At 56.4% G+C, this 205,587-nt stretch overlaps 6 protein-coding genes across 12 annotated transcripts; all 6 read left to right on the forward strand.

The window, feature by feature from the left end:
• The first annotated feature begins 8,514 nt into the window (after nt 1-8,514).
• Nucleotides 8,515-30,747, forward strand: NCS1 (neuronal calcium sensor 1). 2 transcript variants are annotated; one of them, XM_064523763.1, is made up of 8 exons: nt 8,515-8,911; nt 19,235-19,259; nt 21,268-21,406; nt 21,499-21,577; nt 21,701-21,789; nt 21,939-22,016; nt 22,121-22,236; nt 30,738-30,747. In XM_064523763.1, the coding sequence occupies exons 1-7, from the start codon at nt 8,848-8,850 to the stop codon at nt 22,217-22,219; spliced, it is 573 nt and encodes a 190-aa protein (XP_064379833.1). In that variant the 5' UTR covers nt 8,515-8,847; the 3' UTR covers nt 22,220-22,236; nt 30,738-30,747. The 2 variants fall into 2 exon arrangements, with proteins under 2 accessions (XP_064379833.1, XP_025957589.1); XM_026101804.2 differs by lacking the exon at nt 30,738-30,747 and adding an exon at nt 22,343-26,074 and having other exon boundaries at nt 8,517-8,911.
• HMCN2 (hemicentin 2) lies at nt 28,651-84,193 on the forward strand. The gene is made up of 96 exons (XM_064523764.1): nt 28,651-29,109; nt 30,487-30,557; nt 31,628-31,786; nt 32,079-32,201; nt 33,646-33,817; nt 34,207-34,313; nt 34,660-34,780; nt 34,868-35,131; nt 35,334-35,478; nt 35,810-35,931; nt 36,076-36,348; nt 36,601-36,742; nt 37,517-37,644; nt 37,752-37,865; nt 37,978-38,127; nt 41,261-41,455; nt 41,848-41,943; nt 42,614-42,741; nt 43,061-43,205; nt 44,089-44,201; nt 44,510-44,666; nt 44,979-45,144; nt 47,932-48,059; nt 48,792-49,064; nt 49,224-49,307; nt 50,806-50,997; nt 51,272-51,402; nt 51,495-51,642; nt 52,243-52,369; nt 52,500-52,654; nt 53,031-53,309; nt 53,861-54,139; nt 54,461-54,569; nt 54,960-55,129; nt 55,294-55,448; nt 55,912-56,008; nt 56,499-56,594; nt 57,061-57,237; nt 57,616-57,770; nt 58,164-58,287; nt 58,574-58,749; nt 59,078-59,174; nt 60,464-60,583; nt 60,911-61,072; nt 61,497-61,778; nt 62,417-62,584; nt 62,753-62,866; nt 63,073-63,159; nt 63,734-63,925; nt 64,393-64,566; nt 64,954-65,067; nt 65,410-65,552; nt 65,742-65,892; nt 66,133-66,351; nt 66,662-66,775; nt 66,904-67,091; nt 67,251-67,347; nt 68,197-68,358; nt 68,744-68,857; nt 69,044-69,243; nt 69,320-69,401; nt 69,716-69,847; nt 70,324-70,467; nt 70,587-70,746; nt 71,168-71,292; nt 71,379-71,556; nt 71,690-71,787; nt 72,171-72,440; nt 72,620-72,810; nt 72,905-72,986; nt 73,212-73,348; nt 73,483-73,624; nt 73,846-73,993; nt 74,165-74,292; nt 74,477-74,633; nt 74,710-74,831; nt 75,071-75,235; nt 75,311-75,418; nt 75,542-75,676; nt 76,027-76,161; nt 76,661-76,851; nt 77,248-77,461; nt 77,685-77,819; nt 77,903-78,093; nt 78,482-78,563; nt 78,940-79,209; nt 79,796-79,942; nt 80,185-80,322; nt 81,031-81,152; nt 81,278-81,515; nt 81,659-81,721; nt 82,236-82,364; nt 82,503-82,799; nt 83,021-83,140; nt 83,496-83,622; nt 83,714-84,193. The coding sequence occupies exons 1-96, from the start codon at nt 28,863-28,865 to the stop codon at nt 84,063-84,065; spliced, it is 14,946 nt and encodes a 4,981-aa protein (XP_064379834.1). The 5' UTR covers nt 28,651-28,862; the 3' UTR covers nt 84,066-84,193.
• Nucleotides 84,194-85,287: 1,094 nt separating this feature from the next.
• On the forward strand, nt 85,288-113,610 carry ASS1 (argininosuccinate synthase 1). Of its 2 annotated transcripts, none has more exons than XM_026101849.2 (16): nt 85,288-85,348; nt 87,212-87,266; nt 87,822-87,934; nt 88,074-88,142; nt 88,546-88,734; nt 91,025-91,081; nt 91,329-91,403; nt 93,036-93,106; nt 93,246-93,276; nt 97,512-97,602; nt 98,898-98,982; nt 100,233-100,297; nt 104,119-104,250; nt 110,834-110,990; nt 112,517-112,582; nt 113,138-113,610. In XM_026101849.2, exons 1-16 carry the CDS (start codon nt 85,304-85,306, stop codon nt 113,190-113,192), a joined length of 1,356 nt encoding a protein of 451 aa, XP_025957634.2. In that variant the 5' UTR covers nt 85,288-85,303; the 3' UTR covers nt 113,193-113,610. The 2 variants fall into 2 exon arrangements, with proteins under 2 accessions (XP_025957634.2, XP_064379835.1); XM_064523765.1 differs by lacking the exon at nt 85,288-85,348 and adding an exon at nt 86,097-86,242.
• A 17,170-nt stretch (nt 113,611-130,780) lies between these two features.
• On the forward strand, nt 130,781-172,890 carry FUBP3 (far upstream element binding protein 3). Of its 5 annotated transcripts, none has more exons than XM_026101779.2 (20): nt 130,781-130,987; nt 138,236-138,341; nt 144,892-144,942; nt 145,420-145,450; nt 147,401-147,450; nt 149,055-149,126; nt 150,277-150,334; nt 152,940-153,102; nt 153,998-154,096; nt 156,090-156,194; nt 156,588-156,690; nt 157,396-157,496; nt 158,716-158,857; nt 163,681-163,841; nt 164,683-164,756; nt 165,233-165,309; nt 167,585-167,653; nt 169,410-169,481; nt 170,208-170,335; nt 171,537-172,890. In XM_026101779.2, the coding sequence occupies exons 1-20, from the start codon at nt 130,901-130,903 to the stop codon at nt 171,543-171,545; spliced, it is 1,758 nt and encodes a 585-aa protein (XP_025957564.1). In that variant the 5' UTR covers nt 130,781-130,900; the 3' UTR covers nt 171,546-172,890. The 5 variants fall into 5 exon arrangements, with proteins under 5 accessions (XP_025957564.1, XP_025957563.1, XP_025957566.1 ...); XM_026101778.2 differs by having other exon boundaries at nt 130,782-130,987; nt 145,417-145,450; XM_026101781.2 differs by lacking the exon at nt 169,410-169,481 and having other exon boundaries at nt 130,782-130,987; nt 145,417-145,450.
• A 9,987-nt stretch (nt 172,891-182,877) lies between these two features.
• On the forward strand, nt 182,878-192,295 carry PRDM12 (PR/SET domain 12). Its single transcript, XM_026101806.2, has 5 exons — nt 182,878-183,123; nt 184,104-184,294; nt 185,378-185,533; nt 189,936-190,047; nt 190,701-192,295. Exons 1-5 carry the CDS (start codon nt 182,910-182,912, stop codon nt 191,081-191,083), a joined length of 1,056 nt encoding a protein of 351 aa, XP_025957591.1. The 5' UTR covers nt 182,878-182,909; the 3' UTR covers nt 191,084-192,295.
• Nucleotides 192,296-193,820: 1,525 nt separating this feature from the next.
• Nucleotides 193,821-199,841, forward strand: EXOSC2 (exosome component 2). Its single transcript, XM_026101807.2, has 9 exons — nt 193,821-194,009; nt 194,103-194,204; nt 194,383-194,428; nt 195,046-195,135; nt 195,495-195,560; nt 195,736-195,804; nt 196,962-197,138; nt 197,957-198,085; nt 198,995-199,841. Exons 1-9 carry the CDS (start codon nt 193,885-193,887, stop codon nt 199,073-199,075), a joined length of 885 nt encoding a protein of 294 aa, XP_025957592.1. The 5' UTR covers nt 193,821-193,884; the 3' UTR covers nt 199,076-199,841.
• The last annotated feature ends 5,746 nt before the right edge of the window (nt 199,842-205,587 follow it).

A 205,587-nucleotide genomic window follows, 5' to 3' on the forward strand; every position in this document is an offset into this window, starting at 1 on the left:
CTATTCTTTAGTTCATGTTCAGATGCACAAATGGATTTTTTCAGTATTTTTTTAACTTTATTAAATGATCAGCAAGCAGTATTTGACGAGAAGCAAGGTAGATGCAAATCAGGATGGTCTGTGTAGCTTGGTTTCCCTGCTGTGATGCAAATGTGTAAAATAAAGATTGACCAGAAAGAATTTTAATGCATCTTGTTGTTTTCTGCTTCTGAATTACTAGTGACCAAGTTGTCCTGTGGACTCCAAAGTCTGTATTTCCCCATGCCCGATTTCCATTAGCAGTTCACATCTGCATCCTGAATTCCAGGGCCAAATCATGAAAATTCTGTGTATCTGTCACTTACAAGAAAACTTCCTTTCAGTGACCTATTTGAGTTCACTTGCGTGCCTCTTTTGTGAGCTGTGAGACCTCCAGTACTATAGCTGTACTTGCAGGTACCTAGCTCCTCTCTTAGTTTTGTAAGTCAAACTTCAGCAGTGGTTACTGTGCTCCGATGAATAGAGGCTTTTCTCAAAGCCTTGTTTCGCACAGCCTTGCAGTCTTGGGCAGGCAGGAAGGCAGGCACATCCAGGGCTCTCTGCCGCTAGCCGGCATTGGGGTCTCCTAGTTCCCTGAGGCTTGGTGTTGACTTGCCATGCAAGGACAAGGAGCCAGCACTTTGAGCTTTGGGGACCAGGTGCAAATCACGGGTAGAAGTTTGTGTTTTAGGTAATGCCCTCTGTGGATCTGGCACACTATCTCCATGGAAATCTAAAGTACTGCCTTAGTGAAAGGGGCAGGTCATTGTCTTCCTGAGGTGTCACAACCTTTCATTTCAGTTCTGCAAACTGGTTGTGATGGCAGGGATGAAGGATTTTGGAGTATTTTTGTAAAGTGCTTTTCTTAATAATACCCCTCTCCCTGAAGCATGTGCCCTTTGTTGCAAAATGTAGGTCTTTAAAATATTTCCTGCATTTTAACTTTTAGTTCTTAATTTACCAGAGAGGGGTAATGCTAAAAATGGACTACCTTCTCTACCCTGAAAACCCAGGCAGCCAGTTCTGCATTGCCTGGAGCCTTTAGGTGGGTGGTGTTTTTGCCATGAAACTGAGCTATAAAAAGTATGTGGTTTTTGGACTTAGTAATAGCCTAAACATTTTGCTTTAGAATAAAATAACCCTCATGTGCCGAAGGTGATGGCCAGTTATTCCACAGGGGTAGTCTACATCTATTTTATGTAGGTAGTTCTTGAATATCTGTTTCTCCAAACTTGAACAGCCGCTGACTTTTGTGTCTCTTGTATAATTGGCCTTAAACCCACCTAACGTGATGGCAGCCAAGCCCATCCCTGCCACAAGCACGCAGAGCTCCAGCAGAGTTAGTTGCAGTAGGCCAAAAATCACTCGGCCATAATGAAAGACAAAATGTTAGGGTAGGGGAGGGTGAAGTGGGACTAAATTGTGGAAGGAGTTCTGTGAGCTCAAGACCTGGTGTAGGTTATGAGAGAAGAACCCTGGTTTCCCTGTCTGTCCTCACTGAAAGGTGGTGGTGGGGAATTAACTGCAACAATGCTCCTAAGAGTTGATGTGTATTGCAAGCAGAGATCATCTGATAGATTTGCACAGCAAATAAAAATCCCAAAGAGCCCTAACAAACCTTTCCTGGATGTGCTGCGTTTGGATGTAAGTTTGTATGTCCATGTTCACAGGAGGTAACGTTCCACCTGCTTGAGGGATTTGTCGCCTTGTGTCTGAAATTCTGAGCAGTCTTGATTGTTTGCTGCTCCTTGTTGCAGTCTAGCCTGTGTGCTGTCAGCTCTCTTGCTCTAGCAAGATTATCTTCATGACTGCTAAGAACTGCCTTCTCTTTAAATCTTGCCTGTACCTTCTTTTAGCTTCTGACTGACAAACTCTAATGAGCAGGAGCGTGCTGTAGTGCCCTATATAGTGAATGGTCAATAAAAATGAAATTGCTCTGTACAGAAGAGGTAATAACAAAGCTTGTATAGGCACAGCTGATCTTGATGCTAGGGTCCTCGGTTAGGAGCCAAAGGCTTTCCTGTGTTTAGATTGTAACAAATGCATGTCATCCATTTGTTCTCCCCACTCCCCTCCATGGTCAATAATGTAATTTGGGGTGACCTTGCTTTGTCTTTACTGTCCTGTGGGATGGCTGAGACACAGTGCATGAGATGACTCTTGTGTTGCAGGGAAAAAAATAAACAGGCATGCAAGGGAGGGCTGTTACAGTGGTGTTAAGTGAGCATAGGTGAGAATCAAAATGGAGGGGAAGAATGAAAACTTTTTCCTGCACCCCCTTGGAATGACTGTGCTGAGCTGGGCAGGAGACTTCCAGCATCCTCAGTGAGAGGAGCCGTTCATGACATGCATCCCCCGCAGCAAGGGTAAATATGTGAATAGGGTTTTTCTCCCAGAGGAGACTGCACTCAGTTGCTGATCTTCTATACCATCTTCAGTTGTAAGCTGTTTTTGTAGGGTAGCCCAGTATCCCATTGGCAGCCCATCACCCAGCAAATGCACGTGCTCACCCCACTCCTGCTGGCAGCCAATTGCTAGTGCCTCAGCTGCGACATGGCTGAAAACACCTCTCTTCCCCTAGAGCTCCTCTGGATCGCTTTGTTCTGCACGAGCTTTGTGAGGTCTAAAGAAATCCCACACCTGGCGTAGCTGCAGTAAGTATTGGTCTGCATCTCTTGGGAGAAGCCAGACTTGTGTGGTGGGATGGGTCTCATGCTGGGAGGCTGTAGCCAAATCAGGGGGACTACAAAGAACAGCCACAGTGACTGAGGCAACAGAGAATTGGGTTACGATAGAAGATCACAAGAATTAAAGCTGTAAGCTTGACTAAGTGATGCTTAAAGAGAGCCAGGAAGATGTAGCATTCTGCAAAACAGCTGCATGTGGGGAAACAGTGGAAAATGAGTGGGGAATTAGTGTGGTTCAAGGCCTAAGATGTGGATAGGAGAGATGAAATGGAAGAAGAGGAAAACAAGATGTCAGGAGAAGCCTTCTGCCAGTGCAATTGCTTTGGCTGCAAAACAATCTCCCTGAAGGAAATGGAGGAAGCTCCATGCTTCAGATAATGAACACTAGACTGGACAAGCCACTACTAAATATACTGTAGGGAACAATCCTGCATCGCCTGTGAGCTGGACTAAGCATCTGCCTTGGTCTTTTTGCATTTGCTTATCTCTGTGTGAGGTATGTTGCATGCATAACTTCTGATTTGGGGGTTCAGTTTTGTTTTACTGTTAAACTCTGCACATGCCTTGAGTCAACTCAGCTGCTACCTAGGAAGGACATAAATGTGATGCACTAAAATGAAGCTGATACATGTTCCCTAATCTGTATTCCTAGTAAATCGGGGTTTTAACTGTTGCAAAAGCTGAGCAGGAATATCTGCTGGGATTTACCAATCCCACAATGCCTATGTATTGCCATGAATCACAGCAGTCTTGTGGGAAGCAATAGTGCAACCTGTTACGGCACTGAAAAATAGGTACAAATAGATTTTATTTATTTGATTCAACTTTTGTAGGGTGGGGCTTGGAGGAGGAAAGCCTTGGGTGGGCAAAAGTCACTGCTGCCAGTGCACTTTGCTCACAAAGCTTGCTAAAGAGGTTTGTGTCTCATCTTAAAACCAGACCGGGTCAGTAGCGACCAAACCTGGCAGCTGCTCCTTGGGCTGTTGCACAGCCGCACTGCGAGCAGCTTTCGGGGCTGTATGGTGCACAGGCAGTAGATGGGCTCCATGTTCCGAGAAGCTGCTGATCTAATATGACTCGTAAGTAATCTTTGAAAGAAGCTGGCCTCTGGTTCCTGGTGCGAAAACCGCCACCATTGTTGCCCTGTGGTGTCTGTGAATGCTCTCAGCTAAGGATTTAATGGACAAGGACCCTGAATTACTTTCAGAGTGGAGATTTGGGCAGGAAAGCAGACAGCTGGCAGGCTTGCATCTTCCCTGTATTCTGAAGGCTCAACCCCCCCCCCCCCCCCCAAAAAAAAAAAACCCAAAAAACAACAAAACCCTTTGCTCTCCTCTGAATCCCGATTTTTGCAGCTTTATGGACACTTAAGGAAGAGATTTTGAGTAAAAGCATCTACTGGAGCTGGTCAGTAGAATCAGTGCTCAAGTAGCATCTCACAGCACATTGCCTGCTGAGATGCGCTGCGTGGGGAACAACCTCTCCCAACCTTTCAGCCCTGCCTGTCTTGGTGAATGGTGCAGGCTCTTTGCCACAAAAAACTGCGGCTACCTGCACAACTGTGATCTTACCTCACGTAGACACACCTGCACAGCATGTATTTGTTGTTACTACAAAGAGTCTTTCATTTTATATCTTCACAAATGTTCTGCCTGGCTCTAGTACTGAGCCTTATTTGAAGGCTCAAGGCAGGTAGGATGGGCTGCGGTTCCTTTCTGCAGGATGAGTGTGGCAGAAGCAGGAAGGAAGGTGGTTTCCCAGTTGCCAGCTGTGATTTGTGATGTGCCATGGAGCTCTCACCGCTGCCTCCTGCTTGGCTTTGCAAGATGGGCAAACCAGAGAAGAGCTGATTAGTTCACCGCAGCCACCCGTGCCAGGTTTCCATATTAGCATAATAGTTAGAGCCCTGGAGACTGTAGAGAGAATGCAGTCTTCAAAAAAATACACTGAAATTTAACAGCACAACAGCATAACTCAGCACCTTGCCTGCATGTCAGTCTTGGAAGACAGCTGTGCATGGAGCTTTTGTACCATCATGCTGACTCCCAGACTGTCCTCGGTGCTTGGCCATGGTTTCAACATCTGCAATTCCATTTCCTTGGAAAAGAGGCTGCAGGACACCAGCCTGCTGCTGTTGACTTGGCGCACTGGTATGTCTTGTTTCTGTTGTGTTTTGTCTAAAGCCATGCTATGTATTGGCACTAAAATGCTCTGCTACCTAAAATTAACTTACAATGGTGATAGCCAGTAGGGCTGCTACAGTTCAAGTCTCAAGAGTGTTTTGGGTTATAAATTTCGATTTCTGAGAGCTTTGTTGCTTACTCATATATAGCTCTGTCATCAAAGCAATCATGATGCCACCTGTCTGCCAGGAATTTCTATAGCATTCGATGTGAAATTTAGGGGCCAAGCAAGAGCAGCACCATTTTACCTTGCCAAGCTTCAAGAGCCACCAGCTGATGAGCTCAACGCAATGGAGTCCTACATAAAGTTGCCCCCCATCCCCTTAATCCCCCCTTTTCTTGTAAAATTGCTGTAACGGGAGATGAGGGTGATCCCTGGGAGGCCGAGGCACAGGCGAGGACGGCAGCAAGACGCGTTAGCACGTTCCTCCAGTCCCTGCTTGCGGCTGTCGCACCAGGCAACTCAACTCCCTCTCCGGGAAACTTTTCAAAACCCCTCAAAAAGTGACTATTTTTGTGACTCTAATTCAAATGCAAAGCACAGCGACTTTTACCTGCTGCCAAGCCTCTCGGAGGGCAAATTTGTCCCCGCGTCCATCTGAGAGGCGATTTGGGCTGCTCTTTGCACAGCTCCTGGGGAGGATGGACGCATTCAGCCGGGTGCCGGAGCCCCAGGGTCCATGCGTGGTGGCGTGGTCCCCGGAGAAGGACCACTTCCAGGAGCAACGCTGGCATTTGCTCTGTGCCAGCGACGGCCGGGGCTTGTCTGGTGGAGCGGCCAGCGCTGATGCCAATGATTTCTTTGGCTTTTTCTTTCCTGGCTGAATCAGATTGCTAAATATTAATCTTAAAATAGCTGCTATTTTTGTAGCTGATATAATTAATTTTGTGCGTGTGTATGCGTGTTCCTCCCAGGCTGGGCCTGGAGCCTCTGCCACCTGCTCCCGGCCACGTCCTGCCGTGCCACCGGCCCCGGGAAGCTCCTGCCTCCCTCGGCAAGGCGGAGCGGGGACCTTCACCACCCCCAAGGCCTTCAGCTTCGTGACTGGTGTCTCCGGTGCCATGTCCCTTGCTCGCAGGGTCGGTCGCTCCCGGAGTGCCTTTTCCTTCTGCTTGGGCACGGGAGGGGTGCAGGGGGGTTGTGAAAGGGATGGGTGTGAGCCACCACACCCACCTGCGGGTCTGGGGCTAACGTGGGCCACGGGGGGCTCTGCCAGGGCTGCGGTGACAAACTTACCCGAGCGAGGCTTTACCCCGCTCTGACCGGCTGTGCAATCAAAGAGGAAGGGAAAGGAGGAAGAAAAGGAAAGGAGGAAGAAAAGGAAAGGAGGAAGAAAAGGAAAGGAGGAAAATGGCTGAGCCTGGGCTCAGAGCCACAGAGGCAGCCGTGCCCGGTCCTGCCTTCGGCACGGCCCCGTACCCCGGCAAGGGGAGGAGAGAGGTGGCGAGCGGCGGAGCTCAGCACCGGGCGGGATGCGCAGGCCCTGCACGATGCGCAGCCCCTGGGAGGGTGCACAGCGCTCAGCCCGGCACGGCGTGCGGTGCCTGGCACAACGCGCAGCAGCCGGGAGGGCGCCTAGCCGGGGCCTTTGGCTTCCCCATCAGCAGGAGCTCGCTGCGGGTCGCGGCGGCGAGGGCCTGCCGCGGAGCGAGCCGTCGTTTCCGTGGCAGCGCGGTGCAATGCGGCGAACGGCGGCGATGCGCTCCCGGCGCGCGCAGCCGGGGGATGAAACCCGGCCCGGCCAGGGGTGACGTGGGGCCCGGCCGCGTCACCCGGCCGGCTGCGAGACCGCTGGCTTGCCAGCGCCGCATCGCCCGCCGGCCTCAGGCATCTCCCTGGGCCGGGCTGTGTTTGCCAGCTGCGGAAATGTCACTGCATCCCAGAAAACGCTGCTGGTCTCGTTACTTGAGCAATAACGGGGTTAAAGCTGATAATTAGGCAGGGGAACAGAGTGGCTTGCACCGTTTCCCATTACTTTTATCCTCTCCTCCGTGCAAGCTGAGCCCTCTCTTCAGCATTCCTCGTGGCGGAGGCAGGGGAGGGTTTAAAATAGAAATAAATCCCTTTTAACAGCAGTTTTGCATCAGAAGAGCTTTGTGCTAAAACGCCCAGGCTACGCAGGGAAGGTTCGGGACGTTATTCCTGCTTATCAGGGAACCGTCTCCAGGCCCCGGCCGGGCTCGGGACGCGTCGTGCCCGCGGTGCTCTGCCCCCGCGCAGACTCCCCGGCTGCAGCACGGTCACGGTGCGAGTGACCGCAGGAGAAGGGAAAGATTGCTAAAAATTGGTATTTTGCTGGCAGGCAGCTACGGAAATGACTTCACCGGGCTGCGCAGTGCATTTTGCAGCAACCTTGGGGCCTGAGCCGAAATCTGCTGGAGGCCCGTGCCTGCATCGCCCGCGGTCCTGCCTCTCTGAAGGCCGCACGGAGATGGGTGCTGACCGAAAAGGGTGCTGGAGGGGCGACGGGGGCCTTGCTGAACTCCCCGGCTCTGGGCTGCGAGTCCCGCGCGGCTCGGCGGAGTCACCGCTGTTCACAGCACAGCAGAGGGGCTGCGAATTCGGCCGCTGCTGGCTGGCGGTTGCCCGAGCCGGTGACACATTCGTGAAGGACGCGGCAGAGTTTCCAAACTCCGCTGCCTCAGTGAGCTTGGCTGTGGACGGTTTGGTAACAGGGGATTATGTGTTTTAGAAACGTCTCCCGTGGGGAGCATCCCCGAGCGAAACGAGTGTGTGGCACCCCGGCCCCCGGCGCGAACGGCCGCCTGCCTTCGGCGCTGGGCTCCTCGTGCTGCTGCAGACAGGTTTTGCTGTATCCAGGCTCGGATTTTTTTCCCCTCCTCGGCTGCTGACACAGGAGTCCCGGCATGTCCGGGCAGCTCCAACGGGGCCTTAGTTGCAACATAGGAAGGGAGGGAAAAAGCTGACTTTATTGTGTGCACCAGGTACGCGCAGGAATGTGCGCACATGTACGCAGGGTGCTCTCATAGGGGCGGAAACCCCCGGACGATGGTGGAGAAGAGCTGAGCACTGTTGCTTTTAGCACATGCACGGTTGCCTGGCTGTGCCGCAAACCTGCCGCAGGTTAAATCCATTGCGTTTTTGGACGGATCGAACGTGGCCTCCCCACACGCTTTGCGGGCGGCGAATGAACGCTCGCAGGAGCCCCGAGGATCTCGGGGGGAGAGGTGGCACCGCGAGCAAAGCGACGAGCATCGGCTGAGCCGCAGGGCTCGGTGTCCCGCCAAGGTCACGCCGCGTCCCAGGGGCCCCGGCGCCCAGCAGCGCCTTGCCCACGGCCGTGCCGCGCCGCGAGGCCCCTTTTCCCGCACCCTCTTTCCACCCACCGGCCCTGCGTGGCCCTGCGGGGCACCGCGGCGGGGAGCTCAGCCCAGCACCCCCCCTCCCCTTTTTTTCTGCCTCCCAATATGTTAAAGAGGGCGGATTCCCCCCCCCCACCCCCGCTTTCCCACGGGGCCCGGGTGCTGCCGGCGCCCGGCCGCCTGCGGCAGCGGCTCTTCCCCCGCCGCAGCCCCGCGGGCCGCTCCCACGCGCGGCCGCGCTCCGCGGGAGGGGGGGGGGGGGAACCGCGGCGGGGGGGGGAACCGCAGCGCTCCGCGCCCGCGGCCGCGCCGCTCCTCCCGGCGGAGGGCGGGGAGGGAGCGCGTAGCCAGGGACGACAGGCGCACGCAGCGCCGGCCCTGCAGCGCCGCGCCGCTTGGGTCCCTGCCCAAAGCCCGGCAACAAAGACCCCCCCTTCCCCCCCCCCCCCGGCATCGCGCAGCCTTTTCCCGTCCCCTCCGCGGCATGTAGCGGCGCGGAGCCGCCGCCGGGGCTCGGCTGCGGGCAGGCTGCGTGCCCCCCCCCCGCTCCCCCCATGCCGCGCCAGTGAAGCCGGGAGGCAGCGGGCGACGCGGCGCTGCGAGCTCCGCTCGGCCTGACGGAGCCGCCGGCCACCATGGGGAAATCCAACAGCAAGTTGAAGCCCGAAGTTGTGGAGGAGCTGACCAGGAAAACGTACTGTGAGTAGCCGGCCCGGGCGGCGGGGGGGGGGGGGTGGGAGCCGGGCCGGGGGGGGCCCTGCGGGCCCTGCCGTGCTCTGGTTTGCAGCTGCAGAGCTGAAACGCGGTCGGGAACGTGTTGCCCCCCCTCCCCGCGCCGCCGCCCCGGCCTCCGCCGCCGGCCGCGGGGTTTCGCCGCGCGGAGCCGTGATTTCCCCGGGCATCGGCGCCCCGGGGCTCCGCCGGGCTTTGTTGCAGAATTCAGAGATCAGCCTGGGAAGGAAGAGGGGGAAAAAAATTAAATAAATAAAAAAGGCAAGCAGCAGAGACAAGGAGAGCGGCAGGGAGCCCGAGAAACGCTCTGTTTTCTCATCAAAACGACTCTCCGTGGCCTATTTCTAAGGCTGCGGTGGCGGTGGGAGGAGGGCTGCACCCTGCCCTCCCGCTGCGCCCCCGGGGCGAGGAGCCTTCCCCCCCCCCGCCCCCTCCCTGCCCCTGCGGCTCCGAGCATCCCTCCCGCCCGGGCCTCGCTGCCGGGGGGGGCCGCAGGCCGCCGCGGGGGCTGCTCCCCTCGCTCCCCTCTGGCGCCCGGCAGCTTCTCCCGAAACTGGGGACCGAAGCGTTCGCGCCGCTTCCAAAGTTTGGGTGCAGTAGTTGTCAGTTAGAGGGGTTTCCTTTGTTACTGTGCTCCGAAGCGCGGAGGAGAGCCCAGCGCCGAGGAGTTCCCTGTTTTCCTATGAGTACCTTAATACCGGTTTAATAACCTGATTTTCTGAGTGAGTGGCTTTCCTGTCTGAACCTCCGATCTAATCTCATTAGGTGGCTGAGCCACCCAGTTTTAGCAGAATCATTTTTTTTCTGACGGATGCACAAAGGAAACAAAGGCTTTGGTGGGGCAGCTTTGCCTCCCGGCTCCGGCTTGGAGCCGTCCGCCCTCCACCTGGCCGGGGAGCTGCTAACGGGTCTCCAGACCTGCGAGCTCTCCCCGCTGTCGCTGCTGCAGTCCCACAGCAGCGCTTACCCAAAAAGGCAATAGATTAGGATGCAGCAAGTTCTCCCATACGGAGAGGAGGCAACACTGGTGCATTGCACAACCCTGCGCTCGGCGCGGCACAGCCGGCAGCGGGCTGAGAGCGGGCAGGTGGCGGGGAGCAGGGCCACATCGCTGAGCCACGCGTGGCCGTGGGACGGGTGGGCGACGCCGGCCGGGCTTCCTCCGAGCGGCCCGGGCAGCGCGAGTGGTGCCGACGCGGCGGTGCCCGCTGAGCCCGGCGCCTCGGCGGCCTCGCTGCAATATCTGACCCGCGGGGATTTCTGCCCTCGCTGGTGCACAGGGACGGTGCCGAGCCCAGGCGGGCTGAATGCGCGGCGCGCCAGGGCAGCGACGCGCTGTGTCCTACCAGCCGCCGAGCAAACGCGGCACGGCTGCAGCCGTCGTCTGCCTGCACCTGAGCGTCTCCCTTGCTGCATGAGGCCGTTTGGCTTTAACGTCACTTTACTCCCATCTTTCGGATGGTCTCCGCTGGCTGGTGGGAGCGCGGTGGCAGCCCCTGGGCCCCGGAGGCACCCGGAGGTGCCCAGGTGAAGGCGGTGCCCGCAGGCAGCGTGGGCCCCGTCGGCACGAGCTGTCGCTGATACCAGCTCTTGTTAGTTGAGCTCTGCTCTCTCCACCTCTCGTCTCCGGGATTAATTACTTTTGCTGAGCGTTTCTGCGTCTTTCCGCAGTCGTCAAGGCGAGCAGACATTCCCTCGTCTGGCTGAGCGCTCCGTGCGGCCCTCCCAGGCAGGTCTGAGAGCCTCCGATTTATCTCCAGACCCCGGGAGGTCGGAAAGATCTTAATTTCCTTCTCCATTTGGGGAACACGGGCACAGGGGAGGTGCAGGTGTGAGTCCAGCGTTGCACTGCGTGCTGGGGAGGGGGACCGAGCTGGGCCCCAGCAACGTGTCTGGTGGATCGGCTTGAGTAGGGGGTAGCTGCACCCACGAATTAGGTGGCTCCTGTCCATGTTACGCCCAACGCTTCCCTGGTGGGGCAAGGTTTTACTCCCTGGCACTGGGGTATTTCAGCCGTTTTCCAGTGGCTTGTCGCTGACCATCTTCCGAAGCACCTGGCGTATGGCTGCCGTCCCCGTGTGCCGTCAGTGATGTTACCCAGCGGATGCTGGCGCTGCCTTGAAGTGCTTGGAGCTGTTTCTGCTGCTATTCCCATTCTGGGGCTGTCTCGTGGCGGTTGACTCGCACATCTGGACAGATGTCTCCCGGGAGCTGGTGGCTGGCGGCTAACGGAGGCCCGCCCTTGTCCAGGGAGGCCACAGCCCCCTCCACGGTGAGGTCCCCGTGACCATGCAAGCCGTGGCTGTGGTACATGAAGGCTTTCTCCCAGCATGGGATTTCCTTCCATTGCATCATTTTCTACTTGCGGGATTTCAAGACAAAACCGAGCAAATAACAAAAAGCCTGCTCTTGGTCCTGTTGCGGTGGGAGGGGTGGAGAGATCTCAGCCTCCCGCCCCAGGGCTGCTGAGCAGATTTATCAGTCCTGTGGGACTACAGAAGACCCTCAGCCCAGAGTACAGTCCAGTGGCTCCCTCCTATGCCCTGTCCCCTCTGGTCTCACCGTTCCCTCCTGCTTGTTTTATCAAGTTTTTCCCTGGCCCTGCCTGGGTAGCAGCAATCTTGGGGGAAGCGGTTGATGGGAGCAGCCAGGAGAGCAGCCTGGGACCGTTCGTGTGCCGGGGCAGCCGTGGGGCGCGTCGCTTGTGTTAGGGATGCTGTAGGTTCGCCATCCGGGTGTAGATGAGACCAGAGAATTATTTTGCTGCTGCTTTCGCTCTTCAGGGCGGGTTGTACTGGGACCTGCTGGTGCCGGGAACCGGGGGGCCTTGTCTCTTGGCTCCCCCTTCCAGTCTGCTCCTGACTTACGGCGCTTGGGGCCAGATTTTAACGGCATTTGGATACCTAAAGACGCAGAGGGACCCCCAAGGGCTTCCTAGAAGTGCCGGCTGCCCGAGTCCTGTTGGTTTGGGCGCATCACCAGGTGCCTTTTGGCATCTCCAAGCACCTGAGTACCTTAGAAAATCTGGCACGGCCGAGCTTGCCCGTGTGCCAGGCGCTGGGGCGGCGCTGGCGGCGGGAGCCCGGACGGAGGGGGAGGATTTAGCTCGTCTTAGGGGCCAGGCTGTTGACATACAGGAGAGTGCAGAAGAAGCCAACGCCGAATGATAATAATGAATAATAAATTATGTAATTCTTTGTACTTCCACAGAGCCTTTCATCCAAAAGCTCCTAAAGTGCTTTGTAATCGTTAATTTATTAATCCTGCCAGTGCCTCGCTGAGGTAGCTCGGGAAGCAGTTTTGGCTGCTGCGCGTTTTGTCCCGGGAGGCGATGACGCTCGAGGCGCGGAGGAGCCGCCTTCTTCCCTTGATCACGTCTAGCGGCCCCAGTTCAGCGAGGATTTAAGCATACGCTTAACTGTAACCCGGTGCTTACGGCTCAGGGCTGCGGTGGGATTTGGGACTGTGCTCGAGAGCCTCGCGGGATCAACGCGACGCCCACGGGAATCGCCGGCCCGGGGCACAGGCAGAGGGAGAGGCTCTTTTCCGCAGAGCCGCGTCCCACCGCTGCGATCTGCTTTGTGGATTTTAAGCTCACTCCAGCGTTGTCGTCGTCTTCTCTTTTACAATAAGCTGCAAAGTTGGCTCTGTTGGTCAACAGTAACGCGTTGAATTAATGGGCATCAGTTTAAGAGCAAACGGCAAACATTGATTTGTAGTTACCAGGGTACATGGTGGCTGGTTGAATTCTGCAAGAAAGGGAAGAAAATTCTTTAATCGCAGTAGTTTTGAGCGAGGAACTTCCCTGTCGCGGCCTGGCCTGGAGCACGCAGGACCGGGGCCGTGGTCCATCGATCCCGCGGCAGGAAGCGGCACGGGGGAACGGATGGTGCCCGTCGCACTTTTTGCCCTCCTCGATCTTGCCGAGCGCGCGGAGCCAGGCAGGATCGGCGCCCGTGGCCCTCCGGCATTGCCAGAGCTGGGAGGATGCCCGAGGTGCAGCGGGATGGAGGAGCAGGAAGGGGCCGTCCGTGGACGGGGGCTCCCGCTGCGGGTTTATTTTTAGCCAGCGAAGCGTTTGGCCCTGGGCACCGGGTTTCGCTGCCAGGTCGGTTCATTTTGAAATCCCTCCTGTTGCTCATCCAGCAGAAACTGGGGCAAGAAGGTGACCGGGAAGCCCAATGCTTCGGCACCTGCTGCCCGTCGGCGGCAGACGGTGGGTGCAATCCCTGCAGGAGAAACCCAGCGTGGAGGGGTGGTGGCAGCGGGGCCCCGAAGCCAGGCTGAGACGCGGCTCCCTGCCCCGTCCCGGCTGCTGCCGGTGCTCGTGGCCTGCCGGGCGCGTGGAAGGGGAGTTCTGGTGGGAGGCAACGCGCCGGCAGCATCTCTGGCTCCCTCTGCGGCAGAGGAGGGAGCGGTTCCCGTCGCCCGCGCCGCAGCTGCCTGGTGCTACCGAGGCATCGGAAGAATCACATTTCATTTATCCACTGACATGTTAATGGATCTGCTTAACCATGCTCCCGACCTCTGCTGCTGCCGCTATAATTAAGGTTGTGAAACAAGAAACTCTGAAGTCATCAAAGGAAGCGGCTGCTCCGGGGAGGAGCTGGCGAAGGCGCTCGCATCGCTCTCGGGGTGACATTCGCGCGCTGGCTTTGTTCCTTCCTGCCCTCTTGTGCTCCCGGGCCGCCTCGGGGCCAGCGAGGCCTCCCGTGTCCTGGGGATGCCGGGGATGCTGGATGCGGCTCCTCCAGGTGCTGAGGATCGGTTAGGGCTTGTTCCCCCGGCGCGGGGCATCGCCGGCTCCTGCGCAAGCCGGGATGAGATGCAGCCTGGGACGAACCTGCCGCGGCCGCCGGCCGCTGCTGCGGGAGCGTTGCTGTGCGAGGCCCCTGCCCTCTGCCCTCCTCTGCCGCCTTCCTTGCAAGCGGCAACTGCTGCTTTTTCCCCGAACCCAATTTCCGAAACTTAATGTTGGGCCCTTAAATATTTAATCAAGTCTAAAAAGGATTTTAACGGCGTATTGGTTTTCCCGTTGGTGCCAGCCCCGGGGCAGACGGGAGCAGAGCCGCCCGTGGACCTGCTTATCCAGCCTGCCAGCTCGGCAGGGCGCTCCGTGTCCCGTGGTGACGAATGGCAGCAGTAGGGCTCCGCTTGGCTCCGAGCATCCCGGAGCCGTCCAGGCCCTCGGCGATGCCGGAGGCGTCTGCGCTCGGCGGGGCTGGGGCCGGTGCGGGAGGTCCACGCGCTCGGTAATGTTTAACCAGGATGCTGGCTGCGTGCTTAAACCTGCATTTTAAGGAGACCGAGTCGTCACGGCTGAGCAACCCAGATTTCCGAAGCGCTGACACGCGGCTTATCTGCAAAGCTGCCCTGTCGTCGGGGGAGCCGCGGGGACCCGGATGCGCTCGGTGGTGCCCGAAGACGCCGCTCGCCTCCCGTTTTGGGGTGGACGAAGCCCTGTAGCTGCCGTGCTCAGGAACCTATTGGCACCTCCAGCGCTGGTTTAACCTTTGCTCTTGCCGTCTCAGTGGCTTGCTCGTATGCTGAGGCGTAGGGAATAGCTTCAGCTGCTGTTCTCTTCTTGGTTATGTGTTTTGTAGGGACGAGGCCTGAGGTTTGTTATACGCGTTCAGATTATGGTGATTCCTGATCATCCAGTCTGCAGGGCAAAACGTGCAGTTTGTATCGCGTCGATACGGTCAAGCTGTTGCTCAGGTGTTTTGCGGGAGCAGGGTGTGAAGTTTGCAGCAACTGTGGGTTCGGGCTGTTGCAATATTAACCCCTGCAACCCAGTCCGCGGGGTGAGGCGTGCAACGGGTTCAGACTGTGATGCCAACCGCTGTAATCTGGCTCCCGGGGGCAAGCGGTGAGGTGTTAGCGAGTGCGTGTGCACGTTGTCACAGGGTTAATCCCTATCGTCTGTTCTGCAGGGAGGGAGAGCGGAGTTTATACTTGATGAGTATTAACACTGAGATGATGTCGAAAGTAGCGTTTATCATGGATTTATGTTCAAACAGTTCTCGAATGTGTGTTTTGCAGAGGCGAGGGGTGGGAGGTGCTGGGCACAAATTGCAGGGTTTGCCGGGTTCACGCAGGAGCGCCCAATTAATTTATGCATGAGCACGCAATGCATTCACGCGTGAGTGCCCAGGTAGCAGGCACATGAGCACGCAACTCATTTGTGCATGAGCACCCGGTTAATTCATGCATGAGCACCCAATTAATCTGTGCATGAGCGCCCAATTAGCCCATGCATGAGCACCCAGTCAGTTCACGCAGGAGTGCCCAGTTAATCCGTGCAGCAGCACCCCATCGGCTCGCGCCCGTGCACCCAATTAGCACATGCACGAGTGTGTAATTACACTGATAGGTGCAGGAGCGCCCGGTTAATTCATCCAGCAGGGCTCAAACGGTCCATGCGAGAGCCCCAGGGAACGCGTGGATGAGCACGCGCCGAGGTGCTGCGGCAGCGCCCCGGCTGTTCCTGCACGGGTGCCCCGGCGGTCGCGCCTGCGTGCCCGAGCGGGTGATGCATGGTCGCCCAGTTTAATTATGCACGATGGCCCAACGAGCCCATGCAGGAGCGCCCAGTTAATTTGTGCATGGGTGCTCAATTAGTGGGGGCACCCAATTTGGCTGTGCATGAACGCCCATCTAGCTCAGGCGACGTGCGGGAGACGCACAAGGGGACGGGGGCTGCGGCCCTCGCGCCGGGGACGCCCGCGGTTGCGTTGTGCCAGACCCGCGCTGCCCGCCGGCTGCTCCGCTATGGATGGACGTACAGCTGCAGCTGGGCAACGACTCCTCCCCGTCCCCGCGGCAAAGGCACAGGGGAAATGCAGCCCCGCGACGCCGGCAGGGCCGGTGCCACCAGGCATCTTGGTGGGTGACGCTGGAGGAGCCGCCGTCGCGGGCTGCGGCTCTGCTGCGCGGCAGAGATAAGGTTGCGAAGTGGCTTTTGCAGCGAGGCTGCGGTGCTCCGGGGGGGGAACCGCTCTGCAGCTGGAAATAATTAACTCCGGTTCTCCTGATAGCTCGGCCGTGTCCGTGGCCCCGGCCCCGTGGGATCAAGGTGCTTTTATCCCGTGCAGGGTCTGGAGCGAGGGAGGGAGGCGCTGGGGACCTGGACGGCAACGTTTCCCAGTGGATCGGCTGCCGGCTGGGAGGGAGCAGCGAAGCCGTGCAGAAAAGCTCTGCAGGGCTGGAGCGTGTCGCCTCGTGCACCCCACCGCGGCCGGAGCTCCCAAAGCCCCCGGGCCCCGGCGGCGTCTCCCGTGCTCCGCGTTGCAGCGGCCGCCGCGGCCCAGGGCCGGGCCTCGCTCCGCCGCCGGCTCTGCTGCTGGGGCAGGATGATGGACGAGGCTTCGCCGTCCTGAGCGCCGCCTCTCCTCGCTGCCTGGCTAACACAAATTAACGAGCTTAAGCAATGATTAACCGGAGCTGCTCCTGCCGCGGCGGCAGCTGGGTGGTGGGAAGCGAGGGGGCAGGGGGAGGGCGGGTGGCGCCGGCGCTGTCAGTCCCGGCACACGAGAGGCGGGGGCCGAGGCCGGGGGCTGGGGGGCCGCTCTTCGTTAGCTGGAATTAGCGCCCGTCTTCGGCGTTCCTGGGGATGGAGCCGATGGGGAGCGACGGGAGCGGTGCCGGCCGCAGAGCCGGGAAAGCGGAGCACAGCCCGGAGCTGCCGGGAGCAGGGAGAGGCGGATGCCGGCGGCACGAGCCGGCGCTAGGCACGCGGGCGGGTGTCCTCGGCGCGTGGCCGGGGCTTCCAGCTCAGCACTGCCTCTTCCAGTACTACAGTTAGTAATGAATACTAATACCATGCATTTATTTAGTGCCTTTCATCCCGAAGGATCCCAGGGCACGCCGCATCCGCTAACAAGCTGCTACGCGCGCTATTTATAGCCGTGCCCGCAGCCGCCGCCGGAGCGGGCGTCCCCGGGGGCCGGCGCGGCCGCTCTCCAGCTGAGCCCAGCAACAGGTCCTGGGGTGGTGCGAGCCGGGGGGCCCGGGAGAGCCTCCCCCGTGGGAGACCGGCATCCCTGAGGGACGGCTGCAGAGCCGGGTCTGGGGGCAGGTAGCGGAGGCCGGAGCTGCTCTGCTGAGCTGAATCCGTCCCTCATCCTTGAGCGCTTGGGTCAAACCTCCGGCTGCCTGTGTCTCGCCGGGATTCATTTGCATCAGCTCGGCATCCCGCCGTAATCGAGGTAAATGCAGCAGTTTTGGGGCACGGGGCCGCCCCCGCCGCTGCACCGTGCACCAGAGCTGCCAGGGATGGTGACACCGACGGCGATGTGGCCTGATCCTGCACGGGCTGTGCGCCCCGGGGCAGCACTTCGGGGATCCCGGCCTCCCGCTGCCGGCTGCCCGCGCATTCCTCTCCGTCCCCGGTGGCATGCCGCACGCCGAACCGTGACGCTGCCACCGGGCTCTCCGTCAAGCTGCGCTTTGCTTGGCACCTTTCCACGGATGAGTATGAGCAAACCCCACCTTGGGAGCCCAGCTGCAATTTTAGGCCGTGATACCATCTTTATAGGTGGCTCAAGCAAGGTGCTGCTTCGCTGCGATGCTTTGGCCTGTGCAGCGTCGCCCAGCCCCGGTCGCCCTTGCGGCGTGGGGCGAAGGCAGCGGGTGCCGGCAGGGTTCAGGGCTGAAGCAGCGCGTTGGAGGCCAGGCGGCCCCACGGGAGGCACGAAGGTGCTGAGCCTGGGGGGGCTGAGCCGAGCCTCCGACCTCGGCGCCGGGCCGCTGCCCTGGCCCCGTTCGCCTCCCCCCGAGTGCTGCAAAGTCCTGCCGTCTGCTGTCCTCCTCCTCCCGTCCATCATCTGCAAACTCCTGCCATGTGCCTTCCTCCTCCTCCTGTCCATCATCAGCAAACTCCTGCCATGTGCCTTCCTCCTCCTCCCGTCCATCATCTGCAAAGTCCTGCCGTCTGCCTTCCTCCTCCTCCCATCCATCATCTGCTGCAAAGTCCTGCTGTTTGCCTTCCTCCTCCCGTCCATCATCTGCAAAGTCCTGCCATGTGCCTTCCTCCTCTTCCCGTCCATCATCTGCTGCAAAGTCCTGCTGTTTGCCTTCCTCCTCCTCCCGTCCATTGCTCGACATCTCTCCTGTGGAAGGACGTTTCCTTGCAGCCCCTGTGTTTCGGGACCGGGGCTCCGTCGGCATCGCCGTGGCTGCTGTTTTCCCCCTCCGCCGGCTCAGCCTACTCCAGCTGGATGCGTCACGTCATTCCCGGCTCCATCCTGCCAGGGGACCCTCTGTCCTCTCTGATGTCCGTTCTTATCGTGCTACCCGGCAGTCCGGCCGAAGCAGGTGTCAGTCCCTCCCGTGGCGCTGCCGAAGCCCCGGGTGTCCTTCAGGCCGGGGGCTGACGTCCCCCGTGCCGCCTCCCCGCACGGTCCCCGCGTGGCCGCCGTCTAGACGACCCCGTCGGTAAAACACGTATCGCTCCTGTCCCGCCGCGGCGCGTCCCTGAGCCCCTGCCACAGCCCTTCGCCGGCCGGGGCCGGGCTGCCTGCGCCCCCGGGGAGGTGCTGGGGACCCTCCTCTGCCCAGGGCGCCCGCGTCTCCGCCGGGAGCCACGGCCGGAGCATGGGATAGGGGCTGGGGCGTGGGATCAGGGCCAGGCTGTGGGATCAGGGCCGGGATGCGGGATCGGGGCCATCCCGTGCCAGCCCTCACCTTTCGCAGCCTGCGCCTTTTGCGGAGCCCATTATAAATCTTTCTGGTGGCGAAGGGCTTTCTTTTATTCGCCGTCCGCGGTAATTGGCGTCCGTCGCTGTGCCTTGGGTCTCTCTTTTTATCAGCTGCTTGCACGTTGCCGCGTCCCCGCTCTGCCTCCTTATCCCAGCCGATTTCGGAGCTATTGCTTTTTTATTGTTATTCAGACGCGCGATGCAAAGGCAGTGACTAACGAGGGCGTGCGGCAGCCCGGCCGTGCCGCCTCCGTTGCTCGCCCGGGTGGTCATGGCCATCGCAGCAGTGTCCCCGGGCTGTGGGCGCCCGGGGGCAGAGCCCTGGAGCCCGCTGGGGGCCGTGGTCCGTGCGGCGCTGGGGGATGCTCAGGGCATCGCTGCCTGCCTCGCGGCTCCGGGGGTCAATCCTGCCCCTTGGGAGGCAGACGGGGGCTCGGAGTGGTGGGGGATCCCTGGGCATCTTCTCCCCGGGAGAAAGTCCTTTAGGCTGCAGGAGTCACCTATGTTAAGCGTAAAACGGCAGCAATCACTGGGAAAGCTCTAAATGTCTGTTTTCTTTTCTTTTTCTCTCGTCTCTTGTTCTCTTTTGCAGTTACGGAGAAGGAGGTGCAGCAGTGGTGAGTGTCCGGCCGCGGTGTGTCGTGCGGGTGAGACGCCGGGCGCGAGGGGGAACCGGAGCAGGGTGCTTGGTCTGCCGTGCGGCCCATTCCCTTGCACCAAGCCCCGGCTCCTCTCCGCCTTGAAATCAGCCTCTCCCTCCCCAGGAGCTGGTGCAAAACCAGCCCGGACACGTGCTTGGGATGTCCAAGCATGGGAGATGGTTGAGCCGCGGTTCGTGGCAAACAGCAGCCTGGGTTTGCACCCACCGGGCCGCCGTCGGCGCATCGCGAGCCCTGGCGTCCTCGAGGCTCGGCAAGATGCGGCGTTTCCCTGCACGTGAGCTGCTTGGCTTAATCGCTGCAAGACGCTGCGTGATGGGCCGGCCCGCGCCCCCAGAGCCAGGCACAAATATTGTAATGGACCCCACAAAGCTCCTTAGCATGCTGGTGCCTTCGAAGGCGGCGTGGAGCCACGCGGAGGGCTTCAGAGCCTGGAGCAAATGCAGCGAGCTGGAAAGCTGCCAAGGCCAGTTGCAAAAGCCTCCTGGTCGCCACCAGCTCCGCGGGCTCCTGTACGTCCCGGCAGCTGAGCAAAACTCACCCACCATCTCGGGGCTGCGGTGCCTCCCACCCCCTTGTTCCCCAAGGCCTCCATGTTCTGCTGCATGTCGGAAACGTGATGCTGATACTGTATAACGATAACATCGCAGACGGCGTGCATGCTGCACGGCTCGGCCGCTGGCTGCTTTCCGCTCTCGCTGGCAGCCGCCCGGCTGGATCAGGCCCCCAGAACCCCTCTGGTGACGCAGGGATCCTCCAGAGCCGGTGGTTCTGTTGGAAACTTCTCCATCCATCTCTGATCCTCAGCTGCCCCGGCTCGGGATGGCCTTAGCCCTGCGAGCGCTAGCTCAGTGCCCTCCGCTGGCCCTTGGGGCGGCCTCTGCGCTGTTATAAGTGACGTATTCTGCTTCCAGGTCGCTCCCCATCACGCTTTGGCTCTTGCTCTTGGTGCCTCGGTGCTTTCTAGCATGAGCATCCCGGGTCCCCGACGGGCCTGGGGGGGGGCATGTTCTCGCGCCGTCCCCGCCGAACGCGGCGCCCTAGAAAAGCCACCGCTTCCCTTTCATCTTCTCATCAAACTCGTCGAGGTTTTTCCTTTCCCCCCCCCATAATGAGTCATAGCTGCAGCAGCGTGAAAAAGCTGCAACCGGCACTTTGGTTTCCCACCTCGCCGCCCGCTCCCCCCCCTCCCGCCGCCCCGCAGCCCGGCGCCAGCTTGTGTAAGGCTCCGCAGCCCCTGCGCCGGCCGGGCCAGCGGTGCCATGCGGGGAGGGGGGCTGCAAATCGCCGGGGGGGCGGCTGCTGATTGCAAACGCCTCCCCCGCGCTGGCGCAGCGCCTCTCCGGGGAGCGTTGCCGGCTGCCTCCTCGCAGGGTGCCGCTCCGGCGGCAGCGGGAGCCGTCGGGACGAGCCGCTGGCAAACGGGGACGTGCTGCCGTGGTGGAGCTGGAGGAGAGGTCTGGCCCGGGGGTGAAGCTTTCCCGCTTGCAGCTTTTCCCTGGCCGCAGTCGCTGCCGGCAGCGGTGCTTTCCCAGCGGGGCTGTGCCCCCTTGCTCAGGACCCCCTCCTGCGTGCTCCCCGCTCTGCCGCGGCCTCCGGAGGTGCCTCTGCGGGGGATCTCTTTGGTCTGGGCCGATCTGTGGATTTTCGGGGCGGTCCCTGGGCAGTACAGGTGGACACGGGCCTCTGAGCCCATCATCGTGGTATCTGGCTCTGCCGCTGTGACGAGCCCTCGCTGAAGCTGATGCTTCCCCTGTCCATCACAGAGGACTCGGGTGTTCGTGTGGTTGCTCTGTGCTTCCCGGTGCTCCCGGCCGTGCACGCGGGCCAGGGGGTCCCGGAGAACGTTTGGCGTGAGCGTGGCTTAGCCAGGATGTTCCCGCGCCCGGGCTCACGGCAGGGCTTCGGGGGGTCGGGCGAGGAGCCCCGTGGGACCCCACCTCCTCCCCTCTCCGCCTCCCCGCAGGTACAAGGGCTTCATCAAGGACTGCCCCAGCGGGCAGCTCGACGCCGCCGGCTTTCAGAAGATCTACAAGCAGTTCTTCCCCTTCGGCGACCCCACCAAATTCGCCACCTTCGTTTTCAACGTCTTCGACGAGAACAAAGTAAGCGCGCGAGCCGCCGGCGAGGTCCGCGGGCCCGGGCGGTGCGAGGAGGGTGCCGGGAGCCGCCCTCACCGCCGCCTTCCCCCCCCCAGGACGGGAGGATCGAGTTTTCGGAGTTCATCCAGGCGCTGTCGGTCACCTCGCGGGGGACGCTGGACGAGAAGCTGAGGTGTAAGTGCAGCGCGGGGGCCGCGAGGACCCGCGCCGTGGGGCGATGGGCTCCGTGCCGGGCTGCTGCCCGGTGCAGCCCCCGCGGGCGCCGGGTCCCAAGCGCCTCCACGCTCTGCCTCCCAGGGGCGTTTAAGCTGTACGACCTGGACAACGACGGGTACATCACGAGGAACGAGATGCTGGACATCGTCGACGCCATTTATCAGATGGTGGTAAGAGCCGGGGCGGGCGACACCGGGCCGGGGGTGGGCCAACACCCCCCTTGGGGGGCTGCTCCGAATTTTCCCCATAAGAGGGATGGAGCTGGACGCTGCGGGCAGAAACCCTGGGAGGGTAACCGCGTCCCGTGCTGCCTCCGCAGGGAAACACGGTGGAGCTTCCCGAGGAGGAGAACACGCCGGAGAAGAGGGTGGACCGGATTTTCGCCATGATGGACAAGGTGAGGAGCGGGCAGGAGGATGCTCGGGTGCGTTTCGCCTGCGCCCAAGAGCTTTTTGGAGCCGCCCCCGGCGCGGGGCTGAGGTGGGCGCGGGTGTCTTGCAGAACGCGGACGGGAAGCTGACGCTGCAGGAGTTCCAGGAGGGCTCCAAGGCCGACCCCTCCATCGTGCAGGCCCTCTCCCTCTACGACGGCCTCGTATAGTCCCGGCGCCGGCGGCGGTGAGTCCGGCCCGGGGACGGTGGGTGCTGGGGCTCCGACCCCGCTGGCCGTGCCGGCGGGTGGCACCGGCGCTCAGCCGGCTGCATCGAAACGCGTCTCTTGCAGCTGTCCGGGGGCAGAGTCTCGCCGTGCCATGCGACCGCCTCCGCGCGAAGCTTGCCTCTCCCTCTCCGGCCTTCCTCCATGCTGCGCGAGCAAAGGATGCACTCGCGGCGCGAGCTCACTCCCCCACTCCGCGCTCCGAACCAACCGTCGCCATTCGCCAACCTCCGCTTTTTCCAAAAAAAAACGAGAAAGAAAAGGATCTGACCGGCAGTGACCGCCCGAGACTTCAGGGCTGGGGGAGCGGGTCGTGCAGTGCCCGGCGGAGGGGCCCCCGGCCTCCTCGCCCCCTCGGCTCCTCTTTGCTCCGGTTTCCCATGGGACTGCGGATGCGACGGCTCCTTCGTGTCCCTCTCCCGGGAAACGGCCGCTTGGAGACGGAGCCCAAAGGTACCGGCGGCACCCGGGGAGCCGAGGCACCAGCGGCGATGGGAACAGAGTCCACGCGTCACCTGCGGTGCCGGTGGCAGCCCAGCCCGGGTCACTAGGGATGTATATTATTATATAATTATTTTTTTTTGTGAGACAGTATCGTGCTATTTTTTTTTTCTTTTTCCCTTTGGTGGAAAAACGTGAGGCTTTTTTCTTTTTTTTATATGCCTATCTCTACGATCGACATCTTTATTTATTTGTTGTCAATGTTGCTGCCGTGTTTAGTCTCTCGTGCGTGTGTCCGAACACCTAGGTGATGATCTGTAAGGTTTACATGCTCGTACGCTATTGCGGGGCGTCGGGAGCCTGCAATAACAATGAAGCCAAAAATCTGCCTCCCCCTCTCTTCCCACCCCCCGTTTACTGTGCTTCGTGGCCTGGCTAATGTTTTAAGGGGGGTCTGTGGCTTTTTTTCCTCTCCCCGCTCCCTGTTTCCTGCATTTTTCCGTTCGCCCGGCTCCCTACCAGCTCGGCTAAGGATTGCTCAGCCCAAGCTCCATGCCGGACTGGAGCCCGTCCTGGCTCGGCTTCTCGGAGACGTCCGCGTGGCTTTTCCCGGCTCGGCCTTCCCGTTGGGCGGAGCAAGGGAACAGCCCTTGTCCGGGACTTGCAAATTTGCATTTTTTCCCTTTTCTTACTGCATGAAGAGTATTAACGGAGCCGAGAGGTGGGTTTTGCTTTCAAACCGACTCGCTTTCCTTCTTTTTCCCGCAAACCGTGGGAATGTCGCGTTTCCGCCCCGCGGCCGAGCAAGCCCGGCGCTCACGGTGCCCGGCAGCCCGCCGCGTTTTGCAGCCGTTTAAGGTAAAACTGGGGCCGTGCTGCGAGGCGGCGCTGCGGAGGGGTGGGCGAGCAGCGGGGCCGGGGCCGGAGGTGCCCTCGGACGGGAGCATCCCGGCACCGAGGGCTCAGCCCCGCGCGGCTGTGGCTGGACAGTGCTGTTATCCCGCCGGCTCCGGCCTCCACCTCCCCGTCTCCGGGGAAGCTGGCGCGGCTGGCGGTGGCATCACTTTCCGAGACGGACTCGTCCCGCGTCCGGATGCCGGGAGCCCCGCCGTGTCCCACGCACTCGCCGGGCCCCGCTGGGGCAGGAGGCAGCGGGGGGAGAGCGAGGACCTTCTCGCCGGCGGCCCCGAAGTGCCAGAGGCGAGACGGTGCCCGGTGGGGGGGTTCTGCTTCCCGGCCCTTCGCCCCGGGGAGGCTGGTGGCTCCCTGGTTTGTGGCACAGGCGGCAGGGATGGAGCCTCTCCAGGACTCGGCTTTGATTCCTGCTCCGGCTGGAGCCCGGCGAGACTCCGGGACGCGGCTGCTTTCCCTGCTCTGCGGGGAGCTGGGATCCTGCCGTTCGCCGACGCCTTTCCCACCCATGGCGCTTGGAGCTGCTCTTTCCGATGCCTGTGCCAAAATGCCTATCCCTGTCCCTGAGGAGCCCGACCTCACGTCCTTGTGCAATATTTTAGGCAGCTGGTGCCAACCCCGCGGTTGGCTTCGGGGAAGAGCTCGTCGGGCGCCCGGAGCGCTGGCGGTGGCTGCGGGGACGTCTCCTCCGGCGAGCGAGGATCCGCGTTGTGCTGGCGGGGAGGGACGGGCGCTGGAGCAGCCCAAGCCCTCGCTCCTCTCCCTGACGCCGCCGGCACTCGCGCCTGCTCGGTGGTGGCGGCGAGATGCCCCCTCTCCCCCCGCCGCCGCGCTCCCTCGCGGCCCCGACGGCTTTGCCTTGCCGGCTTCTCCACGGAAATCGCGGCTTCGTTCAAAACCCAGGTCAACGTGTTTCTATGCGGCCGAACGGGCTCCGCTCTGGGGCTCGCGGGCGGCGGGCGCGTGGGCAGGGCTAGAGCTGGAGCAGGGAGCGGAGGGGCACGGCGGGGAGCCCTGAGCCGGTGCACGTGCGTCCCGAAACGGCCTCGGGGGCTCCCCGGAGCATGCAGGGAGCCTGTCCCCGCTTAGGAGATCGGCTGATGCACGTGCTTAGTTTTAAGCCCTCAAATGAGGAGTTTACGGGAATGTTTCTGCCTCTGCTGCAGTTCGAGCCCCCGCGTGTCGGTGCCGGTGGCTGCTGGATGGTGCCACCGCGCTCTTTTCCCTGGAAACTCCTTTTCCTCGATGCTTTGTAGCCAAAATGCAGCTCTTGTAGGTAGATCTTTGCAGTGCCTCCAACTCCTCTGACTCTCCTCTGCCAGCCTGGTCCCCTCCTGGTGCCGACTGACGTTGCCGATGAATGTGACGCTGCTGTAACCGTCTCTGCTGATGAAGGATGAACCATGCAGCCTTTACAATAATGCCCGGGCAAGTGTAACTGTCATTTGCTCTGACACTTTCCTCTGAAAGGCTTCGAATTTTGCACTAGCTTCGCACCTCCCGGCCCATCGCCCAAAGGACCTGCTGTACTTCAAGCCCTGCCGTGTAAATATTCAGGCTGGGAAAGAGACCCGCCGTTTCCCAGGAGAGGCTGCGCTTGCCGGAGGTGGACGCCCAGCTTTGGGCTCAGGCTTGGAAGAGCTTCACTCCGTAGAAACACCGAACTACGGTTTCTGCCAGACCGGTCCCCGACGTCCCCAGCAGCCCTTCCTCCGCTGCCCGCTGGGTTTTCCAGCAGCGGCCGATGCCGAAAGGCTTAGGGATGTAGCAGCTCCTCGGCCCGACGTCTCAGCCATCCCTCACACCTTTGAAAATATTTGCACATTAAAAAAAGAAAAAAAGCAAAAAACGATTTTTGCCTGTATTAAAACGCTCTTGGTTGGTTAGTGAAGGCCCTGTTTGGTTTTGCAGTGACGACGTGTTTTCCTGGCTGGAGGAGCTCGCTGGAGCCAGGCGGGTCGTGGTTGGCACCCGCGGGGGTGGCCTGTCCCCTCCCTGCGGCAGGGCCTGCTCGTGGGTCTGCCCTGCCCCAGCTCTTTGCATGCTGAGCACCTCCCGCAAGTCACTGAGGCCACCGTGCTCAAACCCGGCGGAGGATCCGGGACCCCGGCTGGGCAATGCCGGAGCCCCTCGGCACCGCCAGCTCCTCGCGAAAATCATCGGGACCTGCAGCTTCTCTGTACCACTGGAAACAAGGCTTGGAGCATCTCACGCTAGGACATGTTGGCCTTAACCTCTCTGTGCCTCAGTTTCCCCATCAGTAAGGCGATCCGGGCGACGCGGCGCGGCTTCGAGGGAGTCGAGTTTGGCGGCGTCGGCCGGAAAGCGCGCGGGGCAGGAGCGGGGCAGGGGCCGCGGTGCGGAGCGGTCGGTTTGCATCGCCCAACGATTCATTTCAGTCTTCTTTTTAATCCGGTCCTTATTAAAAACGAACAAACCACGAGACCCGATTCGTTGCCGTTTATGATGTTTCCTACCCTCGGTTGCTCCGTACGTCGCTGAAACGAAGCCCGTCGCAGCCGTGACGTCTGGGGAGGGAGGCGGACGCGCGGGGCAGGCGGCGGTGGGGGGCCGGCCCCGGGGACTGCATGGCGTCCCTCCCCGACCTGTCATTTGTCCCTGTCGGTGTTGCCCCGATTAAAATGCAGTACCTGTACTTTCCTTTATTTTCCTTTTTCTGTGTGCGTGTGGACTGTGGCTGCTTTGCAACCCTCCTCCCGGGGAGCTCTGGGTCTTGTCTGGGCTGCGACGTTTCCTCCTGGAGCGGAAGGATCCAGGCGAAATCTCCCGGGAAGATTCCCCCCCCCCAATTTCATCCTAACAGCACAAACCAGAACACGAGGGAGAGGAGCCAAGCAGGTTTCTCCCCAGGACCAGGCTGGGATTTTGTGCCCCCCGTGAGCCATCCCAGCCGGGTCGGCTGCGGGACGGGGTCCCTCCCCGGGGCGCCCAGCCCGTGTCCCCTGCCTGGCTGCAGCCGCACATGGTGGCTGGAGAAACACCTCTGCCCGGGGCTGGACCAGCTTTGGAAGAGCATTTCCAGCCCGGGCTGCTTCTTGCAAGCTGCTGCTGTACCCAGGGGGTCAAATCCTGAACAGGACCGAGCTGGTGCTGTGCATTTTTGCTGGCAGCCGGGTGCCTGGGTGAGGAGCACCCAGTGGACGGTCGCAGCGGGAGGTCTCGGTCCAAGGCGTGCTCCAAGTCTGCAGCGAAGCCCCCGTGGTCTGCGATGCGCTGCAAAGCCGAGTGGGGCGACGCCGCAGCCGGCGGGTCCAGGCCGCGCAGTCCCGGACGCCCGGAGCGCGCGGGGCCGTAGATGGCACCAGCAGCCCGAGCCAGCGGCTGGGTGACACCAGCGCATCGCCGGGCTGGGGGCTGCCTGCGGCGGGGAGCCTCGGGGGCGTCCCCGCAACCGCGGGGCCCCTGCCGACACCGACACCGGCTTCCAGTGCTGTGATGAGCGGTCAGGTCTCAGCTCCTGCTCGGCAGCCCGAAGGCTGGAGCACGTCGCCTTGCAGCACCGTAACGCTGCTCCTTCCGCCTCCCTCTATCCACATACAGCTTTTCTTTGCCAATTCCTATTTTTTCCCAAGCACTTAAGTTTTTCCTTCTTCCTCTTGTGCAGCACAGAGACTTGCAGTGGTCCCGCGCCCCACCGTGCTGTCCCCTCTCCTCCGACCCTGCCGTCCAGGCCCTCGGCACAGCGCTGTCAGGCTGCATTTGGCACGCGGTGGCTGCTGGGGAAGCTGCCTATTAACATCTCATAATTGTGTCTCCCCGCCAGTAATTGAGGCCCCCCGGCAGCCCCCTCCCCACGTCTGGCTGAGCAATTTGGCAGGGGTTAGCGAGGGGCCCCGGGCTGCAGGTCCGGCATTCAGCGTGCCGTGGGACCGCGCTGGCCGTTCTGCACCGCCAAGTCTGCCGGAAACGGGCGCCGCCGGGCCTCCGCGCCGGCCCGGCCTCGTTTGTTTGCTCCCCTAACAAGGGCGACTAATTATTTTCGGGAGGCCGGAGGAGATGCACTGACGGGCTGAACAACGCGGCTGTGTTTGCAGGGGAGGCTTGCGCAGAGGCGCCGCAGGGGCACCGGCACCCTCGTCCCCGCGCCGGGCAGCCTCCCGGCTGTGCCGAGGGGAGCCGGCGAGGACGGACACGGCTCCGGAATGCAGATTTTGGAGGCGGTTTCCCAGAGGACGTGGCTGGCTCGGCCCTGCCTGCTGGGGCTGGGAGCCCCCCGGGCAGGAAGGGGTTAAAAGCCCAGCTTGCACAGGTGCTGTGGGACTGGGAGCACTGGTGGGTGTGGGAAGGTGCTGCTGATGGGGAGATGGGCAGAAGCTGCTGGGGTTTCCTGGTGGGTGCAGGATCAGCGCCTGGGGGTGCAGGTTAGTGGGGTGGGGGCACCCCCAGAGCATGCCGTGAGGATGAGGATGGGGGCTGTGGGCATGCGGCCGCCTCTGCTCCCCAGCATCACCTGCTGCCGGCCCTCGGCCTCCTCCGGGTGCGCGGGGATTGAGCAAGAGCCGCACGACTCGCCCGGAGCAGATGGACTCGCTCAGCCCTTGCCTTCGAGGGCAGCCAGGAAAAGCTCCGCCGCCCCCCGGCTCGGCTCTACGCTCCTTGGCCGGCCCGGCTGCAGCGCGCCCGGCCAAAGGGTTGCGTTCCCCAGCCCTCCTCCCGGCTCTGCGTCTTGTGCATGCTTTGCACTGCCGTTTGCTCCGTGCCGCCGGCGAGGAGGCGCTTGGGACCCTCGTTGAGCCCCGTTCCTCGCCCCGAGCCCCCCGGGAGCCTGCTGAGGACCTGGGATGCTCATCCCACCCCGCATCGCAGCAGGGGTTGCTCCCCCGCCGGCCCCCTCGCAGCTGCTTCCCCCCTCCGGCGCGGGGCCTGGCGCGGTTCCCCGCGCGCGCTCAGCTGCGCGCCCCCGCGTCCTCCCATCCTGTCCCGCCGCGCCGCGCCGGGGGGGAGCCGAGCGGCGCAGGGAGGGGCGCCGCGCCGGGAAGGGGGCCAGGCAAACGCCGCGGCTCCAGGACCCGCTTCCAGCCCCCCGTCGCGGCGTCCTCCAGCTCCCACCCACCTCCCCGCCGCCGCGCCGGCCCCGAAAGTCTTTTCATTCTCCCTCCCGGGCGTCGTGGGCTGCAGCAGGTCGGTGGTGGGGATCGTCGCTTCTGCGCTCCGGCATCTCCCCCCGGATAGGATCCCCAGGAAGGGAGCGACAGCGGGGCGGGGGCTCCCCATGGCACCCCCCGGGGTCCCGCTGTGCGCGGGGGCCTTCGCGGGGCTCTGGCTGCTCCTGGCCGCTGGCCTCGCCGCGTCCCCCGCCGGCACGCCGGGCGTCACCCTGGCCTTCGTGTTCGACGTCACCGGCTCCATGTACGACGACCTGGTGCAGGTGATCGACGGGGCCTCGCGCATCCTGCAGCGGATGCTCGGCGGAGCAAAGCCCATCCGCAACTACGCGCTGGTGCCCTTCCACGACCCAGGTGAGCCCGGGCCCTTCCTCTCCCTCCTAGGATTCACCTTGGGATTTTTGTGCACATCCATGAAAACCTGCTGCTCCCCAAAAACCTGGGGTAGAGGCTTAACCCTCGATCTTTCCAAAGCCAGGACCAAAGCATTTTTTTGGGAGCCTGATTAACTTGCCAATTAGCCCTGTCTGTGCCCAAACCCCCTCCCGCCGCCCTCGAGCGCGGCTGACCCCACAACGCGCGTGGGACAGAGCTGCTCCCAGCCCGGGAACGAGCGCGGAGGGGAGTGCGGGGGTGGGAGAGGCCGCGGGGATCCTGCGCGGAGGTCACGCCTGTGTTTTCCCTTTGGGATCTGGTGCCAGGGCATCGCTTTCCAGCCGTGGCACTCACGTGGGAGCTGGGCGCGGGCCCCCGCTGGGCTGGGGCATCCGGCTGCAGGGCTCTGGCTTGGTGCGTTTGCTCTCGCCTCTGTTAAGCGGAGAGAAAAGAAACCGGCCCGGGCGCCTTGGGCGAGAGCAGGAGGGTCGGGAGCATGTTTCAGGGCCCCCCTTGCACGGAGGGAGGCCGGTCTGAGGGGGTGGCTCGGCTGGACAGCTTCCCGAGCACCCGCTAAAACTCACCACCCTGGGGTGAGACGGGGCTGGGCTGTGGCCCAAGGCAACTGGGGAAACTGAGGCACGGTAGCTGCTATGGGAAAGCAGCTCCTGCCTACCAGGGGGTGAAATGTGGCTTTTTGGAAGACCAGAGCAGCTGTTTTAGAGTGGTATTACCAGGTTGTGATGGACCTGGGGCTAAAATCTCATCCAGGCTGTGTTAGTATCACACTTTGTAGGCAAAGTTGCAGTGAAGGGATGGGATCTGTCTTAGACGGGAGCAAGCCAAGGGTGTGCATAACACCTCTGCTAGCATCTCCTAGCCTCTTGCAAGGATGCAAGTGAAGCACTGGGGCTTTAGTTCTGTAAGAGCATTTTAGCTGGGGCAGATGCTTGCTAATCCCTTGGGGACCCTACAGCAATCCCAAGCAAGCTGTGACTTCGGCAGCCGAGGGTGTCCAAGCGTCTCTGTCTGTAGGTGTGCCGGATTATACGTGGCAAAGCCAAAGCCCATGTGGCCGCCGAGCTGGGAGGCTGAGGGCACTGAGGTGCTGGGGCACCGCAAGGTCCAAAGCAAGGTGCCTCTGGCGGCATCAACGTGTGCGGCTGGGTGGGAAAGCAGCAAACAGTTCTTGAGGGTTGTGCCAGCCCCATCCTAAAGTCGAGTGGCAAAAGAAACTTCTTGGAAGAAAGCCGGGAAGGGTGTTTTGGGGCAGGGAAAGCAGGCCGGTGCTCAGCGCGGGCGCCCCGAGTGCGCGGAGGCGGACGGGGCTGACGCGGCGGTGCCGTGTGCTTGCAGAGGTGGGCCCGGCGACCCTCACCGCGGACCCCTGGCACTTCCAGCGGCGCCTCCAGGAGCTCTACGTCCAGGTACGCCGCTTCGCTGGCGGCAGGGCATCGGGGTGGCCGATTGCTTGGCGCGTGGCCCTAAGCCCGTGGTGCAAAGCCCAGCCCTGGTGGTCCATGCACCAGAGAAAGCTGATGAGGAATCGGTCCCGGGGCATCACAGAGGAGCAGCTTCTCCTCTGCTCTGAGCCTGGCGTCCTGCAGCCGTCCGGGCTGAGCTGGGCTTGGTGGTGGCCGGCTGTGCTGGGGCAGGAGCAGAGCAGGGCAGGGAACCGGCCCCAGCGCCGTGCTGTGCTGGAGGCACCGTCCCTGCGGCGGGGAAGAGCCCTCTCATTTCGTAATTCTTCTCCCAAAGCGCCAGCGCTTTCCCCAGGAACAGTTTGTGCAAACGCTCCGTGGAGCCACAAACTTCCTCTCAAATCGCTGTTTAGAAATCTGTTTTGAAACATGCTGCTGTGCGCTGCGCCCTGCCAGCTGAAATGCTCTTGGGGGATTTAATCACGTTGCATTTGTCTCCATTGCTGCCCTGCCTCCCGTGCGCTGTTAAATTCCCCATCCCGTTTCCCTTCGGACACAGCTGCGTCTTAGTGGGTGGTGTTTGTGTGCCGGCTCCGAGAGCAGGAGGTGTAAAGCCGCGGCTGCAAATCATTTCACAGCCCGTCGGGGTGCAAAGCCCAGTGGAGTCGGAAGCTGCTCCTCGCTATCGTCTCTTAACTTGCAGCCGGCTGCCTGGGACAGCTGGGTCGCTGCCGAGTTGCCCTTCCGGCAACGGGCTGGAGCTGCACAAATGTGTCCCCTGAAGCTGGATGCGGGGAGCTAGCGGTGCCCCGAGTCCTAATGCATGGTTTAATGAGCCATCGGCTGTGAGGGAGGAACGGCTCTGCTGTGGTCCCGAGTGCCCCTGTGGCAAGATTGCACTGCCCTGGCCGCGGTCAAGCTGGCTCCAGCAATCCTCTGCAGCTCCTCCGTACGAGCAGCCGCGGGGCAGGATCCTGCGGGGATACAGGCACAGGCAGGGGAGGGCTGGGCGCGGTGGGGACTTGCTTTTGGGCCCTGCCTGGCCTGTGTCCCCCACTGAGTGCCGCGTGCTGCAGGGCGGAGGGGATTGCCCGGAGATGAGCGTCGGGGCCATCAGGCTGGCCGTGGAGGTCTCGCACCCTGGGTCCTTCATCTACGTCTTCTCGGATGCCCGGGCCAAGGACTACGAGCAGCAGGAGGAGCTGCTGCAGCTCCTGCAGCACAAGCAGTCCCAGGTGAGCCCCACGGCGCTGCTCACGGGGCAGGCGCCCTCCCCGGGTGGTGGGACATGCACCAGCACTTGCACAAGAGCCAGCTTGTGTTGGTCTCATAGCCGCAGCAAGGGCATCTAGCATCCCCCTGGCTGGCCCGTATCCGGAGCTGGCTCGATGCGTCCAGAGCTGGTGGCTGCTGTTGGAAGTGCCACCCTGCTCCCTGTGATGGTGGACGTGGGGTCCATCCGGCTCCCTGGGGGGGACAGGTCCCATGGCTGCACGTGACGCTGTGGGAGCTGTGCCCCCCTGGCAGGTGGTGTTTGTGCTGACGGGGGACTGCGGTGACAGGAGCCACCCTGGATACCGGGTGTATGAGCGGATCGCGGCCACCAGCTCTGGGCAGATCTTCCACCTGGACAAGCAGCAGGTGAAGGAGGTGAGTGGGGGAGACTGGCAGAGGAGGGACGGGTGTCCTGGCTGGGCTGGGTGCCTGTCTTGCAGCTGGGCTGATGGGGAGGGATAGTGGCCCGGCAGCCTGCTCAAGGATGGGAAAGGGCTCGGAGCAGCTTGGAGATGGGACTGTGCAGCTCAGGTGCAGGCTGGGAGCACCAGGCACGCAGAGGAAGGATTGTTTGAGTTTATGTTGTTTCCAACATCCTTGAGCATCAGATATTCTCCACTTTTGGAGAGAGAAAGTCTGAGGAACTTGTGGTCTGACCCAGCTTGGCTGCTCTTGTGTGTTCCCGGGGTTAATCCTCACGCCCAAGGGACCTCCAGATCGCTTTGGGAGTCTCTAAACTCCTGCTCTGGTCTGAAAGCAAAGCCTGAGCTGGGGAAGATTGATTGCTCTGGAGCATGTTTCTGGCTGCCAGGCTGCTCGTGTGATCTTTGAGATGAGCTGACTTGTCAGCCCTGTGGCTTTCCCCTCCGTGAGAGGGAGGTGTCCACCCTGGGGAGGAAAGGCTGAGAGTACCGAAGCTGGAGACCCTGCTTTGGTTTTGGCTTCGCCGGGAATGGAGCCAGCGCTCTGAATGCAGGGAAAGGAGCTTCTCTGCTGGTTCCTGTCCTTGAAAATCTTGACCGGTGCTTGCGAAGTGCTCGGGGAAGAGCAAAGTGCTTTTCTTCTCATTACTGAGCAGCCGCTCTGAGCAGAGTCCCTGGTGAGCTCTGCCAGCCTCCCACCCCTTCCCAGCCTCTGGCGGTTGCGTGTTTTAATGGTTTGTATTCCCATGGGCGAGCTAGAGGGTAATAATGTATCTGCTCCCAGCAACTGAGCGGGAGCCATCTGGCAATAACAATTATGCCAAATTATTCAATTCCTTTTGCATCGGGAAGCGCGTGTGCCTGTCTCTGCTTGCAGCGAGGCAGGCTTGGTCCAGGCTGTCGTCTCCTGCCCTTCCACCCCGCTCCACCCTCGTGCTGACACCTGCCAGACACCCTGCCTCCGCAGCGGCTTGGGGCTGGACCCTCGCCCTCGCGAGCTGCTTACCCCAGCCAAGGGTTTGGCCCTTGTGTCTCGATGAGTGGCTGCTTTCCCTCTTCTCCTGCTGAACTGGAGCCAGCTGCAGAGACCAGTGGGACCTGTCAATTCATTGCATGGTTGAGTTACTCCTCGTGCGCAGCTCCGCGTCACCACCCAGCAAGCGGAGCAAGGATGCTTGCTGTGGCGCTGGGAGCGGTTTGCTGATGCCTGGGCAGGATCCCTGGCCGCTCCCAGCAGGCTGGGGAGCCCTCTCAGGACTTTGAGGTCTTACAGCCGTGTCTGAGTCTTGCCCTGAGATCCTGCCCCTGTGCAATACAGCCCAGACCTGAAATGGCCTCTGAGATGGTAGTGCCTGATGGCAGGGGGATCCTGGGTTAATCTCCCCTGTGTACCGCAGGTGCTCAAGTGGGTGGAGGAGGCCATCCAGGCCTCCAAAGTCCACCTGCTGTCCACAGACCACGAGGCTGGTGGGGAGCATACTTGGCCTGTGCCCTTCGACTCCAGCCTGAAAGAGGTCACCATCTCCCTGAGCGGCCCTGCTCCGGAGATCGAGGTCCAGGATCCCGCAGGTAGGTGCCAAGGAGAGGGGAGCAGGCAGGGGTGATGCTTTTCCCTCTGGAGAGTGAGAAATGCTTCCTGGGAAGAGCTCAAAGGATCTCAGAGGTCAGGACAAACTGCAGCTGCAGATAAAGGAACTGCCAAATCTTGGGCTGAAAACTTCAATAACAAGCAATGAGCTGCAAAGCCCTCGTTATGCACTGAAGCGTGTCTGCTGCCCTCCCCTCTGGGTTTCTTTTGCCTCTGGTTTTAGGAGGGTTTCCTCTGCTGTCCCTCTCGGGCTTTGCACCTCTGAGCTGCAGGCAAAAGCCTCGATGGCCCGGGAGTCCTGGCTGGTGACAGACGGGACCTGGGGAAGGGATCCGGGTTGCCCATTCCAGAGGTTTGCTTGCCATTGCAGGAAAGGTCCTTGAGGAAGGCCAAGACCTGAAGGAACTCCTCAGCATCCCAAACTCGGCCAAGGTGGTGGCCATGGAGCCCCGTGAGCCAGGGACGTGGTTGGTCAAGGTAGGCTGGCGCTGGTCCTGGCACATTGTCCCTCTGGCTGGGATAAGCAACGAGACCAAGCCCACAGGGCTCCTGTCCCCTCTCCCTTGGGCTCTCCAGACACCTCACTAACAGGCACTTGGCTTTGTCCTGGCACCCATGGACACTGCCCCCAGCTGTCTCTTCCCCCAAGTCTAGGCTTTCCCTTTTTTCCACCGCTGGTTCCCACAGGAGAAGGCACAGGTGGGCTGGAAGGGGCTGACTGCATCTTTCCCCGTGCTGCCCTCCCGTCCCCGGCGCACAGGGTGGGTGGTGTCGCCTCTCCCCCTTCTCTCACCTCCGCCAGCGTCTCCCGCTTTGCTTGCAGACCCGGAGCAGCGGCCGCCATTCGGTGAGGATCACGGGCGTCAGCAACATTAACTTTCAAGCCAGCTTCTCCACCCAGCCTGACTTTGACCCCAGCCAGCCTGGCGAGCGGCCCGTGCAGGGTAAGGCAGGTGTTCTCCAGGCACGCGAGGGCTGCGTCCCCGTGTCTCGCAGCCAAGCACGTTACTGTTTTTCCTCCCTCTCTCCAGGCCTTCCCATCTCCGTGGGGGTGAATTGCACTGGCCTGAAGCCGCCTGGACACTTGCAGGAGATTGATCTCGTCAACAGTTCGGGCCACCCACTCCTCTCGGTCCCCGTGCGGCCCGTCTCCAACGCCTCCTCCGGGCAGCTCTGGGTGGGCTCGCGGCTCCATGCGCCCCCAGGGGATTTCCTGCTGAAGGTGAAGGGTGAAGACTCCCAGGGCTACCCCCTGCACCGTCTCTCTGGGGTCACCTACACCAGCGTGGTCCCTGGTGAGTGGTCAGCGCTGGCCCTGGCTTTGCTCCAGATCCGCAAAGGATGTTGAGATGGAGCCAGAGGCTGGAGAGAAGGAAGATCCCTTCCAGCGCCGGGTCCGGTCTAGTTTCTCGTTGGATGCTTTTATCCGGCCTCCCAGTGCAACCCTTGATGAACTCCTGAGGACTGTTATCTATATGCATGTCCAACTACTTCCAGGTCTGCCCAAGGTGAACATCTCCAGCAAAATCCAGGCTTACAACCGCGAGCCTCAGCTGATCTCCTGCTCTGCACAGAGTGAGATCCCTTTCCGCCTGCAGCTCAGCCGGGGTGGGAAGAAGCTTGGTGAAGGTCGGTTCTTCAGGTGAGTCTGCTTTGGCCCTGTCAGCTCCGTGCTGGACCCATGCGAGGAGCAGCAGCCCCAGAGCTGTGCTAGCTGGGGGCTTGGTTGTATACTGCCATGGGACAAGAAGCACAAGCTGGGGCTGGTTGTGTGCTTGAAAGCTGTGAAGGTCCTTAGGCAAATTATGAGGGACTTGCCTGTGTAATGCTGCTGGTACAGGAATGCCCATCTGCCTGATTAGGGAGAGATGATTATTTTGTTTTAAATCCCAAGGATTAGAAATGGGGTGGTGGCATGGCAGGCCCAGCTCCAATGACCCCGGGGATGACCCTGTGGTTTCATTCTCCTGTAGAGGTTCGGGGAACAGCAGCTGGCTGATCCCCACAGTCTCCAAGAGCGATGAAGGGTTTTATGAGTGCACAGCCACGAGCAAAGTCGGGGCGACACGGGCTCGCACCTTCATCTCCGTCGCAGGTTGGTACTTGTTGCATCTCATGCTGGGTGGGATCTGGTGAATGCTTGGCACTTTGGTGCCTGGAGGTCTCTGGGCCTGGAGCTGGGGACGGGCTCATCGTAGGGCTGTGCTCTTGATTTCCCCTTGGCTCGTTGTGTTTGCAGAACCGCCGCCACGTCTCGTAGCCCCTGGGAACATCACAGCTCTACCTGGCCAGGACGTGGTCATGTCCTGCGCTGTTCTGGGCGACGTCCCGTACAACCTGACCTGGAGCTGGGATGGGAAGGCGGCGCAGCCAGAGGACGGCAGGACAAGGCTGCTGCAGAACCGCTCTCTGGAAATCAGCCGCGTGCAGCCGGGGGACGGGGGCCAGTACGAATGTATTGCACACAACGCGCACGGCGCTGCCAGTGCCTCCGTCTGGCTCTTCGTCCAGGGTAGGCTGTCCCCCGCGTGGGACCACGGCTTGGCTCTTGTTCTGGCAGCAAGATTGCGGAGTGGGCAGCGCTTTGTGGCCGGGGTTTAGCTGTGCAGGGGGATTTGCAGCCCCAGCTCCTCTCAGGAGCCCAAGATGAGCAAGTTTCACCCTGCTCTGATTTGGGTCCGTGCTAGTCTCCCGCGGGAAGGAGGAGAGGGAGCCGAGCGGGTCACACCCTGGGGCCTGAGCCCTTCTGCTCCTCCCCGGGCAGAGGCGCCATGGGTGAAGGTGGACTCGAGCCCCCAGCGGTTCACCAAGGGCGAAGAGCTGAGGCTGAACTGCACAACGGGGGGCCACCCCCCGCCACGGACTACCTGGGAGCGCTGGGGCAGGACCCTGCAGGAGGACGAGAGGTAACCGCAGAGCCCGCTCTGGTGCCAGGCTCGAACACCCAGCAGCTGGCATCCCAGGAGGAGCATCTTGTTCCCTGGTGCAGGGAGAGGGATGCAGGTGGTGGTGGAGGGGGATGGATGGACAGGGAGCTCTTGGTAAGAATGTCTTACAGAGTCCTGTTTGTTCTCTTTAATCTTCTTGTGTCCTGTGGTCTCATCAGAGAGATGCACAGGCCGGTGGAGAAGGCTTTGCTGTGGCTTGCGCCTCTGGAGAGATGGAAGTGTTGGAATATCCCCAACCCATGCGCCTGAGATGGTCGACATGCTGCCAGTCTTAATTTCATGTGTTTAATTTTAAGCCATCCTTCCTTACCCACGTCACTGTCCCCACCAAGGGTGACCTGAGGTGGGGAGGAGCTCTTCTAAACTCAGTGTGGAGTTGAACCTCAAAATGCTGTTTGTGCTTTGCTTTAACTTCTGCTTTTGGCTTCTTAACTCCCTGCTCTGTGTGAGGCTGTAAATGCTTGAGCAGACTTTGGGGATGGTGGGTTTTTTTCCCCCCTTTGGATATGAAAAAAACCCAATTCTCAGTGCTTTTTCCCTAGATGAAAGCAATCTTCTCTCCTGCAGTAGCTGACACATTTGGATTTTGGTGCAAAACTGGATCTATCAAATTCCCAGTAAACTTCTCATGGGTGAAAGATAGCTTTAAGCCTGCTCATTTATTTCAACACATTTCTTCATCAGCTCCATTTTTATAGGGCTCACTTCTCCCTCTCTTGCTGTTTGGCCCAGGGTTTTCGTCGATGCGCAGGGTACCCTGCACATCACGGCTGCGGTCCAGGCGGATGCGGGGAACTACAGCTGCCGTGCCGGCAGCCCGCTGGGCTGGGATGAGCGAGCTGTGGCTCTGGAGTACACGGGTACCGGCTGCCCCCTCCGCTAGCGCTCCCCATTGCTCCCCGAGATCCAGGCTTCCTCCTAGCTGGCAATAACCCGGAGCCATTTCTCCCCTCCCCGGCGGGCGCAGAGCCTCCCGTCATCCTGGCAGTGACGCCCGCAGTGAAGGCCCTGGTTGGAGAAGACGTGGTCCTGGAGTGCTGGGTTTCGGGGGTCCCCGCACCCCGGATCGTCTGGTACAAAGGTGAGGCTGGGCTGGGGGACTGCTGCTCCCAGCCCCAGGGGAACGTGGGGTCCTGGCCGCGCTGAGGTGCCCCGGAGCGCGGGTGCTCACGTGGGGCGTCTCCCCACGGCAGGTGAGCAGGAGGTGGCGGTGTCCCCCGGCGGCGTGCAGCGCGGTGTCCTGCAGCTCCAGGCGGTGCGGGAGGAGGACTCGGGCAAGTACACCTGCGAGGCCCTCAGCGAGGCCGGCGTCGCCTTCGACGGCATCGTGCTGGATGTGGGCTGTAAGTGTCTTCTCCTGCCAGCAGCTTTGGGGTCGCACCTGCCTGCGGAAGGCAGCCTCCACCTCTCTCCTTCCCACCTGGGTGTCCTGCTTGCTCCTTTCCGAGCCTCATCTTCCTCCCAAGCCACCAGGGTTTCCCAGGGCAGGGATGGCCCCTCAGCACAAAGCAGGCTGAAGCCCGGCAGCACCCCAAAGGCTCAAGCAGGAGGCTGCAGAGGACCCCTGTGGATGCTGTTAGGTGGGACATGAAGGCTTGGGGTGAGACTGGGGATGCAAAATGCAATTGCTCACAGTGCAGTTAGGCTGAGGTGGCAGCTAACTCTTCCAGGACTGAAAGTCCAGCCATGTCAAATGGTGTTAAGAGTATCCCACCAAAAGCAGAAGGGCTGAAAGGGCCTGGGGACATGAAGGGGGGTCTGAGTGGGGGCCCAAGGCTCAAAGCAGAGTATTAATGGTGGAAAAGTGCAAGGGGGTTTTGCTGAGCAAAGGGTGTGCTGACCTAGGAGAGGTGCAGGGGCAGAAGGCACTGGAGGGCTGTGGGTTTGTTGGTTTGGGCTTGGAGTGGGACCCTGTGCTGGTCCCAGAGGAATGGTGCTGGTTTGGCGGAGCTAAAACTGTTCGGCAAGCAACTGAGGAGGAATGAGACTCGGGGCTTGTCCCCCCAGACCATCGCTACTGCCCTCCTTTGTGCCCTGCTCTCCTTTCCCTGATGTGTCCCGATGTTGCCGGAGCTGGCCCCAGGCCCTGCCGTCGGCTGGGGTGGTGCTGAGCCCCCCGCACCGCGCTGGGGCTCCAGCTGCAACCGCGTGGCCGAGTGTGGCGGCGGGGGGGATTTCCTCGGGAGCGGGGCCTGGCCGAGTGCCGTCGTCCCAGCGGGTCAGTGCAGCTGGGCCGGCTCGGGGCCGGCTCGCTCCGCTGTCAGTGCGGACTGATGAAACGCGGCTGGGGGCTGATGAAATGTGCCTGGCTGCTTTCAGCGCTGCAAGCGAGTGACAGGTAGAGGCAAGCACGGGGGAGCCCCACGAGCCTTACGGCATGGCCCAGGTGGGGTTTCGGGAGCTATCAGCTCCCTCCTGGGAGCAGAAGTGCAACCTGCTGTTGGACAGACCCGGATGCCCATTTGGTTTAGAGAAGCTGATGGTTGGATCAAGGCGGTGGGGCTGCAACACTGTTCCCCTCAACCGCTGCTGCGGGATGCCCCAGCGCCCTGTGTGCGGAGAGGGGATGCAACCTACCTGCTCTGGGACGCTGTGCTGAGACCGCAGGCTGTGGCGCTTGCCCGGCGTCCCCCTTCACCCCGGGGGCTGGGAGGGTGATGCTGGGTAGCTGGTGGCTTCCTCCGCCTGCTCGTGGCCCCTGCGCCCGGCGTTGTTCCCTGGCTGCGAAGGCCCGGCTCCATCCGCCGCAGCTGAGGTCTGGCCGGCCGCTCTGGCTCGCGCCCCGGCCCCGCTCCTCGTGCGGCCAGAGGGCTGCCGGCCAGCCCCTCCCTGGCCCTGGGGACCCACGCCTCCTCTCTGCTATGGACCAAACCCATCAGGAGACCCTACTACCGCCGGGCTGTCCTCCGAGCCCGTTACAGCACGGCGAAAGCATTCAGCGTGGCCCCGCGGGTGCAGCCCTGGCCGCCGCCGCGGTGCAGGTGAGGCGGCTGCGAGCTGCCCCGGGAGCCTGCCTGGTCCCCGCCGGCCTCGGGCAGGGGACAGGGATGCGGGGTGAGCTCTCCCTCCCATCCTGATGCGAGGAAGCCTGGTCTCCCGCTGTCTGGAGCGGGATAGGGAAGTGGGGCTGTCGAAGCAGATAGCTGCCTTTGGGGCCGGGTGAGGAAAGGGAGGGGGTGTGCGTGTCCAACAGCTGGAGCGGGAGCAAAGGCACGGTCCTGGCTGCGAGTTAGAGAGGAGCAGCCATCCAAGGAGTCCATTAGCTGAGGAAACACTGCCCATTCCGCGCTGGTGGGCTTCTGCCCGCCAGGAGCTGGGGACAGCTGCGGCTGGATCCCTCCGTGTGCTGATGGGGCCAATGGCGATGTCCCTTGCAGGGGTGTGCTGCATCCCCAAACGCTGCCAGGCTGAACAGGGGTAGGATGAAGGTGACCTCCTGGCCCTGGTGGCACTGGGCCAGCATGATGAGTGTCGCATGGCCACCAGCCCTGCCAGGGGGGTGGGTGCTGCCTCACTTACTCCATCCTGATGGCGGTGCCTGGTCCCAAAGTCCTGCTGCCAGGTGTGTTTCCCCAGGGAAGGCTGCAGCTGGTTAGCTGATGCTGCTTTATTCTATCCCGATGGAGCTCTGCCGCAAAATTGCAATTGGAGAGGGTGAGAGCCTGGGTGCAAGTGGGCTGGGGTTGCCTGGGAGCATCCTAGAGCGTTCCAGCCCCGGTGAATCCCATGCCAGGGAGGAGGCCCTGCCACATCCACATCGCAGAGAGCTCCACCTCCATCATGATCTTTCCCCTTAAAGCTGCCAAAAGGTCTTGTCCTGGAAGCAAAAAGCTTGCATGGCCGTGCTGTCACGCACGAGAAACTGCAGGATATGGTAAACCGCAGATCCACTAAACCCTTCTTTGCCTTAGCTTCATGCTCTCTCAGGTCCCAGTGCTCCTTGCCCTGGGGCTGAGGTTGGTTTGTGCCTGTGACGTGGATTAGAGCCGAGCTCAGCTCGGCGTAAGCATGCTGCTCCTGTTAAACTTCCCATTTCGAGAAGCTATGAATATTATCATCTCCTTGCAGGCTTGCTGGGAGTCTGGTGGCTGCCGCTGGGTTTCATGAAGCCCTAGCTCCTGGTGTCACGTTCCTAGCAAGAGTATTGACTTTCTCATTTAATGGGAAGCTTCTACCTCTGATAAGCTGGAAGAAATACCGCAACAGGCGGAGACAGAGGAGTTCTCTAAGTGAGAGATGTGGAAATTGTGAAGGCAAAGCAGAGGGGTGTAATAGCTTTGGAAGAAGCCAAATGCTCTAAGTCAATCCTGTAAATTTTCAGGGGACCAAACTTGTCGGTTTTGCAGCCCTGTCTCTTCTCTGGGCTAGTGTGTGCAGAAAGCCTGATGCAGGGGGGCCGGGGCACCATCCACCAGCGAGGTGGGAGGGAGCTTAGACCTGCCTGACACTCTTCTCTGCTGCTGCTCTCTCCTTTAGCTGCCCCCCGGTTTTCCAAGGACCCGGAGGATGTGTCGGTCGAGATAGGGGAGAGCGTGAGCCTGCTGTGCCGCGTCGAGGGCTCTCCCCCACCGCGGATCTCCTGGTCCCGGCAGGACGGGAAGCCTGCGGTGGGCCGGCACGGGCTGTTTGATGTTTCCAACCGGCTGGAGGCCAACGAGCTCTTCATCGACAGTGAGAGAGCAGCGCGTGCGCCTGTCTGGTGTCCCGGGTGCGCGGGCTCACGGAGCGCACGCTCCTCAAGCGTGGTCCTGCTGCGCATTGCGCAGCTGCGTCCTCTTGCCAGTTTTTTTTTTTTGGCAGTGGGATTAGCCCCCATGCCCTTCCTTTGCAGTAGTAAAGCACTGACGCTGTAGGTGTCTTTGCACCTTTTACTCATTTATACTCAGTTGTTTGGTTCTAGCTGGTGCTGCAAGCCTCAGAGGTGATGGCACTGCAGCGGGGCTGCGGTTTAACTGGTTTAACCCCAGTTTGCAGCTCGCTGCAGGGCTCTCCGGCTCCGCCAGGCTCAGCCAGAGACGGGTTCCTCCACATTGCCTGGCTGAGACGTCTCCCCTCTGCTCCAGGCGCCTCGCTGGATGACCAAGCTGTCTATATCTGCGAAGCCCAGAATGAGTTTGGGAAGATCCAAGCGGAGGTCAAGCTTGCCGTCACCGGACACGGTTTGCTTTTACATGGTTTTATTGGCGTACTGATCCCAGCGAGGCTCGTGGCGTGGTTGAAGCCAACAACAGCCGTGTCGGCGGCTCTGGGAACAGCAGAGCTGTGCTGTCACGTCTGCTCCCGAGCCGGTCACTGGGAATTCCCATGCTTTCTGGTGCAAACTCCCTCCCCCAGTTTGGGGTTCAAATATAGCCCTTCAGTCTTTCAGCTGAAGGCACTGACACGCGCTTGAACTCCATTTGTAGTCGAATATCCCCAGACTCTTGGGGGAGCGCTTTGGGCTTGTGCTGATCCAAGGTCTGGACCTTGGAAGAGAGGCGATCCAGAGGCCTGTGAGCATTCAGCGCAACTTGTTACAGCTTTGCTCCCTGCGGGCTGTCAGCCGGCGCTGAACGGCCTTGGCGCTGGGGGAAGCGGGATCTCCCGCCGGCTCCGGAAGGCGAGGAGCCGTTCGTGTAATCTTCCATGCGCAGCTCCGGGCGGGAGAGGGCGGCAGGTCCCTGCAAGGTCCATGCTGCTCTCCCTCTGGAGCCTGCTGGATGCTCGGGTTACCATGGAGGTTACCATGGAGGTTAATTCATGAAGCTGGGAAGCAGGAGATTCGCTCTCTGGAGCGTTCGCAACCAATCTAGCTCCAATTAATATTGCTTTCTCTTCTCCTTTCTCTAGCAGCCCCAGAAATAGCTCGCAGCCCCCCGGTCATCCGTGTGCTCGGAGGTCAGCCCGTCTCACTGCCCTGCGTGGTCCTGGCCGGGAAGCCTTTCCCAGCGCGGCGCTGGCTGAAGCACGGGCAGCCGGTGAGGCTTCGGGACTGGGCGCCGCTGGGATGGTGGGAGGGCAGCCGAGAGCGTGGTCCTGCCGCAGCAGCTTTCCTGCTGGACACGGTCAGGTAGCGCTCTGCTCCTGCGGGATGAGCCTGGGTACAAAGCCCTTGATGGAAGATGCTAGAAGAGCATTTGGGTCCTTGTCCATGGGAGGGTAACGTGATCTTTGCTGCATCAGGTCATTTCCACTGTTATTCAGAGATCAGTTTCCAGATACATCCCCAAGACGGAACAATAAGGTGATGTTTGACCCCCCGATCTGTCCCACTCTCCGGTCCCTGCTCGCACGCAGGTAACCCCAGGCACCCGCTACTCTGTCCGTGCTGACGGGAGCCTCCACGTGGAGCAGGCATCAGAGGAGGATGCGGGGAGCTACACCTGCGTGGTCACCAACGCCATCGGCTCGCACAGGCAGGACGTGTCGCTGGTTGTCCATGGTGAGCGGCAGGACGTGAAGCATTCCTGCTGCCCATCGTTGTTCTGCTTTGAGCGGCGGAGAGGGGGACGGGGATGGATGCCGCCTGCCCAGCCCTTCTGCCAGCTCTGTGCAGCCTGAGTAGGATGTGGCTGCGGCTTTTGGACCAAGTGAGGCTTTTGCAGCAATCTAAAAGAGCAGTTCCAATATGTCAGAGCAGGAAAACTCTGAACGCAGGTTTCCAGATAAGCAATAGTCCCCAGGGCAGCGTGGTGTGACTACAAAGCAGGCTCGGAAAACATCTGTTGTCTGGCAACCCTGCAGCAGCTAACTAGCCAGGACAAATGAAATTTGATTCTGGACACGTGAAATTCAATTGCTTGCTGCCAGCCAAGCTGCTGACCTGCACTTAAAACTCCGGGCTGCGTTGACAGAGAAGCACGTCCAGTCTTGTACCGAGCCTAGGAAGCACAGCGAGGCCTGTGGGCTGATTGCTTGCGCTGACTGAATGCCAAATGTGCAGCATGTGAATGCTGAAGTTTTCATAGGGAGCTATTGCCTGCAGCTGGGGTGAGATTTCTGCTCCCATTTAGGCATGACCTGCCTGAAAAGCTGAGCCCTGCTGGAAATGTGGGCGTAAACACCTCGGGGAAGCAGGGGAAACCCAGCCATTACACACAGCTGAGGCTGTGCATGCATGAAGAAAGGGGAATGGTTGTGGGATGCTCCTGAAGTGTGGCTGGAGGGATTTTGGGGCTGGGGGCAAGTTTTCTGCAGAGCCTGCTTGCAAACTCAGCTGTTTCTTAAGAGGCAAAGCAGAGCTGGGCTCTTTAGCAGATGTGGCTGCAGCCACGCAGCCGAGGTCCTGGCCTCAGAGGATGAGGATATTCGTCTTCTATTCCCAGTTCCTCCCGGCATTGGGCTGGGTCCTGCCCTCATCACCACCACGGAAGGAGTGGCTGTCACCCTGCAGTGCAATGTCACCGGCGTGCCACCCCCTACCGTCACCTGGGCAAAGGTAGGTGCCTTCCCCCGATGGACATGCACAGAGCCAGTCCCCTGCAAGCCCAGGAGCAGACTGCTGTCTCGATGCCAGCCGGCTGGCGGGAGGCTGCCGGGTGCTGCTCCGCGTGTTTGGACAGGATGCGGCGTGCCAGGTGGACAGGCTGTTGGGGCACTCTCTGCTGGAGCCTCCTGAGGAGCCAGGAGCGGGGAGGCAGCTTGTGTGACATGTCCAAAGCAAGGCTCACGCCCTCCTCTGGCACTTGGGAAGCTCGATTCATGGGGGGATTTTTGCTTTTTCTCCTCCTTCCCTTTTCCCCACAGGGCACAGAGCCTGTCTTGCAGAGCCACCGTTACCACCTTGGCAGCAACGGGACTCTCCTGATCCCATCGCCGTACCCCGGAGATGCTGGGACCTACTTCTGCACAGCTACCAACACGGCAGGCTCTTCCACCCAGGAGGTGCAGCTCTCCGTCAACAGTGAGCACCTTGCGCGGGGCAGGGACCGAGCCAGGCACCAGCGCCGGGGAAAGTGGCTCCAGAGGGTGGGCTGAGGATGGCCGGCAGAGCACCAGCCCCAGGACGATGATGGTACCTCACCCAGTTTCCTCGAGGGCTTTGGGCTCCTGACTGCTGAGCCTTTTTGCCCTTGCCGGGTGTCAGACGGACTTAGCGGGCCAGGATTGTGGGCCGGGAAAGGTGGCGGCAAGGGCTGCGGGGCAGCCAATATGCTCTCGCTCTCAGCTTGTGATGCCAGTTGTGCGCACTCCCTCCCTCCCTCCTGCTGTCTAGCGAAGCCCAGGATTAGTGTGAATGGATCGCGTGAATTGTCAGGCCCCATAACGATCCTGGCTGTTGTTGGACAAGAAACCATCCTGCCCTGTGAAGTTCATGGGTATCCTGCTCCCTTGGTGGCATGGACCCAGGCGTCCCAGCTGGTGCCTCTCACCACCGCAAGGTAAGGAGGGCCGCTGGCTCGTGGGCTGTGGCTTCTTGGCCTTGGGTACCATCCTGCAGGGTGTCAGGCCTGTGAAGTGCGACAACAGCTTGGTACGCAGCAGGGAGATGCCAAGGGGAGCACTTCTCTGGTGGGCTTGCACTGCAGCAAGGCCAAGAACATCTCTGCAGCAAGGTGAGGGTTGGAGAACCCTTTCCAGACTGGCACTTTGTGGGTGCACTGGATCCCATGGTTTTGAGGCTGGTTGTGTCTGCGCCTGGGCTTGCAGAGAGGAGGGTCCCTGGGGGTGGCTGATCCTGCTGGAAGGTACTTGATCTGCGCTTGCTGCTGCTCTGCATCCAGATGGCAACAGGGTACCAGCGAGATGGAGCTTTTTGAATACTAAAGGAGGAGCAGAGCAGCATGGAGAAGAAGACAGGCTGTCAGGAAGGCTGGGAGTGCTGCAGCCTGCGTATTGTCTGGGATGCCGTGCCAGCCACCCCCACCTTTGTTCCTTGGTCTCAGCCCTGTGCCCACCAGAGATGCTGCCCTCCCCTGCACGGACCAGGTCTCCATCAGCTATCAGTGAGGCAGATCCTCTGTCTCTTTGCATCCTCCACGTGGCTTCCAGCTAAAAGTTGCTCCTGGCTGGGGAAGCTGCTTTCCAAACATCCCCTTGCTCCCGCCTGACCTCACACTGGATCCTGCTCCTAGTTTTGCAGCTGGCTTGAATTTGTCTACTGGTCCAAAGCAAAGCACTGGCTTTCAGCTCTGTGGCTTGAGCCCACCTCTGTGAAGTCTCACCTCCAGCAAACAGTTATGTGCTGATGTTTGCAGTGGAGAATCTTCCCTTTGGCATGTTGCTCCCCTCGGGGGGGAAGGGGCGGGCACTGCCTGTGCGCAGGAAAAGATGCTAAAGCATGCAGATGTGCCGGGGAGTGGACCGCCTGTAAGGCAGAGAAGTTTGGCAATGAGGTTGTCTGAGAAGGAAACTTCTGTCCAAGTCCTCTGCAGCCCGTGCTCCTGGGAGCTGCCAGGACTGCGTACCTAGCAGGCTAGTTGTGCAGGGATGGCTCAGAGCAGGCATCTAATAAGTGCTGCCTTTGTGTTTAATTCAATCCCTTTTCAATGCAGCTGTTGAGCCGCATCCCACTTCTGCAGACAGCATCTGGGCTGCAGCAGAGCGGGTGTTTCATGGGAGGGCTCCTAGGAGCACAGCGGTGATGCATTGCCCCCGTAAAGCCACCGCTCCCTTCACTGCTCTGCGGCGGAGCACAGGTCTGGTTCCCTCCCTTCCTCCAGCGTGTGTGTGCAGAAGTAACCCTCTCCTGGAGTGAGCTGGCTTTAAAGGGATTGCTTTGCTCCAGTGCTCAGCAGCAGTGGGTCTTTCTCAGCATTTGCCACGTGTGGGTCAAGGCCCTTAGTTGCCAACAGTATGTAGATGTCTGGCGCTTGTTGACTTTGTGGGGTTTAGGCATCAAAACACTTCTGGATCCTAGGCCAAAGTTTGACAGACGTCCAATCCTGAGCCTGGCTGTAGCTTTGTCTGCACTGGGACATGGATTTAAGGGCCAGTTCTGCTCCAGCTGGCAATATATGAAGGGCCAGATTCACTTGTTGATGGTGCTGATGCCAGTAATGAACAGTCATTTAAAGCCATTTGATGTGAGAGGATGACCTTGAGAGTGGTTGGATATGTGTTTATCAAGCGTGTCTTGATCTGCGACCAAGCAGATGGAGTTTAACCTTTGGAAACGGGACTTGCTTTGTTAATATGTTAGCACCTCCCTGGAAGGGGCATCCTGAGATCCTGGGTACCTGATCTTGGGGTTGATCTCAGGGTTGATCTCTTTTTTTCTGCACTTGAAGTTTGCTATGTCTCGGGGAAGTGCGAAAGCATCTTGGCTTCCCTCTTCTTTTCAAGGGACTGTGTTGCCTTATCCTTCTTGTTGATCTGATTTCCTGTGGCTGTTCCCGGTCCCTCTGTGCTCCGTTCCCCAGCTCCGCTGGGTTCAGCCGCCTGTCTTCATCTGCCTGAGTGATTTATGGGATCGCGCAGTTGAGGAATCTGCAGACGTGGGCTGAGATGATGTTATGTCTGCAGAGCCCAGACGATGCTGGGTCAGCACTGGTGGTGAGAGCACGGTCAGCTCCAGCTGCAGGGGCTGAGTGCCGTGGAGATCCCCCCCTCCACCTTCGGGAATGATCTTCCGGCCCCTGGCCGGGGGTTTCCTCTCATGCCACTGCCTTGTGCTGAGCTCATGCAGGGACTGAGCAAAGGGATTTTGCATCCATGCACAGCTCAGCAGGCCTCCTACTAGAGAAGGTATGTGGACCTTCTCGCTACCCAGCAGCGTGTTGCTTTCTCTTGGTTGTCAGTGTGGACGGTGTTGTTCGTGTGTGACAGAAATTATTTGTCAGCCAGTGCTTGGACTCTTCCTCTCCTGGAAGAGCATGCAGAGTAGGGGCTCCAGCAGAGCTGTCCTCCAGGAGTTCTCAAAGTTCGAACATCCCTTGTCTCCATGGCATCTATGGGCAGCTCTCCTCCCATTTAGCTCCCCAGCAGATACAGTAGGAGGAAGGCTTCGTACCAGTCCCACACACCCTCGCAAAGCCACTCTGACGCAGGCAGAGGCTGAGTTGGAAGGGTTTTGCAGAGCCCTGCAGGAGCAGGCGATGGTGAGGCTTTGGCTCTTGGCTCTGGCCCAGGGAAAAGCCGAACAGAGTTTTAGAGCCCCAGGTGAAGAAGAGATGGCAGTCCTTCAGCAGCAAGGTGAAATGCTGGTTGTCTGTCCCCTCTCCATGTAGGTATAGCGTTCTCCCTTCGGGATCCCTCCGGCTGGCTGAGCCCCAAGTGACAGATAATGGCCTTTACACCTGCACGGCCACAAATGCTGCAGGGAATGCTTCGCTCAGCTACAGCCTGGAGGTCCAAGGTATGTGTCCTTGCAGAGGCCAAGCCACAGCCCCTGTGGCCAGCTTGGTAGCCTCCCCATTTGAGCTAACTCAGCTGGGCCCTTCTCATGCTGGGAGGCCACATAGGCTTCTGCTTGGTGTTGCAGAGGACCCCGTCATCTGACCACGTGCTGGGTCACTCTCCGTTGCATTCCCTCGTGTCCTGACTGGCTTGTGAGCCAGCACGCTGCTTCCTTGTACAAGCTGGGATGGTTTGGGGGGCCCGTCTGAGGTGCTGGGGTTCAGGACAGGCTGCCCGAGTGAGGGTTTGCAACACTACCTGGCATCTCCTTAAAGCGTGATGCTCCCCAGTGCTCCCACCCTGGTTGCCCACTGGGGTCTGCACATAAAGCCAAGCTCCTTGGAGCAGGCCGTGCTGCTGTGCAAGGCTGGCCAGGGTCCTGCGAGCATGTGCCCATGGTGATTTAGCCTGAGATGGGAGAGGGCAATTTTCTCCTGTAACTCCGCTCCAGCACCAGCTCCTTCCCTGAGGACAGAAAACTTCCAGGTCTGCCTAAAATGAACCTGTGGACATTTTTCTCATTTCTGTGCTCTCTCTCTTTCACTGTTAAGCTGAAACAGGGCTCCCCATATCCCCCCACCCCTTAGAGAGCATGCCGGCCCTTGTGTTACCCAGGGGAGTTGCAGATGGTGGGCACAGCTCTTTACTTCTCCTCTCAACACAGTGTTCCCCTCCTTTCTTTCTATCCCAGTCCCACCACGAATCCACCCTATGCCCAAGGTCCTGCGGGTGCTGGTGGGTCTTCATCTGGAGCTGCCATGCGTGGCTCATGGGGACCCTGTCCCCCGCCTCAGCTGGTCCAAGGATGGCCACCCCCTGAGCGTGGGCCAGGGGGGCTTCCTGGAGGGGCCTGATGGGACGATCAGCATCGAGGATGTGCAAGTCTCCAACTCAGGACAGTACCGCTGCATCGCCAGCAACAGCGCAGGGCAAGATGCCGTGGAGCTGGCTGTGGAAGTGCTGGGTGAGTGCCGGGCATCGCGCTGCCCTGGTGGGGCCTCTGCTGGGGTTGGGGCCCTGGCACCCAGCCCTGTGGTGCGAGGAGGGAGCAGTGGGTGAAGAGGGCTGAGTCTGGGCTGCTGGGGCCCTGCTGATCCCGCACTGGGGTGACTTCTCTCTCCAGAGCTCCCCTACCTGGAGGATGGCGCAGAGGTCCTGCTGGAGAGGGTTCTCCATGAGAACGTCACCATGCTGTGTCCTGCCAAGGGTAAGAGACCCTGCGTTGGGAAGGGTCCGTCTCATCCCATCCTCAACTCTGTGCATGCGGGAAATACTTACCCACAGGCTAGCTGGTGTCCTTTTCCCCCTGCCCTTCATTAGGGATGCTGTTAAGGGGGGGCAAATGCTCCCTCCTGGGTCGTCCCCATGCTCACGCACCCCATGTATTCCTTGCTGGAATGAGTTCAACAGTGCTTGCTCCTGTCTGGATGGGGACCACCAGACCGCTGTCCGGGCAAGGAAGGAGGCATCTCACCAGCTCCCAGGTCTCCGAGGCAGATAGTCTCGTTGCCTTCATGGCAGATCATTAGCACCACTGATGCTCTTCCATCTCCTTTGCAACCCCTGTGTGGTTCCTCCACACCCTTTGCTAGGAAGGACCCTTTAAAAGTAATTCTTCCTCAGCTTATCAGGTTCTCCTGGGGAGCCTGAGGTCTCCTTTACAGCATCTCCAGCAGGTAGAGTGGGAGCACAAGGGCAGGCTGTCCCTTGGTCTCCTTGAGTGCACAGTGTCTTCTCTCCTGGGCTGTTCCAGATGGGTTATGTTCCTTGGTCCAGGTCTGGGAATGAGCCAAAATCCTGTACAGTCATCTTCTCTGCTTACCCATCCTCACTCCTTCCTTACTGCCGTGCTCCCGTTCTCCTTTCTTTGGGCTCCTGTCTGAACCCTGGCACTCACTGCTTTGGTAGCATATGATGGAGATGGTGCAGAAATAGCAGGTCAGTGTGAAGCTGGCAGGAACGTGCTGAGGAGCCTGTGCAGAGCTGGTGCGCGTTATGGTCCTGCCTGCCTGTGCCTTTTGTCCAGCTGCTTGTGCTGCTTTCTGGCTGCTCTGGGTGAGGAACAGCCTCGGAGCCTGCAGCAGCAGCTGGAAACGAGGAGCCTGCTTTCTTTTTTTTGCTTTTTTTTTTTTTCTTTCTTCCCCCAGCACAAAAAAACGTGCTGCAAAAAGTGCTCTGTGGTTTGCATGGCGGTGGCCGATGCAGCCGCGGCTCTGCACGTGGCGGGCCGTTTCCCCGCCGTGCCTGGGCCCGTGGGCGCTGCCGGGTGCCGGGCTGCAGCACCGCACGGGGAGCACCATCGTGTGGCTGCGATGCGCCGTACAGGGGACGCTGGCGGTGCGGCCCCTGGGGCTCTGCCTGTGCGGATGAGGCCTGGGGCAGCTGGGGCAGCGAGGAAGGGCGAGCACGTGTGTGTGTGGGGGTCTGGATATGTGCTGTGGGAGGCTGTGTTAGACTGAGAAGGGGGATGAGCAGCCCTGGGGTCTCGGAGGAGGAGCAGGGAAGCGTGCTAACTATTGCCGAGCGAGGCCGCACGCTGATGAGACCTCAGGCTCCGAGTGTCCGGAGGGTCGATGGGGATTTTTCCAGACATCCCCTCTTCCAGCATGTTGCACAGCTGTTCAGCACGGATGGGAGACAGGGCACCTATAGCTATTACAAGACGGGGTGCTCACGTGAGCCCCTGTTGCCTTGCATCCATGCAGGGACCCCCAAGCCATCCGTCATCTGGCTGAAGGACTCGGTGGAGGTGTTGGGCGTCATGCCGGGTGCTGTGGTGCTGGATGAGGGCTCGCTTGTGATCCAAGCTGTCCAGCCAAGCGATAGCGGGGATTACACCTGCCTGGCATCCAATGAAGTGGGCTCTGTGAGCCAGACAACCCAGCTGCTGGTGTACGGTACGCTGACCCCCTTGGGTCTGGGCAAGGGAAAGCATTCCCACGAGGCCCCCAAACTGGGTCAGATGCCCCTGGCTGGGTTCTGCTCCATGTTCCCAAACAGGGCAAGCACTGTCCTTGCTGCATGGGTGATGAGAACCACTGGTGGGGCTGGGCGGTGGGGCAAAAAGTGGCTATTTTCTGAGCCACGTATAGGGAGATGGGGACAGAACAGCGAGGAAGCCAAATGCCATCTCGCGTCCCCACCGGTGTCACTGCTCTCGCTTTCCTCCAGCCCCACCAGAGATGGTGGGAAGCAGCCAGTGGGAGAACATTTCTGTCGTGGCCAGCCAGCCGCTGACGCTGGAGTGCAATGTTTCCGGCACCCCTGTCCCCACCGTCACGTGGTACAAAGATGGGCAGCTGGTGAGTTGCTAGAAGACGGGGTACAAACTCATGCCTTTCTGGGGTGTGGCTAGCTGTCCTTGATGCGTCCTTTCCTCCCTCTCTTTCTGCAGGTGAGCAAAGGCAGAGGCCTCCACTTCCTCCATGGGGCCCAGGCCCTCCATTTCCCCAAGGTGCGGAAGGAGGACGCGGGGTCCTACACCTGCAGAGCTGAGAACAAGGTCGGAGAGGCCCACAGACACTTCACCCTGCTTGTTCTAGGTGATTCAGGTCCCTGTCCCCATCCCCCTGTCTCCAGCAGGAGCAACCATGAGGTCAGGCTGGGCTTCAAAGAGTGGAGGGACGGATCATGCAGCAGGCTAGCCAGGGGCTGACCAGTCTGGGTTGGCTGATGGTCCCTTGGGCCACTTTCAACATGCAAGTGGCCCCAGCTGGTAGCAGTAGTCCTCTATCTGGGCTCTCCTGAAGCCCAGAGATGTGCAGGGTAGTCTGGGGCTGGTGAGCACAGCTTTGTTCCCTCTGGAGTTTGTGTGCCCTGTTGCAAGGCACTGGTTAAAATGACCATCTAAGCGCTCAGCCCGCAAACTGGCAGGGCCCTGTGCTCTGCATCGGTTCAAGTGCAGGTCTCTGAGTTTGAGGACGGGTAGGAGGTCCTGGGTGCTTGTACTGAACCTACTGTTGTCTCCTACACCCATTCTGCTACCCTGTCTCCTACAATAACAGCACAGAGAAGCGAGGAGGGTGGCAAAACCTGAATGTGTCTGATACCCTCCCACCATCCCAACCCCAGTCTTTGCGGCTTGCGAGGAGCCATGCTTTCCTCCTGCTCAGTCTCCTCTGTTCTTCGTTCCTGCCCCCCAGTCCCTCCAACAGCGTCTGGGCCCTGGTGGCCTCACAACGTCTCTGTGCTGGTGGGCTCCGAGGCAGTGCTGGAGTGTCGGACCTCAGGGATGCCCCCGCCCCAGGTGGAGTGGCTGAAGGATGGGCAGTAAGTGAGCAGTGGCCAAGACTCCAAGGACACTCCCGAGACCTTGTACCGTTGCTCCGTACCCTGTGGGCTCCATCCCTTGCTGTATGCTTGGTTCTGACTTCATTTTTGTACTGTTCTCTCCCACGAGGCCCCTCCCCACACTGGACTCTCACATCCAGCTCCTGGAGGAGGATCAGGTCTTGAGGATTGAGGACAGCCAGCCCAGCCACCAAGGGAGGTATCAGTGCTTAGCATTCAACCAGGCTGGCCAGCACAGCAAGGCTTTCCAACTGCATGTACTCAGTAAGTCCATGGCTGCCCTTAGCCTAATAATCCTCCCTCACATCCACCTCCCCAAACCTTTCACCCTCCCGGCTGCCTCTGTGAAAGTGGGATATTGTCCTCTTTGGCAGTGGCTGGGCTGGGGTAGACAGGCCAGCGTTGCAGGCAGCCAGGACATCTGTCCTTGTGGGTGGATTTTGTCCCCATGTAACAGATCCTGTACCAAACAGCCTGGCGTGGTAAAGCAAGGTAGCTCTTAGGGCAGTAAGTTTCAGTGCATGGGGGCATAGAGGTATTCTGAGTTACACTTTGAGACCCTTGGGAGCAGCCAAATAGCCTGTGGCAGTGGGCCAGGGTCTCCCCACGTCACATCTCTGCCTCTTCTTTGCGTGGCCAGCTCCCCCCTCCATCCTGGACTCTAACGAGACGGCAGAGGTTACGGTGCTGCTGAATCGCTCCAGCGAGCTGCCCTGCGAGGCCCAGGGCTCGCCGGCTCCCAGCATCACGTGGTTCAAAGACAGGCGTCCACTTGTCTCTGGCACAAAGACCACCTACATGAGAGGGGGACACAGCCTGCAGCTGAACATGGCCCAGGTGACAGATGCGGGGCTGTACACCTGCCGGGCCACCAACCCCGTGGGCACAGCAGAGAGGTCTGTGAGGCTCGAGGTTTATGGTAAGGTTTGGTCCCTTCACTTGATGTGCTCACGAAGAGGAAGGCATACGAGCTGCCCTTCATGGCCAGCTAGGAAGCATCTGTGGCTTGTTGGCTGGTGCTTGGCTTTTTCAGAGAGGTCATTTCTCTGTTGGTGTTCTCTCCAGCAGCTTTGTGGAGGCTGTTGGCTATATTCAGTTGTGTTAGTGCAGATGTAAAGGCGTGTTTCTGTTTCTGGGACGGGCTGTGAAATGGCAAGTGCACCGCATATCACATGTTTCTGGGAAATGGTCTGGCTTTGGGAGCTGATTTTCCTGGAGTGAACTCTCTGCCCTTCGCTGCTCTGGTTCACCTGTGGCTCTGAGTTTCTAACGAGCCAGCCTGCTGTCTCCCTGTGGGCTGCGTGCTGGTGTCCCCCAATGGAGCCTGACCCAACTAGAGATGCATGTGCACCCAAGGCTGCTCAGGGCACAGTGTGCCTCCCTTCCTGCTACTGTCAGCTTTTGAGACAAAGCCGCAGCATCTGGGTCACCTACTTTGCACTCACACTGCCTCGTACTCTGCCCCTGCAGTGCCACCAAGTATTGACAGCACGGCCGATGAAGATCACGTGGTGGTAGTGGTGGGCCAGCCCTTGGAGCTCCGGTGCTCGGCCAGCGGCAACCCCCCGCCTGTCCTGACCTGGCTCAAGGATGGGCTCCCGCTGTCCCACGGCACTAGGACCCTGCTTCTGGGAGATGGCATGCTGCTGAGAGCTGAGCAGGCTTCGGAGAGCTCAGCGGGGATCTACACCTGCTTAGCCAGCAGTCCGGCGGGCGAGAGCATGGTCCAGCGCACGGTGGTAGTTCAGGGTACGGCGTCTGGACCCTTGCAGCAGAGCTTGGGTTGGCTGGAGCGGGGAGCACAGTGATTTATGGAGTGGCCAGATCTGCCCCTCCAACCGTATCATCTGAGAAGGGAGGGAGAAGCAAAGATGGTGGCCTAAAACTTCAGTTTCTTTGAGAACAGAGAAGAGTGCAATAAGTCAAATTCAGCTCCAAACCGCTGCGAGTACTACTGTACCCTCCAAATCCCCAGCTACTCCCGCTTTCCCAGAGCAGCATCTTCCCCCATGCCAGGATCTGAGGCTGGGTGGAGGGTGGTCTTTAGCCCGTTGTCCTCTTTTCTCCCAGCTCCTCCCCAGCTGCTGATCAGCGATGGGGAAAGCCACGTGATGGCGATTGCCAACGACTCCCTGCAGATTCACTGCCACGCCACGGGCTTCCCTGTGCCCCAGGTCCAGTGAGTACCACAGAGCAGCCTGCCTCTATCACCCCCAGCTCTCTTCAGGGGCTACGTAAGGTCCTGGGGATGCTCTGCAGCTGGGCACGTGAAGCTGCGCCAGTGGTCGGGAAGGGGATCAGGATGAGCTACGGGGACCCCTGGCTTGGGGTGTCCCTTAGGGCACAAGCACAGAGCTTCTCCTTTGGGAATTATCCCTTCCTGCAGCACCTTTGTAAAGGGAAGCATCCATTTCCGTTCCTTGCTCCCAGGATCCGGCACTGCCAGCCCCTTTTCAGGAGATACCTCCACAGTCCTCGCTGTCAGCGCCCTGCTGTACACCAGGTCCCTCTTCGGTGGGCAGAAACAGGGCGTGGGCTGAGGACTTGCTGCCTACTCCCCTTGTTTCAGGTGGCTGAAGAATGGTCACCCGCTGGATGAGCTGGATGGAGCAGTGGTGTCTGAGGATGGCAGGACCCTGGTGATTCCCCGTGTGGTGCTCGGTGATGAAGGGCTCTATGTCTGCCAGGGCAGCAATGAGGCGGGTGGAGCCCAGGCGGAGGTGCAGGTGTCGGTGCAAGGTGAGCAGAGCATCTGGGGAGAGACCTGCTAGCCTTCCCACACACTGGGGAGGACGTGGCTGGTCCAAGGGGTGGACAGGGAGAAGGAGTGGAAAGCACTCGTGGATGCTTCCCGGTAGAAGAAATCTCCCCAGCCCCACTTTGGTTTTCCCTCCCCTGGCTAGAGCGCCCATCGGTCAGCATCGTGGAGGGAGAGGGCCTCAGCGTGGCCCTCCGGCAGCCGGTGACTCTTCGGTGCCTGGCCACTGGCACTCCACCTCCGCAGCTCAGCTGGTGGAAGGACGGGGTCCCCTTGCCAGCCACAGGCCACCTTTTCCAGGTAGGGAGGCTGTGCTTGGGATTGGGGTCAAACGCAGAAGTGCTGATGCAGGTCTGTGTGCTGCGGGCTTTTCTATGGCAGGGTCTGAGCTGAAGCACTGGTGCTGGGGAGATGGGGCACGCAGATTAGGGCAGGTGGGATGTCATGGTGGGGTTTTGCATTCTCTGGAGCACGCAGGTCCCCAGCAGAGTGGCCTCTGCTGCACGCTTGCTGGGCAAACCCTGCTTTGTTGGCTGTTGGGCTGGCCAAAAGTTTGGAGGAGAAACCCAGCCCTGGAATAGCAGGTGTGGGAAAGCCAAGCTGGAAAGGCACATCAGAGAGGTGGTGAAGGGTTCTGGTGGGGTAGGTGAGGCTTCAGCGAGTGAGGGAGTAAAGGTCCCCTCGTCCTGTTTTGAGCAGAGGGGGCCTGGTTTGGGCTGGTGTGCGGCTGACACTAACTGGGAACCCCCTCTCCTGCCTCTAGATTGAGAAGGCTGACTTGATGAACGAAGGGGTCTATTCCTGCGTCGCAGTGAACCCCGCTGGGGAGGACAAGCAAGATGTGATACTGAAGGTCCTGGGTGAGAAACCAGGCAGGGAGCTGAGATCCTGCCAGGATGAAATATCTCTTTCTGGGGGACAAAGCAACCCAGAGAAGCAGGGCCATAAATCCTGGTCCTCTCCTTGCTGGCCTCCTGCTAGCAAGGCTGACTCCGTGAACAGCAGTGGCACCGCACGGGAGTTAGGTGCACCCCTGCCAGCCGTCCTGCAGCCCGTCACAGACTAGGCTTGAAGCCTCACAAGGGAGAGAGGGACAAAGTGGTCAGTCCAGGGCTGGGTACCCACCTGGGGCAGAATGAAGCTGGGGATGTGGGTGTCCTCTCTGCTGCCCTGTCCGTCATGTAGCAGTCCCAGAGCAGGGAGCAAGTGCAGCTGCCTGGCTCCCAGCCTGTTGCCCTGTCGAGACCAAGGGCAGGCTGCAAGCCCTCTGCGTGCATGGCCATCTCCCCTTGCGTGGCTGCAGCCAGCACAGGCCATGCAGAGCCGATGAGCATCGGTGCTGGGTTGCAGTGCCTCCAAATATTGAGCCTGGCGAGGTGAATGTGACTGTCCTGGAGAACGCCACGGCGACCCTGCAGTGCTTGGCCTCTGGGGTGCCAGCTCCTGGTAAGTCGGTCTTCTCCCTTGGCTCTTACTTGCACCTCAATTTTTCCCTGGGCTCCTCTTTCCCTTGAGAAGTCAGCATCCCTGTTTCCAGCCCCTTGGCTGTTCACGGACACCTCGGTGACTGCAGAGCGAGATGCTGGGTACTTGTTAGGGAATAACGGTGTCAGGGGGCCAGCTGGGAAATTCAATATTACAGCCCAAGCTTTGATGGAGGGTTGAGCACGAATCCCAGAGTTTCCCAAGGTCCGAAACCCTCGTCTCCTACACACCACACTAGCGTGCAATGGGGGAGGTGCCCGAGCTGAGGACTAAGGGGAAGCCCTGCAGCACAGCATGCCCCTGAAGAATGAAGGCCACCCGTCCCCCATGTCCCCTGGGGCTGCCTGGGACGTGTGGTTGCGCTGTTGCCCTGTTGGTGAAAAGGGAAGGTAGCGCTGCTCCTTCTAGCTCAGCTCTGCCCTTCCAGACATAGCCTGGTACAAGGGGCCGGAGCAGCTCTTGGCCGGGCCAGGCCTGGCCTTGTCTGGAGATGGGAAGCGCCTGGAGATAGAGCATGCTGAGACCTCCGACTCTGGGAGCTACCGCTGTGTGGCCTCCAACGTGGCCGGTGACGCCGAGCTCTGGTACAGCCTGCGAGTGACTGGTGAGTCTGCTGTGAGGGGGCAAGGACTGCAGATGTCTGAGAGCTGGGCGCTGCTCCCTGGCAGCCCCTCGTGTGTGCACAGGGCCAACGGGTCCACCCCAGCCCATGGGTACATCCTCCTCTATCTATGGGAGACGGTTTTAGTGGAAACCTTGTTCTCTGCCCTGATTGCAGAAGGCAATGCCACCCCAGGGGGTCCCAGCCATGAAATCCCCTTCCCCTTCCATGTCCATCCCAGTTACTATCCCAGAAAACCTGGGGCCTAAGGGCTGGTCCACATCACGGCACTCTTGCTGCGCCTCCTGCCTCAGCCACCACCCCTTCCTCTTGCAACCCGGTGTTTCTGGTGACGCTCAGTGCTTGCTTTGGCCTCCCCAGTGCCCCCACGGATCACGTCTGGCCCCAGCCCCCTGACAGTGGTGATGAATGAGCCGGTGAAGCTGGAGTGTGATGCCACGGGGGTCCCTGCCCCGGTCCTGCTGTGGCTGAAGGACGGCAATCCCGTGCCCCCCATGGTGGCGGATGGACCGCAGGTGAGACTCCCCGAAATGGAGCTGCTTGCTGGGAATGTCCCTCCAGGCCGTGCAAAGATGTCCTCCTTCCCCCTTCTGGCTTTTCAAAACCACGCTGCGAGGGCCGAGTGGATGCAGTGCTGCCCAGACCTGCCTCTGCGCTCGATCCAGGGCTCCGCATGGGAAGCGTGAGCTCCGCGCCTGGGCTGGGCTCCCTGGCCAGGGAGGGGAGTAGTGATCCTGCTGCACGGAGGACCAGAGGGCCTCCGGACGTGGCAAGGACAGGCTCTGGGCAGGCTTATGCCAGTCTGTTTCCCTGTTCCTGTTTGCTGGCTTGCAGCCCAGCTGGCTGCACGTTTATGCCTTTTCTGCTCATCTGGGCTCTCTCTGTCTCTGGGCCCGGGGGGAGCGCAGATCATCTCCGGTGGGCGCGTGCTGTCCCTGCCGACTGCTCGCCTCCTGGATTCGGGGACATACGTGTGCGTGGCCAGCAGCGTCGTGGGAGAGGACAGGCGGGAGGCCGCCCTCGAGGTGCGATGTAAGTACTGCTCTCCCCGTGCACCTACGGGCACTGCCGGGGCCCGCTCCCTCCTTGTGACTGCTGGCCATGAGGCTCGGAGGTGACATCTGTGGCTGCTGTGGGTCCCCGTGAGCAGGCTGGGGGGATATGGGGCTGCTCTGCTGTCCCCCGGTGAGTGCACAGAGGTGCCAGGTGCTTGGGAAGGTGGTGGGATGGGGCAGTGCGGCTGGAACACCCCAACCGAGTGGGTAGTTTTGCGAAGGCGTTTCCTCGTTTATCTCCTCTGGGGGTGGTTGTTTTCCAGTGCTGCCCACTGCCCTGGGTGAAGAGCAGAACATCTCCATCCTTGTGAACCAGTCGGTGACCCTGGAGTGCTTGGCCCCTGGGATGCCTCCTCGGGAGCCCCGCTGGCTGAAGGACGGGCACTTGCTCACGCCAAAGCCAGGAGTGCAGCCGTCTGCAGAGGGGACCATGCTCCAGGTGATGTTCCAGAGAGTTACAGAGGATGGGAGGGGAAATGGGGCTGCCAAGACCCTCGCCCCTCGTGGCTGTCCTTGGGAGGTGGCAGATGGGGATGGGGGGCCTCCCTCGCTATTGACCATAGCTGAAAGCACTCTTCACAGCCCTGTCTAAGCCCTGAGCCCGCTCCTCATGCCGAGCCCTGACTGCTTCAGCCAGCACCAGCCTAAAATCTCCGGCTGGTTGAGGGGCCGTGCAGGCTCCAGCTCTGCTGCAGAGCATCTTAGTGCCATCTGCCTGCGAGGAAAGCCAGGGAGAGCGAGTGCTCCAGCGCTGCTTGTTGTCACAGATCAAGAGAGCTGGTGTGCAGGATGCAGGCAGGTACACGTGCGAGGTGTCCAGCCACCTGGGCCGCTCGGAGAATCACTACAACCTGGATGTGTGGGGTAAGGGCCTTTTCAGATGAAATATTCCATTAGGGGAAAACATAATACATAAACACACGCATGTGTGTGTATGTATGTGTAAATGTGTGTATGCATATATATGTATAATACATAGCTGAGGTAGTTCACTGGCTTGGAAAATATTAAGCCCAAAGGTTAATGCTCTGCAAAATGATGCAGCTGGAGCTGGTAGGGAATCCCCTACGAGGATAGGTATCAGAGGGAAAAAGCCAGTGTTTGCATGAGTCTTCCTCTGGGGAGACTTCAGCGATGATGGGGAAGAGCTGCCTTTCTAAAATTTGGCAAGAGAGTAAAAATATTTCCTTGCCATTGCCAGGGCTTCTCTGTCACTTCTTTACACTTGGACAATACAGAAGGTGCTGGAAGTATCAGCTCCCTTTCCTCCCCCTGCCCAAGTCAGGAAGATGCTAATGGTGGTTCCCAGGCTGCTGCCAAGATGGGAACCAGCTGTTTTTGCTCGCTGAAGTCAAACACCCTTGCAGCTTTGCAGCCGGTGCAGCACGTCCTCGGCTAGCTGGAGAGCCGAGGCAGGGCCTGGCTTTTCTCAGGGATGCTTTAGGCCAGTTGGTGGAAGTCCTGCAGGCAGGTAGCCAGGGAATGGAGAAAATCCAGTTCTCCCGACACGCGTTTGTTCTTAAAATCCCTTCCCAGGGAAATGTTTGCATGTTTGGCCTGGTGTCCTGGCTCGGGTGGATTGTTTGGGTTCTGCTGTTTTTTGTTTTTCGGGCGTTTCTGGGTGTTGGGTTTTTTCTTCCAAAAAACTAATATACCTCCTGGGAAGGAGTTACCATTTTCCAGCCAGCTGTAATTATAAGCAACTGAAAACAAGGGCTGATAATGGAAAGTGTTAGCTAACCTTCGCAGTGAGTAGTGCTGCCTAATAAGGCTGTGTCTGGCCAACCTGAACTCGGCCTGACTGTGTGGCTGGCGCGGGATGCTCGGTCGTCCTGTGCTGTAGGCCATGTGCAAGCAAAAGTATCTCTCATATTTAAGAGCTGGAAAGTCAATGTTATTGTTTCCACACGGAGCCAGTGCAGAGCGGTGGAGTCCTGCCAGTCGCTAGCTGCTTGCGTAAGACCCGGGGGAGCAGTGAGTGGCAGGTAGCGAGCCGAGCCGAGCCGAGTCCCCCGTGGGGCTCGACAGCGCTGTTCCCTGAGCGCGTACCGCCAAGCCGGCCGTCCTGGCATCACCCGCGGCTCTGTCGTCCTGGCGGCCATGCCCGAGGCCGGGTGGCCAGGGAGCTGCTCCTCTTCTCTCGTGTCGTGCAGTGCCCCCGTCGTTCTCCGCGGCAGAGCCTGCCACCGTGTCGGTGCTGGAAGGGCAGGTTGTTCAGCTGGCCTGCGAGTGCCACGGGATCCCCTTCCCCACCCTCACCTGGTGGAAGGACGGTAGGGTCCTTTCCCTGAACTTCTTCCCACCCTACCCAGATGTTGACCCACCCAGGGCTGGGTCTTTACGGGCGATGCTCATTGCATGGGATGGGAGCACCTTGTGCTAGCAAATGCCGGGCTAGATTTCAAAGCTGGTTTCAAGCCTATGTCTTGGGGCTTTCTGCTCCTGACGTAGCTGAGCATAAAATCACTGCATGCTGGTCTCCTTGGAGCAAGAGGTGCTTTACTGTGGGCAGTATCCAGCTAACCCTTAGATGTTAACGGGCAGGGAGCTGGTCCTGCTGGGAGCTGAGAGAAGGCTGGTGTTCCCCTTTCCTTGGGCAGGCGAGTCCCTCTCCACCAAGCCAGGGAGCCGGGAGCTGGTCTCTGCAGGAGGGAGGATGCTCTACATTGAGAAGGTGCAGCTGGCAGACAAGGGGTCGTACACGTGCGAGTGCAGGAACGCTGTGGGCAGCAGCAGCAAGGAGTATCGTCTACGGGTGCACGGTGAGTCGGGGAAGGTGCTGGAGACACAGGGCTCTGCATCGGCAGCCATGGGATGCTCCTGCACATGGGTCTCCAGGCTCTGGCGCTGAGGCCTGCTTCTCCTAAGCTGTATGTCTGAGCAAGCCACAATCTGTCTCAATCCAGGGTCCAGCTGGACCCGAAAGTTCACTTCTGTTGTCTTTTGCCTTGGTGTTCCTGGAAAGCATGGTGCCAACTGGGTTGTCTTTGCCCCTCCAGCTTCCTTCTCGGTCCAAGCTGGTCTCGGCTTGTATTCACTCCAGCAGCCCACTTGCACTAATTGCACCCACTTGGATTTGCTTTGCCTTGCTGCCGCGCAGACCAATGGCACTTTTACTTCTGCTTACGTAAGACCTAGGGGAGTTCTTACAGCGTTGCCTCTGCCCTGTGTCCCTCTTGCCCGCAGCGCTGCCAAGGATCCAAGGCAGCAGCAAAGCCCTGAGGAAGGTTTCTGTGGTCAAGGCTGGTGAGACGGTTTTGGAGTGCGAGGCCGTGGGAACACCACCGCCCACGGTGACATGGGTGAAAGACGGGCGGCCTGTGGTGAACGGGGATGGGCTTCTCCTTACAAACCAGGGGAGGCGGCTGCGCATCCCAAAGGCGGAGGTCACCCATTCGGGACGCTACACTTGCCTGGCAACGAATGCAGTGGGGCAGGAGGAGAGGGGGTTTGACGTGGCCGTGCATGGTAAGGATGCAGGCAGGGACTTGCTGCTGGGGTGTGTGGAAGCAGGCAGGCTCGAGAAGGCTTGTGATGCTCCGCTGCACATCTGGTGGAGCATGAGAGTGGACAAGACGCTGACAGGCAGGAGGGTCTCTGAACGGGAGGGAGAAGCTCCATGCAACGTAGTGGCAGAAGTGGCTCCCTCAGCCCGTAGTAGGAGGGTGGGGGTTTTTTTCGGTGTGGGGTTTTTTTTATTTTCCTTCCTTCCTTCTGGTGTCAGCAAAGATGATTGCCTCATGCTTCACAAAGTCATATGCTTTCCAAGGACTTGGGAAATCTTGTGAGTCAAGGAACCAAGCATTTGAGCTGGAAAAGGAGTGTGGCTGCTCAGGGCATGTGGCTACCTTGGTGTTACACCTGTAAGTGGGGGCCTGGGCATGCAGGTAGATGGCACCTACTTGCTATGGGTCACCTGTCCCATAACATCTCTGAAGTCTACAGCCTCAGGAGATGGTAATGGTCTTTCTGGGCTTTTGTCCTCAAACTATGCAAGCATGAGGATGGGAACAAGTAGGGTTCTTGGTTTGCCCCCTTTGCCTTGCTCTTCTGCTGTCTTGGAGGCTGCTTTGCAAATGGATGTTCATCCCTTCCTGTCCCTCCAGTTCCTCCTGAGTTCCTTCAAGGATCAGGATCAACAACCAACATCAGCGTGTCTCTGCATGGAGCCCTGACACTGACCTGCGAGGCCTCTGGTGTTCCCCCGCCCATTGTCACCTGGTTCTGGAACAGCTCTCCCGTCGTCCCCAGCGAGCACAGGCGTGTGCTCTCAGGTGAGGCACGAATGCTGGACACAGTGAGGGATGGGAGCTCTGGGGCTGCGTTCTGCCCTAATGCCAGCGGGTTGAAATGCAGCAGAGCCCCCAGAGTGCAGGAGCACTGCTAGGATGAGCAGGTGCCTTGGATCAGGGCCCTGAGACCTCTTTGCTTCATGTTTCCAGGGGGCTGGATGCTGAGGCTCACTCGTGCGCGAGCCCAGGACGGAGGCCTCTTTTCCTGCCTGGCCAGTAATGTGGCTGGGGAGGCCAGGAGGGATTTCCACGTGGAGGTCCATGGTAAGGGGGGGCCTCTGCCTGCTGCAGGACTTCTGGTGGGGCATCAGAGCTTTCACTCTTGCACAGTCAGGCAAAGTTAAGACTTGGCATGTTGTTGGGAGCTGCAGTCCTGAGTCTTTCGTGCCTTAGCATGTGAGCTAAGAGGCTCTTGTTTGACCCGGCAAAGCTGGCCAGCTGCTGAGATTCCTGATGGCTTGTGTTCCTAGTTCCTCCCCGCATTGAGAGCGCGGATGAGGAAGAGAGCATCAAAGTGCCCGAGGGTCACCCCATCACCTGGTCCTGCCTGGCTACAGGTGAGCGTTGCACAGGCGAATGGGAGATGTGCACAGGCTGGAGAAGGGGCTGGGGAGCAGCTGACCCGAGTCTCCCTTTGGTATGTGGAGCAAATGGACAATATTCCATATGGGGTTATTTGTCTTTTCAGAGGCCTCCCAGGCTTCTGTTCCAATCGATGACATACTAATAGTTAAGACTGGCTGAAGATCTTTCTTGAGATAATTCCTGGCTTTGCAATTGGGCAGTCTGGGAAGTGCTTTGGATGCAGGGGAGGGCGCCCACACTGGGAGCTTGTTCAAGGACATAAGCTTCAATCTTTCCCAAATAGAGCTAAAATTCCTATAATCTGGTTTCCCCTTTGGCGATGGGAGTAATTAATCACCTCCTACTCAGGACAGTTCTCACTTCTCTTACTGGCTCATCCAGCAGCCTCTTAAAACCAAATCCAGACTGTGGTAATTCTGGACTTGGGCGTCTGTCCCTGCCTCCCATAAAGGCTCCAGAGCACCAGCTTGGTGACCCCACCCAGACTGTGTGCAGATGCAGAAAAACTTTGCGCAAAGGCTGAAACCTGCTTTCCACCCTGCACAGGCAACCCCCAGCCTAAGATCACCTGGCTGAAAGATGGCCATCCCCTGACTAGCGGAGACACCTACTCCATCTCCCCTGATGGGTCTATACTGCACATCGCCCAGGCTGCCCTTTCCGATGCTGGCCGCTACTCCTGCGTGGCCTCCAATTCTGTGGCAGATCAGACCAAGCACTACCTGCTAAATGTTTTAGGTATGAGATGCCTTTGGATAGAGGCAGTGTCTCAGGTGTGAGTGAGGCGACATGGACTTAGAGGGCTTTTTAAGGGTCTGCCCCAGGTAGGAGGTGAAGATTTCCAAGCCTCACAGCCTGCAGCATGAAATGAGGTCCTGGGCCAGTTACAAAACCCTCATAAGACTCGTGTGAAAGGACATAAGGGGCCCAAGAGGACCTCTAGTCCAGGGTACATGTTGGGTGGCTGGTGGGAATGGGGAGCACGTCTTCTGCTACGTCCCCTGGGTTTCTGGAAGGCAGCAACAAGGGCAGCGTCTGCTGAAGCTGGGCTTGCGGCTGCATGTGCTGTGCATTTCTCGTGTGGTGGTCAATTCAGGCTCCCTGAACTTGGGTCACGTTCTCTGGTGGAGGGATAAGGCATCGGGAAGTCTAAGCGGGTACTTACACTAACCTCTTGCCACACAAAGAAGTGTCTGCCCCTGCAGTCAGCCCCGTGTTTCCTGGAGAGGCCCTCGATGCCACCACAGAAGACGTTACCGTGATCATCAACAACCCTGTCTCCCTCATCTGCGAGGCTCTGGCCTACCCGTCTCCCAACATCACCTGGCTCAAGGATGAGGTTCCCCTTGAAGCCTCTAGACACGTTCACCTGCTCCCTGGTACCGCACCGGTGTCTGGTGGCTCTGTGTGACTGCTGCTCCCCTCCTGCAGCATGACCCGGGCTGGGAGTGGAGCCTTTCCTGGGCCTGGCCGTGCTCTGGGGGGGTGAGGAGTTGCTACCCTGTGGTAACCGAGGGGCTCGGGCCGTTGGACAGAGGCTGCTGTTTTCTGCACTGTGTTGTCTGATACTGGCTAGAGCCTCCTTGGCAGCTTTGGTGGGACAGCACTAGTTTTCACAGGCCTGGGAACTGGGCTTTAGAAGGGTGATAGACTGCCTTGGGTCAGGTTTGCAGCTGATCCGCGGGTGCTTTAAGATGTCCTCTTGTGCTGTATGGGGCTAGTCAGCTGTGCGGGGGGAAGGCTCTCAGTACTCCTCCTTCGTCCAGGTGGCCATGGGCTGCAGATCCTGAACGCCCTCGAAGAGGATGCAGGCACGTACAGTTGCATCGTGACCAATGAGGCCGGGGAGGCTGTGAAGAACTACACCGTGAAGGTCCTGGGTCCGTAAGCTGTCCGTGTCCTGCATAACTCTGCTTGTAGCCCTACAGCTGTAACCCATGGCACTGCCCCTTCCTTCCCTTCCAGATGCCTCACCCTGGGCCACTGCACTACAACCTTCTCTCTTGTAGTTGGTGCCATCTCTGTCACACATGTACCAGCACATGGCCTCAAAAAGCCTCTGGTCTAGCTCTGAGGAAGGCAAAGAGTACTGTCTGGGGTATCCGTGGCACTCCGAGGTGCTGCCTGTCGCTGTGGCTGTCAGTGTGCCTGTCGGATTAGGGCAGAGCAAGGGCATTAAAGGGCCATTCTCTCACCCCAGCCATGTCATGTCTCCCTACTAGTTCCACCTTGGATTGCCAAAGATGACGCTTTAGGGGAATTTGCTGTGACGGAAGTGAAAACGAAGGTCAACAGCACCGTGACGCTGGAGTGCGAATCTTGGGCTGTGCCTGAGCCCACCATCCAGTGGTACAAGGACGGGCAGGTGAGGCCCTAGCCATAGGCAGGGAGGAGCTGCCCATTTTGGAAACTCTGCCAGTTGGATGGAGGGGAAAAATACCTTTTATAAGACTGAGTAGTCTCTGTCCTGCTTCTGGATGCTTCAGCCCTAGTGTGTAATCCTCCTCCCTTCTTTTTTTTCCATCTTCCTTTGGGGCTGGGGTTCCCACACCAGCTCCTGGAAAGTGCCGGTCACCTCCAGATCCTCAGTGAGGGGCAGATCCTTCAGATCAAACCAGCTGGCGTCTCGGATTCGGGGCACTACACCTGTGTTGCTACCAATGCTGTGGGTGAAGATGATAAGGACTTCAGTGTACACATCCAAGGTGAGCTGAAATGGGAAACCAGCCCCAAGTGGCCATCCTGTGCCCAGGTAAGCGGGGCCCTGCGAAGCCCTGAGAGGCCCTTAGCTGGGTCCCTCGTGGGGGAAGACCGAGGGAAGCAGGAAGAGGGTTCACGTCTGCTGGAAAATGGCATCTCATTGCGCCTGAGTCAGGTGCTCTGGTTGCACCTGAGGGGATGCGAGTCCCCCTTCTCCACAGCTCACCACAGCCCCGTCCCTGCAGTGCCACCACTGTTCCAGAGGCCGGGGAGTGCCAACGAGGCCTTTGAGATCCTCTACAGGGAGGAAGACCAGGACGGGGAGGTGGTGGAGCACCGTCAGGCTGTCCTCAACAACCCTGCTGCGCTCTACTGCGACACCAGCGCCATCCCACCCCCCCGGCTCACCTGGTACAAGGACGGAGAGCCCCTCTCCTCCACCCAGGAGGTGCTGATATTGCTAGGTAATGGGCACGGTTGGCCGACGTGTAATTTGAGAGGGATGGGGCTCTTGCTGGGGAGGTTTTCTGGAGCAGCTTTGTAGGTAGAGAGCATCTGCAGAGCATGGTGGGGGTGGATCCAGCCCCCTAGCTCCCACCAGTACGCATGGCACTGTTACCAGGGCTGCGTAGGTGGCTGTGCACCGCGAGTTTTTCAGCCTCGTGGAGGAGGATGCGGGAGGACCCCGAGGGAGTGTGCCGTTCTCCGAGGTGGCCTGCCCCATGGCTCCTGTGCTGGGGAGCCCTCCTGCCCCAACCCTGCCCTACGCCACAGGGGGCCGGGTCCTGCAGCTTCCCACGGTCCGGGAGGAGGATGCAGGCAGGTACACGTGTGAGGCGGCCAACGACGCAGGGGAGGACCGGATGCACTACGAGCTGGAGGTGCTGAGTGAGTACGGGGAAAGTGGGGCCTGGCCCGGGTGAGCATCGTCCGTGGCAGCAGTGATGGGCGGTGCATGGGGCAGCAGGGCTGGGCAGGAGCCCTGTAACTCCCTGCTTCTCGCTGCCCTGGCCCAGCTGCCCCCGTCATCCATGGGAGCGTGGAGGACCTCGTTGAGGAGGTGACCGCCACTGCCAACAGCACCATCCACTTGAAGTGCGAAGCCACTGGGAACCCGGCACCTGCAGTTTCCTGGCTCTGGAAAGATGTCCCCATTGTGGCTGGCCCACGGCACCGGCTCCTGGAGGATGGCGGGGTCCTGCAGGTCAGCATCCCCCTGGGCGGGGGGGATATAGGAGATGCTGGGCAGAGGGATGGGGCACCTTCTCCCCTCTTGCAGAATGCCAAGGGGAGGGATCCCAGGCAGCTCCCTAGCTGGTGGGGAGCCCCTGCAAGCCAGCAAGGCTCTGCTCCTCCTTTGCAGGTGGCGGAGGTGGAGGTGGGCGACGCAGGCAGCTACACGTGTGTGGCTGAGAACCCAGCTGGTTCTGCCGAGAAGCACTTCGCCCTCACTGTTCAGGGTAAGTCCTCTCGGCCGACTGCTCTGTGGGTCACCGCTTCACCTCCCCTCCTTCTCTGCCAGCTTGAGTCCTCCAGCGAGCCCTTGCCAGAGCCATCGCAGAGCTCGCGTGGCTCCTGATCTGCTCGGCTGCCTTCGTTCCGCTGCACTTCCCACCCTTCCTCCATGCGCTGCGCGAGGAAGCCAAGGTGCAGTGGGCCTGAAAGGGAGCTTGGTTGCTGGTGGCCAAAGAGCTGAGGCTGCGCTGCTTGAGGCTGGGAGGGCACCTGCAGGTTTATTTAGGTGCATCGCCCCAGAGGGCAAGGCAAATTCTGCTTGTAAAACCCGCCACGTGCCTGCAGCTGCCCTCAGGAGCCCAGCAGCAGTGTGCTGGGGTCCGACCGCATGAGGCTCTCGGTGCGTGTTTCTTCCTCGTGTTGTTTTGGCAGGAGCACTTGGGCCATCGCTGCTTTTTAGAGCCCTGCTCTGCATCCCTGGTTCTCAAGGTGCTGGGGAGCAGGGATTGGGGCTTGCTTGGTGTTCACGTGTGGACGCCTGCTTTCTCGGGTGACCTTTGAAGAAGGCAGGGGCCAGATGTTCACTTTTCCAGCAGTGACAGTGAGCTGGGAGTCAGTGCTTTCTGCTGGGGCTGCCTGGCAGCTGGGTTTCTCCTCTCTCTGCCCATGCTCTGCTCTTGGATGCTTTTCCAGCATCCGAGCTACCCCATTACGTCCTGGCTCTCCTCCTCGCTGCGGACGGGCTGCAGCAGCCCGTGCCCGGTGTGTGCACGCACCACCTCGGGAAGCACGAGCTCAGCCTCAGCAGTGACGGTCGCCCTTTGCAATTATCTTTTTGGGGTGGGCTGGAGCAGAACCACCCCGGATCGTGGGCGCAAACCCCGAAAGCGTTGATGGCGTTGTCGACGGCAGTGTCTCGCTGGTGTGTGATGTCCGATCCCACCTGGATGTGGAGATCGTGTGGTACAAGGATGGCCGTGTCCTGCAGCTTGGTGAGGAAGCGTTCGTCACCCCAGGTAGGTCCAGACGAGTCCCCCAGGGCCTGGCACGGCTGCTAGCTCTTCACAGAGGGCTCTAACTCGCCTAACCAGCCCCTTCTGGATGCTGCGTGTGGGATTCCTGAGCTAAGACTTTCAGCCGCAACCATGTGCTAACAACTTGCTGCCGAGCAATATTCCTCTCCCAGGAGGTCGCATCCTGCAAGCTCTGAGCTGACGCTCCCCAGGAGCTCTCCACCTTGTGCTGCTGCCTATGTCAAGGCCTCAAACCTCGAAGAGAGGCTTTGGCTGGCGGGTGCTTGCTGCATGGAGCATGGGGGACACGCCAGCTCATGAGCTCGGTGTCTTGGACTTGCGCCTGGCTCCTGCCCAACTCTGACTTGCGGCTCTTTGCTTCTCCCAGGCTCGCGCATCCTGCAGATCCCCCGTGTGCAGCTTTCCAGCACAGGCATATACATGTGCGTGGCTCTGAACGCAGCCGGCAGAGACGAGAAACTCTTCATCCTCACTGTCCACGGTAAGCAGCGGGCGCTCGGCCTGCGGATCTGCCCACGCGGGCGCTGACATCTCCCCTGCCTGCCCCATCTCCTGCCGATCAGCTCCGAAGGACCTGATGGCAACCAACGGCCGTGGGTCCCCGTGAAGGTTTTGCCCTTGCCCGTGAAGCAGCAGCACCCCTGCCCTTGTGTCTGCCTCCCTCCAGCTCCGCCGGCCGAGCCCGGGGCGCCAGCGGGCCAGCCAGCCGTGACGGTGCGTGCCGGGGACACGGCCGTCCTGCGCTGCGACTTGGAGGAGCAGCCGGGATCCACGGTCACCTGGTACAGGGACGGGCAGGAGCTGGTGGCGGGGGACAGCGGCCACATCCTGCTGAAAGGCCGGTGGCTGGAGATAGAAAACACCCAGGTAAAGCTGCGTCGAGAGAGCCGTCCCGCTTGCTCTGCCCGCGCTGGGTCTCACCGAATCCCCTTCCCTCCGCCAGGCCTCGGATGAAGGGCTCTACAGCTGCCGGGTGGCCGGTGCTGCGGGAGAGTTGGCGCAGACCCTTGTGCTCGCCGTCCAAGGTACGGGGGCAGAAAATTAGGCTTGCGTGTATATGTAATATACAATATATAGTTTTCCACCAAAATCCTGAATATCCAAACCCAGGAATATTTTTCCTTTGGGAAGATGGTTGCAGTTAGCTCACAGCCCACCCTGTGCTGGGACTCTTGCTCCTGAGATGCTCCTGGTGTGCAGGGATGGTGATGCTCTCACCGTGCGGGAAGCCGGGATGCTGCCGGATCCACGGCTGAGGGGGGGATCCTGCGTGCCAGGGCAGTGGGGTGCATGTGCCGTGCTCGCAGACCCCAGCGCCTGTGCTCGCTCCTTCCCCCAGTGCCCCCGGGCATCGAGGACCCACAGCAGGAGACTCTCGACGCGGCCATGGGGAGCCCCCTCGTCCTGACCTGCGAAGTCACCGGCGTGCCTGTGCCCACCGTCACCTGGCTGAAGGATGGGCGGCCGCTGGGTACGAGCCGGGGAGATGCTGTGCCGGGCTGCGATATCATGCCACAGCCTGGTGTGAAGCCATCCTGCCTCAGTTTCCCTGTTTCTAATCCAGCTGCGAGAGAACAGCGGGGTGTTGCGGGGCTCCGGAGGGGAGAAGAGAGAGTGCGAATGGGCTGGAATTTCTCCTGCCTGCTTTTAAGAGGCCGCGGATTTGTTCGTGAGGCCAAAGCAAGGGACCTGGGTGCGAGATGCGATGTGGGGAGCTCTCTGGGTACCAGCCATTAGGTTATACCCCAGCATTGGAGTCTGCACCCAAGGTGGTGGCTCGTCCCCTTCTGGGAAGCCCCAGAAAGGTGCAGTGCGGACACCCTGCCTCTGCACAGCTCCGGTCCTCATAGCTGGGTCCCGGGGCCGGGAGCAGGGGGGAGCTCAGGGGAGGGCTTGGCGGAGCAGAGCTGCTGCAGCCCCTGTCCTCTTCGCCCCGTCTCCTTGCAGAGAGCAGCCCGGAGCGGGGCCTGGTGTCCCGGGGCGCCCAGCTCCAGATCAGCCCCTTGCAGCCCTTCCACGAGGGCCGCTACACGTGCCTGGCGCGGGGCCCCGACGCCGAGGCGCGCAAGGACTTCCTGGTGCTGGTGCGAGGTAGGGCTTTGCCTGGCCGGTGTGGTGGTGGGCATCCCCTGAGGGACCCTCCCTCGGAGGGGTGTGTGGCCTGGGGAGCCTTCCTCCTCCTCCTCAGCCTCGCTCTCTTCTCGGCGCAGTGGCACCCCGGATCACCAGCGCGGGGGTCCCCAGCGAGCACAGCGTGCTGGAGGGCGGCGGGGTGACGCTGGAGTGCCGGGCCAAGGGGCAGCCCGCCCCGCAGGTCACCTGGCTGAAGGACGGGCAGCCCCTGGGGCTGCAGCCCCCATCGCGTGCCCGGTGAGTGCCCGGGGTGGCGGGGGACAGCCTGGCTGGGGACCGTGCCAAAGCCTGGCGATGGCACGGCTGAGTTGCATGCAGTGGACGCTGCTTCAGCTGTGGCCAGGCCAAACCAGCCCCACCCGTGCCTCAGTTTCCCCACCTGCAAACTAGTATTGCAAGGTGTGCTGCGCTCTGCTGCTTCTCCACCCTCTCAGTGCTCAGGCTGGGTCTAGTGTGTCCCGGCTGTTTGCTGAGCTGCACCGTCCCGGGTTACATCCTGGTGTCCCCAACCGTGCCGTAACCCGGCTTGGTGGCTGCCCTGCCCTGCAGCATCCCCCGAGCGTGGGACCTGCTGGGGTGACCTCGGAGCATCTCTGTCCCCAAGCCCTGGGGTGCCTGTGGGACACAGCGGGTCACTGCCCCGGGCTCCCCCGTGCAGGCTGGCTCCGGACGGCAGCTCTCTGCTCCTCGAGGGGCTCCAGGCCGCCGACGCGGGGGCGTACACCTGCCTGGCCCAAAACAGCGCCGGCGAGGACACGCAGCTGCACACGCTGAGCGTGCTGGGTGAGCGAGGCCGGGGCGCGCGGGGGCATCGCCGCTGGCCGCCCGCCCCGCTTCAGACCCTCATCCCCTCTCCTCCCCTCGCCCAGTCCCCCCGTCCATCGAGAGCGGCGGCGCGGAGGTGGTCCGCGGCGTCCTCGCCGGGCTGGTGACGCTGGAGTGCCGGGCGCGGGGGTCCCGGCCCCTGCAGCTGAGCTGGCTGAAGGAGGGGCTGCCCCTCCGCCTCTCGCCCCGCGTGCGGCTGCTCTCGGCCGGGCGCACTCTCCGGTAAGCAGCCATCCCGCGGCAGGTTCGCGTGCCAGGCTGGCCCCGGCGTCAGGGGTGCGAGGAGCAGGAGGGGAGGCCCGCAGCTGACGCGTCCTCCTCTTCCTCTCCCCCCGCGCTGCCGATCGCCGTGTAGGATCTCTCCCGTGCAGGTTTCCGACGCCGGGCTCTACACCTGCGTCGCCGCCAGCCAGGCAGGGGTGGCCAACCGCAGCTTCGTCCTGCAGATACAGGGTACGGGGGAGCCGGGTGTTCACCGGGAATTTGGGGTCCACCGAGGTGAGCGGGGTGGTGGGCAGCCGTGGGCGGCATGTGGGTCCCGGGGCTGGTTTTGCTTGCGGAGCGCAGCTCTGGTTCGTAGCCCTGCGCGTGCCGTTGGCCGCCGGGGTGGTCTCCTGGACGGCGTAGCAAGGAAGGGCCAGCCTAAAAGCAGGTAGGGAAGGGAGCTGAGATGGTGACGTGTCCCCCTTCCCGTCCGGGGTGACCCCGGTGGTGGGCAAGCCCCTGCGGGGGGAGGTCGACCTGCCCTGGTAATTCCCAGCCTCCTGCAAGCACCCCAGTGCTGAGGACCCGGCTTTGCTCCCCAGCCCCGCTAATGCACCCTGCTCCCTCCCCAGTGCCCCCCGTGCTGGAGGGGACCCCGGAGAGCAGCGAGGAGCAGGCGGTGATGGCAGGCTCTGAGGTGACCTTCACCTGCGAAGCCACCGGCTCCCCGGCGCCGGTGCTGAGCTGGCTGAAGGACGGCGAGCCCCTGGCGCTGCAGAGCGACGGCGCGGGCTCGCGGCTGCGCCTGGAGGCGGTGGGGCCGGCCGATTCGGGAGTTTACTCCTGCCTGGCTGCGAACGAGGCGGGCGAAGCCAGCAAACACTTCCGCCTGTCGGTGATGGGTACGTGTCCTCCCGGGCGCTGGGAGAGGTGGCTGGCTGCGGGGAGCAAAGCACGCCTTGCCCACCCCCGTGGGAACTGCAGGCTGCCAGGCCCCCAGATCGCCAGCATCCCTCCACCGTTCATTTTTGGGAGGACTTAGGGGTTGAAAGCCCCTCGCCGGGTACCCTATGCCTTGCAGAGCCGCCTCAAGTCAAGGCCCCAGCTCAGCCAGTTGAGATGTCCATCGCTGTGGGTGCCCTGCTGGAGCTGACGTGCCTGGTGACGGGTGTCCCCGTGCCCACCGTCACCTGGGAGAAGGACGGGCGGCTGCTGGCCGGGCCCCGGCGTGTGGCGGGGAACGAGAGCACCCTGCGGATAGAGAGCGCCGAGGTCAGGGCTCCTCTCGCCTCGTCTCCCCACCCATCTTCTCCTTTCGCCTCTGGTGGGTTTCACTTTGGTTTTTCTCTCTCTGGGTCTCTGGTAGGTGGCAGATGCTGGCTTGTACACCTGCCTGGCCACCAGCCCTGCAGGGGAGGACAGCGGGACCTTCCACGTCAGCGCCCAAGGTACCGCCACCCCAGAGGGGCAGGGGCGAGCGGGGTGAGCATCATGGGGGTGGGATGGTCAGTTCCTGGGACCGGTGAGGTGGGCATGAAGCCTGGGGCATCCCAAGATGATCATGGAGGCTGCGGGTGGCTGGGAGGAGCCTGGCGTGAGCACAGTGGCCCTGGGGAGCCAGGGAGACGTGCCTGGCTTGGAGTAGGGTGTCCCCCGACCCATGTGTCCCGCAGCACCCCCCAGCATCGCAGGCGCTGGAGAGACCCACAGCATCGCCGCCCCGGCGGGGGGGCAGCTCACGCTGGAGTGCCCTGCGGACGCCGTGCCACCTCCCCACATCGAGTGGCACCGGGAGGGCACCCCCCTCCAGGTATGTGTGTTTGGGGACAGTGGCACCCGGGTGGTGTCACAGCCTGCCCCGTGCCAGCCCCGTCACGCGGGATGCTCGCGGCGGGGGGATGCCATGGGGGAGCGCTGCTGACGGGGGCTCTCGGGGCCTGCTAGGAGGATGCCCGCACGCGGGTCCTGGCCGAGGGACGCTTCCTCCAGATCCAGGCGCTGCTGGTGGCGGATGGCGGGGAGTACAGCTGCACCGCCAGCAATGCGCTGGGCACGACCAGCCTCCACTTCCAGGTGGACGTTCATGGTGAGCAACGCACCAACGCGGTTTCTGGCTTTGCTGGGCACATGTGCTAGCTCAGTCCCCCTTCGTGCAGGGATGCATGCTGCTAGGGGGTCTCCTATAGATAGGGTAATGGGAAAGGGGGAATTAGACCCTGCCCAGCCCCAGATGCTGGTCTGGTCTGTTTCTTCATCCCCTGAGCTGTGTTTCTAACTATTTCCCTTCCCTCCCTGGCAACGCCACAGTGGCCCCGGAGATCCAGCCCGGCCCCGAGGAGGTGAGCGTGCCCGTGAACGGGTCGGCTGTGCTGCCCTGCCAGGCGGAGGGGTGGCCCACGCCCCAGGTGACGTGGCGGAAGGACGGCCAGCTCCTGCCCCTTCACGAGAGCCCCAGGTACGAGGCTCTGCAGCGTACGAGCTGGCTTCCAGCTCACGCCAGCATCTGCATCCATGGGCGTTTGGACGTGCCTGGAGCAGGAATGCTGCTGGTGAAGGGGTGCAGCGGGTGCAGCCCGGCCGTGGAGAACCCCAACAAGCCTAAAGGGGCCCGTTGTCCCTCTGGCAGGCTGCGGCTGCTGCCGGGAGGCTCCCTGCAGATAGACCCCGTTCAGGTCCAGGATTCAGGCTACTACCTCTGCGTGGCATCCAGCCCTGCCGGGTCTGACCGACGAGGCCTCGACCTCCAAGTCCTGGGTAGGCGGAAGAGCCAGCTGGATCCTTGGGGCTCAGTGGGCTGGTCTGAGCCTAGTTGTGCTGGATCTTTCCTGCATTTGGCCTCCCTGCAATCCACCCGTGCATGTGCAACGATGCGCCGTCGTCCTCGGCTCATTAATACCTGGTGACCCCCGCGTTAATGAGCTCCGTATGCTCTTCGCAGTCCCTCCTGCCGTCGCCCCCGGGCCCTCCAACTTCACCCTGGTGGCACAGCAGCCGGCCTTGCTGGCCTGCGAAGCCACGGGGTCCCCCGAGCCCCGCGTGACGTGGGAGAAGAACGGCCGCCCGCTGAACCCGCACCTCCCGCCCGGCGCCTACAGGTACGGCAGCCCCGGCCGGCCGCGCGCCCCGGCGAGGGAGCGTTTGCGTTGCCGACGCGCGCTCTGCCCGCCGCAGGCTGCAGTCCTCGGGCTCGCTGCTCATCGCCAGCCCCAGCCTCCAGGACGAGGGGCGGTTCGAGTGCGTCGCCGCCAACGCCGCCGGCGAGGCCCGCAAGCTATTCCGTGTGTCCGTCCACGGTGAGCTGCTGGGGGCCGGCGGTCCCGCGGAAAGCTGCTTCCCGAGGGTGTTTTGCTGCGTGGGGCACGACGCAGATGCGCCTTGGCTCCCTGCTTGGTGGGATCCTCTCTAGGGTCTGGGAACAGGGGTGGGCAAGAGGGGAAGTGGGAACGTCTGCACCCACGTGCACCGGGAACGGCTCTGCTCCGGTGTTAGCTGCGTGGCCCAGCTCACCTCCCTTTCTCGCCACCCTCTCCAGTGCCGCCCACCATTGCTGACGATCTCACAGATGTGGTCGTCGTCCGGCTGTCCCCCGCCGTCCTCACCTGCTACGCCTCCGGCGTGCCCCCGCCGGCGGTGTCGTGGAGCAAGGAGGGGGCTCAGCTGGGGCGCCACGGAGGGGGCTACCGCATCCTGCCCACAGGTACGGGGGGCCGGGGCGGTGCGGGGGGGTTGGGGGGCCGTCCCCGTGCCTCCTCTCTGCTCGCTGTCTTCCCAGGTGCCCTGGAGATCAGGCAGGTGCTGCCCGCCCATGCTGGCCGCTACACCTGCACGGCGAGGAACGCCGCTGGCGTGGCCCGCAAGCACCTCCTGCTCACGGTGCACGGTACGGGGAGCTGCTCCGGGGACGCCGAGGCAGGACCTTCGGGCGCCTGGGCTCAGCCTGGGGGAGTGCGGCTGCAGGGAGGGGAGCCACGCTCGGCAGCGTTTTCCCCATCTTCTGCTGCAGAGCCCCCCGTGGTGAAGCCCCTGCCCGGCATGGTGATGGTGATGGTCAATGCCAGCGCGGTGTTATCCTGCGAGGCGACCGGCATCCCTCCGCCAGCAATCACCTGGCAGAAGGAAGGTGTCAGCATCCCCAGAGGTGAGCCGCAGCCCGCAGAGCCCTGGGGTCCCTGGTCGAGCGCAGCAGAGTCCTGGTGATGCTGCGCTGCCTTCCAGCCCCTATCCCTGGTGTTGATTTGGGGGACCGAACCGCGCCCTGGTGTGGCATTGGGTGGCACTGGATGGACCAAGGTCACTTGCAGGAAAGCAGATGTTAGCTCTGGTGCCCACGCCAGCCTCGTTGCTTGGCAGATGCCACCCAGGGCACTCTGTGCACATGGTGGCTGCCGGGACGTTTCTTCTGCAGGCAAAGCAGTGCCGGTGCACGGCCCATTCGCACACAGGCACGGCTGCTCTCTCCTGGCCTTCATTCCTGCCCCATCCCTGCAGGGCCTGGGTTCAAAATGCTCCCCAGCGGGCAGCTGCACCTCCTACGTGCCTCCGTGGAGGATGCTGGCATCTACCTGTGCGTGGCTCAAAACCCCTCGGGCACTGCTTCGGGGAGGACCAGGCTGATCGTGCAAGGTAAGGTCACTATCACAGCCCAGCCCTCTCCTGGTGCCCTGCTCACTCCCCTGGCTCCCTCCCTTCCCGCTGGCTCCTTGCCTGGTATCTAGCAGGGTTTTGATCATTCAGCAGCTGTCAGTCTGTCCACCCCACAAGTGTGCTTCGCATAGGTGTTCAGGCCTCTTCTCCCCAGCTGGTTCCCTTGCCACGTCTCTGCTACTGTCTGGAGGCCACGTTTAATACCAAGAACAGCCCAAGCTGCAAAGCTCAAAGTCTGCCTCCAGATCTCCCCCAAACACCCCCAGGTATCGGCTCTGGCTGTTGCCTGTCGAAGGTTTCCTAGGGAAGATGCCGTTGCAAATGATGCCCGGGACTGCCCCAAAGCTGTGCAGACGGCACAGTCTGTCCCGGGCGTTGCTTCGCTGGTGTTGAGGAGGTGCTGGAGGCTCAGGGCGTGGGGCTGGGAGTGCGGCACCCCTGCAGCACCCGCAGTCTCTGCCTTCCCGCCCCCTTGCAGTGCCCCCGGCCATCGAGGCTGGCCCCACGGAGCTGGCGGTGCTGGAGGGGCTCGAAGCCCTGCTGCCCTGCGCAGCCCGGGGCATCCCGGAGCCCCGCGTGTCCTGGAGCAGAGAGGGAGCCCCGGTGCGGGGCCGCGGCGCCAAGGCCACCGTCCTGCCCTCCGGGCAGCTGCTGCTCAGGGATGTCCAGGTGAGCGTTGGTGCTGGCGTGGCCGCGTGCTCCTCAGCCGTGTGCTCCTCTGGCAGTTAAGCACGCTGCAAAGGCCAGGGAGCTGAAAAAGAAGTCTTTTGCAGCTCAAAAGAAAGCCTAGGTCATCCAGTGCCCTGCGGTGCCCTACAGCCGGGGTTAGTGGGATTTGGTGTCACTTAACAGCACTGCAGCCTTGCTGTTTTCAGAAGCACCTCTGATGGGGAGGGCGCTGCTTGGTCCTGCGCAACAGCCCGGGCCACGCGGGTTTGCTAGCGCGGTCTGGAAGAGGCGGCCGTAGCCCAGCCCTGGTGTTTTGGTGGGCAGCTGGCCATGCCCCTCTGCAGCACGGATCCGAGTCCGTCCCCGCTTTGCTCCTCAAACCTCTCCTCCGTGCAGGAAGGGGATGCCGGGAGCTACTCCTGCACGGCAGTGAACTCGGCCGGGAAAGCCGTCCGCCGGCTGCACCTCTCCGTCTACACCCTGCCCACCTTCACCCGGCTGCCCGGGGACCTCGTCCTGAGCCGGGGCGAGCGGCTGGAGCTGGTCTGTGCCGCGAAGGGGAACCCCGAGCCCCGCATCACCTGGATGGCCAACGGCCAGCCCGTCACTGGTGCGTGGGGTGTGGGCGCTGGGAGCACCAGTGGGATGGAGGAGGAGGAGGATGCAGAGTGTGGAGGAAGGACCCATCCTCCGCTAGCTCAGAGGGACAATATTATTCTGGCTCCCCTCCCTGCCCTTTGCCCACCTTTGGGGGTCCCATGGGATGATATAACCGCCTGGTCCTTGCCATGTCTGTGCCATAACCCCAGCTGCGCCGCGGCTTCGCCTTGCAGATGGCGTGTCGGAGCAGAGCGGCCGGAGCACGCTGCGGCGGGACGCCGTCACCCAGGCGGCCGGCGGGACCTACGTGTGCCGCGCCGAGAACAGCGTCGGCACCGCCAGCGCCACGAGCGTGGTCCGCGTGCGAGGTAGGCGCGTGGCCGGGGCGGCCCCGCGGCTGCGGCCCTCGGCCACCTCCAGCCCCTTCCCACCCCTCCATCTTCCCCATCAGAGGCGCCCGTCTTGCGGGGGGGGCCCAGCGCCTACCAGGTGGAGCCCCTCGGCGGCGACGCCCTGCTGGACTGCGAAGCCCGGGGCCACCCGGAGCCCCTCGTCCGCTGGAGCAAGGACGGGGTCCCGCTGTCCCCCAGCCACCGCCTGCGCCAGCTGCACAACGGCTCCCTGGCCATCCGCGGCACGGCGGTGAGTGGGGCCGGCCGCGCGCTCGGGTTCGCTCGTGCCACGGAGGCGAGCCGCCCAAAAGGGGCTGGCAGTGGGTGAGGGGAAGAGCTGCGGGCCACCGCTGAGATGACTTCTGTCAGGTCTCTGCTGGGACGGTGCTCCTGCGCAGAGCCGTGCTAAGGGGCGCGTCCCTGCTGGGAGCCTGCCTTTGCCCGCTTCCTCCCTGCTTGTTTTTCAGAGTTTCTACCCCATTAGTTGCCACCGTTAGCACCGCTGCCAGCATCCTCTCCTTGGTTTCATGCTGCATGGGAGACGGCGCTGGCTGCGGCGGCTGTTTTGGTGCCCCTCCGCTCCCGCGTGGGGCGAGACGGGCCGCTGTACTGACGCCTGTGTTTTAACCTCCTGCCAGAGCACCGACGCGGGGCATTACCGGTGCGTGGCGGAGAACGAGGTGGGCACAGCGGCGAAGGTCGTCACCCTGGCCCTGCAGAGTGAGTGCTGCCCTCTTTGCACCCTCCTTTTTGGGGAAAGAGGGTATTTTGTACCTGTGCCTGTTTTCCACTGGTTGGGGTACACGTCCTGCCGAGAGAGAGGGGTTGGGTTGGAGTGAGAACGGGGAGTGGGAAGAGACAGAGAAGTGGTTCAACGAGAGCAGAGATTTGGGTCGTGCAGAGTGGGCACCGCAGATGTGACCAGCCGTAGATGCTTCCTCCGGGGCCGTCCTACCCTCGGCCCCATCTGAGCAGCTAAAGGACTCCAAAACACGAGTCACCCCCATCCCCGGGGACCTCTGCCCTCTGCGCGCGGGAGGGCCGCCCCGGCGATGCTCGGGGGCCGCCGCACTGCCGGGTCCCTCTTCCTGCCCAGGTGCCCCCGGGGTGCAGGTGCGGCCGCGGGAGGCGGCGGTGAGCGCCGGGCAGCGGGTGCTGCTGCACTGCGAGGTGTCGGGGGAGCCCACCCCCTCCGTGGAGTGGCGGCGGGACGGGGCCCCGCTGCAGGAGAGCCCGCGCGCCCGCGTGCTGCCCAACGCCACGCTGCTCATCAGCGCCGCGGGCCGGGAGGACGCGGGGAGCTACGCCTGCCTCGCCCGCAGTCCCCTGGGCTCTGCCGTCGCCCAGGCCTCCCTCACTGTCCGAGGTGGGTGTCTTCCTCCCAGTTATGGGGCTTTTTTAGGGGGTGGTCACCCCATCTTCTCCACGTCTCCACCAGCCCTGTTACGCGCTGCATTAAGACCTCCCATGTGTCAATTTGAAAGGACGTTGCCTTCCCCTGGCTGCTCTGATTCCCTTGATTTGCATCACGCTTTGCGCTCTCCCACCTCTCCCGTTGCTCACCTTCCCAAGCCGAAGGTCTCCGGCGCCTCTGTCCAGGCTCTGGAGCCGAGATGAACCTTTGCCGAAATAGCTGCCGTGCGCGAGCCTGCAGCCCGCGGGAGCCGCGCTCTCCCCCACCTTCCTGAATCCGCTGCCAGGGATTAAATTCTGATTTCCCCGGGGCCCCTCGGGAGCAGCTCGCTGGGGCAAACGGCAGCGCGGAGGAAGCGCTGGGCGCCCCGCACTCCCTCGCGCGGCTGCTGGAGAATAAGCCAAGAAAAGCCAAGGTTTCGGGGGCCGTGGCCGCAGCCGGGTGAAGGCTTCCCGGCAGGGATGCTGCAGGCCCTGCGCTGGCTGCCTGCAGCTCCAGCGAGGAGGTTTGCTGAAGCGGCGTTTCCCCGCCCCAGCAGAGCCCCGCCGGGTGCGCGGCAGTCTCATCGGCGTCATCAACGCCCAGGAGTTCGGCGTCGCGACCCTGAACGCCAGCGTGCTGGACGATCCTCGCGCCGGCACGGCCGCCGTGTGGGGCAGCATCGGGAGCATCCCGCCTTCCGTGGGTACGGGGCGACACGGACCCCTTCCCTCCGCCCGGGCAGGGCCGCTGACCTCTGCCAGGGGAAAATTTGGGGGAAAGAGGGAGAATGAACGAGCAGAAATGTGCAGCAAGGAACGTGCTGAAAGCAGCACCCAAATTCTGTCCCCACGGATGAGGGGTGGTTGGGGGGCTGCTGAGGACGGCTGGTCCCTCCTCCGGAGGATGCTGGCTCCGCATTGATGCCTTTTTTCCTCCCGCTCCCAGGACCGCTGATGCGGGTGCTGGTGGCCGTCATTGCCCCCGTGTACTGGTCCTTCGCGCACGCCAGCGGGGACACGCAGGGCGGGTTCCTGCTGACCCAGGGCACCTTCAGGCAGGAGTCGCAGGTGGAGTTTGCGACAGGTGAGAGACATGGGGCCACAGGGAGCCGAGCTCGCCCGTCGGCTGCTGGGGAGGCCCCGGCATCCGCGCTAGCTGCTCTGGGAGATGCCAACGGCCACAGCAGGGGTCCAGGCTGTTGGTGTCCCCAGGTATCGGGTGCAGAAATGGTTGAAAGGGGATAAAGCACGCCCCAAATTTCCCAGGGCTCAGGGTGCTGTTGGAGGTGAGATGTGGGTCTCCTGGGACTGTCTGGTGCTGGTGCTGCAAGGCAAAACCAGGCAGCATGTGCCCAGCAAAAGTGGGGATGCAGGCACATGGCTGGGCGCTCTCCGCACCATCTCCCTTGCAAGAAGAAACAGGAGTTTTGGGGTTATTGTGCCTGTTTCTGGGTGGTTCAGCCTTGTGTCCTACATGCCACCGGTCCCTGCAGGCCCTGGGGCTCAACCCTATGCTGTCCCAAGCTTCATGGTGGGGTTTTGTAGCTGGCTGGAGGGGAGATGGAGGGATCGAGCCAAGCAGGGAGATCCTGGGCAGCTGCAGGGTGGTGGCAGTCCCCTGAGCCCTGTGACCGTGGAGGTGAGGACGTGCTGCATGGGGCGGGGGGGGTTGAAATGAGATTTTACGGGGGAGCTGGAGATCATCAGTGCCGAAGAGCTGGGTATTTGGGCTGGAGAGCCAGGTCTTGCAGGGAAGCCATGGGCTGCCTGTCACTGTGTCCCCTCTCGGCAGGGGAGCTCCTCCGCATCACCCACGCCGCCCGGGGCTCGGACGCTGCCGGCGCTCTGCTGCTCGACAGCGTGATCAGCGGCTCCGTGCCGGAGAGCGTCGCCGAGGCCGTGGTGCTGCTGCAGGTGCCCGGGGCTGCCAGCCCCCTCCTTGCCCCCGTGGCTGGCACAGTCTGGAAGGCGACTCCCATCCCGGGAGCCTTGTGGGTACCCCAGGCCCTGATCCATCCCGCATCCCACTCTTTTGCCAGGATTTCAGCGAGCGCTACGTCCAGACGGGACCTGGGCAGCTCTACGGAGACTCGGTGCAGCGCTTCGTGCAGGAGGGGCTCGTCACCCGCGCCCGCTGCAACCACACCATCGAGTACGACCCCGCGCTGGGCCAGCAGCCGCTGCGGGTGCAGCACGTCCAGGCCAGGTCAGTTAAAGCCTCCTTCGATGCGGCCTCGGAGGAGCTCCTCTTCCAGCTCAGCGCCTCGCTCGATGCAGGTAACGAGAGGCTGGATTGCTAAGGGACGGGGGCGAAGACAGTGCGATCCCTTGCAAACAGGCGGCCGTTTGCACACCTGACGGCAGCAAAGGCCACTTCCCTGCGGTGGCACATTTCTCAGCCACCTCTGCTTGCTTCCCAGGGGCCAACGGAGACCAGTGCCCAGCAGGATTTGTCCTGGACCCTCAGCAGCTGTACTGCATTGGTACGGACCCTTCCTGAGGGCTGGGGGGGCTGCGCTGGGTCCTGGGTCTGCAGGGTCCCCTTCGGGGCCGCGTTCCTGCATGAGGCTGGCCGGGGGACACGGCAGCACCCTCGTCTTGCCGGGCAGGAGGCAATGCCAAGGCCTGGCGGGGCTCCGCTCGCCTCCTCTCTCCCCAGCCACGGTAGAGGAGCAGCTCTGGAACAAGCACAGAGACTTTGCCCTTTGCTCGAGCCAACTGCTTAAGTGCGTGACGGCACGTGCCCTTGCAAGGGGGAGAAATGCTCTGTCGCTGGGGACACTGTGTCCCCCTACGAGGGGGTCTGGGCCCCGGTGAACCCCACCGGGGGCTGCGAGGGTCCATGCGGGGCCGCCCGGCGTGGCTGCGGCTGTCCTGATCCTCCCTAGGTGGGAGGGGAGTGTGCAGGGTGCCCGTGGGGCCAGCCCTCAGCACCCACCGGCACGGCCGCGGCGCGCTGCGTGGTGACGTCCCCCTGCTCCCCCCTCTCCTCCCCAGATGTCGACGAATGCACCCAGGGGTCCCACGCCTGCCGCTACCGCCAGCTCTGCGAGAACGCGCCCGGGACCTATCGCTGCACGTGTCCTCGCGGCTACCGCTCGCAGGGCGCTGGCCGGCCGTGCTTGGGTACGAGCCGGGGTCCGGGCCGAGCAGGGTCTCGCAGGGGATGGGGCACGTGCCCAGACATGGGCTGCAGAGCCCCGGGTGCTTCCCGGCCTCAGTTTCCCCATCCAGCCGCAACTCACCAGCGCTTTCCTCCACCAGACGTGAACGAGTGCCTGCAGCTTCCTCGGCCGTGTGCCTTCGAGTGCCGTAACCTCCCGGGCAGCTACGTGTGCCTGTGCCCGCCAGGCAGAGCCCTGCTCCGGGACGGCACGTCCTGCAGCGAGCCGGGGGCGGCCACGCCGGCCGGCAGCCCCCCAGCACCCCCCGTGCGCCGGCTCCCGCCGGGCAGGTCCTTCTACGCCCGGCTCCCCAGCGGGCGCGAGGGGACCGCGCTGGGGCTCAGCGCCCAGGCGCCCTGCCCGCCGGGGTTCGTGAGGAGGAATGGTGCTTGCACCGGTGAGCGCACACGGGGGTGGTCGAGGGGGGGGCTGCTGCGAGGGAAGGGCTTTGCAGGGATTTGGGGGCCCCTTCCAGCACAAAAGGCAATGGGCTGCTTATTCCCATCCTTTCCTCCTGCATCTCCCGTCTCTTCCCCGGGCTTGGGGTCTCCCCGGGCTCCGTCGTGCAGCAGCGGGTGCCAGAGGGGCTGGGTGGATTCACCCCTCTCCTCCCCGCAGACCTCGACGAGTGCCAGATGCTGAACCAGTGCCAGCACGAGTGCAGGAACAGCGAGGGCAGCTACCAGTGTGTGTGTCCCGCCGGGTACCGGCTGCTGCCCAACGGCAGGACCTGCCACGGTCAGTCCGAGCCGCCCGTGCGCCCCCGTCCCTGGGGCTCTGCCGGAGCCCGGGGTGCAAACCCGGGGGGGAACTGGGTTTTGCACCTTTGCCTTCTAGGCTGCAACCAAACCCAGGGTATTTCTGCTTGTGGAGGGTTACTCCTGGGCTCAGCACCCGTTAAACACCCCAGCATCCCTGTGGCTCTTGGGTGCTCCCGCATCCCTGCGGCGCCTGGGTGCTCCCGCATCCCTGACCCGGGCAGGGCCGGGAAGGCATCGGAGCCGGGATTTGAACCCCTTGCTCTGCTCCGGGGGGGATAAGAGCGAGCAGGGCCTGTCCCATCCAGCTGCCCCCATCCCCGCTCTGCCCGCAGACGTGGACGAGTGTGCCGAGGGCACGCGGCGGTGCGGCACCGGCCAGCTGTGCTTCAACACCCGCGGAGGCGCCCAGTGCGTGGAGGCACCCTGCCCCGCCGGCTACCGCCGAGGCTCCAGCCCCGGGTGAGTCGGGGCCGCGGGTGCCCGGCCGGGGCCCCTTCCCGGGGCCGGGGGTGCCGTCCCGGCGCCTCCTGACCCGCCGGCTCCCGCGCAGGCTGTGTTTCCGCCGCTGCGGGCCCGACTGCGGCTCCGCCAGCCCCTCCACGCTGCAGTACAAGCTGCTGCCGCTGCCCTGGGGCGTCGCGGCCGGCCGGGACGTGGTGCACCTGGCCGCCTTCTCCCGCGGGGCCGCCCTGCGCAATGGCACCGTCTTCACCGTGCTGGAGCGCGAGCCCGGCACTCCCTTCGCCCTGCGCCACGAGGGCGGCCGCGGCATCGTCTCCACCCTGCGCCCGCTTCGCGCGCCCGGCACCCACCGCCTCGCCGTGCAAGCCCTGGCTTTGGGCGCCCAGCGGGCGCGCAGCGTCTTCGTCATCCTCATCTCCGTCTCGCCCTACCCCTACTGAGGGTAGCGCCACGTAGTAATACTTCATATCCTTACGTTCAATTTTTTTTTGTAGTTTACTCATTTTCTATGCGCACTTATTTATTTCTGGTTTTGTTCCAAATAAAGGTCTTTTGTGAATAAATAGCAGCAGTGGTGGAAGAAAGCGGCTTCATTCAGCTGTCCCATGGGCCTTCCCGAGGTTTGCCTGCAACGGGAGGGGGCTGCTCCCTGCCCCCACTGCGAGCCCTGTTTTTCCTTAATCCCTGGGCTTTGGACACCTCCCTGCGTGGCCTTGGACCGTAAAAGGAGGTTGCCTGGATGTGGCAATGTCAAAGGGCCAATGTCCAGCACGCAAAAGCCTGAGCTTGCACCGGCGTCGGGGCCCGCGGTCAGCAGAAGCAGGATGAGGCCTCTGCGCACGGGGTTCGGGTGGAGGCTGGTCCCCAAACACCCTTTCGGTCCTGCCCTGGGGGCCAGGAGGTGCTGCCCCGCGGTCCTGAGCTACCCAGCGGGTAACTCTTGCTGTGCCCTCTGCTCTGCAAAGCTGCAGCTAGGCGGAAACCCCTGGGGCGAGGAGGAGGAGGAGGAGGAGGAGGAAGGTGGCTGCACAGTTCAGCCCCGGGGAGGGGGGCAGGACGTGGCGGGGGCAGCGCCGTCGAGCCCTCCCTGCCATGGGGTCCCTGGTGTTACAGACTCCAGCGTCCGGCACTGGGACTCGAAGCTCATGGATGCTGAGAAACCCCGTTTGCGGGGCTGAGCCCCCCAGTCCATTTGGGGCAGCGGGGGGGGGGCGGTCCAGGCCTCCCCACGCCCCCAGCATTGCTCCTGCCTCTCTGCAGTGAGCCAGCAGCCCCTGGGCCCGGGGCGTTGATCCGTGCAAGCACCCGCTGCCGGGCCGGCCGTGGTCCCCGCTTCCCCTCGCTCGGGGCAGGCAGCTCTGCAGCCCGCGGTGCTCGGCGCTGCACGCGGGAAGAGGCCGGGTGCTGAGGAGGGGGCGCGGGGGGACACGGGTGGCAGGGAGCCCTGGGGACACCCAGAGTGGCTGCGTGGGGAGCCAGCGCCAGGCAAAACCACTGTCCCGGCTCCTCTTTCCTGGTGCTGCTGGGGGTTGCGGCGTGCCCCCCCTCCCCGCATGTCCCTGGGGTGCTGGCTGTGTCCCTGGCGGAGGGCAGTGCCGGTGCCCACGGCGGGGACAGTCCTCCCGCGGCTCCGCCTGCCCGCGGCCGGCTATAAGGGAGGAGGAAGAGGAGGAGGAGGATGCTCCGGGCGCCGGACTGCACCGCGGGTGCCTGCACGCAGCGGGTGAGCGAGGACGCGCTTGGCTGCGCTGCAGGGAGGGCGGGCGCGGAGGGGACCTTTGCCGGGGGGGTGGGGTGTCCCCTCTGCCGTCCCTCCGCTGTCCCCGCTGGGTCCCCCCACCCCTGGGTGCTGGGGAAGGGCAGGGGTGGGCGCAGGAGCACCCCGGCCCGTGGCAGGGAGGGCGCAGGCTGCAGCCAGGTCCCTTCTAGCCCAGCCTGGGGGGGGACACGAGCAATTGCCACCGCCCCAGTGGGGTCCCCGCGCTCGGCTGGGCACAGGCTGCTTTTCCCGTCGGGCTGGGGAAGGCGTTTCCCCCTTTTGCCAAAGTTTGGAGTTTTTTTTTTTTTCCTTTCCTCGTTTACTTTTTCTGGGTTTAAAAACAAAAGTGCCATGTTCCTGCTGGAGCAGAGCAAACGGAGTACTTCTGGTAAAAGGCCCGCTCCAGCCCGTAAGGAAGTTGCTACAGAATAATAATCAGGGCTGAGAAAGTCCCCAGACCTTCCCCTTAGCTGCGTTTTGTTTGCTTTGATTTGCTAACGCCGAAATCGCGGGGCTCTCCCTTCCCGGGCAGCCGGGCTTGGCACAAGCCCTGTTTCCGGAGCTGGACACGCCGGAGCCCGGCCCCGTTTCCCTGCACCCTCCCCAGCCGCGAGCACGGCCCCGCAGCCGGCCGTCCCGGGGGGACCGTGGGGGGCTGCTGCCCCGGAGCATCCTCTCGGCTCGGGCCGGAGAGAGGTTTTTGGGCGCCTGGGGACCCTCTGCTAAATTTCCCATGGGTGAATCAAGGCTTCGTCTGAGCAAGCCAGAAACGGAGGCTTTTCCTCTAACCCACTTGCTGGCTGAACCGAGTGCGCCAGGTCTCAGAGTGGCTTAGCCAGGCCGGCAGCAGCAACAGAGGTGCCGCGGGATGCAGAGGGACCCGCTTTGGGGGAGGTCAAGGGGGGAATTTTCCCAGCAAGGTGCAGCGTCACGGCTGGGCTGGCCCCTTTCGCGAACTGAAACTGGCCTTCCTGTAAATGCCCCGGGAGAAGGGAACTGCCGGGCTGTGCAGGCTCGGCACACACCCACGAGGGCCGGTGTGGAGGGAAACGCTGGTTGCACAAGCCTGGGTGCGGGTGCTCCGGCAGCGCCTGCGCCGGGACGGCCGCCCTGGGCACCGGGCATCCCCCAGCCCGCGGGCAGGAGGTTTGGGGCTGCTCTGGTTTCGGGGCGGTCGGACCCCTTTGCTCTTCCTCAATAAAGTGGTTTGGTGGCGCGTGCGGGGCCAGCTCCGGGCTGTGCCCGGCGGTGCTGGAAGGGACTGGAATAAACACCTCCCTGCTGGGAAACGCATCCCGCCAGGACGCTGCGGCCCCGCGGGAGCCGCGCACGGAGCCGGCCCTGCTTGCAAAAGCAGGCGCAGGAGCGTGCTGACTTGGCAGCATCGGGGATACTTGCTCGGGACGGGATTTGGCCGGCTCTGCTGTTCACCTTCCCCGGCCAAGGGTCAGCTGGCACCACGGCGCAGGGGCCCTGTGGCTTCGCAGCCTGGCCGGGGGCCTGTGGGGCGGCTCTGTGGGGCTGGGGGAGCCCAGAGCCCCTGCTGGCCCCGGCCGAGCATCCCCCGGGCCTGGGCCCCAAATCCCCCCCTCGGTGCCTCACAGAGCTCGGGTCTGGGGTGGAGACCGGGGCTGGGTTACGCCTGCTTGGGGATGCTACCAAATGCCCCAGCCCATGCCGCAGCCCCGCGAGCTGCCGAGGGCCGGCGTGGGGGGCCGGGATGGCTCCTCCGCACCAGCCGGGTCCTGCCCGAGCACGGCAGCGCGGGTCGCGTCTTCGCTGTGTCCCGCCACAGCCGGGCACCTCCGTCTCACCTCGGCTTTGCAGGACGCTTGCGGACTGCGGGAGGGAGAGCGCCCCGGCATCGCCCCTCGGAGCAGAGGTGGGAGCAAAGCAGCGCGGCGCGTTTTCCCCAAATCTCTTCCCTGCTTGCTGCAGGCCCCGGGGGGGGGCTGGGGCTCTCAGACCCGCAGGTGCCCCGGTGAATCCCAGCCTGCAGTTTGCTGCGTGCTTCTGCCCCCAACCCGGATGCTCCCAGCAGGGGAAGGGGCTCAGCTCGCCGTGGGGCCACGCGGGAGCCCCGGGAGGCTTAGCGGGCACCGGGCCACCTGCCAGGGACACCGTGCCAGGCCCCAGCCTCCATGGCTTAATGAGTTACAGCGGTGCTGGGAGCCCGTGCGTTAATTAGCGCTGTCCCAGCACGGGCTGCTCCCTTAACCCCTCCTTCACCTGCAGAAGCAGCCGCCGGCCCCTGGTATTTAATCCGCAGGGGATCCGGCTTCTCACCCACCGGCTGAGCATTGCCCGGGCGATTTGTCCGCATTGCTGGGAAAATCCCGGAGCAGCCTGCCGCGGGCGCTGCTCGGCGCCGGCGTCCCGCCGGGGCCCCCGTGGGCGGAGGGGCTCTGACGCCGGCGCCCTCCCCTTGCCTCCGCAGGCGCCATGGCCGAGCCCAAGGGCACGGTGGTGCTCGCCTACAGCGGGGGCCTGGACACCTCCTGCATCCTGGTGTGGCTGAAGGAGCAGGGCTACGAGGTGGTGGCGTTCCTGGTGAGCCCGCGGCCGGGGGGCGGCCAGCGAGGGCGGCGCGGGGCGAAGCCACGGCACTTGGCCGAAGGAGAAGTGATGCTCGGGTGGCAGCAAGCCATGGCCACCTTTCAGGCTCGGTCTCGTTTTTCCTCCCTTCCAGGCCAACATCGGGCAAAAAGAAGACTTTGCAGAGGCGCGCAAGAAAGCGCTGGCCCTGGGGGCCAAGAAGGTAACGCCGGCCCTTCCCCGGGGCGCCCGTGCGGTGCTGAGCTTCCCCGCTCCCGCCGTGGGGCTGGGGCCTCCGGGGGCTCCCAGACCCCCAGGGGACCGCGGCCGCCACTGCTGCCCTGTGCCCTGGCGAGAACGAGGAATCCTGGGGGTTTTGCACCAAAACCACGCAGAAAAGGGGGGGGGGTGATTTCTTGCCCAACCTTGCATCAGTATGTTCATTGCTGCAATAAATCAGTGCTTTCGCCCCATTCACTTTAAAGATGTAGTCAAATTTGGGAAGGTGTCGGGGCAACACGGGAGCTCCCCGGGGTGCCCGGTGAAAGGCCCCTTCGCCGCGCCGTCCCCAAAGCCCCCCCAGAGCGGGCGACCCTCCCACGGCAGGCGTCTCCCCGTGCCGGCAGGTCTACATCGAGGACGTGAGCCGGGAGTTCGTGGAGGAGTTCATCTGGCCGGCGGTGCAGGCCAACGCGCTCTACGAGGACCGGTACCTGCTGGGCACCTCGCTGGCCCGGCCCTGCATCGCCCGCAAGCTGGTGGAGATCGCCCGGAAGGAGGGAGCCCGCTTCGTCTCGCACGGTGCCACGGGCAAGGTGAGGAGGGACGCGGGGGCCAGTGGGACGGGAACGGGCCGGGATGCTGGCGGGAGCGGGTTGTGCCTCCAGGGAGCTCGCCTGCAGGGTTTGCTGCAAAGCCGCTGTTTCCCTGTGGGAAAAACACACTTTCCTCCTCTACCAGCCCCGGCAGCAGGTCCATGTCAGTGGCCGCGCATGGGGACACGGGGAGGTGGCAGCCCCCGGCCTCCCCTTGTCCCTGGACGTGCCCTGCGGCCGTGTCCCGCTGTCCCCTCCGGCCCTGGTGGCAGGGCTGACGCTTTGCCGCTAGAGGCAGCCAGAGACCATGGAAATGCCGTCTGCGCTGGAGAGGGAAAACGCCAGTTTAGTCCCCTCTTAGTTTATTTAGGGCAAAGCTGGGCTCTGCCGCCGAGCAGCCCGTCGCTGGCGGTGGGGCGGGAGGGGGAAGCGTGGGGCGGATGCAGCCATCCTGCCCTCCCCAGCCCATCCTCAGCCTCCTGCCCGCGTCCCCCCAGCCGTGCCACGGCCTCGCGGGCACCCAAGTCCCAGCCTGGAGGAGGAGGAGGAGGAGGCAGGTGAAGGCCGGCGCAAAGGGGAAGGCGCCCTCAGAGAAGCTAAGGATGCAGAAAGGGACGGGCAGGGGGGTGATAAATCCCTTGTCCCTTCTGGTCCCAGCAGCATCTGCAGGGCCTGGCAGAGGAGAGGTGCCTGCCTGGAGGCTCCGGGTGCCGAGGGGGTGCTGGGTTTGGGGGTCCCCGGCCAGGTGGGGAGCCTCGCTAGAAGGGGGACGTGCGGGGGACATTAGATGCAGCCAGGGATGGTTTTGCCGGGATGGCGGATGGCCAAGGAGGATTGCCGCGCTGCGCCGAGACGCGGCCGCGAGGTTACGGAGCTCCTCTGCTGAAATCACCCTTGCTCCTGCCGCAGCGGCTTCCCGGCTCCTGGTCTCACCCACCCATCTGGAAGGTGCCCACCCAAGGGTGCTCCTCGGGCCCCTTCCCCTCCGCTCGGCCACAGCCCCGGCCTCCTGCTCGGCATCGGGGCCGGCAACCGCTCGCCAGGGCACCGAGTGCTGCCGCCGTCTCCCCGAGGCGTTAAGCCGGCGGAGCGGGCAGGGACGGCGGGTAACCCGACCCGGCCACGCGCCCTCCCCGGCTGCCGCCGCAGCAGCTTAAATGGGGACCATCTGCGGCGGCCCCGCTGCGGCGGCAGATGGGCTTGTTTTGGGCCCGCGAGGGGAACGAGTGGATATACCCGCGTGTGCAATAGTCCCGGGGGATTTTTCGGCCCGGCAGTAAGTGTATCCTGCGGGCCAGGGGCCAGAGAAGGGGAGGGGGGGGCCCTGTGCCAAAGCGGCTTTGGTGAGCGCAGTTCCCGCGGGAGGGCTGATAGCTCCCAGGCTTGCTCCTCTCCCCTTCCCAAGTGCCCAGGCTCGTTAGAGCCCCTCCTGGCACTGGCCAATTAAGGGAAACGAGGTTCAGGTCTATTTAATGACGAGCTGCTGCTTCTTCTTGGATGCTGCTCTTCCTCCTCCCTCACCTACTCCCTTCACGTGTGCTTGGTTGCTCCAGGAGCTCACTGGGGAAGCGATGGGGCAGTGGTGCAGTGCTGGGCAGAGGCCTGCACCACTCATGACACCCGAGCAGGAGAGGGGCCTCTGGGCATCCCTTCCTGCTGCATTCCCACCGGAGAGAGGCGGGAGCAGCAGCTCACGGCAGCTGCTTCCCCATCACCTGGCGATGGCAGGGTGCAGGGGAGACAGAAGGGACCCAAATGGGGGACTCAGGGGCGCCGGGTCGCTTCCGAGGGCGAGATCTGCGCCCTGGAGCAGTGCAATCCCCACCGGGGCGTTTCAGGGCTCGGAGCCACCCGAGGGAGAAAAAACACAGGGATCCGGGTTCGCGCTGGTGGAGTTTTGCGGCTCAGCCTGGGCGAGCGCGATGCTCCGTGCGCGGCTCCGGAGCCAGCCGGGCGAGGGGTCCGGTGCGCTGGGTGCTGAGCTGCTTTTCTTTTAAAACCTGCTGCTCGGCCATATCTGGAGGAGCACGGAAGGCGGCTTTGGGGCCAAACCAGCCGTGGAGGGGGCAGGACTGACCCCGGGTGGGACGGGAGCCAAGGGAGCCAAGCGGACCTTCGCTGTTTCCCCACTTCCCTCCTCTCCGGTCATTCCCGCACCTTCAGTGCTGCTTTTCCAAGCAGTTCCCACCGATTTTGCACTTTCTCTCCCCAAACCGGCGGGCGCGTGCTCCTCGCCAGGGGTGCTGTCCCGCTCGGGGCCGGAGCCCATCCCCACGCGTCTCCGTTTCAGGGCAACGACCAGGTGCGCTTCGAGCTCTCCTGCTACGCCCTGTGTCCCGGCATCAAGGTAAGGCGCTGCCTTGGGGGGGGTTAAATTTCGGTGGGCAGGAGAGCGGTGCCCGATGTCCCCCCAGTGCCCGGAGGAGCCCTGGGCGTGCAAAGGGGGGAAGGAGGGTTTTAAGGGGGCTGGGGGACCCGATGGGGGAGGAGGTAGGGAAAAATGGGAGAAACATGATGGGGGGGGAAGGAGGGCTCAGCCGGTTGCGGTGCGGGGGTGAAGGCCACCCATCCTCATCCTCCTGCCCTCCCGCCAGGTCATCGCGCCGTGGAGGCTGCCTGAGTTTTACCACCGCTTCCCGGGGCGCCGCGAGCTGATGGACTACGCGGAGGTAGGGGATGGGACTGGGAGCGGCGTGGGCTCTTCCTCCCTTTCCTTCCCTTTTTTTTCTCCTCCTTTCTAAAAGGCCCGTAATTACCTGGCTGCTAATTGCAACCTGCTTTCCAAGGAACGGGTCTCAGCTCACCGCCTCGTAACAGACAAAAGCCAACACATTCCCCTTTGTTGTCCCTTCCTTTTTGAAGTACAAGTTGCAATAAAACATATCAGAAGTTTTGCATCAGGTTCCTTAAGTGCCCACCGGGGTACCTTTCTTTTCCAGCGCCTTCACGGAAATGCTTGACAACGCGGCTCAATCAATCAAAAGGGAAAAGGCAGCGCTGTGCATAAACCAGAAAATTGCTTCGGTTTTTAAATAGCTGCCGTTTAGGCTGCCTGGGTAATAGCCGCGAAGGCGAGGTGCTGGGCCGGCGGGTGCAGCGGTGCGGTGCGGCACCGTGCAGCGCCGTGCACCTCCCGTAAGGGTGCTGGGAGCGACGTGTCGAGGATTGTGTTTGCCATCTGCTGTTTTCTTGCGGAGGGGCGAGTTGACGAGAGCTTTCCATATGTTGCCAAACAAATTGTCAACTAGGAGAGTTATTAAGAGCGCCGCGTTTTTATTATATGGAAAATGGAACATGTGTTTCTTTTTTTCTTAGTTTGGGGGAAAAAAAAAGAAAAAAGGAAAAGGCAGTGGGTTGGGGCCCTGTTCAAAGAGAGAAGGTTGAGGCTGAGGGTTTTCAAGGCATCTCCTGGATGCTCGTGCAGGACGAGTCACGGCCTGCGGCAGAGCGAGGCAGGGTGACGCTAGCCAGGGTTTTGCCCTGGGGACGCCGGGCCCCGGCGGGGCTGTGCACATGGGTGGGCTCGGGAGCCCGGGCTCCCCGGGAGCTGCTGCGAGAGAGGGTGATCCGGGCTGGAAATCAGGTTAATTAGGGTCTGTAAGTCGTGATCCTGCATGTGCTCAGGTCTGGAAGAGGCTTGTGTAAGTCTTGGGTGAGATGGAGGTGTGAGAGAGCCACTCAGCACGGACAGAGCCAAGCATTAATTGCTTGGCATTAATTAATTAAGGCAAAATGTCTCCTGCTGATATCCACAGGGGCTCGGTGGCGAGGGAGCCGCCGGGGCAGCCCAGGCGGGGGTCCGGGACGATCTGCCGCAGCATCCCCGGCCTCTCCTGCCGGCGCGTGGCCCGTAGCGCTGGGGCTTCTCCTTCCCGGTGGGAGCCCGGCGCTGGCAGCTCCGGTGCTGGGTGACCTTGGCCCTGCCGCCACCGGGGTGTTGCGGCTCGCTTCAAGCCGGCCAGAGGGTATTTCGGGGTGATGGGCTGGGCAGGGTGGACAACTCCGCCGGCACTGCCTGCCGTTCGCCTGCCTTGGCGTGCCTCCGCCGCCTCTGCTGCTAATTCCCCGCATCTTCGCAGGCAATTTCCCCGTGGAGATGTCACGGGATAATTGAGCGTGCCGGTGACCTTGTTAGGGAGCCAGGCTGTGCACAGTGCGGGGGGAGGCTGCGGGGCGCCGGGGCTCGGGGTGCGGATCAGCCCCCGCGTGCGGCAGCGGGGACATGCACGGTTGGCACCGATGCCCCGGCCGGCTGTCCCGCACCGCCCCGCTCCTGAGCGCTGCTGCCCTTCTCCCCGCAGAAACACGGCATCCCGGTGCCGGTGACTCCCAAGGCGCCCTGGAGCATGGACGAAAACCTCATGCACATCAGGTGAGAGCCGTAACCCGCGTTCACCCCCCTCCCCGGCCTCGGAGGCGGCTGCGCCCGGCTGAGCGTGCCGCCGGCGGGGACGGCGCGCGCCGGAGACTGCAGCCACCGCTCTGAGTCCCTCTGCTCCCGCCCTCCGCAGCTACGAAGCCGGGATCCTGGAGAACCCCAAGGTAATCCATCACCCTCGCCTCCCCCGGGGCGGCCCCCGCGTTTGCAGCCTAATTGGAAATTTCACGGCCGGCCGTGTGCGGCGGGGAGGCCAGGCCCCGGCATCCCCTCCGCTGGCATGCGGGTGGCCGCGGCGGCGATGGGGGTGGGTGCCATTTCGGGGCGGTATCGGAGGGGTGAATGTCATGGGGGGGTGAAGGTGCAATTAGCAGGCGCTGGCACGGCAGCGGGGCTGGCTGCCCGGCCGCGGCGCGGTCCAGCCGTGGGGATGGAGGCGTTTGGGCTGCCCTCGTCCTCGAGTGCCCTCCACCGGGGTCTGCGGCTTGGGAAAAGCTTTTTGCTGGAAAGTCGCCTCCCTCGACTCTCCGTGGCCTGGGAAGGGGGGGCTGCGCATTAACCCCCCCGTGCACGGAGCTGCAGGGCTCGGGGCGGCGGGTGCCCGCGGGTGGGCAGGGGTCCCGCACCACCGCGTCCCGATCGGACTCGCCGGCCCCGTCTTTGCCGTTCATGCTCCGGCGGGCCGGGATGCTCGGGATTGCCGCTTACACTATCCATCAGCGCTAATTAGGCGCTGGGGGAGAGGAGGGGCAGGCAGGGCGCTGAGCCGGCTGGCGTGCAGCCCCGCGGCCGGGCCGGCGTGTGCCTGGCGCGGGGGACGACGAGGGGTCCGGCCGCCCCACCGCTCGCCTCCGCGGCTCTGGGGTTTGCATGGGGCAGCCTAAAACAGCGGGGGCTGCCTGTGTCCTTCCCGGCGATGCTGCTGGGGCGCAGCGGTCCCCGCGCCTCGCTGTCCCGCTGCCGTCCCGGCTCCGTTCCCGAGCAAAGCCGGCTCGGGAAACTGGGCCAGTTCAGCAGCGCCCGCATGGGTCGGCCGGACCCTTTCCCAGGCATCCTTTAGCCCCGAGCCCGGGAAGCAAAGCCGGGCCCGGGCCGCGGAGCAGGTCTAAAAGAGTCCGGGGTCCGGAGCGCCGCTGGCTCCCCTCCCCGAAGCGCCGCGACCTGCCAAACGGAGGGATTTGAAAGCAGATGGTTGAGCTATTTTCTGCCTCTGTGAGGCCCGATTGAAGGGCAATGAGGCAGCTAATGCGGAGAAAGATAGAAATTTACTTGCTTTAACTTCATATGGCACTCTGAAAGAGTTCATTCAGGCCCGGGCACAACAATATCAGCCGGATGAATAAACCATTTGCGGCATCGATAGCTCTGCATCATGGTTTACTTCATGGACCATTTGCTTCCAATTTCTTCTCTTCTTGCCCCGTTTTTCTTGCTTCTTTCCCCCCCTCCTTCCACACACTCTTCCTTTTTTTTTCCCCCCCCGTTTCCCCCTCCCCTCTCTCCCTTTGCCGGTGACATTGCAGGACGAGCCCCCCTGCGGGGCCGGATAAAGAGGAGGCATTGATACACTGCAACAAACTATTTGTCATTTGAACTGTGCTTTTAGGAGGGAGAATAAAAAGAGGACGGGCTCGCGCCGTAATGATGGAATGCAAGCCAAATGTCACTTTTATTTCTATTTAGTTATTTTATTTAATAGGGGTTTTCATAGTTGCCTCGGAAAATTGGAAACTGCCTGACTTTGACTTCCAATGTTTAGTAAAGAGGTTTTAATACTTTCTGTTTTTTTTTTTTCTTCCCCTCCTTGCCGCCCCCCCACCCTCATCTCCTCGTCTTTCCCTTTGAACTCAAAGTTTTTCATCATCTCCAGCGGGTTTGTCTGGTTAATAAGTATGATCGGGGCTAGGGGAGGCCAGACGCTGCCGAATTGAAATCCGCAGCCCGTGTAATGTGCGTGCGTGCGGGGGGACGTGCAGGCCCGCGGGTGCCCCTTAAATACGGGGAAAGGGGCAAAAATAAAATTGAGCAGAAACCCCGAGGGTATTTTTGCTGGGCGTGCGTGCTCGTATGGACGGGTCCAGGCGCTCGGAAATAACCCTGGTGCGTTTGCGGTGCTGCTGGCACGGGGCTCCGGCCCCTCGCAGGGTGCCCCGGGGGCCGCCCAGGTTGGTGAAACCAGGCTGGATACCCACAAACTGGGACCGGTTGGAGTAGTTGCTTTTGGCTATTTGTCGGACAAGAAAAATGGAAATTTTTGCTAAAAGAAGTTTGTTTCCCTGCTTTGAATTTTAGATGAAAACTTTTGCAGAGAAACCAATTTTCCCTTTTTAAAAAAAAACTAAAAAAATTTTTGAAAGCAATCACTTTTTTTTTTTTTTTTAAATCCTGTTTCCTACCTGTTTTCTACCTTGGCCTTTTTTCTTGCTGGAACGGAAGAGCAGGAGGGAAAAAGTGAAAAGAAGAAAGTTCGTACCTTAAAAAGGAGGAGCAAAGCGGGGCAGCGCAGGGCAGGCTGCCCGGGGAGCCCTCGGGTGCCGGCAGAGCCCCAGTGCCCGGGGCTCCCGCTCCGACCGCCTGGGTTTTGTGGGAAAAATGCTAATTTATCACAGCTTAAAACCTCTGCAGGAGAGGACGGGTTAGGAGAAAGGCCAGGCTGGGTGATATTTGGGCGTACAGGTGTTTTGCACTTTCAAGGTGTCGCAGCTGGAGGTTTCCGGGGCGGAGGCTGGCTGGGTGTTTTTGGGGTGCAGCTTTTGGCTCATGCCGCCGTTCGTGTGGTCTTAAACCAGAAAGTGGCAAAGTGTTCAGCCCGAAACAGAGCCGTTCGAAACATTGAAATGTTTGGATGATCCAGATTAAAGAAACCAAGGGAAGAGTTTTGTTGGTCTGCCCATTCCAGAAAGGACAGCTTTTCTTTTAAAACCTGATTTTGGAAAACGCAGAGAGGCTTTGGCCCAGCTCCACAGCTACGACGCGCCCCAGGGTGTCGGGCAGCTCTGCTTTGGCTTTTCACCCTCTTCCCCGTATGCCGGGGACACGGACAGGCCTCGGTGCCTCCGTGTCCCATTAGACACGTGTGTTTGCAGACGAGGGGCTGCAAGCGTTTCAGGGCCGCTGCGTGCCGTCGCAGCCGCGCGGTGCCGAGGGGGGGCCGTGCGAAATTGCAAAGCTCACTCGGCATTTGCTTTCCGGGACAGAAAGCCTATTTTTTTTTTCTTCCTCTTCTGGTACGTGCTTCAATTGCGGCAATTCGCTGCCGTCGCCCGAGCTTCCACTGGCCCATCTCTAAGAGAGATAAGATGCCTCTTTACTATAAATCTGGAAGGAATATACATAAAGGTTGATGTGTTCTGAAATGGGTTTTTGCTTTGTTGCTCTATTTCCCCCCGTGTGTATTAACCTCGAGGACACCATAAAAGAGCCCGTGCGACTAGAGCACCTGCTGGGGTCAGGCCTCGTCATTGGTTTTTTCGGTCAGTGCAGAAGAAAGCCCGCGCGGCGGGGCCGGGAGCGCGCTGCCTCGCTCCGCCAAAGTCGCACTTCTTCCCCCTGACTTGCTTCCCCGCAGCTATTCCACCTCCAGCTGTGGGGGCGTCGAAGGAAAAGATGAGATCAAGTTGAGGGGAAAAATAGTCTGATTTCTCCAGCCCTTTGTTCCCAGGCCCCCGGGGAAGCTCCGGCGTGCCTTTGCGCCAGTGCCTTGCGCGGGGCCGCGGGCGTCGAGCCTGGAGCGGGATGTGGGTGGTGGAAGGGGACCGGCTGGCGCGGTGGGGCTGGGGGACATCGTGCCATGGGGTTGGAGGAGCTGCTCCTACGGGGTTGGAGGCGCCGTTCCTGCAGGCTTGGGGGACATCCAGCCATGGGGCTGGGGATGCCGTTCTTGCAGGGCTGGGGGGCGTCAGGACATGGGGCTGGAGGCCCCATTCCTGTGGGGCTGGGGGACATTGTGCCATGGGGCTGGCAACGCCATTCCCATGGGGCTGGGGGACATTGTGCCATAGGGTTGGAGGCCCCATTCCCATGGGGCTGCAGGACGTTGTGCCATGGGGCTGGGGACGCTATTCTTGCAGGGCTGGGAGATGTCAGGCCATGGGGTTGGAGGCCCCATTCCTGCAGGGCTGGGGGATGTTGCGCCATGGGGCTGGGAACACCGTTCCCGTGGGGCTGGGGGATGTCATGCCATCGGGCTGGAGGCCCCGTTCCTGGGGGGCTGGGGACATTGTTCCTGCAGGGCTGGGGGACGTTGTGCTATGGGATTGGGGATGTTGTTCCTGCCGGGCTGGGCAATGTCACGCCGTGGGGTTGGAGGCACCGTTCCCGCAGGGCTGGGGGACATCGCGCCATGGGGCTGGGGATGCTGTGCCTATGGGCCACCTTCCCTCTTCTCTTCCCCTGCCAGAATCCAGCTCCCCCCGGGCTCTACACGAAGACGCAGGATCCAGCCACCGCCCCGGACACCCCGGACACGCTGGAGATTGAGTTCAAGAAGGGTAAGCGCTCGCTTCGGAGCAACCTTTTTCCCGGAGACCCGGAGGGGATGCCAGTGGGCCGAGACCATCCTCATCCTCACGGCTTCGCCCGCGCCCGCCTCCCGCGCTCCCCGTTCCCGTGGCCGGCAGGGCACCGCCAGCCTGGGCAGCCCTGCTCCATCTTAACGATCCTCCCCGAGGACGAGGAGACCCTCCCCTGCGCCCCCCCCCCAAACCCCAGCCAGCCCCTAGTTAATTTATTTGAAGTTTTAATCTAATTATTAACTATTTTAAAGGCTAAGCAGCTTTCGGCAGCGGCAGCCCCGACAATGCGGGCTCTCGGCCGGGTGGACCGCGGCCAACACCCCGGCGAAGGCCGCGAAGAGAAAGGGCCGGGGCGCGGGGAGGGCGCGGGCGGGCGCCGGGGGGGGGGCCCTCGCCGAGAAGCGGCTTAAGGTTCATTATTGCCGCGACTTACATTTAATAGCAATTTACAACCGAGTTTATAAACCCCGGGAAAATAGGGGGTTTAGGCGGGGGGGGAAGCTGCCAGACCCCGCCGCTAGACCGGGCTCTAGCGGGCGCCTCCGTAATAAAGACTAGAAAGGGAGGCATTGAGCGCTGATTGGCAACTGATAGCGCGTTCAATGGTAATGAGGAGGGCAGATGGAGGGGGGATTAGCCTCCAGCGCGGCGCAGCTTTTCTTTGGGGGCCCCGCAGCCCCCTTGTCCGCTTCCTAATACATTTATTGCTCATTTCACACCGCTAAAGAAAATGCCTCTCCCTATTCAGGGCTTTGCCCCCCCGCTTCTCCTTTTCTCCCTCCCACCCAGTGCTTAAAAAAAAAAAAAAGGGGGGGGGGGTAATAATTAATTCGCGGCGGGAGCTTGTGCCGGGCGCCGCGGGGTGCGGGCGGGCGGCGGGTGGGTGGGTGCAGCGGGCGCTGCCGCCCCCTCGGCGCGGCGGCGGGTGGGTCGTCGGCCCCGCGCCCGGCGCTGGTGGGACAGAAGGTGCTGCGCCCTAAGACAATCGCCGAGCGTGAAATTCGATTAGTTAAGGGCCTGGTTGCGATTTCACAGGCCCTAAAAAGAGAGAGGGAGAGCGGCGAGAAAAGGAGGAGGGGGACGTTTTTATGGGCCTTTTTTTAATTTATTTATTTCGGCTCTTTCTCCCGAGGTGGGTCCCCCCCTCCTCTCCCCCCAGCAGCAGCTTGGATATGCCTTTTTAAGGAGTTATTTAGAGTTCATATCTGTCACATCTATTTAACGGGCGGGCGGTGACGGCGGGAGGTGAGGCTGACCCTGCCGCTCCGCAGGTGTCCCCGTGAAGGTCACCAACACCAAGGACGGAGCCACCCGCCAGGCGGCCCTGGAGCTCTTCGTCTACCTGAACGAGATCGCGTGAGTGTCACGGGCAAAGCCACCGGTCCCCCCACGCGAGCGATGCCCCTGGCCCCGCATCCTGGTGCCGACAACATCACCTCCCTGTTCCCCACCGGTCCAAGGATGCCCACCACCACCAGCCTGGTGTCCTGTCTCAGCGGGCGCTCAGCTCTTTGGAGGCTCGGAGACTTGGTCGCCTGCATGGTCCCCCCCGTCCTTGTCCCCTCCTGCTGTGACAGTGGCTCCTTTGGGGTTTTCTGCGCTCTGCTCGCCCCGGGCCCCGAACAGCTCGTCCAGCCGTGGCAGTGGAGTCCGGTTTCCCCTCTTGGGAGGGTAACTCAAGTGCCAACAAATTGCACCCTTCGGCGCCAGCTCGTTCTTTCCATTTTGTCCCTCTCTCCGAGGAAACCGGCAGGTTGGGCAGCCCCCGGGGCAGCCGGCTGCCTTCCAGGCGCTTTCCCGTGAATACAGCCCTGGGGACGCGGGCACCGGGGTGCCTTGGCTCGGGAGCAGGCACCCACCGGGACACTGCTCATCCCGCCCCTCGCCGAGCGCCGCGCAGCTCCCGGTGCCGTCCGCCTTTGTGCCTCCGCCTTTATCCCCCCGGAGCTGAATGGGAATGAACTTTTCCATGTAGTTCTCTTTTTAAATGTTAATTAAGTGGTTTTAAAATGACTTCAGCCATCATGAATACAGCTGCAGCATCGCCCGGCGTCCCCCCCACAGTCCCTTGGCGGGTTCGCTTTCTGGTGGCCACCAAGCCATGGCTGATGGGCTCTTTCCAGCCCAAGTGGGACAAAAGTGACCCAAGTGACGAAGCTGAGAGAGGGACAAGGAGAAAAAGCCCATCTCTGTGTAACCCATCCTGTCTGGCTGACCCAGACGGCATCCTCTATATGGTGTTGGTACCTGCTGTCGCTGGGTGTTGGGACAGCCCTGTCCCACCTGCATATGGTGGCAAGCCATGCAGGTCACCATGTCCCAGGTGGCCAAACAGCTTCGCTGGGAGCCCTGTGCCCTACAGCCAGGAGGCTGGTGCCCAGGGTTTATTAAGAGGGGCACTTCTCCCATGGTGGGGAAAAGATGGTGCTTGGCTGTCAGCGGATCGCTGCCGGTGCTGCTGGGCACAGCGGAGCTGCTCACGGGTGGTCGTTTTTGGGTTTGTCCCCCCAACTTGCCTCTGGGCTCGGTCTGGGCTCCTGGCCTCGCCACCCGTTGCGAGGGCTCGGGGTGCGCAGGGTGCCAGCTGCTCCGCTTTTCCTCCGCAGGGGCAAGCACGGCGTCGGGCGGATCGACATCGTGGAGAACCGCTTCATCGGGATGAAGTCCAGAGGTGAGCGGCCTTCTCCCCTCCTGGCCCAGGCAGATCCAGCAGCCCCGGGCTCCTCTCCTTTGAGTAGCATCAAGGTTTCCCTTTTGAAGGGACTTCTAATTGACCTCGCTAATGAAGGTGGTTTCCAAGGTCCTGCCAGCGTCCCAGCTGGCGCCAAGCCTGGGGTCACGTTGCCACCAGGGCCAGCAGGTCTCCCACAAGCTCCTTCCCCTTCAGGTCTTGCAGCGGGAAAAATATCGAGATTTGGGCTTGACTCCCTGCTGCCAACTCCCAGGATTTTTATCATAGCTCCAAACCCAGGTGCTCTCCCTCAAGTCCCGGCTTGCAGGACAAGGTGAACGCGAGAGACTCAGCTTGCTTTGGAAAATACTCTTTTAAGGTCCTCAATGGCACAAATGTTGTATAAAGTGATAGAGGCACAAAGCTTAGGAGGCAAATGCAAGTCACTGATTTTTTTTTAAGCCAGTTCTTTGATTAATTGATATATCCATGCAATTTTTTGCACTCTTAGTATTGATCATCCATTAGGATCAGCTTAAATGAAAATCTCTGGAGGCAGAGCTGCCCCGTTCAGAACTAAGTAACGCCGCGGCTCATAATCGTTTCCCTCTCCTTGTCCCCGCACTCCCCTGTTTTAAATCTCGTTAATACCTAATTAGATGCTCCCTTTCTTTAAACTTGCCCTTTGTGGCAGGGCACGAGCAAATATTGTGATAACACTTCACAGCGGAGCGCAGCCCCCCGCTCCCCCTCCCCGCCACGGGCTGCTCCGCGCGAGCGGCACCACAAAAGGCGAAAAACAAAACCCTGGATCATTCGATCTGAGTTCGAATAACTGAATTAAAAAAAAAAAAAAAGAAAGAAAAAAGAAAAACCCTCCCAAACCACATATGCGTGCACACAGCCGCCCTGCGCGCTTGCATGCAGGATGCTGAGTAATTTGTCAAAATCCTTTATTATCATTGTTTTTTAAGGAGCTGGTGACACGCTCGAGTGACCCTTGCAGCACTTAATAATTTCTCTAAACCCCATTTAACTGTCACGTCCGTCTCCCGCGCGCCGCGGTGGCGTGTCGGCGGGTGACGGCTCGGTGGGCCGCCTCCGCCGGGGCGCTCGGTGGGGGGTCGGGGCGCGATGGGATGCTGGCTGTGTCCAGCCGGGCTCCGCACGGAGCAGGAGCAGGAGCAGGAGCTCGACCCTCGGTGGCTTCTCGCCCCGGCGGTCCCTGCTCCGCCAAGGGGAAACTGAGGCACGGGGCGGCGGTGCCGAGGAGTCGGGGAGCAGAAAGGGAAGATGCGTTTGCATTGACTTTTACCAAGTGCCTAACTGAGATCCGTTAAGGCCTCACGGGCGAGCCATGCGGGCCCCACCGGCCTTTTAAGCCCTATTAACTCGATTTTGTTGCGTTTGTTTTCGCGGGGGACGGCGGCTAGCGAAGCGGTGCCGGAGTGGCACGGCGGTGGCTCTTGGCTGCGCGCGGGGGCCCTTCCCTGCCTCTCGCGCCTTTTCACATCCTCATTACCGAATTATCTTTTTAACGCCGAAGGGGGGCTAATTAAGTGCAGTAAATGAAATCAGTGGGGAGGAAGCGGAAAGGAGGGGACGGCCGCTGCCGAAGCAGCCGAGCTCCGCGTTCAGGGTGCTGAGCCCCCTCCCTGGAGCCCTCGTGCCGTCACCCGACTCGGGAAGCTTTTCCGAGGCGGTAGAAATTCAGGCATCATTTAATCCGGGGGGGCCGCGTCCCTGGGGGCCCCCCCCCCCCACCTCGGCCCCCGCGGGCTGGCACGGCACCGCCTCCCGCGCTGACAGTCCTCGCTCAATGCAGCAAAATTGCTCGGATGGCGATAAACTGACAGCGGCGGCTGCAAATTAGAAAATTTTAAGCAGCGGCAGCTGTCTCCTCCGCTGCCCCCCGGCCCGGCCGGCCCCCCTCCCCGGCGGTAATTACGGGGTGATTGAAGCTGCGCCAGGCTGCTTTGCTGACACCTCTGTCTTTTTCCTGTAAACATGGGGAGATGAAAATAGACACTTGGAGCCGCTGCGAGTGTCACTTTGAAGGTGTCTCTTGTCTCCTCGGCTGCGAGCGGGGCTGTCGCTCCCTCCCCGCGCGCGCTGGCCCCGCGCTGCTGTCAAAGGCTCCCGCGCATCAGGTTGCTGCCACGGCTCGCGCGGGAATCGCAGCACTGTGTCCCCCGCCGCAGGAAAGGGGTGGGGGGCAAGGCGAAACCAAGCTTCTGAGCAGCCCGAATTAACTTTAACACCTTTGAGGGGGAAGGAGCGGGAGCGGTAATCGCGTTCCCGGTGGGCTTGGCTTAGCGGCTTCCCCGAGGACCCGGCCGCTGCTGTTGCTGACGGCCAGCACAGCAGCGCGGGTCTCTGCAGCTCGGGGGAGAGCTACCGTGTTTTGGGGGCTGCCGTGGCCGATGGGGCTGAGCTCAGCTCCTGCTGTGTCCTTGGGAGCCTCGTCCGGCCCCTGGGACAGGGCAGGATGGGACCCTGCGTGCTGTCGTGCCAGGTGCCACGTGGGAAGAGGCTGGCGCGGATCAAAGCCCCCGGAGCAGCGCCGTGCCCCAGGTGGGCTCCCCTCAGCCCCGGAGAGGGGGGCAGTGATGGCAGGCAGCGTCCCACGTCGCGGCACCCGGACAGGGCTTGTGGGCCCTACAGAGCTGAGCGTGCAGCCGGGAAGGTCTGCGGGGTTTTTCCCTCTTCAACCCCTTTAGTTAAGGAGCATGGACAATTCGGTGTTGGAGACCAGTGCTGCCCATCACAGGGACAAGGGCAAGGCCGTCCGTGCATGGCGTGGGGCAGACCGCGGTGCCCCTTCGCCCTCCCCGGCAGACCTCTGCAGCGCGGGCACTTGGAGGTGGCCTTTCTCTCAAGTTTTGTTATTACAGAATTCATCTTTTTCGTGTTTTTAGGGAGAAGGGCTGCTTTTTTTGTGGCGCGAGCTAGCAAGACCCATCATGTGGGTGCCCTCTGCCATTCCCGCGGCCGTGCCATAGCCATCAGCACGGACCCCGAGCCTGGCCCTCCGCACCGGGAGGGGACAGTCCCCACGTGGGGGTGGAGAGCAGGAACGGGCAGGTTATAGCCGTGCCAGCTGAACGGGCATCATGGACGAGCATTGCTGCTGTAGGTGCCTGCGTCTCCATCTACTAATTTTTGCATGTGCCGTATTGAAACGAGAAGTAAACATGTTATGCGGAAAATAAGCCACAAGCGGCTGGAACAAAGGGAGCCGGGTTTCCTGCCCCGGCTTGCCAGCGAGCTTCACCCCAATCATTGCAATAATTAAACGTCCCCCCACCGAGGTGCCTTCCCCAGCCCGGAGCGACTTGGGGGGGGGACGGGGAGGAAGCCGGGGGGCTCGCCAGCCCCGAGGAGGCTGCGCTGCCAGCCCCCAGGTAGCCTCATTTCGGCACGGCTCGCGTGCGGTGCTCTTTCTCGCCGGCGGAGGGGAGAGGAGGGTATTTCAGTGCCTGTGCCCCGCGTCGTTCGTTTAATTACAGGTTTTCAGCCGCAGACCGTTGGGCACGTATCGGTGGGGGGATCGGTTCCCAAACCCTGTCATTTAGCCTCGTCAGAGTGCCTCTTCAAAGAGGGGAATCTAGAAATTTTCTCCGCAAGGTGCGGAGTGGACTGTCTCGGCCCCAGCATGAATATAATGACAGATGCATTTTACAGCAAGCTGGGACTGAATGCGCTCGACCACAGCTCCTTCTGTCAGCCAAGTCATTATTTTTTGTCATTTACTGACAGTTTTGGTCTCATTCATTTCTCTCTCTTTTTCTGCTTTTCTCCCTGCCTGGAAAAATGGCTAGGTATCTATGAGACCCCAGCAGGAACGATCCTATACCATGCGCATTTAGATATTGAGGCCTTCACCATGGACCGGGAAGTACGGAAAATCAAGCAGGGGCTTGCCTTGAAATTCTCCGAGCTGGTGTACAACGGTACGTACCGTCCTCCGGCCTGTTCCCTGCCACCGCAGGCTTCCCCGGCCACCGCTGCTTCTTCCCAGCCCTTTTCCCCCTCCTTGCGCCTGCACAAGTCCCGTCGCTACGAAAGGCGGCAGGTCCCACTTGTTGGTTATGCTGCATAGTGATGGGCTAGAGCTACAAAATGCAGGTCTGGATCTGAGGCTACTTGTAGGAGGGGAAAAAAGATGGGTTTGCTCCTGCCTAAGGTTGGTCTCTAGAGCATCCTGCCTGCTTTCATGCTGGAGGGGCTCCATGTCTTTCTTAGGAAATGATGCAGCCTTGCTGGCGGGGGATGCTCCTGGCACCTCCCTGAGCCCTGTGTCACGGCTTTGGCCCTCTTAGCGCGCTTGGCTGTACCACCGGTTGTTATTTGCCATCCCTTCATCTCCCCCCACGTCTGCTGGAGCCGTGACTTTCCCCTTGGTCGCCGGCTGCTCCTCCCGCACCAGCCCCGCTGGCCTCCCCTGTGCCCAGCGTGCCCGGAGGCACGCGCTGGGGCGCGGAGCGGCTTTCCGACCAGGAGCCTGCTCTGCTTTCGCTGTGCCCACGTGAACCTGGAAAGGGTCTGCTGAAAAGGTCTGCTGCTGAAAAGGGTCTGCTGGCCTCAAGAAGGGCTGCAAGCACGGGGTCACGCTTGTGTCCTTAGGTGCACAGCACCCTTTGCTCGGGGTGCTGGGGGAAACTGCAGGGCGTCCTAGCTCTGCGGGTTGCTGTGGCCACAGCAGAAGACGTACCCAAAGGTCCCAGATCCTGTCCTTCAGGACTGGCGCTGATCCTGGGCCAGGGATGCCCCGTTTGCCCCCTCTCCTCTGTGGCGCATCGCCTGTGACTAGCCTGGCATGTCACGAGAGCTTCGTCCCTGCTGCTAATGCTTGCAGGGCCGGTGGTGGAGACGGGACCTCGGCCTGGAGCAAACCGCTCTGCTCCAGGATGAGGGCATGAGCACTTCCAGACCGCGTGTTCCCCGGCCCGGCAGCCACTGCCATTGGCCCCCCGAGCTGGTGCTTTTCTAAGCCTGAGAGCTCTCCCGCCGGACCGGCGGGGGGGTTGAGAACGCAGTGGTTTTGGCGCAGAGAGGTTTTGAAGCAGTGCGAGGCACGTCGAGCTCTCGTCCCTGGCTTGCCTGCGCGTGTCGGTCTGCCGCAGAACGTGCTATGCGGTGTGCAGCCCACACAGGGGCACTGCGCGTTGTGGCTTCGCCGGGGGCTGCTGGATGGAGCCACACCACCAAACCGCAGCCAACTGGGGTTTCCAGGCAGCCCTGAACCAGCGCGGTGTTTCACCCAGCCATGGCTGCTATCACGCCGCCCGACCCGTGCCCGGGTGAGGATGGCACTACCCAGGTGTTGCTTAGGAGCTGTGAAGGACAAGGGGACACTTGCTGGCACCAGGAGTTGCAGACAGCAGTGAAGCCCATTGCCCTTCGTCCTCTACCACAACCCTTCGGCTCTGCTCAGACCTGCTTAGCTGCCTGCATGGGCTCATGGGCTGAGTTTGAAGGGGCTCAGCTCAGTTCTCATGTGCCGTGCTGATGGTGTCAGGACCGCAGGGAACAGATGACTGAGAGGACGGGGGCTCTGGCCGAGGCTGCCATGCTCCGGGCCACCCTGAGCTAGGCAGGAAAGGCATCCCCGGAGGGGATGTCAGCATTACCCTGGGGCGCTCTCAGTGCCAAAGTGCAGGGTCAGTTGGTGATGCTAAACTGGAGAAAGCAACACTCCTAAATCTTGCAAAAGTGCTCTGCGCCCCCATGCCCCGCACCTGAACGCCTGTCACGCTGCTCTTGGCTCCCAGCACTGGCACGTGCCTTTGGTGCCTCAGCTGCACTGTGGTCCTGTGCCTACAAGGGGTGATTAGTTCAGTATTAATTTCCTGGGAGATCCCCGATCGGTGAGATTCCCTGCCCCTCTTCCAAATAATACACCTGAGACCTTTCTTGCTTTATCTGTTTCCTTTTTCGCAACTTCTCTGTTCCTCCTGCCATTGCTTTTCACGCTTTTCTCTCTAACTGCAAGGGCTGGAGATGGGTTGTGTTACGTCAACGGGAAGATCGAGATGACCTGACTCCGGGAGCTCAGGCTTTAGGAAAACGGCAAATCTGGCAGGACAGGGCCAGGCTGCCCTCCCTCCTGTAAGTTCTGGTGCAGTTGGTTTCCAGTCCAGGGCCCCGGTTCCTCACATCCATGTTCTCATCCTCTGAACTTTCTTCTTGAAGGATGTTACCTGCTGCTGCTTCCTCGGAAACTCGCAGCATCACGCGATGGCATTTAATGCAGGAGCCCGTTTGCTGCCTAAACTTTATTTTAAGGGCTCTGGTGCAGAGGTTTTGTGCTGCTGGCTTGCAGCAGGGCGAGCGCTCCCACGGCCGAGGCAGGTGAGCCAACTGCACGGGGAGCAGCGGTGGAGGTGGTGGGGACGGGGAAGTCACGATTACCTCCCGCCGCCGAGCGGGGAGAAAGAAACTCTTGAATCACGGCCTCTTTTAATTTGCTCTCTGAAGCCGTGTCTGCCTCTGGCTATTTTTATTAGACTTTGTTCTGTGCTGCCTTTTCTTTTTTCTCTCGTTTAAGTGTAAACCTGTTTGTTTATTTCTAAACACTCGATTGTTGTGAAGCTGCCAGATTAAAGAGCCACTTGGGTAATAGTATTTTTGTTTATCTGTCCCCACCTCTTGCAAGCAGAAAGGCTTCTGCTTCTGTGGCTCCAAATGCTGTCAGAAAACAGCCGAGTTTATCAGCACGGCCCCTTGGCTTTCCTGCAGGAATCGCAGCTCTGTTCCCGTGCTGAGTTCGACAAGGCTTTCTCTGAACCAAATATTACAACAGTGAAACTAATGATTAGTCCTTTTAGCTAGTAACCTTTCCCCAATGGCTGTGACAGTCACCAGGCTGCTTCAGCTTGCGGCAACAATTGGTTTGGTCACGGGAAGCATTTTTTTGTCTGATTGTTGATGTGTTTGCTAGAGCCTCTTCATACTGGGCAGCAGCATCTAGGCGAGTCCTGAGTCATGCCGTGGCTCCCATGAAAAGGCAGATTGAATCTGCCGATTTGCGGAGGGTATTTTCTGATCCTTTTGTTGAGAATGCTGCTAACCATGTTGTGCTTTATACTGGTATTGATATCTTCGGTTTACATTAGCAGAGCAATCTGAGCAGCAAAGTGGAAAGCGTGGCTGCGAAGCTCCTAGGTGCTGCAAATAAGGAAGGGACAACCTCAAAGAGTGAAGGCTGCAGGCTGGTCTGACTCGGAGCAGAGTTAAGGTTGTTTTGCATATTGCACTTGTGTTTTGATGTGGTGTTGTGCATGCAGCTGTGTGGGCTGGCTAAAAAATGCCCTTTTTTGTTGTGTTGTATTGTGCATCCATGGTTCAGCCACTAGGCTATGGTGCATGAATCCAGATCCAAACTGAAGCAATGTCTGGGCATGTTCAAGGCCCTGATCTCTCTACCAGAGCGAGCAAGCCCTGTCCCCCTGCCCATCCATGGGGCTGAGATCATCTTGCCATGTCCCTGGATATGAGTGCCACAGGTGGGGGTTTGCATGGGGTCGGAGCTCCTGCCCACGTGCATTAGGGCTTGCTCTGAGCAAGGTGCCTGCTGCCAGCGCCTGGTTGCAGATAATGCAAGCAGAGCCTTGGTGATGTGGGTTTAGTCAGGGTGGCATCGAGGTGCTTTGGCCAGGACAGAGTCTGTGCAGCCAAACCCGAATGTGGGGAATAACCCCAACACGGTGCAAACAGGCTCAAAGGCAGCGCTGCCGCCCGCAGTCGCCTCCCACCCAAGGGTGGCCGCTGGAGGCCAGGCTTTCAAGCTCTCCTTCCTTTAACACCTCATTATTGTAACTAGTCTCTGATTTTAAGAGAATTAGTGTTTATCTCCCCCCATCCCCGACTGATCCCATTGTGGAGATGTGGCTTTGAAGAGAGCTCCGGGTTGCTGGCAGGTACGGCCAGGTGTTTAAATGCCATTGTCTCCCACCGGCCCTGCCTGCGCCGCAGATTGAAACGATTAGAGCTGGATGGCAGTTACAAAGTGGGAAGGCTATTAAGACGGATCACTTCAAGTGGGGAATTTGTTTGCAGTGGGGGGCGAGGAGGGAGGGGGTGCTTCCTCACACCTGGAGTTGTCGGAGTCAGGATTTAAGTAGCTGGTTATTATTTTAATGTGTCTTGCATTTATTTTTTTTCCCCCTGTTATGGGGATGCAACAGCCCTAAATCAATCCTGACATTTGAAGAGTTTTACTTCGGGTGCATTTACCAAAAAGAGGGATTTATTTGCTTGTAGCTGGGCTTTCAGTCCTGCAATGCTGCTTGCCTGGTAGACCTGCTTTTGGGGAAGGGGTGCCTGAACCCTTCAGCTGTCCAGCAAACAGGCGTACGAGGGGGAGTTCTGGGCTCAGACAGATGCGTGACGGCTCGCGGTGACCCAGGGAGCCCAGCGTGCAAGAAGAAGTGCCGGGGCAGAGGAAGGTGGTGTGTTGTCCTCCCGTTGCAAGAAGCTCGGCCCAGCTGCAGAGACCTGCAAAGGGCAGAGATGGTTTCATTGGTGAGAAGTGGCCACTGTCACAGCAGGGCACTGGAGCAGGCTCAGCGCATTTCCAGCACCGGGTCCCACTGTGGCAGGATGAGGCCGGCTCCCGTCAAAGCATCCGACGCGTTCAGACCTGCGTAGCTCCTGGGCCTATCAGCTATAGCCAGGAAAGCTGTAAACCTGCCTTCTGCCTCCACGTTGCGGTTGGACAGGCTCTCACCCGTGAAACCTTGGCAGGGGAACAGCTCCGCTCCTGCACCACGTGCCGTCTGCAGGAAGGAACGTGTCTGCACAACGGTGCCACGTCTGCTCGCTGCTCTTGAAGCGTGTGACAAGACCCAGCACATCTGAGAGCAAGAGAGCAAAGCCAGGTAGCTGCCACATCGGAGTCCCCACCGCAGGACCACATTCGTGCCAGCTGCCCCCGGGGACGATGCACTCTGCAGTGACCATGTGGCAACAACCCAGGAGGAGATGTCTGTCCCCAGCCGGTCCCAACAACAGATCCCTGGGAAAGGCTGCAAAACTCTGGCATGTGCAAGGAAATGCATGCTGGTTCAGTGGGGACGGCTCCTGCGTGGACCGGGAGGGCATCCCAGCCAGGAGCCGGAGGGGGCCGGCACGCCTGGCTGCATCGCTGCAGCCCAGCTCCGGGGCCGGGGAGGTGAAACAACAAAAGCAATTGTTTGTTTCTCTAATGGCTTCGGCCTCGTCCCCGAAGCCCAGCTGGGAAAGGAAAGGTGAGAGGGCACCTGTGTGTGAGCAGAGCAGGAGAGAGATTAGAGAGATAAGACTTCGGCATCACTGGAGGCTGGTGAATAGGCTCTCTTTCTCTCTATCTCCCTCTCCATCTCTCAGGCTTTATTCCGGGTCTCCGAGGGCTCCCCGGCTAATTACCCCACTTAGTGACAGGACGGTGCACAGGAATGGCAGGCCGGGCCGCCGGCCCCTCCACGCGCTCGCCCCTGGTAGCAGGCTGGTACGGAGGTGCCGGGCGAAGGGCAGCATCACTCTGGCTGCCGGGGAAGCCGTCGCCTTCGCCCGAGCGGGTGGCAGCTGCCGAGGGCTGTGTTTCTGGGAGCTGGGCTTCAGCTGTGTGCCTGCTCAGACGCGATGCATTTCCAGGGACCTGAGTAAAACTTCCTCGATGGCGGGAGCAGGAGGGGAGCCCAGGTGCTCTCCGCGTGGCCGGTGCACCGCGGGCGCAGAGGGACAGATGTGCCTCTGCCACGGCGGCCGGGCCAACAGCGGGAGGAAAGCAGAGCCGTGTTACTCTAGAAAGGGCCGGGGAAGGTGAGCCTACCTGGGAGCCGCCCGAGACATATGTGTCCTGATCCGAAGGCCGATAAAGCCCCGGGGTCAGGCCCCCCCGAGCTGTGTCACCTTTCGGGAGCTGTCTGCTCCGCGGGCCCCGGCAGGGACGGGAGCGTGGGAGTGGGCAGGGGGCTGCCGTCCCAGGCGTGGGCGCGGGAGCCTGTGGGGCCCCGTCCCCTCCCGTCTGTCGTCCAGGAGTATCTGTTGCAGGGCAGGGTTTCCGTTCCCAGGGCAGCCCGGAGAGGGATGCGGGGGCCAACCTGGCCGTGGGGGGCTGCTGCCAGCGCGTGGTCACTGGGGTTGACCCCTCGGGCCTCCGCTGCGACCACCCTGCGGGCATCCCCGGGAAGAGCTGCTCTCCCCAGCCGGTGGGCCGGCGTGCTCCCAGCCTCTGAGTCATGCACAGGCATTTAATGTCCCTTGTGAGGACGTCTGCTTGCCTTCATGTGCAAGCAGCTGATTTCAAACCTGTTTCACAGGTGGGAAAACTGAGGGACGTCAAGGCAAAGAGAAGTACTTGAGATATCCATAGCTTGACATAGCCCTCGGGCGTCCGGGCTCCTCATCGCCCTCTCTGAAGGCCCCAGACCCCATCCCTTCCCTTGACGCTTCTCCAGCGCCTTCCTCCCAGGACACAGTGCGGGGGGACCGTCTCGCGTGGCCCCGGGGAGGGCTGCCCCCGGCCCCGCTGACACTGCCTCCCGCCCGCAGGCTTCTGGCACAGCCCCGAGTGCGAATTCATCCGCCACTGCATCAGCCGCTCCCAGGAGCTGGTGGAGGGCAAGGTGCGCCTCTCCGTCTTCAAGGGCCAGGTCTACATCTTGGGCCGGGAGTCCCCGCAGTCCCTGTACAACGAGGAGCTGGTGAGGTGAGCACCGCGAGGGCGCCGGGGCCGTCCTTCCCTGACCAAGCAGGTCGCTGGGGTTTGCGAGCCGGCTGCGAGACCCCTGGTGTCGGGGGGAAGGGGGGTGCGGCGAGGAAGACCATGGCATGGGCGAGGAAGACGGTGGCACAAGGCTGGGGAGCACTCCCCTGGCACCCCGGCGCCGCCAGACCCGACAGGGTGGAAAGCTCAGCTCAGGGCTGACCCCGGCTTTAAAACAAGCCTCTCCCCCAGCAAAGTCCCCAAAATTGGGCTCCCTGACGCCCATTTGGGCTCAGTCTCCCTCCGGCAAGCACAGGCTCACGCGGCTCGGCCACGATGCCTGGGACGGTTCCCTCAGATCCGAGCGCCCAGCGAAAGCACGAGCCTTGTTTTGAAGTCAATATTATTCTCTTTTTCCTTAGGCTTTTGCTTTTCTTCGTGTTGTTTTCTCGCTCGCTTGCGCGCTGTTCCCCCCCCCACAGCCCTCCCTCAACCCCTTTCAATCTCTCTAAACACTTTATAAGCCATAAATATACCCGAATGAGTTTAGATCAGTCGGAGTAAATGTCAAATTATCTTCTCTCTTTCTCTTCTCTGGCTTTTTTCCCCCCCTTCCCTCCCCCTCAAAATCAACAGCTCCTAATAATCCGTCCCAACCCTTCATTATGCTTCGCGCTCTCACTTGGAGAGATTAAATGAATAAAGTAAAAAAAAAAAAAAAAAAAAAAAAAGAAAGGAAAAAAAAAAAGAAGGAAGGAAAAAAAAAGAGGATGGAGGGGGGTGGGACTGAGGGAAAAGAGAGAGGGAGAGAAAAGCAGGGGCACTTATTCTCCCTGCATCTCCAACCATTTTCCTTTTCTTTTTGATTTCTACATCGCTGGTTTGAAAGCCTTTGAGTGACGGCGTCACAGGAACCCGAGAGAAAGCTGTGAGAGGCAGAGCTGTGTGGAAATGCCTCTGCACAGTAGGTAGAAAGTAACGTAATTATAGAGCAGGTCAGAACCACTCGAATGAGCAAAAATAAAAGCACAGAGGTTTTTCTGTAGCCCGTCAGGGGAGGTAAAATCATTGTAAACTCTTTCTTTTTTTTTTCTTTTTTTTTTCCTTCCTTCTTTTAAGGTTCGCAGTTTCTGGGGAAATGAGCTGTGTGTTTGGGGGATGTAGGCAGCCATGGGAGTTGGTCGCGCTTTGGGGTGTCGCGCGTGGTGGCCGCCACTGCCGCCTCACGGCCGAGGCCGCCTCAGGGCTAACGGCCAGGAGCCTCCGGCCCCGGGGCCCAGCGACGCGACATGGCGCCTCCGGCCCCGGGGCCCGGTGACACAACATGGCGGCTCTGCGGCCCGGTGACACAACATGGCTCCTCCATCCCTGGGTCCAGCGACACAACGTGGCGCCTCTGGCGGGGCTCAGACCAGGCCCTGGGCGCTGAGGGGGCACGAGGCCCCATGTCAAGTCGCTTGCCCTTCCCCAGCGTCCCGGCCCGCTCTGGGTCCGCGGCACTGCCGTCACCGGCACCTTTCTCTCCGCAGCATGGACGTGCAAGGGGATTACGAGCCCGCTGATGCCACCGGCTTCATCAACATCAACTCACTCAGGTGCGTGGGGAAGGCCTGGTGCCATGGCCTCGCTGACGGTGCCCCGTGACGGCCTTTCCGGCGCCATGCCCGGCTGGCGCGGGAGAGCCCTGGCCTCCCAGCCCGCTGCGGGCCACCCTCCCTGCTGCGCCCAGCCGGCTCCCCCCCCGCCCCAGCCCCTCTCCGGCACTGGGGAGCGAAAGCCCTGCCTAATTACAGCCTTCCGGCGAACATCCATTCTCGTTATTTTTACTTATTTCTCAGGCCCCACAATGCTTTCCAACACCCCCCCCCCCTTTAAATGCCATGAAACATGCTGCATTTACATAATGGGCTCTTAATTTTTCCGTTGCCTGTTAACTGCTTTGTCCTCCGTGATACACCATGTGCCCCCCACCCCTCTAAGATAAATTAATTACATTATCTCGTGGAAAGGAAAAAAAAATATAATTAAACTGTACAGGCCTTAACAAACGCCTGCTCTTCACGCCCCCTCATTCTGCTTAAATTAATTGAAAGGAAATGTGTGTTATTACTGTTAATTTACAATTAATTTTTTTTTAATCTGGTTTCCAGGCTAAAGGAATATCATCGTCTCCAGAGCAAGGTCACTGTAAAGCAGAATGAATAGCAATCAATCGCATGTGGGCCTCCCGCTCCCCTTTCTAATTTCTCTAAGAACTAGCACTAATTGTGGTGGTAATTTGTAATTGTAACTCGTCTCCCGGAGTCAACACCGAGGTGATGGCTTTGTTACGGGGCGGCTGCCGCAAGTGAAATGGAATCATTAAAAAGGTGGTCGGCCAGAAGAGAAGTGGGAAAAGAAATTAAAACAGCCACGCGCTGGGTCTCTTCATTGAGAGTGGGGCTTTATTCTTTGCTTGTTTGTTTGCTCTTCTTGCGTTGAGTTGGCCAAACGCTTCCCCAAGCCGGGCTTTGTGAAATTTGTAATGGATTAAGTGCCTCTGAAGGACGTGTGGGTTTTGTCGCAATCGGTACCTTTTTATTAAAGCGGGAAGGGGGAGAGAAATCTTCCCCCAAGCAAGGCATCTACCTGGTTTCTTCCTCTGTGATTCCTGCCAGGCCAGAGGGAGCAAGGTGGGTGGGTGAGTGGGCAGGGGGGAATAAACCCGTCGTCTCATGGCGTGCTTTGTTTTTACGGTGTTTAAGAGGATCTGATTGTTCCCCTTTTGTCTTCATTTTAGTGTGCAGGGATCAGACTTAGGACTTGTTTTTTTTTTTTTTTTTTTTAAAAAAAAGAAGGAAAACCACAACGCAGGGCCAAATATGAGGCTGACGAGAAGTCTCTAGTTCCCTATTTCAATTTGATTTAAAGAGAGGATTTCTTTCCTGTTGTGTATGCAGGCAAATTAAAGATCCCTCTGTCCCCAGGCTTAATATTGCAGTGCTTTGCCGTGTATCAAGTGTGTTGCTGGAACAGCTCGACGAGGGGAAGTGAAACCGGCTGAACCTGCTCTGAAACGTAAGATGGAAAGAGGCAACTGCAAAGAAAACACTTTCTAACCCCTGCAAAAGCCTGGGCAGCGTTCCCGCTGTGCGCAGCCGGAGGGGGATGTGGAGGCTCCTGGTCACCTCCAGCGCCATTGCTGTGGGGCACAGGGAAGGGCTCGGGCCCAGTTTGGGTTGGGCAGCTTGCCCTGGCCATGGGATGTCCCCGAGGAGCTGCTCTTCCCGCTGGGAGCAGAGGTGCTCGCCCTTTCTGGGTCTGGAGTGCCAACGCGGCCGCAGGGAGGTGGCTCGTGGGGCGGCAGTGCAATGGCTGTGTGGGAGTCGCTGGCCCGGGGATGTGGTAACAGTGCCCCATGCTGCCCAGCCTGCCCAGGTCCGGGCACTGGGCATCCAGGCAAAACTGCCCCCGGTAACTGGGAGGCACTGCTTTCCCATAGGGCACTCAGCTGCAAGCTGGCTCATTTGCTACCCCAAGCTGCCCCAGACATGGTGGAGAGCAATGGCAGAGCCACCCTGTGCCCCTCTGGGGAGGGAGAACGTTTGCGCCAGTGAATTGGGCAGCCAAGAGCAGGGCCACCATCCCTCTTTGGGGATGCTCACGCGTCCTTTGCTCGTCCCGCTTCCTAAGCATGTAAGCGTGACAAGTTCTGACATCACAGCTGGGAAAATAACATGTTATTTTCCCAGCTTGGATGTTACTTTCCCTGCTATTACTGGCAGCTACCATCTTGGGAGGAGAAAGCAGCGGAGGGTTGTCAGGCAAGGAAACAGAAATGGTTTTCTGGGCTGGTGGAGCCTGTCTGACCCCCATGGGGTGGAGGAAGGGAGGGATGTTGTGAGGAACTGCCTGGTTTTGTATGTCCCATTGCTATCTACTGCTTGAAGTGAGAACTTTGGGGCTGCATGTCGCAGGTCGCATGTAACATGTAAGAGTCTGGGAACCTGCCTACGGTTGGACTTCACCTTCCTCCTCATGTTGCTGTACATCCGTGCTGTGGTTCTGCTTCCTGCTGCATGGCCCGCTGCCAGTGCTGTACCAGTTTCTGCTGTTGTATGGAGCCTCAGGGCCACTTCCCCCCTTTAGCAGGATTTTTCAGGGGTGTCTCTGCTGCAGTCTCCTCCAGCTGTTTGTTTGCTTATCTGGTGGCTGCCTGCTTTCTTTGGGCCATTGGTTGGCACATCCAAGCTAGACAGCAAGAGCTTCACCCAAAGGCTGCAAAGGGCCCTCCATCCTCCATGGCTGGGTTAGGGGACCACTGTGTGGTCTAGTGCAGGAGCTGATTTCTCCTGGGCTGATCCATCAGCAGGAAATCCTTGCAGAAACTGTGGCTACACTTGGAAATCCTGGGTGACCAGCTTCCTAAATCCATGTGGCAGGCATCAGTAGTCATCAGCAGCATGCTGTTGACCATGCAAACCCTTCAGCTAGGGGTGCACACAGGAACCAGAACACAACAGAGCGTGCCAACCTCATTGCTCTGACACCAGCTCACCCAAACACATCCTAGACTGGAGGGAGGGCTTGAAATGTCTTCAGGAGCCATATTAGCTCTCCAGGAACACCTGAAAAGCAAGATGGGAACCAACCTGTTGCCCTCCCATATACTGAGGGAATGATGGTGCGTTGACCCATGTGAAGACAGGCATGGCAGTCCTGCAAGTGGCATGTGTTTAATCGTGTCTAATGCTGTCAGCATTAACTTTGCTGTGTGTGAGTCCTCCCGGCATTGGCACAGCTTGGCATGCTATTTTATGCTTGGCATGCATAAAACACCGGCTCTGAATCCTGCCTCAGGCCTGGGGAAGGATGAACTGGCTCAGAGCAGGCTGGGGTTTCATGGTGTGTTGGATTGGCATCGGAGCAGGTTGTGGATTCAGTAGTCTTGTAGATCCTGGCAGGAGTGACACAGGTCTTCTTCCAGCTGCTGCTTCTGGTGGCTAACTGGGATAAAGCTGAGGTGTGCTGGATGTTCAGCTCAGGCGCGTGGGCAGGACAAGCCCACACAGAGTGAAGGGGAGCCCATCCCGCTCAGCAGCACCACCTCACAGCTGGGAAGTGGCCTTCATCTGCTTTTCATCTTTTAGCACCGTTTCACCTTGGTGTAACTATCAGAGGCTGCTGTGTTAGGATGCTTTGAGTCAAACAACACATCTTTAATTACTTTGGATTCTCTGGTGTCAATCAGCCCTTTCTATTCCCCTGATTTTGCGGTTTCTCATTCCCCTCCTTGCAGTTTGCCAGTCCCTGGTGTGTCTAACAGCAGCATTTCAGGCAGGGCTGTGGTGGAGCAGGTACCATCCTTGCTCAGATGTTAACAGGGATGAGCTCTGGGGAGGAAAAAGCACTGGGCAAGCAAGGTTATTCACATGATTCCCAAGCCACCTGGTAAATTCCCCAGCAGAAGCATTTTGGGTGTAACATTTTGGGCTTTTAAGGTGGCTATCTTACTTGCTTCCTGCAACACCCACCCAGGTTGGTAATGACAGCAAGGCACAGCATGGCATACAGGCTCCAAGGACAGCCAATGTCTCCCAGGGCTTCCTGTCTTCTGGGCAGGGCTGTGGCTGGGGAGAGCCCAGAAGGGACCTGCAGCCACCCTGGGTCACAGCTGGGCTTAGAAGCTTGGTGCCCTGCTGACAGGATGATATCTGCCCACCCTTTACAATATCTTCACCCCATAGTTCGAGCTTGGACCCTGCCACTGTGCCCAGGGACTCCCATCCCTGGGACACAACTTTGGGAAGCTGCTCCTCCTTTTTGCCCTCTCCAGCTCTTCCTCCTGCATGGGTGCTGGGCAGTTGCAGGGCTGTGGCACAGCCCCACACGGCCACGGGCCAGCAGCGCTGGGGGTGACGGGTGGCCGTGGGCCATGCTGCAGGGCTGATCTGCAGGCCTCGCAGGCTACAGGGAAGGGCTTGTCTGGGGTCACCACAATCGATATCTCATCTGCAGGCTCTTCTAGCGGAAGTGATAGTATATTGGAACATGGTAATGGGTCTTGTCTAGTGGAAAAGGCTAATCTTCCCCAGCTGTACAGGATCTCCGCAGGTGTCCTCCGGCTCTCCCTGCACTGCCACCAGCCCTGCAGCAAGCCAAGGAGCAGACACATTTCTTTAAAGCTGCAGCAGTCCTATTTACTGCTGGTCTCTCCCAGCTGGGACTGGATGAAGGCTCTCCCCTTCCCAGCAGCTTCCTGCAAGCTGTGGCTTTTGTCCTTCAAGCCCTGCCTGGCCACTGCTGAAACACAGGCAAAATCAGGGTGAAGGAAAGTTGCCTTCGTCCCAGCCTCGCAGTCCACAGGGTGCTTTCCTTCTTTTCCAGGCAGAGGATCTGCATGCCAGCGCCTAGCTGTAGCGTCCCTGCTGTGAGCATGCAGCAAGGGTGGCCACAGCAACTCAGGTTTGCCCTCCTAAGCCCCAGCTGAGCTCCCATGGCCCAGCCCTGCTGCTCCTGGTCTCAAAGCAGGGAAGGTGAGGTCTCCTCCGGGCCTTTGCTGGGCTGGGAATGGTGCTTCCCCAGGCCGAGGGCCCAGGGAGGAATGTGGTCCCCTGAGTGCCACCTGCAAGCGCAGGTGGGAGGCACGCGCATGTTGGGAGGAGAAGCAGGGGCGAAAACTCCTTGCTGTGAATTTGGCTTTTGCAATGTGCTCCCGGTGGGGATCACTGCCTGGGGAATTTGCCCTTCCCCATGGTGTGGGCAGTTGCGCATGCGTGGGCAGCCGGAGGAGAAGGCGATGACAGGAGGGAGGGAAGAGGGGAGAGGCTAGAAGCCAGCAAAGCGAGGGACAAATCTCCCCTTCCCCTGCCTGACTGGCCTTGCTGGCCCAGGTCATCTTCATATGTGGCCACGTGAGCCTGCTTTTTTAAAGCTGACCAGCTGACATTGCCTATTGTATCCTGCTGCATCACTATGGTAAAATCATTTTCCTCGTTTCTCCAGAGGTACAGGTAATTACTGGTTTTAAGGTTTAATGTGCATGTGGATTTTATAGCAGGCGTTGCTAAGAACAGCACTGAGCAACGCGCTGGTTTGGGCAACGCGTCTTGGGGGTTGGATGTGGCCATGGTGCAGGGGGACGTGGGGCACAGAGCCCCTCGACGTCGTCGGCAGCACGGGAGAGGGCACAGGAGAGGCGGTGAGAGGGGCTCAGGGCTGGGGGGACCACAGGGCTGAGCCGGGGCTGCCCACAGGTCCAGGCATCCTCTGTGGCCCTGCTGAGCCATCCCCTGTGCTGCTCTCCATGCTGGGCCACAGTGGGGAGTGTGGCCAGGTCCCATGCAGGTTGTGCCAGAGATCCCCTTGGCTTTGCTTGGGGCAGGTCCTGTGGCTCATGACATGCAATAAATGATAGATGGGTGTTACGGGAAAATTCCCGGGGGATAAAAGTAGCACTTTATTTCATTGGGTGGAGAAAGGGATCACATGCAAGCAAAAAGGACAGCAGGAGGGAGGCGGGGAGGTCTCGTGCTCCAGGTTGTGTCCTGCGGGACTTTTTCCCTGTCACTTGTCCTCCCTGGGACTCGGTTTCTCCATCTGTGAGGGGTATGGGAGGGGACCTCACCCACCTTTTCTAAAGCAAAGGGAGAAAATCCTCTTGTTGTGCTACCAAATATCATGTAATTTTGAATTGACAGTGGTCCCTTGGTGCCAGGGACTGCAGCACAACTGAAGGTCCCCAGGCCAGGTGGGGACCCGTGGCAGCGGGATGGGCCTCGGCAGCCCCGGCAGCTGCAGGGATGGTGTTCCCCATAGCAGAGACGCCTCTAGAGGCAGCGAATTCGCTGGGAAATCAAGTGAGTCCACGCCAAAAAGCTTTTGGTCCCATTAGTCTTTGGAAACGCAGCTCCAAATGGTTAATGGGAGCCCGAAAGGCGCCCTGGGCGCTGCACCCGGGTCACGGGGCTGCGGCACAGCACAGTTATCAAGTGTTTATACGCTTCCAAGAGAAAGACATTCCCCCGGTGTGGTTGGGAGTCGCCGGCCGCGAGCTTCCCAGGCAAGGGGGGGAGATGGCCGTCTTTGTAAACCCTTAACAAGGTGGCTTTGTCTCCACGTTTAACAAGAGTCGCTCTTGCTCCTTCCCCGGGAGTTTCCCAACGGCGGCGCGCGGGTCCCTGAAAGCCAGCTTTATGCTCTCGCCGGGGACGTGCGGCCGTGGGGGTGGCGGGAGGAGGCCGGCGGGGATCAGAGGGACACAAGGGCCCTTCTGCCCGCCCGTGACAAAAGGCTGCCCTGGGGGGACAGCGTCAAAGCCCAGCCAGCATGGGTGGGGGGAGACGAGAGACCCACAGAGGCGGCTGGCCGCGCGGGCCGGGAGCCCATCTGGTCACTCCATCACGGCAGGCAGCGACCTGGTGATGCTCGGGGAGGGCGAGAAGGGTCCTGCCAGCCTGGCTGCCCGTGCAGGGGGGCAGGAGAAAGCTGGCTATTGCTGCCAGGCCGGGGAAGACACAGGTAGGTTTTGTTGGCCTCCATCAACCAGATCACTGGGCTGGTAGTGCCTCCTGGCCCTTGCTGCTCGTTTGCTCTGGGGGATGAGAATCGGGGAGGTGGCAGCCCCGTGGTGGCCAACCTGCGTGTCAGGGCATTAAATGCGCATGGCTCCGAGGATGACCCAACCTGAAGAGTGCCGGCTCCAGACCGGCCACGTGAAGGAGAAAGCGGGACAACTCATGAGCGATGCTCACTACAAGGGACCTCTTGGTAGCAGCACAGGCCTGGAAGCATCTCATCTCCCCGTGCCCAGGTTGGCATCCGCCTGCGCTGCTCTCTCCAGCCACCTCTCCCTTCCCCGGGGGCTCTCGACAGCCTCTGCTTGGTTTGGGAGCTTTTGCTCTTTGCTAATCCCGACAGCAAGCCCCCCACTTTGCCCCCCCCACCCCCAGCCATCTGCCTCTGCACCTTCCTCCCTCCCCAAGTCCACCGCGCAGATTTACTGTCATGCCTTAAAACCGCATCCTAGCGCCAGGGTCAGCGTGTCACGGCAGCCCCTCATCGATTTGTTTTACCTCCCCTTGGCTAAAGCACTTTGGCCCCGGCCCCGCAGCGTCGCATCAGGCTTCCCCTGGCCCCTCGTGCTCCCCTCGCCCATCCCGGGCGCGGGGAAGCCTCCGCCAAGACGGGCCCTGCGGGCACGGGGCCGCGGGTGGGCTGCCAGCTGAGCCGCTGAACTCCGACCCCCGCGGGGCACCTAATGCATCTCCTTGGTTTATCTGAATCAATATTTCCATAAAAGCGAGGAAGAAACCCCAGGCGGGGAGGCTGGGGGGGAAATCTGCTTGTTTGCAAAACCCCGCGGCTGGTTTAGTGCTTTACCCCAGCGGGCTCCGTGCTGGGGCCGAGTGGAGAGGTGCTACCCCAGAGCCTAAAACCATGGGTTTTTGCCCAGATCGGGGCTTTTGGGGACTATTTGTTTCAGCAAATGTTTGTTGCTTGCAGTGAGATGATGTGTTGAGACTCTGGTTGGGGGACAGAAGGAGAAAATGTCAAGAGGCACAGATATCCAATAAAAAGTCAGTTCCTATCCCATGCTGCTCCCAGCCTGGCTCCCTGTGCCGATGGTCACTAGACCTAATTTGGGGACCAAGTGTGGCAGTGGCATGATGGGCCCGGTGCCTTCAGGCCACGAAGCCAGGAGCTGGTGTCACGTCAGCCCCAGCACACGGGGACCTGCTCTGCCTCGGCAGACGTGCATTGACTTCATAAGCCCAAGCTGCGGGCTGCGAAAATGAGGCAAGACTGGGATGGCAACGGATGGGGGACATCATCCCTACAACGGGATGCGCTAAAGGAGGTTTCTCAAAGCGGTGGGGAGCGTCCGCCCCATGGTGCCTTGGCTTTTCCATGTGCCACAGCAGGTCCCAGGGACTCTCGGGGCTGCGGCCATGGTGGCGGCATCTCACCGGGGTGCTGCGCCGGGAGCCGGGGGCAGATGCACGGCAGCACGGGCGTCCCGAGGAGAAAGCAGGGGGCTCTTGGCAACTCTGCCTTTTGCTTTCAGCTTCTCCCTCTTGCTATTTATCGGTGACTTTTGTCCTTGGCCAGCTTAGCGGCTGAAAGGGGCTGTATTATATCACACGTAGGCAGCTCCTGGGGGGAGAGGGCCGCGCTTTCTGCTCGAACAAAGCGCGGGTTGGCTAATTCCCCTCTCCTCCCGCGGCACCCGGGTCCCATCTGGTTGACACAGTTTGCTCCAGTGTCTCCTGCTATTAAGCCCCCACTTGCCTGTTTGAATCACTCTCGCTCCCTGCTCTCCCCTCCCGCCCCACACCCTCGGCCCCTTTTCTTGTTTTATTTTTCATTTTCCCCAAAGCCGGGCAGAACTTGCTTAATAGAGTGATGTCAGATGTGTGCAAAACAGACCAATAAAACCTAATGCATCCCCCCCTTTGTTTGCCAGCCTCTCTAGTGCCTAACATTTTCCACTCAGAAAACCACTTAAAACACATCAGCAACAATCCCTCACAAAACAGCCACTTGTTGGCTAATTGTGCCAAGTACCTGCATCCTCCATATTTCACTTTCCTGCTGGGGAGGGTCGAACCCTGCCGGCAGCCGGCACCCTGGGCTCCCCGAGGGAGCAACGGGGAGCAGAGGGCCCTCAGCACCCATCAGGATCAGCCCCTGTGTTGCAACCTCTGGCAGGGCAGGGATGCAGGACAGGGACTTTCCTATCCCCAGTGCCAGTGTCCCAGGCACATCCCTGCAGCTCGCCAAGGCTTCGGCCCCCATGCCTTGGTGGTGATGGGGCACAGCTGGCTGAGGCTAAATGATGCTCAGGTGGGAGCCATGGAGAGGAAATTGCTTCAAGGAGCCAGCAGGTTTCTGCCCTCCTGGTTCCTGCAGCATCTCCTGCCCTTGGGGCTGCACGGAGCTGCCCCATGGCTGCTGTGGGAGCAGCATCACCTTGAGCTGCTGCTTTTGCTTCTCATCCCGGCCAGTGCAGAGCCTGCGAGGTCCCTGCAGAGAGCATTGGGAGTGCCAGGGCTTGGCTTGGCTGGAGCTAGCAGTCCCGGAGGTGGGAGCAGGGCTTGGGGCTGCTCCATCGCGGGAAGGCAGGATGTGTCCGGGGCACACGAGTGGATGGAGCAGGTAGAGCTGCCTGGATCTCTCTGTTGTAACTAGGTGGCTGCTAATGCCTTCCCTGGCCATAAATCAGTCTGACCAGCTGCCAGGGATGCCAAGACCTGGCAGGGAGGGGAGAAGAGTGCTGGGAGTGCTCTGGGGCTGGTGGCTTTTGCTTGATGTGTGTGGTCCAGGGTGATGGCTCTGGGTGCTGGAGGCTGAGGAGGTGTGAAGCTTGGCTGGCTGCCCCATCGGAGCATGAGAAAGCTCTCCCATATATTGGAAAGCGGCCGGTGGGTTTCCACCCCTGGGAAACAGGGGCAGCCAGCGGCAATGGCAATGCAGGAGTGTGTCAGAGGGGCAGGTAAGGTTGAAGTGAGAGATGGTGGGTGGCATGGGTTAGGTGCCTGTGCTGGGAATCGGGCAATGGGGCCTGAACCTGGACCCAACAGAGGAGCATCCAAAAAAGGCAGGTAAAAATACAGGTGCTACCAGGGAACGGTGCTCATGGGAGTCTGCACAAGCCTTGCTTTGCTGTCCAGCAGCCCTGGCCCACTGCAGCCGTCCCTGGTGGCCATGTGCTGTCCCCCGTGGCTGTAGGCACCAGGATGGGTGAACAGTGGGTGCAACAGCTGCTGCGGGTAGCTCTGCCCCTGAGCAGGTTTTCCCCACAGTGGCCATGCACCTGGGTGCTGGGGGGAAGAAGGGGTTAAGTAGAGCCAGCAGAAATCAGAGGATTACAGGTTTGTTGCCGGACTGTCCCATCTGTCACGAGCACAAAGACGAGCCCTGTCTCGGGCTGGGCTGTCAGCGAAGAGCCCACTACATTAGGACTCCATTAGGAGAGACTAGTGGTGGGAAATGGCAGCTGTCAGGGCACTATCATTTCTCCGGTAATTCCTCGGACTCGCTTCTCAGCTGCGCTTAAATAGCAGGTCTACCTACTGGGCCAATTTTGCATTTTCTTCCTCCCGCTGATCTCCTCCTTTCTTTAAAGCTGCAGCGCTCGCTCCCCGGCTCGGCTGCGTGCCGCAGCTGGGTGGCATCGCTGCCCGTGCCTGCCCGCCGCCTCCCTGCCGGGAGAAGGGCTGGTGGCTTATAGCTTCGTGGGCATACATGGACCCGCACGTCTACCAGCCCGGTCTGCGGCAGCGGCTACCGGCTCAGTGATGGGACTGGCTGAGTGCTGGTGGGCTGCCAGCGTAGCCTCATGGTAAAGTGAACTGGTGCTGGTTCAAAGCTGCCCTCCCCTTGGTGCCGGCTGCCCCACGTGCCTAGAGCAAGTATGCACGCAAGCCAGCCTTAGCTGGAATCGGCACTTGGGACGTCTGTCCTGGGAAAGCCACAGCAGCGAGGCCGGTGCCCCCATGACCCTCAAGCGGTTGCTCTGGGTTTGCTGCTCCAGGACCTGGGTAACTAGGGGGGGATGCTGCAACCTTCCTGCGGAGCTGTGTGGGCTGCACCCGCCGGCACGATAGCAGTGCCGGGGTCTGGGAGGCACCTTGCAGACCCGCTGGCCTCCGGGGAGAGAGATCGCGGTCTGCAGGATGAGCCCATTGCTGCTGCTTTTCTGATCGGCTCCTTTTCCATGATGGGCTCCGCAGGCTGTGGTCTCCCAGGCTCTGGAGGATGTTGAAGTAAGCACAAGTAGCCATCAGCTGGTGTATTTTCCCAGCGTTATGGAGAGCCCTTCCCATCTCCTGCCTACTGGGACTATCTCCACACTGGTAGATGCTTCCCAAGCTGTGCTGTTGCCCAAGCCCAGCTGCCCCCCACATTTACCGCAGGGATCCCCGGGGCTTTCCGGGCAGCACTGCTCCCGGAGCAGGGATGGCTGGGGCCGGGATGGCAGGACAGCACATGGGAGCAGGGCTGGAAGCGTGTCTGGTGACCCCAGGCTTTGCTGGAGTAGAGCTTTTTTTTTTTTCTAATGACCAAATCTGCCCGGTCTTTCGGCACTTGCAGATTCTCCCGGGTTGGGTTCCTTGGCGTGTTGATGACCACCTTTGGGGCATGATGCTCCCTGGAGTGCGCATGGTCTTAGGATACCCATCCCTTATGTCATTGTCATGTTTGACCTAGGAATAAAACCACGGCCAACGAGGTTTTGTCGTTGGCCAACAAGGCCTGGAAACTCTCAGGACCTGCAGAGAGCACGACTCCAGGAGCAGCCTTTGGGAAGCATCTCGGCATGGCCAGGACCCCTCACCAGCCCCGCAGAGCCTCGGCCACATACCCCAGCGGGGTCCTGTGCTCCCACCTCCCTGGGGAGCGTTTCGGGCTGCCTGCGCCCTGCCACTTGCCACGTGTCCCGCCGGGCCCTGCGTGGCTGCAAGGGAGCTGTCGCGGCAGCCGCGCTCCCTGTGGAGCCTCCTTTGCCAGCGAGCGACCAAAACAAACACTTCTGCAGGTAAGTGCATTGCAGTGGTGCTTGAAATAAATAACTAATTTCTCCCTACATGATCTCAAGGAGCAGGAGAGGCGTGAATAGCAGGGCCCGGTGTCGGGCTGCCTGGACTCCCCGGTGCGGTAATTCTGAGGATGACAAACATAAGCCAAAGGAAAATGTTGAAAAATGGGCACTTCCCGCAGCCCTGAGCAAAGGAGCTATTGCAGGGTTTGGAAATAACGAAGGCAAAAAGAGGGAGAGGGGGGAATTTTCTCATTGAGACCAAGTGAAGTGCCAAACAAGCTGCTATTATGGTGGCTTTGAGAGGCACAGGGAGGGGGTGTTGGGGAGAAGGGGGGGGAAGAGAGGAGGGAGAGGTGGTGGGGAGAGGAGAAAGGGAGAGAAGGCTAGAGGAAGGGAGAAGGAGGGGAAAAAGGGGTGAGAGAGATGGGAAGGCTGGAAAGAAGAGGGGGAAGCGAGGCGCGAGTGGGAAGGCGCAAGGCGAAGTGTGGGAGAAGTCGTGTGACAGTGGCAGGGCCATCGTGTGCGAGCTCCCCATCCCTCGCCCCAGGGTCTCCTGCAACTCCTCTTCCGTCCCCCATCCTGGTCGCTGGACACCTTCCACCCCCCACCCACCCACCACCACCAAAAAAAGACGATGGAAAGAAGGAAAACAAAATATCTACAGTTGTCGAGACAAGGGGAGAAAAATAGAGGCAAACATCCATAATTTTCTCTGTGGGGCTTTGCAGTAATTGAGCCATTTGGATAAAAATAAAGGCAGCAGGCCCTTTAGGTAAGAGGAGCTTTTGCAATCCAAGAAGCCTGAATTATGTGCCTTGTATCACTTGAAATCCCCCACCCCATCACCCCCCTCCGCCTCCCCCATGCGACACCAAACCACTTTCCCTTTTCTTCCTCTTCTCCTTTTTTCCTTCTTTTTTTCTTTTTTAAGTACCCTGTCAAATGTCGTCCGATGAGAAGAGAATTTCAGCTGTCACAACTAATTTCAGTGCGTGTGTGTGTGTGTGAAGGTGTGTGTGTGTGTGTCTCGGGAGTGGGGACGGCGGGGGGAGAAGGGTGATGGAGGCGTAGAATCACTCCTCTTCCTTTTTTTTTTTTTTTTTTTTTCTTCCCTCAAAAGGAAGATTTACATCAGAAATTTGTTTCTGGAAGTGTTTAAGGCCTGTAATTTCCTCCTTTTCAGTTGCTGCCTGATGTCTTCTTACTGCCTCGCCTGGCTTTCTCCCCGCAGCGGAGCCCCAGCGCTCGCTTTGGGGTGCTGCAGAGGCAGGCGTCCACGTGCACCTCCTCCCTTGTCTTCCCAGGGCCTCGTTCATCATGTCCACTCTGTTCCCAGCCTTTCTCATTCCTCCTCGTGCAGCTTTTCCATCCTCTGGCCCGTCCGAGCCCTTCCCGGCCCATAGGAAGGAAGCCCTCCCAGGGCTGTGGTTTTAGGGGAGCCCCCAACCATGCCATGGCCCAGCTACTGGTGTCTCGCTCGGTATAAATCACCTTCTCTTTTCGAAAGATTGCTCAGTCTGAGCACCTTTATCCCTTAGCCCAGTTCTTGCACAGAAGGTGACCCGAGGACGCACGTGCATCTCTAACCGGTGGTCAAGGCTGCCAAAACCTAGCTCTCAAAGACAGCAAGGCAGCCCCAAGTGCAGCGATGGGCCTGGCAAAATGAAGATACGGCTTTTTTCTGTTTGCATCCTAGTGCTGGAGACTTTAGGCTTCACATTTCATAAGCTTTTTTTCAGCCACCTTGAGGGCTGGGAAGTTGGGGGTGGTTTTACTTGGCCAACGAGATTCACAGACCTGCAGTGACGTCCCAAGCGCCAGCACCACCAACGGAGGAGCGTGGGCTCGTCGGCAGGGCTGGGCTTCGGCTGCAGGCGGGCGCCGGGTTTGCGAGGGACCCGTGTTTCAGGCCTCTGTGGCGGAGGAAAGACCAGGGTCCTGCCACGCTTTTGGAGCAGGGCAGGGGATTTCCCCGTGCCTCGGGTGACGTTCCTCTCGCTGGAGGAGCAGGTGCTCAGCTGTGAGGTGTGCAGCCGCATGGGGAAATGGGAGGCACGTGGGAGGAGTGCGGCTGCAGAAGATGCCCCAAGCGGAGTCTGGCGTGTGGCTGTCACTGGGCTGCGTGCAGGGGAAGCAGGGGTATTTCCAGGCACTGCGGTGGTGGGGCCAGATCTTTGGAGGCAGGTGAAGAGCAGTGAATGGTTTTTCTATGTAGCAAGTCCTCGTGCCGGCACGTCCCACAGCTGTGCCAGTAGCATGCCCTGCTGGAGGGGAGCAGTGAGGTGAAGGCTTCCCAAAGCCCAGGGTGAACAGGGCTCATAACACGTCTCTCGTGCTCCTCAGAGCTGATGCTCTGGTCCACAGGAAGCTCGAGGGGCTGTGGTCCATGGGGGAGCTGCTCACGCCTGGGTTTCCGCATCCCTGTTCATCTCCTGGGCAAGGTGCCTGGGACCTCCGCTTCTCCCAGGGCCTGTTTATGAGCTCCTCCATGCCCAGCCTGCTACGTCCAGCCTTGCCTGCCTGTGATTAGCACATCCGCGATGCTGCTTCCAGCAGACCATCCTCAGGACACCTCCGTGCGTGGCTCCAGGCAATGTTTTCCACTGGTGGAGGCTTGCAAGGTTGGTCCTGCTCCCACCAGGGCCACTGTCTCCCTGGGCAGTGGGGCCCCCAAAATGTCCCTGAGGACAGGCTGTCTCACACCGTGCCTCTTGCCAAGCAGCTGGCGTCAGGCAGAGGGCTCACCGTAGCACACTGGCTGCTCATATCTACAGAAGCTTTGCCAGGACACAGCTGTCTCGCTGAGCTGCGTCTTTCTTGAAGACCACAGCACACCTGCATCTCTTGGATGAAAACACACGTCTCAGGGGAGTCTGGCTGGCTGCTGGTAAGTGCTTTCCACTGTCATCTGAGCTGGCAAAGAGAGCATGGGGCTAGCGAACAAGTGGGGTGGGAGATGCTGAGGTCTTTGAGCTGCTCAGTGAGAAAACTGGGGTGACCCCTCCCCACCCCAGGATCTGCCTGGGAAAACTAGCAGCTGGGGAAAGAGTGGTTCAAAAGGCAAAGAGCTGCTAAAGAGCAGTGACAGAATGACTGTGCTGATCCGGTTGTATCTTCCTAGGCAAATATAAAACCAGCTTGGACTAGGAGAGGGAAAAGTCCCTTAATCCCACAAAGTAGCACTTTGCAGGAGAGGAAGCAGCAAAAAAGGCCAGAGCCATCTCTGGTGTGGCTGAAGAAATTGTGGTTGTCTTGACCGTGGTCTAAAGATGGCGGTTAGGCCAAGGTGATGTAGACGTACACGTCTGCTTGTTTTAAAATCCTTCTTCCTCCATAATGTTATGTTCCTGCTGCTATAATAAACAGTAATTTTGCTTAGGAAAGTGGTCTAAGCTTCTGAAAGGAGGAGATTTTGGTAATCCGCAAGACCTCTGGTATGAGAGGACGTGACAGCCAGGAGACTGTGCATCTCAATAATAAAGCATGTTCCCTACATAAAGGCTCCTGGAAGTTCACCAAAATCTTTCATCAGGCTCAGCAATTCTTTCCTACTAATGTAGGAACAAATGATATGCATAAAACTGGAAATGGCAATAAGCAGCGAAGAAGGAAACCAGTAGAACTTGAATAATTTGGGTCATAGTTTAAGTCTGGAATTTAATATTTTGGCCTGGTAGCTTTGGGAAACTGGGTCTTGGTCTAGTGAAACTTGTACTATTTCAGGCTGCAGTGGCATTGCAGGGCAGGAAACCCAGCCGCACCATTTCCTGGGATTTGACTTGGCCGCAACAGACTCGAGCAATCCTGACACACAGTCCCACAGGGGCTACGTTAAATGAAGAAACATGTAAAATACCTCAGGAGCTGCAGCATTCAATGCTATAGTCAAACAGGAGCTGCTATTCCAGGCTCACCTTGTAAACTCAGCCAAAAATAAAGAGTTTGCTGTGGGCTGTAATTTAGGAGATACCATCTCTTACCTTTTATGCATATGCAGCTGGGTGGGGATATTTTCGGTCAAGGCCGCCATGCTTCTAAGCCGGGGTGGCTGATCAACAACATATTAGCAGATTTTGCCTCCGGCACTGACCCCCTCCTTTTGCTCTCTTTCCTGAAGGTCCCTCACACTGTTTGGAGACGTGAAGCCTGCTGCCTTTTATCCTTCCTTGTCATGTGATAAGATGTGCCCTTATCAGAGGATGAGGTGGTGTTGTCATATGGCTGGAGGATACGTGAACGTTCAGTCTTGTAACAGGAGTGTGCTTGATCACCTGATGGGATTTGTGCCTATGAAGCAGATTGTGTGACACAGATGACTATATAGTGGCTGCATGATAGCTGCGTGTCCCCTTATACAACAGGGAAGAGGTCACCTCAACCAGCCCCCTGCGCCTCTGCAGGAGGTGGCGTGGCCATCCCAAGAGAAAGGGTGGGTACCGGTAGCTGCTGTATCCGATAGCCACGTCTGCATGCAAAAATTATCCGGAGAACATGCCGCTGCTGCCCTGCAGGAGCCTAAATGAGGCTTCGACACAGTTAGACCCACAAGAAGTGCCCCGATCAGTTAGATGTCGAGGATCACTTGTGCACGCTGTGAGAGTTGTGCATGCCACGTACAACAGTGCCCCGCTTTAGGAATTATCTTTGCATGTTCTTTGCATTAATCCTTGACTAACTGGTCCTTGCATCATCCTGAAGTTCCCTACTTGTTCCTTGCAGTGGGAGGGCTTTGTGACTAAGAAATGAATCAGATCTTGGGGATTTGGCCCAGAGGATGTGGGTGGTGCCAAACATCTCACAGAGCTCAAATTACTCTTGGATCAGGACATGTAATAAAAACGGCACTGCTCTCTGAACAGGCCTGCACCCCGCGTTGTTGTGCTTAGTTAAAGCTCTTAGACAACACTGCGACTTCTCCTGCAGGCAGTAGGCACTTGTCAGGATTGCGCTTGCAGCCAGTGACTGTCACGTCTCTCCCAAGGTGTAAAATTGCACTAACATGGTGCATGTTCAAGCACACAGCAAAATTCCAGTCTGGACCTAAACTTTAACAGCCTGATCCTGCCTGTTAGTGTGTCTAACTTTGTGATTGCAGTGTCCCGTGACAACCAAGCACCTCGTAACGGGCTCAGCATGGCTCTGCTTTGGAAACCACATTCCTCAGATAAATTCATGAAAATAAGACACAGAAATAGGCGTTCTGCAACAACATTTTCACGGAAGGTGTTGAACACCAATTGCTATGGGGGTGCTTTGGCAGGCGGTGGCCACGCTTACAGCAGGAATGGGGAGACTGGAGAAATGCGTGGCAGCCAGGCAGCAATGCCACAACCAGGCACGATCTTGCAGGGGCAGAAAGAACGGTTTAGGTTTAGAGGCTCTGGCCCTTATTTTGCTGCCATGAAAAGTGCTCTATGCTCGTTTGGTGCTGCAGGCACCAGGACTGACAATATGAGGCGCAAATGAACACTGCCAAAGGCCACCGTGCCAGCAAGAGGGGTCACGCTGTCATGCCGCGCTCCTCGTGGGCTCTGGTGCGCTGTGGAGGCTGCGCTGCAGGGCTGACGCTGCAGCAAACCTTGGTGAAGTCGCAGCGGGGCCGTGCTCGCCCTTCACCCAGGTTCGGCCGTGGGGGTGTTTCCATAGGGCGCCGCACGGCTGGGCACGCCGTGCCGATCCTCCCTGGGGCCCCTGCGGGGGTATTTAGGCTCGCGGGTGGCGTTTCAGCCGGTAAAGCAGAGTGGGCTGTGCGCAATGGGGGGTAGCAGCCAGTCCCTGCTGCCCCCCAGCGTGGGGTGCCCCGAGGCCGGCCCTGCTGCTATGGGGCACGCTGTCCCCAGGGGCGACTGCGGGGGGCCCCCGAGACCCTGCGTGTGGGGCAGGGAATGGTGGGGTCTCCCCTCACCATGGGCCCAGCCTCCCCGTGGGGCTCGCTGCCCCACCATGGCTCAACACCCTCCCCCAGGGGGGCTCCCCATAGCAAGGCCCTGCCCCCCCCTCACGGGGTGCCCCCCAGCCCTGCCCCTGTAATAGGGCTCTCCCCGCCATGGGGCTCCCCATAGCAAGGCCCTGCCCCCCAAAAGGGCTCCCTCCCATGGGGCTCCCCCCCCAGCCCTGCCCCCGCACCGGGGCCCTCCCCGCCATGGGGCTCCCCACAGCAGGGCCCTGCGCCCCCCCGGGGGGGCTGCACGTGAGGGACCGTGACGTCACGGCGCGAGCCCCCCCCGGCCCCGCCCCGCCCTGCCCTCCCCCGTCCCGGCGTCCCCTGCCCGCCCCCTCGTCCGGCCCCACTTCCGGCGGAAGCGGGGGGCTCTTTCCCTTTCCGGGTGCGGGTCCCCGGGCGGAGCGGCGGGACGGCGCGGCGGCGGCGGCCGGGCGCGGGGCGCGTGTCATGGCGGAGCTGGCGCAGGGGCAGAGCGCAGCGCCCGTGGGGATCAAGCCCGAGGGGTTCGTCGACGCTCTGCACCGCGTCCGGCAGGTAACCGCCGGCTGGCGAGCCCCGCCGCGGGGCCGGGGGCGGGAGGAGGCCGCGGCGCCACCGCTAGGCCGCGGGGCTGAGGCGAGGCGAGGAGCCGCCGGGAGGGGGAGGGCCGCGGCGCCGCTGCCCTCTCCCTCGAGCCCGGGGCCCGAGGCCCCTCTCAGCCGGCCCTGGAAGGGCCCGGGGCTGGGGCTGTCCTTTCCGGGCCGCCGGCGCTGGAAGGGCTGGAGGGGCTGGGGCGGCCGCGGGGCTCTCTGCTAGTCTTCGTGCCGCGTGGGTTGAGGCTGGGGCTTGTGACACGGCAAAAACACTGCTCCTCGGGGAAGGAGGCAGTTTCCAGCCTGTGGGAGCTCTCCTCTGCCAAACTGCGTTTTTAAACTTTGCCATGGGTAGGGGTGAGCTATCGCTAACTTGTTTTTTAAGCAGGTCCTTAACTGTGCTCTAGACTAGTCACTAGAAACTCTAGCAGAAGAAAAGACTTGCTTTTCCTCCTCAGAGGAAGAGGGAAGGGAGTGTGGATTACTCTCCAAAGGAATCTCAGAGCTTATGCAGTGCCAAAATGGAAACTTTAGAAGAAAGACCTGATCCCTGCAAAAAATCAGTGTTCTTGTGTTTAACCTAGGGAGCACATAAATGTTTGCAGTGTTCTAGGTTGTGAAAAGTGGCTTCAGAAACAAGAAGCTGTTGCTTGGCCAGCTCTGTTTGCTGCACAGATTTTGTGACTGTTCATCACAGTTCTTGTTCCATGTTTTTTGCAAGTGTTTATTTCTTCTTTGGGCAAGTTGCTCTTTACTTGTGCTTAGTAACTGCATGTGATACTTAACAAGGCATAATACAAGGCAAAACCAAGGCCCACCTGATGCTTGAAGACTCTGACTTTATTGTCTTTCCAGTGTTACAGGCAAGGTGGGAGAATCTCCTTCTGTTGCCCAGACTTCCTTTTTTTCATTTAACTGAGAAGCTCCTGGAGAAAGTAAGCTGGACTGTGAGACCTTTCAAGCGATCGTTCTAATGGAACTTAAGTGGCTTACAGTCGCTTATGGCTTGGTTGTGGATTGGTATGGCATCAAATGCTTGTTCTGTACTGTCTTCAGTAAACTGTACAGAAACAGTAGCTCATCTAGATGAATGCGTTGCGCCTTTCTAGAAGAACACACAAGCTAGTTTGCTCTTCACCTGTTGATTTAAAGCGTTATATCTAAGCATACGTATTGCAGTATGTAGCAGACAAGTTACATGTTAGCTGTGTCCTAGATGAGGCCACATGTCACACTTTTCAGTGGCTGACAAAATGCTGTGGCCTTGATGATATGTGATGCCTGAAAGCTTTGCTATTAGCCCAGGATTATCTATTCGATGCAGTTGAATTGGGAGGTATTGCAGCTGTGTTTGTCTTTACTTGGTCCTCTACTACTGAAGGCTTCTAATTGCAAAAATATCTTATTGAATATCTGATAATATTTTCTGCCTGTTAGCAATTGAATAATCTTTGAGTAACCTGTTTAGATAGAGGAAAATAATCCATTATTTGCTGATCAGTTGCAGCTTGTTGAGACTATTTTGTGAATGTACCGAAAGTGCCACAGTAGGTACCATTCACCTGATCAGTAAGAGGTTAAATGTTAAAGTGGAGTGCCTAGGACTGTGGTGAGCTGAAACGCAGAGCTACTGAAAATCGATTCTGATCTACCTTGTATGGTTGCTGTTGTCAAATTTGTAGGGAAGGTTAGGGTGCCTCATATGTTCGTACATGAAGGAGATGGAAATAATTCCATAACCTTTTTATGGTTATTTACTCTGATTTTACTGGTCTTACTGGTTAAGTTTGTTGTACTTCGATGAATATGTTGGGTTTCCACGAGCCTACAACATAAACTAGTCTGAACTGAAAGGCTTCAAAACCTTCCAGGCTGCCAACTTCCAGTCAGGCACTGTAGCGTAGCAATCTCTGTGATATCTTTCTCACTGAAAACAAGTGTGTGAGAAATGTGAGCTGTGCATGTGTTCTTGTGAGTTCAGTGGCCTACATTTTTGCACAGTGAGTTGCGTGCTGCCTGCTGAATGTGATTTTCGTTAATATTTGTGGGATGCAGAGACTCATTTGCAAGTGCAAAACCATATTCTGACTTTATTTCCCTTCCTTATTTTCTCCTTCCCCTGGAAGTGTTTGATTTAATCTAGTTCCATAGAGGCTTTGTAGGGGATTAGGTAGTCTTCTACTGCCCAGGTATGACAGGACTAAATAATTGTCATTGATAACTTGTTACCAAATATGAATTAAGGTGGTCTTAATTCCCCAGTGGACAGAGATTTACCTCAACAAACCTAGCAATTTGCAATCAACCTTTTTGGCTGAGAACCAGCTGGGATGCAAAGGCACTTACTTAACCCTGACATTTCTCTGGAGGTGATGGCAGAGCTTTCACTAAATATGTTTAAAGCTATTATTTGCCTGAGTTACACTAATCTGGTAGGTAGATGTCAAGTTTTTTGGTGCTTGTGACTAGTGTCATAGCCTTTTCTTGAGTATTCCTTTTGCTCTAAGGGGAGAGGTTAGAGGAAGAAAAATTTCAGTCTTAGTTCTTGTTTCCCCAGCTTGAGTATGGCATCCTTGGTTTGACATCTGAACTGTTTCAAAGTTTAATCTTGCACTTAAAACTAGTAATCAAATTTACTAAATTCAGTTCTCATGAGGGCCATGATGCTAAACTTGAGCTACAGTGTACAGTGCTTAGTTATTAATAACTAAATTATTCAGGATAGCAAAGACTTTGCTGATCAATCACAGTAACTGCATTCTTCAAAGGCATTGGGAGGTGAGCTGACATAAGAGTGAGAACTCTAATACCTTAGAAAGAAGTAACACATGCGTTGCTTTTGATGTTTGTGATTGACTTGCTGGACTTCTGTATAATTTTAAATGTCTGAGGTGTAATAAGAAGCACTTTTACAAATGAATGCTAAGGCTTTGAGGTAGGCTGTCCTGCTTCTTCTGTACCAAGTCTCATTTGAGTAGATTAACTTTTAGCTCATATGTAGTGATTAGTCTGTACATTGAAGCAGCTGGTCTTAAGCAGGGTGGCTTTTCTGTCACATTTTGGAGTCGGGGAGAGGGAGAGAACATTTATTCTCCTTTTGAGTAATGGATAGGAAAATAAGCAGAACTGCTGGTACTTTGGACAAAAACGGATTTCTGTTGGGCAGTCTTTGAGGCTTGTTCTCATTGACAGAACGGTGTCTTGCTTGGTTCATAACTCCCTCCTGTTCTCCTTGGCAGTTTTATTTTCGGTACAACACATTCATTTGCAGCGCTAACTGATTCCCTCTTCATATATGTCCATCTTGTAATCTGTCTTACGTATTGTCTGAATCTGAATGTCTGGGAATGATACAAAGAAGAAAGGCTGTAGCCTGCTAAGCCTGTAATGTGTTGTCTTGGGTACCTCCGAAGCAGGTGAATGGCCTGAGACTTACTGTCAGTTATATCAGGTCTTGCATATCAAATCCCTTTTTAACATCAGGCTTCCACTTCTAATTTTCTGCAGAGAGGAGGAAGAGTTTAAGACTTTCTTCTCTTTATTCCCTTTTGGACTGTTTTTTCAGATCATCCTCAAATAGATTCAGAGCAGATATTTGCTATTAATGTAGTGTTTGGGAAAACCACCTGTGACATGGCACTTAAACAGTTGTGGATGTTTTTCCCCACTCCCTGCAGTGCTCTGGAGAAATGGCTGTTGTGCTAAGTTAAGTTTTCTGCTCGGTGAATGGGAAGAGCAGCAGAAGCACTAGAATTGTCTAAAGATCCAGATGATAGTGCTTCATATATTTTTTTTTTTTTCACATCCTGCTAATATCTGGAATTGGTGATGTTAGTTGCTGTTCTTTTGCAGAACAGCATGGAAAGCTTCTTCCCGGAAGCCAGGCATTTCTTCAGAAAGCTGAATTCTGCAGATACTGGTGGTGTGAGTCTTGTGTCTGGCAAATAAGTTTAATTTCTGAAAGTGTTTAGATATTGTACCATTTTAAAGGGGGTTAAAGGTATAGGAGGATAGAAATGCAAGATATAGCCAAAAAAAAAAAAAAAGTGCTTAATAGCAGAGCTTTCCATTTGCATGAGTGGCTTCATTTTATCTTCCTCTTAAATTGCAAAGCTCACACAACTTCCCCGTGCCCCCCACCCCCAACTTTACCATTGCAGTTCTGTAGGTCAGGTTTGTACCGTGTCCTTTAAAGTGTTGTCGGGAGAGCCTGATTTTGGGGGGATTCAATGCAGCAATGGTTCTATGGTAGTGAAATTTTTCCAATGTGTCTTAGAGCTCTACAGAATGTGTTGGGTTTAAAAAGAAAAAAAAAAAAACCTGACGACTGACATGCAGTGGGACAAAAGCAGTGGCTAGCAGTACATTACTCAAGGTCATTTAGTCAGATAAGGGCTAGGTCTGCTTACTTTTGCCATGTTCTAACTTTTGTGCTTATCTCCCAGCTGAACCTGTAGTAAAAACTGAGATTCCCATCGTAAGTTGAACGTAAGAAGTTAAAACTTATTTTAACTGCTATATCTACTTTAAAAGCTTAATGCTTAATTTTGCAGGGTATTTTTCCCACTATAGTGAGATGGCTTGTTGTCTGTGGGTAAGCTGGTGGCAGCTGGGAGGCTTTAGAGATAAGGGTGTATGTTTTTTTTAAAAAAAAAAAAAAAGTGCAAATGGCATTGGCTCTCTTATTTTGGCCTTTCCTTTAAGGGTTACATACAGGGGAGGTAGTTGTGCAGTACACATGGATGGGATTTATAGTATTCTCCTACTCCAGGAGCCGACAGCCTTAGAGCCAGTGATCTGTTTGTTCACACCTTTGTGCTTCATGCCAGCTTCCTTCTGTAGGCCAGCTTCGGGTATCTACAGACTTTTCTTCCCTTTGAGTGTGAGATGTGTGATTACAGATCCAAACGATCAGTTTACAGTGCTCTCCCTCCTGAGTAAATAACTATTAACAGAAAGAGAGTTCACGAAGGGCATGTTAAAATCAAACGTTCCAAAACATGCCAGGGTATGTTACACCCGACACAGTCCCTTTAGCGTAAGTTTGGATTGTAAGTTATGGCATGAAAGCTGTTAATAGATTGTTATGAATTATTTTTAAAACTTTATTTTTCAGTATTGAAGTGGTCGGGAAACATCTGTGCTCTTTGTACTGTCATTAAACTCCTCTGCATCCCAGACATAAGGGGGAAGCACATGGGTAAAGGGTTAGAATCGTGGATGAGTTATACATTCAACATAAAAGCAAGGCATCACCTGGCACTTTGTAGTACGGAATGGATAAGGGCTGGTCTGTGCTAATGCTTTCAGAATTGTATTTTTGTGGACTTACCAGTTTTTGAAGATGTTGATGCCCAAGATGCTTTTCATCAAAAAGTGTTGCTGCATGATCACTCTGCTAGTCCCTATGCTAAAACTAGGTTAAGGCTGAACGTCACTTCCTCTTTGACGGGCTCTATGTTGGCTTCACCTTGGGTTTAACTGTCCAGTGTTATATTTTCAATTATTCATCCAAAAAAATGTCAAAATCCTGTGGGTAAAAGTGGGAAGTCAAGATTGCATTCTCAAGGTATTTCTGATACATCGAGGTGGTTGTCTATCTAAAGGAGGACAGGAGGGAATGGAGTATGAGAAGAAAATGGTCAAAACTTGGAGCCCTTTTCATGCAAGGCATAAAAGAGAATGTTTTTTTTTCTAGTCTTTCTAAAAGCAGTGCCCTCAATCCACAGAGGTTATTTCAAACAGCGTTTTTTTCACTACCCTCTGGTTCTGAATCTTGGACAATTGTGTGTTCCAATATAGCAGTTGATAGTGTCAACAACCTGAGTTTTTGTAGCTGTCTTTTTGTTGCAATAAAACTTTAAAATTTTAGAAACACCTTTTTCTCCTTTGCCCTTGGCTTCTTTTAAAGCATATCTGTATAAAATGCTTTTTTCATGTATTCTTATTGCTTATTCTCTGTTGAAATCCCAATTATAATATAGTGATATAAAATTGATTGGTGTGAAAATGCTTGATGGAAGATTTAGATAAGAGTGGGAACAAGTGGAAAGAACAATCAGACTCCCAATAAAGATCTTGTTCAATGATTTTCATTTTGGGAGGAGAGGAAAACAACGTAGAATACAACATGCTTGTATTTGTTCTGCAACTTTATCTCGTACCTGCTTATTAAAGCAGGATGTCTGTATGCAGGCAAGGGGTGCTGTGAGACTTCAGTTTGCATGTCCCTGACGGGTATTAACTCAGGTGCAGCACTGAACTAATGTGCCTCTTGGTTTCCATACCAGAGTTGGCTTGCATCCAGTTAGCTTGGAGTGCAGGTGAAAGAGCTTGCTTCTGTCAGCATCCATCCATATAGATGTCTCCCAAATGTCATTAGAGATGAGCTTAACTTTTCACTTTTATTAAATGATGTTTATATCCCTCCACCTGTTTTGTTTGTTTAACTCGGTCCCCTTGCTGTGATACCTGAGCGTCTCTTCTTTCCTGTAAATGTCCTTATTGTGTTTTAGCTTGGCAGAGAATGGTTATAACCGCTGCATAAAGGTTGGAAGCTGAGGAACAGCCAGTGTTAGTCATGTCTGTGCTATATTGACCTCTGCAGGAATTTGAAACTAATTTGAGGCTAATAGTTTGCCCACTAGCTTATTTTTCGTAGAGTAAACACAGGGTGATCCCGTGTCTTTGACAGGGAGATGCCAAACCTGTCCTCGTCCTGTGTATTTTCACGTTCTCCTCCCCACACTCCCCCCAAGCTGATGTGCAAGTGTGCATTTCTAAATTTCTGGATATGCACAGATGCAGCAGGAAGCGTATGTCCTCCTACACGGCTGCGGTGGCGGCAGCTTCTCCAAGACAAAGTTGGTGAGCTTGCTTGAGCTCTTCTCCTGGCTGGATCCTGCTTCTCGGCTGTCCTTTGAATGAACCAGCCTAAATATAATATTCCAGGGAGTAAATACATACTCATGACGAGGAAGGGGAGCTGGGTGAATGTGATCTTAATGAAACAAATACCAAAAGCAAACAGAAAGCTGTTTGCTTTTCAAGTAAAGCACTGCTTTCTTGCAACTGTGTTATAAAAGCACCTATATAGAAAACAACTGAGAGAAGACTGGACTGCGGTAAATGCTTTGCTGGAAGAATGAGTTTAGCTGTGGTGGTTGACACTTCAGGTATGCTAATCATATTTTTGTCATCTGCTTTATAGATTGCTGCTAAAATTGGAGATATTCCTCACTTGAATAATTCTACAACACTTGTGGACCCATCAGTCTATGGTTATGGAGTGCAGAAACGGCCCCTGGATGATGGAGGTAAGCTGGCTATGAGTAGGCAGAGAATCATGTGGATGCAGTTTCTGAAATCCATGTATGGAGGTTGTTATCTTCTGTAAGGACAGAGATTACTGTGTGTATGTGTGTGTGTAGAAATTGTATGTAAGATTTCCTGTGCTATTTAGTCCTAGCAGATAGTACAGGGCTCCTAGGCATTAATATTGCTAATGTGAAGCAATTCTGCATTATCTTACGAACTGTGGGAATCAGCAAATTAACTCTGTAGTTTAAATCTTGTTCTGTGGTAGTACCAAGGCGAGGTCTTCCTGGAACTGTGCTGGAGCTCGTGCGCAGAGTGCCAGACATGCATAACTACGCTGTCCTTCCCTGGCCTCCCTTTTGTTCCGAGAACAGGCAGCATATAGGGGCATGTGTTCAGTATGCTTCTTTTCATGACTAGCAGTGGCCACAGTGCAGCAGTTGAGCATATGTCAAGAATTCTGATTGCTTAGCTTTGTATGTGAATTTTAAGGAGAAAGGGTGTTGATGGAAGTTGAGGCAGGTTGGAGGGAAGCTTCTCATATTAGGCTTCACTTTTTTGATGATTGTTTTTAGTGAGGATTCTTAAATCTGATGCATTTAACACTGGCCACAACCTAAGAGCAATTTATTGGGTGGATCATATCAGGTTACTGTAGTGAGTTAATACTGTATGAATTATTACACCTTTAAAATAAGTTGTTTCCTGTTTTTGGCAGGATCAGCAAAAAGGTTAGAACAGTGTGTGTGGGTTTTTTTGCTGTTGTTGTTTTTTATAATTCTGTAATGCTGTGCACTGCTACAAGAAGAGTGTTTACACTGTTACCTGCTGCAGTATAGAAGCAAAGAGCTCATCTTTTGCTTTGGTTGGTTATCAGGAAAAATAGCCATGTTTTCCTCCTCCTATTTCCTCTAGTATATTTACTGACAAAGAGAGCCCTGCAGGGTCATTTTCTGCCCCATAAAATGTGTGCAGGACCGCTGAGGAGGTAAGTGAAACTTCTGCCTAGGACCGTATCTTGGAAGAATTTTCTCTGTCTCTGGCCTGGTACAAAGCTGTGTGAAGTGAAGGCTGAAAATAGTTCACTCTTGCTTCTCGTTCTGAAAAGCACTCTGGAGCATGGAGAGAAGTTTCTTTCATCAGGAGACTCTAGCTTGCTGTTATTACTGTTGTCTGAAAATATGCCACAGTCTGCTTTATTTTCTGGTGTTGTGGCTGTATTTGAGCAAGAAGCTGCTGCTTCTCGGGTTTGATGTTTTAGGAAAGAAAGGGTTTATATGGATCAGCCCCTGCATGTTGTATCTCAGGCTGGTGCGTCACTAAGTCTATGAGAAGCCAGAGGCCAGTATATGTTGGTATATGTACTAGTATATGTTGGTCTTGTGTGTGGCCAGCTGCTGTGCTGTCAAGCAATGAACTGTGAAACCTTGCCGTTCTTTTGTGATCAAAATAGACTTGGTTAGTGTGGTTCTAGCTGCTAGGCTAGATCAACTGCAAAGAAACGGTTTACAAACATATTCTAGACTTTTTTCCTTTCCAGTTGTCGCAGCTTCATCTCTCCTTAAAGCTGCGCTCAGCAGAAACAAATGTCCAGTCATGGATATGATTTCACAGAATGTTGTCGTCAGATGTTTCTTCCATTCCAGAAACACTGTGGGAATAGGTGTAAATAGCTCCTATTTTGCCATTGATTTTTAAGAATATTTTGTTTCAGTACTAATTTGATGAATGCATACAGTTTTGAGCTGTCTAAATGGCTCAGAGCAAATGGTTATATTGTATGTGAAAATGAATAAAACTAGCCTTCTAGGAACTAATTATTAATAACATAAGCCCTGCCTATTTCTTCACTGTTTCATCAGACTGAACTAAAATGAGAAATTCGACTTTTTGGCAGTATCGTTTTTAATGAACTTTTAATATGCAAAATGGTCGTAATGCCTTATGACGGCAAAAGTTAGGCTTTGTACCTAAAATTTTGCTGGCGAGCCCTACGACTTGCTGAACCTTGCTTGCATTGGTGCAAACCGTATCTGTACAGTTACAGTCTGTGCTATAAATTGGTTTCTGCTGGCTTCTCGCGTTGTGGTAGGTGATTCCATGTAGCAGGTGTCATTCCTAGGTGAGCCTTCAAGAGCGGCTGCCCTCTTTTGAGTGTTGTATTTGCAGTTGTTCTGCTGACGTGGAGACCTACAGGTGTTTGTTCACCCTGTATTTTGGCATTGGACCTTGTTTCTAGCAGTTTTTCAAGTAGCTCCAAGCGCTGTATTTGCCCTTGGGTACCTCAAATACGTGTGTAGGTTTTACAGCTTTTTCCCACTGCCTTCCCAAAAATCTGGTCTCTGTGATCTCAGAGAAGAGAAATGAAAGAAATAATGCTATTTAAAGGATTGAAATTGAGCAAAGAAATTAGAATCGTCAGGTGAGGAGCAGGTATCTCTTCTTTCAGCTTTGGCCATCTTCAGTTTTATTTCTAATGGTATTAGTAAATCTCGTGCTGAAATACGATTATGTGATGAGTTCCTCACTTAACAGCAAGATTCCTCCTGGGACTTCTGAAGCAGCAAGTGTTTCTTGCTCTGTATTTGTTTGTGGTAGGATCCATCCTTTAGTCATTCATAATCTACGTGCTCCTGCTGCCGTGGCATTACAGACTGCTTCGTCTTTAGGCACCTGGAAGGCGGCAGTTGCTTTTAGTAGGACACTAACATTAGGAGTGCACTCACTGTTTTGACAGTCTTTTTAGTCCTCTGGTAGCTGCAAACAAGGGGAGTCAGGCTTGCATGCCCACGCTTTCCTGCATTTTCTGCTGTCTATGAATCATGGTTTGGGGTCATTGTTGTCAGGAAGAGGTTGTTTATATTTTTACAGGTGCTCTAGTGCAGGGGCTTGGATACATTGTTACTCTGGATAGCTTAAAAACAAAGCTGGTGGTAAATTTCTTGATTGCATACCCCTGTTCGCTGGGCTGGTGGCTGGGTGCAGTTCTCATTGCTTCCTTTCCCTTGCCTAGCTCTTGTGCTGCTTAGAAAATTACTTCTGTTCTTAATACTCCTGGAAAAATTCATTCCAGGGAATATGAAGTATTTAAGGTGAGAAGAGAACTGTCTGTGTTTCAGAAAATCTAATTCTCTGTCTGTTTTTGTAAGTAGCTGCTGGCATGGCTGGTTGATGTCAGCTTAGGAAATGGTCTTAAGACAGGCTGACAGTGTGCTGGTCAAAACAAATTCAGTTGCTTTTAGAGCCTTTCCAAAAAAAAAAAAATTGTCATTATATTGGAAACTAGAATGCATGCGGGTCTCTCTTGTGCTTCCCTTAACATAACCTGTGTCCCCAATTTCTTTATTTCCCATCTCTGGAAACAACTTTAAAGTAATCCTGCAAATAGTTACAGTGCAGGGAGGAGAGCTGGTTTATTTGTACTACTAACACAGCAAGTTGTAGTTGGCATTTATATGGCTACTTATATCAGTTAATGTTTCTCCGTAAAGTGACCACTACACATGGGGTTAGTTCTGGGGCACAGAGACCTAGTGCACCTTGCTTGTGGCTTGCTGCAGAGGATAGATCCCTGCCCTCCTGTTAACGGCCAACTCCTGCTGCTCCTGGCCTCATTTTTAATTAATGGGTCTCTCTAATTACCAACGTGATTTAACAAGTTTATTTAATGTTAAACCATTCTTGAAGAAGCAGCTTCCTTTTATTAAAAAGAAGCAGGGTTCTAGTCTGCTGGAAAGACACTGATTCCCAGAAACTGAGCGTTAGCCTTTTTTTGCCCTCCTTGGGGCTGCTTTGAAGAAGTTTCCAGTGATGTAGACAGGGTTAAGAAGCAGTGTTGTAGCTGAAGACTGAGGCATCCTTTGAGTATGGGGAAACAAAGATGAGAGACCTTGGAGAAGACTTACCCCTACCTTCTCTGAGCTTCTGTGGTACATCCAAATACAAAGGCAGCCTATTTTGTTATGATAAAATGTGATTGTAGTAGCGCCTAATAGAGCTGAAACACAACATGATCCTATTGTATGTAATACTTTAATCAAAATATTTTCAATGGAAATAGAGTAAAGGATGAGCAGAAGGGAATCCTACTCTTCTCTTACTGATGGGAGTTAGTGGTGATGCTCCTTACTGCACCTGTAATGGGAGACGGGCCAGGACAGAAGTCCAGATCTCTTGGCAAACGGCTTAGTTTATCACCTGATATGTTAGTGTTCTTCAAAATTGCAGATTTACAGTTCACTTTTTTAAATAAGGCAGTTTAAGGGGGGAAAAAAAGTAGTGATTCCCAACAAAGGCAGACCCTTAAACTGATTAGTTTTTAACCATTTAATTCAGGAAAGATCTAGCCTTCTTTAATGATGAAGAAAAATTAGGGTAGTTAGTGTCATTCCTTTGGCCCTCTAAAATTTCTGATGATCCCGTTTTGGTTCGAAAGTGTGAAATGCAACCCCAGGTTCTGCCGCTCTCCAGAAGGCGTGCTGTTGCTGTGATTTTATTCTAGTGGTGAAGATACTTTCTGCAAGATTGTGTATTCCCACCTTGCACATTAATTTAGTGGGAGGCACTGCTCTGTTTTATGGGGTGGAAAAAAAATCTGCGTTTGTTTTGAGTGTCTGTTAGGTAGAATTCAGTTAAGGTGAAGCCTAAAGCAGAGTGAAGAGTTATCAACCAGCAGGTGCCATTAACAGGAGATTGGCTGATTTTATTCAGTATTTTTTCTTATTTGCAGTTAAATGACTGCAGTTACAGTTAAATTGTACTCAATAGATGTAAAAAGGGGGAAATACGTATGTGGCTTGTCAGAGTTCAGCCCCCTCCCTGGCATTAGGAGGGAGATGGTGGAATAGAATATCGGCTTTTAGCATTGCAGCGAGTGTGTTCTGCCCCAGCCTTGCCTCTCTATTAGTCTCTGTCTTTCAGAGCAAAATGGGCATGTTAGAGAAGGAATGAAACTTTAGATTGTTGTAACCGGGAGCCACGTCAGTTCTGTTTCCCCCTTTAAAGAGAAAGAAATTATATCTGGCTTCAAGCAGCAGAACTCCCAGTTCTCTCCTCGTGCCTTACTTTTCAGCTGCTGGAGGGGATATCCGTGAAATGTGGAAGAAATGATCTCACGTACGAGTTGTGGCTACAGGCTGTTAATAGGGGTTCTTTCATCGATTTGTACAACAAATATACAATACGGATGATAGGTCTTTTGGGTGCTGCACGGCTTACTGTGTTTGTATGGTACTTGAAATGGATTGCAGGCCTTGTATTACATACACATAAAGCATTATTTGTCTAAGTGATTTGAGTTTTTGTGCTCCTGCAACTTCCCCACAGAAGTTGTCTTTTCCAAGTCCGGGACTGTGCTGCAAAATGAAGGCTCTTCTGCCACATATCTAAACTTCAGGAATTGATTATTGGATGTATATCTGTCTCATAATTTGTGGGCAGTGAGCATAGTGTAAAAGACTGCAGAGAGCTCTGTTTTGGTGAATTGAAATGTTAAATGGGTATTTATATATAGCCTTGTAGTGTTAAGGGCACTCTTCCTGGCGTCTTGGGCTAATGAGTGGCCTAGTCCATGGCTAGGGCAAGCCTGTTCTACAGCAATAGCTACAAGATATATTACATACAGCAAAAATATCGTGAGCGCTGGTGGGAGCAAGATGGCGAGATTCTGGATTTCTGTTGGGTCATACTTGCTCAGCTCTGCAGCAGTAGCTTATCAGCTAGAGCAAATATTCCCCATTACATCACCCGCCTTTTTCAACTGCAGTATTGATAGTTATCAAATTAGAGTTTTTTATAGTCAGGGTGAGAATATGCAAAGACAAATCTAAGGAAGTCGATAACACAGCAGTTGTCTTATCACTGAGCTGGAGAGAGTAATAAAACACATTTGCTGTCAATATTTTGATCTTGAACTATTATAAAGATATAGACACACAACAGAAGTATGTTATTGACTCTCTTTGTCTGTTTTATTTATTTGAGTAACATGTCTGGCCACAAACTTTATGCATTTTTCTACCAGATCTGGAGAGTGTGAGATGCATCCGTTTTCTAACCCTGCCAGCTGATTGCCAATTTATTTCAGGTCACAGAATGCACAGGTTGCTGCAATGTAGTTTGAAATAGCATCTTTATTATCACAGTTCACGTGTTGTGGGCCAGTTTCATTTGTTTTGCTTCTTGGGCCCTCCAGGCCTGCAATATAATCTTCAACTGGTTGTTAGGACCAAATGGCCTGTTTCTTAGCTGATTTGCTGCAGGCCGTGTCCAGTAGGAAGCCCAGCAGGGCAAGCGTTCCCACTTTGCATGATCTAGTCTAATGATATTTTCCCCAGTAACATTTGGAAGAAAGATTTAATCTAGGGGGGGTTGGGGTGAAAAAACTCGGTTTGGAGGTTGTTAGGGATTGTTAGGGAGATAACTGCTAATCACAAATGGACCACCAGCTAACGTTGCAGGTATGGCTGGAATGTGTGCATTCGACAATGTGTTTAAAAAAATACAGTTCTGGTGACACAAGGTTACTTAACAGACCTCTTCCTTTAACAGGTCTCCGCGTAGGTGGGCTCCATGGAGCACAGATAAGAGATACAGAGAGAAGTACGTGCAAGTGATTTCTAATGCTTTTTTGACTAGACTAAATTGCTGAATCTGCTTGGCTTTTATTTATTTATTAGTATATAACAATCTGCTTGAAATTTCTTCTTTTTCTTTCTCTTTTCCCCCCACCCCCTTTTCTTCTTCTTTGGGCTTTATTTGGGAAGGAGGGAGGTTAGTTGCAGGGATTTGGATTTGGCAGGCAGGATTTTCTCCCATGACTCTCAGCATGGGGAGACGCAGATCAATGTCCTATCCTGCGTTCAGCTGGACACTGCGTTATGGTGTGTGTTGATCAAGAAATCCCCTCCTGTTTTGTACCACATAACGCATTCATTTCAGCCACTGAACCTAAATTACTGTTTTGCTCCTCTTTCTTTTTTGATGAAATGGTAAGAACTCTTTTTCTATAGGGATAAAGTTAGTTTATCCGTGCTAATGCTTTGATTTTTTTCCTTTTTTCTCTCTCTGCCACAGTAGGTAACCAGTTAGGGGCCCTGGTACATCAAAGGTAAGCAGTGGGTTATGTTTTATTATTTATTGATCAATTCTAATTGTTTATTGATCCACCATCTGTAGTAGTGTTAGGAAGTCAGAGGTTGAGAATGTGGAGAAATCGTCAGCTTGGGTTTTCTCCAGACTGGGGTTTCTGCTAAACCTTTAAGGCTATTTGCTGTGATGAAGAAAGAAGGCTTGAAGTGGAACTTGAATTTAGTTCCTGTAAATCTGTAGGATTGAACAGAATAAATTCTGCTCTCCCTTTCCCCCACCTCAGGAAAAAAACCCCAAAAAACTGGCACTTTGACAGGAGTTGAAAGTATTAAACAGACAGGTGGATTTTTTTTTTTTTTTAGTTCATCTGATGTCACCTGGGATGATTCCTTTGGTTGTTAAAAGTGGTTTTGGGAGACTGAAGCAAGTATGAGTTATTATGCAGCATGTCTTATCTACCACAGAAGTAAAACTCAGGTTTTCTGGAATCCTTCTCTTATGGAGTTGCCTGTCTTGAATAGGAAGGGCAGAACATTTCTAAAGCTAGAACTCATATTTGGGCTACTGGTAGAGTGTTACCATTGCAGCCAACAGCTTGTTGGGGGCCTCAGCGGAAAGGGCAAGGAATATACACAAGGACTGTAGAACCTTCCATTTTTCATGGCGATACTGTTAGGCTAAAGTTAATGTCTAGCTAGGGCCGCACAAAAGGGCACGGCAGTCTTGTCTGCTCTGCTGCTACCTGCCACTTCTGTTCTGCCAGCAGTGATATTTATGCCAGGAACTGACCAGGCTGAAAAGCCTCAAGTGACTTCTTTCTGATTTTGGTGGTTGGCTTTCATCTAGGTGAGTTTCTTTGTCTGGCTGCAGCTGCTCCTCCAGCACGGGGAGGTAGGCAAGTAATGCAGGACAGGGCGTTTTGGCAACAGGCTAGGTTTATTCCACATTAAAACAAATGTAATTCTGAACCTCCCTGCAGCATATGGGAGTTCACGTTCTGTTGCAGATATGGATGGCACTGGCATCTGTACTGAGAGCCAGCGTAGAGGCTCTCAGATAGTGGAAAGTATTTTATCTGCAGGTTAGATGGTGAAGCCTAATGTGTATTTTATACCTTCTCTAACTGGTATTAAGCAAGTGATGGGATAGGTTTAATTTATCTCACCAGAAAACTTACACTGAACTTATTCTGAAGATGTTTCATTGCATTTGAGAGTGCTGGACAAACTGTATATGGTGCATATTTCAGTCTGTGGAATTTGTAAGTTCTATATTCATTGTGTTGTATTTTCTACAAGATACAAATAATTAAGTAAAAAAAAAAAAAATGAAAGGTAATTCCTCTCTACCTCTTGATTATATTTAGGTCTTAGGAAATTGTTTTGAGCACTGTGTTTTGAGGCACAGACACACTGAGAAAAGTCCCAAGAGTGTTAGGCTTTTAAGGTCTTGAGATAGTAAGAATTCAGAGGATAATTGAAGATGGCCTTTATAAATTCCAAAGAAAAGAATGATAAGGACGGGCAGACAGACAACCTACAAATATTAGAGGAGGCATCCTTATCAGGTTTGGCATTGGTTAGTTCTCTTGGCAAGAGCATATCAAGAAGTAGTAGGCAGTGGCTGTGACCTGGAAGGTCTAGGCTAAATTTTAAAGAAACTTTGCCATTATTCTGTTTGGAGCAAGAAGGCAAAAAGAGGTTGTTCAGTCAGCTCCACTGAAGATAATGGAGAATAAATTGGAAATGTATCCAGTGTAGGAGAAACGAGATCCATTCTCTCTCCAGCTAGGGCATGGAGCAGGTGACCCCTGAGAGGTCCCTTCCAAAACAGATGATTTTGACTGTGACGTAGTGTTTACTTGTCTGTGCAAAAGCCTTATATGCTGTTCCTGGTTTCCATGACAGGACATAGTTTTCTTTCAAATTGTTTTTTGTAATGACTATTTGATTTTCTCGCTTTTTTTTAGGGCTGTAATAACAGAAGAGTTCAAAGTGCCTGATAAAATGGTTGGATTTAGTAAGTATCTTGGATGCTTTTGATTTGTTTCTTAATATATATTCTGTGCAGGAACACTTTATTCTGACAGAATAAGACACGCTCACAAGCTTTGTGTATTTACTGGCCTTGGATAAGCCTTGCTTGATGCCCTCTTCATAGGGACTGGATGACCTGTTTTTAAAATCCAGGCACAAACTGTGTGGAAAAGCTTGGTTTCTCAGCAATAAGAGCAACACTGTGCAGTACCGGTTACTGAGAGCTGTAGTGGTTCTTTCCCTTAAATTCCAACAACCATAGCACGTAAGCACGTCAAAAGTGAATTTATTTGCCCCTCACTGAAACATATTACTTTCTTTGAATATGTAGTAGTGTGAGAGTTGAGGGAAGGAAACAACATCTAAATGTTAAAATGAGAGTTAACTCAGGGCAAGTTAAACAGAGTTTTAAATCTTATATGTTTACTGCAGGGAAACAACCAGCATGCATTGCTCGAATTAGGTTTTTTTCTAGACTTGCATTCCTGATACTGTTCTCTTTCATGCTTGATCCTAATTTCTGTCTTCCTCTGGACGATCATCACTCTTCCATTCAATGGCACCCTCCTGCTGTTGTGACTATAGTGATTGCATTTACTCTTCTTCCACTAGATTTCTGTGTATCTCTTGCAATTTGGTATATGGAGAGTAAAAAGGAAAATAACAGACCGTGATAATTACCCCTTAGTGTGTGAAATTTTGTCCGGACTCTAAATAAGCTATAAAATTGTAACTCTGGAATTCCTGTAAAGGAAGCCCTCTCCTCCTACCCGACCTCTTCATTTATTGGTCCTGATTCCACACATTTGGAGGGATATCAGAGAGATTTTGTAGCTCTGTGAGAGGGGAGCCTGGATGCTCTACTGGTGCATCATATGTGTATTAAATCTAATCCTGATTCAGGGTCAGACAGATGTTGGGAAATGGCAGGTCCGCAGCTGAAAGATTATCCTGTGGGAGCATCTTGAGCCAGACATACCTGTCTGAGTTGGCAGTTGTGCCCTTCTGCAGTTTGGGAAGGACACGAATGGTGATGAGCACATACTCTCTCCTCAGTACGTCTTTTTGGTAGACAACTATTTGCTGACTCCAGAGAGCTAGGGGAGAGGAGTATTCATTTTCACTTAAAGTTTGATAGAGCATTTCAGTATTTAGAAGTTCTCTTTGAGTACAGGCCAGAGAAATAACGTGTCCTTTGAGAAGAGGCAGTAGATAAGAATTTTAAAGAAATAAAAGCAAATGGCTTTTGCTTTTTTAGGACCCAAGGTAGTTGGTTTATTGGTTCAGGTTGAACGAGACGTATCAAAATGACTCTTCTAGCAGGGCTCAAACTAGAGTCTGTTTTCTAACCCACCATGTGTTTTCGTTTCGGTACAAGATAGATTTTTTTTTTTCAAGGTAATAGAATAGCTTTCAGCAGTATCTTTCGGTCTTTCTACTAAGATGTGGTCATACTATGGATACCTGTTCTGCAACTGAGTGGAACTGCTTCTTTATAGGTAGCCGCAACAGAGTAAAACAGGGAGGGTGCTCTTCGCAGTTACTGAGAAAACCAGCATGTTCTGATGCTTGTTGAATTTGTTTCAGTAATCGGCAGGGGAGGTGAACAGATTTCACGGATTCAGGCAGAGTCTGGCTGCAAAATTCAAATTGCTCCAGGTAAGAGCCTCTTTTTAGGGTAGGTGAACAAGTTGTAATGCTGAAGGATGTTGTGTCCATTACATCAGGTGCCTTGCAATGCTCATAACGTGTTATCACGGTTAACAAATGCTATACTAGGCAAACATGCACGGGAGGGCTGTTCTGGGACTGACCTCTGTACTAGCATGGAAAACAGGTGTGCCAGGTGGTTCTGACAGTGAAACAATTAAGAGACTGTCTTTAACCAACAGATGGGTACAGTGCAAATGGACACTCCATATTGTTCCTAGAGCAAAAATTGCAGCTATTTAGTTTTCTCCTGGTGGTACATCTTTGTTCAGCTCTTGCGATTTATATTTGATAAGTCTGGTCAGCTCTTGGCAGAAGGCATTTCAGGAGGGTAGCAGCAGCTCTTCATACAAAGCACCATGCATTGAGGAGGTGGGACCATCCAGTGCTCTGTGCTAGTGCTGCAGCCTGTTTGTGTTTGGGAAGACTGTACTACAGTGCTGTACAGGAAACCATGGGTGAATATAATCTAGGTCCTTAAATCTCTCTTTAGTTGGTGGAGAAGGCTTTAAAAGAAATGCAGGCATCCATCAAATCGTTTTAAACACGTTGACCCTGGATGTCTTTGAATTCATTAGCATGTGCTGTGTGTAGAATGAGCGTTTTCATTAGTACTTAACAGTTACTGAAGCAGCTGCCATTTTTGAATTTTATATATTTGCCAAGAGTGTGACTTTACAAAGAAAAAAGCCACCTGGGGAAGTGCAGAGCTATGAAGAATATAAAACAAAACAAAAAACTTGTAGTCATCTTTAAGATGCTGTAGGAACAAGACTTAATTCTTCAGAAGGAATACATTTCTGAGTTACTGATAGATAAATACTACTCACATTTGCTTCTAGGACATAATTGTAATGAATCGCAGCCTAGAAGGCTGCACGAAGGCATGGACTCAGGTTGCATCACACCACTCCATGTTTTCAGGCAGCAGTTTGTTCTTTACATTAGATGTCTTTTGCTACCCTACTATTTACAATTAAACTGTCTAGCCTGTGTCAGAGGAATAAGCATTTCTCTGCCTGCCTGGTTACTGAAGGCAGTTTGGATGCTAAGAAATGGGATGTATCCCATCCTTGTTGTCTTCTTGTTTCCTTTGCAGATAGTGGTGGGATGCCTGAGAGACCCTGTGTGCTCACCGGGACGCCAGAGAGCATTGAGTGAGTTCTGATTTCATTTTTCTCCTTTTTCCTTCTTTCTCTTCTCCCTAATGCTGTGCTCTGTCAGTGGTGCTACTTGGTTAGCCACACCAGCAAATGTTGGCCTAGAGAAACTTGAGGGTCTCTGGAGCATAGAACCTCTTGGTCTGATCCTTTAAACTGTGCACCTCAAAGGCTTTTTTCCAGTTGCAGTTTGAACCCTCTGCAGAAATTTCCGTGGAATTCCCCTCCGCAGGGCAAGGTTGCTCTTAGGGCACCTAGGATGCAGTTTTCTAACTGCAGCTTTCCAGGATATTGAGCTAAGTTGTTGAAGGGCACTTCTCTTCTCCCCTTCGCCTCCCTTCTCCTATTGAGATGACCATCCTTCCAGCTGAAGAAGGGCTGCATGAGGCCTCCAAAGCCTGTTGGTGCCACTCCAGAGTAATCTGGAGGTGTTGGTGTTGTTGCAGAGCAGCATGAGGCCTGTGGGTGTGCTTGCCTCTGCATCTCTGCCAGCGAGAAGCAAAGGACTGAACCAAAGTCTTGAATTCTGATCCCTGCATGGTAGAGACACATGGCCAGCCAGCAGGGGTTTCTACTCTTTAGGCCTATAGAAACTTTAGGGACAGTGTTTCCTCCCTCCCCCTTCCCAGGAGCTGAGTTTGAGACTCTCACAAACCAGTTGAGGACCTCCTGCTGGAACTGGATCCAGGATCCTCAGGCTTACAGGAACACACTTAACATATGGAGCTGCTCTTTCTCTCCCCAGCCTTTGGGTAGGTGGGTTTTTTAAAATCCATCTGGAAATCTTTGAGTTGCATTTGATAGTGAAAATACATGGGCACAAAGACCGTCTCTCTAAAGAGAAGACGCTCATCATTCTTCCATTCCTAAGAGATCTAAGGGTACTTAAATCTCCTTACTCTACCATAATACTGCAAGCAGTGAGCCAGAATAAATATAATTGGCAAGCTCACATTATAGGGCAAGCAATGTGTTCTTGCTGGTATTGAAGTGCTTTTTTCCCCTTTTAGCAAAAGATGTTTCTGAACAAGAGCAAAATATTAAAAAGCTCAGTTGCCTGATGAGATGCGATTGGGGGATAATGGGGGAGAGTTATAGTTTCTTTTAAGACTTCATGGTTCTGAAATACGCAGTTAAATGTAGACATGTCCAAGGCTGTCTTTAATAAAAAATAAAAAAAAAAAAAAGTGGGGGTGGGGGGAACACAGTTTACGAAGCAGAATAAGGAAGGCTGCTTAGGACTTGGAATTAGGTGAAACTTAATTTGCTTTTGTACTAAAATTATTGCCAGCTTGGTTGTTTGAGCTACTTTTTCAGGCTACTTGGAGAAAAATAAAATGAAGTAAGGAAACCAATCTAGGTGTCAGACTGCTTTGTGAAGGGTTTTGAGTGAGGAGTGTTTCCATTAGTTATATCCAATGCCGAACTAATAGGTTTAATTTCCAGACAACTCCTTCTGATCTGAAATATGTCATGTATTAACTGTCATAGTCTTTATGTTATCACTAAAAGAACATTATGCAAAATGAAAAGGTAGATGAATAAGATCTCTTAAGGCTCTTTCAGAACACTTGAAATGAACTTCCAGAAATTCCAGCTTTTGCCTTGTTTTGTGAAAAGTCGAGAGAAAGTGGTGCTCTGATCTCTGCAGCCTTAGATCATCACCCCTTCAGCTGTGAATGTCTGCTTGCGAGGAATTGAGTTTGTATTATTTCTTCAAGGCTCTAGAGAGAAGACGGTCCTCCTAGAGTGGCTGACATGGCTTGATATGAAGTAGGGAGAGGGGAAGACCCTGCCTTAGGCTGAATAGGGAACTGCTGACTTTCTTCTGACTACCTTGAAGGGCTGTGGGAGAAGGGGAGGAAAGGGATATGTTGGTACTAGTAGTTCCCAAGACGAAGGGAAGCCACTGTCAGCTACCTCTGACATGCTAGAGATTTTGGAGAAGGTGTCTTTAATCTCCCAAATACTTCTTTATGTCTGTCTCTTCTCACCAGGAGTAGGAGAACCCAGTCTTTCACTGGTTGCTGCTGCAGTATCCTTGCCTCGCTTTCCGGTGTAGCTTCAGCAGCTGCTGCTTGGGGCAGAGGCTGTGTTAGAACAATGTTCTGGTGCTGCTGGTAAGAGCAGGCAGAGAAGAGCACGGCAGTTGCCTGTGAGTGATCGGAGAGTAGTGAATTGACATGCTGTGTTAGTGTCAGAGCAGTGTCTGTTTTGTCTTGACCAAGAAGCAGAGAGGAGCTTGAGATTTATCAGATATGGCATATTTGTTTTCTTTTTTTTAATTAGAATTTAGAGGATCTTCATTCACACTGTGCACCCCAGTTGCTATAACTCAACTGTTATCCTTAACTTCCAAAGATAGCAGAGCATGCTGCTGCTCCTCCTTCTGTCTTCCCCTTTCAGAAATCAAACTGCTTATAAATAATCATGCTAGGGCAAATTGTACACCAAACGGTCAAAAAAACATTGTGCTAACTGTGGTTTCCTTCATCTCTTCACTTCTTCTCTCCCCAATCGCTTCACATTCCAGTGGTTCCTAGTCTCTTCGTCACGTGGAACAATGTTGTCTAATGGTTGTTTCCCTCGATTCTTTTCCAAGACAAGCAAAACGGCTACTGGGGCAGATTGTAGATCGCTGTCGGAATGGACCTGGCTTTCACAACGATGTTGATGGCAACAGTACGATTCAGGAGATTTTGATCCCGGCATCCAAAGTGGGTCTAGTCATCGGCAAAGGAGGTGAAACAATAAAACAGTTGCAGGTGCGCAAGATGCATTTACTTTAGGGCTCTCTCCCCTACTGCAGCTTCTCTAGATCAACAAGAGCGTGCTGAAACGGAGAGCCTTAAATGCTCTAACCTTCTACAGCAGGGACTGTTCTTCTGCCTTCGGAGAGCTGGACTCAAATCCAATCTTGTGTTACAAAAGCAATCAGTTTGGCCTCGGCTACACGTGTAGTGGAGTTTTGCCAGAACTGTGAAAGAAACTTGTGTGCTTTAGATAAAATTTGGTGTGTGCTGTTTAGGAGGCGATCCTTGTAGCCAAGAAAAGGCTATCTGTAGTCTGCTGCTGCAATAGTTTTTAATGCCAGCCACGCTACTGTAGAATGCTGTGTTTCTCTTTCGTTACTAATCTATAATAAGGCTGGTGTTTGTCTTCCTCCTTTTCCCATCCCTCCCCTTTCTAATTAAAAGTATCTTGTTATGTATAAATCTGTGTTCCTAGACATTCTTTACTCTTCCATCTTGTACAATTTTTTTAAAGAATAAAGGTTTTCAGAAATGAACCTAGGCCAAAAATATAATTTTTAGAGTGTCCTGATTAGGCCTCTGTCATCCAATAATTTCAAGGCTGGTCAAGCAATTACTATTATATGCAGACAGCTACAGATTCTGGAAAGGGCTGAAAAATCAGTTGTTGAGGTAAAGGGGTTCTCTTTTTGCAAGGGATTCAGTTATCCAGGTCTTCAGGAGTAGCGCACTTTGTCAGTCCTTTATGCTCTAGGACTGTTAGTGAATTTGTGCTGTAAGTACCCAAGAAGAGCTAAGGTAGCTTCTTTAAACTTGCTACTTTGACCTCTATAATGTTTAGTAACCAAAACATAGTCCCTAGCTTTAGGGACTCTGCTTAGCAAAGTGCTCTGTGCTCTTTCTTCAGGAGCGAACGGGTGTGAAAATGATTATGATCCAAGATGGTCCACTGCCTACTGGAGCAGATAAACCCCTCCGTATTACTGGAGATGCATTTAAAGTACAGGTATGTAATAAAAGTACGCTGTTGCCCCTGAGTACTGAGGAGTAGTCTAAGCACTAGCATATTTGTGAGCATCTAATGGAGCTAAATCCAACTGCAAATGCTGTGACCCCTGCTGTTTTTTTGTTCTGTGCATTTACAGTCTGAGTATTTAAAGCAAGGTAAAACAGGGACTAGCAAGTGTAGGCTTGTCTACAGCCTAACCTACCTCTCACTTCAAAGAGGCATTAGACGTGGGTAGGAGAAGAGCTGAGAAGGAGGGTTTGGAGAAAGTATCTTTGAAATGCTTTCCAATCTGTGAAGCAAAAGTCATAGCGATATGTTACGTAAACAAATGGGTTCTTAGTGACTAACTTAACTACGTGTTTAAGAAAGTTTTGTGGAAGGTTTACCATCTCAGACAGCCAATTGACACAGGTAATTAAAAAAATGAAACCTGTAACAACTCCTGAAACCAAGGGGTTTGATCGATATTGGTACTGCAGTCCCACCGTGTCAGGGTTCTACAAATATTTATGCCTGCGGTTCTTGCTTCGAAGCAAAAACCCATGATCAACTAGAGACCGCAAGATTTCAGCGTGATGGAAGTATTTAAATTTAAGAATTAAACTTAAACTGTGGCATGTTCCACTTCTCAGCAAGTGTCTTTCATATCTTGCTAAGTATTTAAATCTAGTTTAGCTTTCCTGTCTCTAAGAAAAACAGTTCTGTTTCATAGGATCTCCTTAATCACAAATTGCCGGAACAATAGATGCTGCTTAGGCATGGTATGTTTGGGTGGCATTTTTCAAACCGCTTAGTGGAACAAGGCTTCTAGGTTTGAGTCATAATTTTCACAATTCTTATACTTGTCATTGCAAAGGTTTAGATATGTAAAACGAAGTTTAATGGCAATCTTGCTACTTTTAACCAAATCATGTTCTGAGTGCTGCTACTTTCCAGATGGCTGTTTCTTCTGCCTTGCAAGATTTGCTGTTGTCACATCTTCCGTGCCATGTATCATGTCAATCAATCATGGAGGCGTTGTAGGCTGGAAGATCTCTGATGCACTTTCCTAAGTTCAACGCACTTAGAAAGCTCCATGAATCCTTGGTTCTGGTGGGATTCTCTGGGTGCTGCAACAGTGTTTCTTAACTATCTTAAATTGCTATGAAATCTCTCCATTGCCCTTATTTCTGTCTTGGCATCTCTGAAACTTCTTGAGTTGTTTACTTCTGTAATAAATACCAAGAATGCATGGAAAATATAAAATGTGAAAGGAGTCAGATTCACCAGTGTCCCTCAAACTTCCAAAAAGAACTGACGTGTCGAAAGCTTGACCAGTAATATACAGAAACAAAGGCTTGGGTTTCAACATGTGGGCCTTTTTCTTGTTTTTTAAACAGTGACAGCTGTTGGCTTATATCCAAGGTACACTTTTACTAGCTGGGCTACATGCAAGCTTGTGAAAGGCCTTGAGGGCTGCAAGGAGGTAGGAAGAGTAATCATTTGTCTCAAAATATCTTGCTGGATTGCTGCAGGCTTGGGCTTACCTTTCTGAGTGTCAGTAAGCTCGCTACTGCCCACCTGCCTCCTTGGTTCATGCTCTTTACCTCTTAGTGGACACATTCTCTGCTGTGCTACTACAGCTTCTACCGTATTGTTGGTTTCAATTCTGTCCAGCAGAAAAGGGCCTTCCATTTCCTTCCTTGAAAAGAAAAGAACGATGATCATATTTTTAAAAGCGAAAGGGCTCGTCCTTTTTGAAAGACTTGAAATAAATTGCACACAGGAAACTGCCACCTCAGTCACTTGGCAGACTTTGTCAGACATGGAAGATGCCGTCAAGAACAGATCTCCATTGCCTGTGGTTTACAAAATTCCAAATCGAACTATTTGCATTAAGCAGACAGAGGTGGTTCTGCCTGAAGGCTAACCATTAGCTATTACTGAGGCCCTGAACTGGGATGGCAAGCAGAATAATTTTAAGCTAACTGTAACTTCTTTCCCCATGTAGCAAGCAAGGGAAATGGTACTGGAGATCATCCGAGAGAAAGATCAGGCAGACTTCCGAGGCGTACGCAATGATTTCAGTTCTAGAATGGGAGGAGGCAGCATAGAGGTATGTTTTCTTCATGAGTTACTGTGCTAACCTCCCTGTGGGATGGGCAGTGGGGGGAAGTCATCAAATTTCACGTGTAACCTATATGCTTATTTTTAAATGCATTGTGTTCTGTTGCCAGAAGAGTCTGTCTGGCTGTAAAGAGGAGGAGTTCTTATGGACTCCCAGATGGCACTTTTTAAATTGTCTTTGGAAGCAGCATTCTTGTAGTGCAGAGTTCATTCAGTGGGGAAAGGAATTTGTGACCATGTTTGTTTTTCTTAAGGGATGTGGTTCTGTAGCCTGGAGCTGCTTAACGTGGCCTGTCCTCATAGCTAAGTGCATCTCCTTGTAAAATCAGAGTAATTCAGTCTAGTTGTCTGAGCTTTCATACTGCTTTGCCTTTCCCATCAGGTCTCTGTGCCCAGGTTTGCTGTTGGAATTGTGATAGGAAGAAATGGAGAAATGATCAAAAAGATTCAAAATGATGCTGGAGTTAGGATTCAATTTAAACCAGGTTTGTGTGAGGATGGAGAGCCATTACTTTCTGACCAGTGTTCCAATTTGGGATTGGTAAAGCAAATCCATTCTGGGGTTACAGCAGCTAGGCTTTCTTAATTTAAAGGTCCATTGTGTCTCTTTCTAAAAGCTATTTAAATATGATGTGCTGCTTCCTCATGCACTTTCTGTTTTTCAGAGAGTAAGATTATCTACACCTCATTTGCAAACATTAGATGTCACAACAGTAATGTCTTGACTGGTAACTGTATGAATAAACAAAATAATTAAAAAAAAAAACTGGGTTGTTTAAAAAAAAAAAAAAAAGAAAAGACATTTTTTTTGTTAAAGATTTCTCCTTCAGGACATTAAAGCCTTTGGGGATCAGGAGTTGATTAATTCTAAGTAACTTTCTCTGGGTCCTTGGCTGTCTGATCACCTATCAAAGCTGCCTTTGTCCTCTTAAGATTATATCAATCTCTTTCATGGCTTTTTGACATTTGAAAGTGTTGCTTTTTGAATGCTGTCCCTACTGCAAATGTGGTTTGGGATTTTGTCTTTTTTTCAGTAGGTGGAAGAGGGGCTGAAGGTGGAGGGAAGACAGGTCTCAGGGTAGATGCATTGTGTGAAAATGTTGCTAGCAGTGACAGTGCTAGAAGGAAGCTTTTGCTGGTGGGTGGATGTTTTCTCATTTTAATTTAGTCTTTGCTATCTCTCTTCACAGATGATGGGATTAGTCCTGAAAGAGTCGCACAGGTCATGGGTCTTCCCGATAGGTGTCAACATGCAGCACACATCATCAATGAGCTTATTCTCACAGCACAGGTGGGTTCTGGAGGCTCTCATGTGCTTATATGAGAATGTAGTCTCTGTGCATGTGGCAATGTGGATGGATGCCACCATCTAAAGAAGAATAGCGGTGTTAAATTTTCCCTCTGGCAGGCCATACATATTGCTGCCCAAGACAGAGCTGCTAGGTTTGCTTTTTAATGTGATATGGACTGATTGAGCTATGGAAGGTCTCCTCAGGCAGTAGTATAAGGTGTCATTGTGGCTCCACACTTTCTCTGATGTTGAGTTGTCGTTTTTGAGTTTTTTGGAAATGGTGATCTCGAGAAGTGGAGTCCAGCATGAGACAGTTTCTGGAGGCTGTGCTCAAGATAACTAAGTAACACTCAGGGCAGCAGAGCATTAATTAACAGTGCTCAGGCAGTGCCTCCCCTGCCACCGCTTCAGACCCCAACTAATGGATGTTATTTCATGTATACATCCTTAGGTGGCTCAGAGTGGCCTCCCGTCTTCTACTCTAGTGGCTGTGGGAGGCAGGGGAGGGCAGAGGGAGCGTATGGTTACTGTGCTCTAAGACAAACGCCAATGTATTGTACTGTTCAAGGGTAAGAAGTGTGAAGGTGAGTGAAATAGAGTAAGTCTTGGTAGTTCTTTTGCCCTGAGATCTGGTTTGAATACTTGATTACATAAATCTTTTAAACATCCACTTAAATTTCCAGGCCTCTCATGGTGGCCTCTGACAGCCCATGGCCTTTGCTTTTGGAGAAATCAGTTATCCAAAATAGGTGTGTCCTCTAAGTGTCTTTGAACTTAAGTTCCCTTTGGAAGTTTTGGAAAATGTGTATTTCAGCTAGGCAGTTGCAGTAGTTCTTTGAAGAATGACACTTGAAAGGGTTTGGAAGCTAACTTCTGTGTGCGTCAGTGCCAAGATCTATTGGTTGCTCTAAGGAAAGCCCCCATCACAAACTAAAAGTCCTTTTAGTAGCTGATGCTTGCTCATAGGTTTATTTGAGCAGATATCAGGCATGCATTTAGAAAATATAAATATCTTCCTGAGTCAGGAAGGCCTCTGTAACCTATGTTAATGGCATTTCTTTAAACTGCTTCAAAATCTTGAATGTGGAACTGAAGTCCAAGAATATCTTAATTTAGTGCCATTGATTATAACGCAGTTTAACTTACCTTGCTCTTTTTTGTTTTTAATGTACGTTGGGGCCAGGAAAAAAACACTGATACAACTTCTTTGTCTTCCAAGGAACGAGATGGCTTTGGAAGTTTGGCTGTCAGCCGGGGAAGAGGTCGTGGCCGTGGGGACTGGAGCGTTGGAACCCCTGGGGGCATGCAGGAAATAACCTACACAGTGCCAGCTGACAAGTGTGGTCTTGTTATAGGCAAAGGTAGGTCCCAGTGGCACTAAATGCCACAGCTTGCAACCTTTCTCTCTCAGGATGGTCGCATTCTTGCTCCCTGACAGTGGGGCTTTGGAGTTTTCCATCAGTGCAGGTATTTAGTGGCCGTTGAATGCAGCATAGAAATAAGCTAGAAACGCTTGTGGTTGTTTGCTTTGTGATGCTCTCACTCCTCCTAATTGTACTCTCCGGGCCCTTGTTTACAATAAGTGTGAATAAGTGTTTCTTCGTGCAGAGCTGTCAAGTAAACTTGCTATAACAAGCAGATGGTTGAGAACAGGCCGGGTCATTTTCTGTTTTATAGGGAATTGGTTTAAAGGACAGTTTATCAGGGGCAAGCAGAACAGTCATTTCATAGTGCTGGATTTGTATGAGTGCTATATGATAAAATGGAAGGTCTCTGATTGTGGCAATAACCGTAGATACTTGCAGCTACATAACTGAAGTGTCTGATGGATAAAATGAAGGGGTGAGACTTGTGTGTATCTGAGCCTGTTGCAGAGCAGGCTGGTGCCCCTGCCTGCCTTGTGCACCTCATCTTGCTCAGAGCTAGTGTTCCCTGCCATGGAGGCCCCTTTGCTGCCTTAGCCATTGAATCCCAGCATGGAGATGGACAAGAAAATGTCTGGCCTTTCTCAAGAGCCAGTACACCCCCAGGACAGTGCTGAAACCAGGGCATCAGCATGAGTCTCAGTTTGTCATAGAGCGTGAGCTACACATCAGGTAAGGGCAGTACTTGCATTAGAGCCAGGAATTGGAGAGTGTGAATTGTTGCGATGCTTCCGAGTTAATAAACTGCCATATCAAAGGAGTTGTATTTTATTTTTCTGTCTGCCTATTTCAGAAAGAATGGCATATGCTTAAACTAGTATTTAAGTAGTCACAGTTGGCTTTTAGTGTCAGCAAAGGTGAGGTGTACAGAATAGGAACAAATTAGCTACAATGGTAGAGGAGGCAGAGACTTGAGGGCATTGTGCTGTGTTTCAGTGACATTTAGTTTCCTGCCGTCCTGTTGGGCAGGAGTAAGATTGCAATGGAACATGTTATAGCCTTTTCCCCCTGCCGCACAACCCTGCTGCATCTCACTTGTTCTCTCTCCTGTGACTGCGCCCTCATGACATCCCAGACTGCTGCCTTGTTGGATGACGTAGGAAGAAGCCTGGGAAGAAGGCATGTCAGGGGTGTCTGCAATCAGTTTAAGATGTTGCTTTTGTCAAAATCTGTTCACATGCCTGAAAACATTTTTCATATTGTATTTAAAAACAACAACAAACTGCTCTCTCCATTATGCAAAAATTGCAGAGCGACTGTGCTTGATCTCAGTGAACAGTCCAGTTGGGCAAAGATCAAGCAAGGCAAATTTTAAGCCTACAAGTGAGAGTTATATGTATGGAAAAATCAAATTATAATGAAACTTTATTGCTATATCCATTAGTCATCCTTAATAAAGGATCAGAAAAGGTCACTTCTTGTTCAGCAGTGCACTGAAGTGGAGCATTTGTGACTACAGAGAGCACTGTGTGCTGAAAAGATAAATGCAGGTAGCGGAGCTGGATGGCCTCACATTCGAGTATGAGGCCTGGCACAGACTTGTTGTGGGGGTGGAGGGGAGCTTTTTACCTTTGCTTCCACAGCAGCAGAACAGGGATTCTTATCCAGCTGGATCAGAAGCTCTCTGGAGTGACTAATTACTAGTTGTATGATGATTTGAATGCTTGTAGCCGTGTAATATCACCTTGCAATCACTTCTTACAGTGCCTATGCTCTTAGTCTGTTGCAGCATTCATTTCTGTCAAGTGAGTGGTGGCTGTAGCATTGCCTTCTGGGGTCTGGACCAGGATGGGAAGCACTTTCCAAATATTAATGCAAGGCACTGATGCCTGATTCTTCTCTCTTTCTCTACCACTGCCTCTGAGACAGTATAGGTGAGAAGGGATATTAATTTTTTTTTTAAGTCACCAATCCCCCCACCCTTCAGTTTCTGAGCAGTTTCCAACTGTTTGTTTGTTTTTTATTTATTTTCCCTGTGAGATGGAGCTTTGCCATTACCCTTCTGTGTAAAATCTGGCCGAGTCCTCTGGGCACACATACCCTGGTCTCCATATTTAGCACCCAAGCCATGGCCATATTTAGCACCCAAGCCATGGGTGTCTCGGGCACCCTGGCACAAAGGTAGTAGTGGATGTGGCCAGGTAGCTGCTGCTGTGCTTCCTGCTCCTTGTCACCACTCTAGAAATAGGGAAAAAGAGGAGAGGGAGAAGTTCGTCCCAGCTCCAGCTCTGTAGCGCATGTTATAGAAGATCCAGGTCTCTTTCCTTGCGAGCATCTCTTCTCAGATTTCGAAGCATCAGCCTTTATGAGCTGATAAGGAGTACTTGGTGCCTTGGAAATTGTGTGTGTAGCTTTTTCCTCTAGAGGGTGGGTAGGTGCAGCTTTTCTTTTCTCAAAGACTCTGAGGAAGGGTGGAGACGAGAGCCATACACATGTCAAGCGCTTTCTCTGTTTGGTGGTGCTTGGAAACAGACCGCAGCCTCTCTGGGCCCCCGCTGAATTTCCATGATAAATACAGCAATATTGACAGATAACGTGGCCGGCCTGGCTCTTGTCAGCTCTGCCTTTTAGCAGATTTGATTAATTGCTTTACGATTTCACGTCCAGCTGGGGGGCCACTCTTGGATCACTTCTGCCCCCCATCAGGTAGAAGAATGGAGCAGGCTGCTGAATGCGTCTATAGACAGCCACCATGTGCCGAGCGGGTCACCTCATTATGAGAGAAGGTGAACTCCTTCCGGCACCGTGCAGCATCGTGTTGGCTGCGTCACTTCATTTGCATGCTCCAGAGCCTGAATCGGGATAGCTTGGATGGGAGGGAGCACTTCGGCATGTACCAGACAGGAGGATAAGGAGAAAAAGGGCAGACTCCTACTAAAGGAGGTGGATGCGTGCAATCCTCGGACCAAACCTGGAGAGCAAACTAACTTGATCCTGCAACATGGCCTAGGAAGGAGCTGATGTGGAAACAGCCCTGCAACTACCAGCTCAGTGCTGAATGCTAAGTGCGGAGATTGTTTGAAAACTACATTCTCCTGACTTACAGTTTGAGAATGCTTCAAATTTTAATCCTTTCGTGGAAGGAGAAACTTAGTCTGAGGTGAGAGTATCAATTTAGGTTTATGTCACCCAGCGAGAAAGTTCTCCTACTCCTGCATATTTCAAAGTGGCTGAAAGGGTCCTGGGGTTTTCATTAATCTGATGAAGTGGCTATCGACTCGGACCTCTCCCCAATGTGTAAAAGCAGGGCTTGATACAAATCTGCATCTGACAAGCATTAAATGTAATGAAACTTCTTGGTTTTGAAAATTGCATCTTACAGCTTTCCCATGTATTATTGAAATTGAGCGACTTGTCTCTTGGCTGCACAATACAATCCCTGTTGTCTGCCCAGAGATGTGACATGGTTATTCTTTGTTAAATGCATCTACTAAAATTCATCTAGAAAGAGTTAATTGCCCTTGGGCAACTTTTCCTTCTCCCTTTCCCAAAAAGGCTTTAAAATGTTAAAAAGGTCATGAGTCCACTACAATGAAATGAGCAAGTGTCTACAACATCCACAGTTTGTTTTGAAGTTGTGCTGCATGTATAGAGCTGGAAATGCCAGCGAAATTGATGAGGTTATTTTTGGGTACCCTTTTAATTACAACAAAACAAATCTTTGGTTAGTTTCCTTTGCTCTCTTTCCTGCTTGCAGTATTTCTTTTTGGCCTGTGGTTTCATCTAGGTTTGTGATTTAGAAGTTGTGTAAAACCCCTTCTTTCCCCACACCCTGTAATTTCTCCAGTTGAATGGAGCCGATCTGTAAGTTGTGAGATTCCAAAAGAAGAATTGAACCATTGTAACACTGGCTGAAGCTTTTGTTAAGCAAATTTCATTAAGAGACTGGGACCTAACAGGTTTTCAGGAAATCAAATCCACTTTGGCTGGCCCTGCTGCATCCTACTTGAAGCACTCCTGTGCTCCAGTGTATCCAGATGGCAAACTAGCCAGATATGTTCACTATGTGCACAACTAACTCTGAAATAATGGAAGACAGCTTGGAATCCTGCACTGCTCCAGTGCCGTGAAGAGATGCTTATGTTGCATTGTGAATAGGAAATGCAGTAAGCTGAGGTTCCTTTAAGGGAACAAGCTATTGAACAGTACATGGTTGTGAGAAAGCTTAAGCTTTGTTTTTGTGCTATAAGGTATGTGGCTGGTGACTTTTTGCCTTTGTGGAATGAAAGGTCTAGCAACAGAACCATGTCTCATGGCAGAGGGAAAAAGCGTGATTCACTTGCAGCAACAGAACCATGTCTCGTGGCAGAGGGAAAAAGCATGTTTCACTTGTAGATGACTCTTTTCTTGAGGAATGTGAATAGGTGTTCAAAAGCGCTGGAATTAGTGGAGATTCAGTTAGCACAATTCTTGCCTCTAATATGTCACAAAGCATATCTCAACCATCATTCATCTTGTTAGGAACCTAGCAATGTGCACACAAGGGGTCTGTGCATACCCTTAAAACAGCATCATCCATGACCCCAGAAAGGGTTGCAACTCACAGTTTCAGATTATGCTTATGAGGCGGTTGGAAGAAGCGGTGTGAGCCAAGGTGTTGGAGCTTCCTACAGTGTTGCCAACCCCAGCCTACCTCCCTTGAGGCAGGCAGAAGGTATCCGAAACTATATTCTTGTTACTAGAACCTGACTTTGTTAGTTATGCTTTATGGAAAGAGATGCTGAATACCCCTTCTTACATCTTGGTTTTCTTTTCTTCAGGTGGTGAGAACATCAAGAGCATAAATCAACAGTCAGGAGCTCATGTGGAGCTCCAGAGAAACCCACCTCCAAACACAGACCCTGGTGTACGAATATTCACAATCAGAGGAGTTCCCCAGCAGATTGAACTTGCTAGACATCTCATAGATGAGAAAGTTGGTGTAAGTTCCCTCTCTGTTGATGTTAGTGTCTTTCAGAAGAGGCGTTCTTATTCATAGGTATGTGTAGGCCTGGACATAAAGCATGGCACAGAATATACAGGCTTATATTATTTACCTTCAAAACCATTTGCCTGTTAGCAGCCATTCTGAACTTTGGCCCTCCAGCATCCATTAGATTAGTCTTTGCTGTGGTCCCAGAAGCATCAGACTGTTTGCTGACGTAATCAAGTATAGTGTGTGGCTGTATGAGGGAGAAGAAAAGCTTTAATAAAGTATCAGAAGGCTGTCAAATGAGATTTTGAAGGGAAGGCAGTGGTGTTGTTGCTTGAGAATGACACAATCCTGGCACCATCACCCTGAAAGTAACACTAAACTCCTTGCTCCGGTAAATCCAGGATGACTTTTATCTTCCACTTAATGCAGTGCTGTGGTATTGAAGCTTAATAATGTCAGGATGGAATACTGCTGAAGGGGGAGACTTGGGTAAAAGATGGTGAGGAAAATACTGAACTGAGGCATGGTAAAACTGAAAAACAACTTGTATGCTGAATTACCTGAGAAGAGAAAGCTTGATACCAAACCCAGGATCCAAGCTATTTGGAGCAAAACTTCAATTGTGCCATACTCCCATTAATTCTTCTGTGGGCTGGCCAAATTTGCTTTTGAAGCTAAGTGTGCTGACAGTCCTGAGAACTCTATCCTTAGAGAATTGGTCACTTCCAGGAGCTGGGATTTACTGGAACATGTCCCAGGCCGTCTTCTCCCCTTTCTTATCACTCATGTTAGCTGCTCTCGCCCTGGGCTTAGACCTGGCTTTAAATGTTTGTGGATTCTGTGACAGGGTACCAGCATGGGTGGACCTGGAGGATTTGGTCAAAGTCCGTTCAGCCAAGCACCTGCTACACCTCATCAAAAGTAAGCTTCTCTGTCTCTTTGGGATGGGCTGCGGGGAAATGATGGGAGCTATAAGAACATTCAGAGAAGAGTGGAGGGCTCTGAAGGGGTGTAAGTGGAGCCTTATGATTAAGCTTTCAGAAGCTTTTGAGCTTGAGTACAGGAAGGATTTTGGATACTAAATTGTAAAAAAAGGTAGGAACTGGCATCTCCAAAATTTCTGTCCCTATTGCAGTGAGAGCATGGAAAGAAGCCTGAATTGCGTACAGCACAAGGGGTGCTGTTGAATATGATGCGTCCTGATTCTGGCTTCAAGAAGACAAACGCCAGCACAGTTAGCATTCATACCTACAGTGTTTCTTGTTGTTCATGTGTTCACCTGTTTGCTCAGCAATTTCTGACTATAAGAAATAATTTCATTTCTGTGGCTGACTTTGTGCATGTGGCCTGTTATGTATTTTATTGTCTACTTCAGTATGCCTTTTCGTCCTCTGTAGTGGTCCTCAGGCGTTCATGACGCAGGGTTGGGGCAGTACCTACCAGACGTGGCAGCAGCCTGGACAGCAAGTCCCAAGTAAGTGTTTAAGCCCTGGGTTTGAGAAGGGTTGGCGTTCTCTGCCCGTTCTCTGCTTCGTGCCCACAAAACACAGGTACTCCCCTGAGACCACTTGTGTGAGAGCAGCAGCAGCAGCTCCTGAGCAAAGGAGGTGGATGCAAGTGTGCTCTGGTATATGAGTTCAGAATAAGCCAAAGTCCATTGAAAACTGTCTGTAATCCTTTTTGTGCACTTAACTGCTTGTATCTGCTCTCTTTGTGTAGAAACTTGGCCCTTTCCGTCGCTCCTCTCATAATAAAATCCTTTCTGCCTCAGGCTCTCTCCCTCCAGGGTTTTCCAGGCAAGCACTTGCCAACCCCACTTCTCCCTAACAGGCACACTATGTCTGGTGGTGATTCCTCCCCACCTCTCTGTTCTTGACCTTATCAGTTCTGGTTGCTATATACATGTCCCTTATGAGCTCTTCTCACTGTTCAGCCCCAGTCTGATGGAAAGACTGGAAAGTAGGGGCAGAAAATGGAGAAGGGGATAGCTTTGGCTCTTATCCAGATTTGTCCTCACTAACTCTAATAGTGTCCCCTTATCTCCTTTTGGGAGTTGATGAAAACTGATCAGGGTGCATAGTGCTAACCACTGGGAATGATGCCAACAGGATAACTGGCTTTCAGATAAATAAAGAAGTAGCAGTGCACACATGTCATGGGTTCAAAAGCTGAACCCAGATCACCCCTGGTGCTGGGGCTTCCCCTTCAGGCTGCTGGCACCGAGTCAGGCTGGCTCTCGTTCTTCAGGGTTTGAAGTGTCACTCCCTCCCAAAACCCTGTTTAGCAAAATTCAGCATGTCGGAATGGGGAGTTTCCCTTTTCAGGATAATTGAAGTTATAGGTGCTAGTAACGCTGGTAACAGCATCGTCCTGTCATGCTTTGAACAATCAGAGCAAGGGTTTGCCAAAACAAAGCAGGTTCCCAGTCTGCTCGGTAATCTCAAAGTTCATGTGACAGAGAAGGCAGTAGTGTCCAAGAGACATTTTTCTATCACAGTTTTTCAGGCAGTAAGCACTTTTTAGTGGCCTGGTCTTGCAAAAACTAAATCTAAGCACCACAAAGGGGTTTTTAATTTTAAAGAGTTTTAATGACAGGTGCCTTTAAGTGCTAAGGTTGGTTTAGCAATACAGTAGATTATTAATTCCAGTATAAATTCCCACTGTTTGAGGTGCCTGAGACAAAGGGAGCACTGGGGGAGCAATGCCTGCAATTGCACTTGTGATTCCCTGTGACACCAATCCCATTTTAATGTTTATGAAATAGTGCATATCAGAGAACTGGAAATCCTCAACTTTTGCACATTGTTTCCCTTTGATCTGTAGAGATTTGTAGAAGGTCAGTGACTGTAGAAGTTTCAAGACAGCAAAATGCAACAGTGGACTCAAAAGGATATTTTGGTAGAGGAGTGGAATAATACGGTACTGAAGAGGAGTATTTCCCCATTAGCTTGTTTTACCAGAAAATTGTTATTCATGTTCTTTTCTGTGCACTCCCAAGAGCACTGGCCTTTCCTAGGCTTTGGGAAGCAGGCTTTTTCCTGCGCAAGGAGAGCAGTCAGTGCAGCAGGGAAAGCTCTAGAAAAAATGTAGTGTTTCTAGAATGAAAATGATCCTCCTGTCCAGCCAGCTGCCACCCCTCTGCCATTGTAGACTGTATTTTTTGTCTTCCTATAAAGGCTTTGTTGAATAAATGCTTATGAAATGTGCTTTGCTATTTGCCTTGAGAGATGTCTCTGCAACTCACCTTAATAACTTGTCCTCTTCTTCCTCACCTCTCCTAAACATCCTCTTACCCTGCCTACCAGCCACTGGGGAAAATCTCCCTTACTGTAACATGTCCCGGACTCAAACCTCCAGGCATTGGGGCCTGGTGGTATAAAAAGCACAGGCCCTTTGTATCCCCTGATACTGATAGTGCAGCTTGTGTGTTCAGAAATGAAAATGACAACTGCTTTGCAATTAATTCATCAGGTTTCTGGTGGCTCCCAAGACCTGTGAAGCATCCTGCCTCGCAGTAATCCTTTCCCTGTGTGGGGTTAGTACCACGGGGCCATGTTTTGGGGGCAGATGTCTTTTTTCTGCTGTTGAACCTGATGGAAAGTGTTGGCTGTCCAGTTGCATGTCCACTTAGGATCCTCCGTGTTCCTGTTTGTAGCCAGGCACACTCTGAAGGCAGTCTTGGTAAGGAGAGAGGACAGACAAGATAATGCTGTGCTTTAAGCAGACTTCACTGCTTTCTTCTGCTGCAGATCACAATGGTACCCAGTCAGGCCAGGTGGAGTTCACCAAGGCGTGGGAGGATTATTATAAGAAACTAGGTAAATACCTGTTTTTACACTTTAAGTTTTAATTTGAAAACACCCTTGGGAAGGTTCCCTTTCCCGGCTGTTCGAAAGCAAGTGCTGCAGCCTGTTTTTTGATGGCTTTGCTAGCCCTGTCAAAGAGCTGGCTGAGTCGCTCTCCAAACAGACTTCCTAGGGACAGATCCGAGAGTGCCCTCCATGTGGGAGGAGGGGCAGACCCCCACCCCTACACATGTATTTAGATTTTAATTACTTCCCCCATCTTAAATAAATTAACTGGCTGGGGAAACATTTTGCTGTGAAATGCATTTAGCTGCATGTCCTTTCAGTCTGCTGCGGACTGTAATTCTCCTCGAAGAAAAGGCATTGAAGGAGGTCCTTTGTTGGCATTAGCAGGTGGACAGTTGAGGCAGCCTTGACCTCTGCCAGAAAAGGTCCTGACTTGTAGCGTTGGTCAAGTCTTTTAACCCGCTTTTATGCCCCTGGACAGGACACTGCTGCCCTGTTCCCTCCACCCACTTCACACTTGAAGTGTATTATGCTCCCCCTTCCCCCCACTTCAAAGCCCTCCTTCAGCCTGCGTTGCAGTGCAGGGCCGTACATGGAGTGAAGGCGGTTGGATGGGCTGGGAAGAGCTCTCTTCCGTGTTTCTCTCCTGTCCTTGCCTGCCCTCCATGTGTGTCATGGCTTGTGTTCAGCCCTTGCGCTTTCACTGTGCTTGGCTTTCTTTGCAGTTTTCTAATTACTGTGTTGCCTATTCAGGGGATTTTTGTTGGTGGTTGCTGCATGGCTGGCTGAGGGCTCTCTGCTCTAAGCGTGACTAAGGGAAGCTCAGGCTTCCCGCTTCTGCACCCAGCTGGTGGGACTGTCCCCTGCAACAAAACTTAGACGTGCTGAAATGAAGGCATCATAGTGCTTCAAAGAGCAGGCCTGTGCCAAGTGAAGACAAAGGTTTCTGGGTCTGCGTAGGAGATACCTGTTTGGCTGGAGGTGGCAGTTGAGGGCAGCTCTGCAGCAGCGTGGTCTTGGAGTGCAGGTATTGGCACCGCTTGTCTTAGTGTGGTGCAGGGGTCCAGAGACTGTCGCAGAGCCAGGCATGGCTGTTGGAAGTGTTTCATGGATGCCTCACCAGAAGGTGCTTGCGAGGGTAGCGCTGAGGGCTGGCTGAGCTGCTTGATCGTTGTGCAGAATTTGCAGCTGCCTTTCACTCCGGAGGAAAACGGTTGCAGCCGGTAGCAGTTTGGCTACCCCAGAGCTCGGTGCTCCGGCAGGTGGTATGCAGCCAGCACTCGGAGTGTTAAATGTATGGGCACGTTGTACCGATCAGCATCGCTGACCGGGGCTCCTTGGAAGGTGCTTTGCTAGCGAGAGCAGGGACGAAGGGTGCAGCCCCCTCAAAATGAAGCAAGGTGACCCAAAACATGGCAGTTTCCTTGGCAGCTCGGGAATCGTGGCAGGGTCAAAGTTCTGTCAGGGACTTGAACCCCTTGTCCCCATGCTAGAAGTGAGTGTTGGCTTGAGCAGGTCCCAGCAGGGGGGAGATTTGGCTTACTGCTCTTTAGCAGGGCGCAGGTGAGATGAAATCAGGAACTTGACCTTTTCCTTAGCTTTCCCCATCTGAGGGTGCCCAGCATAGTAGAAAGGTGGAAGCTGAAGCGTGGAGTCTGGGCAATTGAGCTAGAGCCAGGGCCTGTCTAGTGGAAAGATGTCGCTAGCTGGAAACTGTCACCTGTTCCATATTGACGTGCCCCTTGTTGTCATCTTTGCACAGGCCAACAGAGCCAGCAGCAGAACAGCCATCCCGATTACAGCAAAGCATGGGAGGAGTATTACAAAAAACAGAGTGAGTGAAACAGGGTTACTGGAGATGAATCGACTCTTGTTACAAACAGAGTTAACTCTAATCCAATGACTTGCGTCTCCACCCCTGCCGTTACAAGTTTCCAGCCCTCTCCGAACACCCTTTGGTCCCCTCCTGTCGGTGATGGTGCATGTAGTTCTCCCACTGAAAGCTCTCTGTCCTGCTGAAGCACCTCAGGAGAGGTGCTCTCCTTGAACTACGGTCCGCAGTAGCCTCCGTGTCCACGCTGGCAGTTGGCCTGCCTGGGGGAAACGTTCGCACATAACAAGACCTGACGCTGACAGAAACCCGAAAGCTGAAGCTGGGCTGTTCTGAGGGTAGGGAGGCTCCGCACACAGGTGCGTGGAGACGATGGGACTGTCTCTTTCCACTCCGTTAAGAGGCACGTGGTGCCAGCTTCTGGATTTACCTTTGCCGTGCTGCTGGAGCCTTCAGGCCGAGGATGAGCAGTGCCGGCTGTCGGACCGTGTCCCTGCAGCAGCGGGCATGGTCTCTTACGCTTTCCGGCTGCTGTTGGTTTGTGACTTACAAGCCAGCTCAAAACCTGTCCTGTCATATCCAAACAGCAGATAGCTGCTACCGCTTTTTCAGATGTCTGCAGCTGTTGGAAGGGGGCTGGCTATTCCTTAAGCTTTACAAAAGGAGGTCCTACGCCTGGGCTTTATCTTACTGAATCGCTTATTTCTCCCTTTTTCCCTTTTCCTCCAGGTCATGCTGCCAGTGCTGCTTCTCAGGCAAGTTCCCAGCCGGACTACACGATGGCTTGGGCAGAGTACTACAGACAGCAGGCTGCCTACTATGGGCAGACACTAGGGCAGGCGCAGGCCCACAGCCAGGTCTGTATTTTTATTCTGCTGAATCCCACAGCTGTTTCCCTGGGGGATCTGGGTACATTGGCCTTGCCCTGGTGGGGTGGAGACTCCACTTCGGGTTCACGCAGTGAGGCCAAGGGATATTTGTGGCTGAGGAAGTAATCAGAGAAGTGAAAACATGCTTACTGCTCCCTGCTGCGTTGTGTCAGCGTGAGTGTCTTATTCCCCGCATGGGATGGCGGGTTTTTTATCATTATTATTATTTTTACTCCTTCTTTCCTCCCTTCCCCCCTTCTTCCTAGAGGCCTTCTTCATAAGTCTGAGGTTGTTGTGTGGCTTTTGGGAACTTAAGTAAAATCATGAAACTATGCTGTCAAGGTAGCATGAAGCGGGTACCAAAGACCATGCAACCCTGAACCACGTGTGCACACTTTGCCTTTTCTCTTGGAAGCTTTGTGCTAAGCTAGGTACCAGTACCGTGTCCTGAAAGGGAGGGGAAAATTACTAGAAAAAAATTCAGCTTAAACAGCTGTCAAGTCAGATCTCACCTCACCTGTCACTCAAGCCCTGAAGTTCATTTTCCTGGCTTTTCCGTGTAGGGTTGTGTGGGATTTATCCTGATCCTTCCAGCAGGGCTTTACTAAGCACCAGGTTTGCTAAAGTGATTATTTGGCAAAAAATATGTGCACACAACATGCACACAACACACACGTGCCTCTGTATCAGATGCTTCTCCTGACTGAGTCATGTTCTTACTATGACCCTTCAGAGCAAAAGCTTAGCGCTTGGGGTCTGAAAGCAGGTGGCACGGGGCAGCCTGCGCTGCCGTTGTCCTCAGACGGCTGCAGCCTGCCCCGCTCCCCGCCGCGCTCCAGCGCTGGGGTCGAGTGGGGCGAGACGGGCGCAGGCATCGGCGCTTGCCACGGGCGCCGGGGAAGTGCGACCTAGAAGCAGTGATGAAAGGCAGTTCTTCGTTCTTCCCGTAAAGTCTGGCCCTCTGGAGAAGAGAGATCTTGTTCAATAAAAGTCATGAACTCCTGGAAGGAGAGCTCAGGGACAGCGAGCGTTAGGGCAGAGATCTCTGACAGCGATGTGAAGCATCCTTTGAGGTATACGCGCTGCCGTTCGAACGGGGAGTGAGAGCCGTGGGGGGGAGGGTTAGACAGCTTGCAGAATTTGCTGCTGCCGAGTAACTTTTCCGTTTTCTCTCTCTTTCTCTCTCTAGGAGCAGTAGAACAAGGTCCTTGTGGCAATTTTTTTTTCTTGGAATCATTGTGGAAGAAAACCTTTTTGTAACAGAGGTTTCTAGATTTGCAACATTTTGATGAAGACTTTTCTGTTTGTTTGTGAAACACTAGTTGTAGGATAATCTATACTGAACTTTTCTAAGGATCAGGAACAATTAGTAATGTACTAAACTTATGGACATGCTGGTAATTTTGTTTCCAAATTTGTAAAAACTCCGGGATTCTTTTTGGAGAGAAGCCAGAGAATTTGCAGGCACCAAAACGCACCCCAGAGCTGTGACATTTCAACATGTGGTTTTTTGTGTGTTTTTTCCTTTTTAATTTTCGATCTTTTCTGTTGCAACAGAAAGAGTGGCTTGGAAGTCTTAGGTGGTATGTAACAAATCCTAAAAAGAAAAAAAATTTTAAACAGTATTTAAATATTCTTAAATATGTAAATTCATTAAATGTTTTACTTCTAATTTCTTGTATCTTGGCTGTCTTTGATTTTATTGCATTTTTTAAAAACTGAACTATAATATGTATTGTAATTAATTATGTGAATTCTGTATTGAGACAGTTACTGTTTTGCTGTCAGGCAAGTTATGGGGGGGCATTTTGTAGGGTTTGTATAATTTCTAGAGTTCTAAAGGGGTAATATAAAAACGTGTTAATTTTTTTAGCAATACATTTTTTCATGTCTCCATTGCTAGTTGCATTTATGTATCTAAGACCTCCAAGCTTGTTTAAAAAAAACAAAAAAACAAAAAAACCTTCCTCTATGCTCTCAGAAATATAAATACTGTTATTTTTAATATTAAAATGAATCTGCTATTAGTACCTTTAACAAACACTGTGGAACATAAAACCATATAAAAGGTAGTAACTATTTTTTAATTCCAAGGTGTTTTTTGCTTTTTCATTTCTTTTAAATATTTTCTTATCTAATATTTGTCAAATTACCTAGAGAAATAAATGAATCTAGTATTAACCACAGTATGCGCTAAATAATTTTGATTTAATAAAAGGGATAATATGATTTCCAATGTTTACTGTAGTGTTTCTTGTACAGATAACAGTGTATTTTTAAAGGAAAAACGGAATTGAAGCTATTTTTTCTTGCATTTTTAATTGACCTGCGGGACATTCCGTTTTGAAATGTACTGAAGTTACTGTTCTTGGGTTCTTTCCTTATTTTTCCTTATGCTTGAAATGTCTAACTATAAAGAAACGCAATTGGATAATGTTGAGCATGGTGTTTAAAAAAAAAAAAGTGTTCTTTTTATTTGACTGACAGTTGCATTTTACACTCTATATAATAAAATTTCCACAAGGTGTCTTGTGGGTGAAGTATTTCCAGTCTGTTTTACTCCGTTTGCTCACTCTCTGCTTTCCCGAGGTCCCCGCTGCCTGCGCAGCAGCTCCCTCCGCCCGAGACTTGCAGATCCTGTCGCCTTAGCGCTCGCTGGGTCACGTTACTGGTTTGGGATGACTCCGTTGCGTCAACTTGAGCCTTGATTCTAGTGAAACTCTATTGATGTCACATCAAAGTGTCTTCTGACACCGTGACACTAAGGATTTCCATGATAAGGTGCTGTAACTGTAGCTGTCTGGGCCAGAAAGATTATTTTAATAAAGGGAAGTTTTCTATAACAAGAATGGTATGGAGACTTTATCTGCAGCTGCACAAACACTTCAGTGCTTGTTGTGGAGTCAGCAAACCTTGGTTTTAATACCCTGAACTTGTTGCTCGTACGCAACTTTGTCCCGTTGCGGTGGGAGATGTTGACTCGCGCTGATCCCTGGACTCTCCTTCGAGGGGTCTGGGGTGGGTGCTAGTCGAAGAGGGGAGAAGCGCACAGGGGTGCTGGCCTGGTGCTCCTCGTGTATCATGCACGTTGAGGAGGAGTGACTTCTCCTGGCTGTAACCAGGCCAGATTTGGTGATAGTTCTAGCGACTTTAGAGATCCCTTTCTTTTAAAACGCAAGTTTTGTGCCCCACCAACTTGCAATAGCTTCATCCACTGCTACCCACCCACCCAGGCAAGCAGCCGTAGCAGAGTTTGTGGACGGGGGAAGGGAGGGAGGAAAGAAGATCCCATCTGCAAAGCAGGGACTGGGAGGCATGTTGAGAGCCGGAAGACAAGGAGATGTAGCATCTCTAAATATACCTCCAGAGAATCAAGAGAGACAGTGAAAGATGGGATAGTAAAAGCCACTTGGAAAGAAGGGAGAGGGGGGAAAAAATGGCTAGAGGAGGGCATAAAGGCTGCTGATGGGAATTGGGAACGGGCATTACCGAGAAGACTTCCTTCTAATTCATCTTCCAAGCTCTGTGCCAAAACAGCATTTGGCATGGTTCACAGGGAGCAATTGTGTGATAATGAACCCTAAGGTGTCCCTTAATTGAAGACTGAGTATTACAGATTGTGCCAATAGTCGTAAATGGCACAGGATTGTGGGAGGATGCATTTTCTTAAATGTATCTGTAAGTACAGATTAGTGAGTCTCCCCAGTGAAATACCCATACTATAAATTATGGAAATATCTCTTTCTGATGCAACCTTTTATTGAGGGGGTGGGGCGGCAAAAGAAATAGTTTGCAAGCCTTTGAAATTTGGCCTGTCATTAAGATGGTGCCTGCAAAGCTGGGTTTTCAGCAGCAGTCTGGTGGCCTGGAAGGCCAAAGTGCTTGAAACGGTCCCAAGTCCAGCGACTGGTTTCCATTACTGCTGCCTGCTCGGTGGGGCGGGACCGCCGCCGTGAAACCTCCCTTCGCTTGCGAATCGTAGCTGCTGCTTCCGGAGGCACCGTGAGAGCGGTGGGGCCGGGAGGGGACGAGACCCCCCGGCCGCGAGGGCCCGGGGTGCCCAGCGCTTCCCGCAAAGGCATCGTGCCAAGTTGCTGAGCTCGGGGGGCTGCAGCCTCCAGCGGGTTGCAGAGGACCTGAGCTGTCCTGCTCGGCTCTGGGGAAGTTTAACCCCCAAATTAAGGTGGATTTAAGCACTGCCTGTATTAGTTCTCCCGGTGGGCAGAAGCTTTGGTTGATGAATGGCTGGAGGGCCCGTCCGAGGCAGTTGGGGGTCTCTGGGTTTGCGAACGCCTGCAGAGGCAGTGCTGGTTTCATGGAGGGACCGGGCGGCCGCTCAACACGAGGCTACGCGTGGTGGCCGCCTTGCTGCGCCTCGCTGGGGATTTTTCCCTTTCTCCAGAAGGTCTCACGGGACCTTCGGGGCTGCCCAGAGGTTGCAGAGCAACCCTGGCATTTCGGGGTGCCCTGCTTCAACCCCACGCGGGGAAGACCAGAGGAGCTCCACCAGGAGACGGTCAGTTTGGGGAAAGGTTTTGCCTCTGCAGCGGGATGTTTGGCGAGGGAGGAACCAGAAGTGGAGGAAACCCCGGGGGAGGGCCCTGGCGGCAGGTCCTCCAGCCCCAAACCCGCTGCAGGTTCATCCAGCCCCACCGCAGCACGGTGGCTGGGACTGTTTCCCCATCTTGTGTGAATCGCACCTCTTCGAGCTCAGCCCTTTTCCCGTGGCCCTCAATACCGGCACGTGATGGCTCCCCCCAGCATTAATCCAGCTAACGGCTATATTTCGTGGTGCATCTTCTGCGGGAGGGTGCCGGCGTCCCCGCAGGCCCCGGTTCCCGCTGCATCGACGGGGCTGGGCGTCACCTGCCGCTTTCCCCCTTGGGCACGGAGACTGTGTCCGAGCAGACGTTCATTGCAGCCCTCCCGCAAGCCATCGCCGAGCGGCAACCTGTAAAAGCACCGAATGTAACTTTGCTAAAGCATCTCGTTAGGTTAATGATCACCCCGTTGCTCTTCTGTGCTCTATATTCAGCGCGCCTTAATATGCAAGTGCTATTTCGGGAGCAGAGGGTAGACTTCAAGATATTCTGAAAGACTTCCTTTAATTTTGCATGATTTGAGAACGAACTACATTATGGACATTGCAAGTCAAACCGAAACGATTATTGAAAGAGACAAGCAGGCTTGAGACTTTTTTTTTCCCCGCATACTAAATATTTAATTGCATTAGAGTAACAGTATATTTACAGTAAGCTGTATGAAGTGCGGTGTGGTAGCTAGTGCGAGTTCGTGGTATTTAACTCGAGGCTTTTCGGCGCAACATGGGTGTTGGCGACATCTCACCTGCGCTACTTCTTGTCCTGCAAAACCACTTTTTTTCCTATTTCCGAAGTGGGTCACTGTGATTTTCAATGATGTTGGGGCTGGTAGAGTTGTAGCACATGGAGAGGGTTGATTTTCTCGTGATTACAGACTCTCGCGCTGTTCCTGTGTAGAGAAAGGTATCAGGGTGTTGTGCCAAGCATCACATACGTATTTTATTCCTCATGAGGAGCGACGTAGCCTTCGTTTGAGATCGTCACTGGTTTGGGAGCCTTTTGCTGGGGTTTGGTGTTGGCAGCACGAGCGCCGGGGGTGTCGCCGGCGGGGGCCGAGCCCCGCGCAGAGCATCGCCGGGGCGGCGGGGGCATCCCGCCTGGCGCGACAGGTACTGACGGCCCCCCAGATTATCTTCCCAGCCTTCGCCTTATCACTTGAGGAAATCCTATTTCAAGGCCGCTGGAAAGAAGCCTCTGATCTCTGCAGAGGCGGGCTCGCCCCCCCCTAATCCCGGCCGGGCCGGGGTGCAGGTGCCGCGGGCCCGGGGGATTAGAGGGTCCCGTCCCTTTGTGCGAGCCGTCACTCACCGCCGGCCCTGCCCCGCGCGCCGCACCGAGTGGCAGGACTCCGTGTACGGGCCGTTCGCCGGGGAATATTAAACTCCGCCGCCGCGGAGTCCTTGCAGCGGGCAGGCGGGGGCCGCCGCTCTGTTTGTTTTGGGGAGAATAGGGGCGACAAAGGCCCGGAGCCGTGGGAGGGATCGGGCTGCCCCCAGGGCCCCCCCATGCCGGGGGGGTCACCTGCCGACGGGGACACCTCGGCCCTGGTGTGGTGGTGCCAGCCCCATCCAAGCCCGGGGACGCTGCTGCGGGAGAGCCAGGCGGGCGGTGGCCGTCCCGTCCCCAGGTCACCTGCGGAGGTCGGGAGCAGGGGCCGGGCTTTGGGGGCAGTGATTTCCCGGGTCTCCTGCCCCAATGGTCCTCGCTGCCTCCCACCCAACCCCTCGATGCCTTTCGCATCCGCCTGGGTGCCAAGAGTGGGGAGATGAGCGACGACAGGGGGTCCATGCCCAACCCCATCAGCCGGGCTGGGACTGGGGGGCTGCTGGGAGCCCCCGCGAGCAGCCCGGCTGCTTTAAGGAGTTTAACCCCACGCGGCGCCCTGAGCCCCCACTTCCACCCGCCTTGATGGACCCAACACGGGCCGCCCGAGCAGAAAAGCAGCCTTGGGACTTTTATGCTTTAAATGCTTCCCACCTGCTCCGCGGAGCAGCACCAGGAGCGGGGTGCAGGATGGGGGATGCGGGATGTGGGACGGAGGATGCGGGATGCAGGGTGTGGGATGTGGGGTGCAGGATGCAGGATGCGGGGTGCAGGATGCAGGATGCAGGGCACGCTGCTGAGCTGCGGCGGGCGGCCGGGCGGCACCGCGGTGCTTCGCCTCGCCTCGAGGCCTGCCTGAGCCGCGCCACGCAGCCGGGCACAGCCGGGCACATGCCGCTGGCTTGTCACCTATTTGCTTTTGTGCACTGTGACCTTCTTGCCAAAACAACCCTGGAAATACTGCTTTTTTTAAAAAAAAGGTGAGGAAGAAGGTGAGAGCGGAGGGGAGAGCATGCAGCATCTCCCCCAGCGCTGCAGATGCCCGCCGAGTGCAATGGAGGCAAATGATGCCCGAAAGCTCCATTTTTGAGTGGTGCAATCAGCCCGCTGGCATCGGTGGGGCCGGAGCGGGTGCACACGGACACTTTCACCGAAAGGGACAGGACAGACTCCCCCAGGCACCCTGAGCCCCATCGCTGCCGGGAGGAGAGCAGGGAGGGATGTGTGCACGGGGGGCAGGAGCCCTGTCGGCCCCCCCCCAGGCTTCCTGCTCTGGGGCAGCCGTGGGGCGCGGGAAGGGCCCCCAGCCCCCGCGCGAGCGTCCCGGCGCAGGTAACATTTGGGCGCGTTCCCATAACGGGGCACGGCGACGGCTGTCGGCGCGGGGCCGCAGCCTCCTCTCCGGTGCTGCTGTTTGCTTTGCAGCCTCCTCAGCCCCCATTGAGGCTTTTCATCTCCGGCCCCTTCAGGGGGTTTAAGTAGGTAAAACCTGAGGAAGAGGCTATTTTCCTCCCTCCCTTTTGAGTCCTGCCTTGTGCCCAAAAGGCCCCCTTGTTTCACGCGTGCCAGTCACCTGGCTGGGCCCCCGGCCCCTTTCTCTCCCAGCCTCCCCTTTCTTTCTCCTTTCTCTCTTTTGACTTTTCCAGGAGCCCTCGCTCTCCAAACGAGCTTCAGATTGGATCCAGATTGAGGTCCCTTTGTCTCTCAAGGGTTGTACTAAGCTAATTAAATGTGATCCCAACAAATAAACGCCGATCTCCCCATTACATTCAGGCCTGCCTTTCAGGCAGCACCGGGCGGCCCCTCGCCCCCGCCCGCGGCGCGCAGGGTCCCCCGCATTGAGCCCGGCCATTGAAAGCACTGCCAGCACTTCTTTTGTGCCGGGGGTCTCCGAGCCCTTTTTCCATCAGAAAAGACCCCCAAACAGCAGCTCGGCCTTTGTGAGTTTGCAAGCAAACGCCAAAGAAAAGCCCCCTGAATGCTTTAATAAATGACACATTTAGCAACTTCGGCGGCGCCTGGCTCCCGCGGCAGCCGCAGGGGCGCGATGATCCCTCCTGCCCCGGCTCCCCTGGCACGGCGGGACCGCGGCGATCCCCCCCCCGGCTCCCCCCGGCTCCCGGGGCATCTGCGGCCGCGGAGGTGCCGGGATGCGGCCGCAGCACCGGGGCGGCTCGGCCCCCCGCACCGCGACCCCGGGCAGCGGCAGCGCGCGGCGGGGCGGCCGGGGCCCCGGAGCTTCTCGGCTCGGACCCCGCGCGTCGCCCTGGTATCAGCGGCGACAAATCCGAAATCGCCTTTAATGCCCCCCCCCGCACGCCCCCCCGCATCGGGGGCTGCGCTGGACTTTTCTCAGCTCAACTAATATCTTTTTAATGACTTTGGGAGGGGGCAGAGCCCGGCTCTGCCCTAGAGCCTGGATTGCTCCAAACAGATGTTGGGGCAGAGGGAGGGGGATGCTCTTCCCTGCCAGGGACTTTCTTCGGGAGTTCAAACGAGAGGGGAGCTTTCAATCACCGCTAAAACTGTATTTCTCCCTATTGAACAATGGGCTCCTTTCTGCGCCCGGGGGGACTCGGCTGCGATCGCGTTTCTGGTGCCGGAGAGGAGAAACCTCCAGTTTTAGAGCAGCAAAGCTCAGCTCTGAAAAGGGCTCTTCCCCGCTCCGGTTATTGCGTAGCCTCACATCCCATCTGGCATCCACCCCCTCCACCCCCTTGTAAAAAAGTAATAATAATAATAATGACAATAATAATAATCATTTCTCCACTTTAGCCTTTCCCAAGTGATGCACTGGAGCTGCCCGCAGATTTTTTGCGATCAGCCCGGGCTGTTTGCGGTGTTAAACAAACGAATATTGACTTTAACCCGTTTGGGGAAGGGGCTGCCTGGACGGCCAGGCTGTGCCCGTCCCGGGGGCCGGGGGGGCTGGCCGGGCCCTGCGCCCGCACGGCGGTGCCCGCGGCTCCCCGCCCGAGCGCGTCCGTCAGCTGCAGCCCCAAAAGAGTTAAATTTTAAAGCAAATCAAATTCCCATTGGCCACTGTATATTATCTCAGCAGTCTTCATTTGATACCTCTTTAATACAGAAAGGAGCTTTTCAACTCCCTTTTCTCTCTTTTCTCCCCGCCACTCTTTAAGAGCAATAAATGTTCAACTGCAATAACTATAAATCAATCTCAGCTCTGTTCAAATCCTATTCATGCGAAGGGCTGGAAGAGAGGAGAGAGCTCCCCCCTCCCCCCCACCCCCCAAAAAGCAGCTGCTGGGCTCTAATCTCCTTTCTTGCACTGTCATTCACCCTCATTTTTCCTCCATCACCCCATCCCTGCAATCTTTTCTTGTTTTGCTTTTCTTTTCTCTCTTTGCTGCATTATGATCCCATGTCTCCCCTCATCAGACCCCAACCTTGTCCAGATCCTGACCATCCCCTTGTAGGCTGTGAAAGAAAAGAAGAGTCCATGGATGTCAAATTGGTCTCAAAAAGACCATGAAAGATTGATTTGCTCCACTTTTCTTCTGCCTGACATTATTTCTGAGGGTTCTGAATGGGAAACCAGAAAGTCTGGGACTGGAATAAAGATGTTCTCTCTGTAAGGGGGAGACGGGGGGGAAAAATGCCCATTTACTCCTGGCCCATCAACCCTGCAAAACAGAGCAAAAGAAAAGAGGACTGTGGCTATTCAAAGTCAGACCAATATGTACACCTCCCAACAATATGCCAATATACTGAGGGCTTCTCTATTAACACCCATGAATATTAAAGTGCTCACTAAACGCTCAGAAGGAACTTTGGGAATATACACATGAAAATACAAGCAGCATTGTGCGGGGCGCCGAACAATGGAGCGGCGATAATGGGCCTTCTCTATTAACAGCCATGAATATTAAACTTGTTTCCTCTTAAATGTTAAAAAGGAGGGATAGCTACGATATTAAAAAAGAGGAACGCAAAGGGCGGGGGGGGGGGGGGGCAAAAGCACCTTCCTCATACTGGGAAGGAGGTTTGGAAAACAGCTGGGGAAATTTAAAACCGCTCCAAAAAATAGGAGGATTTTTTTTTCCACATTTTTCAAGCGGGGGGGGGGCAAGGGCCCCCCGGCCAGTGGCATGACCCGCACCAGCGCAGAGCAGCCACGGGGGTTACGAGTGTATTTTTGTCCTGGGATAACGTGGGGGATTCGAGGGGATCGCTTGTTTTCAGCGGCTGAAAGCAGTACGTGTGTTGGAAAGCCTTCCACCTGAGGTGTTGTATATAGCAAAGCTATAATATTCAGACGTCACGTAGGCTGATGGGTCTGATATCCAAAGTCCAGAAAGCCAAAATAAACTTATTTTTACATACGTTAAAAACAAACAGAAAAAGCCCCGGTAGGTTATTAACCTTCTCTTTCTAGGACAGCGTTGCCTCTCTCCAGGCAAACACCCTCAGCAGCCAAAGACTTTGGCTGCTTCCTGACAGCTGCAAATATTCTGGGTCGTGTTAATAGGAACGAGCGATTTCACCTGCACGGCGAGAACGTTTTTGCAAGCCTGCGCTGCCGGGGGAGAAGCCGCCCAAGGGGCTAACGCTATAAAACACACGCCTGGGGCTGGCTGAGCCCAGCCTGGCGTGGAGGGAGAGGCAGCGGGACCCCCTTTGCTTGCCCACGAGCTGGGCAGGGCGGTGGCAGCAGCAGGCTCCCAAATTGGCCCTGCCAAGGTAGCAGAGAGCCCGGCACGGTCCGGGTGAGGTGCTGGCGGCTGTGCATCGCCCGGCACCGCGGGTGGGAAGGTGGGGGGAGCCTGGGGGGCTGCCTGAGGCCGAGGTACTTCCCTGCCCGAGGTTTGGGGCGGGTCCCCTCGTGGGTGGGGGTGCTGGGTGTCTCTGCCCCTCCTGGGCACGGTTTGCTCCCTGGGGGGCTGTGCCCTGCGGGGAGATGCCGCGTGCAGGGGCTGGCCCACAATTGCCTCGGGGACTTGGGGGCCCAGTGGTCCCCCCCACCCTAGTCCTTTGCAGCCCCTTGTCCCTATGAAAATCAAAAGAACCAGGCTGAGGAGAGGGCTCTAAGCTCTGACACAGCAGGACTGGGTTTAAATCCAGGAAAGATTAACCCTTTACTGAGCCAGCGAAACTGCAGGTCTTGAGGGAGGGGGCACTCCGGATTTAGGGGGGCTGCTCCGATGCCACCCCGGGGGACAGAAGTGGGTCCACAGAGGACGCAGGGCCTCAGGGAGCGGCCGACGGCTCAGCGGAGCAGGCGGGGATCGTGGCGCGGGTGCCAGGGCTGCCGGGGAGCATCTTTGCCCCGAGGCGGGCAGGAGCGGGGCGGTGGGCAGGGGGGCTCCGGCCCGGCTCCCTCCATGGCAGCAGAGCCCCGGGAGGCTGGAGCTCCTCTGGGGTGGGGGTCTGGCCCCCGCATCCCCCGGGGGGACGTGGCAGAGCTGTTCCCATTACGGGGAGAGATTCGCCCCTGGCCCCTCTCCCCCGTGGGGGCTGGAGGCGGCAGCTCTGCCCTGCAAGAGCCCTGGCCCTCGCCCCCTTCTCCCGGGACACGCGGCAGGGACGCAGCTTTGGGGGCTGCAGCTGAGGGTCGTGCAGAGGTGCGTACGCGGTGTGAGCTCCAGGCTGTGACGCTCCTGGGCTGCATTTGAGGACCGTCCTCAGGGTTTAGGACCCGGCACTGGCTAAACCCCGAGGGACCCCCGGGGGTGCCCGCGTTTCTGCTCCGGGTCGCTCCGGGACGCTGCACCTCTGCTGCCCGCCCGGGGCTGCAGGCGGCCCGGCTGGGGCCGGGGGAGCCCGGAGCTGCCGCCCCGTCCGCTGCGGGGCTGCGCCGGGCGGGAGCCGCCCCGACGGGGCTGGTTCCCCGGCGGCTGCCGGGGGCGGGGGGCTCCGCTCCGCGCCGGGGCTGGCCGCGCCGGGGCCGTCGGGGCGCCGCGCTGCCCCGGACCGAGCCGCCCCGTCGGGGCCGCCGGTACCGGCGCGGGCGGCAGCGGGAGCCGCGGCCGCTCGGGGCCCGTCGGGGGAGGTGCGGTGCGGCCCGCCGGGCTGCGGCCCGTTTCCCCGGGGCCGCGGGGGCCCGACGGCGCCGGACAGCGGGGGCTGGCGGCGGCGGGGCCGCGGATTTCGTTGTGCTGCGAACCGCCGCGTTTCGCCCCCAAAACGAGCGGCGGGGCCGGGCGGAGCGGAGCCGGTCGGTGCGCCCCGTCGGCGGCGGGGAGCGGCGGCGGCTCGGCGGGGCTCGGCGCCTCTCGGCGGCCCCGGGAGCGGGCGGGCGGGCGGCTCTGCCTCGGCTCGGCCGGGGGCTGGGGCTGGGGCGGGCCGAGGCGGTGCGGGTGCGTGTGTGTGTGTTGTGTGTGTGTTGTGTGTGTGTTGTGTGTGTGTGCACGGCGCCGCGTGTGTGTGTGCGCGCAGTGTCCCTCCCTCCAACCACCCCACCCCCGGGGAGGGGAGGGAAGGAGGGGAGGGGGGCTCCGACGGCTCGCCTCGCTCCGGCAGCCCCAGTCTCTCCGCCAACGTCAGGGAGGTCATTAATAACCAATTAGGAGGGTCAATGAAGCTCATATATAGCCGGGCGGGAGCCGCCGAGCGGCACGGAGCCCGGCCCGCCGCCCGCGCCCCGCCGAGCCCGGCCCGCCGCCCGCCGCCTCGCCCCCATGATGGGCTCGGTGCTGCCCGCCGAAGCCCTGGTGCTCAAGCCCGGGCTGAAGCCGCAGGGGCTCTCCCTGGCCGAGGTGATCACGTCCGACATCCTGCACAGCTTCCTCTACGGCCGCTGGAGGAACGTCCTGGGCGAGCAGCTCTTCGAGGAGAAGAGCAGCCCCAAGACCGCCTTCACGGCCGAGGTCCTGGCGCAGTCCTTCTCCGGAGGTGAGTCCCGGTCCGGTCCCGGTCCCGGTCCCGGTCCCGATCCGGCCCCGCACGGCCCGGCCCGGCCCTGCACGGCGCCGCGCCCGCTCTCCCCAGGCGTGTAATAGCAGTTGACTGGGGAAGAAGGGCTTTAAATTCATTTGGTTAACTTGGGCTTGACCTGAGAAAGTTCCCACTTAAACCGCGGGCTTAAGAGGGGGCAGAGGCGGGGGCCGGGGCCGCTTCTTTTCTGCGAGACGTCCCCAACCCTCATCCCTCATTCAGCAGCCCGGGACAATATCTTTTCTCTCGCTCCGGCATCGCCGGGGCGTCCCGGCTCCCTTTTCCCCTTCTCGGATTTCTGTTCCTCTCTTAATTTACCATGAAGGCTAATTCCATTTCCATTCACAATATGTCAACCATCTCATCTCCCCATTTTGTAAGAGGAATTCCTGGGCCCTTTTAAACAAGCCCTTGCGCCATTCAAGCACAATGTATCGCTACAGCATTCTTAAAGGACTAATGAATTTAGAATTAGCAATTTCTTTCTAGTTGAGTTTAATGAATGCAGATCACTTTAACAGCATGACAAATTGCTGGATGGGCCGAAATAGACACCATTTAACCCCCTTTCTCAGCCCCGCTCGCTCGCCCAGCCCGGCTGCTTTTCCCAGGTACCTCCTCAATGCCGTGGAGGGGAACCTTGTACCACATTGTGGGATCCCAGTTGGGCGTTTAAAAGGCTCAGAGCTGGGCTGGGGCTGGGGCTGCCGCCCGCCACAAAGCAGCGCTTTGTAGGTGCCGAGGAGGGGGTCCCTGCTCCCCGGCCCCCCGGGCACCCCGCTCGCCCCCTCTGCTCCTGGCCATGAGCCCCCGGGAAGGCTGGGGGTGCCTGGGGGGACCCTGGCGTCCGGGAGCGGTTGGTGAGGGATGGGACAGGGTGTGAGGGAGGAAGGAAGCCGGCGGGTCCCTCTTCCAACCCCTCTCCCTGATGCACGCAGAGGTGCAGAAATTGTCCAGCCTGGTGCTGCCGTCGGAAGTGATCATCGCGCAGAGCTCCATCCCCGGGGAAGGGCTGGGCATCTTCTCCAAGACCTGGATCAAGGCTGGGACCGAGATGGGACCTTTCACAGGCCGGGTTATCTCGCCGGAGCATGTGGACCTGTGCAAGAACAACAACCTCATGTGGGAGGTAAACCCCCCCCGCAGCCCCCTCCTTCTGGGCGGCCTGGGGGAGACGGGAGGGTCCGGGCGTCAGGATCCCGGGGCTTTGTCTCGTGCTTTGTGTGGCACTGGGCAACTCCCCTCCCTTCCCTGTGCCTCAGTTTCCCCATTTATAAAGAGGAGAGCTGGGATCCTCCAGGGCTGACCGGTTCCAGGAGACCCTCGGGTCTGGGGCAGGAGATGGCTTCTGCAGCCCGCAGCCCTTGGCGCAATGCTCCGGGCACAGCCTGCTCTCGGAGAAGCCCGAGACCGCGTCGCTCGCTTTCCGGGCAGCAGGATCGCATCCTGCCCTGCCCTTTCTTGCCGCAGTGAAGCACCAGGCTGGCACCTCCCGGCACCCCGCAAGGTGGGAGAAATCGCCTCTCCTGTCCCCCTCTTTGTCCCAGCCCTGGTGCAGTCAACCCCAGGCGACGCTGCAGGCTTCGGGGGAGCCGAGCTGCCAGGACACCGAGCGTTCAGGCACAGTTAATACCCCGGGTTTTGCGCACTCCTTTGCTTTCGCCAAGTGTCAGACTTGCCTTGATTATTTTATTTGTTATTTTTAATTGCCTAATAAAAATGTGCCTCGCCTTTCCCCCAGTGCCGCTTCCCCAAGGGCCGGGGCTGCCGTGCACCTTCCTCCTCCACCCCGCGATGCCGGTCCCTCTTCCCGAGGCGGCTCGGGATGCCGAATAGCACCGTTGGGGGCTAAGCTGCCGGCCGGGCTCTGCGGAGACGGGGAGAGCTGGCTGGAGACGGGGAGAGCTGGCTCGTCCTGCGGCGGGAGCCACCAGGGCCACCGCGCACCGCGGGAGGAGGCAGCAGCCCGGCGCCGGCTGCGCAGCCCAGCACGGAGAGCAGCCAGGGTCCGGGCACCTCCCGTCCGGAGGCAGCGGCGCTCGGCTGCCTGCGGGCCTTCGCCCCGAGGCCGTGTTGCCTCTGCAGTCCCCTCCGGCCAGGGACTTTGTTCCAGAGCCGCCTCTGCCCCCGGCAGCGCGATTCCCCCAGGCAGGGGTGAAGGGGCTCAATCCATCCCGGCCAGCGACGCTACCAACCTCTTTCCCCCGCGCAGGTTTTCAACGAAGACGGCACCGTGCGGTACTTCATCGATGCCAGCCAGGAGGACCACCGGAGCTGGATGACCTACATCAAATGTGCCCGCAACGAGCAGGAGCAGAACCTGGAGGTGGTCCAGATCGGGAACAGCATCTTCTACAAGGCCATCGAGGTACAAGAGGCTGGGAAGCAGCCTGGGAGGGGAGCGGGACGTTGCCACCCCCCACCCTGCAGACCCTCCCTGGCTCTTCAGCCCTTCGCTGGGGTGTTGGTGGGAGCGGACGGTGGGTGCAGGGGGGCTTCGCTGCTCCCTGGCACCTGGAGCCGCCGGGGGCGGCAGGGTTGGCACGGCCCCAGCGGAGAATTGCACCCGCGTGGAGGAGGGAGCTTGGCACCGTGGGGAAAAGGCCATTGCGTGGCTTTTAGGGAGACTCCGGAGAGCAGCGAGGGGCCCTGCTCCTCTCCAGCCCCTCTTGGTGGGTTCTCGATGATGGGTGCTGAGCAGATGAGAGCAAACACAGCCCAAGCTTGTTTTGGGGTGTAAAGTGTGAAAAGCCCTGCAACCCTGGCCCCGTTGGGCATCTGGGCAGGTCGGGGGTTTTGTTGCTGTCCCAAAAGACGGGGCCTCTGCCTGGAGGTCGGGTCTTGTGCGGAGCCAGAGAGGCCTTATTGCAGCTGGGGAAAGCCGGGGGGCTCCCACGAAACGCAGGCACCGAGCAAAGCCGAGGCTCAAATCCGCACAGCTTTCACCTAGAGATCACAGCTTTCGCCTAGAAAATGAGCATGAGAGGAGGATCAGGCCCGGCGGCCCCTGGGATATCGGAGCTGGGCAGGGAGCTGCGGAGCAGGCAGGATACGGCGCGTTGCCGCTGCTCCTGCTAGCGCAGCCGGGCCGTGGGCTTTCCGCAGCGGGAGCAGCCTCGGTCCTGCCCAGCTCATCCAGGCGCTCCCGCGAGAGGTGCTGGCGGGCACTGGGCGTGCTGGGGGGTGCTGGGGGGTGCTGGCACAGCGGGGAGCAGAGGCAGGCGCCAATCCCAGGGACATCGGGAGTCCGCAGCACGGCCTGCTGCGCTGCAGGGCGAAGGCTGGATGTGTCCCCCATCTCCCAGCGGGAGACACCAGGATGGAGGTGGGTGTTGGGCTGCTCGGGCAGTGCCACGCGTGTACGGGACATGTGGTGACGGCGGGGACCAGCCTGGTATAGGTACCATATCCCCATAAACATCCCCCCCGCCACCCTTCCAGATGAGGAGTAGACAGGGTGTAGAAGGCCCTGGGAGAGGCTTTGGGGAGCAGGTTTTTGGCTGAGTCAGGAGAGGCACCGGCTGTGCCGGCGGAGCAGGGATGGAGCTGGAGCGGAGACGATGCGGTTGCAGCTGGAAGATGGTGGTGGCTGGGGTGGGGGGGTCGCAGCACAGCAGCATCAGCTTAAATGGGCAAAAGCTGGGACGTCTCCCATCTCATCCCGGGGCTGCGGGACCGGCGCTGCCCAGTGTTATCCCAGTGCTGGGTCCAGAATCTCCAGCGCTTGGGACCATGGGCGGCTCTGGCTGGGAGACGGGTCTGACTCAGGAACGAGCGTGGGTGCCTGGACGCATCTGCGGGCGAGGGGCTCCCCAGACCCGTTTCATGCATCAGCTTAAAGAGAAGCAGATGCTCAAACCCTCCACCAGACAGGACCGCAGCTCGCTCCTGCATCGAGCCAGCAGCAGGATCGGGCCTCAGATCACCGCAGCGGGGTGGGAAAGGCGAGTGGATGGGTATGGGAGCGGGAGACGCAGCCTCTCCTGCGGCGGGGAAGCCCGCGCATCGGGCCAGGGCTCTGCGGCCGTTCCCCGTGCGGCCATTCCCGGTGCAGGTCTGCAGCCGCAAGCGCTGAGCGCTTCTGCGCTCTTCTCCCCGTCCCGCACACCCTGTAGCTGTATCCAGCTTTAAGACCTGATATTCTGGCGGGCAGGTGTGCCTGCTGTGAACGTAGCGCAATTGCTTCTTATTACCCTTCTTATATTGTGCAAAGAAGTAAAATAATTCCACCTAACGCTGGTGTAATTAGGAATCCAGCTGTTTCTCCCGCCTCGCAGCCCTTGTGTGCGCAGATGGCAGGGCAGGTGAGACGAGGATTTGGGGATGTGCACGTAGGGGCCTCGGACAGTCGCAGTTAATCTGCAGGTTCAGGGCCCAGGGCTGAATCGGCAAGCCCCAGGGCAGGATTAGTTTCCTTCCCTCGGCACAAGAGACGCTGAAACGTGAGAGCTGGACAGCGAGTGACGGGGAGGTGGCTGGCGGGGAAGGACGCTGCTGCGGTGCGCGGTCCCGGGGACGGCAGCCAGCGGCACCACCGTCGCTGTGCTCCCGGGACAGCATGGGTCACTCCTGGCCACAGGGCAGGGAAGGGGCCGGGCGCTTTCCCTGCGAAAGCTGAGGAAGGGAAATACCCGAGTGTGTGAGGACCCACATCCCTCACAGGCTCCCTGTTCCCACATGTGTGCATGCACCCGCTGCGGCGCTGGCTCCGCGCAGTTTGTTTGCGCTCGCCGGGGCTTGTGCACCCAGCAAGGAAAAAGAGAAGAGAAAGCAGCAGAGGGTTTTCCTCTCGTGGCTCTCTGCTCGCTGATCCCCCAGCTCGGAGTTGCCGGGGCACAAATGGGGTGTCACGGACTGAAGCGAGCTCCCCCCGCGCTCCCCGGCCGCGTCGCCTCCAGGCACCAGCTTTACTAATCACGAACCTGGGACCAAGACCCTGCATGAGCGTCGGACCGGTCTGCCACGGGCAGGACGTGGGAACGCCGCCCTGATCCCCGTGTGCCTGTGCAGCAGCACATGTGTCTCAGGTGCTGCTACCCGCTGTCACCCCGCTCGTCCCCGCAGGGCTCCTGTGCAGCCTCCTGCCCTGGTGCTTGCGGCATCCTGGCCCCGATGCCTCCGCTGCCCTGTGGCTCCTGCCCAGCGCCGCTTCGGGTGCCGTTCTCGCCCGCCCACCGCAAAATCAGATTTACTGGTGCCTTTGTCGCTCTTCACTACTAGCGTTTCCATCTGCTTTGCCTGTTCCTCCCCTCGCTTGCTGCTTCGCTCTTCCCGTCCCCTTCCTCAGCAGTTCCCAGCTGCCGGGACGTGGCGGGAGAGCAGCGAGTTTTAGCCTTTGACCAGGCCGGGAGATTCCTGGGCAGCGATTTAAACTGTTTCAAGTGCTCACACGCTGCTGGTTGCGTGTGCGCGGCTGCACACACGTGTGCACATGCATGCACTTGGGTACCGTCCTTCAGCGGTATTTTATCCTGTTGTATTAAAAATCATTTTCTGTTACATGAAAATGATACAGGGAAACAGCGTCAGTCTGGGATGGAAATCGATAGCGGCTTCCTTGCCTTCGCTCTGCAGCCCCAGTGAGGTGCTCATGCAGATGGACACTTAACCGTACAAAGTCGAATTTCTACCGCTCTCAGGTGCTGCGGATTAGGCACATTTTAAGCGCTCTGCTGGTCTAACTGTTATGATCTGTGTTTCACACAGACAGTGCTTCTCTTAGACCCTGCTGTGCATGGAAAGCTGCTCTCCAAAACAGAGGTCCTTCCCATTTCTGAATTACATTCCTAACATTAGGGACCCGTGAGGAAAAAATATATATATATTTTTTTTAATAAAGTGATTATGTTAGTGTTGTCTGGAGCAGCTGCTCCCCTGTGCAAGAGCACCCGTCCTCCCCGCTGCAGCTGCTCCTCGCAGGAGGCTGCGAACGGCGTTTCGGCCCTTTGCTCCAGCCACCCCAACATCTCTGATGGTGCAGGAACGTAATGGGAACAACGGGGAAGGAGAAATATGATCAGCTCACAAAAATGGGAGCAGTGATGATGCAAAAGGCTTTCCCTGACCCTACTGATGTGTTTGAGCTGTTGCAGGAGCTGGAGCCTGGGTGCAGGCAGCATCGCCTGCCTTCCCCGCTCCTCCCTCAGCCCCTGAGCTCTCCTCCGCCTGCCCTGGCCTCACCCAGTGTTTTGCTGGTCCAGCTGCGTTTCCACCCAAGCGCAGGCGCGGCCTTGCTAAAACAAGCCCCGGCAGGGTCGGGTGGGAGATGTCGCCTACGTCCTACAGCAGGCGGGTGCTGACGGCTCCGTGCGGAGCTAAGCGCTCCGCGGAGGCACCGAGCCGCGTTTCGGTCTTGCGGCTCCCCGTGTCGGTCTCCGTCACTGCCGTCTCTCGCTTGTCCCCCGCGGGGCCGCGTGTTTCTCCGTGTCTCTGTGCACACGGCCGTGTCCTTGTCTCTCTGAGCAGCAGGGACCTCTCGGTGCTCTGCTCCAGGGACCCCAGCTTTGCCTGCACGGTCCTCTTCACTGGCTGCAGCGTTTGCAGCCCGGCGCGGGGGGACCGGGGGCAGGTGTGGGGCAGCGGTGAGCCTTGCTGTGCCGTTGCCTCCAGGGCTCGGGGGTGCTCGGGCACCCCGGCAGGCCCCGGCCGTAGGCAGACCTTGCGGGAGGTGAGGTACAGTGAGTGCGGGTCCAAAGGGATGGGACAGGGGTGCGTGGGGAGCCGTTTGCCGTCCCCTCCTGACACCCCCGCCTCTGTATCCCTCTCTCTAGATGATTCCTCCGGACCAAGAGCTGCTGGTGTGGTACGGGAACTCCCACAACACCTTCCTGGGCATCCCAGGCGTGCCGGGGCTGGAAGAGGAGCAGAAGAAGAACAAGCACGGTAGGTGACATCGGGAACAGCCACGGGTGCAGCCCATCCTCTGCCCCCAGCTCCCTTCATCCTCGAGGCCGGGGTGGGCATGGGGCAGGGATGTCCCAGGGGATGTGCAAGACCCTCCAGCTCCATGGGGATGAACGCAGGGACCGTGCAGCAGCAGAGCCCACCCCCGGCCCTGTTCCCTTATGCCTGAGCCAGCTCGTGTGTCGGAGAAAGCCGGTCTCCCCTGAGAAAGACCCATGAAGATTGGGCAGGTGCCTAGTAATTTGAGGGGCTTCCTCCGAGCCGATTAGCCCGGGGCAGCTGCGGGTCCCGTTGCCATCAGCCCGCTGCCCCAAGCCGGGGGGAGCGCGTCGGCGCGGCAGGGACGGTTTCGGGAGGGGAGCAGGAAGGAAGGAGCCCCGATGCACCGTGAAACGCCAAGCAGACAAAGTCACCGATCGCCCTGCTCGGCGTTTAACGCCGCAGAGCCTTTTTCCCCCAAACCGCCCTGCTCTCGGAGCGGGGCCCCCTCCCGCTGCCCCTCCTCCGGCAATGCCGGCCTCGAGCCGGGGAGGGGGGTCTCCGTCGGCGGGTCTACTGTGGCCGTCCCCAGCGGGTGGCCGGGACGGAGGGCAGCGCCTGACGGTCCCCGTCGCGCGCTCTGTCGTCCCCAGAGGACTTCCACGCGGTGGAGGCGGGCGCCAGCACCACGGGGCGCATGCGCTGCGTCATCTGCCACCGCGGCTTCAACTCCCGCAGCAACCTGCGCTCCCACATGCGCATCCACACCCTGGACAAGCCCTTCGTGTGCCGCTTCTGCAACCGCCGCTTCAGCCAGTCCTCCACCCTCCGCAACCACGTCCGCTTGCACACCGGCGAGCGCCCCTACAAGTGCCAGGTTTGCCAAAGTGCCTACTCGCAGCTCGCCGGGCTCCGGGCCCACCAGAAAAGCGCCCGCCACCGGCCCCCCAACGCCTCCCTGCAGGCTCACTCGCCGGCCCTGCCCGTGCCCCATCCCGCCGCCCTGGCCCACCACATCCCCACCATGGTGCTGTGAGCCGCCGGCGCGGCGGGGGGGTCGCGGACAGCCGGCGGCGGGGGGCCGAGCCCGGCGCTGAGACGTGCCGTGCAGCGGGGGGTGCCGACCCGCGGCGGAGCGGGGGGGCAGAGGCAGGGCTGCGGCGGGTGTCGAGCGGGCACGTCGGTTTGGTTTTGGAGCGTCCCTGTCCGTGCGGGGTTTGGGGGGCGGGTTGGTGAGCGAGGGGTCCCCCCGCCCCGGCTCTGCCAGCCTCCCGGGGCAGCCGCGCCGGGCTGGAGCCTCCCCAGGAGAAGCGGGGCACCATGTCCCTCGTCCCTGGGACTGGCAGAGGGGGCGAAGGGATGGTGCCTCCGAGGCAGAAAATAAGATGTCTCGGGTGGATTTGCCAGTGCACTGCGGGAGGGCCGGGGCAGCCCAAAAGCTGAGCCGGGCTGAGTCACACCCGGGTTTTACAGGTAATTTGACGGAAAGAAAAATTGCTCTTGTCCTTCTCCTCCTCTGCTCTGGCGAGAGCCCAGCAGAGACGCGTCGCCCTGCTCGGCGGCTGGCGCAGCCCCGCAGAGGCCGTCGCCTTCGTGCCCGTCTGCCCCGGGGGGGTGGCGTTGCCCCGGGGGGCTCTTCCCAAGGGAGAGACGGCCGAGCCCCAGCGCCGCCCCCTCGGGAGCCCTGCTTTGGCAGTCGGTCACCCCGTCCCCGCGGGCCACGCGTCCCCGATGCCTCTGGACAGTGGCATGGGCAGAGGCCACGGGGACGCCCCGTCCGCGGGCAGGTCCTGGGGGGTCTCTGCGCTCTGCCAGGCTGTGCCTGCTCCAGCCCGGGGGCCGTCGCTCCCCTCGCTCCCTGCAGCCTGTCGGGAACATTTAAATTTACTTCTACTGCCCTCTGGGGACAGAGAAAGCCCGTCCCTGGGCCGGCTCTGTCCCCAGGGACAACTCTAAGCGCCCTCTGGAGTCCTGCCACAAGCGAGAGGAGGGCTTTGTATCATAAAGCTTAAAAGAAGGTATTCTAATATTAATTATAAGTCTAAGATGTATAAAGTTTTCACAAACTGTGTTTTACTTCCAGGAAAAAAAAAAAAAAAGAAAAAGAAAACCAACTGTCACTTTAACGTTGTAAATATTTATGTAAAACATTATTTACAAAACTTTGATATTATATATTATTTGATTGTATATGTACACAGTGTAAATACATTTGTACCTCTCTCTTGTATTCTAAATAAAAATTACTTGGAACATTTATCATTTGGAAGATGGATGGTTTAGGGAGCTTTATTTTGCTCTGTGCCAGGGGGAGGACGGCTGTGGGCAGGATGAGAGAGGGTTTGACGAGCACGAGGTGGAGAAGGAGGTGTAGGATCACCTAAGAGAGCAACCAGTGCAGCCGGGGAGGAGGAAAGCTCAGTTCTGGGACGCAGGAGCCCTCTTGCAGGGCTGAAAGAGAAGCGCTAACTTCAGCTTAGCTCCGGACGGGGTGGTGGTGTTCGGTTTGGTGGTGGTGTTTGGTATCTTCCTGTCTCCGCTTGTACAGTCTCTATTTGAAACAACCACTGCCGGTATCTTCCATGGAATAACAGTCATATTTCAGCTGTGACGGGCTACAGATACAAGTCTTGCTCGAAAGAATAATATTTGATCTCGGCCCGGAGGAGCGAAGCAGTCCTAACGGTCATCACTGCCTGCTGCTTCCCTCGTGTTTTCCCAGCAGCTCCGAGCGCCTAACCCGTGTTCGAACAAAATGAGCAAAACTTCCCCGCAAACACGTGATTTACCGCTGCAGCGGCTTTGCTGGGGGTGGCGGGAAGGTCTCCACCCTGTAAAGCAAGCGCGAGCGCCTTTCCGAGGACGCGCTCCGGCACGGTGCCAGGCTCGCTCGGGCCGAGCCCCTGGCCGGCACCGCTGCCCACAACCTTGCACCTGGGACTGGAGGAGCCCTCGTTGCAGGGCCAGAGGAGCGTCTTCAAAATAGGAGGGAAATCGTTTGTATGCTCTGCGTGTGTGGATATATGTGTATATATATGTTTATATGACCTCCCTGCGCGATGCTGCGGCATCAGTGTCGGTCGCGCCGCAGAGCAGCGTTAGGCGCAGCCCCCTCGCCGCACGCCCCGTGGGGTTGAATCACCAGGACAGAGCACAACTCCAGCAGTGAGAGACTGTTTTTTTTTTCCTTTTTGACCTATGAAATGTGATTTCCGAGCGGTATCACGCAATCCTTCCCTGTCGCACGCAAACAACGAACGCCTGCCTTTTCCCAACGAGGCGGGGGGGGACGCAAAGGGCGGCAGGCGATGCTGCAGGGTGGACGCGGCCCCTCGGCGGGGCCCCTCTGCTTGGGGTGCCGGGACGGGCCCCCCTACGGTGGAAGGGGGCTCGGCCCAGCCTGCGGGGGCCACGGGCAGGAGGGGAGGCCGCTGGAGGGTCTGTCCTGGGGGCTGGTGGTGGGAGCGCTGGGGCAGCTCTCCTTGAGGATGGTGCCTGCTATGGGGTGAGGGAGCCCGGCTGTGGGGCAGCCTTCCCCGCTCAGCCCTACAGCCTGTCCCTTGGCAGGGGGAGGCAAAAAACCGAAAAAACGCCAGCTTTCCCTCACTAAATATGGCCCCCCTCTCCCTTTGGATCCCAACGCAGTGAAGCCCACGCCTTCTTTCTCTGCCAGAAACCAAAATGGCCGCCCACCACGAAGCCGTTATTGCCGCCTGTGGCCGCCCTCACCCAAGATGGCGTCGTCCTGGCCTCAGGCGCGCTCTCGCCAGCAACCAGCATGGCGGGCGGAAGGCGCGGGCGGAAGGGGGCGCCGGCGCGACGCTGCCCGCACGCAACATGGCGGCGATGGCGATGCGGCTGCCGGTGGCCCGCAAGCCGGTGAGGCAGAGCGCGGCGCCGGGCGGCGAGAAGCACCTGGTGGCGCCGGGGGACATCATCACCACGGACACGGGCTACATGAGGTGGGGGCAGCCGGCGGGGGCTCCCGGAGGGGAGCGGCGCCGCGAGGGGGGATGTGGCCGGTGACTCCCCGCTCGGGGCCGCTCTCTCCGCAGGGGCCACGGCACCTACGTGGGCGAGGAGAAGCTCATCGCCTCGGTGGCCGGCGCCGTGGAGAGGGTGAACAAGCTGGTGTACGTCAAGGCGCTGAAGACCAGGTGCGAGCGGCCGCCAGGCCTCGTGGGCGAGGCGGCAGCGCGGGGCGACGGCCCGGTGTGTCCCCGCGTCCCCTCGCGCGCGGGGCGCCGTGTCGGTGGCAGAAGCGGCCGAGGCACGTGTGGTTCCTGAGCTGCTGTGGGGAAAGGGTTTCTTTAACGTGCGTTTTCTTGCTCGCAGGTACAACGGTGAAGTTGGCGATATCGTGGTGGGGAGGATCACGGAGGTAAAGCTCACAGAGGTCCTGGCTGCCCTTCCCTGGTAGTGACTCAATTTTTCCTGACACACGATTAAGTGAGAATTAAGGTTTGGCTCATATTTACACCACAAGAGTGCTACTGAGGAGGAGGATGGTCTGCTAGACTGAAGTATCTCTATCTGTTCCAGAGCATTTCTAATGCTCCTAAAAGCACATTAGTATTTGCGCTTTTTAGCACCTGCCATTGTGCATTAGCACAACTAAGTGCTTTGCAGGCTTGAACTTGGCTTGTCTAAGCTCTTCCAGTCTGCGGGACGTTGAAAAGACTTACCGAGAGCTGAGGAGAAAATATATGGTTTTAATTACAGAGGCATTATTAACATTTGGGATTTAAAAAAGATGAGGCTAAAAGTAGGTCTCAGTTCCCACCTCTCTCAGTGTCAGTGCAAGTACAGTGTGAGCTTGCTGTTAATTAGCACATGTCCCAGGATGGGCCATTCAGTTCAATCACCATGCGTGGCTCGTTGGTCTGCAGCTTGCATCATGCTGGGCTGCAGGCTCGAGTGCCTGCCGGACCTCCCTGTCTGGTGAAGAGCTTTTGTTCATTTTTTTGAGCATATATCAACAGAATTTTTCTTTACCAGGTTCAGCAGAAACGATGGAAAGTGGAAACCAACTCCAGACTAGATTCAGTCTTGTTGCTGTCATCTATGAATTTACCTGGTGGTGAACTGGTGAGTGCGATTCATGTGGAACAGTGCCAGAGCCCGGTCTTGTTCTGCTTCTACAGCAGAAGCTGAGGGCTGGGCACTGAGAAGCCAGGCGGCTTTGGAGCTCTTCCCATGGTTAGCACATGTGTAGTATTGGTGTTTGTGCCTGCAGGTGGATCTGTAGTGCTCTGGTATCTTTATTTAACTCTTAATGTTATTTGGACATTAGCGTCAGTGATCTAAATACCAGAGCCTTGCTTTTCTTTGGTGCCAAGATTGTGTTTTGCATGGCATCATAAGGAGGTGGTCCCCTCAGTGTAGGAATTGGTTGATGTTTTTCCATTCTGGGCCACATGCAACTTTTCTCCCGTTCTGCTTTTCAGAGAAGGAGATCAGCAGAAGATGAGCTTGCAATGAGGGACTATTTGCAGGAAGGGGACCTCATCAGTGTATCCTTCCACTGCTCACATTCAGACAGAAGACCCAAGGGGCATGGGTGAGAACGTCTAGAGCTTAGCTAGCCAGACTGGTAAGGAGAGTTCTCTGCCTTTGGGCAGTGAGCAGCCAACTCCTGTTGGCACTGGGTAGCACCAGGGAGCTTGTTTCCTTAAGTGGCACTGACAGGCAGAAGTCCAGTCTGTATTTTCTGATGGTGCTGTGTCACTACACACTCGGAGTCTGAAATACGGGAAGGTAAGTTGCTCAAAAGCGCTCAGTCTTGGCTTAATTCCACTTCACTTGACTTGTATGGGAATGTCTAGGCTGGTGCTGAGTATTACTTAGATTTCCAAACCTGCAACTGGTTGGAATTTGAAGCAGATCAGAGCTCTTTCTGTGATGGCCTCTTCTTGCCCCAAGAAATGGGTTTTGAGAAGGGCAGGGGGGAGAGGGAAGATCCCTTTGGAGAGAGCTCTGATGAAGGATAATATGTAGCCCATCAGACAGTTCCTGCTAGCTTGGTGGTCCTGCGGTAGAAGGCCAGGCCCTTCCTAAATACAGTGCAGCTCCACCCAAGTCAGTACAATTTCTTTGGCTTTATATCGGAGTAGCAGCAGGATTGGGCGCTTTTTTTTTTTTTTTTAAGGGAAAAAAGCTCTGGAGTAGAGCAGGGTGTTGTTAGAACCCATTCCGACAGGTTAGGAGGGATCTCAGCTCCCACATAGGAAAACAAATCAGAGTTCCTCAGTGCAAAGGGAACGCCCTTGAGTTGCCCTTCGAACCACAGCCCTCTTTGTCCACAACTGCAGGCTGCGAGTCCTGTTTCCCACACGAACACTGAGGGGAAAAAGCTTCTGGCTCAAACTTGCTAACTCCTCTTCTGCAGGCCATTGCCTTTGTAACTTGTTTCTCTCCCCAGGGCTCTATTTTAGGCTTTATGCAGTTGGCATTTATCTCTGATTTTGTGCATTGTAATAAGCCAAGGGGCCATTGGAGCGTAGACTGCAGTTTGGGATTACCGGACCAAAGGTATTAGCATTTAAAAGATGAAAGCAAAGTGTGCTTATTGCACAAAGGGTGAAGGACAGCTATTGGATTAAAAGGGAAAGCATTCTGCTAAATTGGGCCTCTCACTCTTCATTTTTCTGTAGGGATGGTTGATGTAGTTACGATCAAGATATTATTAACATTTGTGCTAAGAATGTAGAGTATTCTTCATCTTCAAAGGGCTGCAAACACATTAGCTAATCTTCCCAGCACTCCCAGGGGCAGGCAGGTTTTATATTCACTGTTTCACAGGAAAGGGTGTTAAGGCTGGCTGGTTCATAGACCAAGAATGGAGAGCATGTCAGTGACCTGATGCATCTGTGGTGGGCCATATCTCACACTAAGTCTGATGGTCTGCTTTTCAGCTTGGCCAAGGTGTGCTCGTTCAGGTCTCACCCTCCCTCGTGAAGCGCCAGAAGACTCATTTCCATGACTTGCCCTGTGGTGCGTCTGTGATCCTCGGCAACAATGGCTTCATCTGGATCTACCCAACTCCAGAGCAGAAAGATGAAGAGGCAGGGGGCTTCACCACCAACTTGGAGGTGAGGGGACAGGGAGGATGACAAACCTTCCCCTACCAAACCATGTTTTGTTACTCTGACACAGTCCAAGAGGCACATCAGTAATGGATGTTCTGCACTGGGGACTTCTGAGTCCCCCTTCCTCTCATCTGGAACCTGTAAGCAGTTTCCCTTTTGTCAATGTCTTGCAGCCTGTTAGGTTGTTTTGCCTCTGTGCTTGCAGCAAGAACTATATTAACCAGTCTGTAACTATTTAATGCTGTTCAGTAGGCCTCACCCATCTTATTTTCAACAGTGGACTGTTCTGTTCATATCACGGAGTGTGGAGGTTGCTGGGAGCTTTTTTTGTTCTAGTATCACAGCGCAGAGTTATGATAGAGGTCTTGGTGCTAAGTGAGACTTCTAAGCCTATGCCTTCTGCTGTCCCTGGAGTGTTGCAGCCAGTCTAAGGAACAGTTTGGGTGGACTACAGAAGATAGCCTTCCCAAGTTTGCTGGAAGAGCTTTGCCACCTGCCACAGCACGGACATGAATGTTTCCCTTAGGAGGTATATGGAAGTGCTTGTGAAGAACTGGGAAACCACCAGCTGTTTGGTTGAGCGTTTATGCTTCTGTCTTGAAGGAGAGAGAAAGAGAATTTCTCAGATGTGCTGGGCTTTGCAGGAGCAATTCCTCACCTCTTTGAAAGTGTGAAGATAACCTAGGATTCCATCTTTAGGCCACCTCTTGGTGTCGCTTGAGACTTTGAAGATGTGCTATTAGATTTGTGGCAAAGCTTTGTTACAGTAAGGTTATATTGTTTCACCGTGTATTCATCTCTTTTCCTTTGTTGTTCCTCAGCCAGTCCCCTTGTCTGACCGGGAGGTGATCTCACGGCTCCGGAACTGCATTGTGGCTCTGGTTACTCAGAAGATGATGCTCTTTGACACCAGTATCCTGTACTGCTATGAAGCATCCCTTCCCCATCAGGTACAAAAGCCAGTGTTTACTTTATTCCGTGCTGTGGGGAGGGTGTGGAAAAGCCACATCAGCTGCTACCAAAGTCAGTAAGTTGTGTGGTCGGGCTTCCTTTCTGTTTTCCAAACAAGGGATCCAGTAGTAAGTGATAACATGAACTTCACCTCTTATGCATGACATAGATTGCACTGCAACAGTTCAGGGATAGTCTGAAGAGTTCTGTATCTGGGAAAGTCCAACTTTTTCTCTGTAGAAATAGTTCCATCTTTGCACACAACCCCGAGGTTTCCCTTGCTGGGTAGGATTATTAACCCTGTATGATCCCTATGAAAACAGTGTTAAGTTTGAGATTGTATGAGGGTAAGGTGCAGTTTAAGAACAAATGGAAAAGCAGGTGCCATGTATCGTACAGAGCCCGGTCTCCCCTATATAGCCACATCCTGCAGTGCTGGAAGGCTCCTTAAATTTGATGTCTTCCTGACACCTTTTCTCTGTGATTTGTTAGGTTCTGCCAGCACGGTCACTGGCAATTCTGCTTCCCTAAACAGATAAGATCTGAAGTGTGTTCTGCTTTGAATTGCAGTGGCAGCCTGCTCAGCTAGATGAGATGTTCTTTTGAACTATACTTCTGTTTAAGTCATCTTTCCCCTTCCCAAATACTGGTATATGTCATTCAGCAAGGGTTAGGATATGACATAGATTTAGCTTCTCCTTTGATCTCTTATGGTCTCTGTAAGAATTGCTAACCAGGAGGAAGTTAACTTTGTCTTGGAACCTCTGCCATGATAGTCTGTTTGACCACAACCCCCTGAAAGTATCTCTCTTGCCACATGTTGCTGTGTGCCAAGGGCCCTTGTCCTCATGGTGTGCAAAGGTAGCAGTCACTTTTTAATGCTAATGCTACTCCTCTTTCTGCTGCAGATCAAAGACATTCTCAAACCAGAGGTGATGGAGGAGATTGTTCTGGAAACCCGACAGAGATTGCTGGATCTGGAGGGATAGGCCACCCGGTCAGAAGTGGTCATTTGAAGTCTCAACATGGCAGCTTTTGATTCGCAGTGTTTTTTCAGTATCCCAGTCCCCAACATTCATTCCACAACTCAGAAACCACCAAAATTCCTCATTTTAACTACTAGGCTATCTCCTGAGCCCCTTTTGTACGATAGTACAAAATAGTACTTAAACACACTAGCCTTTTAGTGCAGCAGCCTGAAAAATGGATTTCTAACCTTTGTGAAGATGCAGGTGTAACTGGGATGTATCTCATTATGCTAGTTGCTGTGTCTAGTGCCTCTGAATTTGGTGCAGAATGATAGAGAGCTGGGGGTGAGTTTTGTGTTCAGTTTTCCTCTCCCCAAAGGCTTTCTAAATGGTTTTGATTTTTCTTTACTGTGATAGAGATCTACCAGTCTGCGACTCCAACTGAGAGATCTTTGTCTCTTAAGGAGTACAGATCACAGGTACAAATCTTATGAGGACAGGATTCTTTATTTAGAGTGTCCTCACCCTGCTAACCACATTCTGAGTTTGGCTGTTCATGGCTTATGTATCTCAAGGGTATGGGAGTGGATGTATCATGATGTCGCTGCCCACGGGAGCCAGGTAGCCATTTTGATGGGTAAGCAATGCCCTGTCAGTCCCTCTAGGCACTGTGTGCATCCTGCTGGTCCCTTTTATATGCCTCATACAGTAAGCTCCTCCTCTGAGGAGGCTTCAGTATTGTTTTCTATTAAGTATTTTACATTTCAATAAATTTTTTTGAAAGAGAGATTAGCCCTTCAGGAGTGTGTGCATTGGCTTGTCTTCCTCCAGAATGAATTGGGTCTAGCTCAAGAGCTGCAGTTGGCTCAAACTTTCTTGTGCCAGAATGCTCAAAGTGGTTGCTGTGTCTTGTTATGTCCCCTTCAACCATTGCTCTTCATTCCATTCAAGCAGCGCTTCACCTTCTCCAGCATGTCTTCCATGAAGAGTTCCTCTTGTAAGGTAGATTGCCTGGCAGTGATCAGTGCGGCTCATGCTCAGTATTGCTTCCCTGCAAAACCCCGTGGAGTGGTGAGTCATGCAGCTGCATCTGGGGAAGGTGGGGAGCCCAGTAGGACGCTGGCCGAGATCCTCAGGCCGGTGGTTAGAGCTGTGCATGCTGAGCTAGGTGCTGTCAGTCAGTCAGTCACCTTCCCTGCACAGAATGGATGTGATGATTTTCTTTGAATGTCCTCTCAGATCTTTGGTGCTGTATTAGAGTTGTTTATATTATATACGTATTATGTATTAGAGCTGCTTGCAGCACTGTGCTGTATCTGTGAAAAAGGCTGAAGAAGCAAAAAATCTGCCCTAATTGGCACTGACTCTCATTTTAACACAGGAAATTCTCATGCTTGCCCCAGGCAAAAAAAAAAAAAAAAAAAAAGAATCCTTTGCTCGGTCTTTTCTTGGGAACTAGAACTATCCTTCTAGTTGCTTCTCATCCGGTTCTGCCTGCTCTGCCTGTGGCCCAGAGTAAGCGCTAGGTGGCAGCTTCTGATCGTGTTTGTAATATTAATCTTTCCCTGCAGCTCTGCCTTGTTGCTGTGCCAAATAGCAAGAGCTGGATGTTTGCCACCAGTGCTGCTGCCTAAATACTAGAGCATTACGGAGCTCAGTGGCTAAGGACAAGCAAGGACATGGGTAACCTATTCTGCTGTTGCACAGCTGAGACTGCTGTCTGTACTGCCTCTGTAAAACAGTACTTAAGTTCTTGAGGATGTCACTGGAAAGCCCCATACGTCAGCCTGGAATTGTTATTTTGAGCTCTGTGAGGATTTCCTGATAAATTTTACAACAACCATTTCCTCAAGGTGACTTGGGAAGTTTAAAAACTGAAGCTTGATGGTGATGCTTTCAGGTGTGTGCATGAGGCTGGTACTTGTGTCATCCACATCTGCATGGACAGGAACAGCGCAAAGAGGCTAAAAGCCTTGGCAGCCTCTGTTTCTTCTAATTAAAAAATACTTTTTTATTTTTCCAATCCAACTGCTGGAGTTTATGCTGTTTATGTTATTACCATGCAGAGGGATTCAGGGGTTTCTGGTATGTGACTTTTAGGTGTGAACAGATAGAATATCTGACGTTTCCTAATTTTAAATACATTTTTGAAGTTTACGTGAACAATCCAAATTTGATCCAGTAGATCTCCTTATATCTCTGCTGCTTAAAATGACACAAGTCCATGCAAGTTAAAAGTGGGCCAAGGGGTGAAAAGATTGTACCTGACTACATCTGAAAGAGGTTTGATGATTTGATAGCAGGAAATAGTTCTGCTGAACTGCTGCATGAATGCAAAATGCTTCCAGTGACGTTTCTGAATGCATCTAACAGGTCAGAGAGTGCTGCAGTCATGGTGCATGTAGGTAACAAGCATACTGGAGGAAGTGTTCTCTGCAGGTGATTAAGTTAGTGTTGCACTGAGCACCACGTGTGAATCCTCAGAGCTGAAGGCCGGACAGTGCCAAGCTCTGATAATATGGATCCCAGGAAAGGGGTGCTGGTGCCTCTGCAGTAGGCTGTATGGCGTACACAGCTGAGTTTATTTTTTTCTACATAACAGAGCAACAACTGAGATGCCTTAACAGAAAATATATAGCTTTGTGTCTGAAGAGTCTTTTTAAAACTATGCTCTTTGTCCATGTTTCTTATGCTAGTCCTCTCTCCCCACTATGAACCAGTTCTAGTTACTTGTGCTCAATAAGTGAATATACAACCTGAGAAACCATGAGCTCCGTATCTAGACTGCTTCAGCTCTGAGTTTTCTGATTCTGCCTGCTAGCTGCAGCATCCTTGATATTTTGGACTTGGGTGTGTGTTAAAGAAGGGAGAGTATGTGACTCATGCAGTTCCTTTCCTCATGCTTTCCGGAATATCTGGCACTTTTGCCCCCAAGCCAAAAAACAGGAGCACTAGCAGGTAAGATTTGATTATTAGTCATTTCTCATCTATGGGAAGAAGTGTAGGTCCTGGTATTTTTCTCCCTGGCCACGAGGGGTCATTGCTGTTCTTTCCAAATCCAGCCAGCACTGTGCCAAGCCCAGACCTAAATTCTGAAATAAGGCTTCAACAAGGACATTGCTGGCTGTTCTTGCAAGCCTGTCAGCATAGCTTTTCAAGCCAGCAGGTAACGAGAGATAGGAGAGGAAAAACTTGGTGGGGAGGGAAAAGCTTTCTGAGCAATTTCAGAGGTGCCAAAGAAAGGTACCTGTCCCACTGCCATTTACTGTTGATTTGATTAAATCCCCTGTGGCTTTTCTCTCTCTGACAAGTGTTGAGGATCACCAGTGCTCATCCACCTGAAAGGCAATGAGATGTGCTGCTGGGGCTCATGGTGCCCATCCGGAGAGGCTGAAGTGTCACTGTTAAGTCATGTCCTACAATATGGCAATTGACTTTTCCATAGTACCCACTAGAGATGAGTGAAGGGTCAGACAAGGCTGGGGGGGTGGCAAGAGGGCTTGGCAAACAGGGTAGGCTCTGACCTCTTAGATGTGGATGAGCCAGCGGTCCTTTTTCTGTAGGCAAGTCCACAGAGGAAGGTGGGCAGGCTATATAAAGAATGCCTTTGACACGGGAAGTACTCAAGGCGTAAAGGGGACTCTAGCAAAACGGAATCCTCTTGAATTCTTGAAATAGTCTTTGGAATTTTTCTAGGCAACTTCCAAGCAGGAAGGGTAAAGAGGAAGAATCTATGGTTTCTCTGGCTTGGGAACAAAATCATAGCCAAAGGAGGGGTGGGGAAAAAAAATCTAATAAATGGTCATTTTTATATAAGGAGCTGAAATACGCAGCTAGGCATTAAAACTGCTTAGACCAGTCTGATTTCCCTTGTCAGCACTGTCAAGTGGCATGAAACCTGTTTAGAAGCTGGCTGTGGCACCTGCCTGTTCTTGCTCCAAGGCTAGTACACGGCATAGTTGGCGCTTTCTTGAAAGTGGAGCTAGTAAATAGTTCCCTCGCTTGTGGGTGCTGCCTGCAGAAATGAGAGCACAAATTCAGCCGTCTGTAGAAGTAATTTTACTTGCTTATTGGTGCCAGTGTTTGATTCATGTACTAATATGAAGGATGACAAACCTTCCCTTTATTCACAGTAATAACCACTGGGGTTTTAAACTTGTGTTAATGGATTGTCAATCCAATTACTGCTGCTTATTATTTCTGTATCATTCACATCCAATTTTGCTGTTAAAGCCAAGTGAATGTTACAAAGACCAAGCTTTGAGCAGGGCCTAGAAGATACTAAAAACCCACTGAGATGAAAGGCTTGGGTTCCCAAGGGCTGATAATATCTTAAGATTTGGTAAAGAGGTTGGAGCTTTAAGATATTGTTGTGGAGGGGATGGACAAAACATCACTGCAGCTATTGGGTGTAACAACCCACATTTAATGGAAGGTAAACAAAAAAGCATTGAAGCTTCTTTTACGAAATAGATGGGAGGTACCCAGGCCACATGCAAAGCCTTGATCAAAATGGTCTGTAACAGAGTCTTTTTTTCTAACGTGGAAATGCAGCTTCTGTGGTCACACAGTCTGTTGATCTCTGTTCTCCCTAATAAGTTCTGCACCCAATGGGTAACTTCAAGTTTGTTAACCAGTGAATAATCAAGTTCATGAAAACCGGCAGCAGGGTAGAGGAGAGAAAACGTATCGCCCTTCTGGAAGGGAAGAAGGCAGATATCTTGCTGTGATTTTGGGAGTGACCAGCTGGCTGGCCCGTCTGCACATGTGTAGCCCCAGCTTAACTACACCACTGTTTTGGGAAGCAGTAAGTGTTTTGGGAACAACTGCTGTGTGGAAAGAGGCAAAGAAACTGCCACACTTGGCTTCTTTCTAATTGCAGAGCATCAAAGGAATACCCAGCTCTTCCAGTTTTTTTTTCCCCTCTCTCTTGGCAACAAATAAGACTAATATTGGCTAATAGCTTGAGTTAAAGGGGCTGGTCATATAGAAGATCTCATGTTAAGAGATATAGTCTGAGATTGTTTGTAGTGAAACTTTTGGTTATGCTATTTGCAACTTTCAGACATGTTGGATCTGTGGTAAGTTATAGCAATAATAAATTCACTTGTTCTGGTAAATAAAAAGTAAGTATATTCATTTGTGCAATATTTCATGTGGGGCAGGGGGAAGTATATACAGTCTGTATTGTCCAGAACAGGAATCCTGCCTATTTTCAATTACCTTTGTGTATGCTGGTGTATTTTGATCAAAGCCTTCTGAGTATCGTGGATCTCTGGTAGTCTTCAGGAGTTCACTCTGCTTCCTTCCTGCCATGGTAGCTGATATGAGAGATTATCCAGGATGCTCCAGTAAGACCCAGAAGGGGTGCAGCAGAAGTGCAGCATCCCTTAGGCTTGAATGAGGTGCTACCTTTTGGGTGCTGTTGTTGGAAGATGAACAATCCGTATCTGCTAGGGACCTTGAACATGGTGTAGGAGAGATGGAACGTATTTGAATTTGTCATAAGGGAGGAGTGAGTATAAACAAGCCAGATGGTAACCCTGAGAAGGAGGCTACTGGAGAAATTGCATTTGTGTGTTCTCCCACTGCCGGGTGGGAGCAAGCACAGACCTTTGACCAGAATACCCCAGTCTTAAGCTGCTGCCTCAGCCTTTTCCATTCCCAAGGCAAACTGGACAGAGAAACAAAATACCTTCAGCTTCATGGTTTGTACTTAGCTCAGAGAATGTGCAAACTGCACATCTAAGGGCACTATGGTGCAGGCTGAAGAATTTGGAGGGTTAAGTTCATCTTGGTATAGAACAGTACACACACGTAAGTAAATCCAGTAACACATTTTATGGGCACATTCCTCAAGGCACATGGCCTCTAGGGCTCTTTTCAGTGTCAAGTTTTGCATATGCTCTCTCAGCATTAATAAAGAGATGAAGTCCCTAGTGCCAGCAGGATGACTTATCCCTGGTTCTGGAAAAGCTGATAGTTGTGTATGCAGATGCCCCGTAAGGTTCTCTTCATCCCTGTCCATCTCTGCAAGAAGTCCAAGGTCCAGAACAGGCCAGGGCACTTGAGACCAGTGCACTTGAAGGAGTCTTTGGGGCTTGAGAACCAACCAGCTCTATCAGATTCAGAAGGAAGCAACTCAGGTGGCCCTTGCAAAGGAATAAGGAATTTGATATGAGCTTTCTGGCTCCTTACTTTTGCTCTAGTTAAGGGAATACCCTAACTTTATGCCTCAGTTTAAAGAGTTTCCTGGTGAAGTTATACTAGCAGATGTCTGCCTAGAGGGGAATTATGAATGGAGTGAATTAAGCCTACAAAGGGAAGCTCTGGTGGTCTAAGGGTGTCTGCTGCCTTTTTCCTGGTGTAGCTATGTGAAAGCTTGTTGCATTTTTTTGTTTGTTTTTTCCCCTGTGTTCCTGATATTATTAGATTTTTACCTTTGGATGGATTAAAAAAAGTTAATCATGGCTGATGGAACTGACACAGGGTTTTGGATCTCGGTCTGCAAGCTCTTTGCAATTCTGTATGTG

Source organism: Dromaius novaehollandiae, chromosome 20 (genome assembly GCF_036370855.1).
Source record: "Dromaius novaehollandiae isolate bDroNov1 chromosome 20, bDroNov1.hap1, whole genome shotgun sequence".
Taxonomy (NCBI): domain Eukaryota; kingdom Metazoa; phylum Chordata; class Aves; order Casuariiformes; family Dromaiidae; genus Dromaius; species Dromaius novaehollandiae.

Coding starts and splice junctions, on each gene's coding strand:
- PRDM12 (XM_026101806.2), top strand. CDS start 182,910: ATGATGGGCTCGGTGCTGCCCGCCGAAGCCCTGGTGCTCAAGCCCGGG. Junction 183,124..184,103: donor GGCGCAGTCCTTCTCCGGAG/GTGAGTCCCGGT, acceptor TGATGCACGCAG/AGGTGCAGAAATTGTCCAGC. Junction 184,295..185,377: donor ACAACAACCTCATGTGGGAG/GTAAACCCCCCC, acceptor TCCCCCGCGCAG/GTTTTCAACGAAGACGGCAC.
- NCS1 (XM_064523763.1), top strand. CDS start 8,848: ATGGGGAAATCCAACAGCAAGTTGAAGCCCGAAGTTGTGGAGGAGCTG. Junction 8,912..19,234: donor GCTGACCAGGAAAACGTACT/GTGAGTAGCCGG, acceptor TCTCTTTTGCAG/TTACGGAGAAGGAGGTGCAG. Junction 19,260..21,267: donor GAGAAGGAGGTGCAGCAGTG/GTGAGTGTCCGG, acceptor GCCTCCCCGCAG/GTACAAGGGCTTCATCAAGG.
- ASS1 (XM_026101849.2), top strand. CDS start 85,304: ATGCTCCGGGCGCCGGACTGCACCGCGGGTGCCTGCACGCAGCGG. Junction 87,935..88,073: donor ACGAGGTGGTGGCGTTCCTG/GTGAGCCCGCGG, acceptor CCTCCCTTCCAG/GCCAACATCGGGCAAAAAGA. Junction 100,298..104,118: donor CATCGGGATGAAGTCCAGAG/GTGAGCGGCCTT, acceptor AAAAATGGCTAG/GTATCTATGAGACCCCAGCA.
- EXOSC2 (XM_026101807.2), top strand. CDS start 193,885: ATGGCGGCGATGGCGATGCGGCTGCCGGTGGCCCGCAAGCCGGTGAGG. Junction 194,010..194,102: donor ACGGACACGGGCTACATGAG/GTGGGGGCAGCC, acceptor CTCTCTCCGCAG/GGGCCACGGCACCTACGTGG. Junction 195,561..195,735: donor AGGAAGGGGACCTCATCAGT/GTATCCTTCCAC, acceptor TGGCACTGACAG/GCAGAAGTCCAGTCTGTATT.
- FUBP3 (XM_026101778.2), top strand. CDS start 130,901: ATGGCGGAGCTGGCGCAGGGGCAGAGCGCAGCGCCCGTGGGGATCAAG. Junction 156,691..157,395: donor TAGGATTCAATTTAAACCAG/GTTTGTGTGAGG, acceptor CTCTCTTCACAG/ATGATGGGATTAGTCCTGAA. Junction 169,482..170,207: donor GGAGTATTACAAAAAACAGA/GTGAGTGAAACA, acceptor CTTTTCCTCCAG/GTCATGCTGCCAGTGCTGCT.
- HMCN2 (XM_064523764.1), top strand. CDS start 28,863: ATGGCACCCCCCGGGGTCCCGCTGTGCGCGGGGGCCTTCGCGGGGCTC. Junction 65,893..66,132: donor CTTCAGTGTACACATCCAAG/GTGAGCTGAAAT, acceptor CCGTCCCTGCAG/TGCCACCACTGTTCCAGAGG. Junction 69,402..69,715: donor CCTTGTGCTCGCCGTCCAAG/GTACGGGGGCAG, acceptor TCCTTCCCCCAG/TGCCCCCGGGCATCGAGGAC.